This window comes from Carettochelys insculpta, chromosome 1 (genome assembly GCF_033958435.1).
Source record: "Carettochelys insculpta isolate YL-2023 chromosome 1, ASM3395843v1, whole genome shotgun sequence".
Taxonomy (NCBI): domain Eukaryota; kingdom Metazoa; phylum Chordata; order Testudines; family Carettochelyidae; genus Carettochelys; species Carettochelys insculpta.
Window position 1 is genome coordinate 166,556,187 of NC_134137.1, and position 288,358 is coordinate 166,844,544.

Here is a 288,358-nt window from a genome sequence, read left to right on the forward strand (position 1 = left end):
ACCTCATCGAGGCACATGAGAGGACCCTGTCCCAGGGCTGGATGGCAGAGCTGGCCACCCCCGCTACCAGCAGCCCGCTGTGGCCCCTGACAGGTGGCTTGACTGTGACGGGCTCCGGATCCAGGAGGCACTTTGGGAGGCATTCAGCCAAGGGGACTAATAACCCCTGCACCCCCCATAGGCCCCCTTATACCCCCCCATGTGCACACCCCACGCCCCCCAACCCTCCCACGCTCCCCCACAATAATCAGGGACACAGGGGATGCTGAATGCTAACATGTATTTAACCCTCAACCTTTAAGAACCATGACCAATGTAATAGTAAATGGTGAATAATAAAAATAACAACCAAAACCTGATAGGGAGTGAACTATATACATGGGGGTAAGGAGGCAGGGGCACTTAAACCTGGACAGGGACTGGGGCAGGAATGGTGGGGGGCCCTAATCAAGGGAGGAGGTGGAAGGCTGCAAGCCCCACCTCTCCCACCCCGGGTGCATGCTCCCCTGTGGGGCACTGATGGGGCTGGAAGCACCAGCAGGTAGGACTGGTCAGCACATGGCCCAGCCTCAGAGGAGGGGCCAGAGGGGGGCCGGTTGTGGCCCAGGCAACCCTCCATGGGGCCCACCATGGCCACAAGCCATGCTGCGAGGTCCCTCAATGCAGCATCAGCCAGGTCTGGGGGTGGTAGGGCGGCCAGGGCCTCAGGGTCATGGGCTGGAGCACGGGCGCAGCTGAAGGGCCAGTGGGGGGGGCAGCAGGGGGGAATGCAGAGGCTGTAGCTGGGGGAGCAGCAGGGAGGACTTGGGGGGCACTGCGAGGGGGACAACAGGAGGGGCCTCAGTGGGGACCTCCGGCGGGACTGTGGGAGGGCAGCTGGGGGAGCTGGGGGCTGGCCCGCTAGGGTCCCGCACATGGTGTGGAGCATCCCCACCACCTTCCCCCCATGTGTCCTGCCTCCACTGAAGCTTGGCCTCATTGAGGGCCAGCTGTCTTTCAGCGAGGGTGTTCTGCTAGCAGAAGGCCGCTGTGGAGGCCGCGACCTCCTCCTCATGGTGGCTACGTTGGGTCCGGCACACCTGTGGCTGCCGCGCAGTGGGGGCTGGTGCAGGCCCAGCTCGTGGGCTGCTGGGTCCTCCAGCGTGGATGGGGCTGGCAGGCCCTGGGCTCCTTGTCCGGCTGCCCCGGCCCTTGGATGGTACTACTGTTAAAAGAGAGAGGGTAGGGGTAGAGGGGGAAGTCAGTGCCACATTTTGGACCTGGGTGGCATGGCCACAGTCTCCCCAGCTGGTTACCCCCTTCATGGACCCACGGGACGGGTCCCTCGTCCTCCTCGTCCTCCTCCTCCAGTGCAGCAAAGGGCTTGGGTGCGGCTGTCTCCACAGTGACGTGGGGTGGGGAGGCGTCACCCATAGCCAGGAGATCCCGAAGCTCCCGGTTGAAGGGGCAGCTGGCAGGAGCACTGCTGGATCTGTGGGCACTGTCCTGGGCCTGCATGTACCCCTGCTGCAGCTCCTTCACCTTGCACCTCACTTGTTCCAGTGACCGGAAGGGGTGGCCATGGGCAGGCAGGCCCTGGGTGAGGTGGGCGAACGCTGGGGCATTCCTCCGGTGCCCACTGGTGTCCTGGAGGACCTCCAGGAGGTCCTGGAGCTCTGGCTCAGTCCAGAAGGGAGCCCTCCATTTTGGAGCCCAGTTGGGGTCTTGGCTGCCCTTATCTGGGTTCCTGGAGCTCCCCTGGGCAGTGCGGGGTGCTGGCCGGCTAGCCATCCCTGCGGGTCGGGACTCGCTGGGCACTGCGGGGCCTCAGGGGAGTGTAGCAGGCAGCCCTGTACATGTCTCACACTCTCAGGTTCCTGCCACGGGGTCTCTGGGTCCTTGCAGCTTTAAAGGCTGCAAGGACCTGGGGACCATAGAGGCTCGCTGGGGGTGTCTCCAGCAAGCCGCCGCCATGGAGGACTGCTTCTTTCGGAAGAAGTGGTCCGGGAACATCTACACCTCTTCCTGATTCTGAGGCGGAATACAGAATCCGGAAGACAGGGCACCTTCTTCCGGAAGAAATCCAAAAGAGCATCTTGCATGTGTAAGCACTGTTCTTCCAGAAGAACTTGCCTGTGTAGAAATGGCCATACAAAAGAACTAGGTGGTGGGGTGGGTAGCTCTACGCAGCAGTGAGCCAGTTATGACTTGTGTATGCAAATACTTTTATTTCATGGTGCCAGATAATCTGAGCATGCTTATGCCCCAGGCAGCACCTTCAGCTGTTGTAAACCCTTGGAGCGGATTACATCTTAAGCACGAGACACATCTCGCACCTTGATTTCTGCCTCAAAAGAATCAAGGTGATAGATTTTGTTTCATACAGTGATGTGAAATAACATTTTTAGTAAGTCTTCCACTAACTTTTTTGTGAGTGGAAAAGATTTATTTTCTAAAGATAAACATAGTGATTAATAAACCAGCTACATTCATTCTAGCAAACACTAGTAGTCAAATTATTCCATATATTCTTTTCACTGAGAAAAGGCAGACAGGGATAGCAATGTGGCTTGTTTCCACAAATCCACACAGACATTCAGAGTTGCACACTGCTACCATTTTGGTGTTTTTTACCTGCTTTTCTGTAAGAACTCATTGCAGGTGTGGTTTTGGCCTCCGATTTCTTATAGTTTCTAGTTTTGTAGCATAGTCCTGGGCACTAAATGAATGAATTCAACTAATTTTGCGCTAAGCTTTCCATCCTGCTGAAGAGTTTGAGCCACTAGCTCAGGTGTGTCCTGGGCATTTCAGCTGCACATTTTCCTGCCTTATATAGTCAATTCTACGCGTGCAGTGGGAATTCTCTCTGGCTTGGTCTCAGCTGTAGGGTAGCACTGGTGAGGAAAGCACAGGTTATAGTGATTGCTCCCACCCCCTATCTGGGCATTTACAGTAGCAGTAGTAGTAAGCCTCATCCGCTCCTACATCTTGGAGCATAGGCCACTGACAACCATACGCCAGCATCCCATCTGGCTTATGTGATATTCTTTTTATTCTTGCACATTTCTGTTTTGCCGTTAAGGAGACTTATAATATTACAAACTGAGCTTCAAACAGCAACCCGTATGGAAACTTTAATCTGTGCATTAGGCTTTTGAAACCTATCTTGCTTTGCAAAGCAGTGGCTGGTGAAAGTTTCTACAGTACAAACAAAAGAACATATCAAAGAGAAGGATATAAAAAAGGCCATTTTCAAGGATACACTTCAAAACAGGGAAAGAGGCAGGAGTGTTAATGAAGTGGAAACAGTAGGATAGATATTTTGTTTCAAAGTACCTTAACTATTTAAATAGATTTAAATAGCAGGCTATTTACTGTGAACATACATTCTCTATAGCATGTTCTATGAATTTCTATTTTCTTCTTTGTTAGGGTCGCCATATTTGAACTTTCAAAAAAGGGGAGACCCCTGACAGGGAGTGTATCTGTGTCAGTATCTTGTATATCTAGTACCTTATTACACGGTGAGTTGGTGGATACTGTTACAGACACACTTCCTCTCGGGGCATCCTCTTTTATGAAAGTTCATAGATGGTAAAACCTACCTTCGTATGAGTTCCATGGAACGTGGGCAGCAGCCACTGCTGCGTGACTGCTGCTGCCTTGGTCCCTCCCTTTAGCACATGCTTTATGTATTCAGTTACAGGCTTGAATGCCTGATATTCTACAACAGTGTCCTCCATTCAGTGAGTCAGGGATCATGCTGTGTGGAGGATGCCTTTTTAAAATGGCGCCCTCTCTGCTTGTTTGGGGGCAGGATGGAATTGGCAAGAACATGAACAAATTCCAAAAGAAGTCATGAAAATTTGTCTTAACCTGTCTTTAAAATCCTTCAATCATGGGGAGTCTACAAACTCCCTCGGAAACATATTCAAGAGCTTAATGGCTCTTATAGTTAAAGAATTTTGCCTAATATCTAACCTAAATCTTGCTTTCTGCAGATGGACCCCATTAATTGTTGCCCGACCTTCAATGGAAATAGAGCACAAGTCCTCAGGGCCCTCCTTATAGCAGCCCTTAGCATACTCAAAAACTGTTATCAAGTCCCTTCCCATTTGAATTTTCTCAAGACTTAACACGCCCAGTTTTTTCAACCTTTCTTCATATGTTTTTAAATGTTTTAATGCTTTTGTTGCTGTCTTTAGGACTCTCTCTGCTCATGATCCTTGCGAAAGTACAACACTCAGACTTGGACACAGTACTTCAGCTGAGGCCTCACCAGTGGCAAGTAGTCAATTACCTCCTATCTCTTCCTTATAACAGTCCTGTTATTACATCCGAGAATGATATTAGCCTTTTTGCAGCTGCATAGCAATGTTGACATCTATTCAGTTGGAATCGCTGTAATCCCAGATTTTTTTCAGCAGTACTAGCACCTAACTAGTATTCCCCATATTGTAGTTGGGTGTTTGATTATATTGTACCATGCAATATGACAAACTAAACTCTTGTTAATAGGTACTGATTACAATATGGCCTGGCAACCCTCCTGCATTGATTTATATGAATGGCCCATTACTGGACCATTTTGAATTTGACACTCTAGAGCTGTGTCTACACGTGCACGCTACTTTGAAGTAGCGGCACCAACTTCGAAATAGCGCCCGTCGCGGCTACACGCATCGGGTGCTATTTCGAAGTTAACTTTGACGTTACGCGGCGAGACGTCGAAGTCGCTAACCTCATGAGGGGATCGGAATAGCGCCCTACTTCGACGTTCAACGTCGAAGTAGGGACCGTGTAGACGATCCGCGTCCCGCAACGTCGAAATTGCTGGGTCCTCCATGGCGGCCATCAGCTGGGGGGTTGAGAGATGCTCTCTCTCCAGCCCCTGCGGGGCTCTATGGTCACCGTGGGCAGCAGCCCTTAGCCCAGGGCTTCTGGCTGCTGCTGCGGCAGCTGGGGATCTATGCTGCAGGCACAGGGTCTGCAACCAGTTGTCAGCTCTGTGTATCTTGTGTTGCTTAGTGCAACTGTGTCTGGGAGGGGCCCTTTAAGGGAGCGGCTTGCTGTTGAGTCCGCCCTGTGACCCTGTCTGCAGCTGTGCCTGGCACCCTTATTTCGATGTGTGCTACTTTGGCGTGTAGACGTACCCTTGCAGCGCCTATTTCGATGTGGTGCCGCGCAACGTCGAAGTTGAACATCGACGTTGCCAGCCCTGGAGGACGTGTAGACGTTACTCATCGAAATAGCCTATTTCGATGTTGCTACATCGAAATAAGCTATTTCGATGTTGGCTTCACGTGTAGACGTAGCCTAGAGGAGTCATTTTATATGCAAATACAGTTACGTGACTATTAATCAGCTTGACTTTGGTAATGATATAAATGTCCCTTGCTGAAATACACTTGGCGGTCTCAAAATGAGGATGATATTTTGCATGAAAATCCCATTGGTTTTCTAAATGTTCTTCCTCATAGAGAGGATTTTTGTGCATTAGATACAGACCACATGATGAACCCCACAAGAACTGGCAAATGAACAAAAATAGTGACCATGACATTGCTTGTCTCTGTTAAACTGTCAGACTGAAATAAGAGTAATAAAAACAATAATACAATTTCCTGAGCCAGCGACATGATTATTTCTATTCTGACCCATCACGCAATAGACCTAGATTTCATTACTACTGGGCTGAAAGTCATCACTCAGCAGATGGATCTAGCAAATCTTTACAGAGGAAAAGAACTCAGCAATCAGTGATCAGTTACTTATGTGTGGGAAGCATATCAGGACAATCTCACCACAGTCCCTTCTGGCACTGGACAATTTGCAGCTTTCCTAATCTTTTGTCAAGTTGACTTACGGGTACCTTTTTGTAATCTCTTTTTTTTTTTTATACATACATATCAGTCTCTCCTCTGAGGTCAGTACAGGCTTGACATAGGCTCAAACCAATTTCTTCTAGCTTTGCGGTTGTTGTAGCTTTGTTTTCTCCACCAAATGATTATTCTGCATCTTCTTGCACATGTGCAACACAAAACCGGAACAGTTGGCAGTTTCTTACACTCACCCACAACCCTGATTAAGCTGAACTATACAACTGTTAATATGCAGCAGAAAGGCCTAAATGTGCCTTCGCTCCCAATAATTCTTGCATTGTTCTGTTCCTCCCTATTTAACCAGGGCTCACTCTCCAGATCATCAGCTTGTCATGGTGAATGGGCTTGTGCGTTCCAGTGAACCCCAGAGCAATGCCGTATGGAGTCTTGTACTCCCAGCAGGTGGCAAGGTCAAGGGGGAAGAGTCGAGACAAAGAACGATCCTAAAAGTCCTCAATGGCAGAACAGGTGGAGGATGGAAAGGGTAATGCTACAACAGCTGTGAAGGTGGATGAAGGCTGCAGCAGACAGCAGACTCCCAGTCATCGTGGATCCCATGCCATTGGACCCTAGCCTTCTATCTGTCAAGGACTGTGTGATGGCTGCAGGGCAACAGTCCCTCCATGTTAAAAGAAGTCACGCACAGGCATCTTCCTCTGAATGCTACTCTCCTAAACTTAAGCCCTACGGTGACTGGCAAATGGCAATGGGAGCAGGATTGTGAAATCTGGGAGCTTTTAGTCATGCACCAGCATGTAGGCAGTGGCTGTATGTATCAGTTGGTCCATTTCGACGACTGAGGTGGTAGAACAGTCTGGCTGCTGCATCCATGACTGAACAACCCTATTTAGAATCTGCTTTGCTCTTTCCACATGGGGAGGGGGCTGGAAAAGGTGCTTTAAGCAAAGTCCACCTCAATCCCCCTGACTTGATAACGACGTCCAGTGGGTTCACCTCTATCTGGTTGAACTCAAACAGTAAACTTTGGAACATGGAATATTTGGACTCTAGTGAACAATCCAGACAGTGAGCAACCCAAAAGATGCACAGCAATTATCGCCTGTGAGCTGTGATGATTCAGCATTGATATAGCTGCCCCTGGCAGAAAAGTGTAGACCAGAAGAAGGCCAGCTAAGAGAAGAAGATTGAGGGTACCCATTTTTCTGGAAAGGAACCCCACAGGAAGAAAAATGAATTCATGGAATAGGATTTTCCACCACAAACAAACTGACAAAGACCCTGTTGGCATCGATGAGTGTCTCATGATTCTCTGCTTGAAACATGCCAAAAACCAACAGATAACTGTCATCAGTGCTTATGCACCACCTCTGGACGCCAAAGATGATGTGAAGGAGAAGTTCCACACCCAACTGGACACAGTCCTGAAAGACATCCCCAAAGAAGACAAGATTATTCTCTTGGGGGATTTCAATGCCAGGGTCGGAAGAGATGCAGATGTCTGGCAGACTATCATTGGGAAAGAAGGAGTCAGCAACAGCAACTCCAGTGGAGTGCTCGTCCTTATGAAATGTGCGGCACACGAGCTCGTTATCATGAACACTCTCTTCCACCAGAAAAACAAATTTAAGACTTCGTGGTAATATCCTCAAATGAAGCACTGGCATATTATAGACGATGTCATCGTTTGCACTTGGAATCGGCATGAAGTCCTTCTCATGCATGGAGTGACTAGCGCTGATGACTGCTGGACTACTCACCTCCTTATTTGATCCACAATGGCAATTAGGATTGTCACCAAATGGAAAAGTCAGAGGAAACAGATCCAATGAAAGATCAACATACAAGGCTTGAAGGACCCATCAGACGAAGTGACTTCCAGATACCTCTCCAAAGGAAGCTGCTGACAGTACACCCTGAAGACATGGAAGAACACTGGTGTCAATTGAAAATGCCATCATTGGAGCTTGTGGAGAAACCATTGGTTACCAGTCCAGGAAGCATCAGGATTGGTCTGATGAGAATGAGGCAAAAAGAAAAGCCTTTATGGCCTGGTAAAGCATCATCAACTGCACAACAAAGAGAGAAGCACATGACAAGGCCACCGAAGAAGTCCAACGTAAAACAAGGACCCTGAAAAAACAGTGGTAGACTGAGAAAGTACGAGAACTCCAACTTCTCAGACATCAGCGACACAAGAGGTTTCTACCAAAGCTGTTTATGGACCAAGAAACCATGAAATCAATCCCCTGAGATCAAAGAATGGTATCTAACTCTTGAAAGACAATGAAGTCATTGCATTTTGCCAGAGGGAGCACTATAATGAGCTCTTGAACTGCCCCTCGACCGTAGTCCTAGAATCCCTCGACCAAATCCCTCAGCAATCTCCTTGGGATGATCTTGCAACTCTTCCTATCCTGAATGAGGTCCAAGCTGCCATCAAAGTGATAAAATGTAACAAGGTAACTGAACTAGATGGAATCCCCACCAAAGTCTTTGAAGAAGGTGGGCCAGAGATCCACAAACAATTCCACTTCCTGATTCTCTGGGATAGGGAGCAGATGTCATGAGATTTCAGAGACACACTGATTGTCAGTCTCTTCACGAAGGGCAACAAGTCAGACTGTGGAAACTATCATGGCATCTCCCTTCTGGAAACAGCAGGGAAAATCTTAGCTTGAGTCCTTGCAAACCGACTCCTGCCACTCTCAGAAGAAATTGTCCCAGAATTCCAATGTTGCTTCTGACCTTTCCAAGGAACAGCAGACATGATCTTCACTGCCCAGCAGCTGCAAGAAAAATGTCAAGAGTTTGATCAGCCTGACCAAAGCATTTGACTCAGTCAGTTGCAGTGCCCTGTGGACCCTCTACTCAAAGATTGGTGGCCCCAAAAAATCCATTAGCGTCTTGAGGCTGCTTCATGACAACATAACTGCCATGGTATTGAGCAACAGTGGCTTCCAAAGTGACCTCTTTGAGGTCACAATGGGAGTCAAACAAGGCTGCATCACTGCCCCATCACTGTTCTGCATCTTCATCACCATGATCCTTCACCTCATTGATGGCAAGCTTCCAGATAAGGTGAAGATTGTCTATAGAATGAACAGGAAGCTTTCCAATCTCAGGAGACTGAAGGCTAAAAGCAAGAACTCCATGACCACGATCATGGAGCTCCAGTACATGATGACAACATGGTTGTTGCTCTTTCTCCCATAGTCTTTCAGACCATCTTAAACACCTTCATCAAAGAGGACAAGAATCTTGGCCTCACACTGAACATCAAAAAGACCAGGGTGCCCCACCAACCCTTGCCAATGGGACAACCTCATATACTTTCTATTGAAGTCAATGGAGAACTGCTGGAAAAGGTGGAGCACTTTCCATACCTTGGAAGTCATCTTTCTGCTAAAGTCAACATTCATGTGGAAATCCAGCATAGTCTGAGTCACGCAAGCTCTGCTTTTGCCCACCTGAGACGAAGGGCTTTTTAGAACTGGAACATCTATCTCAAGACAAAGCTTCTTGGGTACTGCGCAGTGGTTGTTCCAACATTATTGTATGCATGTGAAACGTAGACAACATATAAGCATCATTTGAAGTCATTTGAACAATATCATCAATGCTGCCTCAAGCGAATCCTAAATATCTCTTGGAAGGATAGGAGCACTAACACTAATGTCCTGGTAGAGTCAAACACGACCAGCATTGAAGCTATTATCATTCAACAACAATTTTGTTGGATTAGTCACGTGGTTGTTCGATCAGCGCCTCCCTAAACAGATTCAGTTTTCCAAGTTGGAGGAAGGACAGAGGAGCATTGGTGGCCAGCAGAAGCTATATAAGGTCATGCTGAACGCACACATGAAAGAGTGCAGCACTTGAGAGAACCTTGCCAAGGACTGTCCCCAGTGGAGAGTGATAATACAGGAGGGGGTGGTGCAATTTGAGAGGGCCCGCCGCAGTGCAGAGAAGGAAATGCAAAGAAGAAGAAAAGAGTGGCAAAAACTGTCCCACACTCCTCCAAAAGCTACCAACACCTGCCCCTTCTCTGAAAAGACCTGCAGCTTCAGAATTGGGCTGATCAGCCACCAATGAACTCACAAATAGGAAAGTAACATGAAGACGTCCTACTTGTTATTGAGTGACTGCCAAGAATTCAAGCAGGGAGTGTGAGAGCTGGGGAAGTACTGTGCTCAGCCCCCAAGGGAGGCAGACAACTCATTGCTCTGCAGTGACCCTCCTCCTAAGAGGCGTTTGAGCATAGGTGCTAGCTTTCATTTTTGCTGGTGAGTGCTTCTGAAGAGCTGCATGTGTGTTTGGAGAGCAGGGAGAAAGAACTTTAAGAAAAATTTTCGGGGGAGACGACTTTCAACATGTTTATATACTTTTTATATTCTAGTTACTGAATGTGTCTATCATTGGAATCTTTATCACTCTAATAATAATTCAGTTGTTATTAACAACACAATTACATTATCATGAATTCCAGTATAGTAAAATTATTGGAATTACCTACAAGCTGTCTTCAGTACTGTCCAAGTTTAAAAGCATTATAGCTCACTGCAGAGTTCTCACTGAACCTCTCACCACTCTTATTTACATCTAGTTCCCTGGTATTGTGTTGATGCACATTAAGGACAGATGCATTATTCAGTTTTATGTGTGCCATTGATGACTACAGATAAGTTTTGAGTCTTCTGAAGCTGGAGAATGAGTTCAGGATGATACAGGCACAAAGAGAAGGATTATTATAAATTTGGAGTCATCTGGAAACATAACTTTTCCAAAGTACTGTGAATCACACCAAGAGCTTTCTTGATGTGTAATAGCTAGCTTGGGCACCATTATTTCATAGGTATGGTTTGGATTATATTTTGCCCTGTACATTATTTGCATTTTAACACTGCATTTCATGTGTCATTTCGTTGCCAAGTCACCCAGTTCTGTGAGACCCCTTTGTAATATTTTGTAGTCTGTTTTGAACTTAACTATCCCGAATAATAAATAAACTTTGCCATTTCACCTTTTATGCCCTTTTGCAGATCACTTATGAGTATGTTGAGCGGCACTGGTCCCGGTACAGACCCCTGCTGGACAATACAATTTATCTCTCTCCATCCTGAAAATGGACCATTTATTCCTATTCTTTGTCTTCTATCTTTTAACTGGAGTTCCAGTGAATATTTTCAGGATCATCTAATGTTCCCTAATTTACCCTGCTATTTATAAACAAACTCCCTTCCTCCGGGGCACAAGGTGTTAGCAGAACAGATCTCTTCTCATTCCACATTTAAGCTCTGGCACCTGGGTGCTGAGCAACCACAGGTGTTTTTTGGGTGCCTGAGTCTCAGGGCATCCGCAGAGTCATTTCTTCACTGTGACTAATGTCAGGAGTGCAGTCCATTATTATGGCATAGCAGCGCCTTTTTTTAAAAAAATAAAAAAAAAAGAGGTGCTGGTACTCAACCATCTCTTTGCCCTCTCCTTCCTCTCCCAGCCAATATCATGGCTGGGGCTGCAGAGGTGCAGGTACTCAGCACTGGCAAGCACTGGCTCAAAAAAAGCACTGTGGCATAGTGCTATGCTTTACCAAGCTGCATGGATATCTTATCAAGCACTTTCCTTGCCATAAATTCAATCAATTCATTTTGAATTGTTTTGCTGCAGTAATGGTTTATAGCTTCTTTACAAATAACTTGACAGAGGTGCTCATGCATGATGTTGTCATATTTCCCAAGCAGCTCTACCAAACTGAGGAAATTGCCATTATGTTCAGTAAATAACTTATCTGACTAGCCCCAGAAAGCTAAATTATTCTTTGCAAGGAAGAAGGTAACTGAGATCAGAAGCTCAAGCACATTTGTCCAATGCTGGGTTTCTACATGACGCATGTGCTGGTTTTCTGCACCTAGGCATTTAGTCAGATTCAGCCTGGACTCAACCTCCATCCATTTGAGTACACTATAAAATGTCCATGTGACTTTTCATGTTGTGTTGGAGCATCAGCTAAGTTGTGCCAGTGATTGCAACTGGGAAGGACAAGCAGTGATTTGGCATTTTGTCAAATATTTTTCAACAAAACCAGAACACTTTGATGTTCATTTTGAGTAAACTAGCCAACATCAATTCCATTTCTCACTATTTTCAAAAGCTCTTTTCCAACTGTGAGAAGTATCACTTTTGCTCATTTATTGGAGATGTCATATCCTTGAGTTTGCCCGATCAGTTCAAAATTGTATGATCAATATCAGCAGAGTTTAGGATGCCTGGCCATAAGGCAGGATCTGATATATTGATTAGTGGAGTGCAATTTTTCTCACTGCTGTTTCTGGCATTGTGTGAGGCTGATTCCTCTTTTCATGTAAATCAGACTTTGTCATTACTCTTCATGTAAGCCACATTCATCTTGATTGTCACTTTCTTTTACACCTACAGGAAAACTGGATGAGTCTATCACCTTTCTCACATTTCCATTCCCTACCTTCAGGTAAATCTGCTAACTCCTTAGTAACAGAATCTCTGTCATTTACATTTTGCATCTCAATTTCTTCTGCGCTGGATGATCACAACCGCCTATAGCATGGGCCATGTTGTTCAGTTTCAGATTTTTTCCCATCAGATTTGCCCCTTGCTGCAAATTAGATTGCAGTTTAGCTTTTCACTTCTTATACTGATCTCCCGAAGCCGCCTTTGTGGGACAACTTTTATTTTTCTCTGGGAAAAACAGACAGTATAAGGAAGAGCAAAAGTCTATGTTCCAAAGTCATAGAAAGTCATAAAACATTACCAGATAAGCATGACAAAAGAAGTATCAGTATTTCTTTTATATTGCTGCATAGATAGGAGTTCGATGGATATCTCTGATGTCTCATTAAATGTCTTTTATTAGTTGCTATTTACACTCTTCAAGTCTTAAAACACAATTACGCAATAAAACAAAATTAACAATATTGCAGATGATCTGTCAGTTCATATCCCCTTGTTCGTATATCTCACAGACTGACTGTTGATGTCTTGCCCCTCATATACCCACAAGGGTATGGCTGACAACGTTCTAAATGGTTTGAGGAAAACATAGTTCTCAGAAAGTCCGGAAGGTTCTATGAGATTCTACAAAGGACCAGAACATTATGGCTGTGTCTACGCTTGCATTCCTCTTTCACAAGAGGCATGCAAATGAGGGAAATTGAAAAATGCAAATGATGTGTAGATTTACATATGTGGTGCCTTATTTGCACGTTCTTATTTTGAAGGACTTTCTTTAGAAGCTGGGGTTTACTTTCAAAAGAGCTGCATCTACACTGCTTTTCTTCTTTTGAAAGAATATGCAAATGAGGTACCAGATATGTAAATATGAATCTCATTTGCATTTTTGATTTTCCTCATTTGCATGCCTCTTTCAAAAGAGGAATGCAAGTGTAGACACAGCCTATAGGTGGTGAATGAAAAATGAATTCCCATATGGCATACCTGAAACATTTTATTTCAAACATGCTATTTTCCCTTTCATTAGTAACAACAGAAACAGCCCCTCACATCTTATAAGCCCCAAGCCTGGCACCCCAGGCAGCCACTGGGTTGCCTGCCCCTAAATCTGACCTTAGTTACTGCTGTGTTCTACTATATGCATCATGCAATATATGTTAATAGAATAACATTGTTATCCCTTTCTCCATTTAGGAGGCATAAAATTGCCAAATCTCACATTCTTTCAAAGTAATGTACTGTAACCCCCCCACCCCGGAATTATGCATAAGTTGTGTTCTTGGGTAACCATGTGTAAGTCAAATTTCGCCTAAGTTGGGACTGGTCCCCCTGGACTTGGCTGCACCTAGCTCCCTGCTCCCATGAGTGGCAGGGAGCCCAGAGCCAGGTGCAGAAGAGCTGGCCAGTCTACCAGCTCCTGCCAGTGGCAGGGAGCAGAGAAACTGACTGGTGCTGCTGCACCTGGCTCCCAGCTGCCTGCCACTAGCAGGAGCCAGGAAACTGACCAGTGCAGCAGTCTATAGTCTATTTTAATGGGTATCGAAAGTCTGCTGTACTGAATGTTAGCCCTGACAGCCCCGAAAGCCCCAGCCCCCAGCTACCCCAGCCATGCCACCCTACCAGTCCGACCTCTGGCTCTGCCACCCCCCACACCCTCCAGTCTGCCACCCCACCACTTGCAGGAGCTGGGAAACGTGTCACAATTCCATCCGTTCTCATAGCAGTTTAAATATTGAACCAGGGTCTTGATACCACTCACGTTCCAGCTGTTAAATCTAACATTCATTCCAACAGACTTTCAATACCCATTAAAATAGACTATATTAATTCAGACAATTTTGATTTTCCACTCAGTTACACTAATTGTGCACGTGTTTAACCACATGAAAAAAATCAGCATTGTTACTGGGGTAAAGCTGGTTTGATGGAGTGGGGAAATCAGGCCCTATGAATAGCCACACTGAGTCAAACCAGTGGTCCACCTAGCCCAGTATCCTGTTGTCTGACAATGGCCAATGCCAGGTGCCCCAGAGGGAATGGACAGGACAGGTATCATCCAGTGATCCCGCCCCTGTTGCCCATTCCCAGCGTATGGTAAAACAGTATCCAGAGATAAAATAAGTAAAAGTGAAACAGAGCAAAACAGTTCTGATATATCAAGGTAATTTATGTTCTGTTAGCCAGAGAAACAGGTGCAGGGGACAAGTGGAAGAGCAAATTAATTAAAAACAGACACCAGTAAAAGAAGCACAGGACCTCAGTCTATACAGCTAATGGATGTCGTACAAGCTAGGTTACTAGTTTTTTCGAAGACTATAACAAGCAGAAAGGAAATTCTCCATTAAAACCAAAAAACCCAAAAATTCAGACATTTGGAGTGGAATGTTAAAGCACAGGTTTGTTTATTTTTAAGAAAAAAGAAAAGGAAAAAAAAGCTGTCAACAGTACGGGACAAGGCTTTCTTGTGAATAGTTATTTGGTGCCAAAATTCACAACCAGTTTAAGTCTCAGGTTGTTGCTTGACCTTCTGCAGAGCCGATTGAATAATGGTAAAAATTCACTAATAATAATTTAATTTAAAAAAACCCCAAAATATGCCAACTGCCAACTAAGTGAATGAACTCGCCATGGCTAGACTAGCAGCCCGCCACCCCTTACCTCAGAGAGGGACCTTCTCACAGGCCATTCAGACAGCTCCAGTGTTCCATTTGGATTTTCTCCTACCCTGGTAGCTATTGCCTCAAAATGCCTTGTGATGGGGTATGTAGACCCCACAATGCCAATGAAGGGGACAGAGAACATGAAGGGGGCAGGACTAGCCCAACCTTTCAGGGCCTATCAGTCATGCGTGATAGGACAGGTCAGCCCCCTGCTAATGTCTCCAGGAGGAAGAAAGGCAGCAACTGCAGTCAAATGGGAGGGATACTGGGATGACAATTAGGATTGCCATGAACCAGTAACTCTCAAGGTGTGGTCCACAAGCATCTTGCAGGTGGGCTGCAGGCTGAGGGATGCCGTCCTGACTCTCCAGCCCTGCACCCTTCCCCCCATGTTAGAGATGTGGATCTACATTTTTATGCTCCAGTAGACTAATATGAATAGTTTAGTACGCAAGGTATTTAGAGATAAGCAAATGCATTTTGTCATCCTGGGTGGTTGACTGGTGGTCCATGGATAGGTTTGAATTGAGCAGGATGGGCTGCAGGTGAAAAAATTTGAGAACAGCTGCCTTGAACAGAAGACTGCTGGAATTACTCCTGGCACCACAGAAAGAGCCTGCAAAAAAGAAATCTTCACCCCAACCCCCCAGAGAGAGCAGTAAACTGCCAGCATACACTAGAAGGCGCTAAGGATCACAAAAGGCAAGGCCCCTGGAAAGTTGTAAGGAACTGAGGCCTATGATGGAGACAACCAGTATAAATAACTGGATGCAATCAGATTCTCCCATCATTTGGGAGACAACAGTTAGGATACTTTGTTACACTTTCCTTTTCCGTGGGAAAAAATCTCCCTGCCCTGTTAGCGGTCAAATTTGGAATTGGTCCCCGTAGTCACATGTGTGACTTCTAATATAATTTACTGTACATTTCTGTACCTAACAATGAAACTTATGACCCTGAAAAAGCCAGCAGCCCATCTGATCAGCTTCACAGGCCTACACATATTAATGACCTATAAGCAGATTCTTGCCATGGTTGGTGATGTTATAAAAAAGGCAAATTCTTCTTTTTGACTGATACTTTTCGAGACGGTAAGGATTTGCAAAAATATGTAGTTGGCTCATATTTGCTTACTCTATGTACAGAAGCAAGTGAATATATAACATAGGCATTGCATAGTTAAGCTAGCAATAAAAGAACAGGCTGGATTATACACTATCTTGTGCAACAAGAACATTGTCAGCTAAATTCTGAGTTCAGAATTCTTATAAGATGCAGAAAACATTTTCAGATCCCAGACTGAGTTTACACCACTGACAGGTTTTTAGTTATGAGCAGTAGGATGCTAAGGAAATGTGTTGATGATACAAAGTTCGGAGGCATTGTCAGTGCAGAGGAGGATCAATTTATTAACATTAATATTACACAGGAAGATCTGGATGACCTTGGAGCAGTGCCACTCCATCCATTGGATGAGGTGGGGAGCTGCCCTATGCCCCATGCTTTTGGGGGCTCCATGGTGGCAGCCCCAGCCATCCTATGATGGTAGGGGGGAGGATTACGTGGGGCAAGGCATGGGAGGCAGTGCTGACATTAGCAGGGGGTCTCCTCCCATCAGTCCCTCCCATGCCCTCACCAGGCAGTGTGAGCGGCAGCCTGCTGTCCCATGCTGTGGCCTCCCCACATGCTGAGCCCTGCTTCTCCGTGGGTGGCTGGGAGTGGAGGTCTCCCAGCTCCCCATGGAGAAGCAGGGCTCAGTGGGTCGGGAGGGCATGGCAGAGTTGAACAGGCTGCTGCTTGCACCACTTGTTGAGTGCAGGAGGAGCGGTGGAGGAGGGGGAGGAGGTGACCCCCTGCTGTAGCTGCCATCCACCACTGTGGCCTGCCTCAAGTAATTCCCAGCCAGGCTGGCCAGGGCGGGAACTAGGATTCAGGTTGTGGGCGCAGAGGGGAAGGGGCGGGGTCTGTGGCACATGGGGGCTACCTGAGGCCCTGTGCCTGGGGTACTGGGGTGGAGAGTTGCCCTTGACCGCCCCCCCCGGGACAGCCCTGCCTTGGAGTGACAGAAATGGGATGAAATTCAACAAGACAAGACTTAGAGTCTAATAATAAGAATTTCTGTGACTAGCTGAGGACCTGTGTCATTGTCATCTATTAAACCTGCTAAAAAACCTTCCACTGGATTTTTGTTGAGCTCTGCTCGTTGCCTCTGCAGAGCAGGGAGGACTGGAGCTCTGTCATTCTCCCCCCTCTGTCCAGCGAGGGAGTCTGAGCAGTGGTGGCGCTGCGGTGAATCAGCTGGCTGGAAGCGGTGAGTCCCCTCATGCCACCCACTCGTGGGCCCTCTGGGGTCTGGCTCCGCGTCGGGTGCTGCTGTAGCACACAGGGTCCTGGACTGGGGCTTAAGCCCATCACTCCGTTCCTGCCGTTCACTGGCTGGGTCTTCACCCACCACCCATGCCTGCCATTGCTGGGACCCTGAATCAATACTGTGCCTTGATCCCTCCTGTTGCACACAATAGTTTAGTCTGTTGTGGTGACAGTACTTGAGTCCTATTTGGGTTGATTGGGTTCAGTGTGTGGGAGTTGGGTAGTGTTGTTAGATTGTGATGTACAGGTCAGATTAGATGATCTAGTGGTCCCTTCTGGCTTTAAACTCTGTGACTCTATCACTCTGTGACCCAATCTGACAAAAATGCCAGTGAGCAGGAACAAATATGGAAACTTATAATTTCATTCTGTATTGCTTTTCTGGCTACAACAATGCTCTAAAATCCAGTAGGATTGTGTAAGGCCTGAGAGCTAGACTCTGGTCTGAGAAATCTCATAGAGGTTTGTGGCTGGTTTTCTCCTTTACTGCATGAAAGGGTTAAAGTATTGTGTCTGTGGCATCATCCCCTCCCTGCCTGATTCCCTTTGGATGCCTCTCATGTAGAGATGAAGAATTGAGCAATATCTCTTTAAATCCTACTCTGAAACCACCTCACTCATACATCTGATGAAGTGGATCTTTGCCCATAAATGTTTATGCTCCGAACTATCTGTTAGTCTATAAGGTGCCATAGGACTTCTTGTTGTTTTTGAAGATACAGACTGACTCGGCTACCTCTCTGATACATATCTCTTTAAAAAGTTTGTGAGTCCTCTAGTGGCCCTTACCTGTTTCTGAAGCCACCAGAAGTTTCTTAGAGCAGCGCTCTAGCTATGTAGGTAGACACTGCATGTTCTGTAGGTTTAGGCATGATGACTATTTGGACTCCACAATGTCCATGTTGTTCCGGGTAGTATATATGCTGTGAAAGGAGCCAAAGACACCCTCATTGTGATAAAGACTTCAGGATGTATCTGAGCACTGCAGGGAGGCCAGAGATGGAATCAGGGAATTTCTTGCATAGAGAAAACCACACAATAACAACGAAAACAAGCAAATTCCCAAAGGGAAGAGGACGAGTGAGAGAGATCCTGTCAATTCATTTCTTAAAATGGGTAACGTGTTCAGAATGTCAATGACGAATGGGGTATAAGAAATTAAGAACAGGCCCCTCTGGAGCTATAATCGAATTATTTTAAGAATTCTTGATAAAGATGTTTTAAATTTGTTCAGCAACTGGAATTCATTTGCAAATTTGACACATTTAAACTGGGCTTTAACAGAGATCTCAACTATCATATGCATTACAAAGGCAATGGCCCCTCCTTTGAAATTCTCAGGAATGGGACACATCCTACTTCATTTGCTTTGGCTGCTGATCCTACTAGTGACAGGTTACCCCCCCTTCCACTATTTCTGTCAGCTTCCTCACCTCCCTGCTATATAAACCCTCATGACCAAATACATTTGTTGATTTTTAGTCTTTAAGGTGCTACAAGAGTGCCTGTTGTTAGTAATAAACTGTGTCATGGTCTATTGATCTAAGAACAATGTCATCCCACAATAGTGCTGTGAGCTGTGAAAATCTCACAGACCAAAGACAACCCTGTTGTAACTTCACTAAAGTCAACAAAATTGCATGAAGATTAAATTCTCTCTTTCTTTTCCATGCTACAGGAAGCAGGCTAATGGGTCAAAGTCAGGCCTTGCTGTACGTGGGTGGGTGGAACTCCACTGGCTTCACTAGGGCCACTTGACTATTTACAGTGTTGATTTTGAGCCAAATGATTCTTTCAGATTTGCTTTGTAATCTTGGACTTCCTTATGAACATATGGAACCCGAGGCTACCTTATAACATAGGCTTTAGTGCTTGGAGCTAAGAGAGTGACCTGCAGCTAGGCAGCTGTGAGTCACATAAAGGACAAGGCTCTGGTTTGATAAATAATAAATTACAGGGAGGGAGGGAGAGAGAGAGAGTGAGAGTGTGCGTGACTAAGAGGGGCTGGTTAGGCTTGTCTGGGGACAAATTACTACAACAAAAATTGTTACCAACTTTTGTTTCATGATTTGCTCATTTTTTTCTGCATCTTGACAATAAAAATGCCATTCCTTGGAGAGAGACTGAACTGGGTCATAGATTCTGTTAGCTTGGGACAATCACTGGCGGGCAACATGGAGAGAAAGTGAACTCTGATCTCAGGGGAGGCTGAGTCAGGAGCAGATTATAAGCACGAGTACTTTGTCAAGGACAACAGAGGTTGCAATGTTTTACCTTAAAGAACGCTATGGGGAAACTGGAGAGAGCCAGCGAAAGCGTGACAGCCAAGTGACCTGGAAGGTGCTAGGTTTTTTATGCCAGCTGTAAGTGCTGTTTACATCCTTCCAGTGCCTTTTCGTAGCAAACTTTTATTTAATTTCTCCCTGCTCCCCACAATGGTAGCCTCAAGCACAGAAGAAAGAATATGTCCCCATATTCATTTCAAAAGAATCATCTCTCCTTTAAACCCCTTGTCAGGGTTTTTAATTCCGGGATAAAAGTTCCAGCTGGACTGAAACTTGTGTACAAAATCTTCTTTTAAAAGTGACTGTTTTCTACACAGCAGGGGTGAAAGTAACTTCATATTTCTTACAGGTACTGTCCTCTGGCTACCCGGGTCCTGCCAGCTCTTTAAATAGCTCCCCGCTGGCTTTTGCCACAGCTCAGCCAGTTTCTGCTGGAGCTGCGCATCAGGGTGTATCTGTTTACTTTCACCTCTGCTCTGAAGTATGAAGAAAAGTGAACTCGAAGGTATTGCAGTTCTGAGCAGAATTCCTTGATAATAGACACAATATTTTAAAGATGCATTTTTAAGATAATATAATTAAAATGTATTTATTTTTAAAAGTGCTCTTTTATTGACAACAGATATATAAAAAAGAGCAATTACTTTGCCATAGCAGGGAAGGAAGGGAATAGATTATAACACTAAAGATTTATTTTGCTTGCACAAAATGCCTACTGTGACTTCATTCAGGGAGTGTTTTTCATTTCTAACCCTGCCAAAATAAGATCAAGTAATTGCAGGTTTTTAGCTTGAATTCTCAGTGTATGCATGCTGTGGTCCCAGGTCCATCGACAGAAGTCAGTGGTTTGAGTATTGGCATGCTAAACCCAGAGCTGCAAGTTCAATCTGTGAGGAGGCCATTTAGGGATCAGGGCCAAATAGATTTAAAAAAAAAGTCACCGTCCAAAGAGATTTCCCAACAAAACTTCTGTCTACAAAGTGCTGCCCCATACAAAAGCCAATCAGAAGAGTGCTCCACTCTGCTGACAGGGTGGGTGGACTGCCCAGAGGCTCTCTTGACAAAACAGGCACCTGGAAGCACAGCACAGCAGACAGGGCTGCCCATTGGTGTGCATTCCCTGTCTGTCAAGAGAAGGCCCCCCCCCACAGTGTCCGCACAGCTTTTTTGTTGACAGAATCTGTCAAGGGTAGTGCTATGCCTTATGGCCGAGAGGCAGAATGCTGCCGGAGAAAGTGCTGAGCTTTGTCGACAAACTGTTGACAAAATGCATTTTGTGTGTGAATGTTCCACCAGCTTTGTCAACAAAACTACGGTTTTGTCAGCAAAATTTGCTAGTGTAACTGTAGCCATATTGTTAGTTCCATTTAAGCCTGAAAATGTTGGCTGAGTTGGTACACCTTCCGTATTTTAGTAAGGGCCATTGATTAATCACTGTTATAAAAGAGAATACCAACTGAAATTTATTAAATATATTCTGATGTTTTTCCAGCATCTTCAAATATTGATACCAATTAGAACATAAAATACAAAGTCTACAGTGCTCACTTTATATTATTGTTATTTTTATTTCAAATATTTGCACTATAAAATTATAAATAAATAGTATTTTTCAATTCCCCTAATACATACTATAGTGAAATCTCTTTATCATGAAAATACAACTTACAAATGTAGAATTTTTTGTTAGATAACTGCATTCACAACCAAAATAATGTAAACCTTCAGAGCCTACAAGTCCACTAAGTCCTACTTCTTGTTCAGTCAATCACTAAGGCTGCATCTACACTAGCAAGTTCCTTCGAAAGGATGGCTTTTGAAAATAAACATTGAAAGACGGCCTTTTGACAAGGAGCATCCACACTGGCAAACAGGACCCAAAAGACTGACCTGCCACTTTGAAAGGCCCCATCGCACTTTTGAAAGAGACCGTCCACATGTCCCAGAGTGCCCTCTCAAAAGAACAGGGCCAGGAAACTCTGTGGGTGGCCAAGCCCTTCCATGGCTGTCACCAGCTGCCCTTTAAAGGTTCTTCCATCCCGGCCTGCACACGCTGGGGACTGGCTAGCTGTCCCCAGGCAGGCAGAGGAAGAGTGAGTGGAGGAGGCATCCCAGGCTTCGATGGACACCGATCAGCCCTGCACCCCCACCACACTGAGGCCGTGGCCAGTGTGCTGGCCACGTTGCTGGCCCCAGTGCTCCAGGAGCTTTGGGTGGCTGTCCTGATGGCACAATGCCCCCACCCAGTCCCCCAGCTCATCTGCCACTTATGGTCTTCCTCACAAACAGCAACTAGTGGAACCGGCTGGTCCTGGAGGACCGGGGCAATGACCAGAGGCTACAGAACTTCAGGATGACCCCGGCCATCCAGCAGCATGACACCCACATGAGGACAGCAATCCCATTCTGGAAAAGGGTGGCAATTGCCCTGTGGAAACTGGCCACCCTGGAGAGTCACTGATCCCTCGAGCACCAGTTCGGGGTGGACAGGGCCACCGTCGGGGCTGTCTTATACAAGGTCTTGTACAAGCCATGCTCAGGTCACACTCCCACCACAGGCGGGGGAGGGGGCTCCCTGTCACAGGGCGCTATTGGGAACAGAGAGGGCAGTCCCTGCCAGGGACGGAGGCAGGGACATGGCGGCAGGGTTGGGGACAGATGGGCATGCAGAGGGCAGGGGGATGGTGCCCCAGGCAGGGACACCCTTTGGGGGACAGGGAAATGGGGATGGGTGGGCATGCTGATCCCCACCCCGCCCTCATGAGCATGTTCTCCCCTCATGCCCTGCAGGTCATCTGGGTCATCAACAAGTTCCTCCTGTGGCAGCTGATCCGCACTGGGGACCTGGACGACACCATCTGGGCCTTCAATGAGCTGGGGTTTCCAAACTGCTTTAGGGTGCTTGACAGCACACACATTGCCATCGGGACCCCGGAGCACAGCAGTGGGGCCCATGTGAATTGAATGGGCTACCACTCCTCGGCCCTGCAGGTACTCGTGGATGTAAAGAGATGGTTCCAGGACATCTGTGTGGGCTGATCCGGCCGTGCGCACAGCGCCAGGGTGTTCAGGAACTTGGGGCTGGGCCACCAGATGGCCGAGGGGACTTTCACCTCCCAGCTGGAGCTCCTCATCAGGGACACCATGATGACACCCTGCATCGTGGCAGATGCGGCCTACCCCCTGCAGGCCTGGCTTATGAGGCCGTGTATGGGACACATCCACTCTACCCAGGATGTTTTAACAACTGGCTACACCGTGCCCACAATACAGTGGAGTGGGCATTTGGCCGCTGAAAGAGGTGCTTCCGATGGCTCATCACCAGGCTGGAGGTGGGCCTGCACAACGTCCTGCTGGTGGACAGGGCCTGCTGCTCCCTGCACAATCTGAGGGAGGCTGAGCAAGAGCCCTTTGTGCAGGGGTGGGCTGTTGAGGCAGGATGCAGGCATGAGCTGCTGCCTGCCACCCCATGCTGTGAGGCCCAGCAGGATGGGGTGTGGGTATGGGAGGCTGTGTGCCAGCCCTTCATCCGGGGGCCTCGGTGACCCCCCCCTTGCACACACCCACCCACCCACCACTGCCACACATGCACAGTGGACACAGAGTTGAATGCAACAAAAGAGTAAACAGCTTACTGTGCACTATACCACAGTCTGTGCCTCTCTGTAACCATGGGAACTATGTACAGGTGGGTTGGGGGAACTGCAGACTGGGGGCTGGGGGGAATTATGTACGGGGGAAGTGCACCCGGGGCGGCTGGACTGCAATGCCCTGGGAGGGCTGAGGCTTCGGGCTGGTGGCTTTACTCATCCATGGGGGTTGAGGTACAGGATCCCTGTCACCCATGCCTGCCCCTACCTCCTTGTGTCCGGGGGCCCTGTTGGTACTGGGGTGTGGCTGGGGTACAGGGTGGTGGAGGCTTGGCTAAGGCATGGGCCTCACAGCCTCGTTGAGGTCATCCTGGGGGGGTGGAGGGAGGTAGGGGGGCACCACCTCCTCATGGCTGGCCCTGGTCAGCAGCATGCAGGCCACCTGCACGAGGACAGCCAGAGGGATGTGAGTTGGGACCAGGGTGGCAAGGTTGGGCTTGTGGGGGGTGGGCATTGCGGGGGGAACGTTGGGGGGGCTGAAGTGGGGGGAGGCTGGAGGGGGGAGGGTGACAGAAGGACTGGAGCAGAGGGGAGGTCAGAGGGGGAAGGTGGGAGGGGTCTGGGTGGCGGTGGGGTGGGGGCAGGTGTCCAGTCATGGCCTGGGTCAGGGCATCCAGATTGGTGCCCAGATTTCTAGACCCACCACTCCACATTGAGCCACTCCCTTAGCATGCCCATGAGGTCCCAAAGGGCCATGGTGTGGGCGGGGTCCCTCTCCTCCTCCTCCTCATCCTGGTGGCACCTGTGGACAGCCCGTTAGTCCTGTATGCTGGCCCATGTGTCCCCACCACTCCCCATCCTGAGGTTCCTATGATGACCGCATCCTGGGGTTCCCCACATGGGTGGCACGGGCATGGGCATGGGCATGGGCTTCTCCCTGCTCCCTGGTTCCTTCATGGCTGTGCGGCCCATGTGGTGCTGTTCCAGCTGTGGGGTGCTGAGTGCCCTGGGCCCGGGGAACATGGCCATACGGGTTCCATGTGAACTGAAGCTGGCGGCCATGTGGGTGGGCTGCGCCCACTCCAGGCATGACTAGGCACCCCCTCGGCCCTGGGGTGACCGGCATGTATGACACCTACCCGAGGGTCCCTCCAGGAACTCAGGTGAGTCATGGGTGGAGGGGACCTGGCTAGATGGCCCAGATGGGACATCAATAACTAGGGGCCCCCTGGCTTGAGCCCTCATCATCATTCAGTCTCCAGGCAGCGTACCATCCACAGGTGCCTGGTGCTGGCGGCCGGTCCCAGGCAGTCCTCGCCCTCTGTTGTCGTCTCTGGCTCGGTCTCCAGCTCAGCTGTGTCAAGCATGATGGCTGGGGGCAAGGAGGCAGTCCAGTTCTTTAAAGTAGGGGCAGCTGGTGGGTGCTGCCCCAACCGTCTGGCTGCGTCCCAGGCCTTGCAGTAGCCCTGTCATAATTCTTTTACTTTGGACCTCGCCTGGACTGGGGCGCGGATGAGGTGGCCCTGGCAAATGAGGCCCTTTGAAAGCTGCTCAAAGGCAGTGGCATTGCAGCACTGGACCCGTTTGATGGAGGACCTCCTCATCCTCCCAGAGGGAGAGGAGGTTCCAGAGTTCAACCTCTGTCCAGGAGGCGGCCTGGCCCTTTGGGGCCTGGCTCGCTTCCTGGGAGGACTCCCTGGTCTCCTTGGGGGGCCCCTGGGGTGCACAGGGGTCTGGCTGGCTGGCCATGGGGCCAGGGAGCGTGACAAGCTGGCTGGAGTGTTGCAGCAGGCTGTGCAGCAGCATGGGCTCTCTGCTGCCTGCACGCTTGCAGCTTCCTGCCTGGGGGTTTGTGGGAGCCTGCATCTTTAAAGGCAGGCAGATGCCGGAGCCATAGAGCTCCACTTGTGCTGTGAGTGGCACCACTGCCTGCCAGCTGACCGGCACCATCGAGGACCCCCTCTTTCGAAACAGCCAACCGCACAGCGCCTACACTTGCTCTTTTTCAAAAGAGTCTTTTGAAAGGGAGCTCTCTGCTCACCGGGGGGGTGGAGGACTGATTTCAATGGAATGGCCCCCTTCTTCTGCAGTTATGTTTGAAAGAGCTGGGTTTGTGTGTAGGCGCTCTGCAGGGGATTTCGAAAGAAGGGCTTCTTCCGATGTTACTTTCGAATGTACTTGCTAGTGTAGATGTGGCCAAAGAGGGAACAGGTTTGTTTACATTTATAGGAGATAATGCTGTCTGCTTCTTATTTACAATGTCACTTGAAAGGGTTGGGTACTGTGCCCTGCTAGACTGAAATGCTCGCTTACTGGTTTATGTGTATTCAGACTCCTAGGCTACGTCTACACGTGCAGCCAACATCGAAATAGTCTATTTCGATGAATAACGTCTACATGTCCTCCAGGGCCGGCAACGTCGATGTTCAACTTCGACGTTGCTCAGCCCAACATCGAAATAGGCGCAGCGAGGGAACGTCTACACGTCAAAGTAGCACACATCGAAATAGGGATGCCAGGCACAGCTGCAGACAGGGTCACAGGGCGGACTCAACAGCCAGCCGCTCCCTTAAAGGGCCCCTCCCAGACACAGTTGCACTAAACAACACAAGATACACAGAGCTGACAACTGGTTGCAGACCCTGTGCCTGCAGCATAGATCCCCAGCTGCCGCAGCAGCAGCCAGAAGCCCTGGGCTAAGGGCTGCTGCCCACGGTGACCATAGAGCCCCGCAGGGGCTGGAGAGAGAGCATCTCTCAACCCCCCAGCTGATGGCCGCCATGGAGGACCCAGCAATTGCGACGTTGCGGGACGCGGATCGTCTACACGGTCCCTACTTCGACGTTGAACGTCGAAGTAGGGCGCTATTCCTATCTCCTCATGAGGTTAGCGACTTCGACGTCTCGCCGCCTAACGTCGAAGTTGGTGCCGCTACTTCGAAGTAGCGTGCACGTGTAGACGCAGCTCCAATGTCCAATTTGTGTCCATTCATTCTTTGGTGAAGTGATTGTCCAGTTTGTCCAATATACACAGCAGAGAGGCATTGCTGGCACATGATGGCATATATCACATTAGTAGAAATGCAGGAATATGAGCCCCTGATCCTGTAACCGATGGCCATGGTGTTTCCAGTGTAAATATGTGCACAGAGTTGGCAACAGGGTTTGTTGCAATGCAAGGTTCCAGGATTACTATTTCTGTGGTGTACCCTGTGGTTGCTAGTGAGAATTTTCCTGAGATTGGGTGGTTGTTGGAAAGAACAGGTCTGTCACCTAGGGCCTGTGAGAGTGCAGCATCATGTTCCAGTATTGGTTGTAGGTTTTTGATGATGGGCTGCAGGGGGGTTTGAGTTGGGGGCTATAGGTGATGGCAAGTGGTGTTCCATTATTAACCTTCCTGGGCCTATCTATAAGTAGCTGGTTTCTGGGTATTCGTCTGGCCCTGTCAATCTGTTATTTTACTTTTCCTGGTGGGTAATTAAGTTTTACAGATGCCTGGTAGAGATTTTGAGGTTTTTGGTTTCTGTCAGTAGGATGCAATTGTATCTCAGGGCTTGACTATAAATGATAGATTGTGTGATGTGTCCTGGATGGAAACTGGAGGCATTGTAGGTAGGAGAAGTGGTCAGTGGGTTTCTGATACAGAGTAATATTGATTTGACCATCAGTCATTTTTACTGTGGTGTCCAGGAAATGTATCTCTTGTGTGAAATGGCCAAGGCTGAGACTGATGATGGGGTGCAGGTTTTTGACATCCCTGTGGAATTCTTCAGGGGTCTCCTTACCATGAATCCAAATGATAAAGATATTGATGTAGTGTAAGATCCCTATTACCCTTCTTTTACTTATGCTACATCAATGATATCAAAAGAGACTCTAACACCAGATTACAAGGGCAGACATCTGAACTGGATATTTTTCTTCCAAGTTTGATACCTATCACCTTGGTCTCAACAAACACATCAGTTACCCTACTCATTACAAGGACAATTTCCCCACCTTTTAAATTCCCAGTGACTGGAGGCATCCCACTTAATGCACAGTTGCAAAGGCTTTTTTTTCTTTCCCCTCCCCACCCTTTTTCTGCCCTATGTAGTTGATTTGTCAGTTTTTATTTCATTTTTAATATCTTTCTTTTAAATTCTCTTCATCTCAGTTATCAGTTATCAGTTATCTCCAGATCTGAAGAAGTGGGTCTGTCCCACGAAAGCTAATAAATAATATTGTTAACCTTTAAGGTGCTACAGGTCTGCTTTTTTGTCCAATGATTTGTTCTTTGTTCTCCAAAGGGAGAAGCTCACTGAGCTGTCAGACACTTCCCAGAGCTCTGAAAGGGGAAGGGTGTATGGCTGCAGGGTGTCACAGATCAAAATATTGACCAGGCCTATCAGGACAGGCACTGCGGGACACTGGCGGAGACCAGTTCTGTCAACAAAATAAACAGCAGTGTTTCTACTGGGTCTTTGCTGACAATAAAGTGGGAGGGGACAAAGTCTCTGGTAAGGGGGGAAGTTTTTGGTCACCAAAAATGGCTGTTTCTGTGGACAAAAGTCACATTGTAGTGTGAGCACCATCGCCTTTCTGTCACTAACAGGTAGTTTTTGTCAACAAAACTTGGTAGTGTAGACACCCTCAGAACAGGCATTCACATGGCACATTTGTAACTGGCACTGTAAGGTATATACATGTCAGACATACAAAACATTCACATGCCTCTGCATGCTTTATCCAATATTCCAGAGGATATTCCATTCTGACGATGCTCGTTAAAAATAATACATTAGGTAAATTTGTGATTAAACTCCTTGGGGGGGATGGGAATTGTACATTTCCTGCTCTCTTATCCATATTCTACCATATTTTTCATGTCATAACAGTCTGGGGTTATGACTCAGCACATTGTTCATTTCAGGAACACTTTCACGGGAGGTTTTACAAAACTCAAAGAAGTGAGATTTCTAAAGGTAGCCAGCACACTTGATCCAAGGTTTAAGAATCTAAAGTGCTGTCTAAAATCTGAAAGTGTGGAGCTTGCTTTCAGACACCTTAAAATTGCAATAGTTGGATGTGAAAACCACAGAACCATAACCACCAAAAAGCTAAACCCATCTTCTGCTGGTTTCATCTGGCTCAGATGATGAATGTGAAGTTTTATCAGTCCGCATTGTTTTGGATTGTTACTCACCAGAACCCATCATCAGCAAAACCACGTGTCCTCTGGAACTGTGGTTGAAGTATGAAGAGGCATATGAATCTTTGGCATATTTAGCACATAAATATCTTGTGATGCAGACTATAAAAGTGCCATGCAAGTGCCTGTTTTCACTTTCAGATGACACTGAAAACAAGAAGAGGGGCAGCATTAGCTCCTGCAAATGTAAACAAACTTATTTGTCTTAGTGATCAACTGAACAAGAAGTACGACTGCATGGACTTTCTGGGCTCAGAAGCTTTACATTGTTTAAGTTTTTGAAAGCAGGTTTTTTTTTACATCAGTCTGCATTTGTAAATTGTACTTTCACAAAAAAGAGATTGCACTATGCTACTTGTATTAGGGGAATTGAAAATAATATTTATTTTGTTTTTACTATGCAAATATTTGTATTAAAACAAGTATAAAGTGAGCTTCCTATTTTGTGTGATGATTGAAATAAAATTGTTTGACAATGTAGAAAACATCCAAGAATATTTAAATGTATAATCTTCTATTACTGTTTAAAAGCATGATTAATCATAATTAATATCTTTAATCTCTTGAGAGCCTTGACTTTAACCTATGGTATAGGCTTTACTGTAAACAGACAGATTCATGTCTGCACATTTTGTCTCAGTTCCAGTTTTAACTGCTCCTCTGTACCCTCTGAGACTTGCTCTTGGAGATGTTAGGTCTCAGACCTTCAGCTGTTACTTCTGGCTGGGCAGACATATTTTCTCTCCAGATGGCAGATGTAGGCTTGCTGTTTCCTTGCAAGTTACTGCAACTATGTCAGCAGGTCTGAGCCTGCTATTTTGTTCCTTCCAAGGGACTATAACAGTGTGGGTACCAGTGAGCTGCCAGCTTTCACAGAGCACAGCACATTGATTTATACAAAAGCATGACCGAGAAAACATAACAGGAGCGTCCAACCTGTGGCTCCTCCTCAGAGCCACATGCCGGGAGTGCCAGCTGCTTCTCTGCACATGTGCCCCAGCACCTGGTGGGAGAAGAGAGGGTTAGGGCAGTGGCAATGGTGGTGGCAGCGGCTCTGGTGAGTCACCGGCATCCCTACCCTGCTGGGGTTGGATGAGTCCTCCTGTGTCTGCACAATGACACTGAAGGAGGAGACTTTGAAGGACTCTTCAGTCCCTCACCAATTTCTGTGTATAAATTCAGGGTCTGATGTTTTTGAAAAGAGCAGCTGGAACCCCCAGCATTCTCCAATAGGAGAATTCCATATTCAGTTTTGGAGAGCAGGAGAGTGTGGCACTCTCTCTGTACCAGTAAACCACTCCACATAGGGCTAGTCAACACTGGAGTTTTTTTCTGGACAAATCCCGTTTTTCTGACAGCCCTCCCAATGCGTTCACACAGCCAAGCAGGATTATTTGAGATGAGAGGGCTTGTCCCTCAAAATAATTACTCCAGCTCTGTGAACATCTTTTGCCAACTCCCCACCCAATACCCCCTCTCCCCCAAGGTCGAAAAGGAATGTGTGTGAACAAAGCACAGCTATCATTGGGTCATGCAAAGGCTCCTTTTGCAATTGCTGTGACTGTGAACTGTGGCTGTAAATGAGAACGCTCTGTTTCACAATGCTGTGGCTCTGTGAATGCTATTTTTTGACATTTCGAACTTGGGATGCCAAAAAAAGTATCACTGAAAAAAACATGCAGTGTAGACATAGCCATAGTGTGATGACTCAGCCCTGTCATGTGGTGGTCTTGGACCAAACTTTCCAAAACTGGCTACTGATTTGAGATGCCTCAATTTTGGGTGCCCTTGTTGAGACACCAAAAGAAACTCAAGTTGGGTCCCCGAAAACACAGACATACCATATCCATGGCTACTTTTTAAAGTTTGGCCATAACCGTTTTTAAACCTCACTTTCACAGGAAACATTTTTATATGTGTTTTATTAATCAGCTGGTTTTTTTCTCCTTATAGTTTTGGTTATTATGTTTACTTTTCATTTGATTAAGAAAAAAGGTGTGCATGAGGAGAGGTGGGAGGGCAAGGAGCAACAATGAAAGTCATTGGATTCATTAGCTTGACAGGAGTATAAACCTTTTGCAGCCCTGACCCATGTCTGGGACCAGGAAATAAAGATAAGTTTTTCACTTCCTCTGTTACTGTGTTTTCTGAGAACTGGCCTCTTTTTGTAATTTTTGTACAGTGAATATTTATAACAACGGTTAGCGTCAGTATAATTTTTATTCGCAGAAACTGTACTTATTTACATTTTAACAGTCCAGTTCAATAAAGATTTATGTACCTGTCACATCAGATTGCCACCAGAGTGATAAAAACATCAAAAACCCCATAACTTGTGCAGAACGCCCCCTCCAAAGCTAGCTTAAACGTCGCCATTGTGTTCTGGGAGCAGTAAGCTATCCATTAAAATGAGCAGCTTCTGAAGTCATAAATTCAATCTCAGCAAAATCCTGGCTGCATCCGTCATTGCAAAATCTTTGTATTTTACAAACACACACACACACATGGTGGCTGTTTTCTCTTTCTTAAGGTTGTTTCCTGAAATATGAGGTTTGAATTAACATGTTCCAATTCAATCTGTTCCTGAGCTACTCTGGGTTTCAGGGCCTGGGGAAAGAAAGCTGCTTAAAATATATTTTATTTCTATTTTAAGTTAGTCCATAGGTAGTAGGTATCAAAGGCTGGTGGAGGCTGTGCCTCCGCAAACAGCCTTGGATGGTCTCACCCACACTCCATCCCCAGGCTTCCTCCTGCTCCTCCCCAGCACAGACTGAAGCTCTTCCCCCACCCATGAGGATAGGGCTAGTGTGGGTGAGAGGGCTGGTGGCTGTGGGGGATAGGAGGGAGACTCTGGGATCTGGGGGAGGGAAAGAGGAGAGGAGGGGTGGGGCCCGGGCTTAAGGGGTAGGCCAGGCCAGGGGCTAGAATTCCAGAGCCTGGTGTTCATCCACTAACCCTGAGTTAGCTTTGTAAAAGGTGTCATGTGGAACATTGTTTTGTGAGAAAGGGAAGTGGGTTAATCCCGTTTAATACCTCCCTTATCTTATATACAACAGTCCCATTTAATACTTCCCTTGTATGTGAAGTTAGACATATGAAGCGTAAACCTGTTTTACTAATCTAAGTCTTCTAGTGAAAGCCATTAGTGGTATTTAAGGAAATTTAATGGGCCAGTGCTCAAGATGATAACCTGTAAATAGATTTGTTTTTTTTCTGTAAGCCCAAAAGTGATTGGTTTTTCAAAGACATGTGATCATGTCACCTGGTTCTGGAATCCATCTTGAATCTGGCATTTTCCCCTGGGTATAGGGGAGTTAAAAGATTCCTGTCCTGAAGAAAGTCTGTTCATGCAATGGAAAATAATCAGTCTTTTGTCTTCAGCTTGCCTTTGAAATGTCCTCGCCACCCTAAGATTATACACACGAAGAATCTGAAAGCAAAGCTCATGTTGATACACCCCACTACCACTATCCACACTCATTCCCTTTAAAGACAGAACAAAAGGGGAGAGAAAGTGGCTCCTTCCAAAGCTTTCAATATTGCTCCAAGCCATGGTAAGGGGCAATGTTCAAAAGTTATGCAAAGTGCTTCCTCCTCCTCAGGCTGCACATCCTGGCTCTGGAGGGCCACCAGACTTTAGTCTCATTTGTCTCTGGCGCTCAAAGGTCCCTGCTGGATTTTCTGTATCATCCTACCAATTGGGCTGCTAGACCAACTCCCTCACAGCTTCCTATTTTCTGCAGACTAACTTAGTACCTACTTCTCCTTCCTTTGCTAGACACCAAAGAGTGTACAGCTGAAGTGCTGATGCAGGCCATAGAAAATGGCCTCTGTCACAAAGAAATGTCTGTCTTCCGTAACTCAGACCTGTCTAGCACACCTGGGGCCTGACCAAATTCCTGTGCAGTATAATGCTCAGGATCCCTAAGTCATTCAGAAATGTGCCCAGGAAATGTGGGATCAATGTCTACAAGGCCCGTGATGGGGAGGGCGGGGGGCAAGGTGGGAAGCTGCCCCAGGGCCTAGCTTTTCAAAGAGCTCTGGCTGCCACCACTGCTACTTGGGCAGTGGCAGTGGCTGCAGCTCCAGGCCTCTTTGAAGTACTGTGGCAGCGCTTGTCTGGCTGTGCGTGCCTGGGAGTCGGGGTCCAGCACGCAGTCCTGGCACCATTAAGGGCTGACTGCCCTCTTTCTCCTTCTTTCTTGGCGGTCATTCAATAACGAGTAGGATGCCTTCATGTCATCCTCCTATTTGTGAGTCCGTTGATGGCTGACCACCTCGATTCTGGAGCCGCAGGTCTTACCACAGAAGGTCTCCAGTGGTGGGGATTCCATACCCTTTCCTAGAAGCTTATTCCAGTTCTTAACTGTCCATATAGTTCCTAATATCTAACCCAAAGCTCTTGTTTCAGATTAAGCCAATTATTTCTTGTTCCACCTTCACTAGACATGAAGAACAATTGGTCACAGTCCTCTTTGTAACAGCCTTTAATACATTTGTAGATTGTTATCAGACACCTGTTAGTCATCTTTTCTCACGACTAACACTGCTCAGGTTTTTTATATTGTTCCTCAGAGGTCAGGTTTTCTAAATCTCTCGTCATTTTTCTTGCTACAGGTTGAACCTCTTTAATTCACACTCCCTCACGCAGCAGCATCCATGGTCCAACATTATTTTAGTTAGCCAAATGACCACTTATCATGAGTGTGGTCAAGCTTCCTGTTGTCCCATAAAGTTTGTTTAAAGGCACCAGTCCAGCTCTTTGTGTTCTGGGCTGTTATTTAGCTGTAATTTACCCTGGAATGTCTTCTGAGTGCCCGGTATGCAGTGGAAGTGTTGGTAATGCTGCTAGACAGTACTGACCTCCTGTGGTTCAGCAAATTCTGTTGTTCAGCACTGGTCAGGTCCCAAGGCTACTGGACTGGAGAGGTTCAACCTGTACTCCTGGGACTCTAGTTAGTTTGTCCTCATCTTTCCTGCAATGTGGTGTCCAGAACTGGACATAGTTCTCCTGCAGAGACCGCACCAGTGCTGAGCAGAGTGGGACAAATACCTCCCTTGTCCTGCATACAACTTGTGTTAATACACCCCAAAATATTACCCCCAGATCCTTTTCAGCCACACTACCACTATCATGGGAACCCCCATTATATATGAAAGTTGGCTTGTGAATAGGAATATGCATACCTTGATGCTTTAGGCAAAATGCATCATGCAACATATTTTGAAAGTTACAATCTGCTGAATAAACATATTCTATTTCTGTGCATGTATCATTCTTGTATGTGAAGTTAGACATATGAAGTGTAAACCTGTTTTATTAATCTAAGTCTTCTAGTGAAAGCCATTATTGGTACTTAAGGAAATTTAATGGGTCAGTGCTCAAGACAAGAACCTGTAAATAGATTTGTTTTTTTTTTTCTGTAAGCCCAAACAGTGATTGGTTTTTCAAAGATATGTGACCCTGCCACCTGGTTCTGGAATCCATCTTGAATCTGGCATTTTTCCTTGGGGATAGGGGAGTTAAACAAAAGATTCCTGCCCTGGCGAAAGTCTATTCATGCAATGGAAAATAATCAGTCTTTTGTCTTCAGCTTGCCTTTGAAATGTCCTCCCCACCCTAAGAGTATACACATGAGGAAATCTGAAAGCAAAAAACTCTAAGGACATAAGGGGCTGTAGATCCAGGCCAGGGTAAAAATCCAACAACTCCGTCTTGAAGAATTTTACCAGAAATTAGGATGATAGCAAGGAATATACTTTGAAATAATTTCTCCTAGGTTATGTCTACACTAGCCCCTGCCTTTCGAAAGGGGGATGCTAATGAGACACTTTGGGATATGCTAATGAGGCCCTGACATGAATAGGCAGCACCTCATTAGCATAATGGCAGCTGCAGCGATTCAAAAGTGCTGCTTTCAAATCATACGCTGCCTGTGTAGACGAAGTCCTTTTGAAAGGATCCCCTGGACTTCGAAAGCCCCTTATTCCTAAACCAATTAGGAATAAGGGGCTTTTGAAGTCTGGGGAGTCCTTTTGAAAAGGACTCCATCTACACAGGCAGCATGCAACTCGAAAGTGGCACTTTCGAATCACCATGGTTACCATGAATCTAATGAGGCATTGCAGATCCATGGAAGTGCCTCACTAGCATCCCCCTTTCAAAGGGCGGGGCTTGGTATAGACATAGCCATAGTGTATTAAGATTAGCTCACAAGTTTTATTTATTTTGACTTAGTAACATACTTTGGTCTGTGTGTTTTCACTTGCAATCACTTAAATCCTACTTTTGACACTTAATAAAGTCACTTCTATATATTATCAAGCCCAACGTAAACAACTGTTACCCAGGAAGGAAAAAGCTTATTAATAAACAGAGCTAACCTCATGAGCTTTCTCCATGTAAAATTTTTATACAAAAAAAGATGGGTTTATGTGGGGGGTTTGTCCTTTTGGGGGCTGTATTCCTGGAAGTTGTCAATGGCCCTATGACTCAGCCCTCCCAGAGCTGAGCTGATTCAGTATTTGTATTACTCTGTTGGGGGAGTGTTACCCCAACTTTGTGTCTTGGCTGGGGGAAACCAGAGCTTCTGGCCCAGGAGGTCAAGGGGGTGGGGTGCCCAGAGGGCAGGTATGTACGCATGATCAACATACCAGGTGACAGCCCCAATGAGACCCTTGTGATCGAACCTGTCACAACTACCTAGTCAGTTCTTCCCCGTTTTGTAGGTGTGCATTTGATTTTTCTTGGACTCGCAGACTTTAAGGCAGGAATGGACCATCATGATCATTTAGTCTGACCTCCTGCACATTGCATGCCACAGAACCTCACCTACTCTCTCACTCTTGTAATAGGCCCATGACTCTGACTGAGTTACCAAAGTCCTTCAATCTTGATTTAAGGATTTCTGGTTACAAATAATCCATAATGTATTCTAGTTCAAACCAGCAACTGACTTATGCCCCACACAGCAGGGGAACACAACCTCCCCAGAGCCCCCTTCACAACTCCAAATATGGCCATCAGTTAGACCATGTAATTCAGAGCCCTTCCATCTAGCATCCCACCTCCAGCCACTGGATATATGTGTTAATCCCAGTAGTGTATGGGTCACATGCCATTGTACCCTTTTCTCCATAAATGCATCACTCTCAGTCTTGAAACAGGTAGTTGTTTGCCCTCACTACTCTCCTTCCAAAGCTGTTCCAGAACTTCACTCCTCTGATGGTTTGAAACCTTCATCTATTTTCAATCCTAAACTTGTTGAACAGTTTACAGCCATTTGTCCTTGGGCCAACCTTGGCTCTTACCTTAAATAACTCCTCTCCATGTTGACAAGTATCAGAGAGGTAGCCATGTTAGTCTATATCTCCAAGAACAACAAGAAGTCCTGTATCAGAGAGGTAGCCGTGTTAGTCTGTATCTTCGAGAACAACATGATGCATCTGATGAAGTGGATCTTTGCCCACAAAAGCTTATGCTTCAAAATATCTGCTAGTCTATAAGGTGCCACAGGACTTCTTGTAGTCCTCTCCATGTTGTTTATCCTTCTAGTGTAATTGTAGAGACCAATCATATTTTTGTTCCGCATTTTTTTATTCGTCTATACAAGCCAAGCTCCTTAAGTTTGTTCTTGTAAGATACGGATTCCCTTCCTCTGATCATCCTTGCAGCCCTTCTCTGCACCTGTTCCAGTATAAGATCATCTTTCGTAAGCATGGGAAACCAGAACTGTGCACAGTATTCCAGACGGGTGTCAGCAGTGCCTTGTATAATGGTGTGACAGGGCACAGCGCTCTGCACCTGTTTTCCTGCAATAAGGGCTCTGACACTGTGGTGTACGTTATGTTATTTCATCCACTACCCAGCTGCAGTGTCATGCACCAGTCTTATTTACAGTATCATGCAATTATCATTCTCTTGCTAGAGAGATGAAAGGAAAGAGATCCCACCACCTAGGGTTTGAATTTCCCCCCTTCTCTGCTCCCTTGCACCTCCTTCTTGTGCTTCTTTTCTACTCTTGCACTTAATGGGTTCTATATATCCTTAGTTCTCAGGGTGAGCTACTAATGAGCCACTCCTTTCAATCAGACCTTCACCAGCAGAACTAATTGGATACGTAATGACCAGAATGCAGAAACTTAACACTTCTCTATTAATGTTCCCCCTAATTTCTTCCATCCCTGGGCAAAATAATTTCTTTTAAGTGAACTGAGCCATGTGCGGATGTGCCCCATCAATAGAAACACATGCTGCTGGCTGTGGGTGCTGGGGGGGCACTTGAATATCTCCTGGGCACCCACCCAAGTGCTCAGCTTGCAGGGAACTTTGATCACTACTGAAAATACCTCCTTGGAGGCATCCTGGGAGCACATTAGCCTTTTTCACAGCTGCGTCACATGGATGGCTCATAGTTAAGCTGCAATCACCCAATACATCCGAGTCTTTCTCCTCTTCTGTCACTTCCAAATGACAGAGACCCAGCTCATAGCAAAAATTCTTGTTAGTCCCTCAATGCATGACCTTGATCTTTGCATTATTACATTTTATCCCATTTCTATTATTTCAGTTTTCAAGACCCTGCACAGACCTGCTGACTGCAGTTCCTGGCCCCAGGGCGGAAGAGTTAATGGCACTCCTAGAAAGGGTGGGCTCAGCATCCACTATGGTTGGGGCCAGGGGAACCTTCTCTTCCTTCCAGTCTCCTGCTGTGTTTCTGTGGATCATTTTCTCTAACATACATTTACCAATCACAGAGAACCAAACTTTCAGCTTTCCCCCTGGTATCCATCCAGCTGCTTTTCCCATCCACCTGGGACTGGTGTAAGCTCCAGGGCTGCTTCAAAATATATTTGTTTCTCAGATGCCAACCAGTGACTTTCCCACTAGATCATGAGAGGAGTTTCTTAGCATTGGCCTTTGGGAGGATGAGACAGAATAAACTGTAGCTTTGTAACTGTGTCATTACCTAAAGACTCTGTGTCTGGAACGTGCAGTGCAGTGTCTCAGCATTGAAGAATTTCCTCCCACTTCCTTCCCCGGGCCAGAGGTAACCTGGTAACCAGCCCAGGGCTGTTTAATTACTGAATATTATTATTAAAAATGTATTTCCAGACAACCAATCTATCTCCCTCTCTCTCTCTCTCTCTATATATATATATATGAAAGTAATTGCACAGGCAAACGCTGTAACTCAGGTCCCAGCGGGGAACAATTACAGCTGTTATTATTTATGCACTTGTATCATAGTAGCACCTATGGGTCCCAACTGAGATCAGGGTCCTGTTGTGCACGGTGTTGTGTACACACTCATGGAGACAGTTCCATGCCCTACAGAGAATACAATCTACACAGACAAGACAAACAGCAGAAGGTTTGCTATCACCATTTTACAGATAGAAAATCGAGGCCCAGAGAGATTAAGTGATTTAGTCCAGGCAGCATTCTCTCCCACCTCTCACTCCTGAGCCACAACCAGCAGCTAGAGTATTCCTCTCTCATGGGCACTGCATTGCGCCACCACAGACAGCCCTGCACTGCCCCCACTGCACTCTCCAGCTGTGGGAGGAAGTAAGTCTAGGGCACAGAGTTTCTTCCTGCTGTATCCCTGGGACCATCCTTCATCTCTGTCTAAAAACACTTCCCATAAATCAGTATGAACCTCCAATACATAATAAATACACTATAAGGCAGTCAAGCTGTTTGACCCATTCCTAAAGTCTACAGCTAAAAGAACCCCAATGCTACATTTGTGGCACACAGTTCAGCACATACAATCATTTGCAAGTGCAATAATCTGAAAAGGGGGGCAAATAGTTTTTTTTAAATAGGACTCTTCATGTCTAATGTAGGGAACACAATGCATTGTTGCCTAAAGATTACAAAAGCACACCGAGTTCTTTCTCTGTCTGTGCAACTGATTCACTGGGTTTCCTTAGGCAAGTCATTTAATCTCCCTGAGTCAAATTCAATGTGACATTGTGTTCCAGCCAATTTCCCAACAGCATATAAAGAAAAATCCAACTAAAAGTCTGGCTGAAACAAACAGAGAAGTAATGTATGGGAGAGGGTAGCACCCAAATTTAATCAATGACCTAAATAATGATTAAAGGTACATACTCTGCCCTCATGGGCTTTATAAACCCACAGCTGTGGATGCATGAAAATTCTCAGAATAATTCCACAAGGCTCATATGTCCCTCTTGACATATTACTCATGCACCAGTTGAAGACATTTTGGGGGTGTTACATTCTTGGTCATATAGTCCCAGGCCGTAAGGGACCATTGTCCCCCAAAATCATTTCCACAGCACAGCTTTTAGATCTTGGCAGTGAGGGAGCCTCCACCTGGATCATTATTAATGAATATAAACAAATCCTCTGGTGAGAATCCATCATTGTTTCCTTTATAATGGTCCCAACAGCATTACTTCTTCACCCAAATTACCAGCTCCCATTTCCTGTCATTCTATTATCCTCAAACCATCCACAAATACCTGAGGTAATCCCCATCAGACCAGCCACATGACCCCAAAGAACAGCCATCAGCCCCAAATGAAAATGACCTCAAACATCCCCCACCCACCAGCCCAGTGCCGTCACCAAAATGCCCTCCTTTCCCACCATCCACCCAGAGAGACTGTCAGGACCTTTGCTGCAGATTTTGGACAGCAGCTGCTGGATCCTGAGTCCCATCTCAAGTCTGCCCACCAGCGGTCCTGTCCCCAGCTCCACTCCTCCTCTCTGTCCTCCCCAGACCCCGCCAGCCAAGCTCTGACCCGAGTGGCCATGTGCCCAGCTCCACTGCTTCCACTCTCTGCCCTCCCCAGACCCCGCCAGCCCAGCTCTGACCCGAGTGGCCCTGTATCCCAGCTTCGTTCCTTCCCCTCTCTGCCTTCCCCAGACCCTGCCAGCCCAGCTCTGTGCCCAGCTCTGCTCCTTCCTTTCCTCTCTGCCCTTACTAAGCCATCTCTACCCACTAGAGACCTTGTGCAACCTGTTCCCCATCTCTCCCTGCCCCACTGTACTCCTTTCTCCAAGCCATCCCTGCCTACTTCTGCCTCTACCCCTCTGCTCTTTTCCAGTCCAAATTGCAGCAATTGTTGCTATAACCAGCCTGGCTCCTCCCTTCCTCTGGCTCTACATTGCTAGCACAGCTGGGCAGCTGCTGTGCCAACATGCCTCTGAGCTGCCCACAGTCCAGCCTGCCCCAGCAGGGTGCAGTGGCATGCACCACCTACCCAGCAGAGCCGTTCAGTAGTCCACGGTGGGTGCTGGGACTCAGAAGTGTACACCTAGGAGCCCGTCAGCCTGCCAGGGCAATTTAAAAGGGCCTGGGTCTCCCAGGCACCGCTACTGTGGATCCCACGCTCTTTTAAATTGCCCAGGTTCCTGGACAATTGTCTTCTTTCTTTCCCCCTCCTCCCGCCATCAGCCAGTCTGGTCACGTACATGTTCCTGTTTCATATTCTGATCCACTTCCCATATTGGCACAGCCCCACTTTTTGTGCCAAGGTAATTAATGAAAATATTAAAAAAGACTGATTCCCCGAGTGGTGGCTGAGGAATCCCACTAAGTCACCTCCCTACGGCCTGACACTTCACCTATCAGCACGAGCCATTGTGGTTCCTTATTCCCCTTTTGATTCTCATACTAATCGCCATCTTCAATTTAACTAATGATTTCCCAGGCAGAACTGTATCAAAAGATTAACTGAAATACAAGTAGATTAGATCTACTGCATTTCCTTTGCCTAGAAAATCAGTTATCTTCTTCAAAGAAAGAGTTTAGGTTGGTCTGGCATGATCTGCAGTAGTCCTGCATCCCTGTTCCCTCTACCTCCTTCAAAATTTGTTCTAAGACCTTGGTTATAACTGAGGCCAAACTCACGGGCTGTGTATGGATGCTGACTTAATGGAAAAAAAGATTAGCAGCTGATTAGCACCCACAAGCAGCCAACCCCCCCTTGCTCTCTTCCTCCCCCATCAGCATCTACCTCTCCTCATTGGCAGCAATGTTCCCGCTAATCTTTTCCATCCCTGTGCAGTTTTTTTCCATCCATGCGCAGAATAATTTTATATGCACTGAGGCATACGGGTCTGTGCACCACCAGCAGAAACAAAAACCTAGTTGTGGGTGCTCTGCTAATCAGCTGGGCAGCATCTGAATTTCTCTCCAGCTGTTGCACAAGCTCCCACCTTACAGGCAATACTTACTGGCAGATCCTCTGGTCCCATCTTGCTCCATCCCAGTGCCTCCTGCCAGTCAATTTTGCAGTGCTGCAGAAGGTGCTGGTGTAACCCACAAACCTGTATATGGTTAATTGTCCCATTTAATGGTACCTAGACCGGGTCACAGGGAAAGAGTAAGTATCCCTTACAGGCTAAACAGAGTGCCTACTTACCTTTAGCTCAAACTGTAGGTTGCCTGCACTAAACTGCAGAGGTCTCACGTTTGAATCCCCCTGTGGGCAGTTACCCTAGGAGGGTAGAGACTGCTGGCAGAAGGTGTGGAATTGGGTGGGGAAAGGCAGTGCTGGGCCAGAGCAGGAGAAGGTGGAAGGGGGTGCGTCTTGGGGAAAAAGGGGCAGAGTGGTGGGGACTGGAGCTGACTGAAAGTTGAGCTCCCTGGGGGAAAGCTGCAAGACAGCACCTGTGGTTTCTGCGATCAGGTTCCCCCCTTCCCTAAATATGCAGCCGTGGAAGTGGAGCTTTCCCACGAAACCTCATCACCTAATAAATAAAATTGTTACCCTTTAAGGCGCTACCGGGCGCCGGCTGCTGCCTGTGAAGCTACAGCCTGACCCGGCTCCCCCTCCGAGCTTACCGCTCCTATAGCTCAGGCCGCCACACAACCCCTGAACGCGCCGCGTCCGAGGAGCGGCTCGAGCGCCAGGCCTTGGCCGGAAACTACCCGCCCCCTTGCACCTGCCCTTTCCTGGTGGCCTTCCACCCCGCTGCCCCCGGCGAACGGGGCCGGACGCCGGCCCAGCAGCAGGGGGCGCGTGTGCGGCTCCCTGCGGCGCGGGCCTGGGCTGGGCTGGGCTGGGCTGGGCTGGGCTGGGCGGGCAGCGCGCCGCGCTCCCGGCGCCTGTGACTCCACAATGCTGGGCTCAGGCGGGAGGCGGCGCCGTGAATGAGCGGCGGGGCAGGCGGCGCGGATAAGCTGCAGGCTGGAGCGAGCCGAGCGCTGAGCCCCCTCCCCTCCCCCAGCAGCCGGGCCCTCAGTAGTATGGCATCGAGGAGGATGGAGACCAAACCCGTGATAACGTGTCTGAAAACCCTGCTAATCATCTACTCCTTCGTCTTCTGGGTGAGTGCGCGGCCCGGCCCCGCCCCGCCCCGGGCACCCTCCCCCCCGCGACGGGCTGGGGGCGCTGCAGACACCCCCTCTCCCCCGCCCCACGGCGCGCCTGGGGCCGGGAGGGGCAGGGGCCGCTGCAGCTGCAGCTCGCGTTGGGCTGCGCAGACGCCCGGGTGCCGGCTGGGCTGCCAGGTGCCCGGCGCCTCCCGCCGCTGCCCGTCCTAGGGTGTCCCCGGGGCTCGTGCCCCAGATATTTTTACCCTGTAAAAAAAGCCCCTCCCTCAAAGGAGCAAATGCAGCGCGTTAGAGAGTTCCCGGGGCCAAGGGGGGTTGCCTGGCTCCGGGCCGGGCTACCTCCCTCCTGCGCCTGGGCAGGCGGCGCTGCTCCGGGCAATGCGCCGTGTTCACGGGGCATCTCGGACCTGAAGTTTGCTCCCTCGGTAGTGCCCCTGCTGCCCGCCCAGACGTAGCCTTGCGCCTTTCCCAGGACAGCCGCGTCCCCCTCCCTTTTCCTTCCTCGCCGGCCAAACTTAAGCTGCGGGAGGAACCCAGCTGCTGCCCCTCTGTTGCTGGTGGCCCAAGGGGCTGCAGAAGGGCAGCCGGGGCCCAAGGACATGAAATTGACCAGCGGGGCCCGTGTCGCAGACTAGCCTGGTGGTTTCGCATGAGATGCGTGGTGCACCGCTACGGGGACCACGGGATGCTGTAACCACAGCCCTGCTGCTTTTCCATCTCTCTTCCCCCTTCTGAAGGATGCACAGCCCATTTGCGGGGGAGGGGGGGTTGTAATACGACATAGCACTGGAAGGAGCTCATAGGGACTCTCTGAGGTTGGGTTTCGTTTGCTATTTTAAAATCCCTAGCACCTTGTGGATTTCCCAAAGAAAGCTATCAGCCCCCCCACCCCCTTTCGACTGATACTCAGTGTGTTTTGGAGGCTGCTCACCTATCTTCCTTCTGCTGCCCACCCCTCAAATCCGCTGTTTTGGTGAGTGCCATGTGCATTTAGTATGATCAACTTTATTGCTGGTGCACTCATCCGCAGGCGATGTTATCTCTCTATATAAAAACGCTTATGCCAGGTAGAGAGCAAATCATATTTGCATTTGTGAGGTTTTGATTAAGCAGTCTCTATCAGGTGAAGCTACTGCACTGCTTCATGGTTTGGTTTGTGCCTTATCTGAAGACAGTCTCATTCTGTTGAAGCAGTGCAGCTATACAGAGGGATAAGGTTTTTCAACAGCCATGTTTTCAATTTTATCACCATTATGACTCTCTTGTGCTGATACTGCATAACTCTTGCAATGCTGATAGTGATGGTGTGAAACTGCAAACCTGTTGGCTGTTGCTGGCCACTGTGTCGCTGTTGTGCAGTATGTAGGCAGGTGGGGGAGAGAAAAGCATTTCCCTATGATTTTTACTCTGGGTTTTCTCTGCCCTGTCCTTCAACTTTGTGTTTCTGGCCTCGCCTATGCTGATTGTAAAAACAAGCATCTTGTGCAAAAACAACCTGGTAATTCAAAAATATTTATTTAAATTAAAAATGTAGTGGGTACTTGGCTTTGGTTAGATTCCTAACAAAAGACAGTGGCATATTTTCTGACTTAATCTGTGTCATAGTATCTGTCATGTATTCATAACCAAATTCAGAATCTAGCAACTAATTCTTTATGACCCAGATGCATTAATGAGATCTAATGGCTGTGTAATTGGGGCCCTGGATTTTCAAACAAACCCAGGGGCTGATATTTTCATAAGAGCCTGATCTTCAACCCTAGCAGATTGCTGACGTGAGCAGCATGTCTTGGCAATGATTTGCAGATTAAAGTCTCTCTTTAATGGTATGCAGTGATGATATGATATAATGGCCCCACTGTGTACTGTTAGAGATCTTAATCTGAACTTCATTGACACAGTATCGTGAAACAAGCTTGTCACTTCATACTAATAAAAGCTTAATTGTGTATTACCATGTTAATACTTCTGTAATATGCAAAGTCTTTTTGAAATACTGTAACTAGATGTCATGTCATTCTGTATAGTATATCCTAAACAGACATTGCCCATTTTCAGTAATAACTAAAACACATAAATAATGCTCTGCTTTTTCCGAAGGGCACATTATTTTTCTTATTAATTTGCATACTTCATTCAAAAGACATCTCAGAATTTAATCTGTTAAACTATTGTTATGGCAGTGTCCATCTTAATACCCATCAACTTTGTTAACATCGTTTGGCAATTTTGATGCCATCCACAACAAAAAGGTGTGATGGTTTTAATGGTCAGGAAGACTGAATCCTTCTCTCACACTTACAGGTAAATCCTTCTGCCCAAGGATTGGGCAAATTTATAGTGAAATTTGTGCTGTCATCGCAAATGAGAAGGGTGTTCTTCCCAGCAATTATCCTACAGTAGTATCTCAGAGTATCTTTCTCTCGTACGATTATGGAATAACTGTACAAATGATGCTGAATACATTGCACCTTTTCAATTTTGCCTTTCTAATGGTAACCGCTGTGTGTGGGTTATCTGTGGGCTCTGGATAAACAGAAGACTTAAATCTGCAGTCCTGTTGAGCCAGCACTTTTCATGAGCACTAATCCCATTTAAAAACAATTCTGTAGGCCTGTGACACAAGCCAGGCAACTGGGTTGGCTTGTAAAGAAAAACAGCGATCCACACAAGTCAGAGTTTAGGAACAAAAAAGACCTGTATTAGACCCCAGAGTGAAAACAAACAAATCAAAACCCAGCCATGATGCCAGTGGTGCAAGATTCCAGAGTGGACTTATTGCAAGGGTGTACCATCAACCATGTGGTTCCCCCCACCCCTGCATATATACTTTTTTTGGTATATTTCATGCTAATAAACTCTATTTTGCACCATTACAGAGTGGCTATACCAGGGAGGCCTTGCCAGTGCCAATTTCTCTCATCTAAATAAGTCCTTAGAATCCTATTTGTGGACCAGTAGTACCTCTGTTTCCAGCAAAGTTTGGATAATTTGTCTCTTCAAAGTGTTAGAAACCCAACAACCTTTACCCAAGAGCATACTTTTGTCTGGTTCTCCTCTTTCCTTGTTTCTTGAGAACAGAAAGAGTAAAGACAGAGAATACTGCAACAATAAACAAAAATCTACTATTCCAACTTAATTGTCACCACAGTTACTTATACATCCACATCTCACACAAGACTGGAAGACCCAGGTTGGAGCAGAACTGAATCTCAGAAGAAAAACAAACACACCCCAGACTGTCTATTAAAACAGGTATCAGAGGGGTAGCCGTGTTAGTCTGGATCTGTAACAGCAATGAAGGGTCCTGTGGCACCTTATAGACTAACAGAAAAGTTTTGAGCATGAGCTGTTGTGAGCACAGACTTATTTCATCAGATGCATTTCTATTAAAACAGGGGTGAGCAAAGTGGAGGGAAGGTCCCCTCAGGAGGGTATGGCATTTTGTAAGGGGGGGCACAGCACAATCAGCTGCTGGGTGTCAGTCTCCTCCATCTCTTTAAAAATGTTGAAATATGTTACTGTTTTGTGTATGTGTATTCACATTTATATACTGATTAATAAAGTTTTACATTCCACCTATTTATTTTCTTACATGTGCCCAAAGTTTTTTTTATCTGAACATAACCAAAATTTCCCTTGGTTTGGATTACATTAAACAGGCGGGGAGGAGTGGGGCCCGACATAAAAAGTTTGCTCACCCCTGCGTTAAAGAGACAGACTACCAATCACAGAATCTTATTTTCCATTTCTCTACTCTTGACTTGGGCTAGGAACTAGGGGAAGGTAAAAATTAAGCCATATCATTAACCTTGTTGAGGTTTGGTTTTCTGCTAGTGTAAGTCAGAGCAGAGCTGGCCTATTGTCAAAACAGCAAGAACATAGGATGGTCTGACCTCATCGGCTCACTCTCAGCTGCATGTTGTGTAAAGCAGTGATGGGCAATCTGTGGGCTGCAGCGGGTCCACCTGTGTCCTGCAGACCCCCATGCTTTCCCCCTCCCCCATGCACCTCTAGCACACTGGGGCACTATAACCCCACACTTCCTACTCCTACCCCTCCTCTTCTGTGCTTTCTGAAGAGCTGCGAATCACCTGATTTGCATCTTGTCCAGCTCCTTCCCCTCCCTTCCAGAGCTGGAATGCCACAAGTCGGCCGTCAATCCATGGGTCCGAAAACATAATGTGTGAAAACCAGTTACTTTTCCAACAGGTTACAAATGAAAGGCTTGAAAACATTTATTTTAATAAATGCTCCTCATACAACTGTGATTCAGGATGCCTAACTCATAAGGAGTTAAAGGCCTGCATCACTCAAATGCAGACAGTCCATCTGGCATCTGGCCTCTTTTTTTGTGATCTGCTGTCTGTTCTATTTTAGCTCTGATGATGGGGGTGGAGGGTGGTGGCAGATGCTGTGAAAAACCTTGAGGAAGGGAGCAACGGAGAGAAGGGTGAATACGTATGGGGAACCCTACCGATGAATGGCAGGAATGCTGCACGGTGGAGGTTAGGGTAAAGGGCAGAAATCAGTTGGCTAAAACCAGAACTTTTTTTTATAACTGTGTGAATTACAACATTCAGAAAAGTTCTTTTCACAGAATTTTCTCTTTTAAAGATATCAGCTATCCTGCGCTCCCAGTGTAAGAACTTATTTCTTAAATTTAATTCTAGAGCAAGCTTTATTGGTGAGATAGATGCCTGAAAAATCAAGGCTTCTAATAGAAACACTGAGTGAGACTGCTGTCTTAACAATAGCAGAGCTGCAGGGTGTTAATGAAGAGCGTTACTTGACTCTGATTTCATATTGTATCTGGCCCACTCATTTCCAAATTAGTTTTATTTAATAACATGGACTGTTTTGATAGCTTCTCCTCTCTACCTCCTTTTTATAAATATGTGAGCATGGCAGAACAGTTCCAGAGCAGAGGTTAAAAAGTTTGTGTGCTCAGCCATATTCTTATTCATAATGCAGTTTGAATGCCTAAGGTTACTGGTTTTAGTCCATAAGGGAAGTTGTAATAAAAATTCAACCACATCTTTTCTAATCAGGATTCTACAGACTCAGTAAAGTAACTGTTTTAGAAGAAGCTGTAAAGAGCTATACTGTAGTATTATTCATCTTTATTTTCCTCTCAGGCTTATGTACAAGTAGATTGCAAAGAAATTAGAATTCAGAATGAATTTTCTATAGAGGAGAAAATTCTCTAGGTTTACAGTTAATTTCTCTAAATTGTTGTTCTGTGTTTACAGATATGTTCCTAAAGATGATTACCTTTCAAAACCTTTGAAGTGTATTTGGGCATCACGTAAATAAAACAATTACCAGTCAAGGTCTTTCTACGTCTATGTCTTTTTGGGAGGGAGTCTTAACAAACTGGGGGTTGGTACTGTTCAGATTACTTTATTGTGAAAGCAGGCTTTTTTTTTTGTGTGTGCTCAAGGCTTATTATGTTTTAAAGGTGCAAAATGAGGGACCCTTGAGTAACAGTTGAAAGAAGCACACACGTTTGATGTCCTTTTGAAAAGAACACCTTTCAAAAGTGTAAATTCTTGTCTCTTGGGTTCTGTGGGGGGGGGGGGACCCGAAGTAGGCCCGGTTTCGGGGGAAAAAAGAATCTTTGCAAATCAGATATTTATAACAATATGTTTTAAAAATATGGACTATTGAATGGAAGAGCAAACAGCTTCAATGGTTGGAATATTTCAAATACCTTTATATTCACCATTCATAGAATTAAAACAGGTTTTGATAATTTCTGAAACTGAGACAGATACTGCACTCTTAGTGGAGTGATTTTTTTTTTTTTTTTTTTTTAAGTTTTTTGGTTTCTTTAAAAATCAACCCGCTCCTTGCACCTAGCCTTAATGGATCCCATTGCAACAGTCTGTACATTGCCCTATTATTTTAGGGCAGATGTTTTCAAAATGAACGTGATGCTGTCTGGCTTCTCTTTACTCCCAGTTGCTAAATTGCATTAGAGAACAGCTAAATATACATTGCTCTCTCCGTTTTAGTTTTCCATGTAGGCAAACACTCTAGTTGTCACAGGAAAGTTACTTGATCTTGAATGGGAAGGATAGGTGCTTACCAAATAGTCCTCTGTATTAAAATGTGGGCCATGCCATGAAAAAAAGGGTTTGAGCCTCTTTGGTATAAGATGAAGAAAGAGACAGGCTTCTATAAGATGGAGCAGGAGCACATCCTCTAAGCTTCTTAGTAAATTAGGTCAGCGGATGAAGAAAGGGAGTGGCTGTGTGGCTCCCTCTGGTATGGAAATTAGCAGAAGCAATGAGCAGGGGTGCAGCCAAAGTTTCATCTTTGTTCTGCCTTCAGCTGCTGAGGATTTCTCTATCTAGAGTGAACTAAAATTACAGGGACAGCTTTTAAGCAGTGAAAAACCAGGATGGATAAAAATCCTTTGAAAACGGATTTTATTTAAATACAATTTTATTTTTTACAAAATGAGCCTATCTGAAGTTATGACCAGGGCAGCAAAAACATACCAAGATTAAAAAAAGTCGGACCACTGAACTTGGTGGTAATCTTTCACTAAGCACCTGGAACCAGCGTGGTTTGAAGTGCTAAATCAGATTTTGACAGCAGTAGCCTCTTCTGTAGGTGCAAAGAGTGTTTCTATCATTTTATTTTGTATAGCCAGGTCACGTCAGTGACTAGTTCGTTCAAAGTAAAAAGCTGTTTAGGAATTAAAAAGCAGGAACGCTTGTTTTTTATCTTCCAATCTGTGAGTTAAGAAATAGATGTAAGGGGTGAGATCTACTAGTTCTAAAATCTCGAAGGACGTGATACTAAAACAATCACTTAAATAAGCTACGTACAGATAAGAGTTCCTTTGTTTAATCTGATTTTAAATGCAACGTATGTTTTGATAAACCTTTAGTATGTGTCTTGTGCATTTAAAATAGTTTCATACACTTATTTTTTAAAAAGTGTTTTGGTGAATATTAAATTTTGGTTTCTATCCAAATACAGCCTGAGATAAATCACAAGTAACAACTTAGTAAATAATTCATCACTCTTTTCTATCATAAATTAAAAGAATGAAGAATCTGATAAAGTTAAGCTACAAAAATTGCTTAAATAAATGTGGATAGTTACGTTACATCTTCCTGGTTAGCAAAAAGAAGTATCAAATTTGGTTAGGTGTCTGTATGTAGTTGCAAATCAACATTTTAATGATTATCAACTAGTGAGGCTCAACCTTTATTTAGGAAAATAGTTTAAATGTCCAAATGCAAAACAGGATTAACACTGATTTAAGTCAAGATTTCTAGGTTGTTGATTTAAATTGAGATTAAAATTAGTGATTCAGTTCACCTTGGTGCAAAGTATTTGATCATACAGGCAATTCAAAGCCTTGTACTCTGTTACAAATGTATAATCTGTCTCTTAAAAATTCAATCCTGTTAATGTCAGAGCAGTACCAAACTTCTCTCTGAGGTACTAAAATTGTAAGTGCATGATATTTTCTCCAAAAGAACTCTTAAGACAAACAGTGAGTGTGGATTTTATAACAAAGTTACTGACCCGTCGCCAAGTACAGTAGTGCAAGCTGAGTATTATAGTGTATTAAGTTTGTAATTGCAATAGTGTATGCCTTTAAATTATTAGTGCCATTAACCATAAGCATATATGAAAGATTAAATATAATGGTGTTTTCTTGTGAGTACAGTCTAGACATCATTCTACAGATTAAACACATATATTAAAAAGTTTAGGTGGTGTTTAAAAACATAACCCCAGAGCTCGCTTTTTACATTTTCTCCTAACTGGTATTTATCCAACTTTGCTTGATGCTGCTGTTATTAAGTATATGGTCTCAAAAGCTTAATTATAGTCCTAGCAAAATGGAGGTATCCCATCACAAAATCTTTGTTAATAGAAAAGATAAAGGTGTTAGTTAAGATAGCTATGTTGTGTAAAAAATAATCTAATTATTCAAACAAATATATGCTTGATTCAGGCATTCTCAAACTTCATTGCAACGCGACCTCCTTCTGACAACAACAATTACTCATGAACCCAGGATGGGGGAGTGACATGACCGAGCCTCAGCATCCCAGACTGGGGGAGGGGTAAAGCCAGAATGCTGCTGTTCCAGGCAGAGGGTCTGTGATCTGAGCCCCTCTGCCACAGACTGAAGTCTGCAGGACTTGACTTTAGACCCATGTTGTGGAGGTAAGGCTTCAGCCCCAAACCCCGGTAAATCTAAATCAGCCCTTGTAGCCCCATTAAAATGGGGTCCTGAGACTCCTGATCAGTGTTTCCTGTTTTTCCATCCCTGCGTGGAATAAAGTTTATGTGCCCTGAGGCAAGTGTGGAGGTGCATCACTTTTAGAAACGCATTCTGCCAGCTGTGGGCACTCTGCTAATCAGCTGGGTGGCGTTTGAATCTCCTGGGTGGCCACCCAACCGCTAAGCTTACAGGGAACACTGTTCTTCACCCAATTTGGGAACTGCTGCCTCAGTTAATTGCTAAGGAACTATCCAACTAAAACATGGAGAATGACTGACAAACGTACTGAAGGGGTTCAGACATAAGCTAGCTGCTTGATCTTCCTTTATGCCCTGTTGGTCCTCTGGTCCTCTTCCTTGGCAGTGGCAGTTGTCCATTCAAAGTCTGAAAGTGAAGATATAAGATTAGTGAAATATGAATGCAATAACAGAATTCAGTCTTACTTGAAATTTTCCATGGATTGCTGATTGGTTAATAGTCTCAGTCTCTTTTTTTAATACAACTATGGTTACTAACTGATTGGGTATATATGGCACCTGTTGCCTAAGGGATGAAATGGAAACCCATCTACTTGCTCCCTTCTCTCTTATTTTTTAGATGGTAATTTCCCCTTTCTGAAGTTGGACACTCCTATTTGGACCTGTTTTGAGACTAATGCCCTGCAAAATCCTGGGCCTGAAATTTGTATTTGAGGCATTTGGTTGTCAAGCAGTCGGGATAGTTGAGAAGGAGTCTGCTGGTTTGCCGAAGGATTGGACACAGTTGCTTTCTGGAGCACAGTTTTACATTTAGCTGGTGCTTTTACCGTTTAACGTTCATTCCTGTCAGAGCAATAACAAGAGCTCTCTTTATACTGTAAATAATACAAACACAAGTCTAGGAAAACTATGGTTAGTCTGTTCTCTTCCAAGAAGGAAACAATGCGCTCCTCAAGTGCAGATTTCTCTTGACCGTTCGGAAGCCAGGAGCGTTGTTTGGAAGCAAATATGATGCAAATCATGGTGAATTTAAAAACAGTCTGTCAGCCTGAATACTGAATACTCTTTTTAAAATAAGGCTTAAAGGTTGTCAGTAAAACTTAAATGGACCAATGTGAACAATTTCTGGGTCAGGCACCATTCCTGCTCCAAAGAGCCATTTTTTAAATCTCTTTGCGGGGTGTTTGTGTGTGGGCGAGGAATGAATAAGGGAGAAACAGCTTTATTCAGATCTCCATACTCCAAGGTCCTGAGCCCTTCAGTGTTACAAGGGGAATGGGTTTGGTAATTGCACGAGTACAGTGTGGCATTGACCAACAGCAGCAATGGATGGAGGGAGGACTAACCTTAAAATAAAGCATATGTTGTCTTTTACTTAGTGTGTGTTGTTCAGCACCTAAAATGAAACTGGTTCCCGCTTTTAAGTAAATGAAGATTTGCTGGTTGCCTGTAAAGTGTTTCCCAGTTGACTGGCTATTCTTAAACATTATTTTTCTTAAGGCTAGTATGTAAATCTGTTGAAATTCTATGCATTTTAAATATTTTTCTGAGGAAGATAGTTAAATTTTGTGCCTTGTCTCTTTATCCTCTAAAATGTTACAGTATGTCATTAATAAATAATATGGAGGGAAGGGTGGACAAAAACCATTAGCTTTTGATCCCCTAGGCTAACTGCAGAAACTTATACAAATGTATTCAGTGATGCAATTCCATTTCACTTGCATAAAGCTATTGGTTTTATTCCATAGTTTCTTGTGTGGCGTTGAAGATAGTTTCAAACAATTTTCAACATTGTGTGCCAAGAAATATTTTGTCTGTGTAATTATAAATTCTTGCAATGCCTCTGTGGCCCTAACCCTTCACTTATGTACATGAGTAGTCCTGGTGAACTCTGAGAGACTGCTTTCCTCTAAATGCTTGCAGGACCACAGGCTGTGTGACTGGTTTACCTAATGCTAGTAGTCTTCTGCTGTAAGGATGGATGGATGCCTGTCTGAAGCCATCATTGGTTCTGTGTCTTTATTTTGAAAAAATGCCTATGACTTGTAGAATCTCTGGATTTTTGCATTCATTTGAATGAGTAAGTAGACTGGTTAGATAGATACCGTTGTGCCAGCTGGGTCTTCATTTGTGTAGGGGTGCTGTTTGATGTCATTGGAGTTCTTTGTGAGTGCAGAGGTTTGCCCATGCAGAGCTCACAGTGGGATAGTGCTCTAAGACCGCCAATCTTCATCCTTTGAAGTCAATGGCAAGACTTCAGTGGGTGTCAGGCCAGAATGGGTGTTCTCTTAAGATTCCAGCAATCTGTAGGATCACACAGGAGGTGCTAAGTGATTGGGGATCAATAACAACATGGCAGGAATTTGTTTTTAATTGCAAGATGCTCATTATTACAGCATGTGAGCACCTGAAGAAATTAAGTACTGTAGGTGATTTACATCGTTCTCTCTTCCTTTTTAACCTTGCATTTTAGGGTGATGATGGGTTGCTGGTTATTTCTTGCACCAGTCAGTGGGTGCTTTCATGACACTTTTGGGGCTGTGGAAAGAAATTCATCTTTGTGGGAAAGGTATTTAGAGGCAAACTGGGCAGTACAGTGAGTTTTGGTTCTTGACTGAGTTGAAAAAAATCACTGTCTAACCAAAAAGAACCTTTTTTTTTTTTAAGAGTTTCTATAAATAAGAATGTGGAGCATGCCCACTGCTGTAGAGCAAGCCTCTGAGTAGTGAGGTGATGGGCATAATTAGCAAATGGTTGTGAATCTTTGGAAGCTGTCTGAAGAAGCCCTTACCTTATTCATGGAGAGAATGGGTTGCATGTATGCATTTGTACTGGACCTGAAGAAGGAGAGTGGAATACTATCAATAAAGTACATGAAAGAGGGTAACTACATCTGACTAAAGGGGAAAGTGGTTGGTTCTGTGTTGCCTTCACAGTCACACAGTTCTTAAACACTTCTGTATGTTTAAAGGGAGTGGAACGGTTATGTAAGCCCATATCTTGGGATCATATGCCAAAAAGAAAAAAAAAGTCAGGCACCTATTCCAAAGTAGGGTTTCTGGGCACTACCACAATACAAACATTATGTGTAGAAAATCATATGGAAACTCCTCCAGGAAAGTACAAGTACAATTTCTTACTGACAGAGAAGGGTTGCCATTATATCCCTTTAGCACACTAGAAATCATTCTTTATAGCAAGTACCTGTCAGTACTCACTAGAGTTAAGGGTTCAGAAGTTTCCACTTAATGCTTCAATTTTGTGCATTGATATTTTTCAAAAGCATTCAGGTTTGGAGCAGAGCTTTCCATGCTTGCTATCTGGGTAAAAATAACCTTGAGATTAAAAAAAGCCCTTTCTGGGCTATAGGAGAGTGAAAGAGTATTTTTTTCCTGTGTATGTACATAAATAAGAGAAGGCAGGAGGAAATTTTTTAAATGTTTGGATGTATGGTTATATCAAAAACTAATTAGTCGGAAACTTGGCATGGAAGTAGTCCTCTCTGGGGACTAGAACCTTGGTTTTGTTCGTTAGAATATAGTACAAAATGAAATTGATAGACATTTGAAAATTTCTGGTGTATGCTATATATCATCTGTGACTCTTTTTAAAGCAAATATATTTAAGCTCCTGCTCATTTTGCAGTATTCTGGTGCACATTTTTCCTCTCTGTTCTGCATGATGTCTCCAGTCCTTAGCTAATGCATATTATACATCCATACACTTTAGTTTAGATAACAGCTTCCAAATCCTAGCATAGGAAAGGCTTGGGGTTGCAGTGTCAGAGAGGAAAAGTTTATAAAGGATACTATAACTACCTTATTGGAACACACACAGCCCAATCTGAAAAACTACATTAACCTCAAGGTTAAGGACAAATTTCAGATACAGAGAAAAGAATTTCTTGAATTTTGTAATTTCCAAGGGATATTCCATACTTTGTGCATTCCCTAAAAATCTATCAAGTCTGAACATTTTCTAAACCAAACTAAAAACCGAACAAAAACAAGACATCAAATATTATTAGTGCAACAATGAAATACACAGTCACTTTGAAAAAGAACAGAAAACTTCTTCAGCTGTTTGACTGGAAACAAAGTGAAATACAGGTTGAATTTCTGTAATCTAGCACTCTCGTGTCTGGCAACATCCGTAATCTGGTTTGATTATTAGTTAATGGGATGACCACTTATCGTGGGTATGGCCAAGTTTCCTGTAGTCCCATCAAGTTTGTTTACAGCCACGTGTACTGGCCGTCAGTGTTCTGTGCTCTTATTTAGCTGTAATTTACACCTAAATGTCTTCTAAGAACCCAGTAAGCAGTGGAAGTGTTGGTAAGGCTGCTAGACAATATTGACCTCCTGTAGTCTGGCAAATTCTCTCATCTGGCACTGGTGAGGTCCTGAGGGTGCTGGATCAGAGAGTTTCGACTTGTACTTAACCTTTTGTATATGGCTCACTTAAGTGACATCTAACATTCAGTGCTTAATTAGGCCCATTTAAAGGCTAACATTATTAAGTGCAAGTAACTTTTTGTTTCCCTCCTAAAAAAATAAGGAATTTAAATGCTAATGAAGAACCTCCAAAATTATATGTTGAAAGTGACACAGTCCTACACCCAGTGGAAGCCGTTTAGTCAAGGCAAGGAAGCTTCAGTTAGAATCATGTTCATTGTCGTTTTAAAATCAAAATAAAAGATGTCCAGTTTATGTATGTCAATAGGCAATCACAACAAATATTTTGTATGGTGAAAAGAGAGGAGCTAAAGGTAAAAGGGAAACTCTCTGATGTATGGGATCAGTATATTCTTTATTTGAATCAAATTGGAACAGTGCAAAGTTGGCTATTTGGACTCACGTTGAATGAGGGAAAAATGTGGGGAAAATTGATTAGACTACACTTTGTTATATTATGTTTGCCTGACAACCAAAGGAGAGAGTGTTACGGGAAGAACAGAACGAAAGATTTCAGATATTCAGCAGTTTCAGATGTGGAAGGATTGGTCTACCTATTAGCAGTCTCAGATGGTTTATCCTTCTTCAGATGTAATTTCATATTGTACCCTTTTTGTTCATCAATATTTTATAGACATGTAAAATGGAGCAAATGTGCTTTCAGAAGGCAAATTTTATTGCTGCAGAGGCTCAAGTTTAGGTGCGCTAATGCTGAAAAGGTGACATAACAGTAAGAATGGCTAGTCGACAGTGGCTAATTTTCCCTGCTGACATGGCCAGTATTTTCGTATTGTTAATGCTTGCAAGTACACATAACAGTAAAGTTTTAATGCTGTGTTTTAAAATTCTTCCAAACTACAGCTATTCTTGGTAGATACATACAATGAAATACCTCTACATGTAAAGGGTGTTATACTTCATAAAAAAGAAAAAAAAATAACTGGCTTGGAAGCTTAGCATGAAAGTTACAAGACCTTGTTTAAATTAACCAGTTAAGTAACTAGTAGCTACATTTTTAGATTAAAAAACAACCCTGATGTTTGCTTGAGATGGGATAGTCACCAGGGTGTACAGATGTTTCAGTGGTCTGAATGAGCTTTTGCCTGGCATCTGTTGGTGAACAGGAGGAAAAGACTTAATGAGCAGCAGATCTTATATGAATGGTTGGGGTTAAATTCTTACCTTTTGGTGCAGCAGTAAAGAGAGATTGTTATCTTTGCTGTCCTTTAGTCATATCCTAGAGCTTTACTTGATATACTCCAGTTGAGGGGTTACTATAATTTCCCACAACTTGCTGTTTGTGGGCCATAATGTCTACAAGCCATTGAAGGTCGTGAGGCAAGGTGGGAAGGAGGCCTGGCCCTGTGCCCTGGAGAGGGCAGGGCCAAGAGCAGACAGGGTGGGGCCCAAGGCAGTCCACCCTCAGCACCACTGGCACTGTGCCACTGGCCACCCAGCTGCCTCGCACTTGGAGCAGCACTGCTGTGGTGTTTCAAAGGGAGCTGGAGCTCTGGGTCCCTTTGAAAAACCGGGTCTGGGGGCAGCTGCTGTTTTTTGCCCCCCCTCAGTGGGCATATGTGGGGGAAGAAGAGAGTGGAGTGAAGGACACTGGTGAGGAGGACTCTGCTTAAGAATCTTAATGCTATTAGATCCTCCCCCTTTTGTGTTTAAAGATGCCTCTATATAGACTCAACTGATGCCTTCCCTCCACGTAGTGCCCACTGCATCGGTAGCCACTGAGAAGAGTTGCTGAAGGTGAGAGGTAGTCCCAGGAAATATGCAAGTGACACCGCCTCTATATGGGCAAGCTTTGTTAACGGTACAGGAAGGATGTGGAGGATAAAAAAAATCCTTCCAAAGTTAGAAAATAACATGTCCAATGTCCTTGTAGCTGAACCACAATGCACAGCCTGGCTGTTTTACGGTGGAGATTTCATGAAGTGCAGGTTGCACCACTGAAAACTGGGATTCTTTGGTCCCGCAACATTTCTGGTCCAGCAAGACCACAGATGTTGCTAGACCAGAGATCCCCTGGCCATGGGACTGCAGAGGGGCTAGAGCCCTGAGTCAGGGTCTGGGGGCTGCAACCAAACCTAGAGTCTTCCATGGCAGCAGAGCTGGTAGGTGCTGGAGCCCCCAGTGGAGACATGGGGGCTACAGTCAAGGACGGAGCCCTCAGCGGGGGCCGTGGCCAGGTTGGGACCCTTCAGTGGGTGTGCAGAGGCCATGGCCAGGCCAGGCCAGAGCTTTCAGCGGGAGCTGGTGCTCTCAGCAGCAGAGCCATGGCAGGGGCCAGAGCTTGCAGTGAGCGAGTGGCAGTGGGCCTGGAGTTGGTGCTGGTGATGGGTCTGCAGCAGCCAATGCTGAAGCCAGTGGTAGGGGGGACTGAGTGGGGGAAGAGGTGGGTTGGCAGCACGGGGCTTCCGCTGGTTCAGCAAATCCCCTTGTTTGGGACCATCAGGTCCTGGGAGATCAAACTGGTCTATTAGATTATACATTTAAAAAATGGAAAATACAACGTCAAGTACAATGCAGACTGACATTGCTTAACTGCCGCACTTCATTGCTTCTGATGTCTTTTGATATCAATTTGTAATGATAAATAATTATTCTCTATGTTGAGATGCCTAAGTCATACCCGTAACAGCAACAACCTGCATTTTCATTTAGTCGACTTAGAGAATGTCTTTAGAAAATGAAGAAGAGGATCTTTCTCTTAAAATATGGAAAGGGTGGGTGTTTTGTTGGATTAGAAGAATTTAATATTGGTTAAAGCAGTGATGCTGAAGGGTCAGCTTCTTTTTAACATCTACAAACTGGGTTCATGTGATGTTGGTGGGTGTGCTTTCTAATGCAGGTGAACGTCCTGCACAGTAATTGGCCCGTGTCAACCACTCAGGTTTGCACTAAATGTTTCCGAGTGTGCTTTAATTAAGTGCTTTTTTAGACAGCACTACATTATTGTTCACTAGGGAACATTTAGTGCACAGCGGAAGGGCATGGACCAATTACTCTTCTGTGTGTTAGTGAGTTATAGAAAACATGCCCCCTTAATGCGTGACCAGCATACTCGGAGTCTCAGTACATCAAGATTCTCTTTCATTTGCCACATGTTTAGTTACTCATAGACTGAACTCATGGTAGATTGAGTCAGGGAGTGTGCAACTTCCATATGGTCAGACAGTGGTTAGTGGCAGTTGGAAATGGGTTTGAGAGCCTTGATTCCCGGTTCCCTGCATTAATCTTCAGGCTGTGCAACTTGCACTGCATGTTTCAACTAGGGTAGAACGGTTTATTCTTCCTTTATGCAGGCTGAGAGAGATACTAACTTTTGTCTCCTGCCTTTTGTTGTTTTGACTGCACCTACAGTCTCGTGATTCACCTCACAGTGTCATTCTGCATGTAGGTAGGCAGGGTCTAGAGTGACAGTTCAACCTAATTTTATATGGCTCCTGAAAAAGTAAAGTCACTTAAGATACTTAAGAGATTAACTTAGCTCCTCCTCCTCTAGCTCCTCCTCAGTAAAATCACTTTCCTGAAAGTGTCTGATTCAGGCTAAGTGAAATTTAGGGCTCGTCTATACTAAGTGGAAGAGCAACACTACCACATTCAATCTTGCAGGGTTCTCTTTAACTGTGGGAGGGCCCTAGATGGCACCCACATCCCCATCCTGGTCCTTGTCCGCCAGGCTGTGGACTATGGGAACTGCAAAGGCTACCTCTTCATGGTGCTGCAGGTCTTCATGGGGCACAAGGGCCACCGATGTTGAGTGGACAGGAAATGCTCCTGATGCACTTATTTTCTGGAAGATGCACACTGGCACCTTCTTCCCTGACTGTACCAGCAGAGTTGGGGAGGTGGACGTGCCCATCGTCCTTCTGAGCAATGCAGTCTCTCCTGGCTAATGAAGCCCTACATTGGCAGTCTTGACCCCTGATCAGGTGCTGCATGGTGTGGAATGTGTGTTCAGCCATCTCAAGATGAGGATCCTGTGTCTCATCACCTGCCTGGACCTCAGCGAGTAGCAACATCCCATCTGTGATGGTGGCCTGTTGTGTGCTCCACAACTTGTGTGGGACCAAGGAGAAGGGTTTCCTCCCAGTGTCAGGGAGCTGAGGCCAGGGTCTATGAGCAGCCAGACACTTGTGCCATACATAGAGCACATTGAGGGACTGTGCTCATCAGGTAGGCCTTCAAGGACAGTTTTCTGCAGGGCCACTTCTGGGTCTCTTTCCCTGGTGCTTCTCCACAAGGGGTCCCTGTTTTCCAAATTTCCATCTCCCCTGCCCTCCCTTCCCACCATCCCCCTCCTTTCCTTGCAGAACAAATAACAACATACAGTTTCTGGAACAAAGTGGGGTGTTTATAGGGGAAACATACAACAGGGGAGGGAGGGAAGAGGACAGGAATCTGGAATGCAGGAGGGAGGAGGGAGCTCAGGCATGGGGCTGTGAGCACTGCCTACCCAGAGGGTCCTGCCGCCCCCTGTTCCAGAGCTCCAGTGGCCCCTGTGGACAGTAGGAAGGGAAGGCTGGTGTGGGGTGGGGATGTGGCCAGTGGCCCCTCTGTGCAGGACACCAGGCATTCCATTGCTATGGCCCTGCTGTACTGCTGGCACATCAGGTGGTCCCAGGCAGCCCAGCAGTGCTCTCAGTCCACTCATGCTCCACCTGCTCCTTCTCCAGGCTCTGTGTGATGGTCAACAGGCAGGATATCTGCTCCTGGAGCAGGTCATCCTGGGGGCACTTCCTTCTGTGGATCCCGTGCATGTAGGTAGATTGTGTGTGAGATGGGGACGTGCCACATTCACAGCTGACCCAGCTGTGAGGAGAAGATACAAGGACTGTCATCACGGGAGACTTCATGTATGTTGTTCAGCCCAGATCCCTGAACCGACACTGAAGGTTGGTCTTCAGATGCTGGCGATATGCTTTGAGCATAGCCATATGTTGGTCAGACAGCAGACACTGTCCTTTTGGGACACAGAAGTCATAGGGGAGCATAATGACACCCATGGCCGAGGAATGAGCAGGTATGGTAATGTGCTAGGCCATGCCGCACACCGTGGGCCCAACACTTACGGCATCCCCTGCAGGGAAGACTCCTATCTGAGCCTGCAGGATGGGGTAAGGTAGCGGGAGGTGTGTGTGAGTGGTAGACACAGCTTGCTGGGAAGAGGGCTACAGGTTTCCCCTCCTTTGCCTCCCTCTCTTCTGGTTACCCTGCACATCAATCTCCCCTGCAGCACCGCACAACATTGAGAGCAACTGCTGCCTGAGTGTGAGCCTGACCATCAGCAAAACTGCCGTGAGGGTCCTCTGCTGTCTGTTACTACTTAGCAAGGGCATTGGGGAATCACAAAAGCAGGAACTAGTGTTATCTAGGAAATGTTTGGAGTCTTAGTGCTATCAAGCAGAATATGGATGCATATTTCACACAAGGAAACATGGCGTGCACTGAAGTCCTGGAAAGAAAATATTAAGAAATGTGGTTTTTAGCATTTTGGATTCTGAATCTCAGCCATAACCCTTAAAATAAAATTATGCTGGATTCATATGTGGTTTATGCTGAGCTGTATCACTAGTATTAAAATTATACCCCTCCTTGTGCAAAACTGCTGTATTTGCTGTTTTTCTCCTCCTGGCTTTATCCTGTAATCAAAGTACTGCTTTGAGAAAGTAAACTGTATAATATCCAGTTCCATTATGCAATCTTGCTTTTATTTATGCTACACCACACAATAACTTTTAAAAGTTACAACTAATGCAAAGCTGAAGAGGGAAAAATAGAAGTACTAGTCATAGAAATTTTTGGATAATTCTTTTTTTTTCCCCTCCCTGCTAGGTATGGTCATATAAGATACATACTAGGGAAGGACAAAGGCTAAACAGGTTTGCTGCAGCAGGTAGTAGATGCTTTCTGAAAATCCATTTTGTATGGAATTCTAACTCTGGGGCCTTGCCTCCTTAGTGGAAGGCAGACAGAACTTTCCAATCCCTTAAGACATATTTTACACAGTGCAAAACAAAAGAGCAGAAATGTAGCACTTTGAAGACTAATGACATGATTTATTCAGTTTTTTACACTCTAGTTAAAATCCTGTGGTTGGCCTGAGTTATCTGATTCGGACATAGAGAACTCAGACTGAGGCTACCAAGCAAAATAAGTTGACTGCAGATATGCAATTCTACCTATGTCAATTGTGTAGTTAGAGTCGACGTGTCTGCTCTTGGCTTACTTTCCCATCCCTGCTAAAGAAGGTCAATGGGAGAGTTTAATTGCAGTGTAGACAGACATACCCATAAGGTCTCATGTCCCAAAGGACTGCATCAGGTCACATCCATTCTGTTTTCCTAACAGTTAATAAGTGGTGATGTTCTAATGCAGACAAGACAAGTCGTAGTTTTCATTTGCTAGCTGGTGGAAGAAATGGCCGGTGGAGTCCAGGAATTTATCTCAAGCAACTAAAATGTATTAGAACTACAGATTTGTTGATGCTGTGATATCAGACGTAAAAATACGCTCGGTTTCATAGTGAAGATAAGTGGCAGGAGCTGATAGACTTTGACAAGTGGTCTCTGCGCTGGGTCTGATGGAGCAGATCTTCCCTGGTTGAGGGCTTGAAAGGGGGATGTCTTAGGTATTCATCTGTAGAGCCCTGTGCCAATACAATTGTCTACCCACAGATATAGATATCTACAAATAGAAATTGGTCTCCGCTGCTCATCAGGGCTCTGTTCTCAGGACAGGCTGTGGACAAAGGAAAGAAGCATCGTGTTGCTGCTTCCAGGATGCAGTGCATCGTAGGTTAAGTATTGTCATAAAGCTGATGAAAGTTGTCTTTGAACTACCTACAAGCTCAGCTTTCTTACGTGGAAGCTTATTTTCCTTGGGAAATTACTTCACTTGCAGAAGGAGCTGTAAGGCTCCAGTGACCATCTACAAAGTTTTTTGAGGACAAAATGGAGCTGAGGCTTCTCAGTATTTCCTGTCCAGGGTGCTTTCAGAATTGCACCGTGATGAGCCTGCTCTGCCAACATCCTTCCTGCATTCACCCGCCCGCTTTAGTACAGTTTTCTTTTTTTCCCCAACATATTTGACATTAGAAGATCCTTGGGGTTCTTGGAGTAAACTAAAGCCCTTGGTCATTTGACTAATTCCCTGGGCAATGCTGTTACTGAGAAGAACATGTCTAAATGGTTGATTGTATAACTACCCGCAGGCATACTCAAACCTGGGACCTCTGGAGCTTATTGCATGAACCTCCACAGTTTGATCTGAAAGCCTGCTGTCTTTCAGCGAAGACAGATGTGTCTAGGTTCCACTACACAGGAGAGTGAACTGTATCCCTGGGTGTGTGGGTTACAATTGCACCTCCTCTTGCTGCAACTCAGTGGTTTTCAACTTGTTTTCATTTGTGGACCTCTTTGGAAATGGGCAGATCTTTGAGCTGTTTGTTTCTGTGGATGCATCCTACAGGTGATGGAAGTGTGGTGTACAGTATCGAAGTGAACTAATTATATGTTAGAAGGTATCTTATTCATTTATTGATCAGACTATTGGTAGTACACTTGCTCTGGGCTGTGTGTTGCATCTGAGATGCTTGCATTTTTTTCTTCTCTAATGTCTCTCTGTTGACTTGCTTTCTCCTGCACTGAAGGCACTGTTAGAGAATGGAGCTGCTTATTTAAAAATGTCATATCATAGGATTCTCACTCACCTACTCTGTTTGGAGAAGACTGTTTTTTAAGGTGGTGGTTAGCTTTACAGTTCAAGGTTATTGTCTCACAGTGAATTGCACCTATACTCCCCAGCTATTGTTCAGGTGGGGCATCCACTCTAGGCTTCAGGCTTTCCTGGCCATCCACTGTCTGACTGTATTTTGGTATCTCAGCTAGATGCTCTGCCTAAGCAGGCCTGCTTACTTTCTCTTCAGAGATAAGTATAAGGTACCACCCCTTCCAAATCAAACCTATTTCATTCTTTCATGCAAAAGCACTACAGAGGAAATGTTTATAGCACTAAAAGAACCCACACATCCTAATAAGCTTTCCAGGCATCACCCCAACACTGTGGGCTCTGGCAGGAGCAGTCCGTCAGAATTTCATGAGGTGTTTTCTGGTGGTTTTAAGGTCATCACAGCTTCATCTCAGCACTAGCATAGTCTCGGGGATCCTCAAAAATCCAAGACTTTCCAACCCTGGGTGAATCAAAGGTCCTTCCTGTTTTAGGGTTGCCAGCTCTCCTGGCAGGAAGACCACATGTTAATTGAGGGAGAGCTGGTACCCCTAATCTGTTTGCTCCATCAGACTGAAGGCCCTGAGCCTGTTTAAAACCAGGCAATTTATCCAAAAATCCTTTCTTTGTTGTTCCCTGGAGAATCCAGTTTGAGCTATACAAGCTGTCCAGGGGTAGCTTCAAAGAGCTGGTAACCAGAGGAGTTTCATTAGCATCCCTGAAGTTGCACACAGTCTCACAATAGCACACAAAAAATTGCATTTTTAATACTATGGAACCCTAAGGCATTGAACTTAGTTCTGTAACGCCTATCTTAATTCCATAAGGCTTGTCTGGGATATTGTTATATCTATCACAGTATTTGCTCTTCCTTTCTGACGCATTGGCTGGGTCTACACTTGCCCCCAGCTTTGAAGGGGGCATGGTGATCAGGATGATGAGAGATGGCTAATGTAGTGCTGCAGGGAATATGCAGCACTTAATTAGGCTAATTCTCCCCCGTGGCAATTTTGAAGTGTCAAACTTCGACGTGCTGGCATGCGTGTAGCCACAGGCACTTTGTAGTGCCCATGCTACTTCAAAGTGCCTCTACTCCCCAAAATTTTGACACTTCCAAGTTGCCACAGGGGAAAGTTAGCCTGAAGAAGTGCTACATGTTCATCGCAGCACTCCATTAGTAATCTCCCATCACCCTGATTACCATGCCCCTTCGAAGCTGGGGGCAAGCGTAGACAAACCCATTACGTTTTTTCACTTATTTTGTGATAGGCTGCCTTTTCTTTGAGGGACACCTGCTTCCTCCTCATCAGAGCATGAGAAGTTTCTCAGGAGGGGTACATAGGCACAAATAAATTAGGCTGTGGGGAGACAGGGTGGCAGTGGCTTGCATTTCTCCACTGCTTTTGTTGCCACAAGATATTATTCAGACCAGCTCAGCAGGGTTCAGAAATGAGTGGACATTTATTTGGATAGTTACTTTTTTAAATTCTCATTTCTGTTACAAGAGGCTCAAGAACACAGTGTGGTATCTCTGCCCATTTTGGCTAATAGGCATTGATGGATTTATCCTTCATAAGCATATTTAAGTATTTTTTAATCTATTTATAGCTTTTGCCTTCACGACATCCGCAGACAATGTGTTCCGCAGATTGTGTGTGTACTTCCTTTTGTTTGCCCAGACAACGAATTCCACAGGTTGATTTGTGTACTGCCTTTTGTCTGTTGATATCACAGTTCTGGTGTTATGTGAAAGAATAAACAACATCATCTTACTCACTTTCTCCACTCCTGCCAAAATTTCATAGACCTCTGTCATGTTTCTTCCCTCCCCCGACAGTCTCTTTTCCAAGCTGAAACACCCCTTCCATGCCCTGCCAAGTTTGTAAGGGAGTGGCAGTCACCAAAGCATATGGGTACTCATGGGGTTATAAAGAAGTCTTCCGTGGGGTACATCAACTTGTCTAGCTATTTGCCTAGTTTTACAACAAGCTCCATGAAAAGTACTAGCAAAGTAAGTATATACTAAAATTTCATGTTGACAATGACTTGTTTATGTTGTTCTGTACACCATCCGCAGAAATGGAAGCACAATATTTATAGTCCAATTGATATTTTTATGATTATGTGGTGAAACTGAGAACATCCACAATTTTTCAGTAATAGTATGCTGTGAGGCTTTTGTATTTTTATGTGCTGGATTTGTAAGCAAATACTTTTATAAGTGGGGTAAGGGTAAGCAAGACAGATCAGGCTCCTGAAAGGATTACTGTAGTCTGGGATGGTTTGAAAGCCTTCAGAAGCCTCATCCTCCAGGGCGTAAGCCGAACTCAGAAAAAGGTAAGATTTATGTCCAATGCTGGTTTCATTAGGCCTATGAGCAACTTGTTCCATAACTGCCCATTTGAGTAGTAACAGAGAAGGAGCCGTGCTAGTCTATATACTATCAAAACAAAAAAAGCAGTCAAGTAGCACTTCAAAGACTAACAAAATAATTTATTAGGTGAGCTTTCATGGGACAGACCCACTTCTTCAGACCGTAGCCGTACCAGACCATTGCCTGTTTGAGGATATGTTACACCTTGGTCTGCAGCCTGTGGCTTATTGGTCGCTGTCAAAACAGGGTAGATGAACCATTGCTCTGTTTGGCTCTGGTATGACAGTTCCTATGTTTCCTGGGGTGGGGTGGGGGAGCAGGGCCTAGGGCAACCTCCCCTGCACTGCAGACCCCATCTTTCTCCCACCCCATCTCTGCTCTGCACTTGCCCTGCCTCTTTAGCCACTCCTCAGGCCATAGAGCCAGCGATTAGTTGGATCTGAGGGCCAGGCGCAGCGGAGGCAGCAGCGTTCATTTCCCCTCTCTCCCAACACTCACCCAGTGGGTGGCAGGAGCGGCAGCCTGCTCCACACTGCCGTGCCGTGCGGCCCTCCCAGCCTGCTGTGCCTCACTCCTCCACAGGGGTGGGAACCGGAGCGGCGCTCCAATTCCTGCCATTGCAGAGAAACGAGGCACAGGGGGCTGACAGGGTGGTGTGGGCTGGTACAGTAGGGTAGAACGGGTGGGCGTGCCCACTGCCCACGTGGCCTGTGTATGGTGAGAGAGGTGACCCCTTCTGCCTCCACTGCCCAACCTTCAGCACCAGGTAACCTCCCCGCCGTAGGACGGTTGCACAGCAGCTGTGGGAGTGGAGTGGCCGCCCAGTTTGTCCTGTAGACGGGTTAGCTCCGTCTTTCGGTAATATATCACTTTTATAGCTTGATGTGATCTCTCTGTCAGGAGCTGCCTGAGACCAACGAATGAAATCCTGCAGGGTGTTATTCTCAGATTAATTACGTAACTATGTAGAATTACATAACTATACCTTTTCCCCTCGCCCCACTATTGCCATCTCCTGGAATGGTCTAGTTTGTGCAATTAGAGCTGAAATTAGAGTCTTGTTGTTGCGGCTTGAGTGGAAGAACGTAGAGTGTGTGTGTTCCAAGTCACCCTTGGAGGCATATGAAGTTATAAATTGCTTCTATGCCAAATGGCAACAGCATGACCTCGGCTGGCTGTCTTATGTCCCTTGAGACACCTTTGGCCTGCTGGGCCTGATGCTGCTGGCTCTTCCGTGGAGGGAGATGAGGAGGGAAGGAGCCACCTCCTACTGGTGTTCGATGCACTGAAGGCTGCTGCCTGCTTTTTGTGTTTCAATTCTTCAGTCCTGTTTTCAGCCCTGCTCCTGAGAAGTAGTCACTTAACTTGTTGAGGGCCACATTCCATCCCTTCAGCTCCTTTCTCCTGAAAGCCAGTGTATTTGGTCCTCTTTCCCACCACATCCCCTCTCCAGTCATCTGTAGTATTCTGGTCTCTTTCTCCTGCGAAAAGATAGCCCTTCCGCACACAGCAAGGTCTCCCACACAAAGCAGCATAGTAGCTTATGCACCTTCTGAGAGGCTCTGTTTGATGCCTGTTCTGTGTTACCTGACCCATCAATCAAGGTGTGGAGGAAAGCCCTGTACTTGAAACATAGATTCATAAATTAAATTATTTTCTCAAATTTTTTTTAATAAAGCACATGATTAAAAATCCATTCTGTGCTTAATATTTTGTTACCATTCACTTTCAAAGATCTGCCCAGGTATTTATATACTAAAGTGTGGCTGGAGTTAAATGAGAAGGTAGTCTCTGTATGACCATATTCCGCCATTCAGAGAAGAGACTCCCAGGTAACTAGAGATTCCTGAGGCAATTTCCTTCAGAACCATAGACTTGTAGACTTTAAGGCCAGAGGGAACCATCACAATGAGCTAGTCTGACCTCCCGCAGGCTGGAGAACTTGAGCTACGCACTCCTACAGTAGGCCCATCACCTTTGGCTGAGATAGTGAAGTTCTCAAGTCTTGATTGAAAGACTAAAGCTATGTCTAGATTGCAGGTATTTGTTGCCAAAATGGCTGTTTTATCGACAAAACCCACAGAGCCTCCAGGTTGTGAAGCGCGGTGACAGAACACAGTCTTTTGTCGACAACTCTACCCCACTCGCCATGAGGGAGAAAGCCTCTGTCAACAGAGATCTGTCAACAAAGCACTGGCTGGATGTTCTGGGGGGGGGCTTCTGTTGACAGAAAAGGCCTCTGGGAAGCCGCACGGGTCCACAGCAATCAGTGCTCTATGGTTCCTGCCTCCAGCCCTTCTTAAGGCCACAGGGAGTGCAGAGAACCCCATGGCTGGAAGCTGAGAGCATGTGAGCAGTAGAGCTACAAGCTCCTCACTGCAGTATTCTCACAGCTGCACTTAGCAGCCAGACACAATGGCAGAGGCCCCCGGAGACTGCCCAGGGGTCCAAATACCATGCCTCCTCTTGGAGTGGTGCAGAAATCCAGGCCCTCCTGGACTTGTGGGCGGTGGAGGAATGCCTGCAGGATGCCAAGGCCTGCTGCAGAAATGCAGAGATTTATAATACAATGGCCACCACCCTGACCAAATGGGGCCTCCCCCACTGCTCCCTGGAGCAGGTCTGGACACAGATAAAATAACTTTGCCAGGGCTCCGTGCAGGCCCAGGATGCTGCCCGATGCTCTAGGGCAGGATCAGCAACATGCCCCTACTATAGGGAGCTCAACAACATCACCCCTGTGCCTGATCCTTGAAACAGGGCTCGAGGCCCTCCCACCACAGCAGGAGGATCCCACCGAGGAGGAGGAGGAGGAAGAGATATCGGTATCTCTGCTCCAATTCCTGCTGGAGAGATCTGAAGAAGTAGGTCTTTCCCACGAAAGCTCGTTGCCCAATAAGTAATATTGTTAGTCTTTAAGGTACTACAAGACTGCTTGTTTTCTCTTTTTTTGTTTGTTTTTAGTTTTTGTTTTTGTTTTGTTTCCCAGGAAGAGAGGAGTTGATAAGTCACTGTCACTGTTCTGGAACACACTTGTGGATTGACTCTGGGGAAATCTGAAGTTCTTATGAATTTGTGCCAGTCACTGAACACAAACAACAAGCATTGATTATCAGAGTAAAGCAGCAGTGTCTCCTGCCTCGTCACTTTTGCTATGGCATTGAAAGGAGGCATGTTGGAGTAGAATATCCCCCCGCACAATGCTCCAAGTCTCCTATCAGTCAAATTAGTTACCATAAGCAGAGAGAGTTGCCTACTATTTCCTCTTGTATCCCTGCAGGAGAGAAGTAGCAACTATTTACCTACCCCGCCACATCTTTGGATGGCCCTTACGCCTCTGCCTAAGGAGGAGTCTCCTTTCCTCTTGTTAGCGATCTCCCATTTGAACTATGGGACTCAGCCACAGAAAGAGAGTTAAACATGAATTTGTATCGTGCCCTCTTCTGGGGCTGCCTTAATCTGTCTGTCTCAGTGCTTTGAATGCAGATCCTCCCCTGCATGTTTCTCCTTTTAACATCTAAGGGGAGTCGCTAGCACGTCTGGGGAGAACCAGACCTCTTAAGTTACTAATGTATTGTGTGTTCATACGTTGGCTTTGTCCTTGCAGCATGTACAAGAAGTGGGAGGCTCGAATGTGTGACAAGAGAGCAGTCTGCAGCCACAGAAGCCAGTGGGAATTGGGTTGTGGCCTGAGGAAGTCTGTGCTGTGGCAAAAGAGGTTGATACAAGGGCTGAATGAGGCAGCTGTGCTAGGTCCATCCTTTGCCAGCCTTCGCTTGGGCTTGTCATGTGTTTAGGATGAGCTCCTGGTTATTTACTTTACCTTCTAAGTATGAAAGTCTGCTCCTCTGCCACACCCGGGATGGCACGGCAGTTGTGTGGAGTCCGGGGCACGTGGAGTCAGCAAGCCTCTGCAGTTTGGAAAGCCCTGCAAATCATGTTCTTGATCCAATCTGTTTTCTCTTGCCCTTGCAATGCGTTTGTCCTCTGTACACCCAGCAGTTAGCTAGGGAAAGAATTACACGGCATTAAAAAAGAAAATTAAAGAGTGGAGGGAATTAGTCATTTCGTAGAACTCGCTGTGAGTGCTGTGCAGGAACATGAACAGTGGTGCAGTGAATGGAGATTCAAATCAGTATGACATTGAGCAAACACAGGAATAGCTGTTAGAGTAGAAATTTGGCTGTCATCCAAAGAATAGAAAGCTCTTCTGCCCTTTGATCATCAAGTGACCCAGTATAGACTGTATTATCTCTTTACGGGCACGTGAGCTGTCTCTTAGCATGTGACTGTCCAGCAGTCTTGTATGTAGGCTATGTAGACATGGGTTGGAGAGTGGGAGATCTGCTGGTGGTAACACTGAGTGGGTGGTGGATGCTGCTATGTCCTGCAACCCTAAATGCCAGTGAAAACAAATACTAAGCCATGGAATGGTACTGGGTCATGCTCATGTGATTTTAGCCTTCAATCCTTTTTGGATCTGAATTTCCTGTTTTGTTTTTTTCCTGTCAAAATGTTAACATTCCTTTGTAGATTTTTTTTGTGTGTTACCTCCATTGGTACTTTCTTTTATATATAAAATGTAATAGCTCTGAAACTGCATGCAAACCAGCACCTGTGTTTCTGGAAGCGGGGAATGATGCATTCTTACACTTGATATTGCCTCGGTTCTAGGGAACAGGCAAAATCTTCTTTCGGGCAACAAGAGCTGGGAGAAGCAGAGTGGAAGCTCTTGTGATTGAGCCGTCTTCCAGGAACAGCTGGCACTTCCCCCATGCTGGGAAGAAGAAAGGGAGAGGCATTTCTGGACCCAGTGCCCTTCTTCCTTTCTCTCCTTCCCTGATGATCTGAGGGTAAGGCAAAATGGCCCAGTGCAGCCAGGAGAGTTAAAGAAAGCAAGGGACCTCAGGTGGAAGTGAAACACCTTCCAAGCCCCATTTTCAGTGGTGGCGGAAGACTTGTTAACAATTTGAAATCGGGATGTTATTTTATTGTTTCCCAGTTGCTTGTTTCCCTCAGTGTAGTCCAACCCATCACGCTCCCTCTGCCTCATCCTCTCTTCTCTCTCCTCCTCTCAATCATCCCCTTTCTCCTTCCTTCCCTCACCCCAGCAGATTTGTTGCTTTGATTTATTCACTCCTTCCTTCCATTACTGGTCCTCCCGTCACCCCCATGCCAAAAGAGAAAATAAAGGGGTAAATAAAAAACTGGAAATGACAAGCGGGCTATGTCTTATCCCCCCATCACTTTGCTTCCATGTTATGTCACTGTTCTCCACCTTTTGTTGTCATCTTTTGGGTTGTAAGCTATTCCAGGCAGGGACCAAACCTGTCAGTGTGTATGTAAGAGACTGTGACCAGCATAAAGGAGAACGTGATTCCAATTAGGGCTTTTGGGCATACCCATAATATAATTCCAAGTATAACTAAATGTTGATATTCTGACTGCATAGGAGAACAGAGTGTGCCAGGTAGACACAGAAAACCTCTTGAATTGGGAGTACTTATGTCACCTTCTGGATGACTTGTTACAAAGCCAATTATAGAACATCTTTGGTTGTCAATCATTGCAAAAGCAGGTCATGTTGCTGTATTTATAAACACTTAAAACCAAACCAGGCAGTTTACTAGCTGTAATGCAGGCTGCTGTTTAATATGTTGCTTTTAAATGTGTGTGCTGAGGGGGTGGATGGTTTATATAATCCTATAGCGGAAGGACCCTCAAATTCCCATTTAATGCTGGAGCTCACCAGACTCCAGATGTGTGTTTTCATCTTGTCCCTGTCATCATCCCATTTTCTCCCATCATTTCCCTTGGATTTGTAAGATGAAGACCACTGTAATAAGTGTGGATTTTCAGAATTTCATAAATTGCCAGATGGGAGGAGGACTGTATCCTTTTTCTCTGCCGTAGTAAAGAATCAGCTCTTTGCTGGAGAGTGGTTGTTGCAGGGTGGCTTAAAGAGGTTTTTCTGCACAACTGAGAGAGCAGAACATTTTTGGGATGCCCCAGAACTGTGTGAAGTGGTGCTTCTATATGTATGAATCGTGTGTGTCTGAGAAGTAGAATCCTATCCTTCAGAATTTGATTCTCTCTACTCCTTCTTCCCACCATGTGCACTGTTTAGCACTGTGCCATTGTATATAAACTGCCTTGTCTTATAAACGAAGCTGCATCTGTGAATAATTCCTACCCCTCAGAAACCTTGCCCCCTTCCAGTTTGTGGTTGTCAATTTTTAAAATGCTAGTTGCCTCTGTTGTTTTTTAAAAGAGCCACTACTGATGTAAGTTTCTTGCAATGCATTATTCAGTCCTTTTTAGACTATCACATATAACGAGCTGAATTAATATTTCATCAGTCACTGTGGTTCTTACCAAAGGGAACTCCTTTACTTTTATCACATGGCACCCTTATATTTCTGTATTTAGCAAAGATGCTTAGACTCCAAGTTACCGTTTGATAGAACAAACTCATCACTTTCCAAATGAATCGATTCTTTTAAAAAGCCCTGAACTTGAGATTGGTGCAAGCAGGTCTCTGATATTTCTGGATTTTGACTGTATCCACCCCATCCACCCAAAATGGGTTGTTCAATTCTTGTGTACTGAATTTAAGCAATCAACTGATATTGTTCCAATATCTTTTCGGTTGGTTTGAAAAGAGCTTCCACTGGCTCATGGTGGGAGCTTGAAGGAGACTCAAAATAGGCGTTTTTATTTACTTTAAAAATTAGCTGTGTTTTCATTTTAGATTAAATGTTGAATATTTAATTTCTTTACATCAAAAACAAGGCCTGTAGTAAAGCTGTTTTTTTTCCCTTTTGAGAATTAACTAAGCAATTTTTCCCCTCCCCCTGTTCAGTGAAATTCAGGTACAAAATTAAATTCCAGGCAGGGCTGGACGCAGCTGTTTTGTTTTTTAAGATGGGAGGTCAATAGAGAAACACTACAGTTATTTTATATGCACTATGGAACAAAATGGAAACTCGTTTTCTTAAACTGTAGGGGTCCTATGTTTTCCTGCAGATATGGAGATTTTCATTTCACTAATCTGATTGGGCATGATCTTGTTCTGGGGCTGGGAGATGAGTCAAAAGAGAAGTCTATGTAATTTTTAACTTGTAATTTCTCAATACATCACATGGGTAGTGTTTTTAGGGCAGACAGCTGTTCTGAGCTGTTGATTGTCAATGAAACTAGAGAGAAGGTATTGGTGTAGCTAAAAAGCCCAGGGTCGTGTCTCCTGGAGTCACTGAGAACTGCTGGCTAGGTTCTGTGCTGCAAATAGAAGCAGTGATAGATGCTGAGGAGATGTATGTAAATGGGATGGATGCAATAAATCATCTGAGGAATGGCCAGAGTAAGTAGTCCAGAAGGGATAACGTATAGATTTGCAGTGCTAATGCAGCGAAGTGTGGTACAGTACTATTCGGGCAGAATATCTGTTCCCTGCAGTATGTGTGGTCCATATGCTGAGTAGTTTTTTTGCATTGGAAGGGCAATGCTTAATGCAGGCAGATGAGGGTTTTACTTTTCATTCTAAAACAGTAACAATATGGTGTGTTGTATTGTAATGACTGACATTTCAAGAGACTGAGTAAGGTATATTTGAATCTTCACTGAAAGAATAGTTCTGGCCATGCTTAAGTAATAGTTTTATTATGTCTCTTAAAGCAGTCATGAGATGAAATTACAGACAGGTGTATTTTGCCGTTCAATGCAGCTGTGCTTTAAAATATTCACATTTGCTTTTCTCATTTTATTTAAATATTACCTAGTGACATCTTTAGTCTCCTTGAGTTGAAGTTTTTTGTTAAGTCTTGGTCCCTCTAATCCTACCATATACCAGGTGTATTGAGGCTCTTTTTTTTTTTCCTCTAGGAAGGAAGTGGTAAACATTGTTGTCAGAAAATTTATGTTTTCCCAGCTTCATTGAAATCATTCATGACTTTCCAATGCAGTTTGCTTAAGAGGAGTATATTGTAGTGTGGTGTGAGGAAAGAAGATGTTCTGAAGTAATGTTAAAATATTTTCTGTTGCTAATGTGCTCTGGTGAGAGGGACCCACATGGCCTGTCATGCTGGAACTCTATTGATGGCACGTATATACTGCTGTATTGTGCCAGCAGTGTTTAATGAGGATTCTCATCCAGGCAGAATTTGCCTTTTCCTGCAAATCTTTCAAGGACATCAGTGATGTGAGCCTAGCAAGCCCTTTGTCTGAGCACTTCTTAGTAGTGATTGAAAAAGAGTGAAATACCCATTTCTCACAAACCATCTTTTAAATCGAATCCATGAGGTATCCACTGTGGTACGTATTCCTGGCCTGAGCCTTAATCTTTGGGAAGCTTTTGGAAGTCACCACTTATCAAACATTACCAGTAGGTTCGGTGTCACAACCTTAATCTTTTTTTTTTTTAGTTTTCTAAGGCTGTGCCCAGAACTGTTTGTTTAAAACTGAGTTTAAATGAAGGTGGTACATGAATTTTGGCCTGGTCTCCCCAGCCAATGTAGAGGAGCTTATGTTTATATATGAGAACTATAAATAGAACTGTATCAATTTCTCTTTCTCAGTCTTAGTTGATTGTTTTACAGAGGCTATGGTCGCGTGAGAAAATTGAATTGTACCAAGTTAGATAGTGTTGTTATAACCCATAATAGAGCAGAGTCTGTAATAGCCCTGATGGGTTGGGTTTTGCTTTATGTCCACACTAGAGGTGTTCTATATTGATCCAGCTTTTGTGTTCTCTGAACATGTATCCTTCAGTTCTTGACACACATTCCAGCCGCAGTGAGTTCAGGGAGATTTCAAAATACCCTCTGGGACAACCAAGAGGATCAGGGGAATTGCTAGAGAAAAGCCAACAACCACCTGGTAGACTTCTTTAATTAACTCAGAGAACTCCCTGCTCCCTTCTTGCTGATGCTGTTCTCAGTGTGTTCTCTCAGAAGGTTAAAGGTACCACTTCAGCAAGAAAATCATCTGCTGAAACTTTTCATAAGACATTGAGGAAGTGCTGCAGTTAGGTAATGGTCTGTGTTCCAGAAGAACCTGTGGTGGGCTGGAGTTCCAGAATGGCAGTTCCAGGCGCCACTGGAGAATCCCTACAAAGAATCGTACAACTAAGTAAAACCTTTTGTCGAAAGATGCTCCAGTGGCTGAGGCTGTTCCTGCAAGTGATGTCTGTGGGGGAAAAAGGAGCACTCTGCACCTTGCAGGTTTGGGCCAGTGGCCTTAAGTGGAAGTGTAGACAAGAGATTACTCCATTTTGTGCCTGTTGGGTGTGTTTTGCAGACTTTCCCAGATGCTCCAAAACTAAGCCCTGCAAAGTCACCTTTCCTCCATTGCATGAGGTGTTTGTACACTGAACCCTCACTCCCTATATGTCAGAATAAGAAAAATATACTGGTGTAGAGTTTCTTCTGAGTAGCCTTCAAGTAGCTCCCTCAATATGGTCGTGAATTATTACAGGTTTTTTCCTTTCTTTTTTCGTATTAAGGTAAAAGCGTGTTTTTTCAGCTAGAATTTTATAGCCTCTATGAAAGGAATATTTCACTAGGTTAAAAGGAAATGAGTCAATACATCGAATTTATTGGTTATCTGACAGTAATTTAGAGCGTGGCATGGAAATGAAGCAAACTGTTTCGAGTGCTGCTATTAGCTTAAGAAACTGTAAGGCCTTTGCTTCCACCATCCTCATGGGTCCTACCCCTTCTCTTCCCCCTCCATCCCCCCCTTTTAAATATGAAAGGAATTAAAGATGAGTCTTTGGGGCGGACCTTCTGAATTATCCACCGATATCTTAGTCTAGACTCCATGAAGGTAGTTTTCAGGGTGCTGCCTGTGCTGTCTCCGCGTGACGTCCGTTTGACTCTGCGGGAGTGGTAGGATAGAACCATCGGCAGAACTTCGAAAGCATATCTCCTGCACCTCTCTGTGTGGCAGACATTAGTGCAGGGGTGGGCAATAATTTTTGTTGGAGAGTGGCCACTCCAAGATTTCAGTAGTGGGTAAAGGCTGCACTTTTCTATGGAGGGGGTGTGAGTTTAGGATGGAGGTTGGCTGCAGAAGGGTCTTGGGTAAGGGGACTGGGATGCAGGAGTGAGTGTGGGGTCTGAGAGGGAGTTTGAGTGAAGGGGAAGGTTGTGGCCTGGGGCAGAGGATTGGGGTTCAGGGTCTGGGAGGGGCTATGGGTGCAGGAGGGGATTCTGGCCTGGGGGGGAAGGTGCAGAGGAGGGGGTGCAGGGTCTGGGAGAGAGTTGTGACCTGGGGCTGGAGGGCGCATAGGTTTGGTTCATCCCCCTTACCCTCCGCCCCAGCAATTGGGTTGAGGATCTCCTGCATGCTCCACGCTGGAGCTCATCTGCGACCCGGGGAATCATGGCCAGATGTGCTGCTGAGGCGTGCTGCCAGCTCTGCTCGCCACACTGGCCAAATGGGAAATTAAATTCAAACTTTCCTAATCCTTCACCTGTGTGCTTGGAGAACAGCAGAGCTGAAAGTGGTGGCCAGAGCAGTCACGTTGGGGCACTGTAGGACACCTCCAGAAGGCCAAGAATATTGACTTGCACTGTGCTGCGCCTGCATGACCCTAACGTCGATCACGTAAGGTCCAGTCCTGATCTGGAAGTTTGGTTAGTAATGCTGTTGGAAGCAAGCATGTGGAGAGAACCTTTGTTTCAAATCTACTATTTGTTAAGCTAAGGCAGGGGAGGGAGGGGAATCTTTTGTGGGCCAGGGGCCCCTGGCCCACAGAAAAATCAGCCGGGGCCACTTAAATAAAAACAAAAAAAACCCCAAACCAAACCAAAACCCCACCACCAACCCTCATGGATGTGGCACCCAACTGGTAGGAAGTAGCGACTTACCCCCTCCCCTGCCACTTGGGTTCCCCTCACACTTCAGCCCCGTGCTGGAGGCCAAAGATAAGGGCTTCTCACTAGGGCTGGTTTAACTTTTTGGGGGGCCTGGAGCTAATAGATTTTGTGGGGCCCCTCTGGGGTGGGGTACTGTGTGTGGGAGAGGGTTGCAGAAGAGGAGGGTGGGGGTGCCAGAGCAGGGTGGGAGGTTTGGGCAGGAGTTGGCTGGGAGTGTGGGGTCTGGGCGGGAGGAAGCAGCGGATGGGGGTGCCCACCTGGTGTAGCTCTAGCAGGGGGAGGGAAGAGGGGCACAGGTGGCTCTGTGATGCTGTGCAGGGACGGGCGCCATCCCACACCACTGCCATTGGCCAAGAGTCCCAGCCAATGGGAGCGACTGGATGGCGTCTGCAGACAGAGCAGGGAACACAGCTTCGCTGCGCTGCTGTTCTGGTGCAGAGCCCGCAGGTCAGACTCTGCTGCGGCTTGCTTTGATCCAGCCCCGAGGCTCATGGCTACCCCCCTCTACCCTCTGCATCAGGGAGCTGGCACTCTAGCCATGAGGGGGAGTTCATCCCCTCACACCCCCATGTGGCTAAAGTGCCAACAAGGAGGGGAGCCCGAGCCTTGAGGGCCAAACTGAAGCAAGCCACGGGTCACATGTTCCCCACCACTGAGCTAAGCACTACAAAGCAGCTTTATCTGTATTTTCTTGTAACCATTTCTCATTTTTTGTCTCATGGCTTTCAACGCAACTGCCGTCTATTTCTTTGGATTCAACAAACTGTCTTATTTTAGTGTCTTTAAATTAGTGATTGGGTAACGCGATTTGAACTGATCAACTGATGTAAGTATTAGTCCTTTAAGGGAATAACAAACTTAAAGACATACACTTTTGGGTGGGGGTTTAAGTCCAGGGTTCATAGTGTGTTGGGGTCACCTTGCAGTATGACCAGGGTGGGTAAGAGCCACAGTGTGATCCAAGTGTTGGTGGCAGTTGCAGTTACGCAGACATACTCAGACTGTGACTTGCATGACAGAAGGCTGTTTGCAAGTGGCCCAGCTTTGAGCTGCTGTCAACAAGGTATTGCCAGACCCCCAAGGTTGCAGGGCAGGGGTGACACAGCCTTTCACTGGTGTGGATTGCACCCTCTTATGTCACATCTCCCAGCACTTACTACTTTCCCTCTGCTTCCTCAGCTTTCTGAGTAAAAAGGTGTAGGATTTTGTGGTGTGGTTTGGCTTTTTGATATCAGAAAAGTGGCTCTTCTCCCTTGCTCTTTTCAGCTATTCAGGAAACAGGGTTGGCACTGTTTCATGGTACGCCCGAAAGAATCTTTTCTGGCATATTTTATGCTTGTTATTAAACAGTTTCACAGTTCATGTTTTAATTCGTTAAAAAGAGAGGACTAAGATCAGCGAGGGGCTTGTGCTATGCACATCCAGTATTGGTAAATAATGGGAACTCTGGCCCTGATCCAGGAGAAATGTGACCCAGTAAACTTTGTAAAATACTCTTCAGTTACTCACTTTATTATGCAGGAGCCATTCACAGGATGAATAGTGTCGTCTTAACTACTGCCAAAGGAAACATTTCATATGCTATATATAATCATTTTCTCCGTTTTGGCTTGTAGCAGGAAAAAACTGCCACACATTTTTTCAAAGAGATAATTTCTAATGTAAGGGCTTGGACTTAGCTGAAGTTCACAGTTCACCCTTTGTGTATGTTTTACCCATGTGAGTCAGGTAAAACCTGTTCAGGATGTGTGTTAGTACAATATTTTAGTAGCTCTGCAGCAAAATAAAACTTGTAAAAAGCATATTTGTAAGCCAATAAAGAGAGCTCTAGTTGGATAGGGAGAAAAGATGAGAGAGAGTTAAGCATAAAATTCTTCTCAACTTCCCACCTTACAATCCAAATAGATAATGGATTATTTAATCTTTTTGTATTGCAACAGTGGCAAGAAGTCTTACTCAGATTTGGGCTCTGTTGTGCTAGGTCAGGAGTTGGCAACCAAAATAGTAAGAGCAGCCATTTTTTTCCAATTCAGTAAAAAGTTCAACAATTCAAGAGCCGCAATGCATGTGAATATGAGATGGTCCTTAATAAATAACCTCAAACAATACTTTTTGTAACCCCTATATTAAGAACAGCTCGCACACAATGATTTGTAATGTGATACATGTTTACTGCAGGACATTCACAAACCTTTTACTTATTCTATTTCCTCACACTTCGCATGAGTGTTTGTTCCATTGTCTTCCTGATTTTCACTCCCGAACCTTTGCTCTCTCTGAGGATGCCAGGGTGTTTTCCAACATTTTGAGATAACATATTGTTTGCTATTTAGATATGAGTTATTCACTTCTGGGCTTTTAGACATTCACCAGTTATCAAAAATAATCAGGAGGGTTTTTTGTTCTTTTTTTAACTTTGCAATTATAGCATGGGGAGCCACAGAATAGTCCTTAAAGAGATGCAGGTTGCAGACCCCTGTGCTAGGCACTGTGCAGATGTATAGAAGATGACGACAGTCTCTGCACTTAAGTACATATTTTGATGCCTAAATAGAATGGTGTATTGAGATCCTGCATCTCCAGCTGATTGCAGTGAAAAATTGGCATTACTGTAAATTAGACCTCCTGCATAGGTCCTTAAATAAGTATTTAGGGGGCAGATCCTCAACTGGTATACACGGTCATAACTCTAAAAGTAAGTGGCCCTCTGACAATTCACACTAGCTGAGGATATGCTCAGAGATGTCTTACTTCAAGCACGCATGGGCACGTTGCTTCTCCTTTTCCCAATGTATCAGAGAGGTAGCTGTGTTAGTCTGTAGCTTCAAGAGCAACAAGAAGTCCTGTGGCACCTAAAAGACTAACAGGTATTTTGGAGCATAAGCTTTCATGGGCAAAGACCCACTTCATCAGATGCATGGGGGCAGTTCAGAAGGGTATTTAAAGAGTGGGGTCCCAGTAAGAATGGTTTTTATTAGTGTCCCTGATATATTTACCATCAGGCCATTAGTTCCAATCATAACTCCTTTTGCAGTTGTCCAAGAACTATCTGAATTGGACACATACAATGGCAATGCAAGTAACCCAAAAAGTTTACAGCTTTCTTTCAGCAGCAGCTGAAATAGTAAGTTTACAGCTTTCTTTCAGCAGCAGCTTTTACAAAAAAAAAATGAAAAAAAGTTTTAACTGTAGGATAGGAAACCACATTTTGATAATGTCCAAAATTATTTTTATAACCTTTTTTCCAGTGGCTTATAACTTTCTCAAAGTATCTGCCCATGGAAGGCTGTTTTCCATGGATTCCTCTAAAGCCAGTCAGTGGATGTTACTTATTTTTCTTGGAAAGTCTAGTAAAACTGCTCAGCTTTTTTGTTTTCAGTAATTTCAGCACAGGAAAAAAGGGGTACTTTTACCAGAGACCTTTTTTCCCTACGTGCATTTTTAAATGCTCTATTGTTTTTACTTGAATATCAAACTTAGTCAGGAATACTTTCCTAATTAAAGACTATATACAGGAGCTGAAGAAAATTAGACTTAAGAATAGTTAATTGTGGACATGCAGCCTATTATTGTCTACACAGAAAATAACTCCTATACACAGCTGGGTATTCCAATGTATTCATCTGCATATGAATCTTCTGGATTCTCCTTGAATCCCAACAATCCATTCTTTCTTAGTTACTCCATGGACAGTTTTTTTTTATAGTCTCCTTCAGAAGTGATATCAGAAGGAATTCTTCCATTTCTGCTCTTCTCTGGGGCCTCCAGCCTTGGATTTGTCATGTTTCAGAGGCAGTGCTGTGCTCTTGAATGCACAGCCCTGCTGTATGGAAAACAAGAATCAAATATTCAGTGTTCACCTGTTCAAACAAACACTTTGTTTAAGCTGAAATTCTTTATTAAACTGAGAAGTAAAGTGTGTAGATATTATGTTCAGACAATGATACGGGTGGGAATTTAATTTTTGAGAACAGTAAACAAAAGCTTTGGTTCTCATGTCAAGTCAGAGCCAGCTCCCATTGAAGTCTACATCCAAGGAGTCTGAGCTCTGGCTGATACGAGAGTCACAACATTGTATTTCCTAATGTATAACATGCTTATTCCGTGTTTAAAAGATAAATTAGGAATATGAACATTTTGCAATAGCAGTTACGTTTCCTCACTCCAGAAGTGGAACATAAAACAACAAAATCCATCCCCACTTAACTCAGTTTCTCCCAAATGTCCTGTGTTTGTAAATAATCAGATTAGGGTAATTTTCTAGTGGCATCCTACTAAATCAGTATTTGCAATACCTTTTTTTAAAATAAGAAAAAAATGTACTCTTAGGGTCAGAGTCTTTGTAAAACTTGAGTATTTTTGAACACTTCGGCTGTGTCTACACTAGCACACTACGTCAAAGTGGTCTATTTCGAAGTGAGAACATCGAAATAGGCTACTTGAACGTGTATCATCTACACATCCTCCGGGGTTGGTGCCATCGACGTTCAACATTGAAGTAGTGACGGGGAACGTCGAAAGGGGCCGCCCTGGAAGGAAATGCGGAGCGTCCACACACACAAGCTCTTTCTGTCAAAATAAGGGGCCAGCAAAGCCTGCAGACGGGGTCACAGGCTGGACTAGCCCTTCTGGGACAACAGCAAACCGCTCCCTTAAAGGGCCCCTCCCAGACACACTCGGCCTGCACAGCACGAGGTCCGCAGAGCTGACAACAAGTTGCAGACCCTGTGCACACAGCATGGACCCCCAGCTGCAGCAGCAGCAGCCAGAAGCCCTGGGCTAAGGGCTGCTGTGCATGGCGACCACAGAGCCCCACAGGGGCTGGACAGAGCGTCTCTCAACCCCTCAGTTGATGGCTGCCATGGAGGACCCCACTATTTCGATGTAGCAGGATGCGGATCGTCTACACATGCCCTACTTCGATGTTGAACATCTTTGGATAGGAATAGTGATTTCGATGTCTTGCCGCCAAACGTCAATTTCAACATCGAAATAGCACATGGCGCGTGTAGACGTGACGCGTGCTATTTCGACATTGTGCCAGCTACTTCGAAGTAGCCGGCTAGTGTAGATGCACCCTTCATGACTATAGATGACTGTTGTAAATCTGACCAGTGGAGGAGTTAAGGAAAATGGAGGCAATCTCAGACAATTAGAGAATGACATAGTAGAGAGTGGTGATTGAAGAAATGCTTTTTTGAACCGAAAGTCCATGATACCCTATTTTATGCATATGAATCATATTTGTATCTGCCAGTATGGGCAAAAATTGTTTTGTCTAGAAGGTTGGCTGTTTTTCTGTGGGTCTTCCTCTTGTTGGGTTTGTGTTTCCTGTGTTCCACTATCTACATTAAAGAATGCACAGTCTCTGTGTCATGAACCAACTAGGAGACTGAACAGAGGGACTAGTTGTACTGGTTTAAGAATGATCATCTTCATTTGTATTCTGATCAGGTTGTAGAGTTACTGTTGAAATGCTGTCACCAGACTGCTTTCCTCACAAGATCTTTTATCCCTTTTATCAGGGCTGCAGCTGGTTTGCTGCAGTGAACTCCAAGGCCTGTCTGTCTGTAATACAGCTGTTGCTGTGTGTATGTTGCGGGTTGAACAACTGCAGATGTGACCTACAACTTTAAGAAAGTTGTTAGTTTTTAATTCATGTCCAGTAATGAGAAATCTGCACATTATAAATTGACAAAATCGATACAATAAGAATACTTTTTATTCTCCAGCTGATTGGCCGCCCCTATTATGACTCTCCTTAAGCCCTCAGCAGAAGAACTGTAGTAATAGAGTTTTTGGTTTGCTGGCAGTTACAAAAAATTGTGGGGAAGGGGACAGAGGCAGATGTGCTAATTTGAAATTAATTTGGTTTGAACTGGGAAAGAGTATTTCAGGTTACACTAAATATTTCATTTCAGTTCTGGCCATTTTAAATATTGCTTTTTTTTTAAATAAACTTCAGGGATATTTTGAAGCAAAAAGTTGTTCTGAACCAGAAATTTCAAGTCTTTCATTATGAACATGTCTAAATGAAACATTTTGATATTTTACAAAAAATATTTTGCTGGTGGGGTCATTTCTGGTGACTACAGTTTGCCAGGACTGGCCTGAATCAATGAAAGGTTTTGGTGTTGCCAAGTCTGCCTATTTTATTTTAGTTTTGGTGGGTAGAATCATAGAATCATAGAACACTAGACTGGAAGGGACCTCAAGAGGTCATTGAGTTCAGCCCCCTGCCCTTGCAGCAGGACCAAGCACCATCTAAAGTAGGGGTGACCAACATGTGGCCTCTGGGCTGGAATTTTTCTGTCCCACAAAGCCTTTTCCTGTGGCAGCGGCACCATTTTACACAAGCTGGCCAAAGTGAGCACGAAGCATGGGGTGTAGTCAGGCTGGGGCAGGGGCCAGTAACCTGCATCTCTGGAGTCACATGGTCCATGAGAAAGGCTCTGTGGGGGCACTTGGAATGCAGAAGTGTATTTGTGGTTAGCCCCAGAACATGTAAAAATTGCTACACGGCCCCCCGATACAAAAACATGGGGAGGCTTCGGTTGAGAAACGTCACCCAGCTCCACTCATCCTTGACGTAGCTTAAGTTGTTGCACACCTTCCACCGCTCCATTATTAACAGTGAAACTTACCAGAAGCAATTTCCTTTCTCCAGCACTCACTACCCCACACATATCTCTACCTTAGAGAAAAGGAGTGAGTGTTATGGTGATTCTTTGTCTTTGCTGATGTCATCAACCTAGCATGGTTTCTTTTTCTTTCTCTTCTTTCCCCTCTTACTGGCTCCCACCACTGCACCCTCCCCGCCGGTGGCATTTTAAGGGTGCAGCATTAGAAGCCTTTACCCTTTTAGGGAAATCTTGGAACAGAGGAATGGATAGGAGGAATACAAAATTGCAAAATGACAAGGAGAATAACTTAGCAAACGGTGGGAGCATTTTGTTTGATTCATGCAGCATCAGTAGACATTTATGTGGCAGCTTGGCAGGAAGGTAAGTCATTGGGCCATTTATGCAATTGCCTAGTTCTGTTTCAGCCGATAGGAATAAGGGGATTTCGATGTTGGCAGGGTCCTTTCGAAAAGGATCCCTGTGTGGCTGAGCTGCGGGCGAACGAGCCAACGGCAGCACTGCTGGCGTCATGCTAATGAGGTGCTGAATATTCATTTCAGTGCCTCATTAGTATTCTTCGATTTGGCCATTAGCATGGCCATTTTGAAGTTTTTTGTAAGTGTAGACATAGCCTCAGTGATACACACAGCAAAAACCAAAAAGCAGTAATTTCATCAGGTGGTAAACAATGAAGAAGTAACATTGTATCTGGTTTAATAACAGAAAGTGTACGTTTTGAATTACTTTTCCAAATGCTCCCGGCACACCTGCAAGTTTTCACAGAACACCAGTGTTCTGCAGAACATAGTTTAAGAAACACTGCTCTCCAAGATGAGTTAGTGTGAGGCAAGCCCAGGGTGTGACTCTGCAGCCCACCAGCTTGCTGTGCAGAGCCTTTAGTTCCCCTTGCTGCTATTTAAATGTTTGCTTCCCTTCTTTCATTCCCCCAGTCTGTCTTTTCCATTCTAGACCTTGGTGTAACTTTTTTTTTTACTTTATCCTTTTTCCATGAAAACCAGGTAACTGCAGTAATTTCATACAAGATCAGTCCAACGGGTACTCTGATACCGTTAGCACACACTCCATTTTCAAAACGGATGGCAAGTGACCATCAGTGAAACCAGCTAATCTGCCTCACACTGATAAGAAAATGAATTTGACAAAGTCCTGGCTGGGATGACTTAGTTGGGGTTGATCCTGCTTGAAGCAGTGGGCTGGACTAGATGACCTCCTGAGGTCCCTTCCAGCCCTATGATTCTATGAAAATTTCACTGTGTACATTCACAAGTGTATTTTCTGTAATGTCAGTTTGTCACAAGTTTTACTAGTTTCTTTTAAAAGCAAACTATCAAGCGAATGTGAAATTGGAGATCAGCATAGATTTCTGTGCTGGATGGCGCACTGTCAGTTAACCTAGGTTTAAAGTTGTTTATACTATGTCTACATTGACCTATGTGGTAATGGTTCAAATAGTTAAGATGACGCCAAACAAAAGTGAATGTTGGTTTTCCTAGACCGGACAAGGCCCAAGAGTTCAAATAAACACAAGGTACAACTGTGCATTGCAAGTTCTGCATAATCCATTCTCAAAATGCCTCCTTTTGCTCCGTGTGCGTAATATGTCACCTTTGCAAATATCCTGTGACTAGAGCAGACAGATATACCAGAGGTGGAGTTGTTTGATGCTGTTCTGACTCCTCTGTGGAAAATGCTTAAGTTTTACTCATCTTCTGTACACAACCTCTTGATAGTGACTAATCGCCTCCTGTTTCTGTCCTGCCTAAAGGTATATAGTAGAAGTCACAAAGGTAAGATATTGAACTGGGGTATCCAGACTCACAGACCTCCATTTCTGAGCCACATGCAACACTGTTCGGGAGAGCTTGGGTGCACCTTTGGGGCTTCAGGTATGCAGGAGGTGCTTGTTTGGGCTGAGGGCATCCACTTCTGATGATGCCCTGAGCCCTGCAGGGTTGAAACCACAAGGCCTCTCCCCTGTCCTCCCCACTGGACAAAGATCCCTACCTCTCCATCAAGTGAGGTAGGTGGAGAAGGGGTGAGACACAGGGGTGACACAAGCCACACTTGAACTTTAAATGAGTTGCATGCAGCTCCAGAGCCAGAGTTTGGCTGCTCCCAAAATAGAAGTAAACTGTCCTTGAAATTTAATAAATATGTTGTTCTAACTGTGGGGGGCGGGAGGGGAGGGAGTATATGTGGTCTGTGTATGCATATCGATGTGGGTTTTTAACACCGGATTTCTTTTTACCAATAACTCAACATGTATTGAATGTGCATGGTTGCCCATCAACAGTTTTTTAATGGATGAAGAATGCTAACCAACAGGATAAGATTAGGGTACAGACATAGTAAAAGTGGGGATAAACTGTTTATAAAAAAGGTTTGAAAATTCCGTTTTAATTTATTTGAAGCTCTGTGACTGTAGCTTGGCCCCAGATATGTGGCATAGACAGTTTTTTTTTTTTTTTTTGTGGTTTGGAGGGAGTGGGTGGAGTCTGTCTACAATTTGGGCTTGTCTACACTACCTCCCTACTTCGAAAGGAGGATGGTAAGTAGGGTGTTGGGAGTTTATTAATAAAGTGCTGTGCTGCATATGCAGCATTTCATTAAGCAAATTCCTGCCTGCGGCAAGTTCAAAGTGTTAAACTTCAAAGTGCTGGCTCGCATCTAGCCACGGCTCACTCATCGGTACTTCGCAGTGCCCAAGGTACTTCGCAGTCCCTTTACTCCTCCTTGGAGTAAAGGGACTTTGAAGTTGCTGCAGGGGGGAATTTGCTTAATGAGTGATGCATATGCAGCGCAGCACTTCATTAATAAACTCCCAACACCCTACTTACCATCCTCCCTTCGAAGTAGGGAGGTAGTGTAGACAAGCCCTTTATGAAATTTGTGTGAGTTGATAAATTCTGTTTGTATCTCTACCGAGTTATAAACTTTTTGAATGTTTTTTTGTCTTACTTTTTATTTCTATATTGGACTGAAATTCTAAGGATGTCTGATAATAGAGGGCCATTAGCTTAGGATGGTCCTGTTTTCTAATACAAACACCCTGGATAGCCTTCTGGCTCCCATGCAGAGGAACTAGTTTGTTAGGGAGAGGGTCTCTGGGAATGAAATCACTTGAATTACAGGTCCTAGGGTCACTTTGGGAAGCTGATATAGAAGCCACCTAAGCAGGGAGTGGGGAGGATTGGAAAGTTTTAGAAGGGCAGGATCTATTCTGTCCAGGATCTTTACCCATTGTCCCCATGGCGGCTGCATCTACACTACGGTCCCCTTTCAAAAGGGGAACGCAAATGAGGCAAATCGGAAATGCAAATGAAGTGCAGATTTACATGTCTCATGCTTTTATTTGCATAACCATGTTTTCGAAAGAGTCTTTTGAAAGAAAAAGACCAGCGTAGATGGGTTTCTTTTGCAACAAAACCCCATCTTCAAAAGCACCCTGCTTCCTGAAACAAATTAGAACCCCACCTACATGGCTGTTTTTCTTTTGAAAGACTCTTCCAAAAATGCGATTATGCAAATGCAGCACAAGACATGTAAATCTGCGTTTCATTTGTGTTTCTGACTTTCCTCATTTGCATTCCACTTTCAACAGGGGATGGTCGTTCAGACGTAGCCCTTTAGATGATGGAAGTTACTGCAGAAGCTGGGTGAGGCAGAGGTCTTCCCTGCCTGTGTTCCAATCCTCAATAGCTCTTAAGGGAAGGGAGAGCTAAAGAGAGTGCCATGGCATTCAGGGAGCCTGTTTTCTGTATGACCTATATACCCTGTGCATTTCTAGTGCATAAGTGGTGAGCAACTGTGTGTTTAAAATCTCATGCATGTTATCTCTGTACAGAATTATGCACTTTGCTACTCACATGGCCCCAGGAAATAGGTACACCAGAAAGCTCACAGCTATGGGCAAAGTTCTCAGAGAGGGGTGTTGAAGCTACAGAGGATGTCTGAGGAGTCAAAACAGGTTCCAGGAACTGGGCAAAGGAACAGTGTGGCCTAAGCTGTCCGGGCAGGGTGCTAAAGAGAGAAAGTTTGCCCCACGAATTTACAGGTCAGTAACAGAACTCTGTAATATGCATCTTCAAAATGTGTACAGGATTCTGCACACTTCAAACAGCAATAAGAGCTGGTCAAAATTGTGTGCATCTTCTCAGAATTTACCTTGATGCATGTCCAGAATGGAATTTGCTTCCCTGGGCTTACCTGAAACAGAAAATGAAACTGGTGCATTATTAGCATAGTAATGACAGCTGGAATTATGCCTAAAGAGCTGATAACCACACTGCGTACTTTCATCTCCTAGACGCACTAGTCATATACAATGGTGCTTCCCACTTCAGGTCTTAAGCTTATCAAAAAGGTAAATGGCAACAGAATCTATTGCCTTAATTTACAGGTAAACACTGGCCAGTGTTACAAAGGTTGGGCTGACATGCATCTGACAAAGTGGGTCTTTGCCCCTGAAAGCTTACACTCCAATTAATCTGTTGGTCTATAAGGTGTCACAGGACTTCTGGTTGTTTCTGTGGATACAGACTAACACAGCTACCCCTCTGATAGAGGTAGGGTTATATGAGATATTGGCTTTTTGAAATTACGTTTAAAATTTAGCTTGCTCTAGTTGACAACACTTAACCATAATGCTTGTACAAGAACTGCAAGGTTAGTTAATCTTCTAAAGTATTAGTAACAAAGAGGAAGCCATGCTAGTCTATACACTATCAAAACAAAAAGCAGTCAAATAGCACTTTAAAGACTAGCAAAATGGTTTATTAGGTGAGCTTTCTTGGGACGAAAGCTCACCTAATGAACCATTTTGCTAGTCTTTAAAGTGCTACTTGGCTGCTTTTTGTTTCTAAAGTATTGTTTACCTTTTGAGAGGCCTGTTGAGACAGTGTAAGCTAGTCCTACTTGTGTCTGTAGTCTTGTCCATACTAGTATTTTCAGTAATTCTGCCATGGTTGTATTATCATCTGTGCAGCTGTACTAGTAGTAGCAGTGGCTGGAGCACTTTTGTACACACTAGAGGGTTGGTTTTTTTGAACACCATGAGCCTGTTCAAATCTGGTTGGCTACGTCTACACTAGCCCCAAACTTCGAAATAGCCATGCAAATGGCCATTTCGAAGTTTACTAATGAAGCGCTGAAATGCATATTCAGCGCTTCATTAGCATGCGGGCGGCCGTGGCACTTCGAAATTGACGCAGCTCGCTGCCGCGCGGCTCATCCCGACGGGGCTCCTTTTCGAAAGGACCCCACCTACTTCGAAGTCCCCTTATTCCCATGAGCCCCCAACAGAAAAAAGGTTCCCCACCTCGCATAATGGGCGAATCAATTAGTTATCTAGATATTTGCTTAGTTTTACAACAGACCACTTTAAAAAGCACTAGTGAGGACAGTACAAACTAAAACGTATACAGACTGTGTTGCTTTGTATGTCATGCACTGAAATATAAGTACAGTATTTATATTCCAATGAGTTACTTTGTCTGTAGTAAAAATGAGAAAGTAAGCAATTTTTCAGTAACCGTGTGCTGTAACACTTTTATTTTTCAGTCTGATTTTTGTAAGCAAGCCGTTTTTGAGTGTGCCGAAATGTGGGGATACACAATACAAATCAGGCTCTGGAAAGGGGTACAGTGGTCTGGAAAGGTTGAGAATCCCTGATCTAGATCGGGGGGTACAAAGGGGGTGTGGGCCCCCTTGGTGTGACATGACATTTTGTAAGGCGGGGGTGCAGCATGACCGGCTACTGGGTCTCAGGCTCATCCATCTCATTAAAAATGTTGAAAGAGGTTACAGCTTTTATGTCTATGTATTAATGTTTATATGCCCATTAACAAAGCTTTTACATGCTACGTGCTTGTTTTCTTACAGGTGCCAAAAGGTTTTTTTTCATAAGAACATAATTGAAATTTCTGTTGGTTTGGATTACAATAGGCAGGTGGGGAGAGGGGTTGCTAATTGCAGGGATGAAAAGTGGAGCCTGACATAGAAAGTTTGCTTACCCCTGCGGACAAAACACAGGGCTGGGGCTCAGAAGATTCATTTCCTAGTTCTGGCTCCCTTGCTGGTCTCCCAGGTGATCATGGGCAAGTCATTTGCATCTCTGTGCCTCAGTTTCCCGATCTGTAAAATGGGAGCTATTACTACTGACCTCCTTTATAAAGCCTCTGAGGATCGGACAAGAAGCAATGGACTTAAATTGCAGCAAGGGAGATTTAGGCTGGACATCAGAATCCTAACGGTCCGAACTTTCCTGTCAAGCTAGGGCTATGCCATAGACTTAGGTCCAAATAAGTTATGCAAATTGCATAGCGCAAATTGTGTAATTTATTCTGAGGCATCTTAGTTTGAACCTAGTGCAGGCTACACTGCACCAGACTTTGAAATCAATGCTTAATTCGAACTCCCTGGTAACCCTTGTCGCATGAGGGTGACTGGGAATGAAACTCTGCACTCGATAGACCCCTGCTATTTTGAGTGCGGTGTTTGGCAGAGGGCTGGGCTTGATGACTTCTTGAGATCCCTTCCAGTTCTAGTATTCTGTGATTCTGTGTAGTCACAACTGATGTGTCTGGAAGCCTCCTTAATCCCAGGCAAGACTCATATAGGGAAGTAAGTCCTTCATAAATGTATGGATGCCAATAACTGGTCTGCTGTCTTGGTGTGAGATTTTAAGTGTTTTTGATATTGAGTGCCAGTAAATTGCCCTCCAACGTCCAGCTCCAAGAGGTAAGAGATGGACTGTGGAAATGTCAGGTATCCCAAGGCCCTGTTACAACAGGACCGATGTTAAGATGGAGTGACACTATCTAGTTGAAAACTAGTACATTTCCAGAGTGAGTTCAGAGTGTGCTTCTGTGTCCTTTGCTAATGTTTGTACTTTTTAGAATAGATTTGTCCTGGTTTATTTTAAAATAAATCTTCTTTTGCTTTGGCCTTTGATGCAGCAGAGGGGAAAGAGAACCTGATTGTATGCCCGCTACAGTCCAATGAACCAAGTAAAAATTATCCATGAAAAATTATGATCTTTTCTCCTAATCTCTCATTTGTAGTGATCTTAGGTGACACTTGTAACAATAGTAGATAACTGCAGTGATCCAAGGGTTAGCCTCTGACATGAAGACTGTGGTGATGAGGAGTGTGGCATGTGGACTGGCTAGATCACGGGTCAGCAACCCGCAGCGTGGGTGCCAAGAGTGGCACGTGAGCTGATCTGCATTGGCATGTGAGGCGGGAGCTCAGCCCCACCCCCTTCGCTCCCATGCAGCCGGGAACTTGCTCAAAGCCATGTCGCCTGCCTATTAACAAAAGCCCAGTTAGTGCTACCAACCACCACCTGAACAGTAAAGCTCTGCATCTTCATTTATTTATTAATGAAGCCGTTATAAGTAGGACTGTTAGTGACTTTAAAACATATCACCAGCACTCGGATGGTACATAGAGGTGAAAAAGTCAAATTTCGTCACTCTGCCTTCGCAAATTTGCTGACCCCTGGTCTAGACAACATTTCCGTAGATCACTGATAGTCATGAGAAGGGAAGTCCCTTGGAAGGATGAAATGCCAGTAGACATTTTTTAAGTGGTGGAAATTGGTATTGCCATTTGTTTCAGTGATCTTGACACACTGTAGACCAGTACTCAACCTGTGGGAAGTCCTTGCTTCCTTCAGATGTGCGATACTAGTTTGAGTAGGTTATAATTTCACTGCGTTTTCATCTGATGAATCAGTCCTACATATTGGTGGAAGATCAGCATGGCAGATAGACAGGAGTAGTATATTTATAAACCTCCTTTCCTCTCACCCTCAGTATAGCACATGTAAAGGGTTTAGGACCTTGATATTCAGCCAGTAAACTAGATGCCACTATCTTATGTAAAATAATATACAACTGCTGCTGTTTACAGTGCCCTCCAGGCTGCCAAGTTTAACAGCTGTGAATGTGCCGTCTTTGGCAAATATACTTCAAACAGGTTCATTTCAAGGGTAGACAAGTGTTGTTACAGAAGGATGTATTAACTTGGCACTTCAAGGAAACCTGCTGTCTTGTTTGTCAATATCGACTGACAGATGAGCAAAATAAATAAGACCCGTGACTAGAAGTAGTAGGATTGGTTTCTGCTTTTGGACATGTATGGTGTGTACTTGGGATAAGCGAGGCTGTTGGCCTGACTTATTTTCTCCACGGCCTTCAGTAACCAAATAGTGGTTTATGAAATTTAAGCAGCTGAAAGCTTGTCACTTTTGGAATCCTGTTGGTGAATGTGCAGTAGAGCTGTCTCTTCACGCAGGCCCCTCAGCAGGGTCATGATAATGAAACTAGTTCTATAATTAGTGGGGTGGCAGTATAGAACTGTTTACTTCTGTCTGGGAGATGGAATACTTAAAGTAGCCACAGGCAAGAAGGCGTGGAGTGTCAGAAGGGGGTTTTAAAAATTACTTTAATATTTTTGCTGTGAGAGGATATTGCAGCTGCATACTGTGGCTCTGTGGGGAACATATTGTATTAGGTTTACGTACGGTCTTGGCAGAATTTTATTTTATTTTTTTTCTTTTATAATTTCATTGGTAGTATCTTTGTAAGCACTTTTTTCATTTTTTTTTGGTCCATTTTAAACATTCCCAGTTGTTGGAAATTCTGAGGGGTTCTGCTGTTAAATGACAGTAGACCTTGGGATTCAAAAACTTAGTTTTGTTATCATTCTTGTGCTTTGAGCATGTGCAGTCCTTGCTGAGCCACCTGACAGCAACCATGTCAGCAGAATGAAGAACCCCCAGGCCACCCTGCAGTCTAGTCAGATTAATGATTTATAGCCATTAAGATGCAGGCTGTCAACCTCAGATGTGAAAACATGCAAGGCAAATATATTTAAATCAAACTCTCTTAAGTTCTCAGACAGCACCTGTTTTTCTTTGCCCATCTGTAAATTTCTATCATTATTAATTGGAGGGTTTTTTTTTTGGTTTTGGTATATGCTGAACTTGGCATTTATTGATATTTACAAATAAAAATCAAATTCTTTCAAACCGATCTATGTATTATTGTTGGCCAGGGACTGTGTGTGTGCTTGTGTTCTGTTCCATCAGGAAAGGGTTACCATAGCTCTTCCAGGACCTGAAACTAGTGGGGGGTTGCGAAGGTGAATCAATTGCCTTGTGAATGCTGACAGAGGGATTCTGTCCCTGAGGAGGTTAGCACAAGCTGGTTCAGACTGGGTCTCAAAAGGGTAAGGAAAGAAAGGACTTTTGGTTTATAAAAGCTGTGTTTTTTGACTCTGCCTTCTGGTTGAGCAAACAGACAGTACCTTTTACCAAAGGGAGACCCAATCCTTGTGGAAGGGCTGAGAAGTCTTTGCTCTACAAGGGTCCCACAAGATGGTATGACCTCTAGTAAAATTTTAGCCTGTATGTAGGAACTTTTTATTGTTGCTTACTCTGCAATGGTTGTGTACCCTACTTGTGCATGCTCTGAAAGAGCTGTGTGGTAACTTGTAATGCTAGCAGCATACTGTTCAGCGCTCTCTCGGAGACAGAAAGCACAGGTGCTGGCCTGTAGGCAGACTGGCTTGCTGGGTATTTTTCAGCATAAAAAACTGTGCACTCCTAAAACCCTTGTTAGGAGGAAGAGAGACGTATGGGTCTCCAGTTCCACCCCAGAAAGGTGAAAGCAGGGAGCTGGAAAACCTTATGTGGATGTTCTCGTGGAACCACACAGGCGAGACACGGGGGCAGTCACTCTGAAACGATGACATTCCTAGTACTGTTTACAAAAGCATTTGGGGAAAAAAGGGATCCAGTAGCACTTGAGTTCAAAAAGCCTGTTTAAAATGGATTTAGATCGATTTGCATTTCTAATTATGTATTTGTACAGTGAATTGGTCTTAGAGCTCCCTGAGACCTGTAAGTGTGGTAAAACAGTAAGTGATCTTATTTTTTGAGGTTTGTGTGCAACCTCCCCATTTGACAATAATTCAAGTATTTAGTAATACAACTTAGATTGATACATAGCCCTTTGGCGGACTGTAGCCCACGTACTGTATCAGAGCATCCCATTAAGCACTTCTAGGGGATGCCAGTGCTTGGAAAACTAAACTATTATCAAATAGACCTAGAAAAAACTCAGAATTAAGGGGATGCTGCTAAGGTTGGGCTATCTGTAATGAAAATGGTTTTGAAGGGTTTCTTTGCAGTGTGGGATTAGATCCTGGGCTGTTCCTGGGTGCCCCAGTAACATTTGCACCCCAGAGCACTCCAGACTCCCTCACCTCCCTTTTCTGCCTGGTTGGAAGAATATAACCATCTTTGTCCAACCCGCACTGTGTCATACTTATCTGTGCCTGCCACTTCAAAATTAAATTGCTATAACACACTCTGCTTAGTGATACACAGGCGGAAACTACTACTGATGCCTAATATGGTGTGATTTTTACTAAGCCTGTTTTATAAATGGATGAATTTCAACACTGAGCGTCAGTGCCTAAATCAGATTACCCTATTTTAAGTACCTCAGGAGCTGGTTAGCAGCAAAAGGAGAAATTAAGCGAGGTTGCTGAGTGTGGGGGAAGTCTAGAGCAAGATAACTGGAGTGATTTGTGATAAATGGATGCCCAAAAGACTTAGGGATAACTGTTCAAATCTGTGGTAAGACTTCTGAGACATAGGTCAGCAAAGGCTGCACTTGGAAAGACTGGAGACCATAGTAATTAAGTTTTTTAGAGGAAAGAGCAGGTGACATTAATGTGGATTATGTGGAATGATGTCATTGTAGTGAGACCAAGCTCTGCTGTATTGGAAGCAGCATGAGAGAGGGCAGAGATGAGATGGACATTCACCCAGGATGAATGAAGGATGTCCTGTTAGGAAGGCATTTGAGACTGGAGTTTCTGGCTGGAGAAAACTATAGACCCCCAACTTACACAGAGGTTGCGTTCTCACAACCTCCACGTAAATCAAATTTCTCGCACAACTGGGGGAGCCAGGAGACTGATGAAGGCACCAGCCCTGGTCAGTTTCCTGGCTCCAGTGAGTTGGAGAGAAGTGGAGGACCAGGCAGCAGAAAAGAAGCCGAGTCTGTCTGTATAATACCATCACAAATGATTTGGTAGTACCTCATTATCTCTTTGAACCTCAACAGCACAAGAGTAGTTGGATGGGGAATCGAGTCATTTCCCACCCCAGTTTGTCCAGTATTAACACGGGATTTGGAGAGAGGAAGATGTTTTGCTGTTGACAAAGCCTATTATTCAGGTATACAGTTTAATGGCATATGTAATCCATAGGCAGTGATGGATCTGCATAAGGCAAGGTTGCACTTGGGCATTTCAGAACTGTGTGCCTTTCAAGCTCTCTGCCGTGATGAGAAGATATTGACTGATGAAAGCAATGAGGCATCAGTGGGAACGTTAAATTAGACCGGGCTTATTTTTGTGTGAATGTACGTTCCTATTTAGTTGAGTTCTTTAAGCAAGAAGCAATGGACTTACAACAAAAAGTTACCTTTCCAAAAATGGGATTTTTTTTTTCTTCTGAGTATCCAGCTTCACACAAAATGGGTGAGGAAATATCTTTTATTGAATCAACTTTTGTTGAGGAGAGAAGAAGCTTTTGAGCCACACACAGCTTCGCTTCAGATGTGGGAAAGGCACTCAGAGTTCCAGAGCCAAAGGCAAGGTGGAACAGATGGGGGAGCCATGTGGCTTGAAAGCATCTCTCTCACTAAAAGAAGTTGATCCAGTAGAAGACATTACTTCACCCACCTTGTCTTGCTAATATCCAGGGAGTGACAGGCCTACAACAACACTGCATATAGCTTCAGAAAATCATGCTGTTTTTCTGCACACTTTGAGATACCAATTTTAATTAAGTCAATTGCTTGTTCTTTCAGGGTGCATGCTGCAAAGCAAGTCAGGTAATAAGCTGTGCTGCATGCAATGTATTGGGCTAGGGTAGGTTCAACTGAACACCGGCTCTGTGGAGGTGAAATTTCATCGGCTGCCCACCCCTAGCAATAGCATCTTTTGAGTTAAGGCAACTGCAGCAAATTTTTTTCAATTGCCATGTGACATCTGCTGGCAGAACCGAGTAACACGTTTCACATAAGTGAGGATTTAAGGACGTGCCGAAGGCACACATGAAAAAATATAGCATCAGTGTCAACACTCGGGAGAACCTCACCGTGAGTGAGCGGAGAGCAGTAATCTGGGAGGGGTTAGCACAGTTTGAGAGGTCCTGCCACAGCGCAGATGAGGCGAGACGGGGAAAGAGAAAAGAGCAGGAAAAAGAGCCTTGCGCCCCTCCAACAGCTACCGACACCTGCCTCTTCCGTGGTAAGATCTGCGGCTCCAGAATTGGGCTAATCACCCATCAATGGACTCACAAATAGGAGGGTGATGTGGTGATGTCCTACTCGTTATTGAGTGACCACCAAAATTAATGATTTTACCAGGGGAATTCTAGGGTTGGAACTGACTTGGCTCATAGCATGATCTCTTGGACTTCCTTTGCTCCCAAAACACCCCCCGCCCAGCCCCGCTACAGGATCTCAAAAGGCCTCAACTGCTCTAGCGCCCTGTTCTTTTATTTAAGGCTAAGAATTAAATGTTGGGCTTGGATTGCACAGTTTGTGTGTGTCATTACACAGACATACAGTCAGCGAAATTTCATTAAGATTTGTGGGAAAATCTAGTCTGATGGGATTCCGAACGGGTGAGGCCAAGGTGGTTTTACCTAAGAGATTTCCTTCCCTCAACCGGGTAGAATCTCAGAGGTGCGCTAGGCAGTTCTGAGAAAATGGCTGTTGCAGTGCCTCTTTAAAACTGTCACTGTTCTCTTGTAAAAGGCATAATTTGCTGTGCACAGCAGACTCTTCCACTCCAGTCTCCTGCCCTGTTGGCTTGCCCCTGGCTGAATTAAAGCAGAACAGAAGCAAAGCGTATAAAATAGGCGTTAAAAGCACCTGTTTGTGTCACAGCTGAAGCAGCACAGGAGTGCACAGCAGTTCTTTCTCAGAGGCTGGAGCCTTGTGCGGCCGCTGAACACGTAAAGGAAGTCGTATTGGTATTCAAGGCGTCCTAGTGCACGGTCTCTAACAAATGAGACTGTTCTTCAGTCAAGAACGACTCTGCATTGCCTGTGTAATAGCAGCAGCATCCAGGCTGCTAGCAGACATGCACGTCAAAGGGGAGATTGCCTTTTAAGTAACTTGTTTTCTGTTGTCTGCTTCCCCCTGGAATTTATAATGAGAAGTTATTGACAGATGAAAACAATGAAGCATCAGTGGGAATGTTAAACTATACAGTGCTCATTTGTGTAGGAAGGTACATTCCCATTTGAGCTCACTTCTTTAAGCCATGTACTTGAAACTAAAACTTACCTTTCCGAAGCTAGAGCTGCTAAGCCAACATCACATTTGGTGCAAGTGAATTAATCAGACCTTTTTCGGCACTTCTCTGTGGTCAGGTGTTAAAGTAACTGAATTGGGTGGCTCCGGGGACGCTGGTAGTTTTTATTTCAGTATTATTTTCCTCTCTAATCTCCAGCAGAGGAATAAAAGTCCTGTTTTATGGCATCTACAACTGCTTTTTGCAGCTTGTTAGTGGCAGAGTTAAACTGACTCGTTTTATGAAAGAGTTTGAATTGTGTCCTAGCAGGGGTATTTCTGTCACAGTAACCACCTTCTTGCATCTTCACCTCCAGTGCTGCCTAACCAGTTTTTATGAGTGTGTTGCGAGATGTTCTCAACAGCTGTCTTCACCAGCGCCCATGGGTATCTTCTCCCCCGACCTCCAACCTCCCAATCCCATTCTCTTTTCACTTGATTGTAGGAGTTCTAACACATACCCAATGGTTCTCAGACACATGGCTGATTGGTGCAGCCTCCAGCTTCCAGAGTTCCAGGGTCAGGCAGAAATAACTGTTCCCAGAAAAATCTCAGGTAGATCCTAGAAAAAGAATCTGAGGAAAATGCAGAGGTTTATGTCTATTTGCACCACGGAACTGACCTGTAAATAGAGCAAACTGTGGGCCATGCCAGACTGAGCTGGTGGAACAACACTGTGGCTGTTGGGACTGGCAGGGTCTGGCTGAGATACTTGCACATGCCCAAGCCTGCATTTTAATTTTGGTGTGTGCAGCTCGCAGCTGCCTTATAGCGTGCGTGTACGTACGCGCACACACACACACACACACACACACACACACACGTCACTGCTGCTGAGCCATGCAGTCAAAGCTGCCTGTGCCCATGAAATAATGAAGAGTTGGCCATGATACTGAGGTGCCTCAGAAATACTGGGGCTATTGACAGGAGACTTACCTCAATGCTTTACTTCCACTAAAGAGGCCAGAAAGTGACACCACTAGAAGGCATACAATTGTCTGGTTGTGCAGACTGTTGTGAATCACACAGGTATTTAGAGGAGAAGTTACATTGGCACCTAGCAAGGGGCATGATGTCAATGTATCGTTACGAAAACCACTCCTGCTTGTGCTGGGACAGGTAAGGATACTGTTCACCAGCACGGCAAGATAGAAGTGTCATTTCTGTGCCAATTATTTTCTCTCCTAACAGCCTTCCTCTTTGTGCTGCCCTGGATGATGGAGTCATGCCCTCACTAGGAGAGCAAGACGCTTCTGATGGACCTGTTGGGGCAGGCAAAAAGCAGCAAGGTAGCACGAGCGTGTTAGAATGGTGTTTGCCTTGAAAGTCCTTGCTTTGGAAAGCTTTTTCTAAAAGAAATCATTTGCTGGAGATGTGCACAACCTCCCCATGACATAGTCAGCCAGTATTGCTGTTCTATACCGTGGGGTGCCATTCAAGGAAAACAAATGAATCTATATAGCTATAGAATGTACTTTAAGGGAAGGTTTTAATCTGAATCTCATTTAGGCTGTTGCTCTGTGTGTTTAACAAATAATAGCCCCCCGATGTTTGCTGACCAAGCACTACAGCGAACAGCATGTATTTTAGTGTGCTTTCCTGCATACCGGAAAAGTAGTGTATGTGGATTCCCACCTGACAGGCATGGGACCTACCAGTCATCCAGTCCCACTCATGCAGGTGAAGCCCCCTAGGTCTGAGGACATTGCATCTGAGAGAAGAGAGCCACCTCTTTCTCTTGCCGCCCCCAACCTCTGCCTTTTTCCGCACATAAAAACAAGCAATCCTGTAGCACCTTGAAGACTAACAATTTTATTTAGGAGGTAATGAGCTTTCATGGGTAAGACCTGCTCTTTCCCAAAAGAGCTCACTCCCTCATAAATATAATTTAGTCTTTAAAGTGCTACAGGGTTGCTTGTTTGGTTTTTTTTGGTGAAGCTACAGACTGACACGCCTACCCTTCCTGAAACTTTCTCCTCACATGACAGATTAAGAGCTTTCATGTGAATTTTAGGCAGCAGAACCAAAGCACCTAGGTCAGCCAGTTTGTCAAAATGAATGATTTCAGTCTGCTGAGTTCACTGTACTCACTACCGTCTTATGTTACTGTACCTTGTGAACATGTGTGCCAGTGGTGGTGCCACAACCTCTTTTCTTGGCAGTCTTTTCTAGTGCCCATTGATTTTACTATTTTAAGACCATTTTCTGCATTTAAGATAAATGTCCTATTTTCCTTTAGTTTCAGACTATCCCATCACATGTTGACATTTAAGACTGACAAGTAATTCCCTACGTTCTTATTATATTATCTTGAAAATGTTGGCAGACTCTTTTCCTGGCAGGCATACAGGGTCCAAGTCTCGCTGCCATAAAGGAGGGTGCTGAGGATGCAGGCTCTGTAGACTTGCATTTTGGTGTGAGTGTACAGCTTGTTGTTATTCCACACTCTCTTGCTGAGTCTGGACAGAGTTGTGGCTGCTTTTCCGATCCTCCTATTTAGCTCCGTGTCCAATGACAGGGTGTCAGTGATGGTGGACCCGAGGTAAACGAACTCGTGGACAACCTCTAACGTATAGTTGTCAATGCTGATTGATGGGGATTCAGCAACATCCTGACCGAGTACGTTCGTCTTCTTTAGGCTGATGGTAAGCCCAAAGTCCTTGCACACTTTGGAGAACCGATCCAGCAGTTTTTGAAGCTGGTCTTCTGTGTGAGACACTACAGCAGCATCGTCTGCGAACAGCATGTCTCTGATGAGGACTTCTCGCACCTTAGACTTAGCTTTCAGCCTTGCAAGGTTAAACAGTTTCCCATCAGATCTTGTGTGCAGCAAGATGCCCTCTGTTGAAGATCCAAAGGCATGCTTCAGGAGGAGTGTGAAGAAGATCCCGAACAATGTCAGAGCAAGCACGCATCCTTGTTTGACGCCGCTCCTGATTCTGAAAGCATCCGATAATGCGCCGTCATATTGGATGGTTCCTCTCATGTCTTCGTGGAACGACTGGATCATCTTGAGTAACTGTGGAGGACAGCCTATCTTGTGGAGCAGTTTGAACAGACCATCCCTGCTGACCAAGTCAAAGGCCTTGGTCAGGTTGATGAAGGCTATGTAGAGTGGCTTCCTCTGCTCCCTGCACTTCTCCTGCAGCTGCCTTAGAGAGAAGGCTGGACATCTTCCACTTGCGCTGCCTCAGGTGCATCCTTGGAATACCATGGAAGGACAGAGTGACCAATACCACCGTCCTCGAGCAATCTGGAATCCCAACCATGCACACCGTTCTCAGGCAGCGTCAGCTCTGCTGGCTTGGCCACATCCACAGGATGAATGATGGGAGGATTCCAAAAAACTTCCTGTATGGTGAGCTAGCCTCTGGCAAAAGACCTCCCGGACACCCCCAGTTGTGCTACAAAGATGTCTGCAAGAGAGACCTCAGAGAGGCAGACATCGAGCTGGACAACTGGGAAGAACTAGCAGATATCCGCAGCAGATGGAGGCAGGGGTTACACAAGGGCCTTCAGAAGGGCGAGATGAGGATCAGACAGCTAGCAGAGGAGAAGCGAGTGCACAGAAAGCACACTAAGGACTTGCCAGACACCCACCACATCTGCAAGAGATGCAGCAAGGACTGTCACTCTCGTGTGGGTCTTCATAGTCACAGTAGACACTGTAAATGAAGTCCTCAATTGAAACTATAAAGGGCGTGATTCATAGTCTATGCAGACTGAAGGATGCCTACTACTACTACTGTTAGCAGACTCTGATTTCTGTCCTCCCCTGGGCCTGCTCTTTTTAGATCAGTGGCCCTCAACCTTTCCAGACTAGGGCACTCCTTTTAGGAGGCTGATTTGTCTTCCATACTCCTAAGTTTCACCTCACTTTAAAACAACTTGCTTACAAGATCAGACCTAAGAATACAAAAATGTCACAGCATGCTATTACTGAAAAATTGCTTCCTTTCTCATTTCCACCATGTTATTTATAAATTAAATCAATTGGAATATAAATATTGTACTGTCTGTACTTTCATTTCAGTATGGAGTTTATAGAGCAGGATGAACAAATCATTGTATGAAAGTTTTGCTTGTACTAATTACACTAATGCTTTATATGTAGTGTATTGTAAAACTAGGCAAATATCTAAGTTGAAATACCCCCTGGAAAATCGTTGTGTATCCCAGGGGTGTGCATACCTTTAGTTGAGAACCGCTGCTGCAGACTACTCCGTAGATGTTCCCGCCTAATTCTTTCCGGTCTTATCCTCATTTTTGTACTGTTCAATATGGTGTTTTAATCAATTTGTAAAGAATTTTGAATCTATCAGTGGTGTGGGGGCAGGCAGCCTGGGTTTCATATGAGTCCATTGTGCCTTACTGTGCAAAGAAAGATTGCCTGAACTATACATTTTCATGCACGTCTTTCCCTTGTCAGATCTCCTTCTTTCTTCAATGTAAGATTAGCTTTTGAAGCACAAAATGGCGCTCTCAAGGGGCAGAAGCAACGTATGAGCTTGCTGTGTTGCCATGGCCCTCTACCTTTCCTGGCCGTTACATGAAAAGTGACCTACCCCCATTTGATCTCAATGGCACATTCGCTCTAAAGCCCAATCAGGATGACTTAATCTCAACAATAACTGTATAATAATCCTATTGTAAAGCTTTACACAGCCTATGTAACAAGGGGCATTGTTAGTGAGAGGAGTTTGGGTCATAGCTCGAGCTTCGGAAGAATATCATCACTGATTTCTACCCACCTCGCCCCTTAATTTATCCCCTGTCCCAGGCTAGTGATGTGGCTCTTTCCATTTAGAGACCAATCAGCTCTCTGAAAACCAGCAGTGGTGCACAGAACATGATGTGAGACCCACTAAAAGAGCAAAATTGTCAAGAGTGAACCAGCATCGATTGCTGTTGACATAGTGCTGAGGAAGTGAGTTTGGTTAACTGATGCTGCAGAACCAGGATGTGTTTTGTGGCTTATGCAAGAGGTGCTTTGTATTGTCTCTGTTGGGCAGAAGTAGGTTGTACCCAAATCCTTCCTTTGGGACGCTAGCAAATTATGGCCATGTCTAAACTAGCACCCCACCTTTCAAAAGGGGGATGCTAATGAGTCACCAAATACGAATAAAGGGATTTCAAAGTGTGCGGGGTTCTTTCAAAAAGGACCCCGTGTAGACAAGCCACGCGTGATTGAAAGCAGCACTTTCGAATGGCTGTGGCCGCCATTATGCTTATGAGGCACTGCATATTCATTGCAGTGCCTCATTAGCATATCCCAAAGTATCTCATTAGCATCCGCCTTTCAAAAGGGAGGTGGTTGTGTAGACACAGCCTATAAGTGTTGAAGAAGGTCAAGTTTGGGATCTAGATCTTCACAGGTCTACCTTTTGAAGGCAGGTATTTCTTTGCGAACCTGGTGAGAGGACAGCAGCAAAGCCTGAGTTCTAATCCTACCATTAGCATCGCCAGCTGAACCTCCTTTCTCTCTCAGTTCCCCCATCTGGAAAACTGGGCAAATAATGCTTAGCTCACAAAGATGTAGTGAGAATTAGTCAATGTTGTGCCTCACTTTAAATATGTAAAGACTACTTGTTATCGATTGCATACCTATCTTAAGGTTTTCTATTACCTCCTTACCCGTAGTATCTGAATACCTTCTATGTAAAACAAGTTGTCCTTGTAGACTTCTCAGTGGACCTCCTCTGCTATGTTTTTGGTTTGTATAAATTCTGTTTGGTATAGGGTTTGCTTGAGGTCCTTGTCCTATCACTGGAACACTTGTGATCCTTTCTCTGGGGGGAAGTTGGCTGGTGCAGATGTCTGACTGTCAGTGTGAAGTTCCCCAGAAGAGGAGGAATGTGCTATATACAGTCTCTGGCTGCTTTAAGGCTATTTTGTGCAGTGTAGCAGACTAGAGAATCTAAGTCTACATGTAAGTGATGTTATTGTTATAGTAAGTTACCTTTTGTGCTTCAGCACCCCAGCTGAGTCCGAGAATATCCTACCAATAGTTGGCTCAGGTCCAACAATACCGTGGTAGAGTTCAGAAAGCAGAATGGTTACATAATGACTTAAAGGTGGATTATCAACCTTACCTCTCTTTTTCCAGGTTTCTGGGCTTGTAAACCAGATTCCCATGTTTGTAGACCACAGATTTTATGTGGGCGCATACATATATTTTTGCTAAAGTCTGATTTTTATTTTATTGTTTGAAAGGGGGAGGTAAGATTATCCATTCATGCTTTTGTTGTCTTGAATTTACATTGTTTCGAGAGGCTGTAAATGTCTCTTAGGCTTCAGACTGCATTATTACATTAGTAACTGAGGACCACTTAATACAAGGTACATGTTTATTTTACTGTGTTTGTAAGAGAGAGACAGAGGCGGACAGTGGTGAATGCAGATATGGGTGAAATTCTTTAATTCGGTGCCGTAAAGTAAGAGTTACCTAGACATGTATACAGTAACTACAAAAACAAATACAAGTCTTGAAAGAAAAATATTTAATAGTATGAATAAGACTTGATTATATTTGTTATAGCATGGGAAGACTATTTCTCTCTGCTTTTAGATTTTAAGGAAGGGTAGAGGTAAATACTATCTGTGCACCAATATTTTTTTTCTATAACTCTCTCATTTAAAAAATGCACAAGTAAATAACTGAATTGAGAGCTCTAGAAGCAGCTATGAGAACTTGGCTAGAAAAAAATCGTAGGATATTTTGTTAGGAATTTCAGTTGTTTTTTCTCATCCATTCTGCCTTCCGATTTATCTACCATACTTTATCTCTTCATTTTCTGTGTTCTTGTGCCTCTTTTCTCTCTCTACCTTTTCCCCTTGCTCATGCAGACGTTCTTTCCAAGTGCAACTGGCTGCAGACAGCGTTGATGAGGGTCACACAGTTGTGCTCTTTCCTTCTGTAGCTACCCTTCCTTGTCTAGTTTTCTGTGCTCTTTGCTGCTGCCTACATATTTTTGGTTGTGTGGCAGTGGGAGGAGGTCTGTGAGGTTAGGTAGCATCTTCACCATAGCCGTGCTGCTGTCACAGTATTGCTATGTCTACACTTGCATTCCTCTTGCAAAAGAGGAATGCAAATGAGGGAAATTGAAAATGCAAATTAGGCACAGATTCACATATCTTGCACTTCATTTACATAATCTCTTTTCGGAAGAGATTCTTTCAAAAGGAGAAGAAAGAAAGAAAGAAAGCGGAATAGATGGAGCTCTTTCAAAAACAACGCCCATCTTCCAAAGAACCCTTCTTCCTATTTTGTTTCAGGAAGAAGGGTTCTTTCGAAGATGGGGTTTATTTTCAAAAGAGCCCCAGCTACGCTGCTTTCTTTGTTTCGAAAGAACCTCTTCTAAAAGAGATTTATGCAAATGAAGCACAAGATATGAAAATCAGTGCCACATTTGCATTTTCAATTTCCCTCATTTGCGTTCCTCTTTCGAAAGAGGAATGCAAGTGTGGACATAGCCTGTTTTTGTTGACAAGCCCTTGGTGCAAAAGAGGCGTATACACGCAGGGAACTAATGTGGAACATCTGTTGCATTGCATGTTTTTCCCCATGTGGACAAGACTTAATAGACTTAACATCTTTCTACATTGATACGTTCAAAGCAGTATAAGAAACTATATAGAGAAAAGTGCTGCAGGAGTATTCAAGCCATTGATCCTATATTGTGGAACAAATCTAGGATCACAGCCTCGACTGTGTGCAGTGGCCACTTTGGTCCAACAGTGGCACCCTGATCAAGAAACAAGGTTGTGGGGGGTTTTTTTTGCCATAGAAAAGCTCACAAATTAGAAGAGCTTGATTGACTTGCTTCCCAAAATATATCCTCCAAAGCAGGAGTTTCAGGCATGATTTATCACTTTCCAGCTATTTGACCCCGGCGCTGGGAAGACGGGTGCAACATGTATTTAATCAGAAACTGACATGATTTGGGTCATGCAGGAAATGGAACAGTCAATAAAAATATCTGTTTGGACGGTAGGAAGTGGTGGAGCCATAGGGGAGGGTTGAATTGCTTTACCTAGTGTAAGGGGGGAAAAATAGGGTGTGTATGTATTTTTTTTTTTTTTAAGCAAACACAAGAAAAACCCTATAATGCTGTTTTGTCATTCGGTTGGACACTATGGCCTGCTTGTACATGCATTGGGCATGAATCCCACCCTGGCAGCTATTTGTGCTGCTCTGGTAGCTCTTTTGCTTGCAAAGGTACATTCTTATCTCCAGACTGCTGGATTTATGCATGAAGTTGAAGCTTGACAAGAGGCTGTACTGCCCTCTTGCAAGCTTGTTAAATGTTTAGATTTGATTTAACTGAAGGCCTTAATATTGCAATCTTAGACCTGAACTTTTAGTAGAAGGGTAGACTTGAGAGCTGACAAATTCAACCAAAACCTGTTTGGAATAACATGATGGGCTATGTGAATTGGTAGCTGGGTTTCTTCCAAACACTTTGCCGCTAAGTAAAGAGCCCCATACGCCTTCTTTTATAAAATGCGAGTTTTTAGATGATCATTGATACAGAAATGTACAGGAGTGTAAGGTAACATGTCACTTTAACATGTGCTGACCCACTGTACAGCTGGAGAGGATGCTTCCTTGTTCCCCCTGACACGGTTTCCCAATAAGTCCTGCAATCCTTGTTGGGCTAGTGATTTAATATTCCCATTGCTTCCCATCAGCCCAGAGCTATTTGTGCCCAAAAGCTAGTTACTCTAATGCAGGCACCTCTTAAAATATACAGTTGCCTTGGGTGATGTTTATTTGGCTAATATGCTTTGCTGTGATAAGAGGAAAGACTGTCACTTAGGCTGGAATGGGAAATGAGGAACGTATTCAGCAGCGTACAAATCCTATTGCTCTTTGGTAAGGAGCCAGCAAGTCCCAGCAGCTTGAGTGAGGTGGGGGAGTGGAATGATGCTTGTAAAAGAATCTTGTCGCAGGGCCAAACTTCTAGCATTCCCTGCTAACCGTGGATTCTGCCCTATTACATATGGCTCCTCCCCGCTTCCCAGCTGGTGAGAGGGTTTGTCTTTCCTTTTTCCTTCCACTTGTAGTTGGGAGAAAGAAGGAGCTCTTCCTTCACTTGCCCTCGCCCCTTTCAGCCTTGTGAATTGCATCACCACTGCTCGGGCACTCGAGGGGTAGAGGGCGGTGCTTGAGAGGCCATTTCCTTTTGTCTTGTTTTTCCATTCTTTTAGCTAACCTGCCCTGGAGAGGTTGGAGGTTTTTTCCCTTCCTTAGGAAGGGAAGATTCTGCAGGCAGGCACCTCTCTCCTTTCTGCTTGTATTCTCCAGCAGCTCCCACACAGCTGCCTGTGTTTCCGTACTCTCCTGCTTTGTCTGACATGGCTGTGCTGCTGTGGCCAGTATTTTGCAAGTTCTTTGACACGGTGCGCATCTTTGATTGAATCAACCTGTTATGTCCATGAACTCAGTGCGGTGGGAGCACAAGCAGTGCCCTTGCCCTACTAAACAGCAGTGGAGATACACGGTGCCCACTGGTAACACACGCTGCCTTTGGGACCGGAGGGGAATGCGGACGATGCAGCTTTACTCCCCTGAATGTTCCAGTGTAGTCTGGCAGTGGCCTGCAGCAACTCAATTGTTCCCCCAGCTCACAGAACACAACTATGCACCTCACTTGCCAGCACCCTGTTCAGTTTTTAAGAGATTAGGCTCCAAACACTGACCTTTGTCAGCCCAATAGGGAATATTAGGGGCACTATGTGTATCTGAGGAAAACTGAAGGCATTTGAGTTGTTGAGACTCAACTTGTAAGAGCAGAACTTATTGCTATAATACTTTAATGATGGGGAAAGTTGGCATTGAAATGGCTTTTCTATTTTTTCTTCATATTTTTGGGAGCCAGCATCCCCAGCAAAGATGCTGATGTCAGTGATGTGGTACCTGCAGCCAGCCTAAGGTTGGGGAGAAGAAGCTCCCAGGGAGGTCGCATTTCTACAGTTACCACATAGAGCTGCCGTGGCCTGTGTGCTGTACAGTTACTGTCAGGGTTTTGGACATTGTGCTCAAATTAATTAATACTGAGATTTTTCCAAGCTATGAGCTCAGGAGCAGGAGAGAAGAAACAAAGTGTTCGGCTTGGATGGCAAAGGAGTGTTCACATTCAATGGGGGCTAGTAGATTCTCTTCCACCCACTTCCCTAGGTCTGTGATGATCTAATGCTCAGGGTCTACCCACCACTCATGGGCTTTCAGATTCCTTTCATGCCCTGGGCTATAGGTCCCAGCAACTATGATGCTTTAAGAGCAAGTTTGCCGTAGATTGCTCATGGGGACCAACCCAATATGTTTTGGTTCATTCTGCTGATATCTCTGTGAGACAGGAATTATTATTAAACCTGTTTCACAGATGGGGTGACTAAGGCTGAGAGGGAGCCAGGCCTCACACGTGCTGCAAAGATGTGTCTGAAAAACAGGCCTCAGCTAACTTGTTTTTGCTGCCCGTGTGCTCTGAAAGCCACTTTCAGTCTTGGTGTGCCATTTGTGGACTTCTGCTTAAGTTGAACCAATGAAATGCTGGAAAAAGAATCCAGCTCCAGATGCCCCAGCTTCTGCTCTAAGCACTAAGCAGGAGACATGAAATTTCACAATGGGACCACAGTCCAATCAGTGTCCCCTGTCCCGCCCCACCCCCCACGGCCTCTGCTGGCTCCCCTCCTTACCCCTGCCATTGCCAATGGAGCATGGTGCATAACTTATAGGAGACCAATGCTCACTTCTGGGGCATTGGACAGGTTGGGGGAGGGGGTCCTGCTAAATGCAGGGACAAAAAGTGGAGCCCAACATAAACAAGTTTGCTGACCCCTGCTATACTGTATGCTTCCAAATTGACCCCCTTTGGATCGCCAATTAATTTCTGGTAGTCACTGCCACTAGACAGGACTGATCTTGGAGCCTACTAGGAGGCAGGAAAGTGTTAAATATTTACATGGATCACATTACAGATCATTGTGTGTGCACTGTTCTTAAAACAGGGATACAAAAATATGGTTTGAAGTGATTTATTAAGGACTGTCTCGTAGTCATGTGCATTGTTCCTCTTAAGGTATTGATTTCATAACTGAATTACAAAAAATGGCTCTTCTAGCTATTTTGGTTGCAGACCCCTATCCTAACCTATTGTCAGAACTTGTAATTTGCTCTAGAAGCCCTTTTTGCTGTTTCCTATTGCAGCCCTGAGGTGCTTGTAGAACAAATGCCATATACTTGAAAGCTGAGGCAGGAATGAAGGATGAACGTGCTCATTTTCAAACAAGGAAGCAGAGAGTAGGCAGGATTTTAAGCCTCCTCTTAATACATTAAACGGGTTTAAGTGTTGTTATTTGGTGAACACTACAGGGTAAAACATTTTAATTTAGTGGTTTTCTTATTTTGGGTAAAAACTTTTCCAACTTCTAAATATATTAGCTGTGTTGTGGCCCTCTGAAGTGTCTGTGGGGCTGCTATCAGTGTCAGACGCCAATAGAACTTAGAAATGCTGTATGTTCTGTATTTTACTTTTTCATTGAAATAATGGAGGAAAATCCTATCCAGGCTACTTGTGCTCTAATATAAATTTTAATTTGCTGTAACAGGTATCTTCTTCTTCTTCTTCTTGGTGGTCCGTCGTGTCTGACAATGACATCTTGAGCTTGCGCAGGCTCATCGGTTGTGGACTCGCATGTGGCTGAGGAATCCAAGTGTTGAATGACATGGGCGTTCACAGTAGGGGCAAGGGAATTGTCCTGGCTCTGTTGGTGTAGCTGCTGCTGTTGCTTTTCTCCTTTCATGAGCATCAATCAGGTGTATGCATTGCTGTTCTCCAAAGTTGTCATGGGCATGTTGCACAAGAGCACGCCAGCCTGTTCAGTCTTCTGCATGCTGCTCTAGCTGCTTTGGCTTTAATCTAGCACGAGCAATGTTGGCCTTCATGTGGTATTTATAACTCTTGTGAGGCCAGCCTTGATTCCTTTTGCCCTGGGAGAGCTCATCATAGAGGAGTTGCTTAGGCATTCTTGACTTCTCCATTCGTATGACGTGTCCTGTCCAGCAAAGCTGGGCTTTCAGAATCATGGCTTCAATGCTTGTGGTTCCTTCTTTGTCAAGTACTTCCAGGCTCGTGACTGTCCAGATATCAAATGTGCAGTATTGACCTCAGGCTGCATGTGTGGAAGTGCTCCAGCAGGTTCACATGTTTTCTGTACAAGGTCCAGGTTTCACAGCCATACAGGAGACTGGTCAGGACTACAGCCTTGTACACTTTCAATTTAGTGGACTGTTGGATATTGTGCTGATTCAACGCTTGTGAACTCAGATGTCCTAGTGCCTGGTTGGCCTTACAGATCCTGGCACTGATTTCTTTGTCACGGGAGCCATCGTTGGCTATTATGCTGCCGAGGTACTTGAACTCGTCCACTATTTTTAACTTTGTTCCTTCAATAGAGTTTGAAGTGGAGAGAGCAGCAAATTCTGGAGCAGGCCGAATCAGTACCTTGGTCTTTCCTAGGCTGATGGTCAAACCAAAGAGGCGAGTGGCTTCAGCAATCTTGTTGAAGATGAGCTAGAGATCAGATTCCTTGTGTGCCGTAAGTGCACAATCGTCAGCAAAAAGGAGCTTCAAGGATGAGCCTCTCAAGTGTCTTGGTTTCAGCATTCAAACTATGAAGGTCAAAAAGTGACCCATCAAGCCTGTACTTTATGTAGACTCCATGGTCCAAGTCTCTCACTGCGTGGCCGAGGATGCATGTGAAAGAGAGGTTCAATAACACTGAGGCCAGGACACACCCTTACATTACACCATTGGATATCTCAAATGGATCTGAAGACTTGCCATTTGAAAGAACAAAGCCAGTCGTGTCATTGTGGAACAGGTGTTAAGAGGTTGACGAATCTTCTCGGGCAGCCGAATTTTGACAGGATAATCCACGGGGCTTCTCTGTTGATGGTGTTAAGTGCTTTGGTCAGGTCTATAAAGACAGCGTACAGATCCAAGTTCTGCTTTATGCACTTTTCCTGGACTTGATGAACAGCAAAGATCACATCAGTGGTGCTGCGGCCTGGGTGAAAACCACACTGAGCCTCTGGTAGGTTCTCCTCTGAGATGCTGGTGATCAGGCAGTTGAGGATGACTAGAGCCAAAATCTTCCCAGCAGGAGAGAGAAGGGAGATGCCCCAATAATTTTCAGTCAGCTTTGTTGCCCTTGTTCTTGAAGAGCAAGACAATTGTGGCATCCCAAAAGTCTTTGGGCATGTCATCTTCTTCTCAGGTGCCGGTCAAAATGCTGTGAAAGGCTTCAAATGGCACTGGTGCTGCTGTCTAGAAAATTTCAGCGGGGACACCGTCCATCCCAGGGGCTTTGCCAGAGCTGGTCTGGCTGATTGCCTTTTTGACCTCATCCATTGTAGGGGGCAGGTCAAGGCTGTCTATCGTGGGTTTCTGAGGGATCTGGTCTAGGGCTGCAGGGCTGACGATGGAGGGTCTGTTGAGAAGGTTGCTGAAGTGCTCTCTCCACCTATCGTTGATGCTGCTCTTCTCCCTCAGGAGGGTCGTGCCATCTGCAGACAGGAGAGGTGTCGTACTTGGCTTTGAGGGACCATATACAGCTCTGATAGCACTGAAGAACAGCTTGGAGGTTTTGGTGTCAGCGCAGTGTTGGACTTGATCAGCTTTTCTCTCCCACCACTCATCTTGCATTTGGTGAAGTACAGTCTGTACCTGACTCTGAAGATGCTTGAAACGGTTGTGTTTGGAGATTGATTGGTCGTTTTGCCATACCAGAAATGTGTTCTGTTTTTCCTCTAAGATCTTTATGATGGTCTCATCATTTTCGTCATACCAGTCTTGGTGAACTCTCTTTTTTTAGCCTTGTTGTTGACTTGGCTGACTCTGTCACCAGGGTTTTAAACTGGTCACACTTTTGTGTTGGGTCTCCAGTCAGAGGTCCATGGGACTTCAGCATGTTGTCAAGGCGGGCCGTGAATTGCTCATGATGACCAATATGTTGTAGCTTCCTGATGTTGAAGGAGGGTCTGACAACCTTGGGCTTCTTGTGGTGCAGTGGTGTTTTGTGCACCATAAGGACAGATCTGAGGAGTCTGTGGTCAGTCCAGAACTCAGCTCTCCGCGTGGCCCTGGTGATCTGAATATCATGAATGTCCCATCTGCAACTGATGACATAATCAATCAGGTGCCACTGTTTTGATCTCGGGTGCATGCTTGTGGTCTTGTATTTATTGGACTTCCTGAAGAGACTGTTGGTAATCATCAGGTCATTTTCTGCACACAAGCGCAGCAGAAGGCGGCCATTTGCATTTATATTACCAACACCGTGATGCCCCAGCACCCCTTTGCAGTTCCTATAGTCTTTGCTGACTCTGGTGTTGAAGTCACCCACAAGGAGAAGCTTGTCACTAGGAGGAGTTGCTTTGCAAGATGGTTGAAGTCCTTAGGGAAACTCTCTCTTCTTCATCGCTGCTGGTCAAAGTGGGGGCATAAACGTTGATGACTGTGACATGGCGAGAGGGGTTGAGGGACAAGCAGAGCTTGATCAGACGCTCACTGATGCAAGTTGGTAGGTCAGGAAGCTGGCGCAGAAGTGATGTCTTGATGGCCAAGCCGCACGCCCTGGATTCCATCTTTGTTTTCCTGCCTGCCTTTCCAGAAGAAGGTGTTAACCTCCTTTTGGTTTGCAGAGGGATCCGTCCTCTGCAAGCCTGGTCTCACTCAGGGCGGCTATGTCAATATTATATCATGCCAGTTCTCTTGCTATGAGGGCTGTTCTTCTCTCAGGCCTCTTAGTGTTCTCCCTGTCCAAGAGGGTGCAAATGTTCCTTGCTCCAAATATCATATTTCTTTTCCACTGTTGTTCAACTGCTGTAAGGATAAAACTGCCAGCTGCGGCATGCTGGCCAGTTTGGTTGGGACTGGCAATTTTTGGGACACCTTTTCTAGTCCCTTCCCTCATTTGTGGGCGAGCAGTGCTGCACCTAAAAAGGCCTGCTGAATCACCTGGGATGTTGATGACTCCTCTGTTGTCCTGGGGTCAGAGTTTAGTGACCAAAGTCCCCAGGCTGCCTATATGCAGGATGGGAACTACGACTCCCAGAGGTCACCTCCACCTGTCGCTTCGCCCCTCCCCTGTCGCCATAGGACTTTGAAGTAAACAAAAGATGTAGAAGGATAAAGTGGACTACTAAAGTAGATTGATTTGAGAGATGAGAATGTGCAAAGAACCTGTGTGGGAGAGCGTTTAAAGTGGAAAAGAAGCGGCACAGGACAGTTCTGATCTCTCGGCCTCAGAAGCCTGGTTCCAGTGGTAGCAGACGTCGTCACAGCTGGGGCTTCCTCGGCTGCAGTGGATGGCCGTGTCATCTTTGGTGCCTTGTCATGCCCTTCGCTCTCCACAGAGCCTTGCAGAACTGCCTTCCTGGTTGTTGGATCTCGCTGTTGATCTCATCCACTCAGTTTGCCAGAGTCGACTTTGCATTCTTGGATAGGCAAATCCCCTATCTCACCGTGGGTTTGAGACCTGTTGGCTACCCTCACCTGGTTTAGCCCACCTGTCAAAGAGGTTTATTGGGTGTGGCCTCTGCGCATGCTACAGCTTCGTGGAGTCACAGGTGAGAGCTGAGTGATAGGTGGGGACCAAAGGTGCATGAACTGCCCCCGAAGAGACACGACAAATCCCCACACCAGAGGTGCTGCCCTCCCTGGACACCCCATACACTTGTACATACATTAGGTATGTTTAATAGCTAACCTTGGTTCAAGCTTTCATTTAATGCAGGTTATACCTCTCTAATCCAGCACTCTCTCATCTGGTGACATCCATAATCCAGCATGATTTTAGTTAGCCGGTTAGCTTGAGTCGCATAAAGTTTGAGATGCTGCTGTTATCTAGCTGTAGTTTATCCCTAAGTGTCTTCTAAGATTCCAGTGAGCAGTGAAAGCATTGGTAATGCTGCTAGACAATACTGACCTCCTGCTGTCCAACAAATTCTCTCATTTGGCACAGGTCAGGGCCCGAGAGTGCTCGGCTAGAGTTGTTGTCAGATGTTGGACTCGTCCTTTCAGAAAGGGTTTTTTAAATAAAATGGGCAATTGTCCAAAAAGCAGTGCAGTTCCATATGAAACTTTGCATGGCTGGGAGCATGCTGAGAGGGAGGTTTTCCTCCTATTGTGATCATTTGTCTGTGGCTGCCCCGCCATTACCTACCCTTTCTACCCTCCAACTTTGGAGTGCAGCTACTTTTTCACTCTGAGAGTAACTTCATCTAAAATAGAAGCATCAGGTACTGGTTTGCGGGTGTGCACTGTTGCTAGTGTTTTTCTCTTCGGCTTTATCAGCACCAGGGCAGGGAACTTACTTTGTGGCGGGAGGTCACTGACTTACGGAAAAATCAGTCGGGGGCCACATGCATGTGAGAAGCCAAAATGTAATGATGTACGGAGTGTGGGAGGGACCTGGGCCAGAGAGGACCAGGGATGGGGGCACCCACCTGGCACAGCTCGCGTGCACGCGCATGCATGCAGCTCCATGGCTCCCTATGCTGGCAGGTACTGCCCCCTGTCACTCCTGTTAGCTGTGATTTCCAGCCAACAGGTGCAAAGGAAGTTGAGCCTGCAAGCAGTGCAGGTGACAGAGCTTCCCTGTGCTGCCATTCCTGGTGCAGAGCTGCTTTCTCTACCCTCCAGCCAGAGCCTGTGGGCCAGACGCCAACTGTGGCTTGCCTTGATTTGGCCCTCAGTGCTCCGGGCTTCCCCCAGCAGTGGGGAGTCAGTGCTAGCACTCCAGCTGTAAGACGGGCTCTGATCCTCAGTGCCCCTCATTACCCTGCATGTCTGGAGTACCAGCCCTGACTCGCCCCGCTGCAGGTCAGTGGTAGCCCCGAATCTTGTGGTTCAGATCAAGGCGAGCTGCAGGCGGTAGGATCCACACCCCTGGTCTTTACACTGCAGTTTTTAAAGTGCTGCCGAGGAGTTTGGGCTGGTTTCTTCTCCCGCTTTCTAACTCTTGGTGGTGCCTGCGCTTCTGAGATTCTAGGCAGGCGTTAGTTCTGCTGGTGTACAAGTGCCCTTGGGCATTAAAAAGAGCAGACTCTGTCTGATCTTTGTAATCTCAAGAGCAGTGGGAGTGTCCGTGAGGTGGGTGGAGGGAAGCAAGATGACAGACAGCTATTTATGGAGTCAAAACAAAAAAGCAGTCAAGTAGCGCTTTAAAGACTTGCAAAATAACTTATTATTAGGTGATGAGCTTTCGTGGGACAGACCCACTTCTTCAGACCAACAAGTGGGTCTGTCCCACGAAAGCTCATCACCTAATAAATTATTTTGCTAGTCTTTAAAGTGCTACTTGGCTGCTGTTTGTTTTGATAGTGTATAGACTAGCACGGCTCCCTCTCTGTTACTGTTTATGCAGTGTGTGACAGAGTAAGCCTGGTAGCCGGGTGAGTACAAGAGGGAAAAGCAGGGCTGGCAAATAAGCAGAGTGGGAGCAGCAGGGGAGGAAGCTGCCCTGGGTTAAGTGGGGCCAGCTTGTCCCACTTAAGACAGCCTTTAAAAACCCCTTTGCCCAGGGGGAGAGGGAGGTGATAGAGGAGAGTGTGGGAGGCAAGAAGAGAGAAGCAAGGTGGGGCGGGGGGCCGTACTCAGCAGCAAGGGGCTAAGGCCCCTGTCCAGGCAGCCTTGAGATTTGTCGTGAGGCTGGAACGGACAGATTACACGGGGGGAGCCGATGCAGGAGGGGCTGCTGCTGCTGCCACTACCTGGAGGAGGTACGGGAGGGAATCATCTGGGAAGTGGCCCAGGGAGAAGAGCTGTGATGTCCATGATGAGGGGAGCCCTTCACCACCAGTAGTGGCCACACAGGGTCCCTGAGCCAGATCCCAGAATGAGTGTGTGGAGCCCGGGTTCCCCCCAGGCACCATTCCCCCCCATCTCAAGAAGGGCAGTGGTCGCCTGGCCGTGGGGCTAGTGGACTGAACAGAGGCCCGGAGCCCAGGACCAAGGCTAGCCTTGCCACAAGTGCCACAGCGACAGAATCTTGTGCCACAGAGAGAGTTTCTTGTGGGGCGGAACAAATAATTAGTCAGTCCAACCCCCCTCCTCAGCATTGGCTTTGTGAGTTCATTTTCTTCCTTGGACGCTTTGCCGTTCGGAGGATGTAATCTGTGGAGGTGGTGAATGTGTTCAGGGTCGTAACAAGGGTGGGGCGAGTGAGGCACTTGCCTCAGGCACGGGGCTGAGGGGGCACAGTTCCTGATGCCCAAGTCCGCGCCCCCCTCCGGGACCCTGCTGGTCATGGGGCCACATGGCGGATCCCGGCGGGGAGAGGGGAGCAGGGCTGGGCAGGGTAGTAGGCAGCTGAGGCGGCACAGCCTGAGTCCCGCACTTGATTGGAGCCTGTGCCTGGCGACCACGCCCTGCCCCGCCCAGCTGTGTGCTGGTTCCTGCCCCCAGCTGCAGTGCACAGGAGAGAGCCGCACTGTCCAGTAGAACTCAGCTCAGTGGCTCAGGAGAGCCGCTCACGTGGGGCCCCGCTCCTGCTGCTCCGCGCACGCATCCCACCACTGGTAGGACAAGCGCATGGCGGGAGCAGAGGAGGCGTCTCCTGTCATTGCCGTTTCCCTTGCGTGGCTCCTGCGGCTCTAGCCAGGACCCGTGTGACTTCTTTAGCCCTGGCACGGCTCTAGCTGGGAGCCACGTGACTTCTGCAGCTTGATGCTGCACGGGCGGCTGCCACCTGGTGTGGTGCCTGCAGCCTGGTGCAGCCGCTGAGGCCCAGCGTGACGCCTTTGTCCACGGCTCCTTCAGCAACTCCATCGGTGAGTGGTCAGAACATACCGTGGGGCGGGGGGGCTGTGGGTGCCTGGCTCTGGGGGAGGGCATTGTTCCTCAAAAGCTTTCTGAAAATCTGGCAACCCTAGAGTGGCCTGGCCTCCCCGGCGGCTGCTGGGGATACCCGGGGGTGTGGGAGCAAGAAGCCGTCCAGAGCTACCTGGCGCAGCCACAGGGCAGCCGCGGCCCCAGTTGAGTGCCTCCATGTGCCTCGTGGATGGCCTTATTTAAATGGCTGCTGCCGGCCTGTTCCCGCTAGGGAGTGTGGGGCAGGCAGTAAATGCACCCAGCCTGCGGTTCTGCTCCCTTGCACCCGCACTGGACACAGGGAGCTGGGGGGGGCGAGCAGAGCAGCACCATGACAGTAGGAAGGTGCTGGATGTCGACATGAATGTCAGACATGACGGGAGGCCATTACCTCCTCCTGCACAGGCCAGACCCTGGGGTTCAAACCTGCAAACTCCTCCCAGCACCTCGGCCTTCCCTGCCAGCTGAGCACTTAGGCGTCACCTAGGAGAGATTCAGGTACAACCCAGCTGATTAGCAGAGCGCCTCCAGCCACCCCCAGCGGGCACCGTGTGTTTCTATTGGTGGTGCACATCCACACATGTCCCTGTGCACAGCTCCACTGCCACCAGCACACCCTGTACCAAGCATTCGCAGCGCTTACGTACGCACACACCGCCCCTACACACAGCAACACTACACATACCTGTCCTGCCACACCACACCACCACTGACCCCTCACCCTACTCCTCTACAGTGCCCCACCTTCACGCACCCTGTCCCTGCACTCACTAGGCCACCAGCACTTACTTACATCTGCCTCTTTGGCCGCATCTACACGTGCACGCTACTTCGAAGTAGCGGCGCCAACTTCGAAATAGCGCCCGTCACGGCTACACATGTTGGGCGCTATTTTGAAGTTGAAATCGACGTTAGGCAGCGAGACATCGAAGTCGCTAACCCCATGAGGGGATGGGAATAGCGCCCCACTTCGAAGTTGAACATCGAAGTAGGGCACGTGTAGCCGGTCTGCGTCCCGCACCATCGAAATAGCGGGGTCCGCCATGGCGGCCATCAGCTGAGGGGTTGAGATACGCTCTCTCTCCAGCCCCTGCGGGGCTCTATGGTCACCGTGTGCAGCAGCCCTTAGCCCAGGGCTTCTGGCTGCTGCTGCTGCAGCTGGGGATCCATGCTGCATGCACAGGGTCTGCAACCAGTTTTCGGCTCTGTGGATCTTGTGGTGTTTAGTGCAACCGTGTCTGGGAGGGGCCCTTTAAGGGAGCGGCTTGTTGAGTCCGCCCTGTGACCCTGTCTGCAGCTGTTCCTGGCACCCTTATTTCGATGTGTGCTACTGTGGCGTGTAGACGTTCCCTCGCAGCGCCTATTTCGATGTGGCGCTGCCCAATGTCGAAGTTGAACGTTGATGTTGCCAGCCCTGGAGGACGTGTAGACGTTATTCATCGAAATAGACTATTTCGATGTCGCTTCATCGAAATAGACTATTTCGATGTAGCGTGAACGTGTAGACATAGCCTTTGTGTAGCACTACTACCATTTACACCCTGCCTGTACACCCTTCACTATCTCCACACACTCTTTCCTGACACACAATGCCACCAGCATCTACACACACACACACTGCCTGCATACAGCATTGCCAGCACCTCCACACACACCCTTGGCCCTGCACACCACACCGCTTCCCACATTACTATCTTGGCTCTGCACCCAGTGCCGTCAGCGCACCCACCCACCCCCTGCTGTCCTCCGCTTCCTGCGTGGCCTTGCTACAGCCTGCTGTGAGTAGCCAATGCGGGGCATGGGCCCCGCTGAGGCGGGAGAGATGGGCACAGCAGGTCCACTGCACACAGCACCCTCCCCTGCCAGCGAGCCTTGGGGGGAACCAAGATACACAGATACAGCGCCCCTCCCACCCCCCGCCCACATAAGCAGTGGAGGTGGCGGTATTTATGTATTTTTTCCTTTTTCTACGAAATAACTACTATGAATATATGAGGGAGCGCAATTTTATATTGTTGCCTCAGTTGCAAATTTAGCTGGTTACAGCACTGAATGTGTTTGCACTGAGGGGAAGGAGAGAGCTCATTGTTCATCGGAAACAAATCATGAGAGGAAATCAAATGTGCTAGACTTAATTTATGAAGTCCAATCCATAATGCAAAGAGATGTATATCACTACAGCACTGTGTGCAAAATTGATGGGGGAGGGAATAACTACTAGAACAGAGAAAAGGGTAGGTGTTTAGAAAGGAAAGAAACTTGACTTTTCCAGAAGAAAAGCTTTAGTGTAATAGAACCTGTTGTGTACTACCGATCCGTGGTAAAACTGGAGGAATGTGAAATGCTTCTCAAGGGGTGTAACCAACCAGGCTCGGGTTCCCCAGAAATGAGGCTGCACCCAGAAGGCGAGTACTATATTTGGTTTATTGAAAGGGTGACACCCGCCATGGGAGCCTCAGAAACGCCGCAGTCACCGGGGGGGGAAACCTGATGTGTCGGAGCTTCACTGAGGGAGAGGCTCTGTAACAGGCCTCCTAACGCTAACTAATAAAGCTTAAACTCATTTACATAAGATTGTTTAAAATTGCCTGTGCATTACTCTTACTATCTCTTGTGGCCTACTGCCAGCGTAGCCTTGAAGTTTTGGCGAGCGTACTTTGTTTTGCAGCTGTTCACCTTGCACAGACTGGCCTATTTGGAATTCTCCTGAGGATTCACAGAGGGGTCGGACTGCACTCTCGACGGTTACAATGTCTTCTCTCACCCTACAAGGGGAAACACAGGCATCCCAGATAAAACTGGGGGTCAACTGTAATAAAATACATTTTTAAAATTAAGATGTTATCAAATTCGCATGTGTCCTCAATCCATTTCCTAGTGGAGATCACAGAAATGAGCACTGCTGTTGGTACAACTTTGTTGTCAATCTCAGCAGAAAAGGACAAATATGGAATGGATGGAGACTCTGAACAGTTGGACTTCTCTTTGATAAAGATGATGCCAGCCATCAGGATAGGAGCTAGTTCCCAAGAGCTTAACTGCCTTGCACTACTGCTGCTGCCCAGATGGCTGTACGTGTTGTATGGATTAATGGAAGACTTTATAGTCTTTGGGACTGGCCGTCCATCTTCCCTGTAGGCTGAGTGCTTGGGTGGCCACCCAAGAGAGATTCAGGTGCCTTCCCGTTTATCAGCAGAGCACCCATAGCTGGCAACACATTTCTAAAGTGGTGCACGTCCACACATGCTTCATACATCCATAACAAATTTTATTCCACACACAGATGGCAAAAATTAGAAGGAATGTTGCTGGCAATCTGTCTCCTTTCATGACCAGTGAATTCACATACCTCAAATAAAACACCCCATTTCTGGACAGGAACTTGTTGAATTGAAGCCTTTCAGCAGAACTCTGTCTTTTGTGCTGGTGTAAAGTGATTGTGCTGTAGTGCTGTCACTGTTTTATTAAAGTCATAAAACAGAACTGCATTTTAATTTTATAGCACTTGCCTGATAACAGCTTTAGCCACTTCACCCATACGCCAACATGCACAAAGCAATAAAATGCCCTGAGTAAAAGACTGGAATTTCTTAAGATTCAAATAATTCTGAAAGACATATTATAAAATTTTTGCATTGGGACTGGTGGTCTTTTGCAATAAAGTAAAAAGCAGCTCATTACGTGATTGCTCTTTAGCTCAAAACAACCGTAGAAAAATGAGATTTGTTTAGCAAATGTGAGTTAATGTGCACGAAGGCACTTTAAAAACTCCTTTAGCACCTAATGGAGACAAAATAGTGGCATTTAAAATGTGTTAGCTGGTCATTGTTAACCCTAGGTGGGGCCATGCATTTTTAAACATCACTGTCTGCAGCACAGGTTGTACCTCTCAAATCTGGTACTCTGTCATCTGTCAACATTTGTGGTCTCGCAAGACCCCAGATGTTCCAGGACAAGAGAATGCTGGGCTGGGGCGGTGCCCGTGCAGAAGTCCTGCCTGCCCCCATGGCAGCTGGGCCCAGGAGTTGGAGGCCCACTGCTCTGTGGCAGCATTGGATACGAAGCAGGAGCCCCTGCCTGCTTCATGGCAGCACAGAACCAGACCCAGAGCCCCCATCTGTCCTGTGGCAGTGCTGGGCTGGGAGCCAGAGCCCCCTGCCTGCCCTGCAGGGCCAGGGGATAGAGCCAGAGTCCCCTGGCTGCCTCATGGCAGCTGGGAGCAGGGGCTGGTGTCCTGTGCCAGCCATGGGGAGCCTGGGCTGGGGCTGGAGTCCTGGGGTGGGGGAGGGCTGGGGCCTCAGCAGCCCCCTTTAGTGCAGAGCTATCTGGTTGCAGAAGCCCTGGACCTCCCCTTATCTGGAAGATTCTCAGGTCCCGACCATGCTGGACAAGGAAGGTGCAACTTTAGTTGCTAAGAAGTGTTCAAAATGTTAACATTTTGAAATGCAACCTCTAGTCTTGCACAGAAAAATAAGAATGGAACTGGAAGAATAAAATTAAATCCTAAAGAGGAAAAGGGAAAACATGCTTCTGCTGAAACCAGGAATTTAGATTGCGCTCCTCACCGTGGAGTTTAACCAAGAATTACGCATCTGCTGGAAGAGCCCAGCACCTTTTCTGCCACACAGAGATTGAACTACTATTTGAGCTCACTGCAGTTCCTTGATTTTGCTTTTTTCCCAGACACACACATCGGGGGGTTGGGGGAAGAAAGTTGCGAGGCCGCCATGTTGATACAACTTTTGAGTGAAAAAGGTCTATGAACTTTGCCTTAAAAAAAAAAAAAAAAAAAGACAAAAACAAAATCTGTTGAAATGTAGATATTTCTGTTTTGCATTACTGTTAACTGCACACACAGTGCCATCATGCTATAATTTGATTCAGGCGACACTGAAGGTGGAAGGTTGTTTGTGTAAAAGTGAATATGAAGTGTGATTTCACGTTCCTTAGGCTTGGTCTACACTAGACCTTACATTTGGCTGCAGATACGCAATTCTAGCCACAGCTATTGCAAAGCTAGAATCAGTGGGTCGGCAGTTGACTGTAAGGTCTGTCCTCACTGAGAGAGCTCGATGGGAGCATTTCTCCTGGCAATGTATCTCACTCCTTGCGAGAGGAGGTGTACAGGAGGTTGGTTGCCTGCAGACCCCTGAGAGATCAACACTGAATGGGTAGATCTCATGGTAAGGATAGGAGTGGGAGCAGCAGAATAAGGACAATAGACTTTAAAGAGAGAGAGAGAGAAAAAGCAGATTTCAACAAATTCAAAAAACTGGTGCATAGAGTCTGAAGATGGGAAGAAAATCAAAGGAATAAAGGAGTACAGGAGAGCTGGACATTTCTGAAGAAAAATGCACAACTGCAAACTGTTCCTCTGTGAAGGAAAGATAAAATAGTATGTGTAATGTTGCCATGCTAACACTGTATTTCAAAAATAAGGGATTGTTTACTTAGCATCTCTAGTCATCTCTCCTTCTAGTGTTATCTTTATTATTTATTAAGATATCATAATTGTTATGATTAAGAAGTACTTACCCTACATTTGCCAAGGTATTCCGTTCTGATTTTTCATAGAATATCATAGAACCATAGGGTTGGAAGACACCTCAGGAGGTCGAGTCCAACCCCCTGCAGGAAACAGGACCAATCCCAAATAAATCATCCCAGCCAGGGCTTTGTCAAGCTGTGACTTAAAGACCTTTAGGGCAGGAGAGTCCACCATCTCCCTAGGTAACCCACTGCACAGCTTCACCACTCTCCTAGTGAAATAGTTTTCCTAATATACATCCCCGACTGCCCCCCACACTGCAGCTTGAGACTATTGCTACTCGTTCTGTCAAGTACATGCACGCAGTAATTTTTAATCTTTTTGTACATATAGGAGAAAATAAGGGGCATGCCTTGTAATAAGGGACTATTGGTAAGTAAGAGTCCAAGAGATCTCCATTAGGAGTTCTTTAATCATCTGAAAGTCAAAGACATTTTACAAAAAAGTAGAAATGCAGCTGAATTGCTGAGGGGTGCAAACATGGCAGAAGCATTTGACTTCGACAACTATTGACCAATGCCCCAGTGGGATTTGTATTTACCCACCTCTCCACAGGGACACTGGCAGCATTCCCCAGTGTGGACTAAGGACTAGACAGTATGAGGTGGGTGGAGGAGAGATGGCTGCTGGAAGAAGTCAAGACTCTCCTGGAGTCTGCTGAACAGGGTCAGATACACAGACAGAACCTGAACCAAGGGGTTTGCAGCAGTGTGGCTGCCTCTGGGATGACCAGAATGGGTCAGGCTTGATGTGGGCCATTCCCTATGCTACCGTAAGGAATGCTTGGTGTGGTACGTTAATCCTGGAACAGTGTACAGTTCTCCCTCAGGAGTCTGTCTCAGTAGGACCCACCAGATGGAGCTCCTGGTGTAAAGCAGCACAGAAGGCCTCATCTAAGGAGCTAGTGAAATGCTGTGGCTTACCATGCAGGCAGAGACCTCCAGCTGGTCAGGGATCTCTAAAGAGTTCCTTCTAGACTAGAGACTATCCCAGAACTGGGTCTCTATCAGTGATCCTTTGCATCCCTGGCACCGTGCTACTGTAATCGTGAGAATTCAAAGGGTGTGTTTGAAGGAGGTGCGGCATGAGTGAAAGAATGTTAACTTAAGGTCAGGTGACTTGCTAGGATTAGGAGAGAGATGCTTTTTATACTACCAGCAATATCAGTTTACAAATGCTATACAGAATCTGTTTCTATTCCTCTTGTTTTGTGTGATAGAGTATTGTCCCTTCAGAATGATCGCTGCCCCTTTGGTCCAGCAGTACTGCTTTCATACTGATCTTTAGCTGAATATATGTAATATGTTGAAAGTTACACTGGTCTGAGGTCTAGTATGATTTTCAGTTCTTTATTAAGCAACTGTAAATTAAATTTTTAATTTAAAGAACCCTTAGAGAAGTTAGGAAGAGGAGGGAAGGACAAATCAAGGTGAGTGCGACAGCAGAAGATGGCATGGCTAGGACTGCTTAAATGTTTGTTTAAAAAAAATGCAAACAACTTCAGATTTCTTCTTCCTTCTCCACGAAACCCTTTGGTGTTTTGTAGTCCATGAATCCAGAGATTAAACCTGTCAGAAAGACAGAGGTTTGTTCGCCTTTGAGTTGTGGCTGTCAACAACTTGATAAGCTGCAGCTGTCTGTGACATCCTTCGAAAGTACAGATGAGGCCACATTATCCACTGAGAGCCATCAGCTTCTAGGGTGGAATGAATTATAAATGCTAATTGCACCCTACAGTATGGCACAGCACACTGAGGAGTTGTAGATTCCAGAGAGTGTTCTTAAAACTCAGGGCAACAGGTGTGTGCTGTGGGAAATACACACAGGTGCTGGTGAATCAGATATATTCTAGGGACATATAATTGACATAGTCACAAACTGTGTTCTCTGCCTGTTTTTTTATTTAAGGAACAATTTCTTGTGAAACGTCTTACTTGAGTGTATGGAGATCAGTAGTAAGTCTAAACACCAAATCAAAAAATGGTATTAGAAGGGGCTTTGCACTGCCACTAAACATTTTGAGTCCCGCCACAAGTTAGGTATTGAGCCTGAGGAAGCATTATTTTACCCAGGTCTGTCTGTCTCCTGACAGAAGCCTTGCAATAAACACCAGGAGGAGAATGTCTGAGCAGCCTGCTAGCTTGGTTGTTCTTGTTAGGCCTTGCTTGCACAAAATGAGGCACTGAATTGTTTAAGATAGTATTTGGGTTTGGTCTCTTTTCCTGCAAGCAGCTTGCAGTCTTCTCCTGTGAAACAGTCAGTGAGGCTGACTTGCAGCAGAGAACTACTGACTCAGATGGTTTTCTGTAGGGCAACCATATCTCCCTGTTCCAAATATGAAACAGGGAGATATTAGGGATGGGGTGGCTTCTCCTGGCTCCCCCAAGCCCAAGGGAGCTGGGAAGGACACAGCACCTGCCAGCCCTCTCCCGGGAGCCTGGGAAGCAACAGCCTCCAGCGCCCCCCGGGAGCTCCAGCGAAATGGCAGGGACGTGGCAGCTACCCACGCTCCCCCCGTTTTCCCGAGGCTCGGGGAAGTGACTCCTGTCAGCAGCTGCACCTGCGCAGCTGCTGGTGGAAAAGGTCAGCCTGGGGGAGCCCCAAATATGGGACGTAGTCCCTTTTAAAAAATAAGTAGGGATACCATTTTGGTGTCCCAAATACGAGACTGTCCTGCCAAATACAGGATGGATGGTCACCTTAGTTTTCTGTCTTTCTCATCCTCATCCTCAACAACCATTGGCTCAGCACCTGTTGGTGTCCGATGCCTCCCTCACTATTTCCTTCCATCTGTTTCTGTCCACTGCCGGCCTATATAATTTGTGTGTTCTGTCTCTCAACATGGTGATAGGAATTCTTGTAATGCTGTGAGCTCGTGCACATCCACTTTGGTGCACATCTAGGTTTGTCTTTTAAATTTAAGCTGGTGACTTCAGGCATTCTGCAGCTAGCTGAAGTCACAAGTGTTAAGGCTGTTACAGTTAGATTTCAGCTAAGTACCAAAATGTTGGGTTTCCTCCATCTCCCTTTTGTTACTTATGGGAAACCAGTTTGTGAACTTCTCTTCCTTGTTAATCTATTGCTGTGCTGGGTGCATCAGACATGATATTGTAACATTTGTTGAACACTAATAGCTTTACTGTACATAATCAGCATCCACACTACCTTGGCTTTGACAGCAACATGAGCACCTTTCCACAGTGTGTTGCAGAATTGGAGTATCCTTCTGCCTTCTTTGAGTATTTGTAATTCAAGCAAATGCTTTTAAGTTTCATGGGGGTCTGAAGGTAAAACTAGTGGCTACTGCTGGAAGAGATACGGTAGATAAGAGGGAGAAAAATACTCAAAATCATCCTCTCTTCCACAACTCTCTTAATGTAACCCTTCTGTTAACGCCAGATGCCTGCCAGAAGGGCCGGGTTCAACTCTTGTGGGGTTTTCCTATCAAGGATACAACCAACCGGCTCGAGCCCCCACCCAGTGGCCTGGGACAATTTCACCCCCGTGCTGGGTGCCTGTAAGGCGGTTCTTCCCCCCGCACCCCTCGCAAGCACAGAGTCTGAGATAGAAATGGCTTGTTTAATGACCGTAACCTACCCCAAGGTTACAGCGACAGATGCAGCATATCTCAGCACAGAAGAGACAAAACCCCTTTTACCCAGATACCATCCCCATATGCAGTAGAACCCAGTCTCTTGCTGGGGCTCTTGGCCCTTTTCCACACACACACACAGTTACAGGGTGTACCCTCTGCGGTGCAGTCCCAAACTCAAAGCCCACAGATACATCACCAGGGCAATACTAGCTGTTCACTTGTCTGTAGCCTCCCCTTGCTGTCACCAGCTGTCTGCCAGTCGCCGTCGTCCGCCGCCGCTCCTACCGGCCACCCGCCAGTTGCCATCGTCTACCGCCGTCGCCGCTCCTACCGGCCACCCGCCATCGTCTACCGCCGCCGCCACCCCTACCGGCCGCCTGCTGGTCCTGCTGTTGTCCGCCGGTCCTAACCCCACTGCTTGGGACTGCCCTAAGGCAGAACCCAGTGATTTCAGCTCTGTGTGGCCTCAGCTGCCACTCTGTGATTTCAGCTCTTGGTATCTCTAGTGTGGGGTTTCACAAACACCCTAGTATCCGGCTCTGTCTTTTAACAGGTGGGAAGGGTTAGTCAAGCCAGGCTTATAGCTATATGGCCAAGGCATAGGCAGGGCCAAGGCACTCAGCAAGCTGGCTCAACCCATACCCCTCCCCTTGCTCTCTCACAATGCTTTAAACCAGGGAGCCCTGTGTAATCAATGTCTTACACAGCTAAGGCGACTGCCCTGTCCCACACAACAACCCAGAGCATTGGTGAGATCTTACAACTCCCGCATTAAGTGTCAGCTTAAATTGTGATTTTACAACTACATGTTTACAATAGACCAAATGTCATGGCTTACTTGCTACCCATTAGGCTTTGCCTGAAAAGGTATCACACATGCACACCTTTTGCATTCTCATGCAGATGACCTCTGGGAGACTCATTCCTCCCAGCCTTCAGCAGCACTGCATTCCTTCTGCCACATTCCCTACATTAACATATGTCAAGCCATGTACTGATGTTTCAGCCGTACATAATAGTGCAGCCTGTATGGGGCTATGATGGATCCTCTAAGCAAACTTTCATTAGGACCCTCCCTGCAGGGCACCCTCCTACTTTTGGCCAGGTAAGGAGAAAGTATAGAAGGGAGGTGGGTGCTGGAGCAGGTTCAGCGGAGGGTAATAAAAATGAGTAAGGGGCTGGAGCCCCTTTTCTCTATCCCTTGAGGTTTTTTCTCCATCCCTCAAGGTTTTTAAGTTGCATCTGGACAAGGTCCTGGCTGGGACGACTTTGGGGGGGTTGATCCTGCTTGAAGAAGGGGGCTGGACTAGATGACCTCCTGAGGTCCCTTCCAGCCCTGTTATTCTGTGGAGCACATGACCTATGAGGAGAGACTGAGGGATATGGGCTTGTTTAGCTTGCAGAAGAGAAGACTGAGGGGGTGATTTAATAGCAGCCTTCAACTTCCTGAAGGGGAGCTCTAAAAAGGATGGAGAGAAACTGTTCTCAGTGGTGACAGACAGCAGAACAAAGGGTAACGATCTGAAGTTACAGAGGGAGAGATGTAGGTTAGATATTAGGAAAAACCACTTCTCCAGGAGGGTGGCGAACCTCTGGAATGTGTGTTGTCTAGAGAGGTGGTGGAATCTCCATCCCTAGAGGTTTCTAAGTCCCGGCTGGACATAGTCATGGCTGGGATGACTTAGTTGGGGTTGGTCCTGCTTGGAGCAGGGGGCTGGAATCAATGACCTCCTGAGGTCCCTTCCAGCTCTGTGATTCTACGATTCTGTGAAAGCTTCTGAACTGGGAAGTGGCGGCCTGCCAGGCTCTGTCAGGGAGCAGTGGCTGCATGGCTAGCCAGGAGCTGCAGAGAAGCTAGATGCAGAGTGGAGTACCTGGGAAGTGCTCACAGAGCTGCCGGTGGAACAGGGTGGAGTTGCTGGATTCCACAGCCAGGTATAAGTCTGCCTGGGACTTAGGGGAGCGGGAGTGGCTGGTCAGGGAGCCAATGCAGAGAAGCCCCAGTGAGACACACCTACCCTGACCTGGGCCCCTGAAGACCCTGTGCACTAGAAAAGAGACTGGACTGGAGATGCATCCTAGCACCAGGCCCGAGGAGCCTTAGTTGTAGACTGGACAGCCCTTCGGGGCCTTATGCCTGGCGATAGAGAGGCTTTTTGCCGGCATGTGCATGTCCACATGGCCTCTTTACTGGTGGCTCCCCCCTCTGCTGAGATCGAGCTCTCTCACGGCTATGCTATTGAGCCATGGGACCACCCTAATGAGCAGCCATTTGCAATTTTGAGGCTGCTCATTAGTATGGATCTGCCAGGATAAGCCACACTGTGTAGACCCAGCCAGAGAGCGTGAGGGCTTGTCTACAGAGGAGATGAAGAGAGATCATGCCAACTTTTGGGTGGCAGGGGTTTTAAATTAAAGTACCCTAGGTCCACATGACAATATTTTTATTCCAGATAAATTGTCTGTTGCTGGCAAATTGTATAACTCACTTTTCGAGTGCATTAAGTCCATGTCAGGGTGAATCTGTATGCAAGAAGTTTTGTATGGATTCATTTTTCAGGTTAACTTTGCTGCTGCTAACAGTTCTCTTGCATCGTGTCACACCTTGATTGACCTGCTGTTTACCTGCATGTCATCTCCTGCTCTGGGGTCATGCTGTCTGGATGTCATGTCTCCTTGTTAAAATTATGGTGCATAGCCAGAAGTAACTCCTAACCCCACCCACACTCCCGTTTTGTTGATACACTCATAGAGTTCCAATACAGCAGTCATGCTTTGTACCTCCATGGGGATCCGAGCAGAGGTGATGGATTTTTCTGAGAAATGAGAGAAGGTGATCTAGTCCTGCCTTAACAGTCACAGGACTGCCAAAATAGGAGTGTATAGCTAAGCAACTTCAAGGAGAGGAGTCACTTCTGGGACAAGTTTCAGAGCCACAACAAAGCACAGATACTCCAGCAGAGTTATTTGGGGTGGGAGGGGGAAGCTATGGACAGCAGCTGAGCCTCTGGCAATGCTCCAAGTATCCCTTTATTATCTGGACTTGTGCTGGATGCTTGCCAAGGACATCACTCCTGAACTTCAGAGTGTTGTGGGCTGTAATTCTCCTGTGGCTTCTGATAAGCTTAACAACACTCTTTGGCTTTGTTTTTATGGTTTGCATCAGCAGGATCCCATTAGTATTAATCTTGTAGCCTACTGTGCATGCATTCAGTTCTGTCTGCCGTTTTTCCACAGAGACAGTGTAAGTGTCTGTGACTGAGCGAGGGGGAGGAGGTGGGGAGGATGTTTCCTTCCTTTAGGCCTGCCTTCGCTAGAGCATCCATAGTCAATACATGGGCACATGCTTTTATCCTACTGGAGTCAATGGGGTTTAATGTGCATATTGTTAAGCATACGCTTAAGTGCTTTGCTATGTAAGGATGGATTTAAGCATATGCTTAAATGTATTGCTGAATTAGTCTTTAATCTGTAACAGTTTGCTTGGGTTTGCATTTGATATGTTCAGAAACAATTATTTTCTTTAATCAAGTTTATATTTGTATGTGCCTTCCAGTATCTAAAATGTTAGGCCGTGGCTACACTAGCCCCTGCCTTTTGAAAGTGGTATGCTAATGAGCCACTTTGGCAGATGCTAATGCAGTGCTTCCCATGAATATGCAGTGTCTCATTAGCATAACACCAGCCACATGTATTTCAAAAGTGCCACTTTCAAAACGTGCGCTGCTCATGTAGATGGGGCCTTTTGAAAGGCCCACCCCCCCAGGACTTCGAAAGCCCCTTCTTCCTATTTGGTTTTAGGAAGAAGGGGCTTTCAGAGTCTGAGGGGTCCTTTCAAAAGGCCCCTGTCTACACTGGCATGTGCAATTCGAAAGTGGCACTTTCATCCAGTGCGGGGCTGGTATTATGCTAATGTGGCCCTGCATATTCATGGCAGCGCCTCCTTAGCATCTGCCGATGTGGCTCATTACCATGCCCCTCGCGAAAGGAAGGGCAAGTGTAGACGTGGCCTTAATGCAGTAACACGAACGAAAATGTCTAGCCTTTACTTTAAAAATAGTCTCGGGGATAGCCATATTAGCCTGTAGCTTCAGAAAAACCAAGCAGTCTTGTAGCACCTAAAAGACTAAAATATTTTTAATTGGGTAAGACTCACTTCTTAAGTGGGTCTTTCCCACAGAAGCTCGTTACCTAATAAATAAATCAGTTACTCTTTAAGGCACTACAGGACCGCTTGTTACTTTAAAAATAGTGGACCAGGGCTGAGACCACCAAGGGCTGTGTAAAGAAAAAGGTAGCAGCAGGTGTTTTCTATTTAGGTAGCCTCTTCTGAGGGTCCTCAGTGGTGGTACTAGAAAGAGGCAGCTCCAAATATCAGAGGATTAGGGTATGCTCTCAGTGAACATCTGTCCCACAAGTTGTTTTTGCTTTCTGTTATATTTAAAGCAACAAAGAGCATTGGATGAGGACAGGAGAAAAACGAACTTTTAAAAATAGCTTGGAGACTGAAAAATACATAAACAGCCTGTGATGGCAAAATTGTTTTTGGACCATAAGCAATTCCACAAGCAATGCAGAAATTACATGAATATGATATCTGATGCCTGAAGGGGAAGAATACAATCATGTAATGCCTCTTAGTTGAGCAAATGAATTATGAGCTGGGGAAGGGTGGGTCCAGGTTCCATTTATATTGTCATTTAAACAAAAGGGTGGCATATGGTTAGAAGTATGTGTTCTCGGTTGACGTGGATTTAAGCATGGTAGGGGTGCTGTCAGCTGACCAGATAGAATTGTAAATGACTTCACTCCCAGTTGGAACCAACATCTATCCCTACAAACACTCTCCTTTTAATTCAGGTTGCTTCAAACTGCAGTACAACTTCTTCACAGATAGCTATTAGACTGTAATTTACATGTACATTGGTACTTTATGTGATGGATCAGCATTCAGAAAGCACTAGAGACTTCAGGGTGCTACATTGTGCTTTACAAACTAATGAGGCTGACATCTTCTCTCTCTAATTACCCACCTTTATTTGCAGATGTGGAATATGTCCTTTTGATGTTCCCAGCCTCAGAGTTCTTTCCTTAGACATTTGTTTATACATATTAAATCTAAAAAGTTTCCTGAAATTAGTAGTGAAAATTCCCATCAGAAATATTTTTGCATATTACCTGTAACTAAGCATTTCTGTTTTTGTTTTCAGCTGATTTAAAAAGTGGTGACTAGATAATGCGACAAGGTTTTTTCTCTTATTTAATGAAGTATTTGAGTATTCCCAATATGAAAAACTTAATTTTTACCAAGATTTCAAATGATTTAGCCAGAGTGCTAGTTGAAGTAGCCTGAAGCTGATTTTTATCATGCAAAAAATGCCGTTTACCATGATATGTGTTCTGTTCAGCTGTATCTACATGTGCACGAAACGTCACAATAGGTGGGCCTCTTTGAAAAGAATGGGAGGAGCGTCTACATGTGCAACACCTTCTTTCGAAAGAAAATCGAAGGAATGGGGCACAGACGTCGAAATCTGAACCCCAGTCACGCATCAGGATGATCGTCCCCTTTCAAAAAACTAAATCGAAAGAGTACACGTGTAGAAGCTCCACATCGTGCTTTTTTGAAATCGGGGTCTGCCATGGCGCTGGTCAGCTGAATGGTGGGATCGCTCCATCTGGCAGCAGCGGGGCTCTATGAGCTCTGCGTCTGGCCATCCTAAAACAGCACATACGCAGGAACGCCATGGCAGGAAGCTGCAAGTGTGCTAGGAGCAGGCCCAGCACAAGCTCCAGCAGCACGCCCTCTGTTCAACCCAGGAGCAGCAGCCAGCCACGGTGGCCGGTAGCCAGGCCCTGCAGGAGCCCCAAGGCCCCCCTCCGAGCCCTCGCAGGGCTCCCAGAGTTCTGGGGGAGAGAAAAGAAAATGGGCCTCCTCCTGGACTGAGAGGGAGCTGAGGGACCTCCTCGGGTAGTGGAAGGAGGAGGAGGTCCTCCATGAAATGGGGGTGAAGCAGCAGGATTCTGCAGTATTCACCTGCCTGGCTCGGGGCCTCCTCAGGAGGGGCCACCTGGAACGTACTGCAGAACAAGTACTCAGTAAAGTAAAAACTGCAGCAGGGCTATGCCCAGGCCCATAGCCAGGCCGGCTGCTTCGGGGCAGCTCCAGCTACCTGCTCCTACTTTGGGAGCACTGGAGCATCCTGGGGCCCCAGGCCAGCTCCCCATCCTGGTGGTCCTTGACACATGGGCGGATGAGCTGCAGATGGAGGCGGAGGAGCAGCCTGGACTGGGGACCCAGGAGACCGATGTGACCACTGAGTGGTTGAGCAAGAAGTGGGACCTGCCGGTCTATATCACCTCCTGCTTGTGCAGCCGGGTGACCAGGAGCAGGGCATCCCCAGATGTCACTGAGGGACCCTCTGGTAGGTACACAGCAGGGTGTGGACCTGGTCCGTGGGGTGGGGGAGATGTGCCAGCCGCACACAGGACCAGTGGTCCCAGGCCTCCACAGCCCGCCATGGTACACGGCACCCTGTGGTGGCCCACCAGCAGTGGCCAGCACCCACTCCCAGCGGACAGCACCTCGAGCTGCATTCGAGGGGGCAGCCAGTTGGGGCTGGACGGCACCTGGGGACCACTCAGCATGGGCTGGGAAGGCCCACCTGCCCAATATACCCCCAGCCGCCATGCTGGCAGAGGGGATGCCAGCCCTGGGAGGGGTGTGGGTGACCTGGGGGGCCACTGGCTCATGGTCAGAATGCCCAGGCCATAATACATCACTGACACACTGTCTTTCTCTCCATACAGCTGCACCATGTGGGGGCCGGGAGAGCCCCACGCCATCCCTGGCCCCTGAGAGCCCCCAGCAGATGTTGAGGGTGGCTAGGCCCCACCCCACGTGGTTCACCATCAGGGCCATGGCCAGAGGGATCCTTGGTGGGCAGACAAGGACCCAGTCAGTTGCTGCCAGGCCAAGGTGGCCATGTGGCACCTCTGGTTCACCAGGGCTGACCTGGAGTGGCGGAGAGAGGTGTGGGACAGGCTGCTGGCCACCCTGGAGGGCATTGGCAGCACACTCTGGGAGCATGCAGCCAGTGTGGCCCACCTCATGGCCTCCCTCGGCTGCCTCCCCTGCTGAGCCTGCTGTTGCCTCCCCCTCCCTCCCTTGCTGAGCCTGCTGTCCTCCCACGGCCTTACCTGCTAGTGCTTCCTGCCCCTTCCCGACCCTGGGGCCAATGGGACTCATGGCCCACCAACCCAGCCCTGGAGTGAGCCCTCCTGCCCTGCTCCAGGTCAGGAGCCCTCCCGCACCCCCACGACACTTTGTCTTTCCCTGCCTTGTACATGGCTGCACGTACCTTTCCAGTGTGCATAAATGTTTATTTTATGTACACCCCCTTGTGCCATGCTTCTCAGGGAAGGATGGAAGATGGTGGATGTGTGGGTGCGGTGCTGGTGGGGGCAGTGGCAGGGGTGGTAATGGTGGGGACAGTGGGTGGCGGATGTGCATGGGGGTTGGGTGTGGGTGCGGGTCACAGGCGGCCATCTGCAAAGGCCTGCATGAGGGCCTCCCTGAGTGGAGGCCATCCTGGTGGACCCGGCAGATGGGGGTGGCGCCCAGGTGCTCGTACCCAGTGCCAACCCCATTATGCCCCCTGGTACATAGGTGTTCCCCTTGCCCTCCATGATGTTGTGGAGGATGCAACAGCCTCGCACCACCTGGGGCACATGTAGGACTCCAACCTCGTGTGGAGGCACCTCCACCTACCCTTAAGGTGCCTGATGGCCTGTCTGATGGTGTTCCAGACATGGTTGAGGCGCAGGTTGAACACCTCCCGTGTTGTGTTGAGGTGGCCCATGTACGGCCATAGGTACCACGACTGGACGGGGTAGACCACGTCTGCCACCATGCAGAGCGGCATGGTGATGTCCAACCCCTCACCCCACCGGGATCTCACACTGGGGGATGAATGTGCCAGCCCCCATGTGCTGGCAGAGCCTGGAGTTATGGAACATGCGGGTGTCCTGGTTGCAGCTTCTGTATATGTCTGTGAACCTGGCCCCTTGTGTCTACCAGGGCCTGGAGGACCGCTGAATAGATAGCCCTTCCTATTGACTTACTGGCCGGCGCCGTGTGGTGTGGCGCGGATGGGGATGTATATGCCATCCAGTGCACCGAAGAAGTTTGGGAAACTGAGGTCCTCAAAGCCTGGGACGGTGGCATTTGGATCCCCCAGGTGGATGACCTTGTGCAGCAGCATCACATTGATGGCTTTGACAACCTACATGGGGGAGATAGGGACAGGTACTCCCGTGAGGGTGTGGCGGGCCATCCCCCCACCACCCTCTGCCCACCTGGACCCTCCCTGCCTTGCCCCAGCCTCCCACCCGCCTGTGGAGGGTGTGTGACGTAGGACTGACTTACCTCCATGAGTACGGCCCTGACGGTGGTCTTGCCCACCCCGAACTGCTGTCCCAGGGAGCGGTAGGAATCTGGGGTGGCCAGCTTCCATATGGCGATTACGACCCGTTTCTCCAGGGTGAGGGCTGGCCGCATGCAGGTGGCCTGGTGCTGGAGTGCGGAGGCGAGCCAGTGGCAGATCTCCTGGAAGGTCTGCCTCGACATGCAGAATTTCCGCAGCCACCTTTCCTCGCCCCACTCCCCCTAGCACCACGCGCTCCCACCAGTCGGTGCTGCTGGGGTGGGTCCAGAGGCACCGGGGCACCCGGGGGGGGCAGCGGTGTCCTGGGTGTGGGGGGGTCTGCTCAGCTACCTGAGCAGCTCTGGGGCGGCTGCTGCAACAGTGCAGAGCACTGCCAGGGGGGTCTCCATGATAAGGGTGTCCTCACGCAGGAGCTGCCGCTGGACTCCATCCTGGAGCACAAGTGGGCTCTGCCGAGCTGGGGACAGCTGGGCAGCACTCAGCCAGTGCGAGGTGGAGGGAGGGGCCCTTTAAGGGAGTGGCTGGCTGTGGCCCTGGAAGGGCTTGTTGGCCAAGGGACCTCGTCCGCGGCGTTTCCTGCCTCCCTTCTTTCAAAGGAGGGCTTGGAGCTGTGTGGACACTCTCTTTCAAAAGACCACGGCAGCAGTTTGAAAGGGCGGATCGACTCGCCAATCCGCTTTTAGCGTGCGGTCGCTCCCTTTCGAAAGCCGTGCTTTTGACCGCCCGCTGTTGATTTTTCGCCCTTCAAAGGGGTGCTGATGTGTAGACCCAGCTTTGATCCCTAGAGACCCAAATGAGATCACCATCTGAAGCTCACTTTTCTGTATGACGCTTCCTTTAAGAATAATGTATTTAACTGACATTTATTTGCTTTAGAAGAATCTTATTTCAGCAGATTGACAATTCCAGTATGTTTTCATTGCACCGGGAGTTTGGGTGATCGGCCCATGGATCTGAGCATCTGGGTTGACATAGGCTGTGCGTGAGCAACCACCCTGCCCACTTCTGTCCATGTTACTGTGTTCTCACTGGTGCAGCACTCACGGTGAGTGCAAAGGTCAGGGTTATACAGCACTGCCATCCAGTGGCTGGTTAGCAGTTTGTTGTACCAGTGTCAGCTTTTCTAATATTCATTCCCATCATGTGGCTGAAGGACTGTATAGTTTGTTTCCCTTTCATATTTTGTGTGTTTGTTTCCTTTTCATATTTTTAACCAAAACCACATTTTAACGCCACAGGATATTATTCCAAGGCCGCGTCTACACGTGCACGCTACTTCGAAGTAGCGGCGCCAACTTCAAAATAGCGCCCGTCACGGCTACACGTGTTGGGCGCTACTTTGAAGTTGAAATCGACGTTAGGCGGCGAGACGTCGAAGTCGCTAACCCCATGAGGGGATGGGAATAGCGCCCTACTTCGAAGTTGAACGTCGAAGTAGGGCACGTGTAGACGATACGCATCCCGCAACATCGAAATAGCAGGGTCCGCCATGGCGGCCATCAGCTGAGGGGTTGAGAGACGCTCTCTCTCCAGCCCCTGCAGGGCTCTATGGTCACCGTGTGCAGCAGCCCTTAGCCCAGGGCTTCTGGCTGCTGCTGCTGCAGCTGGGGATCCATGCTGCATGCACAGGTTCTGCAACCAGTTGTCGGCTCTGTGGATCTTGTGTTGTTTAGTGCAACTGTGTCTGGGAGGGGCCCTTTAAGGGAGCGGCTTGCTGTTGAGTCCGCCCTGTGACCCTGTCTGCAGCTGTTCCTGGCACCCTTATTTCGACGTGTGCTACTTTGGCGTGTAGACGTTCCCTCGCAGCGCCTATTTTGATGTGGTGCTGCCCAACGTCGAAGTTGAACGTCGACATTGCCAGCCCTGGAGGACATGTAGACGTCTATTTCGATGTAGCGTGCACGTGTAGACGTAGCCCAAGTGACTTATTACAGATCTTACTGGTTACTGAATAGAATAAGACAGAAGAGCGTATTTCGGAAGATAATTTTTAAAGAATCAATGGAGAACTGGACAGCTAAGAGGAGCAGTAATGGAAGATGATGTTCTCCCTCTAAATCACTCTTCCTCTTCCTGACTTGACCACTTGTATCCAAAAGTCGTCCCATATGATAGCTATTTCCTGACAGGTGAAATTAATTGGTGGTCTCAGACAATCTTGTTTCTTTGTGGACATATGACCTGCGAATTTCACTAGCTGACTCCTTGTTGGCAGTTTCAGTGCAGAGTCTGAGGACAGACGAGCACAAACAATCAAGACCTATGGTCCATGTAGCCCGTAATCCAGCTTTCAGTGGGTGTAGGGGCAATGCCCCCCTTGCCTAGGAGTAGCACTCCTGCAGTGTGCTGCTGCAGGACGATGGGACTGCCCTGTACTGGTCGGAAGTGGAGCAGTGCTCACAGTGACTGCTGGTGGGGGTGCATGTGCTCCAGTTTGTATCCCCACATGTCATCTATGCAAATTTGCTTTTGTTATTTAAGCCCATGGGGTAGGGTTTAAATTGGAGGGGATTAATTAGAAACACCAAGGAAGGGGGGCTATTGTAGGGCAGGGAGCAAGAGGGAGTAGGGGGAAAAGGAAGGGGAGCAAGGAAGAGGGAGCATGTTGGGGAGATGGAGTAAGGCTAAGATTGTGTGGGTAGAAGTTGGAGGAGAAGGAGCAATTGTGTAATACTTTGCTTATGGAGGAGTTTTTCCTGACTCACTGACTTCAAACTCAAAAAGGATTGGGATGACGCATTCACCACGAACTAAAGTTTCCATATGGTCCTCAGCTGTAGTCTGAGGTAGAGTAATCTGGATATGATAAAGGCTTGGATAACTTTTTTGAGATCTACAACTGAATAAAAGTTGATATCTGATGACAGCTAAAATGTTGTCCTCTGCACTGTGTGTTGAACTCAGTGCAGTTACTTCAATATATTTCCCAGATCTTTAGCCTTCTGTGACCAATTACAGCTGTCTAGGTAAATGCTGTTCTGGTGTTGAAAGTGTAAAGGCTAGACAGGTCCGATCTATTGACAACATCCAGAAATGTGTAATAACTCATACAGGTTAACTTTCAACACCTGTCCTAGCATCTCAATTAGATACAGTATGATTACAGTAGACGCTGCGGGAGGAGAAGGAAGGATATTTACAGGAAAAAACAAGCAGTCCTGTAGCACCTTAAAGACTACTAATTTTATTTATTAGGTAATGAGCTAATAAAATTGTTCGTCTTGAAGGTACTACAGAACAATCTTTTTTTTTTTTTTAAATGAAGCTACAAACTAACACAATTATCCCTCTGAGACTTTTTGGACTAAAAAGTTTGTTTTCATTGAAGTTTGCTTTTGTCAGTAATTTCTGATGAGTTCTTGGTGTGATTCTGGTGAGAAAAAAGGTGGCGGCTTATGTAAGGCAAACTTTATTTTCACTTTATATTGACACTGTTAACCCTTCTTTAAGGCAAAAGAATGGTTTCCTGTAATGTGCATTTGTCTTTTTTTTTATATGTTCTGCAGTTATATTCTTCAAAACCAACCTTCTAAATGAAGTTTCTTCAAAACCAGAAGCATAATGAGCATTGTGTCAAAACAAAAAAGCCGTCCAGTAGCACTTTAAAGACTAACAAAATAATTTATTAGGTGATGAGCTTTCGTGGGACAGACCCACTTCTTCAGATCAGACCTACTACTTCAGATCGTGGTCTGTCCCACGAAAGCTCGTCACCTAAAATGATTTTGTTAGTCTTTAAAGTGCTACTGGACTGTTTTGTTTTTTTTATTATTTTGTTTTGATAGTCTATAGATTAGTGTATAGTGTATATTAGTATATAGATTAGTATATAGATCTCTCTGTTACTATTCAATGAGCACTCTGATATGGAGCTGCAGCTAGTGGTAGAGCTTCATTCCGAATTCTACATTGTTGCACTTAATTTTAATATTGTGCTTTTCTACACTTACTGTAATAGTGACTTTGCCACATCTACCTGACAGAAGAGAGAAATGGTCTTCAGGTGGGGAATATCTGTCAGAAGCTGGGGGAAAGGCGAGAAAACTGTGCCCTCTTCCAAAGGAAGAAGGAGGCCCCCTTTTGTTTTTCCATTAGCCTGCTAATTAATTCCAGCAGCTGTTCCTGCTTATGGAAAGGTGACTGGGGTCATCCTTTAGATCTAGGCAAGTCCACTAGATCTAAAATTAGAACCAACAGCTGTGTTTTGATTTGCATTTGTCTCCTGCCCATCTGTTTTCTTCCTACATAGTAACAGGCCAGAGCACTGAAGTTCAGAGGAAGGAGATTTTTTGTTAATTTCATTATTTTGCGCCTGCTCAAGAGTGGAGCAGACAGGCAAACAAGTGCACAGAGCCAACACCTTCAGTTGTTTGCAGATTGCATTGCAGGGACATTTGGAATTTGATCGTTGTTATTTTGGGAGGATGCTAAATATTTCAGGAGCTGGAGGAGAGTTTTTTTTAATTGTCTCTACATCTTTTTAAGACATGTTACATTGTGGGAGTGTCATGCTTGACATTGACATTTTTAAATAGTTTTCCTCCTTCGAGAAATGAATAGTACATCTAATTATCCCTGCTGTCCTTTCTTCAACTCCCCCCCACCCGCCACCAGCTGCTAAACCCATAGGATGACATCACTAGACCGTTGAAATAGAGCAAAGATGGATTGCATTAGTTCAAGGGTCATTCTTCTGACTTTCTCTGTTCTGTTTTGATGAGAAAAATGCAAGTAAAGCTAAATGCCTCCAAGACACCAGACTTGGGGAAAATACTGTATTTTGGAGAAGTGCAGTGAGCTAAAAGGGCCAGCAACAGAGACCTGTTTCTTGTTTTAGCACTTACCCACAGCTATAGGTTTCTGTTGAAATGAAGGCTTTGTGTCCATTCCAGAGCATAAAGAGGCACAATAATGCTTGACAATGTGGACTCAAACAGACAAATTAATCTTAGAATGAGATTCTGATGAATTAATTTGGCCTCTATTGCTTCTATGTTCCTGTAAATAAAAGGGCCTGCTCCTGAGCAGTCACAATTGCTGTAGATGTCAGTGTGTCTGTGCCCTCAGCACCTCTTTGGGGCTGTGTCTACACTAGCCCACAACTTCAAAATGGCCGTGCAAATGGCCATTTGGAAATTACTAATGAAGCACTGAAATACATATTCAGCGCATCATTAGCATGCTGGCAGCCGCGGCACTTCAACATTGCCGCACTCGCCGCTGCGTGGCTCCTCCAGACGGGGCTCCTTTTCGAAAGGACCCCGGCAGCATCGCAATCCCCTTATTCCTGTCTGCTGTTAGAAATAAGGGGACTTCGAAGTAGGTGGGGTCCTTTCGAAAAGGAGCCCCATCTGGACGAGCCACGCGGTGGTGATCCGCGGCAATTTCAAAGTGCAGCTGCTGGCATTCTAATGAAGCTCTGAATATGTATTTCAGCGCTTCATTAGTAAACTTCAAAATGGCCATTTGCATGGTCATTTCAAAGTTTTGGGCTAGTGTAGACATAGCCTGGGACAGGCTTTCTGCCAAGGTTTGGGGAGGACTAGAGCAGAATTCAGTCGCTCACAAGCAGAACATAAATTACATAGGGAAATAGACTAGCAGTTACCATTGCACTTCTGTCTTCACTGTTGTAAATGATCAATGTTTGTGTTCCATATATAAGGCCTCATATACCCATTTAGTTTGCATTTGATCCAGATTAAATCTCCGTCGATATGAGATGCCTCAAGCTTTTATTTGTCTTGACCAGTTTAAGGCAGTAATTCCTTTTCTGCCAAGCAAAAAATATCCTGCCCAGGGACTTTTAGACAAAAAGAATGATCTCAGAGAAAGTAAACTTTTGTTTTGAAAGCAGTGTATAGTGTTTTGCTTTCCAACAATAGCTCCAGTGATTTATAGATACCATACATACACTTTCAAAATTTACCCCTTTCTTCTTCCTTTACATATATTTTTACTAATGACCTTTCTCTCTGTCAGCCCAGAACTGATGGATTCTGATGATTTAATACTTGGTGGTATGTGGTGCTTTTAAAATACATAGGTATTGCTCAGGCATCTTTCTCCTCTCATCCGTTTGGAAACTGACTGTTGCATATTTGAGTGCATGTTGGTTTCAGTTTATTAGAATTCCAAGTCTAATTGAATGTCTTTCCTTACAGATGCTGGAATATAGTTCTCCTGGATCGTGTAAAGACAAAGCACGATGGTTTTTTTATTAGTTATTGCTGTTCCTTGAGTGCGTGTCTTTAAAAAAATCTACATGGTCGTACTCAACTCCCTGGCATTTCTCTGTTTGTCTGTAATGTGATAACTTTCAAAGACTGCAGCTTATCAATTTCTACATTTCAAGTAATGTTCTAGATATCAATGGGGAATACTCTATTGATTTTGATGACATTCAGAAGGTTGGAAAGGCCTGATTTCCAAGACAATCAGGTATTTGGCTGATTTACTTCCTTTGGCACAATCACATTAGGCAGATGGGACAACAGGAGGAGGGATGATTGGCTGATTTTCCTGTGATGTCACAATCCCACTGTGGGGCTTCTGTAAGCTGAGGGGTCATCAATGGGAGGTGGCATTAGGGCTAGACTAGCTGGAAATTTTCTGATGGAAGGTTTTCTGTGGGACAATGCTGTTTGGTCAGAATCTCAGTGTTCCTTGTGAGAAGATCATGAAGTGTTCTGATATTAATGACAAATATGTCAATTTAGATAAAATTCCCATTGAAAGTCAGGCCAGCCAGCTGGCCGGCCTGTCTGATTTCCTGCCACCCCACCTCCCAGCCACTGAGCCAGGGGTCCCTGGTACCTACAATGAATTCTGCTACAGAAGCAATGAAATTGCAACCCTCTGTTGTTAATAAATACCTCTCCATGTATATTGTTTTAAATTATTGGTGAACTTAGATAACTAATGTTAGCAAACTTCCACGGTATGGAAAGCTGACACTAGTATTTACAGCTGAATATGACTCTGCAACTTGTCTGATACTAGAAATCCAGAATAAAAATCCATTAACAAGTCCAGTTGCAACAGTATCAAAGAAAGATATTTATATTTATAAATGATCTGGAAAAAGGGATAAGTAGTGAGGTGGCAAAATTTGCAAACAACACAAAACTACTCAAAATAGTTAAGTCCCAAGCAGACTGTGAAGAGCTACCAAAAGATCTTAATAAATTGTGTGGTCGGGTAACAAAATGGCAGTTGAAATTCATTGTTGATAAATGCGAAGTAATGCACATTGGAAAAGATAATCCCAACTATACATATAAAATGATGGGATCTGACTTAGTTGTTACCTCTCAAGAAAGAGATCTTGTAGTCACTGGAGTCATCCGCTCAATGTGCAGCGGCAATCTAAAAAAGCAGCAGTCAAAAAAGCTAACAAAATGTTGGGGACCATTGAGAAAGGAATAGATAATAAGACAGAAAATGTCATATTACCTGTACATAAATCCATGGTATGTCCACATCTGGAATACTGTGTGTAAATGTGGTCGCCTCATCTCAAAAAAGATATATTGGATTTGGAAAAAAGTTCAGAAAAGGGCAACAAAAATGATTAATGGTATGGAATATCTGCCGTATGAGGAGAGATTGATAAGACTGAGACTTTTTAGCTTGGAAAAAAGACAATTAAGGAGGGGATATGATAGAGGTATATAAAATCACGACTGATGTGGAGTGCGTAAATAAGGAAATGTTATTTACTCCTTCTTACGACACAAGAACTAGGGTTCACCAAATGAAATTAATAGGCATCAGGTTTAAAACAAACAATAGGAAATATTTTTTCACACAATGCACAGTTAACCTGTGGAACTCCTTGTCTGAGGATGTTGTGAAGGCCAAGGCTATAGTAGAGTTCAAACAAGAACTAGATAAATTCATGGAGGATAGGTCCATCAATGGCTATTAACCAGGATGGGCACGGAACGTGTCCCTAACCTCTGTTTGCGAGACTCTGGAAATGGGTGTTGGGGAATTGATCACTTGATGAGTGCCTGTTCTGTTCGCTCCCTCTGGGGCATCTGGCATTGGCCACTGTCAGAAGACAGGATAGTGGGCTTGACGGACCTTTGGTCTGACCCAGTATGGCTGTTCTTGTATTCTTAAGCAATTCACTAACAGGGACCTTGAAAGAGACTCTTCAGTGATTCAGTGGTATTTTGTGACACTAGATTGTTTAAGGGGTAGAGAGTTTCTGTGCTACAATGCTGCAGAAACAAAGGGTTTTAATTTTTATGTGACTCTCTGTTCCATAGACCTCAACCTGGGGTTTTGCAATTATCCTGCTCTTCCCATATAGTTATGTGGGAAGAGTTCTGTATAGATTCCAGCTGTTTGGGAGTGGGTGGATCACAGGTTGGGCCTATAGAGAACAGGTTAGGCACCGCTGATTCGTTTTGTTACAAATCTCCATCTTATGGAATAGTTTATTCAGCTGCTGTGTCTGTAACTGTGACAGCTACAGAATGTTGAACAAATCTCGTCAGTTCTGCACGTTGTGATGCATTGGTTGGTTTTCTGGTGGAGAACAGGTTAGACAGGGAAAAAATTGAAAAGCAATTTAAAACCATCTAACCAGTTCCTTCAAAATCCACTGTGCCTATTTTAATATATATGATGAGATTTTAGGTATGGAGCAACTTTCTTGCTTTAGATAGTTTTCTTGCAGTTTATCTGCTTTAACGGCTCGTTGGTGAAAGCGGTGGCAGTTTTGAAGGATTGGTGATTAAGGGACTGGGAACCTCTCACACTTTTAATGAAGCCTGGCCCAGTCCTGGAAGTCTACACTTTCACACATGTAGCTCTGTGCAAAAAGAGAGAGGCTGAGCTGAATAGCAGGAATAATGGATGTGTGAGATAAGACAGTGAGCAGGCCAGGAAAGGGTCAGTGCCTGAAGCAACATGTTATGGTTTTTTTTGTGTTTTGTTTTTTTAAGCTGCAACACAATTTTAATACAACAAAAACATTGTCAGGTGAAAAGTAATAAACTCAACAATCAGCACTAAAACATTTCCATTGGAAATGTGTTAAAATTCACAAAGCTCTTTGTTACCATCTTACTGCAATTTTTGGTGTGTTTTTAGTCTATACACCACTTGTTTTCTGTAATCATGCAAATGTGAATAAAACTTCAAATGCTTAGGTAAGCGGGAAGTCCATTTCCTGCAAAGACTCATATTTCACAGTTTAGCCAGCTTGAGTAAGAACAAACACTGTAGAATTCTTCATGTGATTATTGGCAGGCAAATGGAACAAGCTTGGGATAGCTACAACCCAGGGTTTCACTCTATAAGTACTGTGTGACCCATATATGCAAAAGGATTTATCCCTGCCCTTGTGTTAAGACAACTTTGAAAGATTGACTGTAGCTGGGCTGCTGTGAAAAAAAAGTGTATAGAAACAATGCTATCTTCTCTTGCTGCCATGCTCTTTGTGGGGAATAGTGGTCTTCTCTCATGTAACTTATTTTCTTCTCTCTCCTCTGTTAATCTTCATCTGCGGTTACCTTTTCTGAAGAAGAGCAGGGAGTATTTGGGCCTCATGGTGGTTAGTGTGGCACACAGCATCACAAAAATATTAGTCCTTTGTGTATATTTCAATAGGTTTGATATCTTCCTTTCTGAGCAATTATTTAAAATAAACTGTAGGGGATGATTGCTTTGAAAAATCTTCACCTAGCATGAAGATGGAAAAACAAAGAAATGGTTGCTACTGTCATTGAAGCTTCCTTAGATTTCATGCCTGAGAGAAGATTGTGTTGGTGGTTTTAAGTAAGAGTTAAACTGTATCTCGAGTTCTGTTCAGGCTCCTAAAGTTTGTTTTACAAGCATCTTGCACAGCAGCTATCTTTAAGGGTGGGAGGTGGAGGGGTAAATAGTGCTCTACATAAGAGGCCAAATAAAGCGCCTCTTCCTGCAAATACAAATAGAAAGCATATTCATCAAAATAGATTGAATGGAACTCTGTGAGGTGAGAACAGGGCGATTTTTTGAGCAATGGAAAGAGCTGGGAACAAACAACTCTCTCTCTCTCTCACTCACACACACACACACACACACACACACACACACACACACACACACACACACACACACACACACACACACGCTATACTAGTAATGGTAGAGATTATACTTTTTCTCCCATGTACTAGGTGTAAACATTCTTTTTATCTAATTTTTATTCCTCTGTTTTAAATATAGATAGGAGATTGTTGTAGCAGGTACAAATATTTTTATTCTGTTACAAACACTGTGCAGGTTGAATCTCTCTCGTCAGGCACCCTTGGGACCTGACCAGTGCTAGACAAGAGAAATTGCTGGACCACAGTAGGTGAATATTGTCTAGCACATTACTAACACTTCTGCTGCTTACTGAGCTCTTAGAAGACATTTAGGGGTAAATTACAGCTAAATAACAGCACAGAACACTGAGAGCCAGGACTGGTGGCTGGAAACAAACTTTATGGGACCATGGGAAACTTGGCCACACCCATGATAAGTGGTCATCCAGCTAACTAAAATCATGCTGGATTATGGATGTTGCCAGACGAGAGGGTTCTGGATTAGAGAGATTCAACCTGTACTAATTTAGGACCATAAGGCATTTTCAATATTTATCTCAGCCAAGATTAATGCTACTAATGTATCAATGCACAGCTGCCCAGGAACACTGGTCATTTTTCAGGTCCATCATCTGAGTGGGAGAGTGGTTGTTTATCTAAGATAATTCTTCACACCAATCAAGGTACAGGATGTTATATCCAACCTTCTTGTCTGATTAACATGAAGTAACGTTCTTTGCTTTGCTGTGGTGTCTGTTCACTGCTAATATGTTGAACTGTCCTGTTGCTGAGCATCAGCCTCCGAGGCCTTTAGAAAGGTGTTGGTAAAGTTAATGGGTCATATTTGTCAGGAGGAAGTAGGTTTACTCAGCTGTTCACACACCAGCTTTCTTAAAGTGGTGTGTGAGGAGATGGGAAAACTGGAAACTAGGTGGAAATAAGTGGTAGGGAGTCCAAAAACCAAAAAAAAAAAAAAAAACCTCCAAACTCAAACTTCACTTGAGAGCATGGACTTGGTAGCTCATATAAGAGAACTCTGAAACAGAAGGCATGAGTGACTAAGATTTGGCTAGGTTTCCCCAGCAGTTAAGTACGGTCTATCCATGAGGAAGATGAAAATGGACTTGAAGGCATTACAGTTTATTGCCTAGTAAATGGATATGGTACCTGGATCGATGTTACAAACACATCCATGTTTCAAAAAGCTGATGCTAGCTGCATGTAAGAAGGGTCAACGTGGCTGGATTATGCTGGTCCTGATCTCTACACAAGCCAAATAATTATCATTCTTTAAATCTCACCTTAAAACTTAAAACAGCCCAGAACCTTACAAAACATTGACCACAGTTGAGGTTGTTGGTATGCCAAGACCAGCACATTTTTATGCTGACCAGTATTGTCTCATTGACTGATGTGGGGAGTACAAAAGAACCATCTGCCTATTCATCTCTTGTCTCTTGCCTAGCGTATAAGCTCTCTGGTGCACGTACTGCCTTTTTGTTCAGTTTGTACAGCACCTAGCATGCTCATGGTCCATGACTAGGTCTCCTAGGCACTATGGTAAGACAAACAGTAAATAATAATATAACGATCTTGTGATTCTGGCAACAGCAAACTAGTTTACCGCTGGACTTAACAGGTTGATTGAATATCTGCCTGAATGCCTTGGTGGCTGCTGAGAACTAGTACTACAGGGCAAACAGTCTGCTCAAATGAAACTTGGCCATTGGTCAATTTCTAGACATTAATGGGGTTGTCTTGGTACTGTGGAATCTGCAAGACTTGTTGAGAGAAAAGGAGCAACTGGAAAAGAATCTAAAAGTATATTTAATATTTTCCTAAAATTACTTATCCATGTAAGTAATTGCTGCTATTGCCTTAGACCAGCATTTCCCAAATTGTGGTCCGCGGCCCAGTACTGGTCCTTGGGGGAAAAAAATACCGGTCCTTAGAAAATATACAAATTATCACTATTATTATTGTGAATAAATAATAAACAGTGACAATTTATTCATTTTTCATTCTTTTTTCATAGACGTTTATATTTTTGGGCTGCAGAAAAGTTACTGAAAAAAAAACAGGTACCACCTGTGTAAAGTTTGGGAAACCCTCTCTTCTACTGTAATCTCCTTAAGGCAGGCAGCGTCTTTTCCTGACTGTTTGCACAGTGCCTAACATAACAGGGGTCTTGGTCAATGACTAGGCTCCTCAGTGCTACAATAATATAAATAATAATACAATCAAAGGAAGAGAAGGTAGTTCATGTGATCACAAATGGGAAAGGAAAAATCCCCAGCATGATCTTTCTATTAAGATGTAGTCCATGTTGATAAAAAGTCAGAGAACCCGTAACTTGATATACATGAAGTGTTGCCTTCAGTTTTGGAAAGAAGCTGTGATTGCAGTTTGACCAGTTAGCCACGCTCTGTTTATATAGATGTTTGTAAAGATTACATATAACTGTTCTGGGAAGTCAGTCTTGGCTTAGCTTTAAAGTTGGAAGGTGGTGAAATCTAAAATGTGAAAGATTAGGATTAAGTGCTTTGTATCTGTCCTGACATGTCAGACTAAAACATTCATCTCCACAATGGGGATATTAGTGTGCCCCCTTGCATCAGGACAGGGTATTGCTATCACCCTTGGCTCCAATGCCCACAATAGCTTTCTGCCTGTTGCTGGATTTTTATGTGGCTCAGCTTGCTGGCCACATCCTAACACTTTCTGGGGTAATAAAGTGTCCAGCCATAAGTCCAGCCGAACAAGATCCAAGTAATAACTGTTTCTGCCCCTCTTGGGACAAATTAATACTGTAATTTGTTCTCAGACAAGAGTTTCCACGCTGCCTCCCTTCCCTCAGGACACTGGAAGCTTACCTCTGAGGTCTCCCCCAGTTCTCACTTACATGCCTTATCTCAGTACCCTCTCCAACCTTGTGGGAGCCTAATCTGCTTCCTGTGGGGTTTTCCCTGGCTGTTGTAGGCCCTATCTTACAACTCCCCCACCATCCCATCATCTCAGGGCTTGCCCCCTACTGCAGTCTGTGCTGCTTTGCATGGGTTCTCCCCCCAGCCTGTAGTCCCAGAGCACATCTAGGTAATGAACTCCCTCCCTTCCTCTCATGTGGGATCTCTCCTTCATATTCTCTTTTCCTTCCTACTCCCTTCCCAGGAGTCAGTCTCAAAACTGTAGTTTAGGACAACCCTGGTCTGGAGGTCTCTGTCCTCTCTCTTCCCTGTGCCAAATCACAGAAGCAACCCCTTGTCTCCTTTCCTCAAGAAGCCTCCCAGCTCTCTTTGGGGCTCGTAGTGTCAACTACAAGTACTTGTTTGGGCTTGTCCCCTCAGAGGCCTACTGTATGCCTGGTAGCATCCTCCGAACCTGCAGCAACTGCAGACTTTCTCTGGAGACCCTTTTCTTTCTCTTCTTTCCATCTCCAGTCAGCTTCCTCCTTTGTACTCTTCTATCAGCTGCTTTCTGCTGCAGCTGCTCCATTACTGTGAGCTAATGAGTGCCACCTGGAACACCTGGTTGCTCCCAGGTGTAGCCCACAGGGTTGTCATGGGACCAGTTAGGCCTAATCTTTCCTGAAAGGTCACTGGCCCCATGACAGCCTTGAATAGAAGACTTATTGATCAGACCTGTACTTCTGCCACTATTTATCATGCTGATTGTCTGGAGTGTGACCTGAGCTATTCCAGGGAGAAGAATATACAGAGAAAGGATCAGTGTCTCCAGTAAAGAAGGTATACTTGCTTCCTTCCTGAATTATAAGTTTGGGTTTTTTAATGCAAAGTAGAGCTGCTCATAGCCTGTACTTTCATAACAAGCAGAACCATGAACAATTCAAAGATAGCCGTGAGCACACTCCAGTCCTTCAGCACATCAGGGAGTAAACAGCTGAGTTGATATGCATGTTTTGTTTGCATTTTGTTAAGGGGGGGCTTGCCCATGTTTTATGAAAATTAGCTTATGAATATGCATAACTTGAAGATGTTTAGGCAAAACAAGTGAAGTAACATCTCCTTTTAAAAGTTGTAGTCCACTGAATCTGTATATTGTATTTCTGAGCATATATCTTTCTTGTATTTGAAGTTAGAAATACTAAGTAGAAATCTGTTTTATTAGTCCAGGTAGTCTAGTAAAAGCCATTAGTGACACGTTAGGAACTTAATGCCTAGGAGATCAAGTCAACGACCTGAGAATGGTTTTGTTTTTCGTGTAAGCCCAAAATGTGTTTGGTTTACAAAAATATGCGGCCAGGCTGCCTCATGCTAGTACCCATTTTGGATCTGGTACCTTTCCACCCAAGGTGAGAAGTTGTAACTGAACCCAAAAATTCCCACCTTGGGGCAAGGGCTCTGAAGGGGTGTGGGAACCAAACAATAGAGGTGATGCCAAACACCATACAGTGTCCCCTTCTTACTACCTAAGATGCCTTCTGGAAACAGCTTAAACTGAACAGGGGGAAGGACGGGGCCCAAGCTAAGCGGCTGCCTAACTTAATTAAAACAACTGTTAGGGTAACAATTTGCATGTGGTAAGCTTTCTAATTTATTAGAATTATCTGGTATGTTTTGTTTATTTTGGCTTAGTGACTTACTTTGCTCTGTCTGGTTTTGCTTGCTGTCACTTACATCCTGCTTTTTATACTTAACAAAAACACTTTTATTATCAAGTTCAGTGTGAATAATTATTACCTGGTGGAGTGTAACCACTGTGCCTATCTCTTTCATTCATAAATAGAGCACATTTATACACTTTCTCTATATAAAACTGATATGCAGAGTAACCCGGATTCATTTGGAGTTTTGGCCTTCTTTAGGGGTTGGACTCCTGTAGGTGAGCCCTCCCAGAGTTGAGCTGGTTCAGAATGTGTTTCTCTTCTGCTGTGAGGGGGCAGGAACCCCAACTCTCTGCCTTGGCTGAGGGAAACCGCAGCTTCTGGCCCAGCAGGACAGGGTGGTGAGGCTTGCCAGAGGGTTGGGAGGTGGGCTTCAGTGGTTTGATTGATGTGCCAGGTCACAACCCCAAGGTGATTTCTCTGATCCAGTCTGTCATAGGCTTGTCAAATAATTTTTAAATTATCTTATTGCACAGAATAGAACAGGAGTTTTGAAATGTAAAGAATCCTGTGTCACAGGAAGAGTTGCGTATATTTGCTGAGAATAAACAGAAAATAATCTTTAATGCTGTGGTAGCTTTTGGGTTCTACTTGCACAGAACTTTTCGTCTGAGGATTTCAAAGCATTCACAAACATCCAATCCACACAACTCCTGTGAGGCAGATGGTGTTATCCAGGCACTGCATGAGGCACAGGAAGGTTAAGCAGCTTTCCCAAACATAAGAGATAATTTGAGGATCTCATTGCTCATATAGCAAATCAGTTTTCTATAGCTTTAGTTTTCGGAAGGGTGCTGTTTGCATTTTCCTGTAAAAGAGAAAGCTGTCTGGTTGTACAGTCCTCCTATCTCTCTGTTGATCTGGAACCAGACACACCCAAGGAGGACACCAAGAAGAGAACCCCAGGCAGCACCTGGTGCTCCTTGAAGCTGTCGAGGGAGCCAGTGGACACTTTCTAGAGGAACTCCACTTGACTGTGTGAGACAAGAGAGGAGCAGAAACAGGCCCCTCCCACCCATCCAGCATCCTCCTCCTGGTGTTACAGATGGCATCTTAGCGAGGGCCAGCAGGAGGTTACTCACTGACCAATAGGGAGGAGAACCCCTCCCTGAGCCCTGATGGTCAGAGCCTTGCCCTGTCCCTTTACTTGACAGGAAGTCTGGTGGCAAGACTACCTGTACCAAAGGCCAGGCCACAAGCCCAGTCAGGCTGCAGCCTCCCAAGCTGGGAGGCTGTTGAGGACCCAGTAGATGCACAGGACTGCCCTGGACCACCAGGCCCCTTAACAGACAAGAGGTAAGACCTCCTGGCCTCACCCAAGGGTTCAGACCTGCCTGGGGGCCAGGCGTGCCTGAGGGGGGCGTCCATAAGTGGCCCAGGGCAGCTGACAAGTGCATGGTGGTGAGTCAGCCTATTGCAGGCTAGACCCCACTCACCCCAATGGCAATCAGCCATGCCACTGCTAGGGCCTTGGGCCAAGACGCAGTCACTCCTGGGGTGGCAGCCTTCTCCCGTGGTTACTCTGAACTGTGCTTTGGCTGTCTCAGGCCTCCCCGTCCCATGGCTTGGGCCTTAGAACTCTGAACTGCTGCTGTTTGTTGCCCCACCCTGAACCAGGACCGGGGCCTAGTGAGGGCTGAGCGTGGGCCTGGACTCAGGGCGAAGCCTTCTCAGCTAACAGGAATAGACACGCCAATTTTAAACACATTGTCTAATCTGTGTTTCATGGCCCCAAAAGTAAACGTTTACTTGGAGCTCTATATTATCACTTATTGTCTGGTAGACAAAAGCAAGAAAGCTGGAACACACATTGGCAAGATTTGAGGGTATCAATAATAAAATCTCAACAGTTTAAATTATTTCCTAATATGTATATGTGTAGTTTCCTCTTTTGAAGTCTCTTTTCTAAGTCCTCTAATATTTCTAAGGCTTTGTATATTATAACTACAGTAGCAAAAAATATCAGTGACATGTATTGTGGAAACGATACTTGCACCCCGGGCTAAGAAAACATCCTGATTCTGTCTTTAAATTATTTATACAGTGCCATACGGTAGGTGGGCATGGCGTTTTACAAACGGATGAAAAGACAGAGGTTTTGTCATGAAAAAATGGAATGAATTGAACACAACAGATTACTTTACTTTAAATTACACTGCTTTCCCTTTAAAAGTGAAATACACCAGGGAGAGACCCCTGTCTTTTAAAATTATCGCAAAGTGGTATTGCATTCAGATCAGCTAATCTCCTTTTTAAGTATCTTTGGTAACCTAGATTAATTCACCTACATAGCAAGTGATTCTAAAACTAAAGCAACAGTCAGAACTGGGAGCTATATTCTGCCAGACATAGCATCCACCTACCTCACCCCCCAGAAAAGATTCAGGAAATGGGTTAGGAGACAAACGCACAGGGTTCATATAAATTGCTTCAAAATGAGTCTCTCTAGGTATATTTAGCTCTGAGCTTGTCCTGAAGAGTACTGAGAAGGGCTTGGATTAAGCTGAATGCTAATAATAAGGGACAAGTCACAGACCTGGGAAAAACAGAAGGCCAAACTAACAGATCAGTTTGTTTATTTTTCGGCCTTTAGGGACGGCTGCTCACTCCTCACTGTGCTCTAGTCTATGGCGCCTAACGCACAGGTCACCCTGGACGTAGAATTCGGCTGATGTGGCAGTTTTAGATCAGACCAGGGAACTGCATCATTAATCAGGTCGATGTCTTTGGTGCTGTGCCTCTTTCCATCCCTGCTGGGATGAGGAAATAGGGAGAGGAGAGCATAGGGCAGTGCACCGCTGCCTGGCTAAGTGCAGAGTGTAAATGGAATGAAGATGGAGAGTCCAGAACAGAAGGCATGGTACCCTGCATGCACAATTATGTTTTACGGTCAGTAGCTAGGTCCAGCATCAACACTGTTGCGATTTGAGCCAGAAGCTCAGTAATGTCTGGATCCTCCTGCACAGCCAGGCTGCCTTCTGACGATGTGCCGACCTACTCCGGGTCCCGTGGGTGCGCGTGGGGTGTGATACAGCGGGGGGAGTCGGGTGGCCCGGGACCAACCACCCCACCTTTATAGCAGCCTGATATAGTGTAGCAGCAATATGTGATTCAGTGTATTCACTTTAAAACCTAGGTTTCCACAGTATTATGAGTACCAGGAACAATAACACTCCGATTGTGAACACCACAATGCCCTGTGGCTGTTTTAAGTCCCAATAATTCTCTATACAGACCCAGCTAGACCAGCTAGTGGTATTTACCAATAGTGATTTATTCATTTATTCGTAACTACAATTACTTAACACTTGTTATATATATATATATATATATAGATAGATAGATAGATAGTTAGTTAGTTAGTTAGTTAGTTAGTTAGTTATTTGGCATAAGCTAAATACTAGGTTACATATAACTATATATAATTACATGTGACTTACCAATAACATCCAATGCTCCCACATCTCACCAATAACTACGTTACAGCGGCCCTTCAAGTCAGAGATACGGCTTGGTTGGGACCTTTCGTGGTGGTGACGTCCGGGTGATCAGGCCGGGGTCTGCTGTCTGGACTGGAAGTTGCTAGCCTCCGCCTTGTGTCCAGGAGCCCACACCCTTATTCCTGCTAAATCACCTTTTATACTGTTTCTTACTTGGGGGTTCGATACCTGGCCAATTAAAGCGTTTGTTACCTAATTTGGGCTTTCTATCCTCCCGGCCTGTTAGAACATGTTACAAGATTTCCTCTGTCCTTGGTCTTTTTCTGAACCTCCCCTGAGACCCTCTGATGTTGTACAACCAAGATGTTCTCTTTGGGGGGCTTCCAGCTACTAGCCCCAGCTGTTCTCTTTGGGGGCTTACTATCTGCTTGTCAGGATGTTCTGTTTGGGGACTCTCCAACTACTTGTCAACTTTCTGATTTCTTTCTCCTGGCCTGACTTCAGACCTTCCCGCCGCTGTATGATAGCATTCCAAGATGGAGTGTATGGTCATTCTGCCTTGCGAGTGAGGCCCGGCCACCAGGTGCTCGTGCTCCCACACCTTCAAAGGATCCTTGGAGCTAATTACAGAAGGACACATTATAAGGTAGAACTGAGGACTAGAAGTAAGATTAAATCTTGAGACTGCCTGTGGGTAAGGAATAGGGAGCCTGTCATATTTTCACTCGTGTTCAATGGAGTGTCAATCAAACAACATTCTTCTTTTACCCTGAATAGTTTGTATTTCGCTCCTAGGTATTAACTCCAGTTATACCGTGGCACACTGTTGTGGAATGTCCTTTACACTTTCCCTCTAAGCGTGAAATTCACAACGGCAGTTTGTAGGGATTTTGTGCCTGTCCACCTATTCTGGGATCTGTTTGTAAACCACGTCAAGCAGTATTTGATTAATAAGTAATAGCCAGAACATACATTAGCAGTCATCACGGCGTTTTCCCCTAGCTCTCAATATGCTGTAATATGGTAAACTATTATGTAGCGAGCCTCCGTAAGGTGAAAAAGCACTAAGCTCCATAGTCTCGGGGGCGTAACTGTGTTAAAACAAGCAATCCTGTAGCACATTAAAGACCATTTTATTTATTAGGTAATGAGCTTTTGAGCAAGCAGTGTTAAAGGGCTGGTAATCCTCTTTAAATAGATGAATAAAAATCTGGTTAAAATTCCTGTGGATTATAAGCCTCATGGTCTTTCTCAAACAGGAAGCATCCGTGAAGTGAGGTCCAATCCTTCTCCTTTGAAGGACAATGGCAAAACTTCCACTGACATCAGTGGGAGCAAGAACAGTCCCATTGCATGGCTGGATGGTAGAGATCAGAAACTATTCTTTTGGTTTCCATACTTCCCAACCTTTTTTTCCCTTTTTAACTTAATCTGAGCCAGAGGCTGGGGCAGGGAAACTGTGCCAGGGAAGGACGAAAGTGAAGGAGAGATTTTTCCTTCCATAGAAATGTTTGGAAAATTAGGTGCGGGGGGGAGCTTAAATTGATATTTGTCATTTCATCTGCAGTAATTTGCACCACCAGATGGTAATTGTTTGACACTAAATTGTTGATTTATCTGGTACAAGATTATATAATCAATACTTAAAAGAGCCATACAAAAGGCAAACAGAAGTGTGCTTTTATCTTCGGAATAGGCAGGAGAAGGTATGTCTTTGCTGATAGCTGTTTTTTAAAAGTGTAGTACCCAGAGGCACTGACACCTCATGCTAGGGTGAGTGAAGTCTCTGCTCTACAGCCTAGGCTGAGAACTAGCTGGTCTTTAGATCATATGGTACAGTACAGGGCTTTAGCCCCTAGGGTCACAGGTTTAATCCCTGGTGCTGGCAACCTGGGTCTGTTGGGCTACGTCTACACGTGCATGCTACATCGAAATAGCTTATTTCGATGAATAACGTCTACACGTCCTCCAGGGCTGGCAACGTTGACATTCAACTTCGACGTTGGGCAGCACCACATCGAAATATGCGCTGCGAGGGGACGTCTACACGCCAAAGCAGCACACATCGAAATAAGGGTGCCAGGCACAGCTGCAGACAGGGTCACAGGGCGGACTCAACAACAAGCCGCTCCCTTAAAGGGCCCCTCCCAGACACAGTTGCACTAAACAACACAAGATCCACAGAGCCGACAACTGGTTGCAGACCCTGTGCATGCAGCATGGATCCCCAGCTGCAGCAGCAGCAGCCAGAAGCCCTGGGCTAAGGGCTGCTGCCCATGGTGACCATAGAGCCCGGCAGGGGCTGGAGAGAGAGCGTCTCTCAACCCCTCAGCTGATGGCTGCCATGGCAGACCCCGCTATTTCGATGGTGCGGGACGCAGATCGTCTACACATGCCCTACTTCGACGTTCAACTTCGAAGTAGGGCGCTATTCCTATCCCCTCATGGGGTTAGCGACTTTGACGTCTCGCCGCCTAACGTCGATTTCAACTTCGAAATAGCGCCCAACACGTGTAGCTGTGACGGGCGCTATTTCGAAGTTGGTGCCGCTACTTCGAAGTAGCGTGCACGTGTAGACGCAGCCTTGGTGTTACAAAGGGATAAGAGGTCTTTCAAAATGCCTGGTGGCAGCTCAGAGGAGATATTGGGCAATAGAATAAGAAAAAACAGAGGAGACTGACGTGTCTCCTTGACACTGATATTCTCTAGTGCAGTGTTTCGTAAACTGTGTTCTGTGAAACACCAGTGTTCCATGAGCGACTCGCAGGTGTGCCGCGAACATTTGGAAGCCTAATTCAAAGTTTTACAATAAATAACCATTTTACAATAATAACAGTAGCAGAAAATACTGAATCATAATTTTATTTCTACATTTCGCTAGAGCATTCGTAGTCTGACAACACAGCAAGACTGACTCACAGTGTGCCAGCCTCCCCTCTCCTCTTCTCATCTTCTCCTGTCTGTATGGTGGCATAGCAACTAGCAACAACTTGCAGTGCATGTGCTACACCAGCATGGCAGTTATGCTATCAGCTGCTTGATGTTGGCCAACACGCCTTTGTGGCCTGTGATGATTTATTGAATTTATTATTTACACAGATATGAATAAACAGAGCCAGCTACATTTCTTTTTTAAAAATTTCACAGGTGTTCCATATTAAAAAAAATATTATTTGGTATTCTGTGGTCTCAAAAATTTTAAGAAACGCTGCTCTAGAGCATTCTTGAGAAAAGCAGATTGGAAGAATTTCTCTGAAGCAGATTTTGTAGCCACACTAAATAGTAATCACAAAGACCCATGTGTCCAAGGCAACCTGGGGCCATTGCTGGCAAAAGGCACTTTCAGACGTCCTCCTGAATGACCAATGACTGTGGATTTTTTTCTTCAGTAGAAATTTGAACATCATTTCATTATTTCCTATTTGCATTACGTTAACAATTGGATGGATACACACACACACACACTGTGCCATCAGAAGCTGGTGTGCATTTATGCTTTATGCTGTTCAAACACATACACAATGTTTCACAATTTACAATCTTCCAAATGTTTGTGTGTGTGACAGAGCCAGTATGTGGTGTTGCTGTATGCTTGCAAAGCAGTTGATTCTGCAAGGCCCAGCCTCCAGTGAGTAACTGAATCAGGTTGGCGGTGTGTGAAGGACAGGGTTGGATTCTTCAGAGTTATGTTGAAAGAGAGCAAGAGCAGCTATAACAGAAGGTAGCTTTATACACAAAGCTGCATGGAGTGTGCTTATACGCCTAGTGGGATCCAGCATCAGAGCCCAGGTAGAGGCAGTAGCGCTCTCTGGATGGACAGAGAAATGTTTCAAAGAGTGGAGTGCACCCAGGCCTGCCAGTGGGGGTCAAAAGGAGCAGTTGCCTCCAGGCCCAGCATTTCAAAGGGGCCTGGAGCCACAACAAACCACTTCTGCTGCTTTCGCAGTGGCCATGGCTGGAGCTCCAAGCCTCTATGAAGAGCAGTGGCAGCGCTACTCTGGTTGTGAAGGCTGGGGGAGCCTAGTGTCATGGTCTGGGTAGCACTTGGAGCCAACTGCTCTTAGCCTTGCGCCTTCTGGGGTGCGGACTCAGCGCCCCACACCTTTCCCCTGGTTCAGTGGCAGCTGTCAGTGCGGCTAGGTGCACCTCCATGAGAAAAGGGATGTGTGTAGCCCAGAGAAGCTCCTCTCTTTCTTCAGAGTCTCAGGTTTCATTTGAAAGAGGACAAAAGCTTTCGGACCCGCTTGCCTTTGGGGGTTAGAAAGCAGACCCTCAAACTGTGAAGCACATGCAGGCACCTCCGCATTTGTCACCTGCTATTGCAGATTTTGTTTGCCTGAAACAAAAGCTGGGTGGTCTGAACTGTGCTTGTAATGTCAGTGGGTGCTGAGGTGGATGCCCATGAAGACGCTTTCAGGGTCAAAGTTGTTAATGGTTGCCTTGTGCAAAATGTGTAAGGAAGGAAGAGAGCAGGCCTGGGAGTAGCTTCTGAGGGGGGAGATTGTCATGGGGGATATCTACATTAAGAAGGATAGAGAAGAACAGTTGCTCACATTTTCCTAAAGGAGCTAAGCTGTCAAGTGTTTGTGCAACACAGAGTTAAGGGAAAAAGCAGTCCAGTAGCACTGTAAAGACTAACAAAATAATGTATTAGGTGATGAGCTGTCGAGTTAAGGGAAGGGAGTGGAAGGGGAGATGCCAAGAGGAAGAGGTTTGAATGGGATTGCTTAGTGAGACAGAGGAAGTGCTCAGGCACACTTCATTTGTGGGGAGGGATAGCTCAGTGGTTTGCACGTTGGCCTGCTAAACCCCAGGTTGTGAGCTCAATGCTTGAGGAGGCCATTTAGGGACTGGGGCAAATAGTTCTCAGGAATGGTGCTTGGTCCTGCCAAGAGGGCAGGGGACTGGACTAGATGACCTCCTAAGCTCCCTTCCAGTTCTAGGAGATGTGTATCTCCAATTTTTTATATATATAATTTTCCCCCATTGATGTCTGCTGTTCCCTCTTATTTTGTTTTCTCTCCTGTGGAGTTTCCTGCTCATCACCCATTAGAGTGTTGCTCCACCATATGTTTTTTTCCCCTTTCCATTTACCTCCATCCAGTTTGTATTGTCCTTCCCACTAACATCCCCCAGATGTGCTTCTCGTTACTGAACAGCTTTGTCCAGCATAGCTCCACCTCCAGGACAAGAAGTAGTGTGTCTGGATTGTGTACGTCTTTGCTTCCTCAGGTGCAGGTAGAACCAAAGAATGCCTCTTTGCCCTGCTGGTTCGCTAGGGTACGACTAGCAAAGCTGCTGAGACAGGAAATGAGAATATGCTCTTGGTGGCCTAAAAGACGCATCAAAAAGCAGCCTTCCTCTTGGCTTCAGTTTTGCCCCAGTCACGTGGTGGGGGGAGGGAGCGCTCTCAAAATGGCTTGCTTCGTTTTTGATGCAGGGGGAAAAAATGAAGTTCTCTTTGTTGAAATATGGCATGAGTGTCCTGGCCTATGAGCTTCTAAGCAAATGCCCCTGAGAAACCTAACAAATCTTATGAAAGAGAGAACATTGAAGGCAGAAGGGGAGAACCTGATTCCAGAACTGTCTTAATATCTGCTCCAGGCTCTTCATTAGCATTCCCAGTCTCTAGACGATGTCTGGAATGGCAATAGCTGAAAGGCTTGTAGCCTCACAGAGTGATTTTTAGGGAATGCTTGGGTAACTGCAACATCAAGAGCAGGAGTTGGCAACCAAAATAGCAAGAAGACCCGTTTTTCCAATTTGGTAAAAAAAAAAAAAATCAATAATTCAAGAGCTGTAAAACATGGAGAGCAAGAGAGCCCGCCGCTGAAGAAGCTACCAGGTGAGAGTGCTGATCTCTGGGTGAGTGAGCGTGTGCTTTAACTGCTGGCAGTTGAACTGCCATTTTGATTCCAGGTGGAGGGAGTTTCAGTTTCAGTTGGGACTGCCTGCCTGGCCTTTTGCTTCCTGCCTGCCTAACCTTTTGCTTCCTTGATCAGCCTTCTCCTGTGTGACTCATAGGGGGAGGGCCTGAGAGAGGCCAGCAGGCTTAAAAGCCAGAGGCAGGAGCGACCAGGGGAGCGAAGCAGACAGGGAGCTGCAGACAGGGGAGTTTACGAGGGCGTTTGACAGAGGGAGTGTGACAGAGAGGACTATAATGGTTAGGAAGACCCGCAACACCTATGCCAGCACTACTGCTGTCTCCTCCACTTGTGCCTGTAGCCAGACAGACTGCCTGACCATGGATGTTTCTACCCAGATCCTGGTGTGGTTCTGCAAGGACTGTGGCTTGCCGTTCCCACTTACTGATACCCAGGCTGAGGGGAATATTCAGTGTGGAGGGTGCCTGCTGGTGGAATCTCTCAGGCGGCAGGTGGGGGAGCTACAGGAGGAGTTGGCCAGGTAGAGGAGTATCCAAGTCCATGAGCAGTTCCTGGATAGTATTCAGGTGGAGACTGCGGAGGTGACTGTCCCAGTGCACAGGACGGCTGATAAACCATTGGAGGAGGTGGACCAGGGTGGACACTGGCAGCTGGTTACTTCTCACACCAGGCTGTGTCCCATCCCTGCTCGGAACCCTCCCACCGTGGTACTGGAAAACCATTATGCTGTACTCAATACGAGAGCCCAAGAATTACCCCGTACGGAAGAGGAGAAGCCTCGTACCCCCAAGGCTGGGAAGTCTACTGCCACCCCTGCAAGAAGGAAACGTAGAGTAGTGGTGGTTGGAGACTCTCTTCTGAGGGGGACGGAGGCGCCCATCTGTCGCCCTGACATTTCCTCTCGGGAGGTCTGCTGCCTGCTGGGGGCCCGTATCCGAGACGTTACGCAGGCATTGTCGAGGATTATCCGGCCCTCTGACTACTATCCCATGCTTCTCATCCATGTGGGCACTAATGATACTGCGAGGTGTGACGCTGAGCGGGTCAAGAGTGACTTCAGGGCTCTGGGGGCACGGGTCAGGGGGTTTGGGGCGCAGGTGGTATTCTCTTCAATCCTGCCTGTCAGAGGTAGGGGCCCAGGCAGAGACAGGTGTATCCTAGAGGTGAATGCTTGGTTGCATAGATGGTGTCGCCAGGAAGGCTTTGGTTTCTTTGACCACGGGATCCTTTTCCGGGAAGGACTGCTAGGCAGAGATGGCGTTCAACTTTCGAGGATGGGGAAGACCATATTAGGACACAGGCTGGCTAACCTAGTGAGGAGGGCTTTAAACTAGGTTCGATGGGGGCAGGGGAGCAAAGCCCGCAGGTAAGTGAACAGCATGAATACATGGGAGATGAATTTGAAATGGGAGGGAGTATGGGCTACACTGGGAGAGTAAAAAGAGAGCCAGGGCAAAACTGGGAGGCAAGACCAAATCAATGTCTGAGATGCCTATATACAAATGCAAGAAGTATGGGAAATAAACAAGAAGAATTGGAAGTACTAATAAATGAATACAACTATGATATTGTTGGCATCACAGAAACTTGGTGGGATAATACTCATGATTGGAATGTTGGTATTGAAGGGTACAGCCTGCTTAGGAAGGACAGACAGGGAAAGAAGGGAGGAGGTGTTGCCTTGTATGTTAAAAATGTACACACTTGGACAGAGGTGGAGATGGACATAGGAGATGGACGGGTTTAAAGTCTCTGGGTTAGACTCAGAGGAGTAAAAAACAAGGATGAGGTCCTACTAGGAGCCTACTACAGGCCCCCTAGCCAGGTGGAAGAGGTGGATGAGGCTTTCTTTAAACAGCTAACAAAATCATCCAGGGCCCAGAATTTGGTGGTGATGGGGGACTTCAACTATCCAGGTGTATGTTGGGAAACTAATACAGCAGGGGACAGACTGTCCAATAAATTCTTGGATTGCATTGCAGACAACTTTTTATTCCAAAAGGTTGAAAAAGCTACCGGGGGGGAAGCTGTTCTATATTTAATTTTAACAAATAGGGAGGAAATTATTGAGAATTTGAAAGTGGAAGGATGCTTGGGTGAAAGTGATCATGAAATCACAGAGTTCACAATTCTAAGGAAGGGTAGAAGGGAAAACAGTACAATAGAGATAATGGATTTCAGGAAGGCAGATTTTGGTAAACTCAGACAGCTGGTAGGTAAGGTCCCATGGGAAGCTAAACTGAGGGGAAAAAGGGCTGAGGAGAGTTGGCAGTTTTTCAAAGGGACATTATTAAGGGCCCAAAAGCAAGCTATCCCACTGTGTAGGAAAGATAGAAAACGTGGCAAAAGACTGCCTTGGCTTAACCAGGAGATCTTGCATGATCTCAAAATAAAAAAGGAATCGTATAAGAAATGGAAACTAGGACAAATTACAAAGGATGAATATAGGCAAACAACACGAGCATGCAGGAGCAAGATTAGAAAGGCTAAGGCACAAAATGAGCTCAAACTAGCTACAAGCATAAAGGGAAACAAGAAGGCTTTTTACAAATACATTGTTAACAAGAGGAAGACTAAGGAGAGGGTAGGGCCATTGGTCAGTGAGGAGGGAGGAACAGTAACAGGGAATTTGGAAATGGCAGAGATGTTTAATGATTTCTTGGTTTCGGTCTTCACTGAGAAATCTGAAGGAACGCCTGACATAGAGAATGCTAGTGAAAAAGGGGTAGGCTTAGAAGTTGAAATAAGAAAAGAACAAATTAAAATTTACTTAGAGAAATTAGATGTCTGCAAATCACCAGGGCCTGATGAAATGCATCCTAGAATCCTCAAGGAGCTGATAGAAGAGGTATCTGAGCCTTTAGCAATCATTTTTGGTAAATCGTGGGAGACGGGAGAGATTCCAGAAGACTGGAAAAGGGCAAATATAGTACGCATTTATAAAAAGGGGAACAAGAATAACCCGGGAAACTACAGGCCAGTCAGCTTAACTTCTGTGCCAGGAGAGATAATGGAGCAGGTAATTAAAGAAATCATCTGCAAGCAATTGGAAGGTGGTAAGGTGATAGGGAACAATCAGCATGGTTTTGTTAAAAACACATCATGTCAAACCAATCTAATAGCTTTCTTTGATAGAATAATGAGCCTTGTGGATAAGGGAGAAGCAGTGGATGTGGTATACCTAGACTTCAATAAAGCATTTGACACAGTCTCACATAATATACTCATCAATAAACTACGCAAATACAACTTAGATGGGACTAGTGTAAGGTGGGTGAACAACTGGCTGGATAACCGTACCCAGAGAGTAGTTATTAATGGTTTTCAATCCTGCTGGCAAGGTATAACTAGTGGGGTTCCGCAAAGGTCTGTTTTAGGACCGGTTCTATTGAATATCTTCATTAACGATTTAGATATTGACATAGAAAGTACACTTATTAAGTTTGCAGATGATACCAAGCTGGGAGGGGTTGCAACTGCTTTGGAGGATAGGGTCATAATTCAAAAGGATCTGGATAAACTGGAGAAATGGGCTGAGATAAACAGGATGAAGTTTGATAAGGACAAATGCAAAGTGCTCCACTTAGGAAGGAACAATCAGTGTCACACATACAGAATGGGAAAGGACTGCCTAGGAATGAGTACAGCAGAAAGGGATCTAGGGGTTATAGTGGACCACAAGCTAAATATGAGTCAACAGTGTGATGCTGTTGCGAAAAAGGCAAACATGATTCTAGGATGCATTAACAGGTGTGTTGTGAACAAGACACGAGAAGTCATTCTCCCACTCTACTCTGCGCTGGTTAGGCCAGTTCTGGGCACCGCAGTTCAGGAAGGATGTGGAGAAATTGGAGAGGGTCCAGAGGAGAGCAACGAGAATGATCAAAGGTCTAGAGAACATGACCTATGAAGAAAGGCTGAAAGAGTTGGGCTTGTTTAGTTTAGAAAAGAGAAGATTGAGGAGGGACATGATAGCAGTTTTCAGGTATCTAAAAGGGTGTCATAAGGCAGAGGGAGGGAATTTGTTCTTCCTTGCCTCTGAGGATAGAACAAGAGGCAATGGACTGAAATTGCATCGGGGAGGTTCAGGTTGGACTTTAGGAAAAAGTTCCTAACTGTCAGGGTGATCAAACCCTGGAACGAATTGCCAAGGGAGGTGGTAGAATCTCCATCACTGGAGATATTTAAGAAGAGGTTAGATAGATGGCTTTCAGGGATGGTCTAGAAAGTGCTTGGTCCTGCCATGAGGGCAGGTGGCTGGACTTGATGGCCTCTCGAGGTCCCTTCCAGTCCTACTCTTCTATGTGAATACGAGACGGTCCTTAATAAATTACATCAAACTGTACATTCTGTAACCCCTAGTTTAAGAGCAGCACACACATACAATGATTTGTAATGCGATACATGTTTACTACAGGATAGTCACAGACTTTTTACATATCTATTTCCTCACACTTTACATGTGTTTGTACTACTGTCCTGCAGGCTTTCACTCCTAAACCTTGTCTCTCTCTGGAGGATGCGGGGTGGGGGGGGGGGTAAGGGGAGTTATCCAGCATTTCAAGTTTACCTATAGTTTGCTATTTAGATATGAGTTGCTCATTTCGGGGCTTTTAGACGTTCACTGCTTGTCAAAAACAATCAGGAGGGTGACAGAGAGAGAGCTTTGTTAGTCCATATTCTATCAAAACAAAAAGGCATCAAAATCAGGAGGGTGGTTTTTTGTTTTTTTTCTTCTTTCTTTTCAGTTATATCTTCGGGAGCTACTAAAAAGTCCTTAAAGAGCTGCTTGCGGCTACGGAGCCACAGGTTGCAGACCCCTGATCTACAGAAAGGTTTGCAGAACTAAAGCCCGCATGGCAGGTTCTCACAGTCTGCCTTTGGTCCGTGCAGTTAAGCTGGCTTCATTATGGTTTCAGTTCTGATGTACGTTATGTGTTCACATTAAGCTAATACTTGAGTGGCATGGGTAAAACACAGATAATGGATGTGTCTGATATAATGTCTTTTTTTAAGCGTTTTGAAAAAGTGATGTTAGCCCTATTTATAAAACGAACTCATTGCCTGATATGTCTGAGATTCAGTTTAGTCCATTCAGAAAGACAAGCAGCTATGTAACAGAGAGAAAGTATGGTGCCCCTAGCCTTCAGAACAAGGGCAAGAGATGGATGGCAGGAGATAAATCACTTGATCATTGTCTTCTGTTCTCCTTCTCTGGGGCACCTGGCATTGGCCACCGTCGGCAGATGGGATGCTGGGCTGGATGGACCTTTGGTCTGACCCAGTATGGCCATTCTTATGTTCTTATGTTCTTATGTGCTAGTCTATATACTATGAAAACAAAAAAGCGGTAAAGTAGCGCTTTAAAGACTGACAAAATAATTTAATAAAATAATTTATTAGGTGCTCGCCTAATAAATTATTTTGTTAGTCTTTAAAGTGCTACTTTGTTGCATTTTTGTTTTAAGCAGCTTTGTGTTGATGTTGATGGGGAAGGGAGTGAAAATTCATTAACTTTCTTTACTGCCCACTAGGTGTCGTCAGAGAACGTGTAATAGCTGCCTTTGGCTTCTAGCATCCATTTCACTGTCAGAAATGTTGTATACTTTGGCTATTCTGAAACTACGTCAAGCTCATAATGGGGAGGGGCGTGCGGATGGTGGGTGAAGAGTTGTTTCAAATTGCTATCAAACACTACTTCATCTGACATGGAGCAGAGTGTCAAAGCTGCTTAAATAGGAAAGATTACCTGATTTTTTTCTTCTCCCTCACCCCTCAGCACTTCCTCTAAAGTGATGTCATATCTCTGAGGCTCGGAAGACTAATACTATAAGCTGTATATCTGCATAAGTGAGTTGAAAAATAGCAGATTTCAATGGTTCAAAGAACATTCTATACAAAGCAAATAGTCAGTTCAGTTGAAATGGTTTGTATTGATTTCTGGTGGCGCTGGCAGTGGTGGTTCACCTTCTCCTTCATGCATGCTTTGGAATATAGTGCAAGTTCCAAATGACAGTGCACTTGCCACCTAACGCCTTGCAAACTGGAGGTATTCTTTGCTTCCGACAATGGTCAGCATGATAGTGCTTATTTGTCCTTTGGCCTACAATGGCGGCTTAATTGAACAAGTCCATATACTAAAAAGAATTGTCACTGTTGGTTCCTGTGGAGTTAGGGTACCTCTACACAACCCGGTAGATTGACCATGTCAGGGTTGATCTTCCAGGGTTCGATATGCACACCGAATGGGGATGCCTGAAATTGAACTATCAGGGTTCGACAGTTGACCTCTGTACTCAATCTCCCGAGGAGTAAGGGAGGTCGATGAGAGAGTTTCTCCCATTGACCTCCCTCAGTGAGGAAGGCCAGGTAAGTTGATTGTAGATAAGTTGCTTCTAGCTATGCAGTTGCTGTAGCTAGAATTACCTATCTGTGATAGACTTCAAGGTCGAGTGTAGACCTGGCCTCAGAAGTTGTTTGACAAGGATTCTGCTTCGACAGCAAGGAAGGTCAGTTCAGAATTGCCACACACTGATCTGATAGTCTGACTTTATTTTTCCTTCTGTTTTGCAGATCACAGGCGTTATTCTTCTCGCCGTTGGAGTCTGGGGGAAGCTCACTTTAGGCACGTATATCTCTCTCATAGCCGAAAACTCCACTAATGCCCCCTATGTGCTTATTGGGACGGGTACCACAATTATTGTCTTTGGCCTGTTTGGCTGTTTTGCCACGTGTCGGGGCAGCCCATGGATGCTGAAACTGGTAAGTCAAGACAACTGTCATGTGGCATGTGTAGAAATTACTTAATCATTGTGTTTTTATTAAGCTTAAACAGATGTTAATTGTAACAGAGGCAAACAGAAGGGTTGTAATAACTTTCTCTCCTGCTTAAAAGAAAAAGTCCCTTCACTGAAAGGAGTTAATAGTTGAGTATCAGTGAATCACGCTGAATGGTGTACAGTAGAGAGGACTCTATGATGGCAAAAGTGCTACCTGTGAACCAGAAATATCATTACAGATTTATTAACGTCAAAAGTGGCACAGCTCTGTAGCTAATCTGAAACTCCCTCCCCCTCCCTACCCCCAGGTTGCTTTTTAATAATGCAACATGGAATGTATGGAATACCTCAATGTGATGTTTAGTCTAATGCACACTAACCTTTCATTTCTGGCACCCAGTATTCACCTCTATAAAAACAAGTAGACACCAGAAAAGTAAACTCCCAGCAGTAAGTCTGTCCACATTTCAAAAGCAGCACATGGATTTCTTCACTCTGATAAGCTTTTCAATGCTTCTCAAGATGTAAGGAAATTGCAGGTGGAGGCAGGGAGGGGAAATGCATGATGCTTAGGCCGTGTGGACGCTTACCTTTACTGTCAGTGTACTTCAGCTATGCAAATGGCATAGCTGAAGTCGACATACCTACTGGGATGTCTTCCATGCGGTAAGGTCGATGGGGGGCTCCTCTCCTGTCAATGCTGACTACTCTGCTTGATTTTTTTCTGGAGTACCAGCATCATTGGGAGCGCATTCGGAGATCAGTCTGTTGTGTCTTCAATGATGCAATAATTTGATGTCTGGTGGATTGATCCCTGCCAGGTCAATCCCTGGTGTAGTGAAGACATACCCTTAGAGAGGAGCGTTCAGAGTCAAAGTGCAATATATGTGGTAATTTTGAGGAGGAGGAATAGTAATGGCCAAGTTAGTATGTGGCGAAAGTGAAGTGGAGCTGGGGAACGACAGGACAGTATCTTTTACTACAGTTTCTTCCCCTAATATGTGTCCTCTGACTGTCAGAGCTAACTGTGCCATAGGCTAGTATGAACATGAAGCTTTATTTTGGACACCTGAACAGAAGTTTTTAAACCCTCTTTCTCCCTTCAGAAGAAAAAAGGCAAATATTTGAGTGCTGCATTGTTGTTAGGACCTATCTTTCTAGTCCAAGCTGTTTCACCTTCCATTAAACACAGTTCTGTCTTCCTCCTCCCACCACACTCACTGAACAACTTTGGAAACTGTTCTATTTCACAGTTATTTTCCAGGTAGCAAGGCAGTTGGGAAGAGATTTTTCAGAAGGTAAAGATGCCGTTTCCTCCCAGAACAGCCTCCTTAATATTGTTCATCTTTTTGGTTATTAAATCATTTGTAGAAAAAATAATCGGATCAGGACCTAAATTGAAACACTCCTCTGCTCCCTTGCTTTGGTAAAGTTTGATTCTAAGCTTCAGCCCTTGTTTGCTTTGTACATATGATTATTCCCAGTGAAGTCAGTGGGACTACTCTTGCACTGTGTACCTTGCTGAATCAGACCATAGGCCCCAGTCCTTCAGTGACATGTATGAAAGCAAACCCTGGTAGCTTTCTAAAGTCTTGTTGACTTCGCTGGAGTTCTCCACAAATACAAGGGTTTGCTGGATAGGAGTCACTTCTGTGCAGAGTGAAAGTATGTTTAAATATATCACTGTCAAGAAACATAGTTTTACACACAACAAACAGCCTGATGATGGGAGAGCGTACTGCAGTTATTAGTTATTGACACCCAATATAAGGTGTCATACAGCCCACTCTAAATACATTCTTTTATCCATCTTTAAATAAAATCTGGAGGTAGAAGCTTAAGCTTGGAATTGTTTGCATAAGAACTAAAAGGTACAGACATAAATTTGCCCCACACTCTGACTTGCATTGTGCCTTGTTTCTCTGCTTTCAGTATGCCATGTTTTTGTCCCTGGTGTTTCTGGCAGAGCTCGTGGCTGGCATATCAGGATTTGTCTTTCGCCATGAGGTAAGTGGAAATGAGTTTAGGTTATAAATGGCTGTGCCTCTCTGAGAAGGATTTTCTGAAGCTTCTCCGAGCATGTACAATTTATTGAATGTTGACTTCAGCAATTCCATATGCATCATGAGTGATGTAGTTACTTTTCAACAGTAATGCATGCAGCCCTCTGAGAACTGATATGATTCCAAATGAAAGGATTTAGCCAAAGCTTTGCATCTTAGCTGTCTATTATTTACTCTAGAGCTATCTTTCTTTGTATGTCCATCATGTAATATCTTCTTTACCCTGTTATATATGCTGAGGATTGCAAAACAAGTTAAATACTTTGCTTACACACAGCTACCTCAGCCAGGGAGACATTTGGTTGTGTAATGCAGAGGGGATTTCTGAGACTGCAAAGCCAAACCAAACTAGTTTCCTTGGTACTGATTAAATCATATTTATCTTTTGCAATGTACCACTGTCCTGGAAGGAGAGAGAGACTACAGATAGCTAGAGATAGGAAGCTGGGCTAGAAAGATGCTTTGTGAGAGCAAAAAAGGCTGAAATTTTAGTAGCATTGTTACTTTGTCAATTTCACCAGAAACTCTCTGTTTTAATCCTAGAGTCTCATGCATGAGAACCAGGATGGTAACTTTGTCGTGTCTCTTCCTCACTTCTTACTCGGGGGGAAATTCTGGAAAAAAAAATTCTGCACACAATATTTTAAAATCTGCAAAATTCAGCACATTCAGTTTGTCAAAATAACACTATAGAGTCATGCTAGTTTCAATTAATTTGGTAACTTATGTTCAAATACCTGTCAGTGAGCATATCTCTAACTATGCAGGCAAAAAATATTTTTGACAAATAGAGTTCTGTATTAATATGTCTAGTAAGGAATGTGAGTACTAATTCATTTATACTATACTAACCATATTTCCCAAGGGCTTGAGATAGTCAGGGTAACAGAGGAGCTGAGGATCAGGAAAATAACTGCTGAAAGAAACCTGGGAGTGAACCTGGAGAGTAGTTGAGTGTGGGTTGGAGAAATATGGAACAGTTTTTTGGGGGAGAGTGGGAAGGTGGATTGCTAGGATTTTGGGGATCCTTCCCCATGCACACCCTGGCTCATCCCAAGCTCCTTCAACTCACTCAAGCAGAGCTGCTCCTGTGCCCAGTACTGGGTTTACAGCAGTGCTGGGTCCCCACACTTGGATGGAGGCCATAATAACAGAGCTTCAGCCTTGGCATATTAGATTTGGGTCCCTTCCCTGGGGCTGGGTGGGAAGCGGGGTTTGGCCTGGCTGCCTCTGCCGCACACAGGGCTTTGGCTGGCACAGATAGGACACACACACAGGAACCCTTTACCTCCCACCTCCCCTGAGACACCTTCATCCCATTTCTACAGAGACATATTGCTCTCAGCCTGGACCTTTGGAGAGACAGACCAGCCTCCTATTAACCCCCGTCCCCCGCACACTACACACACACAGCTGCCTGGGACCCACCCACCCCAGTTCGGCCCAACAGAGAGCCAGCACCAATGGCCTTCTGAAGCCAAACCAGGAGATCAGCTGCTAGAAGTACAGCAGTGCAGCAAGGGCAATGGCAGGTTCCCTGCCTGCACTCGCCCCAGGCCACTCCCAGAAGGGGCCAGCACTTATCTTTCTGTGGCCCCTAGGCAGGAGGACCAGGGGTCTCTGTGTGCTACCCCTGCTCCTTGCTCTGACTTGGCAACTCCCATTAGCCAGAAACTGCAGCCAATGGGAGCTGCAGGGGTGGTGCCTCCAGGACGGTGCTTGGAGCTGCCTCCCTTGCTAGGGCCCAGCTGTTTCTGGGAGTAGCCAGGGGCCAGGCCCTCTTGAACCCCAATTGTGGTGACCCCCATCAGCCCAGTATGCCCCACTCTGTCTGTCCCCCCACACGTCTTTTCTCCTCACCTGGCTGTGGGCAGGGGGCTGTGCTCTGCTTCCTCCCTCTTTGTGTCCAGCTGCTCCAGTCCTGGACCCAACTGCCCTCTCCTCTGGCACCACTTCTGTCCTGAAGGGTAAGAGATCATTACAACTTCCCTTTGCCCATCTGTCAGAATCGATAATCTTGTGTGTTGGGGGGTGGTAATCAGCAGGGGCATTAATTCTGGGCTTGCACAGCAGTGGGGGTTGCTATGCCTAGGTCTGTTTTCTCTGCGAGGTGTAGTCCTCTAGTACAGGGGTGAGCAAACTTCTTATGTTGGACTCCGCTTTCTGTGCCTGGAATTAGCAGGGCCCCCCACAACCTGTCTAATGTGATGGAAATTTTGGTTATGTTCATATGGAAAAAAAAGTGGAGGAAAAGTATGTAGAATGTACAAGCTTTATTAATCGGGATAGAAGTGTGAATGCACAGACATAAAACAATAACATATTTCAACATTTTTAATGAGATAGATGAGCCTGAGACCCAGCAGCCAATTGTGCTGTGCCCCCCTTAGGAAGTTTCATGCCCCCCCGAGGGGGTCTTTCCCCACTTTGCACATCCTGCTTTAGTATCCTGTCTGCTGAGCTGGTATCTTTTTTTGGATGTGATATTTCCATCTGTATGGACATTTCTTGTGTCTGTCTTCAGCAGTTGTAGATGGTTCCTGATTTGAACTTGAAGTACCTGTGTGCGTGCTCTCTCTCTCACTCACTCACTCTTTTTCTTTTTCTTTTTTTTTTTTTGCTGGGAATTACCCTTCTACCTGTGGGTAGGCAATCGTTTGTCAAATCACAAAAATCCAAGCTCCAGAAAATGCTTTGCAGTGTAATTGTCCTTTGTGACGTTCCTGAGCTTCTCTAGCCTGGGAAGGTAGTTCTCTACCCAGACACCTCTTGTTCTGCTATGAATCAATGCTGTTGCCAAGCAGTGGGATGGACACTGCCTTTTAATCCCCCTTACTTTTGTACAAAGTATATACCTCCCTCCTTTTATGAGAACACAAAGAGAAATTGAATCAGGAATTCCTCTCCTCTAGCTATTTTTTTATCTCATAGAAAACTAGCATGTTCTACAATACTTCACTCCCCTCCTGTACATTGGCACAAATCACTCATTTAGTTTTTTGTACCAGGGCCTTTACTCTTCAGATTTCCATATACCCACATCCATGACAGACCGAAACATGTAATGAATTTGTGGAAATCAAGCAGGAAATGGAAAGGTAGTTAGTATTTTGGCCTTTCCCTGTTTCTACCTCCCGTTTTGCTTTTTGCATTGCATAGCTTGACACGTTTCAGTGTTTAGCCAATGTAGTAGGCATCCTTCAGTCTGCACAGACTATGGATCGCGCCCTTCAAAGTTCCAATTGAGGACTTCATTTACAGCGTCTGTTGTGACTATAAAGACCCACACGAGAGTGACAGTCCTTGCTGCATCTCTTGCAGATGTAGTGGGTGTCTGGCAAGTCCTTATTGTGCTTTCTGTGCACTCGCTTCTCCTATGCTAGCTGTCTGATCTTCAACTCGCCCTTCTGAAGGCCCTTGTGTAACCCCTGCCTCCATCTGCTGCGGTCGTCTGCTAGATCTTCCCAGTTGTCCAGCTCGATGTCTACCTCTCTGAGGTCTCTCTTGTAGACATCTTTGTAACGCAACTGGGGGCGTCTGGGAGGTCTTTTGCCAGAGGCTAGCTCACCATACAGGATGTCTTTTGGAATCCTTCCATCGTTCATCCTGTGGACGTGGCCAAGCCAGCGGAGTCGACGCTGCCTGAGGAGGGTGTGCATGGTTGGGATTCCAGCTTGCTCGAGGACGGCAGTGTTGGTCACTCTGTCCTTCCATGATATTCCAAGGATGCGCCTGAGGCAGCGCAAGTGGAAGACGTTCAGCCTCTTTTCCTGGCGGGCATACAGGGTCCAAGTCTCGCTGCCATAAAGGAGGGTGCTGAGGATGCAGGCTCTGTAGACTTGCATTTTGGTGTGTGTACAGCTTGTTGTTATTTCACACTCTCTTGCTGAGTCTGGACAGAGTTGTGGCCACTTTTCCGATCCTCCTATTTAGCTCAATGTCCAACGACAGGGTGTCAGTGATGGTGGACCCTAGGTAAACGAACTCGTGGACGACCTCTAACGTATAGTTGTCAATGCTGATTGATGGGGATTCAGCAACATCCTGACCGAGTACGTTCATCTTCTTTAGGCTGATGGTAAGCCCAAAGTCCTTGCACGCTTTGGGGAACCGATCCAGCAGTTTTTGAAGCTGGTCTTCTGTGTGAGACACTACAGCAGCATCGTCTGCGAACAGCATGTCTCTGATGAGGACTTCTCGCACCTTAGACTTAGCTTTCGGCCTTGCAAGGTTAAACAGTTTCCCATCGGATCTTGTGTGCAGCAAGATGCCCTCTGTTGAAGATCCAAAGGCATGCTTCAGGAGGAGTGCGAAGAAAATCCCAAACAATGTCGGAGCAAGCATGCATCCTTGTTTGACGCCGCTCCTGATTCTGAAAGCATCCGATAATGCGCCGTCATATTGGATGGTTCCTCTCATGTCTTCGTGGAACGACTGGATCATCTTGAGTAACCGTGGAGGACAGCCTATCTTGTGGAGCAGTTTGAACAGACCATCCCTGCTGACCAAGTCAAAGGCCTTGGTCAGGTCGATGAAGGCTATGTAGAGTGGCTTTCTCTGCTCCCTGCACTTCTCCTGCAGCTGCCTTAGAGAGAAGACCATGTCAATGGTAGACCTCTCTGCGCGGAATCCGCACTGCGATTCGGGGTACACCCTCTCAGCAATCTTCTGGAGTCTGCCAAGGATGACGTGAGCGAACAGTTCACCAGTGACGCTTAGGAGGGAGATTCCACGGTAGTTGTTGCAGTCGCTTCTGTCTCCTTTGTTTTAGCCAATGAACTCATTTTCATAATGGGGTCTTGTCATGGTTACAGAGCTGCACCTCTGTGCTCTCGCTCGTCTGTATGAACACACCCCACAGCTGTCAGGCCTCAAGCCTTTAGCTATCCAAGGTGGAATTCTGCAGTTGTCCCACTCTTGGGCCTGTCCCTGGGCTGCAGTACCCTGTATCTTACTCATGCTTACCAAGCAGATTCAATTGAATTCAGCACCTGCAGCTCTTCTCACTAGGGAGTCAGTGACCAGTGATGTACAGTGATCAGACAGCCTTCTGAAAGCAAAGTTTTGCTTATTTTGGTAGTAGAAAAAAGGCTTTTAGGGGAAAAGGGTTTTAAAGGAGTACACACCTTACTTGAAGTCTCTTCACCCTCTAGTGATAATCTAGATAGGCCTAGCAGTTCCTTGCATTTTTCTCTGTGAACCAACTTCCCCCTACTCAGGTGCTTGGAAGAGTGTGTCCATTCTGAAATCTGCTATAGTCCATTTTTTCACAATATTGCCAACCTCAGATGGTTACAGACTGTGAGTCAGGCTCACCAAAAAGAATGAGATTAGCTTAAAAATTGCACGATTATGTAAAAATAATAGCTTTGGAATTCTTTTTGATGTCTCATTTTGAAGCTTTCTCTATAGCCATGAGAGAAAGAAACTTACTTGTACTTAGGAATAAAGGCTGAAATCATCACATATACACTTGACTCCAGGACCTGCGACTTTAAGGAAAACAGCAATTTTAATGAGACTCATGACAATGTCATGAGAGCGGCCAACACTGCTTCTACTGTTGTTTAAAGACTAGCTACTTTCCAGAAGGCTCATAAAAACAACACTACAGTGGTTGTGTTCCCGTTCCAGTTCTCACGAACAAATATTTAAAGCACCAAGAAAATTCCACATTTTAAAGATGACAATAAGCTTTCTGGGGCATATCAGGGCACTACAACCAGGAAAGAAAAATAAACAGGTATAGGAACTCTGGGCAGCTCTTTCTTGTGCGGGGGCAGGGAATGAGGAAAAGGGGAAGTTGGAGAGTCAAATCTTCCAGTCCTTTATCAGGTAACATGTCTATTGCCATCAGTGTCTCCATCCATGCGTAGATATTGACATATCTTCGGATAGTTAGAACTGTATAATCACTGAACCATCTTATCTAGGGCGACTCATTCTGGCACATTCTGAACAGTGGTGAGCACACAGATAGTGTCAGTGAAAAAGAACATAAAAATGGCCATACTGGATCACATCAATTGTGCATCTGGCCCAGTTTCCTGTCTTCAAACTGTGGTCAACAGGGCCATCTGTAAGATTTAGGCGGCCCTATGCAATACTATTAAATGGGTGCCGCTGTGCCTGATGGCAGCTGGGGGGGTGCGATTTTTTAGAAATGTAACTTCATAATCTTCATCAACATTCCAACAAAATTTTTTAAAAATGAGTTATGAATTATGGTCCTGCAAACTCATACAATAAATGTGGAAAGTGACAAGGGTTGGCAAATGTCTGTTTAAATGGCTTCATTACCCCGTGACTGGCTCTTTCACAGGTTCTGCTAATATGTCTGGCAGGTTTTTTCACTGTTACATAAACTAGATCCTCTCCAGAGGAAGCAGAGCCGTGGAAGATGGATAGGAAGAGGGAGGTGGGTGGACATTAAGATCCAATGGTGCCTCAAATCTTCATTTGACCTATGCAGCTGAGTATTCTGCATATCGATGAAGACAATCCTGATGGCCAGGAATGAACAGAATAAGTAATAATCAGTACAGACTGAGCCTCTCTAATTCGGCACCCCGGGACCTTGGTGGTGCTGGACGAGAGAATTTGCCGACCATGGGAGGTGAATATTGTCTAGCAGAATTACCAACACTTCCACTGCTTACTGGGCTCTTCAAAGACATTCAGGGGTAGATTACAGCTAAATAACAGCATAGACACTGAGAGCCAGGACTGGGGCCTGGAAACAAATTTATGGGGCTATGGGAAACTTGGCCACATCCATGATAAGTGGTTGTTGGCTAGCTAAAATCATGCTGGATTACACATGTTGTTGGATGAGAGAGTACTGGGTTAGAGAGGCTCAACCTGTAGTCTCGGAGAGGTAGCTGTCTTAGTCTGTAGCTTCACAAATAACAAGCAGTTCTGAGACACCTTGGAGGCTAACAAATGTATTAGCTTTCATGGGTAAAACCCACTTCATCAGATGAGAAATAGAATCCAGGGTTTATGTAGAGGGAGAAAGGGAGGGGAAGTTACCTGTCACTCCTTAGACCAGTTAATGGAGCAAATTAAGTAGAATGTGTCCCACTCCTGTGAATATCAAAGGTGGAGAAATTGCCCTTGTAATGCATAAGATAGTTAAGATCTCTAGTCAAGTCAAGGTTAAAGGGGTCAAATCTGTAAATGAATATCAATTCAGATGTCTCCCTCTGAAATCTTGTGGTAAAATTCTTTTGTAGAAGAACGGCTACCTTTAAATCCATCATCGAATGCCCAGGGAGGTTAGTGTTCTCCAACAGATTTTTATGTTACCACTTCTGATGTCTGATAATAATCAAGTGATCTATCCTGTCATTCAATCCCAACTTCTTGGAAACAGAGGTTAGGGACACAATAACACAATATCCTGGGTAAGACAAATCATGACCATAACGAACAACTTTCTAGACTCTATGGATGCAGTGTCTGTTCTTTATTCCAAAGTTGGTCAGAATACAGCCGAAAAGCTAAGAATTGGAGGTATAAATACATCTGATACTCATACGACACTTTCTCGTTCCTTCTTTTACTCACACTCAAAACAAATAATGACTAAACAAAATGGTTTTCAGTCAAAATACAAAATTTCACAGCAGTCATTGCTCTGTAACTCCTCACGGAGCAGAACCTCCCATCCCTTGGGAGTTAAATGATCGGTCACCTCAGGGCAGGTCTACAGTGCAGGGGAAGGTTGAATTAAGGTACGTGATTCCAGATATGTGAATGACATAGCTGGAGTCCACGTACCTTCGGGCTTCCGCATCATCTCCACTAAGGGAGATCAATGGGAGCCTGCGCTCTCAGCAACTTCCCTTGTTCCTGTCAACAGTAGTCGATGGGGACACCCTGTAAGTTCAGTTTAACACGTCTCCACTAGGCATGCTAGATCGACTGCAGCAGGGTTGATCTTCCCTGTAGTGAAGATGTACCCCGACTCTCATTCTCTCATCCTTTTTCACCTCTTCGCTGCGTTGCATGCTGTCTTCCTTCCAATTGCCTGGGACCATTTGCTGGGGTCTCTGAGAAATGGTCTTTCTCGTTTTGCTCCCATCTATCAGAGACATTTCTGCAGCAGACAGAGAAGGCTAGTTCTCTGCACTGGACTAGCCTGAGAGACCTGGGTTCTACTTCCACTATGGGCTTCTTGTATGGCCTCAGTGACAGAGTTTCAAAGGTTTTAGGCACCCAAGAATGAAGCTAGGTATCTAGGGAGGTTTACAATATCCTTAATTTTCTAGGTGCTTCTGAAAATCCCACTAGGTGCCTAAATACCTTTGAAAATCTGGCTGTTAGTCTACCTGTGCCTCAGTGCCCCCTCTGTACAATGGGGATCACAGCACTGCTGCATCTCACTGAGGGGCTGTAAGGAAAAAACGGTCAGACATTGTGAAGCAGTCAGATGCTACTGTGATTTGGTACAGTGCCCATAGCCTGCTAGCCCTTCCCCTGGTTTTGGCCCCTTCTTTTCACCCCAACCCCTCAGTCTGTGGGTTTGACCCACAAAAGCTCGTGACTTAGTAAAATTTGTTAGTCTCTGAAGTGACCCAGGACTGCTTGCTACTTGTGAAGCTACTGGCTAACATGGCCAGCCCTCTGAAACTCTCTCCTGAATGTAAGTTGGGGTCCCCCTGTGTTCTCTCTTCAATGCTCTCCTACCCGACACCTGCCACCCTCAGGGATTCCCATTTACAGGCTCATCTGTTCAGACCCTTAGTTGAAATTACCAGGCCATCCTTATTTTAACCACCAAGCTTCTGTTTGTAAACAAAACACTGACTCCCTGTCCCAGAGGCAGCACTTTTCCTGTGATGAACCCCACACTCAGGCTGCAGGGCAGGTTAGAGCTCTGCTTGGAGCTAAGTTGTGGGCTGTGAGCAGGGATTGTGTGTAGGAAACGGGAGGTGAGGAGCTACTCCTCCGTGAGGCCCCTGTTGGTTGGTTGGCTCAAGGCAGGTGAAATCAAAGCGAATAGTTCCGACATGATCCCTTAACAACTCTCAAGTGTTTTGTGAGAGGTGGCTATCTTGAGCTGTGCTTTTCCTTCCTGCCTCTTTTCCAAGTCAGCCTTCTGACTGAGCTACAGTAGTATCCCTACAGCAAATGCCCCAATAACCAGCTAACATACAGTAGCCATAAATGGTCACAGGGCAGTCCCATATCCATGACAACTGTTTGCAAAAATAAAGCAATTTGCTGGTCTGTTTAGAGTGTCACATGGTTGCAAGTGGCAGTCTTTAAAATACCACTTGAAGGACTTGTGAATGGTAAGAGGGCTTTTTAGGCTCTGAATATACATTTCAGAAAGAACGGCAAAGGTAACTCACTTGTTCTCTGATTTGGCTCTCTTGCTAAGGTTGGAAATGGGTAAATTTCTTGGGAAGACTCAGACTGAAAACGTGTGCATTAAAATGCCTGTATCATATGCTGATCACTTATAAAATATCCCATTCTCTGGCTCTCCCTCTTAGATCAAGGACACTTTCCTTCGGACATACACTGAGGCGATCCAGAATTACAACGGCAATGATGAGCGAAGCCGGGCTGTGGATGATGTACAACAGAGCGTAAGTTTAAAAGTGCTGTTTGTAAAAAAGATGTGAACCAAAGTGATTCTTGTTTGACCACCAAACGCACATTGCCCATGCTCAAACAGCTGGGTTAGTAAGCTGTGTGTTAGAGCAGGGGTGGGCAATAATTTTGATGGGGTGGGGGCACTCCAGGAATTTGGTATGTGGTCAATGGCTGCATTTTTCTCTGATATCAATGGAGAAGGTGCAGGGTCTGGGGTGGACGTTGCGTACAGGAGAGAGCTCTGGGTAGGGTAATGGGGTGTAAGGGGGGTGTGGGGTCTGGGAGGGAGTTTGAGTCGGGGGGTTGTAACCTGTATGGGGTGTTGGTGTGCAGGTGGTGGGGGTGCAGGGTCTGGGAGAAGGTTTGAGTGCAGGAGAGGATTCTGATCTGGGTGTAGGAGGGGGTGCAAAGGTTTTGGTTTGTGACCTGGGACAGGGAGTTGGGGTCCGGAAGTGGGTTGGGTGACAGGTTGTAGACTGTGGCCAGAAGGCAATTACCATAGACAGTTCCCAGCCAACAGCCCGCAGTGACCCGTGGGCAGGCTCCCTGCCTACCACACTTCCATATGCTGCTCAAAGCAGCCAGCAGCTGGGGCCAGCATGGGTGTGCCTGTAGTGCACGACCTGAGGGGAGGGGAGCAGCAGATCTCTGCATGCCCCGCACACCTGCAAACACGGCCCAGGCAGCTCCCTTTGGCTGGTTTCTAGCCAGTGGGAGGTGCGGGGATGTGCTGTGAGCTGGGGCAGCCTGTGGTGCTACCCCCAGTCCCGGAGGCCTGCTGCACAGACACACACACACAGGACCTAGGGTGTGGGCACTGTGTGAAGAGGTGCCAGCCCAGGCAGAGGCCGTGGGGGAAGGTAGGAGCCTGCCAGCCAGGCTGTTGGTGAGCTGAATGGTAGTGGCTGGTTCTCTGCACAGTGCCAGGAGTGGAACACATGCCCCTGGGGGGAGGAGTGGGAGGCACAGCAGGGAGGGGACTGTGGGAGGGGAGGCATGTAAAGGGCTGATAGCTGGGCAGCAGAGGTGACAGGTAACCAGTCACCACCTGGCCACATTCACCAACCACCACAGCAAGTAAACAGGAGGCGAAGGGGGCCCACTGGTCAAGAGGAGATATGCAGCAGGGACCCTGCTGATGGACGGACCCATATGCTGAAGCTGTGCCCATCCACCAGCTTTGCACTGCCAATGCCATCATCAGCCACTGGACACAGTCCCACCCCCCCGCGCCTGCCCGCCCCCCACTCACTACTGATGCACGGGTGGGCAGCTGGTGAGCAAAGATCTGGCCAGCTGCAGGACCCCGCAGTTCTGATGGGAGGAGAGAAAAGGAAAATATAGGACAACTGATGTGTTTTAAAAAAGTCACAGCACTTGGAGGAGGGCTTAAATCACAGTACTGTCCCTTTAAAAATGGGGCATGTGGTCACTTTAGTTAGTTATTTTCCTTCCATAACACAGACTGAGTAAATCATAGTGGAGAAAATATGCTGCAGGTTTTAAAAGTGGAGGTGAAGCTTTAATTACTGAGAGAATTCAGCACTGAAACAAAGTTACCAAAATCACTGTGTTTCTTCCATCACTTGAGATACGTGGGGCTCAGTTGGACACCCAGGAATGGTGAAAACCATTCTTTTCACAATACAGAGGATGTACAACCTGGTCTACACAAGGTCCTTTCTAGCCTAAATGGTTCTATGGCAGTTAAGCGGAAGGCAACCACAGGTGCCCTGCCTGACAACACATCACGTCAGCTTTAGATAAACAATTGAAGCCAACACTGGGTAGCACCCAAATTCAACCAAATCAAGTGACCATAATGCAGAGCTGTGCAGCTTAAATACTACTTCCAGTCCTACCTGTCATTGACTAACATGAAGACTCATGTGTCATCTATTAGTTTTCCCATCCTAGCAAAATATTCGTTCCATCTGTAGTACTGACCTTAGTACTTGTCTTGAGGCACCCTGCTTATAATCTTACTGTGCTGAGAATTTGCCATTTATTCGTCAGCTTTGACAGGTTTTACACGCCTCCCTCCCTTCCAAAGGTACTTAATAATCATTCACCAAAAGCATTTTGAAAATATAAAACCACCAGTTCTCCTTTTATTTGCTGTTTTGTTGACTCTTATGAGAATTGTATGAGTTAGAGAGGCTTGATTCATTCTCTTAAATCTGTCCTGCTTTGCCTCCATTTGTGCTCTCCTAGGGCTTTAGAACTTCGATTTTTCTCAAATGTTTTTCTTGTTGCCCATGGAAGGCTTTTCACTCTAGATTTCCCAGAATCATTCATAGCACCTTTTTATCAGATAGGTACATTGTTGGCCTTTCCCCATCCTCAAGTATAGTGGTACTTGCTGATAGTAACACACATTTTTTATTTTGATTTGCTCACCTTGATAAATTTTTCTGATTTGTCAACTTTGATTACTGTTTTTGGTTCTCTGTGCCTTAAATATTGAGTCTGTTCTGGTATGGCTGTGGTCTGAAGAAGTGGGTCTGTCCCACGAAAACTCACCTAATAAATTTTGTTGGTCTTTAAAGTGCTACTTGACCGCTTTTTTGTGTTGATAGTATATAGACTAGCCACTCCTCCCTCTCTGTTACATTTTTGATAGTACTTCATTTACTCTGTTCTTCATTATAGACAGGGTGCCTGGTTCCCCTCCCACTGAAGTAAGTGGGAATTCAGCTACTGAGTTTTGTATGAGCAGAATCAGACCTAGCTTATTTGGAAAATAAGTTTCAGTGTGTAGCCTTGGCCCAACCTCACTCTGAGAGTTAAGATCTGAAACTGTCTGTGCTTGTTTTAACACTTTCTTTTGGTATCTCCTCTCTCTTTGTAGCTGAGGTGCTGTGGCATTCAGAATTACACCAACTGGAGCACTAGCCCTTACTTCTTTGAACATGGTATTCCCCCAAGCTGCTGCATGAACACCAGCGACTGTAATTCCCAGGATCTGCGCAATATAACTGTTGCTGCAACGAAAGTAAACCAGAAGGTACAGGCCACTGTGAGCCAAAGGCAATTGGGATGTAACCATGCGGCAAATTTAGTTTTGCATGTTAGCACACATCATGTCATTGGAGTGGTTCCTGCATGGTGATATGGAGGATGTTGAAACTGGGGGTGGAGAGGTAGAGAGGGCTGCCTGCTGCTTACTGCCAAACACTTAAATTCACGTTTCTGAACTAGTCAGACCCAGAAACTCTACCAGTGAGATGTGAACTCACTTCCCATTCCCCTCACATCTACTAAGGCACAGCATCTTGCACAGAGACAAAGCTGGCAGGATTGTAATACACAGAAGTGATGCAGCCAACCTCGATACTTATGTCAATCAGCAGTTCTCCTTCTCACGTTTCCCCCTCCCCCACTGGCTCTTCTGTCAGTATTTTCAGGCATGGGACGCTAACAGCCCAAATGCACAAAATAGCGAATGATTGACACAGAGCATTGTGGGGTAGTGAAATGTTTGCCATGCCACTTCTAATCTCATTGGATTCATACTGCTGCAGGCAGGATGGAGCTAAAATTGACCCCTCCCCAACCTCAAAAAGGAGATTGAGAGAGCACTCTGTAGAGAGGGCGTGAGAAAACAAAACAAATAAATTAATAATAGAATAAAAATGCAGAAAACGTGAAGGAAAGGGGAAAAGGGAAGCAAAACAACACATAGAAAATACACAGCTAACACCGTGTTGTGCGAAGAGACGTTCTTTGCTGGCACAGAATTTATTTTCTCTTGCCTTTGTGCATAAGATTTGCAGGAAAGGAAACAAATTGTTCATAAATAATCCTGAGGCCAAATTAAACCTTGATATAAATTCTATTGTCTTTAGTGGTTACTGCAGAGATGAATTTGCCCTCGCATGTTTATTCATTTCCAGTGTTATTGTCAATACAACAAATTATTGGTATATAAGCAAAAAATGCAGAAACGGTTGTGTTCTGGTTTAATCCTTTTCAGCTGGTATTGTAACCCAGCTGCCTGTCCGTCAAGGACTTGGAAATGGTGATTGAGGTCACATTTAGGACGCTGCCATTGTCAAGCAGTCAAATAGAATGTTTTTCCAGTACGTACCAAGAAGAGGATAATACGGATTAGCTTCCGCTAACCTATCCTGCAGTCATAGTAGTCTAATGTGAGCCAATCAGTGTTAATGGATTTGGAACAGGGATGATGTCAGTCTATTGTGAAACTTGAAATAATTGCTATCAACATAATGTTGCTGTTTTGGCTGAGTTTAAAGGATTTGCAAAGACATTAATTTACACGAGTTAATTAGTGCCAGATTTCCCTTTGTGTAGCAGGGGAGGAGGGGAAGACGCAGTGGGGCTGGGCTGCAGCTGGAGTCCCTGGGTGGAATTCTGGCTGAGGCCAGGTCTGCACTACACACACTTACTTTGGTATAACTACATCAGTCAGGGTACGTCTACACAGCAGCTTTATGCCAAAATAAGCTGTTCCGGAAGAGCTATTGTGGAATAGCTTATTTCAAAATAAGGCTGCTACTCACAAAAAAGCATTTCAAAATAGCACTTAGCCGTTTCCAAATACAGCATCCACACACACACAGCCTATTTTGAAATAGAACCATTGGGTGCAATATGGCTTATTTTACAGTAGGCTCTATTCCGCTGAGCGGTACCTATTTAGAAATAAGTACAATTCCTCGTAGAATGAGGTTTACCAATTTCTAAATAAGACAACTGCTATTTCAAAATTACTTCAAAATAGCAGTTGTGTTGTGTAGATGCTAGGATAGTTATTTTGAAATAATGGTTGTAATTTCTAAATAACTTTGCTGTGTAGACCTACCCTCAGAGGTATGAAAACTCCGTGTTCCTGAGAACCATAAACTCCTACCAACATAGCTACATCTGTCACGGACCTGGGATAACTAAGCTGATGGGACAGCTCTTTCCAGTCAACTTAGAGCATCTTTGCCGAAGCACAACAGTGCTGCAGCTGCACTGATGCAGCATTTGTCGTGTAAACCTGACCTGAGTTAGCCAGAATTTCTGCTTGGAAGCACACTTGGGAGCCAGGGACTCTGCCACAGTTGACCTCCTCTTCCATCTCCCAGGCTTCAGAGTGTACTTTCCTTTTTGTGTAGCTACTAGGGGATGGATGGACCTGTAGCCTTGGCCTCACTGGTCCACTTACCAGGTACCTCTGGAATTCTAATGAGGAGCTTGATGCTTCTGAACCAGCATTGTCACTGTAGGAGAAGGTGCAGGGAAGTTTTGCAGCTTTTGTGTGGATGAAGTGCTTGGCTGGCTAGATAAATAGAGAACCTTGGCAACCTCCCCCTAATCACAATCTGACCTTGCATTAATTTACATTTTTGCTCTGGACAAAGCTGAGATATCTGAAATTATCATTGGAAAGGAACAGCACCATGATTTAAAAACAGTACCTTCCAGCAAAGCCTTCTTAACTAACTATCTTTGGGAAGTCATGTAGGACCAGATTCAAAAAACGACCTAAGCATGTAACTGTGGCTTGAGGTACTGAGATTCCAGAATCAGACTCCACTGGGATTCGCAGAGCTACTATCCAGCTGTTTTCAAACCATGTAGGTATCTAAGTTCTCCTAATGCCTGAAATTTTGCAGTAAAATTTCTTTAGGTGCTTATGTTTCTGCATCTAGACATGTGCTTTGCAGTCTCACTCTAGGCCTCTGGACATGTAAGCTACAGAGCAGTTGATGAAGGAATGATGCATCTTCCTCTGCCTAACTCACCTGTGGGTTTCAATCCAGTACAGATGCTCTAAGCTCATTTCCGGATTGGGCTCTGCAGGCTGATGCCTGCAAAGCAGCCGGGTGAAGGGAGAAAACCACCTCCCTCATAATGGTGAGCCCTGTGTTTAGGGTACTGGCCTTCAAGTCCTCTTACCACCTTGGGTGGGGGTGGAGGGAGCGGAGAAGGGATTTGAACAGGAATCTGCCGTCTGTCAGGTGAGCGCTGTGCCGTGGGGATACAGGCTATCTAGATGTTACTCTCCCTTGTCTCTTGTTCCACTATGAATAAATCATTAAAAAAATTCGTTGGAGCAGGAGAACAGGACCCAGTGCATCTCACCTCCCAGGGAAGTGCTCTGCCAGGCTGTGGAATCGGGCTCGTGCTTGTGCTTGCCTGTGCTCCTTTTGTGTGAAACTAAGTCACTTCACAGTCTATGCACAGTGGAACAGCTCCAACAGGAGATGTTCTGTGAGCCCCACCTCAGGCTACCCTAGAGCCCTGTAGTCAGGAAACTTACCTGAGAGGTGGCAGATCTCTGTTCAACTCCGTGCTCCCACTGAGGTGAAGGAAAACTTTGAACCAGTTGTTTCCCTCATCTCAGGTGACTGCTCTAACCACTGAGCTGAAAGTTATGAGGGAGGTTCACTGCATCCCACAGCTTCTTGCAAAAAGTACCTTCTTGTAAGTGCCTGATGCTAAGAAAGGATTAGCAATTGAAAACCCGAAACAGCAGGAGGCACCTCCCTTGCAGTCTGGATTTAGACACTAAACGCCCTCAGAAGGGTGGGGCTTCGGATACCCTAGTGTTGTTTGACTTAGGTTGCTTCCCACCCAGCATGTTAGCCTATGCCATCCAACTCTGAGGCGCACATCTCTCCCCAGTCGTTCTACAGGAAACCTGTGTGTCTAATTTGGACTTTGGAAACCCAGTGATATTTTTCTTAGCACCTAGAAGTTAGGTGAGGTGCTACCATGTGACCCTAGCTCTAAATCTCCCTGTGTCTAGCTCCTCATCTACTGAAGGAGGCTAATATCTAACTCTGTGATGTCAATTAGGGTTCACTAACCAAAGTGCTTCACGAACAAATTCTAAGAATTATTTTTCTCTAAAATATTAATAAAGGAACAGGAATAGGGATCCAAATGAAGTGCAACTAGCTAAATATGTATTCACCCCTCTCCTACCAATAGCTGTGTACATTATTATGCATACCTGAAAAATTATGTCTGCACCACTCTTGAGGGTGGATCAGTTATGAGTATGCACAATAAGGACTGAGCACTTAAATCATAATCAGACAGTAAATTGCCAGAAACAGTAAATTTGGGTGTCCTGGTAAAGCATTCTACAAGTGAGGTGAGTGAATAAAGTTATCTTTTGAAGGTGATCTTTTTAACAAGTGAGACTTTGTCATTTACCGCAACTTGTGCAGACTATTCGGTCTGAGAACCTTTGGGAAAGGCTAGAAAAGTAGTAAGCTGTGTTTTGGCAGAATGAAAGAATGCGTTGAAATATCTATCTTCATTTCATAGATACTCAGGCTTGTACAACCATAGTTGCTTGATAACGTTAAATGAGTAAGCTTGACATAATGTATAGAGAGCATAATGTTGCAGGATGTAATTAGGGATTAATATATATGCTGAAACAGCTCATAACTGACTTATGGATGCCCTGGTCTGAAGTTAATAGTAACTTTAGCTCCCACTTCATTGCTCTGATGATTAAAAAAACACTGTATGTAATATTACAAAAGAGGTTCAAAAAAAATCTTGTAATATAGGTCATGAATGGCCTACATTTAACAAAGGGCATTTTCTTCTTCTGACCACTAGTGTGCAGTATAAGGCCCTGTCTAAGAACATGCTTAAGAGTTTGTGGGATTGGAGCCTGTATATGCACTCACATCTCCTATGATGAATAAACTCATCATGCAGCACAGGCTCTGACTTATTTGTGCTCTACCTTGGCTCTGTCCAGCACTTCTCTTAAGGATCCATCCTTGCTCGGTATCTGCCTGTTCCTGCTTTACACCCTCCCCAGAGACCCTCCCACCCACCAGTTGCTCCTTTCCACTACTGAGGCCCTCCTGAGCACCTCCTGCCAGCTGCTGTGATCCCTCGCCAGACCCTGGGCCATAGCCACAGTGACTGGTGGGTGCTCAGCACCTCCATTTTTTTTCTGTGGGTGCTTAATCAGTGGAGCGCCCACAGAGTCGGTGCTAATATTACACAGGCAATCCTGAAGTTAAAATTGAGAAAGTGGAGTCAAATAAAATTCCACTCTTTTCTCAGCCTCCTGTAGACAGATACTGCATCCACACCAAAGTACTGCTTTGACTGGCCTCAGTCGGAGCACAAGTGCTTGCTGAGTTTGGCAGGGAGGGGAAATAGGCTGTTTTGTGTTTGACTTGGTGGGGTCAGTATCTGTTTGTTCCTGTGGTTTTCAGTCAATGTCTTGGATTCCCTTAACCGCCTGGAAACTGGAAAAGCTAATTGCAAATGTATTTTTGAAAAAAAATAATTTGAGAAAAAAATATATTGTGGGGGAGAGAGAGAGAGATCTCCAAAGCATGTTCCAGAGAAGCACAGCCTATGCACACACATCCTCTGCCTTCTCCCAGTTCTAAAGGCTGTGTGTTGAGTTATCCAGGGCAGGCAGGCAGGGAGCTCCTTGCTTCAGGAGGTGATACGTAGTGTTTTGCTTCTCCGTCCTGAACTGGAGAAGATGCCCCCTCCCAACTGAGCAGACCATCTGCTGCCCTTCTTTAAACGTTCCTCCCTGGTATCAAGTAACACCTGTGCCAGCTTCCCCATGTCGACAACAGTCCCTACCAGGTTATTTTGCTGCCAAGGTGACTTTCCCTCCTATACCAGTTCTGCTCCATAAGGACCAGTCAGTCTAGAATAGCAAATAGTTTTCCAGCAGTTTTGCCTCTTACTCAACTTTCCTGTACTGTTCTTTTGCCACCAGCTTTTGGGATCACAATCCAAGGTGGATGCAGACAGCCCCGGAAGAAGGCAAATGACTAGACATTTAAAATAGAGTTGTGAGCCTGATGCAAGCATGTAGGTTACATCCACAGTGCAATAAAAAACCCGCCATGCCAAGTGTCAGAACCTGGGTCGTTGACTTGGACTTGTGGCACTTGATCTGAAGGGCTAAAAATAGCCATGTGGACATTCAAATTCGGGCTTGAGCCCAGGCTGTGAGGTTCATTCCCCCATTTTTGCATTTTGGATCGCAGGCTCCGAGTGGACCCACCATCACATGCATTGCTATTTTTAGCCCTTTAATCCAAACTCTGTGAGCCCCAGTCAGCTGACACAAGCCACTCGTGCCCATGCTGTGGATCATCTCCTGCTGTGTACTTGTAAGCGTTCATAATCTAGCACACAGTTCGTAAATTGTACAGATCCATTCCCAAATCATCGCCACCAGCGCAGTTAAGTTTTACTACCTGTTTCTTGTCGGACACTGCATTGTTTTCAGATCAACTCTATTGCGGCCTCGCTTTAAATAAAATCAGCAAAAGGTTATCCTTAATATTGCAGCAGCGTCTTATTTATTACAGCATTTCACTGGGCTTCTTTCCCATTCTAGCAAATTTGTTTCTAAAATATATTGCACCTGTCTTCAGCATTACTGGGTACACTCGTCACTTACCATGAATTGTTATTGCCTAAAATAAGTTAAAATGTTGTAGGAAGTCATGATAAAAGACTCAATTTCTAACTGAAGCCCAGTGAAGTGGGGGAAGGGGGCCACACGTACCAAAAGTGATTGTTTGTCTTTGTTTTTCAGGGCTGCTATGATCTGGTGACCAGTTTTATGGAGACAAATATGGGAATCATAGCTGGAGTGGCTTTTGGAATTGCATTCTCACAGGTATATACTTATACTCAGTGCTTATTTTTTGCCAGTACTGAGTACCAGCACCTCGGCAGCCCGAGCCATGGGATTGGCTTGGCGTGGGAGGGTGGGGAGCCAGCTGAGTACTGGATCCCAACCCCCCCCCCCTTTTTTTTTTAACAAAAAAGTCACTGTTAATACTGCATAAACTGGTGGGTTTTCTCTCTTCCCCTGGCTTCAGGGAAGGATAATAAGGGACAAAGCTCAGAATGCTCATTAGTCCTTTGGTCATCTGTTGATTGATTTTTTTTTTTCCAACTTAAATGAAGTTTCTCCTTGGGAATATGCAGTTATGATTCAAGTACTGACTAGCTCAAGGAAAATAACTTGTCCCTCTCTTGGGTCAAACAGAGGTTAACCCAATAAAGCATTGTTTTAAAAAGGAAGCATAAACTACTCAAAAGCCAAATAGCTGATCCATTTGTTTGATAGGCTTTTCACTCTTCAGTCTTTCTTAAAGATCTTGTTATAAAATTCAAAGATGTTTAAAGTAACAAATTTAGCCTGGCTGTTTGAAGAACTGTGTTGTTTTTATTTGGTGACATGCGCTATTTGCATCTTTCAGCTTCTCTGTAAAAAGAAAAAAAGTTCAGGGTGAGAGACAACTAATTGTTTAAACTCTGCTTATACTGTTAACTTTTCTAAATGAAAAAACCCTTTGATTTTTGCAGAGAGGCCCCTGAAATCAATGTAGGAGTTCAGTTTCCCTAGCTACAAACAGTGGCACCGATGTAAGGGGAAAGATGCCAAAACCACAGTCTAAAAGCCACGCTGTTTTGTGATATGTTTTGGCATGCCGAGGGTTCAGGGAACACTAGGAAGCTGGCTATGGCTCCCTGACTTTCAAACTACCTTGACCTTGACATCAGTCAAAGACGCATAGTGACACCTCTAACTTATTGCTGTGAGCTGGCTGAAGCTTTGGGCTGAGTTATAACCCTTTTGAGATTGATAGGTGTAAATTTAGCCTTCAGTAAACGTAACTGTGAGCATGAGCTCACACCTAAGACAAAAAGTGCATGTGAAGCTGCCCACGAGTTTTTGACTGTGTACTGTTTTGGGAAGGGCATTTGTGTGTAGAGATCACTTAGAAACAGAGGAGATGACACAAAAAAGGAAATGGGAGAGACAAGAAAGCAAAGCAGTTACCCGTAACTACAATGTGACCCCATAAAAATCTAGAGGGCTTTTGAGTCTCATATTGACTAGAGGCTTGGGGCTGTACGCTAAGAAACTGCTCATTTTGTTCTTGGTTTCTTCTGCACTGAGAGCAGGCCTGCCCGTAAGGCAGGGGGCGGGTGTGTGTGAAAGAGGGCAGTTGCCCCCCGGGCCTGGCATTTCAAAGCCATCTGAAGCTCTAGCTGCTGCTGCTGAGAGCTAACTGCTCTTGGCCCTGCACCTGCTGAGGCACCAAGCTGCTCCCTCCCCTCTGCCCTGACACCTTTCCCTGGGCCCTGCGTTGCCGTCGGTGCCACTGACTGAGAGAAGTAGAATTCTGTATGTGCCTTGTAAATAAGATTGCATCAAATACCAGACTCAGTTGATTACTATTTCCAGCTGGCAATAGAGCCTCAAACTCTGACTAGCTACTTGCTTAGTTAAAAGAACCCAATGGACTGTTTCAAGTGATGGAAGCTGCTTATGGCCCTTACGCCAGTAAAAACCAGGAATACAACCAGCATCTGCCACAGAATCTCCTTTGTAGTTGTCACTTGTCTTGCAATAGTGAGAATCCCCTTGAAATGCAAAGAATTAGGAGAAAGAAAACCACATGTAGAATCCCAAAGCCAAACAATTTTCAAAAAAGATAGTGAAGTGCATGCACATTCCTGGGATTAAACCACTTCCATAAGGAGCAAATATTCGCCTTCTATCTTCTAGACCCAAAACAGCTTGACTGTGAACTCCACACTTGAAAGTTGGCTGGCATTGGCTTTGATCTCTTAGTGTTAAAAATCCAGGACCAGGCCTTTGAGAAGTGTTAACCTGATGGCATGAGGCACCATATTTGAAAATATTTACACAGTGCTTTGCACATGTGTGGTGCCAAATGAGTTCATTCTGCTTCACCTTAAAGCACATGAATTCAGTCAGTGTGCTGCAAGTCAAGACAATATTCTCATCTGGTACACCACCAGCAGCACGCTGATGCTTTTACTGTAGTTTACTTCAGAATATCCCCTTGTTGTTTTCTTTGCTTGACAGGCACATCCGTTCATTCTGTGGCTAATTGTAACAAGGAGTATGACCGTCCATCATAGAGGTTCAGCAGTGTGAACAGATTTTGTTAGAACAGGGGGTGCGAACTTAGAAGTTACTTACACACAGCTACACCTTTTGGTTGAGGAAAATGAATTCTCTATGCTGTACCGTTCTTTTCACTTTCAGTATTTTAAGCGTTATTTTAGTTTTATTTAGTTTAGAATATTGTTGTATTGGGCAATATTTCTGGGGTGGTTTTTTTGAGGCAAGTCTCTAACAAGTTTCCCTGCTTTGCTAAGCCAAGCCTGTCTTTAAATGCTTCAGTATAACTGCTTCTGTGTATGGAGGAAAGCTGTTAGCAGATACATTATCCACACAAACCCAACCTCGCATAGCCTGAACTTTATGGTTTGGATCAAGGCTTCTGGCTGACTACTCTACCTTGGACATTAACATCTGTTCTTTGTCGCCAGAAGGCCCTGGTGGGTTTGCTAGCATTTTCTCGTCTGAGTCTTGTTGGTGTGAGGAAACCTGATGCTTTGGTACTGCACTCAGCGCTGATGGTCAGTCGTACCCAAACCGTCTCAAATAATTGGCTTGTCCTTCATACAGATGCACCACAAACCCTCCCATTTGGAACTTTGTTAGCCAAAAGCTGTGATACCATTAACTTTTTAATACTGTATTCCACTTCTTGACAACTGGCATTAGCTGCCATTCTTGTTCCTAACCTTGTCAGTCAGAAGCCTTGCTCCAATCCATATACTACAGGCTGTGTGAGGCTGGGTCTGTTGTGGACAATGGATCTGCTTACAGCTTTCTTCAGTACTTGGAAGCAGTTATGCTGAAGAATTTAGAGACAGGCTTGATCACACTGTTATAGTGCTCTCTGTACCTCTTTATCTGTTTTTAGATAGTAAGAATTGTGTTCGATGCAGATGTCTTTAAAAAAGTCCATCTGAAAGAGTTTGAGGAGGTAACATGTTGGATCATTCACCCATACACAGTTAAGACAAATTGCTGGATATTTCCTATCTAAGAGGGTACCAAGGATAAATCATCAAACCACCTTAGTCTAGTCCCATCTTTACTGAAGCTATAGTACATTCTGTATTTTTACATGTGACATTCTAACTTGGCTGGAAGTTGTTCGCAGCTGGGAGGAGAATAAAGAAAGAAGATGAACGAAAAGAAAACCAAACCAGCAGTCAGGTAGCACTTTAAAGGCTAACAAAATAATTTTTGACCTCCATCTGGATATTTACTACTGACAGCCCATAATTTATGGCCTAAATTTTGTCTCTGATAGAATGGGACAGTGCAGCAAAGAACAAGAGAGACGCAGACCAGTGAGAATCATGCTGGCACATCACAGGCAGGGTTTACTGTGGCAGGTTGCAGGCAGCACAATGTGAAATGCCCTTTGCTGCTGCTCTGAGCAAGTGCAAAGTGCACCCTGAAGTGCTGCTGGTGCCAGTATCCCCCCAGCTAGATGGATGGGGGCAGGGGCTGCACTCCTTAAGGGATACTTGCCAGCCCACGCTTCTGCACTGTGAAAAGATGCTGCCTGGCCAGTTTGCATGTGAAGAGACTCCCTAGTAGGGAGACCACATCTCCCTCTCCCAGGTATGGGGGGTTCATCTTGGCCGCACCAAGGCCTGGGGAGCTGGCACTCCCCCCCCCGCCCAGGCCTGGAGAAGCAGCAGCTGCAGGCGCTCCCAGCCTGGAGCCCCGGGGAAGCAGTGTCCGTGGACGCTCCTGCCCCCAGCCCCAGCCTCTGAGGGCCTAAATACACGACAGTTCATCCCTTTTAAAAAAAATAAGTTGAGACGCCTTTTTGGCGTCCCAAATATGGGAGCGTCCTGTCCAATACGGGACAGCTGGTCACCCTACTCCCTACCTTGTTTAGCCCCTACCCCCGTGGAGCAGACAACTGAATATAGTCTAACGTGTGAAGAATGTAATACAATTCGTTATCATTTACTTATCCATTTTGCTTCATCCTGTATACGACTAGAATCCTTAGACTGATTTCAGATTAAGCATGGTTACAAGTAACTCAGCAGGCAGAGATGCTTAGGGAGGTGTCACTGCTTCCATTTAGATGAGTTTTAATGAGGTAAGAGGGTAGTTGCACTAGTTTGCTCTTCTGCAATAGAGCATGATGTGCTAACCTTTCCCTTGTGTAATTTGTTAGGCCTTGACAAGGAATATGCCTCTTCTCAGAAGAGGAAGCAGTTGATGTGTCTGTTGCTCTGGCATGATTTCTCAGTCACCCTTAGTGTCTGAAAAGCGGCTTTGGGACTGACCACGCCTGTGCAGTTGGGAAGCGCAGTCTTTTCTTGTTGAGGCCAAAACAATATCACTAAAAGGAAATTGTTTCTGGAATCGAAGTCTGAGACTGATTTTTTTTCAGCTGGAATAACTCCTGCTTAGCAGGTGCTCTTCATGAAAATGATCCCCACATGCTGGAAAGCATAACTCTCCAAATCGCTTTTCAGAAGAGCAAGTTTGCCTGCGGAAAAATGACAGTTTAAAGGACATGGAACTACATTTTCATGTTGGACTGACCATTGTGATTCGTTAAGTAGAAGGTGGATTGTAGCACATCTTTATACCATATTGTTCCAGCTTTATTGCAGGATGCCAAGACAGTTTGCAGTCCACATGCTAATAATAGTCCTTCAAAGTGCACAGTACTGATTCATTTAGGATCTGTGGCTGGATCCCCTCTAGTGCAGTGCAGTGTCCACTTTGTACATATCTTTTTGCACTTGGAATTTAATTTCTAGCGTAAAGGTGAGTAGTTGCACCTGATTGGGGCTACGTTTCAGGTCGAGGCATAACTCTTCAGGTCTGCGCCCACAGCTCATGTTAGATACAGAAGTTGCACCCACAGATAGGAAAGCTGGGCCTCAACGTGGCTGAAAATATTTTCTTCAGTGTAAGAAATGTTTGCAATGGCAACTTGCCCCATGCCAATGCGGTGGACTCAAAGCAGAGCTTCTGTTTGATTGGACAATACTGAAAAAATATTCTTAAAAATACATTCATAAAATACCCCTTTTAAAGGGATGGTCTGTAAAAGCTAATATCCTCATTCTGACTTGAGTGTACAGCTTTCTCTGTCCGAGAAGAGCAAAGTGTTGAGTAGAAACCACTGTAAATCGACATTGGTCAGGAAGAGGAGCAGGGTTTTGGGGTGGTTTTTGTGTTTTTTTTGTTTGGCAGAAGTGCTCCTGGATGTGAAAACTTCATAGACATTCTTTAGATGAAACAAGTGAAAGCAAAAGAACTAATGCCACAGTGATTGTTAAACTCAGTCCTTTCCAGAAGAGCATGGAAAGTTGTGTGCACAGAACACTGAGGATGTAGGACACAGCAAGAGAAAGAAAGCTGCTAAAAATGAAGCGTCATTCCAGATGGAGAAAGCTGTGGAGCGTCAGTTTCAGCTGTTGAGTCCCTGGTTAGTCAAACACATGACTGAGTTTGTACTTCTGCCTTAAATAGGGACACATTGTGAGGATGAGAGAACACAAAGGACCCAGAGATTCATCCTGAAAGGAGAAGTGAAATCACTATCCCATTTCTGTACACAAGACATACTTGCAGAATATAGAATTTTATATCTTCAAATCACTTAATTCCTATAACACTCCTGTAAGCCGGTATGGAAGACAAGCCATCGTGTATTCTTTGTAAACAAAGACTGCTAGGAAGATGCTAGAGTTGCACGGTCAGATGCAATAGAGATTTGGGCATGAGACTAGAAACCACATGGCAGAGATGTGAACCCACTGCACATTGAATTGTACATGTTCAGATCATTTTTGACTACCAGAATAATTACTCATCAACACAAAGGACTTCAGTTTTTCAGTGTTTCCCAACAATTTGGAGACGACTTCTAGAAAGTCCAGAAGATTATCCCAGGTGAATGCTTGATACCAACAGGAGAACATCTGGAGAAAAGGGGATAAAGAACAGGATAAAATTCAAATGAGGGGATGAAAGTGTGGGACTGGCACGCTAATTAATGTTCTTATTCAAAATGCTGGGATACCATAGAACTGGAAGTATTCAGAAGTCGGAAGTGGATAAGAGCTATGACATATTACTTTGGAGAAAATGAGGAGCAGTGGGAGTGGAGATGAATAAATGTGACTTTTTGAGGAGGAAAGAATCTGTGTGGAGATGCCGTGGGGGAAAGAAGGTTGTGGTGGTTGTTGCAGTTTTTTTGTTTTTTTGTTTTGCTTGCTGTTTTGACTCGGTTTATTATTTGTTATTCTGTGCGTAAATAGTGTGTGAGTAGACTGTAAAGATGGGGTAGGTTTATAAAGATTTTTTGGCTAGCTGGTTTATGGTCCCCAAATTGCTCCCAGATGGCTGTTAGCCAGTGGCCGGGTAATGTGCGGTGAGGTACTCCCCTGGGTCCTAAACAACCCAGTTTTTTACTGTTACAACAGGCGGCTCCTAGCACTCTCACCCATGGCCAGGCTGTAGTAAGCAAACGGTTAAAGTTCTTTTTGTTGTGCCGGCTGTGTTGCAGTGACAAAAGGGTTAACAGCAGTCAGGCTCAGAGCTTAACTAGTTACAAGTTTATTAAGCTACAGTTATAAGCGTGTGGTTACAAAAGGCTATTGTTTACTTCTTATATGCTAGCAAAGTACAGGTGTTAACAAGTTACGTTACAATCCAATACAAAGATATCTGTTACCATCTAACACAATATCTTGATACAATGACATCTAGTTACAGAACTCTAATTCTTTAGCTGTGCACAAAAAAGTCAGAGACCTAGCATGGGTGTATCTTACCCTCTCTGTGTCTCTCGATACCAGCGTAGCCAAGCCGGATCAGTCACTCAATTCCGCGGAAAGACGAATACGAGGTTGGGCATCCCCAGTTGTGGACCTCGGGAGGCAATCACCTGACCCGACCAGCAGGTAGTTGGTGGAATGCACTCAAAGTTAGAGTTCTGCTGGGCCCACCTTTTATACCCCTTTTGGGTTACGTATTCTCTTTATCTAAGGTGCCAGATCGTACTGGTCTGTCTTTGTGACGCCAGTTTGTTACAAGGGCATTTCTTTCTTACTTTCCACTTATAAGACAGGAGATAAGCAATTTAGGAGCACAGGACATTCTTTTTGTGTGGGTGGGGCACTTCTCCTTCTGGGATGGTTGTGTGTGTGCATCATATTGATCAATGCCAGCTGGGGTGATTTCTTGAGGGTCCCCCCCATCTCGTGTTGACAGTTTGGCCTGTTAGCCTTTTATCTGTACTTTCTGCTTCTCAGGGTCACGATGAGCTAGCACATCTGGGCCTCAATGAGGGCATCAAAGACTGTGCTGTCAGCAGCCGTTTCCGTGCCCTGTGTGTTCCTCAGTGGGGGGGGGGCGGGCAGCGAGCAAGCTGGCTTGTAAGGGGGAGACTTTGTCTGGCTACAATGGCACAGCCAGGATTGACCGAAGTGACAATTAAATCTTTCTAACGTCCTACCCCAGTACATGTGTGGTTTGTATTGTTTACTCAGAATCCTTAATTCTTCTTTCTAGTCTGTTTTTTTTCCCTGCTCTTCCCTCTTTAAGTACATTTGTTATCGTGGAAAAAGCAGATCCATATGTGTGGGCAAATCTTAATATCCAGAAATGCTATCTATTCACTTATATGAAGGATTTAACATCAGTACCAGGCAAATTAGTAGAAACACTAGTAAAGAATAAAATCGCAAGGCACGTAGAAGAGCACGAATTGTTGGGCAAAAGTCAGCATGGTTTCTGCAGAGGGAAGTCGTGTCTAACTAATCTATTAGAATTCTTTGAAGGGGTTAATAAACATGCGGACAAGGGGCACCCAGTGGACATAATATACCTAGATTTCCAGAAAGCCTTTGACACGGTCCCACACCAAAGGCTTTTGTGTAAATTAGGTGGTCATGGGATAGGAGGAAAGATCCTTTCATGGATCGGGAATTGGTTAAAAGACAGAAAACAAAGGGTGGGAATAAATGGTAAATTTTCACAATGGAGGAGGGTAACTAGTGGTGTTCCCCAGGGGTCAGTCCTGGGACCGATCCTGTTCAACTTGTTCATCAATGATCTAGAAAATGAGGTAAGCAGTGAGGTGGCAAAGTTTGCAGATGACACCAAGTTGTTCAGGACAGTCAAAAGCAAAAGGGATTGTGAAGAACTACAAAAAGATCTCAGCAAACTGAGTGATTGGGCAGCAAAATGGCAAATGAAATTTAATGTGGGTAAGTGTAAGGTAATGCATGTTGGAAAAAATAACCCAAATTACACGTACTACATGATGGGGTCAAATTTAGCTACGACAGATCAGGAAAGGGATCTTGGAGTTATAGTGGATAGTTCTCTGAAGACATCCACGCAGTGTGCAGCGGCAGTTAGTAAGGCAAATAGGATGTTAGGAATTATTAAAAAAGGGATCGATAATAAGACAAAAGATATCATACTTCCCCTATATAAAACTATGGTACGCCCACATCTTGAGTACTGCGTGCAGATGTGGTCTCCTCACCTCAAAAAAGATATACTGGCATTAGAAAAGGTTCAGAAAAGGGCGACTAAGATGATTAGGGGCTTGGAATGGGTCCCATATGGGGAGAGGCTAGAGAGACTGGGACTTTTCAGTTTGGAAAAGAGGCGATTGAGGGGCGATATGATAGAGGTATATAAAATCATGAATGGTGTGGAGAAAGTGAATATAGAAAAATTATTTACCTTTTCCCATAATACAAGAACTAGGGGACACCAAATGAAATTGATGGGTAGTAGGTTCAAAACTAATAAAAGGAAATTTTTCTTCACACAGCGCACAGTCAACCTGTGGAATTCCTTGCCCGAGGAGGCTGTGAAGGCCAGGACTCTATTAGGGTTTAAAAAAGAGCTTGATAAATTTTTGCAGGTTAGGTCCATAAATGGCTATTAGCCAGGGATAAAGTATGGTGCCCTAGCCTTCAGAACAAGGGCAGGAGATGGATGGCAGGAGATAAATCACTTGATCATTGTCTTCTGTTCTCCTTCTCTGGGGCACCTGGCATTGGCCACCGTCGGCAGATGGGATGCTGGGCTGGATGGACCTTTGGTCTGACCCAGTATGGCCATTCTTATGTTCTTATGTTCTTATTGACACTTTTCTGCCAACCTTTGTGAACTACAGGAATTTGTAATGGTACTGAAGCCCCTTTAAAGTTACAAAGTGGTATTTAGGCAGTGGAAAGAGAAATAAATAGCCTGATGTCAGAGGGTGCACACACATGGAATCTGAATTTCAGTGGAAAGCCAACCTGTTGCTTTATACAGGATGGATTTCAGTAAATTTGTCTCTTTACATGTTGGTCTTGTGAATGGCCCAGTGAAATAAACACATTACTGTGTCCTGGGAAGTGCTATAAAGTTGAACACTGTCATTCCTGGAAGAGCATTCACCATCTCAGAACTGCAATAAACTTCACTGATGATTGGCAGACATCAGCTATGCATAATGGCATATTATTTGTCAGAGTTCTGCTTTAAACTGACATTTCCTCCTTCTGCCCTGCCCTTCATCCCAGAAATCTAATGCAAGAAGAAGATTGTGGTGTGGGATGATTACAGGAGTGATCTCTGCCCAAATTCTGTATCTGTTTTTTTTTTTAAACCTGAAATTATAGACTACCTGCTTTCCCCTTGCAGCTAGTACTCACATCATTAAGGCCTAGGGATTGCTTGCCAATCAACAGCATTCTGGAGCAGTTAGCAATATACCACCATCGCCTACAGGAAAAGTACTGTTTCTAACTTGTGAGATCAGAATGGCAGGGGGAATAGTCAATAAAATGAAGACCTGAAGAATAGGTGTGTGGAGCTCAGTAGCTTGTCGTTTCCACCAACAGATGTTGATTCAATAAAAGATACTACTCCTCATCTATCTTCTTTCATGCAGTAAAGTGAGCTTTCCTGTTTTTGATGATATGACAAGTATCAAATCTACTCTCACTCTTGAGCCACTGCAGAACAGTCTTTCAGATAGATTATCCCTTACAGCAAGAATTACACATATATGGAGGTTACTCCAAGTCCCAAAAGACCAATAACTTCTCCCCCGGTCATACGCACCTTGGATCTCATAAAGACAATACTTGTCACCAATTCTCCAACAAACTGTCTAAAGATTTATTGGCTAGGAAAAGGAAATAAGAATTATTTAGAAGATTAAAGCAGATAAACACACAAATGAGTTACCATTTTAAGTTTCAAACATACGATACGCTTCTGTAATAAGCAGATGACATGTGGCTCTTAGTGCTAACCACAGCTAAACCCTAGTGATCTCTTCCTTATGCCAGGAAGACTTTGCCTTTAGTCCAAGCAGCAAAACGAGAAAAAACATCATTGCTGAGGGATTTTATCCTATTCACCATCTCTGAACTATCGGTTCATCTGATGGAGAAAGTCCTTTTCATTGGTGGCAGAGTGTAACCAAAGTCTTTTGTCCTCTGGTGATCCACAATAATGAATCTTATATTGATGGACCTTACTCGTGAGCAAAATACAACATCTCCTTTTGGAAACTAGTATTTCACACTGGTTAATGGTTTTCCCATGTCTGGTGATTTTACAATTAGAAAGCACATATTTAGATGCTACCTGATAACATGGGATGCAGGAAAGTGAGATTAATGCATTCAGCCACTTAAAAGAATTTAACACAGTCTAAATCCATTCTTCTAGCTCTAATAACTTTTAGCACTACTGACTTGTGGATGAGAAGAGTGAGTCCAGCTTGCATTTGTCAGTATTCAGTTGAGACCTAGGCCCCTTTTCATAAACTGGCACCTGGTTTGCCAGCATCACGCTGACCACTGCAGGCTATCACAGTGGTAGTCTAAGACCTTGTGAAAGCATTTGATGAATATGTGCAATTTAACGATTTCTCAGATAGCAACTCTTGCTTACTTTGGACACAGCTACGGTCCTGCTGAGGAGAAAATAACATCCATCTAACGGCACCAAGAAAAAATAGCAAAATTGGATGTACACACAAAATTAGCCAATAAAAGATCAGCGAGGAGCTGATTAGAGTCCAGGGAGGAATTAGTTTAGTGAAAATAAATAGGTCTGAACACACAATCAGAGTTATTTAGTGTTATTACAGTGAAAAAGATAATAAAGCAGAGAAGCAGCTCGTGTATCAGCTGAGGAAAAGGAAATAAAACCAGAAATATCACAGGCATTAAAAAGTAATGGAAGGGACGGCCCTGACTCTGAACCCATTTGGAAAATTTTGTTCTGTTCTTTGCCAAAGCTTCCATAATCCTGATAGAAACATATGTACAATTCCCAGAAAGAGAGACCGAGTTAAAACAAAAGTCACATTGGGACATAAGAGAAGCCTTCAGCTGCCCTTGAATTGGTAAAGGTGGTGGGACTCCCAGTAGAATTTTACAAATTGCCATGCTGTTATCACTCCATTGTGGCTGAGGAATTGAGATGTAATGCACAGCTGGATGACACCACTGCTGCTACTTGCTGAAAGGAAGAAAGGCTCCCAAGAGAGTGATTGAGCTACAGCCAAAACTCCCTCCTTTGACACAGGCCTAAAAATAGATATACTTAATTGTTATGGCACTATGAAGGTGAGTTGCTGAAGCAGGGTGGGGTTTCCAAAGCCGAATAGGGGGTTTGGATTGCCAAATCCATTTAATTTGCAATCTCCTAGGTAACTGTGAAAATCCCACCTGGAAAGATCAAGTGCTGGAGGTTGTAGTGAGACCATATTGGGTGTGTTGGGTGAGACCTGCACTCGGTCTCTTTGGCAAAGTGTGTCTGGGTAAAAGATTGTAACTTACTGCCATGGTGTCTCCTGCTGGTAACTCCAGGAATTAGCTCAGTCCAGCCTCAGAGTGCTGTCTCCTGGTGGTATCTCACCTGCTGTTACCTGTTTCTTCACCACCGTTCATCAGCATCACCCCTTGCCTCAGGTTACTGCCCTACAGCAGCACCCACAGTGAGATTCTCCCCTCCTGGGGAACCCTGTTACCAGGGGAGGGCTAGCTCAGTGGTTTGCACATTGGCCCACTAAACCCAGGGTTGTCAGTTTGATTCTTGAGGAGGCCATCTTGGGATTGGGGCAATTAGATGTCAGGGATGGTGCTTGGTCCTGTCAGGCAGGTGGGGGACTGGACTAGATGATCGCCCAAGGTCACTTCCAGCTCTAGGAGTTGAGGGTGCGTGTGTGTGTGTGTGTGTGTACTTGCCTCTGTTACCCACAGCCATTCAGCATTGAGTCCCCCACCTCCCTCCTGAACTGGCCACTTCATCATAAGCAAGGGGGTGTTGGACCTGCCCTGGCTGCTCCTCTGCAGCCCTAGTACCCGTCTGGACTCCAGCTACTGGACATCAGCCTGGGGTTTATCAGGCCCCAGCTCACCTTGCATTCCCCCAGCACTGCTCTGTCCAGGGTACCTGCTGGTAGCAAGCAGGTAGGTCCCTCTCTGCCAGAGCTTGAACAAGAGTGAGTTCCTCCTGGCCAGTCATCTTTTTATACAGTACTGCAGCCTCTGATTGGCTGCCACAAGCCCTCTCCCAATTGGGTCCCAGCATCGGCCCTCTCCCAGGGCTATTTTAACCCTTTCCATTCCAGTGCAAACTGCCCTGCCACAGTCCAATTATTTGGAACAAAAGATTTTTTAAAAATTGGAAGTTTCAGCAGCGACAGCCCTCTCCATCTCTGTAGGTTGTCATGAGCTGCAACAGTCTTCATATGCCCAGAGCTAGTTGACCACGGTAGCTGTGAAAAGTACAGTTATTAATGTGATTGGTACATACAGGAAAATATTAATAAATTATGATCATCAAATGAATAAATTACCAGGAGATTATGAAACCCCTATATGCTGTCCAAGGGATGCATTTCCAATACTCTTCCAATTTGTCACTCTCACAGTTTGGTTTATTTTTGCAAATTTTGAGGAACAAAATGAAGGCTGAAAGTTGAGTGAAGTCTCAGTAGCTGAAGAACTACATGCCAGTGAGAACCACATGTATCTACAGCTCATTATTTTCTCATTACTTAACGTTTATGTTTGAAATTGTATAACTTTTGTCTAAAAGGTGAAATACTGGTTTGTGGAATTAGATGGACCACACTTCAACACGTTTAACTCTGACTTGTATTTAATAAAGATGTGTATGTCAGAATATATGGTTAGTTAAAATGTATCTGCTGTGCATACTCACTCGGGGATACAGAGGTTAAGCTGCTTTCTCTATGATCATTCAGACTCAGCAGTAATAAAGATACTGCGAGTCAAATTCTGCCTTTCTTTATCCCTATGTCAATACTCCATATTTTTCAGCAATGTCGTTCATTAGTATGAACAGCCTATGGGGCTCCACAGGAGTCTGTTCTGGGTCTGATGTTGTTTAACCTCTTCATGGATAGCCTGGATGTTGATATGGAGGACACACTGATACAGTCTGCGGATGACCCAAAGCTGGGGGAGGGGTTACAAACACTTTAGAGGTTAGAACTAAAATTCAAAGTGATTTTGATAAATTTGAGAGCGGAGCGATAGACGACAACATACAAAGGAACAAAGACAAAGGTACTACTTTTGTGCTACAGACATGCTGCATGTCGGGAAACAAAAACAAATGCATGAATTTGGGAGGGAGGTAAAACCGACTTGGCAGCAGCACTGTTGAGAAGGATCCTGGAAGTTGTGGCAGATCACAACCTCAATGTGAGTCAGCAGTGCGAAGCTACTGCAAAACAACAAATGCAGTTTTGAGTGCCATTAATAGAGGCCTAACATGCGAGTTACAGAAGGTCCGAGGACCGCTCTGCTTGGCATAAGTTAGGCCTCAGCTGGAGCACTGTGTTTAATTTTGATCACCAATGTATAGCGAGGCTGTAGAGAACACGGAAACGATTCAGCGATGAACTACAAAGATGATCAGAGGGATGGCTGAAGGAGCTGGGTATGTTTAGGCTGGAAAGGAGAAGGTTAAGGACAGTTATGAAAGCTGTCTTCAGATACATGAAAAGCTGCTGTAGAACAGATGGAGAAGAGTTCCCTTTTGCCACAGAACCAGAAGCACTGAGTTCAAACTACAGCAGAGCAGATTCAGATTGAATCTCAGGAAAAACTTCCTACTGTAGAAACAGTACGACAATTGCACAAGCTTCTGAGAGAGGTTGTGGGAGCTCCTTCACTGGAGGTTTCCAAAGGGCAGCTGGGTCGCTATCTGTCTTGGATGGTTTAGACACAACAAATCCTGCACTTGGCAGGGGTTAGCCTACATGACCCTTGTGGTCCCTTCCAACCCTATGGTTCTGTGATTAACCAACTGAATCCCTGCTATTAGAATTTAGTCAATAGCTGCATACATGTGCCAGAATAGGATTCAACTCACTTTCCCTCAGCTTTGCTGGCCAGGGACTGCAAACAGGAGTTAAAAAGTCATGACACCATATGTTGTTGCCAAAGTAAGCAGATGGGCCTCTGATTACAAACAGGAGGAAGATACGACGAAGGAGGAGGTTCCAATTTTTGTGCCACTTTTCAGGTTAGAGCTGCACTTGCAAGTGGTAGTAATTCTGTGTATTCACAATTGCAAAAATTGGAGTTTTAACAGCACATTTACATTTTCATTTTCTACAAAAGTTACCAGAGATTCCATTCGGCCAAGTTACTATGTGTCCCAGTGACTCAACTCCTTGTGTGATTTTTTTTTCTCTCCCCACCCCCACAGCTGATTGGAATGCTGCTGGCATGCTGTCTGTCCCGATTTATTACTGCCAATCAGTATGAGATGGTCTAACAAGGTGAGCTGTTATCTCTTCTCTATACAGTGTGCTGTCCACAAGGTATTTGTGGAGGGTAGGGACAGGGTCCAATGAGATCTAGACAAATTGGGGGATGAGGGACAGCAAGGACATGTGCAGGGTCCTGCACTTAGAAGGGAAGAATCCAATGCACTGCTGCAGGCTGGGGACCAAACAGCTGAACAGCAATTCTGCAGAAAGAGATGGGCGGGGTTCCAGTGGATGGGAAGCTGGATATGAGTCAACAGCGTGCCCGTGTAGCCAAGAAGGCTAATGGTGTATTGGGCTGCATTAGTAGTAGCATTGCCAACAGATCATGGGAGGTGATTATTCCTCTCTGTTCGGCACTGATGAGGCCACATCTAGAGTATTGTAGCTAGTTATGCCCACCCCACTCAGTACAAAAGGGATGTGAACAAGCTGGAGAGAGTCCAGTGGAGGGCAGCGAAAATGATTAGGGTCTGGGGTGCATGACTTACGAGCAGAGGCTGAGGGAACAGGGTTTATTTAGTCTGTAGAAGAAAAGAATTGCGAGGGCAGGATTTGATAGCAGCCTTCAACTACCTGAAGGGGGGTCCCAAGAGGGTGGAGCGAGGCTACTCTCAGTGGTAGTAGACGACTGACTGACCAGGAGCAACAGTCTCAACTTGCAGTGTGCAAGGGTGTGGGGGGGATCAAGGTTGGATATCCTGAAAAACTGTTTCACTGGGAGGGTGATAAAGCATCAGAATGGGTTGCCTAGAGGTTTTTAAGGCCAGGTTTAACAAGGCTGGGATGATTTAATTGGGATTAGCCTTGCTTTGAGCAGGGGCTTGGACTAGATGATCTCCTGAGGTCTCTTCTAACCCTAATCTTCTGTAATTATATTTCAGTAGCCAGGCTCTACTGTTCATTCTTCATGAGAGTAGACTTGGACTATCTTACTTTTTTTTTTTTTGTTTATCAAGAATGGGGCCTTTAGCTATGGGTTCTGCCTCCTTCCCTTCCTCCAGGATTTTGTCAGGTGGAAAGAGGGGACTTGCCACATGATTTGAAAGTATAGCTTACGAATATTTTGTTACCTCTGAAAATACATATTTCAAAAGAGAAAGTTCTGACTTGAAGCTCGTTAAAACGACAATTTCTTGTTCAATTTCTTTTCAAACAGTTTCTTTCTCTCTCCTTCCCTAGTCTTTTAGAGATGTGAAATATGGAGCCTGTCTCAAAATCAGGAACTGCAGAAATCTAGGAAGACTCTAAAGAATGTTAGAGCACATTTTGTCTCTTGCTCGCACACAGACACAGACGCACGCACACACACACACCATCTTCTAAACTCTGTACCATGCGTAGTATACCATTCCGTCAAGTACTATTGTGCCACCAAGAATAGCTTGAACCATTCAGCATCCAGTACTGTACACTCCATCTTAAAGGTTTGCATATGATGGCACTATATGTATGCTCTTGGTCATACAGTAGTAGCATTGTAAATGAATAATGGTAATCCATTAACAGCATTGATTGGGCTGTGCATGTTGTGACTGGAGGGCAAGATTAGCCTTTCACCATGGTTAATAAGTGTTGCACACATTCATTTAAACCAGTATATGAAATATATATTCTTTTGCTTTGATAAATCTTAGTTTTTTGTTTTGGTTACTGCTTTACTAAGGTTTTCATCTTTTTACCACAAATGTTCCCTTCCCCAAAACCACAAAAAGTCAGTAACATAACATAAAGATACTTGAATAACAATGTTATAATGTTGTGCTTGAAGGGAACTGTTATTCCTGATTGTTCTACTACATCTTTGATTCTTATTCAATGTTGTATGCCAGTAGACTTTGTCTAGTGCATTTTGCCTCTGAACCTGTGTAATACTGTTATTAAGCTGTGTTGTTGCTTACTGTGAAGGCAGTAATTTTGCTTCTTTTATTTTTTATTAGATAACTATGAACTAATTGAATTGTGCTGTAATGTGGCCTTCATCCTTTTTATCTACTTTCTCTTTCTCTTTCTTTTTTTTTTTTTTTTGCATTGATGTTACAGCCACAAAATATCTTGTCAAACCAAAACAAAAACAAGCATAGGGAATATTTTTGGGGGGAAGCAAAAGTTTAAAACCTTTTTAAAAAAAATTGGAATTTTTTAATAATGCCTCTGTCTAGCATGCCAACAAGAATGCATTGATATTGTATTTGTGAAATATGTATTAATAAATGGAACTATTACAGATCGCTTTTGGCTTCACTTTTGTTCTTCAGTTGTAATGCAACTCAGGGATAAGTATTAGTGAAACACAGCGTGCATCATTATTCAGAATTATGTATATTTTAATTTGAGGCTTGCTCATGAGTTAAAAATAATATTGCCCTAGAAGAGAAGCAGTAGCTGGAATTGTTTTAAACTCTAGGGCTGGGTGTACCCTTGCCCCCCAACTTCGAAGGGGGCATGTTAATCAGGGTGACGGGAGATTGCTAATGAAGTGCTGCAGTGAATATGCAGCACTTCGTTCGGCTAATTCTCCCCCACAGCAACTTTGAAGTGTCAAACTTCGACATGCTGGCACGCATGTAGCCACAGGAACTTCGAAGTGCCTGCACTACACAATTTTGAGGAGTAAAGGCACTTCGATTTAGTGCGGACCCTTCAAAGTACCCGCAGCTACACTCATGCCAGCACTTTGAAGTTTGGCACTTCAAAGTTGTCACGGGAGAATTTGCCTAACACAGTGCTGCGTATTCACTAGAGCACTTCACTAGGAATCTCCCGTCTCCCTGATTAACGTGCCCCCTTCAAAGTTGGGGGCAAGTATAGATCCAGCCTTGGTGAAACAAACTGAAGTAAGTGGTAGGTTTTTCTATGGGCTGAATACATACCTCTGCTTCACTATTACGCCTCTTGTGGCTGGTGACAAAATGTACAGGGTTCAATTATCTTGTTTCTTAGCTTGTGTGGCACATTATTATGGTGTCAGGAATTCCCTTAATTTCTTTTTGCATAGCACTGACTCTGCTCTGTTTGTGGAAGGCCATGCACTAGTTTCTCAGCCTTGAGAAGGTCTCTCTCCATTTGAACATGTGGAGAAATTTATGGCCTAATACAAAGCCCATAAAAATCAGAAGTCGTTTTCCATTAACTAGAGTGGGCTTGGGATTGAACACTAAACTCCCTTAATCTAAACTCCATTGAAATCAATAGAAAGAGTCACATTAACTTCACTAGGCTTTCCAGGCGCTAAGTGAGTAATGTACGTGTAAGCTGAGAGGAGAATTTAGCTGCGTTGTTTACTTGGGTAAAAAAAAAAAAAATGAAGGCAGAAAGGTGTAGCACACGTGGGCATAATCTTTCAAGCCTTTCTGAAAAGTAGGATCAAAACAAGAAGTAATTGTATATTGCCTCAGCCCTACTTTGACTGAAAAGCAGTCTCTTTGTAGGGTTACCATATTTGACCTTTCCGAAAAGAGGACACCCCTGAGAGGGAGTTTATCTATATCAGTATCTTCCAACTCACCTTGTATTAATGTACAAAACATACTGTAACACAATGGTTTTCAACCAGGAGTATATGTACCCTGGGGGTACGTGGAGGTCTTCCAGAGGGTGCATTCAGTGTTTCTCAACTTATTTTATGGACTTATTTCATGTTCATCTAATTTTTTATTTATCCTTTTTGCACAGTCATAAATATGATGGCAAGTTTATTGCCTATATGCAATTTCTTCCGACCAACCACTGACGATTAAGTTGTTTAAACACATGTTGCAATGGTAGAAAAAAAATTGTGTGTCTGAAAATTGTAGCTACTGGGTGTATTTGTTTTTTGAAAAAGGGATTCTTTACTTAAAAAAAAAAAAGGTTGAGAAACACTGCTATGACACATTAATACAACATGAGTTGGTAGATATTCATACAGATACAGGCACTCACAGAGGTGTCCTCTTTTTTATATGGTAACCCTATATAAAGGCCTAACTTTTTTTGTAAAGCTCAATAACTGCACAGGTGTTTAGTATTGTGCATGCATGCACAACCCTCCATAGCTGCATGTGTCTTTGCCGTCTGCTCCTTTCATAGGCACATAGCTATGGAAACTCATTGGCTGTGACTAAATTTCAGGAAGACAGAGCACCACTGAGTGACTTGCAGGTAGTACAAATATGCAGTTATTTCCAGGCACACTGCTTACAGGCTGATGAGTTTGAACCTAGGCAACACACTTTAGGCCTTACTCAAACAAGCAGCAAAATGCCACAAACTGAATCCAAGTGCAGGGTGTTACTTTTGTTTTCCACATCCCCTCAGCTGAAAGAATAAGGGAACATCTGGGCGGATTTGAAATTAAATAGACGTATATGTGTAACTTGAACGCTGACAATGCTTTTGCAAAAGACTGGCGCTGCTATAAACACAATCACCAGGGCTCCTTGGAATATAGATCCTCCTTCTGCCTGTTGCTTGTGTTTTATTTCCCTGTAGCAGTAGGAACACTGGGCTCCCTAAGTGGCACGCAATAATCCATTCAAATCAGCTTTTAAGTGAGACCTCCAGGAGAAAGAAAGAAGCCAGTAGACTGAAGCTTGTTACACAGCCTACCCCGGAGCTGCCAGGCCCTGATATCGGGTTCTAAGCACATTAGTGGCAAAGAAGCCCAAAGATGGCTGGTGTGCGTGCATGCATACATGGCCTTTGGCAACGTGTCCTGCTTGTCAGCGTGCGCTGCCAATAAATCTGTTGAGTGGTATTGCGGCTGGCTGGAGCAATCCCTGCTTGCTCGTCCAAAATTAAAGGCAATAGTAGCAGTAGTAATGCTGACGAAGGAACAAGCATGCAGGAATACGTAACGAAGACAAAACCTGAAAATCCCAAAGCACACTGGGTGGCACCTTCAACTTTATTCAGTTCATAGCATGAGTGTGGATGGGGTGGGAGCTTGCACTTTTTGACAGCGTGGGGGCAGAACTTGGTGCCCTATTAACCACGGGTTAATGGGTTAATCCATTAATCATGGATCATGATTTTTACTGATGTGATCCACTGCTGAGAATAAAGCTGACCATCGCTCTCTTCCTCCGACTGTATTTAACTGAGGCAATGCTTGTCACTCCAATAGCTCTGACTTGGCCTCAAGTCTCAATCTGTGCTTTCCAGTAGAGCCTGTTGTGCCTCATAGTTGCAGCCCTGCTTTATGGGACACCTCGCACTAAACAAGAGACTTTCTAAATTTGTTACCACGCTTTTCCTAGCAACTGCTGCTTTCCCTGATATTGCTTGGCTTTTCTGATCTTTTTCTCTTTTCTGGGTAGGAAGAGAGGGAGAGAGTCTGTGTGTGTATTTGTTTTTCTTTTCAACTTTCAAGGTAACCCTCTCTTTTCATATGCTCATACTTTCTGAGAAATTCCCCTAACCCTTTCAATGTTTAATCTCAGTGCAGTGGCTGATAGCATTTGTGTTTATGTTGTGAGTTTGTTGGTTTCCTTTTAATGTCTTCAGCCATTCAGTAATCTGTGAAAAGGTAAAATCCCTTCCCCCATTCATTTTATGAAAATGTAAAGATGGATTAGCTCACAAGCAGCGCCACCATGACTGACATTCAGCATCTGCTCTGACAATGTCTTGTTGACTAGTTGTAGCTCAGAAGAGCTGAAACCTTTCTTGCCCATAGGGGACCATGGATAAGCATTTTTGCATTCATCTGTGTGCGTGGACCTTAGTAACTTTGTCTAATGTCGGGAGCTGTACAATGAAGTACAGCACATAGGACTAAACCTTGGTTGGCTTATTCACACAGGTAGTTCCATTAACTTTCTAGCTGGCAAAGTACGGCACAGGTGGAGCTAGGGAAGAACTTATAAAATTGGTTTTTTCTGGCATCCCTCCAGCCCTCCCCAGAAAAAACCCTTAGAAAATTAAAGAAAAATCTGACGCACCAGTGATGTTCTGTATGGCGATATTTAAATCAATGTCTATCTGTAGTATTGAGAGAGGAGGAACCTGTATGTTTACACCATTAACACTTGTACTGCAGTGAAGCTGCCTTTGGCTGGGTCTCTGTAGTCCATGCTGGTTCAAGAGGACAGAACTAGGTGTAACATGCACTGCTGGAACTGACCCTGGGACTTCTGGAGCTTAGGGCATGAGCCTTCACCGCATGAGCTAAAAGCCAGCTAGCTATTAGCTCAGGCTGTCAAGGAGATTCATTCTTTCTCTCTGTGAGTGGCCTAGATGCCACTACGTGGGACAGTGTACCACACCCAGTCCGTGTGGGGGTTACAAATGCACAGTTCTCAAGAACAGTATGTGGATTCTGTGCCGTATGACAGGAGGGAGCAAACTTTTTATGCAGGCCCTGCAGTTAGTGCCCTCCCACCTGTCTAATGTCATCCAAACTGAGGGAAATTTCAGTTAGATTCATAAGAAAAAAAATCCTTTCTGTGTGTATAAGAGAAATTTATTATGGTGTATAAATGTGAATACACAGACATAAAACAGTACTGTAAAGTATTTCAATGTTTTTAATGAGTTGGATGAGCCTGAGACTCAGCAGCCAATTGTGCTGTGTCCCCCTTATGAAATTTCATGCCCCCACCCTGTAGATGTCCCTCCTAAACGCACTTTGCTCACCCCTGCTTTATGCTCACCCCCAAGCTGTCAGGTAGGCCTGGCCATAGCAGTAGGAAATCAAACCCTGGAAATGAGTGACTGACTGCAGCTGGGCAAATTGAGGGCACTCAATTAAATTCTGAATTTTTTGTAAAGACCAGAGCTGAAGCAGACCCATGTTCCCTCGTTATTGATATCTGCCTTCCCTGGTACACTCCACTGTGCACAGAAGAGGAATCAAGGTCCTAGCTTTTGTTTTCAGCCCTGTCACACAGTTGCTGTCTCATTTGTTTCCCTGTATTGATTTTTCTATTACAAATATGTGCTCTGCTGTCAGGAATGCTCTAGATAATCCTTAGTCCTTCCATGAGTGCAGGGGACTGGACTAGATGACCTCTCAAGGGCCCTTCCAGTCTATGATTCAAACCTGGGGAAAGTTCAGAGAAAGATCCAAACACTGCAGCAAGTCCCCATTTCAGACTGGTATAGAAACACCTTTTATTTGTATTGCCAGTGCACGTCTGTCTTACTGAACCTCCAGCTAAAGGGCAAATGAGCAGGTGCCTGCAGAGAGCAGCTCATTCTTTGGCTCGGCCTGTGGGGATCTGTCTCCCTCTTACAGGAACAGCAGTTTTCCTTGCTGGAGCATTCCCCTGGCTTCTGGAAGCTCTTGAGTTTGGCAAGCTGAAGCCAGCTCCTTTCATGCCAACACAGCCCACTGCCACCGTGCTCTGCAGCAGAACAGTGTTCACGGTTTAATTAATATGAAGAATGCTAATACAATGTCTGCATAAATGCCAGGCAGCGAGCATGTTACTCCTCTAGGGGGACTTTTTTTTTTCTTTCAGGATGTGGAAATGCTGTTTACAAGCAGTTTCTTCTTCTTCTTCCCTCCTCTCCCATCCCAATAGCGCATGCTTGATTTGCTTCCAATTTGCATTAAGCCTGTTGCTATATTAGTGGCTTTGCTTCGTGTACGTAATAGAATGCACACTTTCTACCTTGTTCATCAACCGTATGATTTAGGGGAACAGCTCCTGCATACCTCCTCCCTTAGAATTCAATGAGACTTTTGATACACAAAGGATTAGAGGCCAGACCCTCTAGTTTTTATTTAAAAAAACCTGCCATGGAAGTCAGGACAGCAGATGTCCGAAGGTGAGCACGACAAGCTTTTTGTCAGGCAGCTCTAAAAATGTGACCTTTCTTTCTGCAAAACCCCACCACCGCCATCCATCAATTCTTTTAAGCAAGTAGGAAATTTTGAACCAAAACCAAATCACACCAGGTAGCCTTTTAAGCTCATTTCAGTCAAAGTTGTATCTTGCTCTGTCTTGCTCTGATTGAAGGGTAATGCTGAGCTATGGGTCTCTGATGGGCACAGCAGTTTGCAGTGAATGAATCCCAGAGAGACCTTGGCCCGCCCGCAGTCCCAGCAGAGCTGGAGTTACGAACAAGCTAAGGAAGCTTAGGGCATCAGATTATGAGGGAACTCTAAATACAAAAATGCGATGGGGTCTCTTAAACGGGACATAGCTCAGGACCTCAGCATGTCTTAATGCAGCCTTGAGTCTCAGTCTATCCCACCCTCTCCCTTCACAAGAGGATTCTTCTACCTGAAGGAGAAGGCAGGCTGGACTGTTAACATCTCCCCTGAAGACTCACCTGGTTATGGGAGGAAATGGGTCCCATCAGCTTCCTCTCAAATTTCTTACTGATCCAGGTCCCAGACAATGATGGTGCTGAGTGATGGGGTGGTGGGTCACCGAACTGGACCTGAATTCTGGTCCCAGTCCAGTGAAGCATGTGCTTAACTTCAAACGCATGCACTATCCCTTCCGTATCCAACACTTTGTGTGAGTGTGTCAGCACTTTGCTAAACCAGGAGTTCTCTCCCAAGGGAGACAAGGGAGTTGCGAGGCTACCATCAGCCTCTCCAGAGAACCCTGTTTCTCTGGGCGAGGCTGTGTCAGGGTAGGGCTACACAGCAAAGTTATTTTGAAATAACTATCCTCGTGTCTACACAACACGTTAAACAGTTGGCTTATTTCCAAATTGATAAACCTCATTCTGGCTGTCTCTACACTAGGTAAAAACTTTGAAATGGCCATGCTAATGGCCAGATAGAAGAATACCAATGAGACACTGAAATTCATATTCAGTGCCTCATTAGCATGCCGCTGGCCGCGGCACTTCGAAATTGCCACATTTCGCTCCCGCGTGGTGCACCTACATGGGGGTCCTTCTCGAAAGGACCTTGCCAACATTGCAATCCCCTTATTCCTATGAACTCTTTGGATGAGCCACGCGGCCGCGAAAAGCAGCAATTTCGAGGGCTGCGGTTGGCGGCATGCTAATGAGGTGCTGAATATGCATTTCAGTTCCTCATTAGTAATTTTCAAAATGGCCATTTGCATGGCCATTTTGAAGATTTGGGCTAGTGTAGAGTACCCAGTGTTTCCGATGGCTCTAGTTTGAAATAGGCTGTATGTGGGTAGATGCTGTATTTCAAAATAGCTAAGTTCTATTTTGAAATGCATTTTTGTGTGTAACAGTGTTATTCTGAAATAAGCTATTGTGGAATAGCTTATTTCGAAGTAAGGCTCCTGTGTAGACATACCCTCAGACAGGGCTGTCTGTGACCTCTTTGAGGGGAATCTGTGACTGACAGTCGGTGGAGAGTGAATGAGTTACCAGATGATTCCCTCATAGAACTTGCCATCCAATGGCCAAGAGCCACATGTCAGCTACCACACAGCTAGTTGCATAAGTTGGCCTAGTGGCATCTATAACCCAGGTTGGTCGATATGGTTAGAACTACAATACTGCCATATCCCTTTCCTCCCTATGCTAGTTGTTCAACAGATTCTAGCAGCTTTGTTTTCTTCCAGTGCATCTCTTCTATTTCCATAGCCTGGCACTGTGCTTATTCTACATGCCGCTCCAGTCTCTAACCTTTCCACAGATGAGAAAAGTGCTGGAAACACAAGAATAATCAATTTCTGATGAATGTAGAAGCAAAACCAAATGATTTTGTAAATGCAGATCCCTCCCAGGCCACAATAATCTCACTGGAGGTTAACCTGGCCAGGGAGGTCTGCGGAAATTAAGAGGCCATTAATAATTTTGCAAGCAGAGCAGCGGTGATAAAAATAGCTATGCCATTTTCAGATGGTCCAGGGAGATTTTGAGATGCTGTTCCTTCAAAATAACAGATTAAACCCAACCCAGCCTGATCCAAGGCAGGAATCAGCCGATTCTACATGCTGGTCTTGGGGTGTGAAATGCATGCTTGTGCAAAGGCACAACACAAGTGCTCGCCATCACCCGGAAGGACGTAATTAGGGCCTGGGCCTGGCTCTGGATCTCTGCACGGGGTGAATTTCACCTCCAGGGAAAACCTTGGAATATTTTGCAAAGTTTAGTGTCAGTCCGAACATTTTCAGCTACAGTTTGAACCTCCCTGGCCCAGCACTCTCAGAGACTGACTGGCCCTCAACAAGGGGATTTGCTGGATAAGGGGAGGTCCCCTGCTCCTGGCGCCCCAGCCTGCCACTGCCTCAATTTTGGCCCTGGCTGGTTTCCCCCTCTGCTAGCCCCAGCCTGGCTACTGTTGCTTGCAGCCTCCTGCTGCTGGTCCCAGCCCCATTGCCATGGGCTCCAGTCTCCGCTCTGCTGCTGCAGACATTAGCCCCAGCCACAGCTCTGGTTCCACTGCCATGGGTCCAGCCACAGCCCTGCCACCATGGGCTCTGGCTGCAGCCCTCACTATGGGTGCTACCACTTTCTCCAGCCTGGGGCACTGCAGTCCAGCCACATCTGTGGCCTGGTGAATCCCAGTTCTTCTAGAGCACAGCCTGTACACAGAAAGAGTTGATCTGAATGGTTAAGTTCACTGTAGGCGATGAAATATTTTGTGGGACGTGGGGTAAGTACTGGCCAATGCTGATGTACACAGCCTTGTCTCCCAGTGGTGTCGCACTTTACATTTGGCCCAGTCCTGCATGCCTCATTCTGGCAAAGCTCCCGTGGCAGTCAGTCCTTCCTGGTTGGGAGTGCAGGATCAGGCCCACACAGCCAAGAAAGAACTGGTCTTCTGCACCATTGAGCTCCCCCGCCCCTCGCACTTCCTCACACCAGCATCAAAGCAGAGCTGTTTCCTAAAGGCAGGGCAAAAGCCTGGATAGCATCCATTTGCAGCCCATTAAGATTGCGGTACTCAGCCAGGGTATGCAGACTGCAGGGAGTACACAGAGGTCTTCATGGAGCTTCATCAACTTATCCAGATATTCGTCTAGTTTTACAACAGACTACATCAAAAGCACAAACAGTCACTATGCACTAAAATGCTACATACGATGACTTCTTTGTACTGCGCAATATATTTATTATATGCTGAAAAGTACATCCAATATTTATTTTCCAATTGATTTATTTCACATTTCCATGGTAAACATGAGAAAGTAAGGCTTTTGCAGTGCCAATGGGCTGTGACATTTTTATGTCTGATTTTGTAAGCAAGTAGTTTTTAAGTAAGGTGAAATTAAAACTGAAGGGGAGAGAGTAATCAGGCATGGTCTGCTTCTGGTTTGCTCCCTAACCAGCTCTGTGGCCTTGTGCAAATCACCTCACTTTTGTGTCGCTGTTTCCCCACCAACCTGGCGCCGACACTGTTACACTATACATATATCCTGTGCCTAGGGTGACGGGTGATACTACAGTATGCTAATACCTGTGTGAGGCTTCCCAGCCTCTGCATCTCGCCCCTGCCAGTCTTATGGGAAGGGTGGTGAGTAGCCCAGAAATCTGCCATCAAGCCACAGCCTCCCTGTCTTGCCTCTCTTTGATGGTAATGTCCCAAGGTCTCTAAGCTGACAAGTCAATAGTGTTTCAGCCACTGGCATTAACAACTCTCAACAGCAGCAGTTGCCACTTCCGAGTGTTTGTGTTCTACAGCACGATGGATAATTTTCCCTATTTCAGCCAATTACTCCTAAAATGAGATGTCCATAATTTTATATGGGGTGTAATTTTGACACACTTTGTGCTGGCTTATTACCTAGTTTAAATAATTGAAAGACAGCAAATCACGGTAGCATACCCAAAGAGCTGTGTCACCTATAGTCAGCACTGTGCTAAATAAACTATGTCACATTTGAAGTTCTGGACTGACCTGGACATCTATAACTATACCATCACTGATTTAAACTTATTGCAGCATGGAAACATGTTGTAATAAAAATTAGATCTTGACGAGTGGATGTATAGATGACAACGCTGCCGTTTGCAGAAGGAACAAGCTTCCTCCTACAGATGTGCAGTGGCTGATGAAATCTCTGTAGGCACGTCCTACCTGTGTCCTACCTAAATTGGGAAGAAGGAAAGAAGTTGGTTCTTTCTTTGGCACATCATTTTACGCCAATTTTTGTCATAAACAGCAAATGTCTTACGGTGATTGGCTTTAATTGTCCTTTTGTTATTTATGGGTTCAGGTTCTGCAAACCAATTTAATGTGCAACTTGACAAAGGAGGAACTGTGGAAAATCTTTAAGCTTGGGGTTCTGCTCTGCATTAGCAATATGGTTATTGTTCTGCTCCCAGCAGCAACTGTTTATAAACCTAAGTGACACAGAATGCTCCTGGCTGATTTGACTTAGAATCACAGAATCCTAGGCCTGGAAGGGACCTCAGGAGGTCATCAAGTCCAGCCCCCTGCTACAAGCAGGATCAACTCCCACTGAGTTATCCCAGCCAGGACCTTGTCAAGCTGGGACTTAAAAACCTCGAGGGACGGAGAATCCACCACCTCTCTAGGCAACACATTCCAATGTTTTCACCGCCCTCCTGGTGAAGTTTTTCCTAATATCCAACCTACATCTCTCCTTTTGTAACTTCAGACCATTGCTCCTTGTTCTGCCATCTGACACCACTGAGAACAGTTTCTCTCCATCCTCTTTCGAGCTCCCCTTCAGGAACTTGAAGGCTGCTATTAAATCACCTCTAAGTCTTCTCTTCTGTAAACTAAATAAGCCCCCACCCCGCCACATACCCTGCCTCACCCCACTCCTGCTCTGCCCTCTCCCTGCCCCTTCCTCACCTTTGCTCCACCCCCTACCCACTCCTCTTCCCCTGCCCCTCCCCTGAGCAGTGTGCTGCAGGAGACAAGAGGGGCCAGGGAGGTGCTAGCAGCAGTGGAGGAAGCAGCATGATGTGGCCCTTGTTTGCTCTGCTCCCCCCAGCCGTATTGCTGTGCCTCCTGCTGCTGAGTGCAGGGAGGGTCCCACCCCTGCCCCAACCAATCCGGTCATGAGAGCAGAGTAAGATGGGGCCATGTTGTTCTGTTTTCCCCACCGCTGCCAGTGCGGGGAGTGGGCTGGACCTCTGCTGCAGGCATCAGCCCGCTCTCTCCCCACCCCACCCAACCCCACCCCCGCTAGTATCCCCCGACACCTGGGGACTCTGGCCCTGCCGGCTACTGGGTGGCCCCTTTGCCCTTCCACCCATGGCATTTTGGGAGGCATCTTCCCCCTTGTGCCCCTGCACGTTGCCCAGTTTCATGTGTATGTTAAGAACATAGGAACAGCCATACATGAACAGGTCAAAGCAAGGTTCACAGAGCACACTTTATACATGGTTTATCAGAAGCCTGTACAAGGGTGAACGGAGAGCTACCGGCTGCCACGGTGAAAAGCTAACCCTACTGCTGTAGAGAGGGAAGGTCAGCACTGGGCAGGCAGGCAACACAAGACCGCAGCACCTCATACAGCCATCCAACCCATACAATCATGCTCTGTTTTCCACTGTTTGGACTCCAACCACACATGTTCAGAGGGCTTTGATTGGAATGTCCATTGTGTTCTGCTGCTGGCTTTGTAATCTATTTTGTAAATAAACCATCTGATCAGGAACGCTGATTCATGCGCTCGTTGATTATTATTATCTGTAGGCCCACAGTGATTTGTGAATCTCTTTATATAATTGTAGCCAAACTTGCTCTTTACTTGGAATTCAGTGAGCTCCATAAACATCTTATTCCAAACAGTGTTTGGAACAAAAACCCAGCTGTGTGTTCTCTCAGCTGTGAGTTCTGCCTGCGTCACATCCTTCTCAATTTACCTGCAACTTTCAGCAATGACAGGGACAAACCCTGCTGCCATCACTCACTGGGGGTCAAGCATGCCTCTTTTCCGAAAGCCAACATAAAACCAGTGTACCACTTTAGTCCCAGTTGCATGGAGCTCTGTTGAAGTTAGCTTGACAAGGTCCTGGCTGGGATGACTTACTGGGGGTTGATCCTGCTTGAGGCAGGGGGCTGGACTAGTTGACCTCCTGAGGTCCCTTCCAGCCCTATGATTCTCTGAAGTCAATGGATTATTGGCATGAACAGAGAGCAACATTTGGACCATTTATACTTGAGGTAACTTGAAGGGATGTCTGAAGAAGTGGGTCTGTCCCACGAAAGCTCACCTAATAAACTATTTTGCTAGTCTTTAACGTGCTACATGACTGCTTTTTGTTTTGATAGTGTATAGACTAGCACGGATTCCTCTCTCTTACTATTGAAGGGATGTGATTTTGAAAGTCAAGTCTTGCAACTGGTCTGCATCTATCCCCTGGTTCGTGAGGAAAAGATTAGCTTAGCCTCCTTGGCTTTGCACTGTTTATGATTTGTTCCTGTTGCTTATCTGAATCACCGAGATAGTGCCTTGCTTATTTTGACTAAGAATTATAGACGTTATAGCATGAAAAGGAAATCAAAAATAGCTTTACAGGACCAATTCAGTATATAAAAAGAAAAGGTTATTGGCAATTAGCACAGATTTTTTTTAAAGTAATTAGCGCTCCTGCCCCGAGAATTAATGAATACTTTTCATTGCGCCCTAAGGGATTGTCAACCCAATAATAATCCATTTCAGATTAATGTGATTCTAAAACTACATTGTGGAAATGCAGGCTGCAAAATGATCACAAACAGGCAATCTTGCAGCAATGAACATGGGCAGAAATTGCTTCCAGAATGAAGGGCCATTAATAATTTCAGATGGGTTAAGTGTAATAAAAGGAACTGCTCCTTCATTAAGGATGAATTCAAATGTGGGTGGAGTAAAACATACACAAAAAGTTGTGAGGCCTAATTCATCCTTGATGTCCATGGGCAAAACACCCAGGAAGCCAGTGGAGTTGCACCTGTGGTGAATTTGGCCTTTGAAATGTGTATGTTAAAACATGGCTGTGAGGCAACTGTCACTCCTGGGCACGACGAGCGCGGGTGTGTTCAGCTACCATCTTGAAGGGGGTTCCATATAACGTGTGGGAATCCCTGAAAATCGCTCAGAGTGCTCAGCTTATTTAAATGACAGGAAAGCAACACTGGAGACAATGGGGTTTTCCCCTGCACGCTTAGTGCTTGCCATAGTTTTAAATGACATGTGAGTTCATACAAAAATGAGTAGTGCTCTCTGTTCCTTCCTGTAACGATTCCTCTTTCGCCTTCCATGGGCCTGAGAAGGGGGTTGGGTAGCAGTATCTGGAAGATTCCCCACATGTGCTGGAAGTCGCTATGTACGGTGATGGTTCTGAATGTGCCGACAACTCATTCATGTTTATCGTGATTGTCTTCTTCCTCCTTGGCATTGTTAAGAGGCAGGATAAACAAGAGTTGCTTGTCAAAGTAAAGCTCTATAAGACAAAGTAGATCAAACAGCATTTCTCCCCATTCCCTCCCACTCAAAGACATCTACAGTCATCCTCTGTTACATACACACAGGCCTGCTCCAGGAGTTGTGACTCAGCCAGAGCCCCACACGCTCGGAGTGAGGTGCTGAAGATTCTTAGGCTTTTGCTATTGTCGATGGCAGCGTGGTGCCATTTTAAAAAACAAATTTTTGTTTCATTCACTGCAACCACCTCCCTAAGCAACGCCCAGCAAAATAAAACAGCTGCACCAGTGATAAAGGGAGTTACTTCACTTGGATTGCAGTTATGCCCAGGGGCTCCACAGAGGTGGGCACCAGGGCACTATTGTAGTAGACACTGCACACACCTGCAATTAAAGGATGCCCGGGGCGCAAAAACCCCTTTCAATCTAAGAATAAAGTGTGGGACAGCCCATGCATATGAGAAAGGAAGGGGAAGAGTGCTAAATGGCAGCAGGACAACTATAATGCATGAATTAAACAGCAGGCCTAGCAACACAAAATGTATCTTCCTCCCCATGGAAAATGACACCTCAAACTGGAAATTAAAATACAGGTGCAAAACAGAACTCACATGTGTGCCCTTTCTCCAGTGCTTGTTATGAAGTGTTCCATGTTACGGCAGAAACTGACCTGGAGGAGGCGTGTGACAGACACAGTAGCGGTGCTCCAATTTTGGAGACTGAGGAGGAGAGGGTGCCAGCACTGGGGAATGTGACGAGGAAGCATGAGCGTGGGGAGAGTGGTACCTTTCCTATTCCTCCTTTCAGAAACTCATCCACTGTGCTGCAGAGCCTGAGTCGTACTGAATGACAAGCACTTGAAGGTGAGAATGTTTATAGTGAAGGCTCCACAATCTGCCTTTACTCTGCCCATCACTCACCTAAGAGAGCAAAAGATGCCCACATCCTATTACAGTTTGAAAGTTTTGACATAATTGATGACAGCTGAAAACAATGTCTTCTACAGATGGTGTGACCATTGTCTGGTGCAGGAAACAAAACAGCTGAGGGTACCACATCCCCTGCCTGGTTAACAAGAAGCTAGCCACAGTCCTCTTAAGCATTCAAGCCACTGGCTCATCATCACAACAAGCAGACTTTATTATGAGATGCTACTGAAAACCCAATTCATAACGTGACCATACCTCCCCCGGCCAAATAGGGGACATGGGGGCATCCCGGCCAAAACAGGATGGATGGTCATTCTACCTGGGAGCCAGGTGGTGGCTTCCCTTTGGGGGCTGCCACCGTGCTGGAGGGGCTGCGTGGGGGCAGCTGCACTTCTCGGCTGTCCCATGACTTGGGGCACTGGGAATAGGGCTACCGCCCCACTAGCAAAACTCCCTGCTTCCACCAGCTGCGGGAAGCTGAGCAGGACCCACACTGATCCAGCTCCTATCAGCTGGGGGGAAGCTGGACAACAGCCACAGGGGTCTGGGTCCCCAGGGGAAGCCAGGCAGCAGCTGCGTGGGTTTGGTCCCCACCAGGCAGGGGAAACTGGGCAGCAGCCATGCAGGTCCAGCCTCCAGCTCCCTCAGTCATGGGGAGCTAGAACCAGTGGCTGCCACGTGCTAAAAAAGCAGAATATGGGGCAATTAGCCCCTTTTGCAAAGTAAGTTGAGATGACAGATGGTGCCCGAAATAAATAGGCCACATGGTCACCCTACAAATTCATCAGATTTAAGGTTCCTCTAGTCTCATGGGATCAGATCAATATACAACTTAGGTCAACACACACACACACAACTTAGCTCTTATCCAAAAATCATAGTGGTAGCCAGTCCTTTAGTAATTAAAAACTAAATGCTTATTAATATACAAAAGAAAGAAAGCAAAGAAGAGCATTATCAAAGAGTTAAAGAGGCACACACAGCAGAATTGATTTTTTAGCGTGCGCAGGGGATGTTAAATGCTAGTTTGTAGAGAGTCTCTCTCACTATAGTTACAATGCGCCCTTAACAATTGCATGTCCTAGTTTGAGTTAATTTCAAAATAGGCTATTGCAGGCTTTGGTGCTACATGTCAAAATACTGTGCCATTTTGAGGCATCCCATAATCCTCTTACAAGGAGGTGTAAGGGAATGCTGAAATAGCACTCTCAGTATTTCGAAAAATATTCTGAAATACCTCGTATTTCATCCCAAAATAGCTCTGCAATGTTAACGTAGCCTCTGTGACTCTGCTAAGCTGGCTGGAGGTCATGCAATCCTTTTGGTCAAAGCTTCCTTCTTAGAAATTCAGTCCAGACCAGATGTGAAGAAGGAAATGACCTAAAGAATTGATGTCACAGTCTCCCACTTAAACCTGCAGCTCAGGTGCATGGCAAATCACTGGCAAAGATGGAGTCTTAAAACTCCAACAAATTGAGCTTGTTTCAGGATTAATTGGCTTGCAGCATATTGGCTAGAGTTTGCCTTGCAGCGTTTTGCTTCTTCTGGCTTATGGCTGTTTTATTTTGGCTGGATCCCGGAAAGCAGGGGCAAGGAGTAAAGACCTGAGATATGCACAGCAGACCCATCAGTCTCACAGCCCAGACTACATGCTGGTGGGCTCCGGTCACATAGTATGTTGGGGTGCTGTTAGGGACTGGCTTGTTGGGCCCTTGTTTTGAAACAAGGTTAGTTTGATTGTTGGTTTATGGTGAAAGCCAGCATGCTTACTTACAGCATAGGAAGGTTGGCAACCCTTATCACAGGACATGATGGGACAAGCAGTCATTTCCTCCACGCTTTTGGAAAGTCTCCAGGACAGGGACATTGGCAGGGCTCCATCTAATTGTTTCCATCCTTGAAAGGAATACATTTTGTTAGGTGAACCAAGGCAAGTGTGGATGTGCATCACCAGTTAAACACAGGCTGCTGGCTGTGGGCGCTCTGCTAATCAGCTGGGCAGCACCTAAATCTCTCCTGGGCGGCCACCCACATGCTCAGCTTACAGGGAACACTGGTCATTGGGTGTGTTCTAGTCTCTCCAATAGCCCATTGTGAGAACTGAGTGCCCTTAAAAGGCCCCCAGCACCAATTTGGCCACTGCTGCTGGAAATCTGTCTGAGGTGAAGGCAGAGAGCAGATATCACCCAGGCATCACAACATGTTTCAGATACAAGGACACAGCCAATCATTATAACCTCTGACACAAAGCGGATATGTTCATATAAAGAGGAAGCTCATCTTTAGCAATCCATATCTTCTCCACTGATCATTTAAATGACATACTTTGTACAAGGTTTGTTGCAATTATCTTAACAGTGGCAGCAATGATGCTATAAATGGATATGCTCCTTTCATATGGCATCACAGATGCGAAATATTTTATAAGCATGGCAATGCGCTTCTTGCCTTTGGAATGAATAGGTAATGTCTTATCCTGCTTTGGTAAATGGAATAATCTCACTGTCATTGCCTAACTTAACAGGACCCATTACAGGTAGCGCAGGCCTATAATTAGAGTTGCCTAACATTTTGCCTATACAGCCTATAATTAGAGTTGCCTAACATTTTCCAGCGTAAGGCCCTCTTTTCAGTTTCTTATAACTTTGCCAAATGTAAACAATTTGAGCTTTCAGTAGTCTGCCTGAGACTGACTTTTTTGGGATGTTTCAGTTAAAGCAGACTAGCTAGTTCAGAGAATGCGTCAAATGAAAAAATATACTTTTGCCCTTCTTAACAAAACCCCCAGCCATTCCATTCAGAAAGTAGCACCTCTGTGCTTTTCAGCAGGGGGCTTCCAATTTGGTGGGGCAGTCCACTCTCCTAGGGGAGGAGCCCTCTGTTGGCCCTGTGAAACTCTGCCTAGATTTGCCCAAGTTATAAGCCAATGAATTTTTTTCTTTTGCACGTATGTGGCTGAGGCTTGTGAAGAGCTTGACAGCTGAATTCTCCAAAGTGTCATCTGTGCTGGGCACGCTCCATCCCCTCACAGTTTCTCCAGGCCAGCCAGGCTGGACGTGCTCTATTCCCACACAGCGACTGAGTATTGGCCATCCCATCCACACGCAAGCCCACCGAGGGGGAAACAAAAGGGGAGGTTGCCCCCAGGGCCAGGCATTTCAAAGGGGCTTGGCTCTCTGGCCATCACCAGTGCTACTTTGGCACTGGCCAGAGCTCCAGACCCTGTTGAAGTGCGGCAGCCATGCGGCTCCACCTGCACGTGGCTTTGAGGGATTGGGGGAGCACTGCGTTTTGAGTGGCATGGAGATCGACCACCCTGAGCCACCTTTCACCTTCACCCCGCCCCTTCTGGGGTGAGAGCTGCCCCCCCGCACCTTGCCCCAGGCACTGCAGCAGCTGTCGGCCCCACTGTCCCCATGGGTGCAGCAGCTGAGCGGGAAGGACTCTTTCTACAGTTGCACTTACAGGCACATGGGCACAGGAGTCATGAACCCCTGCTGGCACCATGCAGTGTAGAGGAGAAGGTGACTGACTTCACTGTAGAGGGTCAAGAGCTGGACCTGGTGTGGAGGGGTGGTGAAGAGGTCAAATGGGACTAGAAGCAAGAACTAGGAGCTGCTGTGGAGCTGGAAGCAGCAGGTTAGTCCATCTCGTCCTGCAATCCCCTGCCTCATCCACTACAAACTTTCCACCTTCAGCAATAAATGAGGAAGGGATAATACAAATTTCAGTCTCATCCACTAGAAAACTGTTTTGTTCCCCGGACACATCCAGCCTGTGCTCTGGATGGAGGCAGGAGTCCTGCAGAAAAAAAATTGTATGTGATGGACCCTGGAGTTAATATCAGGTGGGAAGTGCACCAGTCACAGATACCAGGTTCTTTACTGTTGTGGCTATGTAAGGCAGTGGTAGTGATAAGGTTGGTGAAACACACAGAACATAACATGTAGCCTTTATTTAAAAGCAAAATAAATCAAAGCATAAGCATAATTGCATAAGAACGGATACATATAACACACTGCCCCTTACACACTACCCAGTTTCATCCTGAGGCGGGTACACAAGAAACCAGTCTGCAGTGCTGACACGCTGACAAGCCCATGCATAGTTAATTTGTGAAGACTGATAACAGCATAGACAGAAGGAAAGAACAAGCGAATAGAGATCACCACAAGAGAGCTTCTTCGTACTCAGGCTCCTACCATTTCGTCATCTCTCTGATCCCAACTAGCAGCTGGTCTGACCATCTTTTATGCATGCCTCCCCCCCACACACAGTCAGGACAATACATCATAAATGTTCCGCACCTGTCCATGTGCAGCATTTCAGTTAACCCCAGTTACATTTCTGCACTTAGAACCTCATTTGTGTCAATTAACAGCCCCATAATTTTTATGTCATTGTGGTCTCTCCGTGTTTACATATAGCCAGAAATCCCCTAGAGATCTGTTATGTTAAGCTTCTGTGGTGTAATTGTTTATCACAACCTACACATTGCAGAATTTTATACCACAGGTCAAGCACCTGTGCTAAACTTTTCACTACCCCTTACTAAATCCTCAGCCTGCTGCAAACCCTCCAGCCTCACACTGTGTTCTCCTACTTCAGCTGTCTGATGTTACTAAAAACAATCTTGCACATGAGGTATAATCTGAGTTGCTCCTATGGGATCAGACCGTGGGTCACAAGGCACCGGTGAGTATGTAATTAATAACTGCATAATATATTTTACTGAGCCATGTCTGGACCTCCATGGTGTACAGCATCGGCCCAAAACGGAGAGTTTTCAGTTCAGCATACAAGTTCTGTGTTAACATATCACTGTGGGAGCTGGAGACCTACCAAAATGTTAGACAGAAAACCACACCCCTTTGAAAAGAAGTGCCTTAAAAAGATTCTGGGCAATGGATGACAAAACTGCATCACTAGCAAAGAGAGCTGAGACATCGCCAACCAGCTCTTTGTGTCCACTGGAGTCAGAAGGAAACATTGGCCATATAGGTGGGGAGGGCTAGGCCGGATGGCAAGTCAGACTCCCACCCGAAGCTTTCAAGTTGAAACCAACAGGCGTGAAGAAAACCCATGAAAATAACCCGGGGGGGTGTGTGTGTGTGTGTGTGTGTGTGTGTGTGTGTGTGTGTGTGTGTGTGTGTGTGTGTGTGTGTGTGTGTGTGTGTGTGTGTGTGTGTGTGTGTGTGTGTGTGTGTGTGTGTGTGCGCGCGCGCACATCTTGACACCACAGACCAAATGAAAGCAGCAGCAAAGGACTGAGAGGCATGGAAGAGGTGACTTACCATCTGGCGCGCCCACACTGGCTTCAGAAGCAGGGCTGTCCTTAGAGGGCTGGGGAGCCCTTGACAACCCCATCCCTGGCCCAGGCCCCACCACTAGCACCACCGTGCCTCTTCTTGTCCCTGCTGTGCCCTGTCCCCGTTCCAGCTCCATCCCCAAAGGATCCTCCCCTGAGTGACCCTGGGAGCCAGTGGAGCAGAGCGGGGCTGGGGCTGGGCTGCTCTGCTTCCTGCAGTGGCTGGGGAGTGCGGGGGAGGGCCCAACCTCTGCTGCTGTTGACAGGCCCCCTGCTAATTCCCTGGGCTGCCCCTGGCCCTGGACTTCTGCATCGCTCTGAAGCACGGGGTGTCCCAAAGTGCACAGTCTGGGGAACTTGACCCGAACTGTCCTATGGAAGTCATGGTTCTAACTGGCAGGAGGCAACTGTAATGCATATCCATAGAGGGCTTATTTAAAGTTGCACAGACAATGCTAATTCTGGTATTTCCTAACTTTTGAGAGTTTGGACTCTACAGCTTTAATTATGTTCCAGTAATATAGGTTTTATTTTTTTAAAAAAGCTTAAAAATTTAAAACCAACAACAAAGCTGCATCATGTAGGACCACATGGATACTCATATGCATCATCAGCAGACCTGGGGACAGGGGGGCTTTATATGTACTGTACAACCCCCTACACTTGCTATTATCTCTAACACCCACTGAAATGGTAAATAAAGACTCTGTGCTAGGTTTCTCAGCCCTTTGTAGGGTGGGGGCACGGTGCAGACTGAACCTTTATCTGTGCTCAACGATTAGCCCAAAATTAAGCTTGTTGGTAGAGAAATGGAGGGAAATGTCACAGAAGAAAAACCTTTTTTCCACTCTAGGAAACCTTTTGAATTCAATTTTTTAAAACTGACTCTAGTTAGTTGTGGCATTGTTATTGCACATTACTGAATTATTTCATTTTCGGATATTTGGTTTTCCTAATTACCATGTTCTAGTAAATTTATTTTATGCTAACAACCTTAACTCCAAGTTAACATTTTTATTTTGTATCTGAACCTTGGTGTAGATGAAATTGCTACAATCCATTAGCTGGGATGGATTTGGGCTGGAATCTTCTGTGGATATTTTGTATGACACTCAGGCCTTTGCTTTTTGCACAGCAATGAACTTCCAATTATTCACTAAAAATGTGTAGTTGCCATTCACTTATTTCACAAACAGCTGGCCCCATAAGAACATAAGAATATAAGAATGGCCATACTGGGTCAGACCAAAGGTCCATCCAGCCCAGTATCTCGTCTGCCGACAGTGGCCAATGCCAGGTGCCCCAGAGAAGGAGAACAGAAGACAATGATCAAGTGATTTATCTCCTGCCATCCATCTCCTGCCCTTGTACTGAAGGCTAGGGCACCATACTTTACCCCTGGCTAATAGCCATTTATGGACCTAACCTGCAAAAATTTATCGAGCTCTTTTTTAAACCCTAATAGAGTCCTGGCCTTCACAGCCTCCTCCGGCGAGGAGTTCCACAGGTTGACTGTGCACTGTGTGAAGAAAAATTTCCTTTTATTAGTTTTGAACCTACTACCCATCAATTTCATTTGGTGTCCCCTAGTTCTTGTATTATGGGAAAAGGTAAATAATTTTTCTATATTCACTTTCTCCACACCATTCATGATTTTATATACCTCTATCATATCGCCCCTCAATCGCCTCTTTTCCAGACTGAAAAGTCCCAGTCTCTCTAGCCTCTTCCCATATGGGACCCGTTCCAAACCCCTAATCATCTTAGTCGCCCTTTTCTGAACCTTTTCTAATGCCAATATATCTTTTTTGAGGTGAGGAGACCACATCTGCACACAGTACTCAAGATGTGGGCATACATAGTTTTATATAGGGGAAGTATGATATCTTTTGTCTTATTATCGATCCCTTTTTTAATAATTCCTAACATCCTATTTGCTTTACTAACTGCCGCTGCACACTGCGTGGATGTCTTCAGAGAACTATCCACTATAACTCCAAGATCCCTTTCCTGATCTGTCGTAGCTACATTTGACCCCATCATGTAGTACGTGTAATTTGGGTTATTTTTTCCAACGTGCATTACCTTACACTTACCCACATCAAATTTCATTTGCCATTTTGCTGCCCAGTCACTCAGTTTGCTGAGATCTTTTTGTAGTTCTTCACAATCTGTTTTGGTTTTGACTGTCCTGAACAACTTGGTGTCATCTGCAAACTTTGCCACCTCACTGCTTACCTCATTTTCTAGATCATTGATGAACAAGTTGAACAGGATCGGTCCCAGGACTGACCCCTGGGGAACACCACTAGTTACCCTCCTCCATTGTGAAAATTTACCATTTATTCCAACCCTTTGTTTTCTGTCTTTTAACCAATTCCCGATCCATGAAAGGATCTTTCCTCCTATCCCATAACCGCCTAATTTACATAAAAGCCTTTGGTGTGGGACCGTATCAAAGGCTTTCTGGAAATCTAGGTATATTAAAAATACCTCTTCACTGGGAGCAGTGGGAGAGATAGGTAATAGAGATAGGTAGAGGTAAAAGCTGTAGGTAGGTAGTAGAGATAGGTAGAGATAAAAGCTGACCTTGGAATAGAATTTATCCTGTAACTTGAATTACATATTTGCCCCATACCAAACAGTCTGCTAACTCAAGTTAGAGCTGCCAGTAGCTGTGACTAGTACAGATCAGCCAGGCCCAAACATAAAGACAGCAGCAAGTACAAAAGGGATCATGTGTGCCAGCAGCCATCCCATGCAGTTGTGGTTGAGCAGGTTTTGGTTTCATCCAAGCTGTGTACAGTCACCGTACAAACGTATTTAATTGAGAGACACCCACACAGTGTTTTTGCGGATTACCTCCATGACAAACATCTCAGTTGCTACCACACATAATGAACGTGCTCCGGGGCAGCAAAACAAATACCTTGCATCACCTCAGCTTAGTCGGAATCACCATCCTTGATGAGGCATATTTGACTGCATTAGTAGGACTATGGCCAGCAGAGATCTAGGGAAGTGATTGTTCCCCTTTATTTCACACTGACGAGGCCACATTTGGAATACCGGAACACTCATTACAAAAAGAATGTGGACACACTGGAGAGCGTCCAGTGGAGGGCAACAAAAATAATTAGGGAGCTGGAGCACATGACTTATGAGGAGAGATTGTGGGATTTAGGCTTATTTAGTCTATACAAGAGAAGACTGGGTGGTGGGGGGGCGTTGATAGCAGTCTTCAACTCTCTGAAAGTGGATTACAAAGAAGATGGAGAGAGGCTGTTCTCAGTGGTGTCAGATGGCAGAACAAGGAGCAATGGTCTGAAGTTACAGAGGGAGAGGTGTAGGTTGGATATTAGGAAACACTATTCTGCCAGGAGGGTGGGGAAGCACTGGAATGCATTATCAAGAGAGGTGGTGGAGTCTCCATCCCTAGAGGTTTTTATGTCCCAGCTTGACAAGGTCCTGGCTGGGATGACTTAGTGGGAATTGATCCTGCTATTAGCAGGGGGCTGGACTAGATGACCTCCTGAGGTCCCTTCCAGCCCTAGGATTCTGTGGTGGTGTTAAGCCACAGGAGACTGTTTCTTCTCCCTCCATGTCTTCCTCCCTCCCACTGCTGTCACTGAGTAGTGCTGCTTTCTCTCATCAGAACCCTGTTCTCCTCTCTGCCATGGTCTGGGTCAGGGACAAAGCTGTGCTAAACCAACTGATGAACCTGCATTGACAGCACCTACTACTGCCCTTAATACTGAGGCCAAGTGTAGTTCCTTTCGCCCCATTGCACAGGTGCTCAGCAGACGGCTGGGGGAGGGGAGAATGGCAGTAGATGGCCGGGTGTTTTCAGCAGTGGAGGACACTGACTGGCTTTAGGCAATTGATAAGATGAGACCCAGGTGCTTCAGAACAGTGCTGGTTGGTGGGTATTTATTTAGCAGAGCACATCCAGCTTCCAAAGAGTCCTATGCACATCAGGAAATAGTACTGTGTTTAAAAAGGGTTTCACCTTTGAGTCAGTGGTTGATAGTGAACCACATTTTAACCAGTACAGTGGTGAAAGTAAGTGGGTGTGCCCTGGTGCACAGCTCTGACAAGAGCTGGCTGAACTGCATCAAAAGCCAGCTGGGAGCTATTTAAAGAGCTGGCAGGGACCCAGGTTCTGATTCGACAGTGTTTCTCAACCTTTTTTTTATTTTTTAAAGTACTCCCTTTTAAAAAAAAATTAGAAGTACCCCCCCCCCCGAGTACATACAATTTTCAGACACACATTTTTTGTACGACTGCAACACATTGGTTTAAGGAACTTAATTGTAACTGGTGGTTGGAAGAGATTGCCTATAGGCAAAAAACTCACCTGTGCAAAAAGGAAAAATAAAATTAAATGAACATAAAATGTCCAATTTTTAATGCATAAAAAAGGTTGAAAAACATTGAGTTAATGAAGCCCCTGGAAGAGCTCTATGTAGCCCCAGAGGTATACGTACCCCTGGTTGAGAACCACTGTGACTGAGCAGCACCTGTAAGAAATTTTAAGTTACTTTCACCCTGACCCTAACTATTTGGCATCCTGGTCCACGAAGATGTGGGTTAGGAAGCAGCACCATGTGGGCTGGCATGAGTACTAAAAATCAGGTTTCCTGGTACACACAAAGCCTGTTAGACATGTACCACGGTGGGAGAGGGGGAGTAGGCATGTCAGTCAGCCACTGCTGTGAGCCGCTGTACAACACCTTCTGCGTACATGCCTGTTATGCCTAGCTGCTCCCACGGCCCATTGGAGCCATTGTCTGCCTTCTCAGCGTGGGTGTTACTGCTGTTAAGCAATTCGCTTAATGCCTCCTCTGCTCCTCCTGGCTTAATTTGAATTGCTCCATCAGCATCTCTAAGAGAGGCCCTGTGCTGCAGCAGAGCTTTGACTGCAAGGACCAGAGGCGCAGGAGGGAAGCTGCCTTTGTTCTTTTTTCCTGATGCGGTTAATGGCTACCAGCCTCTCTTCAGGCAAATCATGTAATTTCTGGGTGCCTCAGTTTGCCCATCAGCAGGCAAAGGGGAGGGACTGTAGCACCAGGCTGCATAAAAAAGGTTGGCGCTCTTCTGAAATTCAAGCCCGGCTCTCCACAGCAACGACAGCCGTCCTCTTCTGCTCAACCGAAGCCAGAATAACTCCCGAGTCCTGTGCTGTAGCTTGGATTTTATTTATTTACTGTGCTGATCCTCTGGCAGGCTGACTGAAGTTTGTTTAAATAATGGAGCATGCAGCTCTCTCAGAAACAATACAAAGCATCACAACAGCTTTCTCTGGGCTCAGGCATGTTGCTATAAATGCTGCAACTTCAGCCCCAGAAAGTGCCAGCCTCTTACAGCCTCTGTTGGCCTTGGGCTTTGGCCCCCAGCCCCTGAGCACTTACCTGCTGCTGTCACTGTGTGCAGACTGTTGTCATGGTACTCAGAGAGGTTACTTGAAAATTCTGCTGGGAGCCACATTCATTCTTTCTCTTGGACTTAACGAAGAGAGCTGCCTGGCAGGTCCTCTGCCGTAACCCCCCAAACCAGCACTAGGCTGGCAGCTGCTGAGCTTAGCCTGTCAAAGTGCTGGGAAATGCCTTGAGCTTGCACGGTGCCATCTACATGCCTCAGCTGTCCCAGGAGCCATCCGCCTGTTGGGTGTGTTGGGCGATAGCTGCAGAAAAGTCTTCGCTCTGAGACAGCTGAAACCACATTTTGCACTGGCCTGTCAGCAGTGGAGGCCGATAGCGGGTGCAGCTGTTGCTTTGTTGCCCCACCTCCATTTCCTACGGCAGACCCTTCTCTTCGGGACTAAGCCTTCTACTCCGGAAATCATTGCTAGACACTGGGGTAAGGGCCTGAAAAACCCCTGACTCCCCAGCCTGTGCAACAGCTCACAGCTGATTGACTAACCTGAGTATACCAGTCGCAGCTTAATGAACTGGCTTGCAAAAGTCTTTAAAGCAGGAGACACAGAAGAGACAAAGGCCCCTCATGTACCTTGTATCTTTTTTTTTTTTTTGTAATGGATTGGTGGAATTATCACGATTTCTCAAGAGGAGACTTTTTTTGTGTATTGTCTTGTCTTTTTACCCCATGTACATCAATAAAAGAAACAAAGTGCTGTGCTTAAATTAAACTACACTTATGTGAAATGTTATATACTGGGTATTCAGTATTGCCAGGAAAAGAGTGTGTGTTATTGTCTTATGTGTCATCACAATACTTAGATGGCACCATGCTCACCTTTACATATTATGTTGTGCTATTTAGTGTACGTTTAGTTCATATTACTTCAATATTTTGCTTTACAGGATTAATATAGTCTTTTGAAGACATACACAAGAGGTTAAAGTTGAAGCTGCAGGTGAAACACTAGTTAAAGCATTTCTAAGAGGTGCTCACCCACAGAGAAAAGCAGCAGAAACAATATGTCAAGCGTATTTTTTACTTGTACGGGGGTGCTCACTCACATAGGTGAATAGTCTCAGGGGGTGGCTGTGTTAGTCTGTAGCTTCACAAACCAACCAAACAAAAAAGCAAACAAACAAGCAGTCCTGTAGCACCTGAAAGACTAACGATTTTACTTATTTGATAATGAGCCCTCGTGGGTAAGACCCACTTCATCACATGCGTGACTCCATGGAGGATCTTGTCCCTTTGTGTCAGACACTCCCTGTTATATTCCCTGTCACAGTGACCCACTGCTTATATTGACAACACCTTGCTTGTGAGCAATTAAGCTATGGAGCAATTGAAGAGTTCTGCACTTAGAAGCAGGGTATCTGTCAGTTTTAGTGGCACTCTGAGTTGCAACAACAGAGCCATTAAGCAGAGCTGGGGCACAGGGTGGTGTTGCATTAGGTGCTCGCCCACACACAAGACTCTTAGATCTAATTTCAGGTCTGTTAGCTTTGACGTTGTCCCTTTCAACGCCATTATAATTGTGCCTGTTAGAACACCACCTCTTTATCCCACTTAATGTATTGTGGAGCTCACAATGGTGTTTATAATGACAGCTGACAGATTCCCTGTCTTCCCAGATATGTTTCTGTTTGTTGCAGGTGTTGCTAATCTGATAATGTTGTCGGCTCTGTGGCACACACTTTTGTCTCTGCCAAGTGACAAGCAGTAGCATGTACCCTGCTTTCTGGCACGTCCCTTTTAAGCTTCTCGCTGGTACTCACCTCCTGAGTTTATCCAAGTGGTTCTGGCTGCCTTGTGCTGCAGTGGCAGGTTGGTCACATGGCAGGATGTGCAGTGGCATTCACAGGTAGTGACTAGCATCAGGCGTACCTCATTATTCTGTCACCGAGTCGGCCCTGAAATTAACAGGAGCCAAGAGCAGTCACCTGACATTGATCACAGTTTGATTCCTATTGATTAGTTTGCCAAATCTGTGACAGAAAACAAGCTATACTAGATGGCAAACATGAGCGGGTGTAGTCCTCTCATCCAAATGTCACCGGTAGCATGTAACGTCCATGAAGGAAGCAGCATTCCCTCTTGTAATTGGCTTCTGCATAAATCTTAAATTCGGGCTAATGAGTAAGAGTCATGTAAAAGAGTCATGGTCAAATGCATGTATAGATCGGAAGTGAGGAAACTTGAAACTTCAGTATCACAGCCACAGGTTTCTGCAGCTTGCACTAAAGAAGAATCCTCTGTAGCTAGGTCTGAGCACATGCGTTAGCCCAGTGTGTTGAATCTGCTTTCTGCTTCACAAAATCATCCCAAGAGTCTGAAGGCTGCTGCAGAGTAAGTCCTCCCCAGTGACCTTGCTGTCTGAAGTCATGTGCAACTGCAGTTAATAAAAAATGGCACCAGCTATGAGACTTGAACTCCTGTGCACTTCAGATACCTGGGATGAAATCGTCTCACACAGGGAGCATGGAACTAGCTTAGTGTGTGATAAGAACCTCCTTGAACAGGTGGTCTTGACAATAACACAGTTTCCTACTCTGGCACCTCTGAAGGCTGTCTCCCTAACTGAAGTTGTACAAGCTACATTTATGGTTCTGAAGATCCTGAGTTCAGTCCCTGCTGAAGATGGTAGCCTGTTACAATGGGTTAAGTTTTAGCAGTATATTTAAAGTTGCCACATACCCTGGAGGATATCACAGCATGCCACACTTCCTCTTGACTCATTCTCTCATACACACAGACATGAAGTAGGTGCAGAGAAGAGAGAGAATTAGCAAGGTTAGACTCAAGCAGCAACAACGCTGTGTTTACGTTAGATGTGATTTGTTGTTAGTTAAGTAAACAGCTTATTCAAAAGTCTGTTTCAGCATCACTGAAATGAAAGTTGGTATCAGAAATGTTAGGCACAGATTGATGGTAAATCCAGAGAAGGACAACTGGCCTGCAACTGTCCGATGAAAGACACCGACCACAGCAAATTGGCAGCAAAAATGGCTGCTGCAGAACCCTGGGAACCACAACACACATGCTCCACCTGCCTTAAAAAGTCACAGGGGATGCTGAGGAGAATGGGAGAAGACTCAGACAGCAATTTGAAGTACATAGCAGAGCTAGTAAGATGGAAACCAGCAAAAGAAATGGTTTCTTTTTTAAAAACAAATAGTGTCTGGGTTTCAAAGTGCTGCCTTCCAAAACATGCAGGGTGGTAAGGAAGGAAAGAAAGGTTTTAGGAAGTCATGAAAAGGTGTGAGGACCAGTGTGTCCCTAAAGAAACCACCCATGAAAGATCTATCATCTGTATAAGGGCCTGGAAAATGGTGAAACTGAGGCATTTTTGAAGACTTAAAAAGCTACTCTTGTTAATTTGGAATATTCAGGCTGTACCCCTGAAGACCAAATAACGAGGAGTCCTGAGGCACCTTAAAGATGAACAGACTTATTTGAGCATAAGCTTTCGTGGATAAAACCCACTTCATCAAACGCGTGGGTTTTACCCCTAAAAGCTTATGCTCAAATAAATCTGTTCGTTTTTAAGGTGTAACAGGACTCCTTTTTGTTTCTGCAGGTACAGACTAACATGGCTACCCCACCTAGGCTCAAGACCAAATAAGTTGGAGCTGCAAAAATAAAGAGGTCAAAGAAAGTCAGAGCCAGCCCAACGGGGCCTGGCCGGTGGGCAGGGCCCAAGGCAGCACGCTGACAATGGGGCCTTGCTGGTGGGCGTACGGGACCCTAAAGGCGCAAGATGAAAGGCAACCACCTTGCTTTCTTTGCCCTAAGGCCAGGCCTGAAGAAAGTCTACTCAGGGGTAAGGGCCTGAACAAAAGGAATAAGCCAATGCCAAGAAACAGAACAATCAGGCATGCAAATTAAGGCCCCAGTGAGATGCAGAAAGCAAGTAATTGTAAACACCAGAGTAAAGCAAGTAATGAAAAACCATACGGAAAATCCAAACAGAAAGGAAACAAGGAATAACATCAACAATTTAGGGGCTGGCATGAATATAGAAAAGGTCCACAGAGCAAGCACTGCTCCTTTGCAGAAATGTGAAGACATGTTGGAAAATACAGACATTAAGATAGAACGTGAGAGTTCCTGAAATGAAAGGAATAAGCTAGTTATAAATGCAAAGAAGGAAGCTGCAAACTTTTCAAATATGGTTAATGAAGATGTTTACAAATAGTTTTTGTAATGTTGGACTAGAGTGATGCAGGAGGACAAGTGAACATAGTAGTGCAAAATGAAGCAGATTAGGTTCAAATATAAAACACGAAGAGTCAATAGTGGTGGACAATTACAATTTTGGCTAAGTCTGGAAGTGTCACTCTACTATAAAGGCTAATGAGTGCAAGAGGTGTTGCGGTGTACACAGAAAAGCAACCAGTCTTGAGATTACTAACACAAGGTACTTGGCCTAGTTGAGAGGGTATACACCAGTAAGAGTGAGAATAATAACTAGTGACAAGCCAGTACCAGATATGAGTGGAATAGCAGTGTCATTCTGAAGGCCTGCTTACAGGAAAGAGGCACCCCCAATGAAATACTAGATACAGTTACAAGAGGACGTGAAGCCCATTCTGTGTGCCAGCTGGTAAACATTCCACTAACCTTAAATAAAGAGGCCAAATGAAGAGGTGCAGATGGCATTGTACATAGACTGCAAGAGCCAAAAGGCTGGGTTCACAGCTTAGAATTTTAGGGGAAAAAAGGAATGGGACCAGATCTTTCACTGACTCCAAGAAACAGCACCAAAACATTACAAGGAAACATTTCAAACTCGCTGTGAGGAGCCAAACGTTTCCCAGAAGGGGCAATGGTCAAATTCTCCAGTAAATCAGATCCATTGGCAGGGACCTGACATATTTCTTTGGTCACAGAAAGCTCCAGGATGTGCACTGCCAGCCCACCATGTGGCTTCTTAAGATTGTCTTGCAGCACACATTTTGGCCCTGAAAGGTTTTTCATGACACAATGTCCCAAGTGCAAGTAGGTCTTACCACCAGATACGGAAGTGCACACTGACAACTTAACTCACCATAGCAACATCGCTGCTGAATGTTACAAACTTGGGAAAAAACAAGAAGTCCTGTGGCACCTTATAGGCTGACGGATATTTTGGAGCATAAGCTTTCGTGGGTAAAGACCATCTGACGAAGTGGGTCTTTGCCCAGGAAAGCTGATGCTCCAAAATATCTGTTAGTCTATGAGGTGCCACAGGACTTCTTGTTGTTTTTGAAGATACAGACTAACTCGGCTACCCCTCCGACACAAACATGGGAGAACACTAGAACACACAGGAGGACACAAGCTTAAACCAAGCAGAGCCAGATATCAATTCCAAACAACGTAATGGTTATTTAGCAGAGAAAGGGGCCACAAAAAGGAAAATGGCTGATAAGCAGTGTTCCCTGTAAGCTGAGCACTTGGGCGGCTGCCCAGAAGAGAGTCAGGGGCCGCCCAGTTGATTAGTAGAGCATCCACAGCCATACAGATTGGGCAGCAAGTGGGTCTGTTAGTGGTGCACAACCACACATGCCTCAGGACATGTAACAAAATTTATTCTGCACATTGATGAAAGAAAATAGAGGGAAGGTTGCTGATTAGTCTAAGATTACAGCCATATGGAACATGCAGAGACCTCGAAACGTACGCAAAGGAACCTAGAGTTTGCGAGGTGTATTGAAACAGGCTAGTAAGTCCACCATGCAGCTCAAACACCTCACCTAAGAAAGTCCATTCACACAGGTACATAGCAGGCCCCGACTGAAAGTGCGTATTGACATAATTGCCAGAGCATATTCACATAAAAAGAGGTCAAGTTTTCCTTCAACGGAACAAAAGGAGGGTTGGGAGCCATACTGCTACAAAGGCAAGGACTGATGGGCTGCCTGTCGGGTATGCTGTGAAAGCTCTGCCAATGATAGAGAATGTGCTTCTGCTACCTGAGATAGAGATGCGAGGCCATGCGTGTAGCTGCAAAAAATTTCCAATTTTCTCTATAGTCCCAGCTATGCTGCTGCAGCTGACGGTAAATCACTGATTGCAATAAACAAGAAAGGACATCAAGTAGCACCATTGGAGATACAGTGATTGCTTTTGAAAGTACAGTAGCATGAAATAACTCTGGAGTTCCTGCTAGGCTGTCACCCAGTAATTGCAGATGCCCTGTCGAACTTGTATGTTTGGCTTGATGAGCCATAATCACATGATTTGGAACAAGCAGAAGAAGCATGTGTGAACTTGATAAAGCATCATGTGCTTTACCACCAGCAATAAGGGGTGAGTTGGGAAGAGAAACAGTCAAAGATTTCCCACCATCACCACCCATGCACTCCCAGTCAGAGGGGGATCTTTGAGTGACACATAGCTGACTTCATCACGATCAAGTGTTGGTAGCCCACAGGGTATTCTAGCAGCTCCCTGGCTGGCTCAGCACTCCCTGTGGGACCACTGCAGCTGGTTTAATGTGGCGCAGCCATCAGGGCAAAGCTGGTGTAGCTGAGGGCCCAGCCCAAGAATCTCAGACTTGGGTGTAGTTTAGGGAGAGTGGTGGTGGCATGTGGTTTGGGAGGTTATAATTTTTATTGCATCTCTACACATGCACTGAAGGCTAAAGCTGTGTGCAGTCTGGTGGGCCTGTCCACCAGCTGTGGAGGGGGTGGGGACAGGGAGAGGGAGAACAAACAGCCTTACCCAACTCTGTGTGAGCCTGCCATACTGGTTCTTAGTCCTCTCCCACACAGGCACCAGCAATAAGGCAAAGTAACCATCTTGAACTAGATTCATACTGCAGCATCCTCCACCTCCCTGTAGCTCAAAGGTCCCAGGGGAACCACAGGCCTGTCATGCCCTGTTGCAGCCTTTTCTCCTCCTTCTCCCTCTCCTACAGAGCTGGGGCCTTTTACCTTCCAGCTGGGAATCTGAGCCAGCGCTGGGCATTAGCTGCTGCTTAGCTAGCTCAGCTGGTTCCCAACACCAACCGACTGGACTTCTGTTTAGGGAAGGGCTTGTTGCCCCCATCACCTCTGGCCCTTAAAGGGACAGACCACCCTGCTGTGATGTGTCGCTATTTTCTCCCTTAAATGTTCTCATAGGTTGCTTTCAAATCGTGGCTTCTCAGACGTCACTAGTCATGTATTAAGCTCTATCTTTAAGGTCTTAACTACACTTACAAGCAGAGCTAAGGTGACCATCCATCCCATTTCTGGCAGGACAGCCCTGTATTTCGGGCACCAGGAAGACATCCTGATCTATTTTCAAAAGGGGGTTAACTGCCCTGTATTTGCAGGGAGAGCAGCTGACACCCAGTTCCGCACACACACCGGCACAGCTGCAGCCCTGTTCCCAGCTCTTTGCGGCTCAGGGGAGCCGGACCCACATGGTTGTGCCTGGCTCCTGGCTCCCTGCCACTCAATAGCTAGGGGCTAGACCCACACGGCTGTTGCTGGGCTCCCAGCTCCTTGAGGCGTGGGGAGCCAGGAGCCCACCCACATGTCTGCCATCCGGCTCCTGGCCTTCTGTGACTTGGTGGAGCCAGGAGGAGCCACCCCTCCCTCCATATATCTCCCTGACCTGTATTTAGGATAGGGAGATACGGTCACGCTAAGCAGAGACAACATGTGACTGTTGATGGTGTGTGACGGGGAAAACAAAAAACTGAAAGAGTCTGGTAATAGGCAGCAGGGGTCAAAGCAGAACACACAAACTGTAGCTGAAATCTGGTGGGGCATGTGACACTGGGCTGCTCTCCTAATGTGCGTCACCTCTGCTTGAAACAGTGCCCGCTCAGTTGTTCACTTAGCTGACTTGATGCTGCCCCACACACTGGCCTTGAATACCAGGATGGCACACTCTGACCATCACCAGCTCAGCTCAACTAATTGCTGAGCTGGTGCCATTTCCAATGAGATAAAGAGGAAGCAGGAAGATGGGAGATACATGGTTAATTGCCTGAAGCCCATTTCCTGCATATGAGTGTGGGGGGAAAAAAAATGTGGTGAGTTATTCTCACAGTTAATCTCTGCAAAAAAATGAAAAATAAGGAAGATGAAATTTTTGAAGCATTTTTTTCCTGTCCTAATCGTGTTTGTCAAAGCCCGCATAGTTAGTCATTCTCTGTGCGTAGTCACTGTCAGCATAAGAATAAAAAATCCTGATGAGATACTGTATAGGGAAACTAATTAGTAAGTGTTACGGTGCCCCTCATGCGTGTTTACCAGACTGCAGAGGGAACGCACAGCTCTCCATGCTGATGGCAGATGAGTAATGAATGGAGGCTCGACCTCCTTAAAACAGATAATGACCCAACAAATTTAGACTCTGTAATGATAAAAAATAAAGCAAGAGGCAAGGTTTTAGCGCTCTGTCTCTCTGTAGCCATGCTGTCACATGGGCCCATACCTAAACACTTGTATAAACAACCATACATTAAAAAGGTGACCGATCCTGTTCTAAAAGTCAACCTACTGCAGCACAGCAGTACTAGCTTTTAAAACATTCTGAGAGCAGCATTCTCTGCTTTTGAACGTCCTGGTCAGGATTCAATGTCCTGGAAGAGTTGCAGCTCAGACTCTGGTTTTGATTGCAAGCCTGTATTTCCCACGAACTGCAGCTTGTAAAATCAATGCTGTTACACTTCACTGCATAGCTGATCAAATCAGCTGCTGTGTTTATGCACACGTAGCATAACTGTGAGCCCAGTTCAGCTCCCGCATTGCTAACTTAGCCAATGACAAGCCACTGGAGATGGGGCACGTCAGCCACCACCGTGTTCATAGTTTTTCTCGTCTAACCAAATCCTACTGAATAAGACCTTTAAAAACAAACCAAATCCTGCTGACCGGAATAAGGCCTTTAAAAACAAAGTCCTTGCTTATCTGCATGAAAGTGAAAGATGCCATAGCATTTTCTGTAATACTAAGAGTTTATCTGAGCAAGGATATTTATGGGCTCACTATTCCCTAGCCGCCACAGTTTTTGCCCATGCGGTTGCTGTTCTCCTGTCAGTCTTTGCCCACAAAAGCTTATGCTCCAAAACATCTGTTAATCTCCCAGGTGCCACAGGACTTCTTATTGTTTTTGAAGATACAGACTAACTCACCTACCCCTCTGATAAATGGGACCGTGTTTCAATAGTACAGCAGGGAAATAGCTGGCAAGGCGTGTTGGGATGCCTGAATGAAAGATGTTATGGGAGTACAGAGTTCAAACTTTAGTAAAGCACTTTGGGATCCTTTGACTTAAAGCTGTTATGCAAATGTTACCATGTTATTATTATTATTACTTAATTACTGGTATTATCCCCACCATCATGCAGGTATTAAAATACTTAGACAGCTTCACAAAAACATCACCTTACTGAGTGATGGAGCTAAGAGCCCTGACCACTGCAATTCTGTAACCCTGTTCCCACCCCTTCCCAGTCATAAAACCATTAAACCACTAAGCTAGGTTATGATACTGAATTGTAACTTAACATATGTTTTAATGTAAAGCTAATCCAGCCTACTGTTCAAGGTATTTCCTCCTCTGGCAGTTACTGGGTTTCCCTACTGGGTGAGATTCAGTGGTGCAGCTGGTTTGAGTATGTTTCACTATTATATTTATCACCTTCACTTTTCCTTGGCTGTGCCTCAGTATAGTATTCAAACAACAAACATTTTCCTTTTGCTTTCTGTGCTATGTCTCAAATGGAGTTGAACTGTTACACCGTCACTGTGAATTCCATGAGTTTTCCTGATCCTGCCTGCAGGCAAAGGGGCTCTGAAGGGAAACATGCAATCTGAGTCTTTCAGGAGTCACTCTGCGGAGAGCCAGCTTCGGTAAGGTGAGGAGAGTTGTATCTTTGTGCTGTAGGAGCAGCCTGCGTCCTCTCCCTCTCCCTCTTTTTTGGTTCTTGTGTGTCAAGGTTGTGGATTTTAAAAAGTAAAGTGCTGTTACGTTGGTACCTTCCAGAAAGAAAATTTCTTGTTTGTTTGTTGAATTTTTCTTTTTGTATGGCACTAACATTACACTTGCCTGGTTATCGTCTAGCTTAACCCTTCTCTGCATTTGTCTTGCACTTCTGTACTTTATTCGTAGTGGGGCGACTGCAAGGAAGGAGCTGAACCCACCCCTGGGAGAGAGCAGAGGAGCCGACATCTGGGGCAACTGGCTGCCAATTGGAGCCCAGCTGGGGCTGTATACATAGAGACTCCAGGAGAGGAGGGAAAGGAGATTCTTGTTTCAGCTGTGGAGCAGGAAGGACTTAGTTGATAGGGAACCTATAGGGGCTGCCTAACGTAGAGCAGGGCTGGGGGACAGGCAGGCAGGCAGGCAAGCAAGCAGAGCTGGATAGGAGCTCTGACCAGGCAAGCTTCCAGGCTGCAGGGCCTGAGACAAGGCCTGAGGGTACTTGGGCTGCAGGGAGGCAGCCAGGGTAGGAGAAGGCAGCAGGGCCACAAACCCCTTTGCCAATGAAGTGGCCATTTCAGACTGCAGTTTGTTCTTGCGGTAAGGGGCTAGATGATGACTAGCAGTGGGTCACTGAGGCAAGCTGGGTATAGAGGGTTGAGATTCCCTAGGAGGGGAGAATCCCAGAGTGTGGGACACTGTGGTAGGATAGTGCCCTGAGAAAAGGGTGCCATCATCTGTGGGGCATGCAGGTCGTGATAAATGGTGGTTGGAAAAAACAGGTAACAGCGGTAGAGATGCCGGCCAGAAGAAGGTGTCCGGCAGCTGAAACACAGATTGCAGAGTGACCACCAGGAGGCACCGCATGGGTAAGTCACACTCTGTTGCATCTTCTAAATGACCAGGATCTTCATGCAACAACTATACCCATGCAGGCAGATTCTTGTGCCCATGCTGAACCCCAATAGCTTCAATAAGACTCTGCAGGGTGCCTGGATTCACTGAAGAGTCAAGGCCTTCACTGTTTATCTAGCCAAAAATGACTTGCAAACCTCATGTGGCTGGATGCCAGCTCAAGGATTTCCATTAACCTAGTGTAAGTCCGAGTCCAAATCCAAACCTGTTGTCTTCTTAACCTTACAAAAAGAGATTTCGTCCTGATGCAATCACAGACACATCTCTTCCCTTTATGCTTCTGTGATCAGGTGAATTGGGGGTGGCCGGGCAGGGGATTATAATCAACTATCCACTCCTATTTTGTAACCAGTTAACTTTGGCTGAGCCCACCCCCCATGTTCCAGGGTACATTTGCTATACAGCTATATACCAGCAAACAAACATTATCACCCAAATGGCTGTGGAAACAGCAAACACTGGAAAGGAATTGGAGAAAATAAATTGTGAATTCGTAAACTTGATTGTTCGCAAAGAGAAACTGACTGCAGGGTTACACTCAGCCACCTGAAGAAGAGAATCAGTGCCACATGGTCTACGCATCAAATCCAAATTAGCCAATATACTTTGAATCTAGAATATCAGGTACAATAAATAAACTGCTCATACAGAATCTAGAGACTAAGAGTGATTCAGTGACATTATACAGTGAATAATTTAGAATAATGAATAAATATGAAAAAAGTGGGATCTACCCAGAGACAACTGACAAAGAGGGTAAAAAGTCAAAACTGATCAAATATGTTATTCACTGTTACTGAAAATTATTCACCTAGCTGTGCTCCCAAGACAATATTTAAATGAGGTTGTCAATCACAAATAGGAGACTCATTTGCCAACCCTGTTGAGCAGAAGCAATGGTGCTGAGCTAATGGCCCCTGCTCCATCACAATCTTAGCACTAAATCAGACCGTCACCTATTGCTGAGTGATAGTAAATATCTACTTTTAGGAGACTGCTAACTAGCTAGAGAAAGGCTTTCAAATGAACTATGGACTGCTCAGTCCACATGGCTGGTTTACTCCCTCCCCTTCCCTATTGGACAAATAGAAAATACAGTTCCTTTGAGTAAAGTTTTCTAGACATTATGCCCAGGGTGGTGAAGCAATATGTACAGTAGGGTTCTGAGAGCCATGGGACCAAAGTGCAAACCCTGTATTATGCTGAAAGCCAATTCAAGCCAGGGCATGTGGCAGCACCCCTAGCTCCAGCGCGTCTGTATGATGTATACAATTTTGAAGCAAGTTAAAATCAAGAGGCTGACGAGCTTACAACCTTAGCTCTTTTATAATACTGCTTGATTTCTTTTAAACCCTAGTCATTAAATGTGAGTCATGGAGAGTCAGGAATTACGAGTCTAAGAACAGATTGACCTGATATCTGTGCGCAGTGGTTCACTACCTGTAATACCAGCCCACAGCACTAGATGGCAAACTGGTGTTATTTTTCACATCTCTTGTCTGAACTTGATCTATTTCAGGAGTCTAGTTTATATCCACTTTATAAATATGCAGGGCCATAAAACACAGTGTTATGTATATATAGCCTTAATTTTGCTAAAATGATCTTTTCCAGCTGTCTTTTTTTCCTTCAGGTATTACAATGCTCACCTTTTCACCTGCCGTCCCTTTTACATCTCATAAATCAGGTGGATTTTGCAGTACCAGTAATAATTAATCATGTTGCTTCTTAGTCATAGGATTTAAGGCCAGAAGGGATCATCTGGTCTGACCTGCTGCATATCATAGGCCACCAACACCACCCAGTGCCTGCATGCATAATCCAGCAACTGATATGAGACCACACAAATGAGACCTAGAAGCACACATGCCAACTTTCAAAAGTGCTGGGTGCTGCTTGACCTCTGGCTCTGCCCCACGCCCTGCCCCGCTCCAGCTGTTCCACCAAAGCCCTTCCTGGCCTCACCTATGCCCCACCTCTTCCTGCCCTTCCCCAGAGCATGCTGCATCCTTGCTCCTTCCCTCCCCCAGCCTACTGAACACCACTAGGCAGCTGATCAGGGTGGGCAGGAGGATGGAGCAGGGAGGTGCTTATCTCAAGGGCCCACTGGTGGGAGGGCAGTGCTGCAGGATGGGGAGACCCAATGGGGAAGCTGCTGGTGGATGCTGAGTGCCTACCGGTTTTTCCCCATAGGGGCTCCACCTATACCTAGAGGAGACTAGACTATGAAGTGCCACAGGCAAAGAGGAGGGACTGAGGTGCTCCAGGCTCCTGTAGCAACAGGGGAGCATTATGCGGGTTAATTAGAGACTGAACCAAACTGCAGGGTTCAGATCCAACTCCAAAGTTCTCTAGTGCTTACACAACTTGGATGAGAAGACAATGAAGCTGCATACCTAAGGCTAGCCAGATATTATCCTCATGTCTTTGTACTGTGGTAGCACCACAGCCCAGTCATGGACCGGTGCCGCACTCTGCGATAGTCCTATACAAACATGGATCGAAAGGACACTCCATGCCCTACAGCAGGAGTGAGCACACTCTTTACCTTGGGCCCCACTTTTCATCTTTGCAGTTAGCAGTGCTCCCCCAACGTGTCTAAGGTTGTGTGCAAGAAAATAAGTATGTAGAATGTGCAAAGTTTATTAATCAGTATACACGTGTGAATACACAGACATAAACAGTAACATTTTTTAACCATTAGATGGATGAGTCTGAGACCCAGCAGTGGATTGTGCTGTGCCCCCTGCTTATGAAATTTCACACCTCCCACTCTGTGCACCCCAGCCCTGCAGAGTTTACCTCAATCCATGTACCTGTATATAAAGACTTGCCTTTTCTTCCTGCCCCGTGTAAAGAAGAGAGTTTGGTTTGGGAGAAATGAAATTACTTCTTTTCTGTTGACATCTGCGCATGCGTTTGTTTATTGTTGGAGTGCAGCTATCAGCTAGGGAGCCAAGCAGTTAAGAATGTCCATTAGGAGCTTGTTTTCCTCTTTCCTAAGTGCACAAAACGGCCTTTTCCATTGACAAGAGCCAAACATGAAGGGAAAAAAAAGACACTTAGGGACCTGCTCCTGAATAAATGAGCCAAAGGCTGTTAGGCCAATCTAACCAAGGAAGACACTGGCCTGTGAAGAGGCCAGTATGTTACCCTCGTTTGAGTCAAGGTGGGAAGAGTATATACGTAACAATAAACTCCTACTCACTACTCTGCGCTCCATTGTGGCCCGTTCTTGGGACAGTCTTTGTCCCCATCTCACCAGCAGTTGTGCAGCATGAGAACATCGCCTGGGCAGGTTGAGAGGGGGAGACAGGCTCATTCCAGTACAGTCCCTAAACTGCCCTCACGTAGTCCAGGTTCAGAGACAGGATATGTAATCCAGCAACTGATAGGAGACCATATAAATGAGACCTAGAAGCACACGTGAGGCTCACCTTCCTGCTCTTCCAATTTCAAGGGCATTTTAAAGGCCTCTAGCTCCTTGTGGCCATCAAGTTGCTTCCTTTTGCTTCGTTGGCGCAGATATAAGCATTTAGTCCCACTGGCCCTGCCTGTACCTTTGAAGTACAGATTTCAGCCAGGGAGATTCTCAATAGCTTCACGCTGTGGCTCATTTAATTTTTTTTTCCTGGCTACATATTATTCAGCTCTTCCCCTGCTCCCTACCATGACATTGCTCAGCATGTCCCCAAGTGCCATTCTGAGGAGCTTAGTGAGATGGTGTATAATACGACGATTAGGCTGGACAGAGTCACAAACCCTCCCTTTGGGAATAGAGAGGCAGCAGAAAGCCTGGGCTGTGCGCATTCACTGAAGAAGAGAGCCATCTGTGCTTGGAGTAGACTTAGGAGTTGTAAAGTCCAGCGTGCTCAGATTGCTTTTGTGGGTGAGCAAATGCTGCTTTCGGCTGTTTTAGGGCTTTTTGTAAGTACGATATATTATACACAGCCTTTGCTAGTTAATAATGCTATTTCACTCTATATAAACCAACTTACAGCACCAATGAAAAAATAGCTCCGGACCATGAAACAAGTGGAAATGGCTAATCAATTTTTATCACTAATATTGTGGGGAAGCTCTGTGTGAGTTAGTGTGAGTTATGAAAATCTTCCCCCTCTCAAGGTAGATGTTTAATTTCCTTTTAGCTGTCACATTTTAGTTCAGCCGAATAATGGAAGGAGTGGAGGGCTAAACACATTAAAACAATGTATCCTACATTATACATTTTTTAAAAAAAGTTCAGGCATGTGAAATGCAGAAAAGCGTGCTGGCTTTGGGATAGTGCTAATGTTGTAGTGCATGAAGCTTTTAAATCCTGAGTTCAAATCAAGCTTAAATAAGCCGTAAGAAAAATAGGGCTATTGATTTCGATCAAGTCCCCATTTGGTGCCATTAAAATTGCCACATAACAGTGGTTAAAGGGACGCCATCAACTAAAAGGTAAGATATCTGTTGGAAAATGCTTTAAGAGTAATTTTTATTAATAACAGCTAAGATTACTAGAATGGAAAGACATTAAAAATGACATTTACTTCCCCTATTTTTTCAGTTTATTTACTTTGTGTATTTGGTAGTACTTTCTGCATGGTGAGTTTTGCTATTTCCCCATTCCAGTCAGTTGCTGACGTACCAGTCTTACATACTTTCAATGTTAAGCACTTGAATAGGACTAGTTGGACAAATTCAAACAAAAGAGTGTTATCATTGGAATTAGTGGTGACAGTTTTGTTTTGTGGACACAGTCTGACTTCAGAGAAGTTTCTGGGGAAGCCAGGCAGGAGGGTTCTAAGGGAACCTCACTGTCTGGGTAGGCGACAAATCCTGCTGGGTTCCCTGCCAGCTGGCCTGTGTGGATCCCAGGAGGATGGAGAGCCAGCACTTCTAATGGCCACAGCTGTGGGACTGCCAGCATGCATTTTTCCAGGGTCAGACACCCCAGCTTCACCCTTTTTCAGGGAGAATTTCAAAAACATGGTGGTGGGTGGGGGTGTTGCTTCTATTTGGAATGAAACCAAATTTTGAATTAGCAAAATCCTCTGCAGAACGGAGCTGCCCGTCTGTAGCCAGCTCTCCACATGAGTAATCAAATTGATCAGTTGGCAAGAGCATATTGGACTTTTTTGTTAAAAAATGGGGGTGCAGAGCAGAGTTTCCTGTAAACTGAGCCCTTAGGCAGCCACACAGGAGAGATTCAGGTGCCACCCAGCTGATCAGCAGTGCGCCCATAGCCACCCGCAGCTGGCAGCATGGGTTTCTATTGGCGGTGCACATCCGCACATCCCTTGGTGCAGATAACAAGTTTTTTCCTACCCTGGATGGAAACAATTAGAAGGAAAACTGGTGCAAAGTTGGGGGTAGGGGGGATGCCAGCCCTGTGTGTGGGCAGCTGGGGAGGCAGGACTCCAGCAGGGGGCAGGCAGGGCTTGAGTGAGGGGTGACACCGGCCCCCACCTTGTTGGGGAAAAGGGGCAGTCAGGGTTTGGAGTGCCAGTCTTAGCCTTCAGGAAATACAATTAACCTAGCTAGTATGTGCATCTGCTCCCCCAGGCTCTGCCTGACCTCTCCAATGCGCTGCTTGGGTCAGCCCCATCTGGAAGGAGGGGCTCTGATGAGCAGCTCAGGCCAGCCCCAGGGTGGTGGGGAGGGCTCAGGCCAGCCCCACATGGGCTACGTCTACACGTGAAGCCAACATCGAAATAGGCTATTTAGATGAATAACGTCTACACGTCCTCCAGGGCTGGCAACGTTGATGTTCAACTTCGACGTTGCGCGGCACCACATCGAAATAGGCGCTGCGAGGGTACATCTACACGCCAAAGTAGCACACATCGAAATAAGGGTGCCAGGCACAGCTGCAGACAGGGTCACAGGGCGGACTCAACAGCAAGTCACTCCCTTAAAGGGCCCCTCCCAGACACACTTTCACTAAACAGCGCAAGATACACAGAGCCGACAACTAGTTGCAGACCCTGTGCCTGCAGCATGGATCCCCAGCTGCCGCAGCAGCAGCCAGAAGCCCTGGGCTAAGGGCTGCTGCCCACGGTGACCATAGAGCCCCGCAGGGGCTGGAGAGGGAGCATCTCTCAACCCCCCAGCTGATGGCCGCCATGGAGGACCTGGCAATTTCGACGTTGCAGGACGCGGATCGTCTACACGGTCCCTACTTCGACGTTGAACGTCGAAGTAGGGCGCTATTCCGATCCCCTCATGAGGTTAGCGACTTCGACGTCTCGCCGCCTAACGTCGAAGTTAACTTCGAAATAGCGCCCGACGCGTGTAGCCGCGACGGGCGCTATTTCGAAGTTAGTGCCGCTACTTCGAAGCAGCGTGCACGTGTAGACACAGCTATGGTGTCTCATTTCTTCTTGGGAAATGTGGCTACCCTATGCGTGAAGTTAAGTGTACATGTTGTTGCAGGAGATCGGAGCCTGAGATGTTTTTTCTACTCTTCGGGGAGGAGAGGGGGCAGTAGGCCTCCAGCCAGGTGTGGTACTTGAAACTCCTTTGTAATTGTGGTTTGGCATGACTAGACTGCCTATTGACAGTATTGTTTTAATATTTTCAAAGCAGTGTGCAAACTTGGGCTCTGCAAGAAGCTCCCTGGGGGCAATTGAAGCCAGTGCGGTTCCATATGGGAGGGACTTTCTTGCAAGGTCAGAGTTTAACTAATCAAGCCTCACCCACACCCATGATGTAAGTAAATCTTTATTGTCTCTATGGGTCTGATCCTGGGAGCAGCTGCAACTCCCCCTTCAAGCTGCAGTATCAGATCTTAAGGAATCTATTCTCGAAAGAACTTGGGGGCTTATTATCACATTCTGTGCACCCACAATCTGAGCAGGATTTTAAAAAGATGCCAGCCCCCTTCAAGACACCTGAGTGAGAGCCAGATTTGCAAGGCACTCAAGAGGCAGAGTGCTTTTGAAAACCTAGCCCCTTTGGGGTTGCTGAACTCTTGAAAATCTGATCCCAAGTGACGTGTCCAAGGACACAGGGGGAGTCAGTGGGAGAGGTGGAATTAGACTATGCACACTTCTTGATAACGACGCTCCTTGCTCACATACCATGTTGCGTGTACTGCCGTGTGTAGACACAACAGGGTAAGCAACAGGCTCACTGCCTGCGAGTTTCTTTCCACTGGTGGATTTATGTCAGGCGTTTACTGTTACTAAATGTCACTGTGAATGATTTTATGGTTCTAGGTTAATAAGCTGCTCGGCATCATGGAAGTGCTGAACCGTGTGCCACTCCGGTTGCTCGGGTGAGTGTTCATTTTTTATTTAAAACCATGCATGTGAAGAGTCTACCTTATGCAGTCACCTTCTAATTCTTTTTGAATTTTTATGTCCTCTTTTTCTAAGTAAATACGTGTCTCATTCCAGCCAGTGTGCTGTGATCCTTGCTGACCCCATTTCCTTCATGACTTGTGTATCTCAAGAGCCCATAACTATGAAGCTCCACCCATGCATCAGGGAGGAAAATATTACAGCCTAGCAAAAGAGCATAATTTACACTGGACAACTGCTCTGTGCAATTATTTTTATTAAATTACATGGGAAAATCTCATCAATTTGGTCTCTTTGAGATGACTCAGACTGAAAGTTCTCGAGCGACTATGACGTTCAACGCTAATTTATGATCAGTCAAGACATAACCTCAGAACTGAAGTTATTTTTCTCTTCGGCTTAGGAATAAATGGGAAGGGGCCAAAATCCAACTGAGCCTGGGGAGAATTTAGATCAGGACCAGAAATTCATAGTTTGAACAGTCTCCAGTGTAATGTAAACAAGGACTTAAGCAGTGTAGATTTATGACAGATAAGCTGACAATTATTTTAAAAATGCAATATAAAAAATCCCAGATTTTGGTTTCTCCAAAACTTAGATAATTCAGATGTTTCTTGTTGGAAACATTCCTTCAGAAGCATCTACCTCAGTGCCAAGGTGTTGCGGGGGCGGGGGGGGGTGGCAGTGGGTGGGGGGAAATTTCGTTTCACATTTTCTCTGACTTTCCTGGGTTTGGAGCAATTGCTTACACATACATAAAGGGTGTGGGAGGAAAGCAGATCTGTACTGGAAGACTTCGCTGATGGACTCCCAAGTAACCTGTCAATTTTCTCCTATCTGCCCCACTTTGATCCAATAGCCACCCAGTTGTATCCCTTACCAGCTGGCAGGAGGCAGGGGTCACAGCAGGTCTAGTCTCCTGGCACTTTCACTGGTATAGCTGGGTTGCAGCAGGCTGCCTGACAGGCCACAACAGCTGACTGGCTGGAGGGGTCAGCCAGCCAGCTCTGAAACCAGCAAGAGCAGCTTCCTGGTTGCTTATTGGTCGTGCACTCCACTGTGAGTGTGACTGAATTACTGTGTGCCTGCTGCTCTTGACTTGCTTCCCTCCTCGCCTCTGTCCGCCCCAACTTGAACAGTTCTGCTGCTTGCTCCGCTTCCTGACTTCCCGCTTGAGGTGTGACTGATTCCCGATTCTTCGCTGGATGCTCAGTTCCGGCATCCAGTTCCTGCCCTCCAGTTTGACTCTTGGTTCCGATATCCGACTAACAACTCCGGCTTGTCTATTGGCTCTCACATCCAGTTCCCATCTGCCATCTTGACCGTTGGCTCCGGCTTTGACTTCTCACTCTGGATCTAAACCTTGTCCCTGGTTCTGATGCTCAGTTCACTACATCTGCTCTGACCACTAGGCTAGATCACTCTCCTCCTCACTGCTTGACGCTGGCTTGTTTGCAATTTCCAGAAATATTCAATACGTGAACAGTTAAAAGGAAAAAGTAGATCTGGGTAGCAGGTGTTCATTATCTGCACATCTCTAGAGCAGAGTATCCCTCATTGTATTTTCATGCCCACTTGAAATGGAAGAGTATGGCCATGACCCTGAAAATGGGTCTGTTTGAGTCTCTCCCTATATCATATATTATTCGTAATATTCTTGTTGTGTGCCTACATCGGTTTTACCACATACATAGATTGTTGTCATGTAGGCAAAAAAAGGATATTAAGCTTTAAATAATATGGCATATATTTTTTATTTGCCACATTGCCCCTATAGTTCTTCACTGATTTATGCTCCACCTGGACAAAATGATTTTTATTGTGGGTTTATTTCATTTGTTCCAGCATTCCCAACTGAAAAAAAAATGGCGAACTCCCCATGATAATGGACAAAGAAATCAGCTTTGAAATACAAATTTACTGAAAATCCAGAGACTCTTCACACATGCAAATGACATTTTTGCTGTAATAATTTTTAACTAGCAAATGCAATGTAATCCTGGAGAAAGGAGTCTTCAATCTCTTGTAGAATTCCCTTACAGAATGCTGAGACTGTAGGCAGCCTTCACTAGCAGTGATAAAACGTTGCAGCAGAACAAATGCATACATTTGGCTGGAATGCATGCATAGTTTAGCTCTTTTTAGAACTCCATCAAGAAACACTATCAAGTTAGTAAGCTGCCTTTATATCAGCCTTGCAAAATTGTCATGATATTTTCTAGCTGATCCACTAAATCTCCTTGATTTCTACCGTTTACAATGATCATATTCAGAGAAAAGTAAACATTTTACTCACCATCAAAGCAAATAATATACCTTGATAATTTGGGAGTAGAGTTTCGTAAGGCATGTTCATGGTACTCACCATGAAAAGTGAACACACCGTGCATAAATGACATATATTATGCTGCCGCTGTTACACAAAGCCAACTAATAATGTAGGTGGTCCCATATCTGGAATAGACTGAGTAGTATTTTGAGTTTAAATCTTCCATCCAAAGAAATGAGGTACTTTATCAAGTCAGATTTTTAAAAAGAAAGCTGCACAGTGTACATCTCCTAGCACAACGGGGCCTTGGAGTGCTATTGTGACAGCACTAAATAATAATACAAATCCCGGGAAGTCAGAGTGGTTTTCTACCTACATTAGTCCTCCTTGGCCATGCAAAAATCCACCTACAAAAATACAATGTAATAGGAATATGCAAACTAACTTCTGTCCCCCTGTAGCGTTATGCGTACAGAACAGCTGTGGACAAGTTCTTTTTTGCAGAGAAATTCCTCCCGCATTCAGGCCCATTCTTCAGTTCCCCACTTGCACAGATCCCAGCTGATATGCCCCCTCATTGTCCAGGTCAGTGGCCAGATCTGCTGCTGTCCAGTGCTGGCTTGGGGATGCTCTGTCTTGCATGCCCTGCTCTCAAATCTTGTTGTGCAGGCTGACTAAGTGGGCTTCAGTGAAGCTGGGCTGTGTGGGACACTAAAGGTGCTGATTTCTTGATTATGATTCTGCCCCTTCCCTTCTTCTGCTGCCCTCCACAGCTGCTGAGGTGGGAGTAGGACTTGACATGAGAAAACTGGCAGATAAGAATCTCTTCCTATGAAACTATTTTTTAAATTGACAAACACAGTTCATTCTATACACGGATGAATGCAGGTTACATTTGTTTCTCTGTCCTAACGATGCGTAGCCTTTGAAATGGATGCAGACGTCATGACTAGCTCCAGTGCAGACTCCTGAAAGAAGCATGAACTTGGAATCGTGAAGAAAGGGAAGGCAATATAATAAAGTTACAGTAGATGGTGCTAGACAGGTACAAAAGAAAATGAGCTGTCATTTAAGGGTACCTGCAAAATATACCCCTAAGCTGCTCAGAAAATGTGGAATTTATTTTATCAGTTCAGGAAAAAGAACCAGATGAAAACAGTTGAGCTGGTGAGATAATTAAATACAAAACCCTGTGTGGTCGGTGCACAGAGTATTACACAAACTGACAAAAAGAAGGGGCACAAATGCTTTGCTTAACTGTATCCACATAATGTTCATGAAATCATATGCATCGGAAAGGAGGGGGTAAGTGGGAGCAGGATTAAGGGCAGCATATGGTTCAGGACTTAACAGCTGAGGCTGACACTTCATTTTTATCATGCTTTTAGAAAAACAAGAGAAGACACAATGACACATGAGTTAGCGTCAGAGTGGGAGGCTTAGCTCTAAGTTCTGGATATCAGTGGGTTCATAAAGCACCATTAATGACACGTACACAGCACTTTGTATGTCTTATTATACTAAGGAAAAATCCAGTGGTGTAAAATGGGTTTGGTTAAACCACTTTAATGTGGAGTTGCACATTAGCCTAGACAGCATGTGAGTTCCTCTCTTAGAACCACGGTATTGCTTTTTACTGTGTGAAAACTCGATATAGCTGCCCCCTAAAACTCATCACCAGGGCATTCGTTTGTGCCTATTAAATAACATGTGCCTATTAAATAGTGGTATGGAAATTGAGAAAATAGTGGTCTATTGAGGGTTAGTCTAGTATGCCAATTACATGCTGTATGCACATGGTCACAAATACAAACATGCATGGGGGTAATACAGAGCACTGCAGGATACTACCTGTTTCATGTGCCTGCATGAGTGCAACGTGCAGTTGTGAGTCACCCGTATGTTGCTCTATAGATTGGAAATAATTATGCTGTGAAGAGAATGGGATTGGGAAATGTTTCCAGAAAATGCATAAGAGTCAATATTCAAGTATTAATCAGAGGCAGGCAGACCAGCCTGCAGACTCAGCGTTGCATTGCCGTGCAGCATCAGTGCACAGCCACATAAGAAATACAGCGCTGAGGCTAGCTTTGGGCTCTCGGTTACTGGCATCTGCCAGCCAGGGCAGGACTCTCAGTGGAGGTGACACTTTGAGTCTCTAAAGGAGAAAATTGTGTGATGTATCATCACTCATGAGTACCCGCTAGAGAGCTGTTTAGAGTGAGATTACAGTCTCGGCGGAGACTCTCATCCCTCCCGGTCACAGGGTTATTATAATGATGCCACTGCAGCTTGTATGGAGGATGGTAGGAGAGGATTTAAGCGATGGGTGGAATGAAAGGCTGGATGATACCTCCACAAACCCCATTCAGATTAACTCTGATGCCAGAACTCCTGCTTTGGGAGTCTTGAAAACAGCCAGATTGATTTCTTTTCTTCTTCAGAAGAATGCCGTAACACTTGAGCTACAAGTGTGCAAGCCACGTTTTGGTCCAGAGTTAGACAAATCCCCACAGCTAAAAGAGTTTTGCTAATTAAAAACAAGGGGCTTTGTTCTCCTCACCCTGGTGTTAATTTATACTAGGAAATAACATTAATGGTGTGGATTTACTCCTGATTTATACTGGTGTAACTAAGAGCAGCTCATGCTCAATACTGCAGGGAGTGGCCTGCTCTTCCTAATGATGGCCCAGGGATTTTTGTTTGTTTGTAAACTCCTATTAGTATGAAAAGGAGAAAAAAGTCTTTAGCTAATCGTACCATCCATACTATTAATTATCAAGCTTAATATGGCAGTGCCTAAGGGCAATTTGAGAACTAAGTCCTATGGTGCCATGTGCTGTAGAAATATAGAATAAGACCAAATCCCTGCCCCAAAGAGCTTGCGCTCTATGGAGACAAGACATGAGGTGGAGCAAGGACTATAATGCAGAAACAGTGAACAATGTGATGGCAGCAGAAGGCATGTTGATTCTGTTTATTGCTTTTATTTTTATTTTGTGTCCTACTACTACTGGTTGAGCAAGGTTTAGGATTGATTCTAGTGCCTGACAATAAATCATGACTAACTAAAGCTATTTGGGATTAAAAACAGAAGGGGATTTGATTCCACCCTGCAAAATTGGCTTCCTCTCTAAGGAGATGCTACAGAGATGCTCCCATTTGCTGATCATACACCCAACGTGATGGTAGCAAGACTGTCTGACTGTTAAGGTCCCCTTGCAAGATCGAATATGAGAATACTTCAAAACATGCAAAAATCAAGGGAATCCCACCCTGTATTTTACTGGACCAAAAGGGAATGCTCTTCATGCAAACCTTTTGCAATGGTAACTAAACATTTTATTTTTTATTGGGGCTTATCATAGTTGTATTCAATGGAATGAGGACTTCATGGAACTGATGTTAATTCTTCTCCACTTGCTAGTGAGATTTGGAAGCAAGACGTGCCACATAGAATACCTCTTCTGAGCAACACAGTCCCAACCTGCTCATTGTCTCACAGGGAGGTTCGCATCAGTTTGGAAGGATCAGTCTTCAGAGTCACTTCTCCCCCAGTATCCACACTCTGCACCCTCTTACCTCTAGTGTCTCTTCTTCCCTGCCAATATGAGTGAAATGGTGCTCACCGATCCATAGTTTTGAGACTCCCCTTTGGGTAGTGTGCATACCAAATACTGCTTCTAATGCCAAAGACATTTTAGTACAGCTTGACTTTTTATTTTATGTTATTTTTTACTGTGGAAAATCCTGTAGGGTTGTTATTTATTTGTGATTTGTTGGTAAATTATTGTTGTTTTTCTCTGCATCAGTTATTTTATGTTACAGAGGCATTTTGACTCCCAAAATTTAAACATAATATGAGGCCTTGGCATATGTACTAAATCCCTAGGAAAGAGTTTGAAGGATTAGGCCTAAAACCAGTTACACTACAAACTAGAAGAGATGTAGATACATCTCTAGAGAACAGATACAAAATATCCATGGATTTCAACAGGGCTCAGAAAATTTTTGCACAATTTTTTATTTAACATTTTATCCAGATTTCTACTGACTTTGGTCATTGGTGCCTGAAGCTATAGTATTGTTGATCTGAAGCTCACCAAGAAATGTCATTTATAATGTTAAATTTCCTTACAGTTCTTTTGGATATGAAGCTACAAACTCTCTTGGGTCTGAGAGTTTAGTATACTGCAACAATTGGTTACAAAGCAACAGGCTGAGATGGACATTTAAACTATACTGTGTACATTTGCTAATATTACCACTCTGCCTGAAGTGATCATTCCACAACTGTACACAGAGAGCGAAAATATACATAGAATGGGAACAGAATGAAACTAATCAGTCCCTCATCTGCACCAGTAGGGGATATTTAAGGCCAGCTCTAGACAAATGACACCCAGGAGAGGAATGCCTTTGGCATTCCACCCCCATAATTTAAACTTTTGAATATATTTTTTTGATTACATTTGTGGCCCGTTTCATGACTTTGATACCGATTTGCATTCATGATTTATCAGAAGTCGTGAAGAAAGTTCTTGGATTCAACACAAGGATACTTGCCTGGATGCCGCTGTTTCTTCCATTTATAGTCACACTCAGTGGCGACTGGTGAGGGGAACTCAGAGGGGAGGCACTGCCTGTGTGCCCCTGCCCTGCCTCTTCCCCACCTTCTCCGCACCCATGCTTCACCTCCTCCCCCTCCTCTGCCCCCTCCCAACTTCTTCCACTGGAAGCACCAAGCTGTTTTCAGTGAGTGCAGGGGCAGTCCTGCCCCTCTGCCAGAGTGGGCAGCCCAAGAAAAGCACGAGCTAGGAAGCTTGTGATGCTCTAAGACTGCACTGCTTCAGGAGAGGATGGGACCACCCGGGCACTCACCAGATGCAGCAGGGTGCTGACAGCAAATGTGAGGGAAAGACTACTGGGGGTGCACGTGACCCCCCTGTGCACATCACCTCTGTTCACACCATTGTAGTAGCCTGGGCCACAGCAGTTCTGAATTTATTTTATATTTGTTCAAAATGTTCAGGAACAGTTCTATTAGACCTTTTGCAGCAGAGTTGTCCGCAGACCGGAAACAGGTGAATTGTTCCTATGTTTGGAAACAACCATCCTAATTGCCGACAAATCTTACTGTCAATGACATCTTTTCACTGTGATTTATGTCAGGAGCACACTCTGTCACCAGCATAGTGTTTCTCTTTGCCGAGCCACATTAATATCTTATCAAGTACCTTTTCCCCCATGAGGTCAATCAATTTGTTTTGAATTGTTTTGCTGCACTAGTGGTCCACTGCTTCTTTACAAATTACTCAGCATGGCTACGTCTACACGTGCAGCCAACATCGAAATAGGCTATTTCGATGAATAACATCTACACGTCCTCCAGGGCCGGCAACGTCGATGTTCAACTTTGACGTTGCTCAGCCCAACATCGAAATAGGCGCAGCGAGGGAATGTCTACACGTCAAAGTAGCACACATCGAAATAGGGATGCCAGGCACAGCTGCAGACAGGGTCAACGGGCGGACTAGCGCTTCCGGGGCAACAGCTAACCACTCCCTTAAAGGGCCCCTCCCACATACACTCAGCCTGCACAGCACGCGGTCTGAGGAGCCATATAGGCACACAGACCCCGAGTGCCGCAGTCATGGACCCCCAGCAGCAGCAGCAGCAGCAGCAGCTAGAGGTCCACCCAGCCCTCCCGGCAGGAGCAGGGCTTGCCCTGGCTCATGTCATGTTGGGGGCAGCTGAACACCTTCTTGCCCCAGGGGAGGAGATGCCCCCAGGGCAGCAGGGCTCAGCCCCTACCCCTGCAGCACCACGCTCCACCCCCCGCCTCACACGCAGGCGGCTGTGGAGCTACCCCACCAGCACCGACTGGTGGGAGCGGCTGGTGCTTGGGGAGTGGGATGACGACCACTGGCTCCGGAACTTCAGGATGACCCGCCAGACATTCCTGGAGCTCTGCCAGTGGCTCACCCCCGCACTCAGGCACCGGGACACTGCCATGTGGCGTGCCCTCCCTGTGGAGAAACGGGTCGGCATCGCTGTCTGGAAGCTGGCCACTCCGGACAGCTACCGATCCATGGGCCAGCAGTTTGGTGTCGGAAAGGCCACCGTCGGGGCTGTCTTCATGGAGGTAAGAGAACCCACAGGGGGAGGCCAGGCCAGGGCATGGGGGCCAGAGCAGGGCAGGGTAGGGCAGGGCAGGGCAGGAGGGCCAGGGCAGGGCAGAGCAGGGCAGGGGGGCCAGGGCAGGGCAGGGCAGGGGGGCCAGAGCAGGGCAGGGCAGGGAGGGCAGAGCAGGGCAGGGGGGCCAGGGCAGGGGGGCCAGAGCAGGGCAGGGCAGGGCAGAGCAGGGCAGGGCAGGGCAGGGCAGGGCAGGGCAGGGGGGCCAGGGCAGGGCAGAGCAGGGCAGGGCAGGGCAGGGCAGGGCAGGGGGGCCAGGGCAGGGCAGGGCCACGCACACCCTGCTCACCCCTCATTGGGGCTGTCCCATGTGCTTTCTCTGCAGGTCGTGCGTGCCATCAACTCCATGCTCCTGCACAGGCTCGTGAGGCTGGGGGACCCACAGGCCACTGTCGCCGCCTTTGCCACCCTGGGCTTCCCCAACTGCTTCGGGGCTCTGGATGGGACTCACATCCCCATCCGCGCCCCGGACCACAGTGGCGGCCGATACCTCAATTGGAAGGGCTACCATTCAGTCGTCCTGCAGGCCTTGGTGGACAGCCGGGGACGGTTCCAGGACATTTACGTGGGCTGGCCTGGCAGCACCCACGACGCCCGGGTTTTCCGCAACTCGGGCTTGTGTCGCCGGCTGGAGGCGGGGACCTACATCCCCCAGCGGGAGATCCCTCTGGGGGACACCACCATGCCCTTCTGCATCCTCGCGGATGCGGCCTACCCCCTCCGGCCGTGGCTCATGCGCCCCTACACGGGCCACCTCTCCGCCAGCCAGGAGCGCTTCAACGAGCACCTGAACCGTGCGCGCCAGGTGGTGGAGCGCTCATTCGGCCGCCTCAAGGGACGCTGGCGATGTCTCCTGACCCGCCTGGATGCCAGCCCCAACAACATCCCCCAGATTGTGGGTGCCTGCTGCGCCCTGCACAACCTCGTGGAGAGCAAGGGGGAGAGCTTTCTTCAGGGCTGGGCCGCCGAGGCCGCCAGGGCACACGTGCAGCCACCTGCTGCCCCCAGTCGGCAGGTGGACCCAGAGGGGACCCGGGTTCGGGAGGCCCTGCGGGCCCACTTCGAGCAACAGGCCGCGAGGTGAACTCTGCCCAGGCACCCTACTGCCCGCCCCTTCCTCCCCCACACTCCTGCCCCAACGCCCACACCATGGAACACCCCACCGCCCCCCCCCCACTTGTCCAGGAGAAATGACAGCACAAACTTGTGGGTGAACGTAAATGTTTTTTTTGTCTTAACGAATTTTTTTTTTTTTTTAAATAAAAAAATATATATATGTGAAACAGAAACCAAAAAGGAGGGACAAACATTCAACAAAACCAAGATGGGCACAAATAAAACTATGTACAACAACAAATCAAAGCACTGTGCGCTATCAAAGGAAAACCAAAAGCAGAGAGGAGAACGGGGAGAACTATGTACGGGGGGGGGATGGGGCAAACAGGGGCAACACCCACACCACACACCCAGTCCCCAAAGTCTGTCCAACAAGGGGGGGTCCCACGTCCCGGGCCCCTCGCCCCTACAGCCCAGCAGTGGGCGTGCCCGGCCGGGAGCTCTGGCCGGCCTGCAGTCTGGTGCGTGGCTGGGTGGGAGCGGGCTCCACCGGAAGGTAGCGGCGCCGGCGAGCCTCAAGTGGCTCCAGGGGTCCCTCGGCGCGGTGGCCCTCGCGGGGAGGTGGTGGGGCGACGGCGGACGGCCCGGCGACGGCTGGAGCAGCTGGTGGTGGGGCTGCAGGAGAGGGCATGGCGGGCGGTGGCGCGGCCGGCACAGCACGGGGGGCCAGGTAATCAACCAGCCGGTTGATGGTGTCCATATAGGCCCCCCATGCCTCTCTGCGCCAGGCCAGCACCTGCTCCTGCAGCTGGAGGTGCTGCTCCGACACCTCCAGCTGCCGGCGGAGGATGGCCAGCAGCTGGGGGTCTGTGGCTGCCGCCGGTAGCAGGCGTGGGGTCCGCCGTCTGGCCCTCCGCGGGGCCGGTGGTTCCTCGGCCGAGGGGCTGCCCTGGAGCGAGGGTCCCGGAGGGCTCTCCGGGACGACCGATGCCTCGCCGGCGCTCTCTTCCGGTCCTTCGGATGGTGCAGGTGCAGGACACAGGAGAGGAGGGGGGAAAGAAGAATGGAGACAGGCGTTAGTGTGGGCCCCGAGCCGTGGCCTTTGTCCCCCCCGCCCTGTGCTGCAGGTTCCCCATCCCCGTCCCCGGGAGATGCTGCTGTGATGGATGGGGTTCAGGGGTCCCCCTGCCCTGCACCCCGTCCCCTGGTGGGAGCGACTCTCACTTCACCCCGCAGGGTCTGAGAGCAGGAGAGGTTTCTTAGGCCACAGATGGCCACTTTCTGGCAGGAGTGACAGCACCAGCTGTCGGAAGAGACAGTCCTTCCAACCCGTCGTGGGGAGAAGACCCCAAGGGGGGGCCCCTCTGGGATGCAGCTTTCCCTGTCCTCTGGCTGGCTGCCTACCAGCTCTCCCTTCCCCTAGCCTCTACCTGTGGCCCCCGCCCTCGCCCCCCAATTCCAAGCCAGCTCGGCTCCTCCCTCCTGTTTGTTCAGAGCAGAGGTGTCACCTGCCAGCTGTAGCGCCAGGATCCTCCTTTGGCCCTGGGAGCTCCTCGGCTCGGGTGGCTCATATGTAGCCTGAGTCTCCCTTTGGCACTCCCCCCACTCCATCGCATGCTGCTGCTGCGGGGTGTCCGACCCCCTCCGCCCGGGGGCCCCTCGAGGTTCCGCTCCCCCCTGGCCCGGGGATGGGGCATGGCACTGTCATGCAGGGTGGCGGGGGGGCAGGGGCTGATGGCTGCAGTGCTGTGAGGGCCATGGCCCTGGTGTCCTTGGGGCCATGGCCATGTGAGCGTGTGGGGGGCCCTGGACACATCTCTGTTCCCCCCGCCCCTCAAGCCCCGGGGTGGCCACCAGAGAGGGGTACCTACCTGTGGGTCCGCTCCCACGGTCCGGAGATCCCCGGGGGTCGGAGGCCCTGCTGCTGCTCCGGGATGGCAGGAGGAGGATCTGCAGGCTGGAATCGGTGGAGAAGGAGCCCCCCTCCTCCTCCTCCTCCTCCTCCTGCCGCGATGTCCCGGGGATGGCCTCCGGGGGGGGCCCCCGGGGTGCGGGGCTTACCTCCGGGGCGGAGTCCGTCTGCAGGGCCTGCTGGGGCTCGTCAGCCGAGGTGTCAAGGGTGGCCGGAGGGGAGGAGGTGTGCCGGGAGCCCAGGATGTCCCTGAGCTCCCTGTAAAAGGGGCAAGTGACGGGGGCGGCCCCAGATCGGCTGGCCGCATCCCGGGCCCGGGCGTAACCCTGCCGCAGCTCCTTCACCTTACTCCGGACATGGTCCGGAGTGCGGGCAGGGTGACCCCGGGCAGCCAGGCCGTCGGCCAGCCGAGCGAACGCATCCGCGTTCCGCCTCTTGCTCCCCATTACCTGGAGCACCTCCTCCTCGCTCCAGAGCCCCAGCAGGTCCCGCATCTCAGCCTCCGTCCAAGAGGGGCCCCGCTGCCGCTTCCCAGACTGCGTGGTCCTCTGGCTCTGCTGGCTGCCTTGGCTCCCCTTGGGGGGGGTCCCCTGGGGGCGCTGGGGGGGCTGCTGGGCAGCCATGGCTGCTGACAGGGGCTGAGGGCTGTGCAGGCTCGCCGCCGCGTGTGCGGGCAGGAGCCTGCACATTGCCTCAGCCTCCTGCAGTCAGGGCAGGGGAGGGGACCTTTAAGGGGCCGCTCCACGCGGCCACCAGTGAGCTGAGGGGCTGGAGAGAGTGTCTCTCAACCCCCCAGCTGATGGCCACCATGGAGGACCCGTCAATTTCGACGTTGCGGGACGCGGATCGTCTACACTGTCCCTACGTCGAAGTAGGGCGCTATTCCTATCTCCTCATGAGGTTAGCGACTTCGACGTCTCGCCGCCTAATGTCGAAGTTGGTGCCGCTACTTCGAAGTAGCGTGCACGTGTAGACGCAGCCCATAGGTGCTAATGCATGACACTGTCGTATTTCCCAGATTATACAAAGCCAAGGAAATTATTATTATGTTCAGCGAACGACTTATTTATTGAGCCCTAGCAAGCCAAATTATTCTTTGCAAGGAAGAACGCAGTTGAGATCAGACACTCAAGCACATTCCTCCCATGCTGAGTTTTTATGCTAATAATGTGTTGGTTTTCTGAACCTAGGCCAGGGGTCTGCAACCAAAATAGCGACAAGGGAAATTTTTTTTCAAATTCAATTACAAAATCAATCCTTCAAGAGTCGCAGTGCACGATGCACATGAATAGGAGCCAGACCTTAATAAATATATAAAAATTATAACTAAAGTCAGACTGTACTGTTTGTAACCCCCATCATAAGAACAACACACACACAATGATTTTTACGAGCTAGAAAGTTGTTACCCCCATCCCCAGTTTTACCCCATCCTGCAAACCCACCCTCTGAACCCCAAACCCACACCCAAACCCCAGGTTTAACCCCTTCAGCCCCAAACCACTGTCCCAACCCCAGGTTTAATCCCTTCAACCCCAATCTGCCATCCCAACCCCAGGATTTATCTGGATCAGCCAAGGAGCCCTGTGCACTGCCACTGCTCCCCCTGCTGCCTCCTTCTCCATTCAGCTGCGCAGTTCCAGCAGGCCAGGCTTAGACACCCCTACCCTCATCTCTCCTGCAGGCTGACCTTGCCCTGGCTTCCTCTTCCAGGGCTCCCTGCCCTGACGGCTTTTGCGCCCCTCCCACCCTGTTCCCCCACGGCAGCTGAATGCTCAGTGGCTCTGGAGGCTGCCACTGCTTAAACAAAATAAGCTAAGTAATGGCAGCAGCCTCCAGAGCCACATGTGGAGGCAGCAGTGGCAACACTAGGAGCTGCAAGGGGGCTCCTTAAAGAGCTGCATGCAGCTCTGGGGCTGCAGGTTGCCGATCCCGACCTAGGTCTTTATCAGTTTTGAGCCTGGCTTCACCCTCCATCCATTTTGAGTAGGCCACAAAATGGTCAGGTGACTTTTCGTGTTGCTTCAGAGTATCAGCTAAATTAGTATTTCCCAAACTGTGTTTTGTGGAGCACTGGTGGTCTGAATGACGCGAATAGGTGTTATGTGGAAAAAAAATTCATGCTAGCGATATTTTTTCCTTCTAAAATATTAAATATGAAATTATGTGTGTATCACAAATACTAAAGTGTTTGAATAGTATTTAGGTTGTAGATATATTAATATGTATAATGCTCATAAGAGTATTGTTATTATGTGACTTGTGGCAAAACAATCACAGTCAGTTTGGATGGTTTTGGCATGACTCATGTTCAGAGAAATCACATGATGCTGCACCTGATATAAGGATCCAGCTCTCCAGCATTGTTCCTAATAGTAAGTGGATTTGTGATCAAAAGAGGCAAAAAGACTCTTTCCATTAAAAAGAAAAACTAACAGTCAAATGTTACTTCTTTTTATTTTCCAGTAGTTTTCTTCAAAAATAACAGCTTTATAAAGAAACAAAATGTAAAAATATTTTCCATGCCCAATTTGTTTTTCATTCTTTTTCATAAAAAATGATTTTTTAAGCTTTAAGGAAGGGCAGTCCTGTTTTAAACAATATTGTACCATCTACTTTGGTACAGAAGGACACTGACTGTCCTTTTGGCTGTCATAATGATGTTTTGTTTTGGGTTTGTAATTAATTTTTAATTTTTCTATTTAATTATAGGGTTGCCAAGCAACCTCCTATCAGAAAGACATTAGTTGTTCATTCAGATGATTTTCTCTTGCTATTTTTTTTCTTTGTAAAATAAGACATCTGAAAAACCAAACTCTTTTAAATCAACTTGTGAGCATTATGTGCAGCAATGTTTTTGGTATGAAACCCTGCACTTGCCCACCCCCAACTCCCAACCAGCATGTCTGTGTTCTATCAATATATTCCAAGCCCAAAATTATGTTGTGGCCAAATTAGTTTGGGAAACACTGAGCTGAATTATGTCGGTAATTGTATCTGGGAAACGCAAGCTATGACTGTCAAATATTTTCCAAAAAAAACCAGAACACTGTCAGCTTATTTTAAGGGCAGGTCTATCCTAGGGGAGAAAGTCGACCTGAGATATGCAACTTACCTTAGATCAGCTTTCTCTGCCATCCCCACAGCAGGAGGTCGACAGAAGGAACTCCCTATTAGATGCCCTAAATCAAAATCTGGTAGATCGACCTCCAAACCACCAATCTTACACAAATATAGATGTGCCTTGAATAAATTAGCCAATGCCAGTTCAGTTTCTCACCATTCTCGAGTAGTTTTTTCACAATGTGACACTGAGAAGTGTCGTTTCTCATATCCTCAATTTTTCCTAGCCTATTCAAAATTGTATGATCAATTTTGGCATAGTTTAGGATTGAAAGCCTTAAAGTGGGATCTACTCTATTGATTTGCGGCATGCAATTTTTCTCACTGCTGTTTCTGTCACCATGTGATGTTGATTCTTCTTTATTGCTTCTCTTCTTTTCATGTAAACCAGATTTTCTTTATCATCACTCTCATTTACCCGTTCAGGAAATGTGGACAATTTTCCATTCCTTTCCTTACATTTCCATTCCTTATCTTCAGGTAAATCTGCTAATTCCTTAGAAATAGGACTTCTATCATTTATGTTTCACGCCTCATTTTTCTTCTGCAGTGGTACGATCACTACTGCCTAATGCATATTCTGTTTTTCTGTTCCAGATACTTTCCCACAAAATTTGCCCCTTGGTAGATTGCAGCTGAGTTCTTTACTTCCCATACTGAGCTTTTAAAGACTTAATCAGGGTCATCTTTTATTTCCTGTGAGGGGGGAAACAGACAGTATAAGGGAGAGCAAAAGTCAATGTCAATAGTACATTAGCCATGGTAAATGAAGTAACAATATTTCATTTATATAGTTGCATAGATAGCAGTTCAATAGATATCTGTGGTGTTTCATTAAATATGTCCTTTATAAGTCACTATTTACACTCTTCAGGTCTTAAAATACAAGTACATTTTTACAAGTTTACAATCAAACCAGATTCTCAGTATCACAGCTGGTCTGCCACTTCATTTCACTTTGTTCTTATACCATACTGACTGACTAGCAATGCTCTGCCCCTTAAATAGGGATAGCTGATATCATTCTAGGATGTTCAAGAAAATGCCATTTTCAGTAAATTTGGGAGAGTCCATGAGATTCTACAAAGGTCCAGAGCATTCTAGGAAGTTGGTGAAAATTGAATCCCCATATGCAAGGGTCTGCAACCCAAATAGTGAGAAGAGCCTTTTCTTTTTCTGTTTTTTTTAAATTCAGTTACAAAATCAATATGTCAAGAGCCACGATGCATGTGAATATGAGACAGTCTTTAATAAATAACCTTAAACCATACTTTCTGTAACCCCTATTTTAAGAACAGCACATGCACAATGATTTGTACCCATTAAAAAGTTTGTTACTTTCACCCCCCATCCAGAGGCATAACCCAACTCAGCCCCAAACCTGCCCCCCAATCCCTAGGATTAAACCTTCTCATCCCCAAACCATTCCCCATTCCCAAGCTTAACCCCTCTCAGCCCAAACCCCACCACCCCTATCCCCAGGATTTTCCCCAGCCCCAAACACAGGATTAACCTGCCTCAGCCAGATGAGTTCCTCCAGCTGCACGCCACCACTGCTCCTCTCCCCCACCTCCTTCTTAGTGGGGTTGCACAGCCCTGGCAGGGGCAGACTCAGACACACCTCCCTCCAGGTCTTCCGATCACTTGGTGGCTTTCTGATTTAATGGCTGGATCCCTCCCACTTTCCTGCTGGCCATTAATCCAATTCAGTTTAGCTCCATTATTTCAGTGCGGCAGGGAGGAAGCTACAAAAGGAGTCAGCAGCAGCAGCATACGGAGCCACAAGTGACTCCTTAAAGAGCTTCCTGTGGCTCCGGAGCAGCAGATTGCCAACCCCTGCCCATATGGACTACCAGAAATATTTTACTTCAGACATTCTATTTTCTTTTTTGTTGCTAACAAAATCCAACACTGAGCCTGGCACCATCCAATCCTGGCATTCCAGGCAGCTGTCTGGGTCACATGCCCCTAAATCTGGCCCTGACTATACTGAAATATAACCTATATCATATACTACAGATTGCAACAGAAAGTGAACTGCCTAAGCCATATGAAAAAAAAAAAAAAAGCAATCCTGTACCACTTTAAAAGACTAACAATATAATTTATTAGGTCATGAGCTTTTGTGGGACAGACCCACTTCCTCAGATCTGGAAAATTCTGGCAAACGATAACTGATACAAAAAGAATTTAAAAGAAAGATAGAAAAAAATGAAATAAAAACTGATGGATCAGCTAGAGAGGACAGAAGGATGGGATGGGAAAAGGGGAAGAAAACTTTAACACCAGATTACAAAGGGAGACATCTGAACTGGAGTTCATTCTCAAGTTCGGTACTCTTCACCATCGATGCAACAAAGATATCAATTACCTTACACATTACAAGGACCGTTTCCCCACCTTTGATATTTGTAGTGGTTCCAGGCAGCCCACTTAACTTAATAGACACTTGCAGAAACTACTTTTCTTCCTCGTTCCCCATCCCAGCCTCTTTCCTATCTAGCTGATCTGTCAGTTTTTATTTACTTTTTTCTATCTTTCTGTTAAATTTTCTTTGTCTCAGTTATTTATTAGAATTTTCCATATCTGAAGAAGTGGGTATTTCCCATGAAAGCTAATAAATCACATTGTTAGTCTTTAAAGTGCTACAGGACTGAGTTTTTGCTTTTTGTTTTGTGAAGATACAGACTAAAACGGGTACCTCTCTGTGACTATAAGCCATATGAAACATTGCTATTGAAGGATATACCTAAGTGGTACTTGCAGTGCTAAAAATATAATGCGTAAATAAACGCATCCATTTGATCACTTTTCTCCCACAAAAACCTCATGTTATTTTACAGACATCATGCAAGAGAACTGCTTCAGAACTGGGGAAGTGTACCCTTTCATGGGGTGGAATGGGACAATAGCTACTATTTTTTGACAACATGCACAGGGCAAAACTGTTCCTGAAGATTGTTTCTTTGATTACCATTCAAGAGGGAATCAAGACTGATCTTCGTGTATGGCTTACACTGAAATTCAAGCAAGATTCCAAGCTTATCAGTCCATTGTGGAAAAATGGAATGAAACAATTAGTTTCATTGATGGGATTGATTGATGGGCCGACGGCTGAGCTATCCGCTGGTCCCCCCATTTGTATATAGTTGTCCCTCTTGTATATTGGTTCCAGTTTTTGTTGTGCACATAAGACAGTTTACCAGTTTTCAGTAATCCACAGTTTTATTTTCCAAAGAACCTGAGACGTGTGCTTGTTGGGGGGGATGGTGTGTGGGCAGTGGGTGCGGCGTGGGGGCGGAGTGTGGGCAGTGGGGGGGGTGTGTGGGAGGCCCTCCGGGGATGGCCAGGGAGGTGCTCGGGGTCTCCCTGATCAAAATGGGTCCGCAGAGCCTCATGGACCTGTACCGCCTCACAGTGGGGAGAGCAGAGGACCTCAGAGGCAAACCTTATATAGTTATCATTAGCACTCTGCACATCACCATGTCCTGTAGTCCTTGCTATTTCTTAGGCCATGTTTACACTTACAAAAAATGATCAGCCGATAGGAATAAGGGGATTTCCATGCTGGCACGGTCCTTTCAAAAAGGACCCCCGTGTAGACGAGCCACAGGCGAGCGAACCATGGGCCTTTCAAAGTGCCACGGCTGGCGGCATGCTAATGAGGTGCTGAATAGTCATTTCAGTGCCTCATTAGTATTCTTCGATTTGGCCATTAGCATGGCCGCTTTGAAGTTGTTTGTAAGTGTAGACATAGCCTTAGAGATTACCCATGGAAAGCCCTGATCCTGCAAGGTGCTGAGCACCCGCACCTCCCATTGACTTCAGTAGGAATTTTAAGAGACTTTCCTAGCACCTCACACATGATGCAGTACCAACATAACAGAGAAAGCTTAACTTCAGAATGCTTTTTTTAGTTGAACATAGGGTGATATGACCAATACATTGAACATATTCTGTCTTCTGGTGTCCTTTTCATCTTAACGGAGTTTTGAAATATCTTCATTTTAATCCCCAACATCAAGATCCTGTATGTCAGGAATTCTCCTCCTAGCTGAGGGAGCCTGTACAGGATTCCCTTTGCATCCTGTCAGCATGTTCCCTATCTACCCCAGAGCCTTTGCTGTAGAGTGATGTTAGGTATACCTGCCCCACCAGATACTGAATGCATCAACTTCCTCATCGCTCTCAGCCCTCATTGGACTGTGGTGTGAGATAAGAACAGGAACAAGCTGGGTCTCCTGTATTTCAGTGCAGTGTACAGCCATCACTCTGGCCTCACCTGAAAGAATAAATATTTAAAACAAATGCTACTGAAGATTAAACTTTAGGTCATGAATGCATGTGCAATCACCTTCTGTCAACAGTGGGAAAGAAAAAATTGCACGCACACACCATATCTATATCTATGTCATACTAGCATGACATTAAAGTGATAAATGTGTGCATTCTTATTTCATTCCAACACCAGACTGCTGCAGGAATCAAATATAGCAAGTGTGACAAAGTCCCAAGCTTGACCTCCTTAGGTCCTGCACTATGTGGTAGTTTAGGTGTGGCCTCAGAGGCTCACTATGTCCCTGCTCTGCTTCCTGTTCTCACAGAGGCCTGGGTCACAGCATCAACAAGCCATTCTCATCATTGATACAGTCCATGTCAAAGTCATTAGTGGAGGAGTCCCCTTAGGGGTGGCTGGTCTGCTCCTGCTCTCTAGGGCTGCCCTGGGTTGTGGGGTGGTCTGGGGGGAACCTGGACCCCTCCCACACATACCTGGTGCTGGCCCAGGGACCCTATGCAGCTGTAACCGGGGGCGTCCCTCTCTGGGTCCTCCTGTTGAAACATCTGCCTCCCTGGGCCACTTCCACCAGATGCTTCCCAAGTAGCTTCCTCTGGTGTCTGCAGCAGCCTTCTCTTCTTGGGAGTCTTCGTTCCACACTCCTTCCTTCCTTCCTCCTCATCCGTCCTGTCTCTCCTTCCCCCTGCACACCTGAGGGAGACCCTTCTGAAGGGTTTTGCTAGGCTGAATTGGCAGCAGGTGCTGGTTGATCCCTGCTGCTGCTGGCTGATCCCAGATAGCCTCAGTTTCTGGGAAACATAAATGTGCACACCCAGCTGCCCGCATATTTACCCTCCATGAGGCTGCTGTAGTCTGCTGCAGATCATGGTCTATTGCACAAGATTCATGTTAATGATATACAATATACTTGCAAGAAGCTCCATATTTATACTGTTTATTAAATTGATCAGAATATAAAGAAAAAGAAAAATGTGAAGCACTGTTTGTTTTACCCAGTGAAATCTGGACCCTATACTGATTTATCCCAAAATTAAGGGATTGGACACATACCCACACATCTGAAGAAATATATTAAAATTAGCTAACAATATTTTCCAAGTTTTATGCAGACTATATAAATTATATGTAAGTGTATTATTTTGCATTTCATTTTCCATTTTGTTGCCCAGTCACCAAATTTTGTGAAATCCCTCTGTAACGCTTCACAGTCAGCTTTGGATTTAACTATTTTGAACAATGGTATATCATCCACAAATTTTACCACTTCATTGTTCACTCCCTTTTCCACATCATTTATGAGTATATTGAACAGCACTGATCTTCAAAGACCCCAATATTTACCCCCTTTATTGTGAAAAATAATAATTCATTTACAATGAAGACATGGAGGTACTTTTCACCAAGTGTACAATTAATCTCTGGTACTCATTGCCATGCGATGTTATGTTATAACGGGGTTCAGAAAAGAAAGATAACTTCAGGGAGGATAGGCCAGGATGGTCAGGAATGTAATCCCGTGCTTGAGGGTGACTCTACACCTTTGACTACCAAAAGCTGGGAGGGAGCGATGGAGGTGGATCACTGCAACTATCCTGTTTTGTATACTGTTTTGCAGACAGTCATAAGACAAGGTGTTAGCCCTTCATTGGTCTCCCCATATGACAGTTCTGATGCAGGCAACCAGCAGCAGCACAGGGAATACCAGCAAGTTCAGCTTGAATGATGGGTGCAGGTGCCTTGCTGCTACACATTCTGATCAGATATATTTCATTGCAGTATTGAAATCACGTGCTTTCTGACTGACTGGCTAGATCTACATTGGGGTTGAAAGTCAATTTCCAATAGGCAATTCTAGCTATACCATTAGCTTATCAGGTGTATCAGACGACTTTCTTACCTAGCGTAGTCCAGAGCTGGGAAGTCTCCTGTCTATGTCCCTCAATCCACACCATACAGCTGTCAATGGCTTAGTCCAGAGAAGTCCACTTTGTCACGTCTTCACAGATAACAGGGAAATAGAACTTCGGAAGATTAACCACACCCAAGCCAATCTGCTCATATGTACAGATCAGCCCTGTTTTGTCTCCACACTCCCAAGCTCCTAATGAATATATACATATGTAGGAAGGATTTCAGTGTGTCCTCTTCTCTCACAGTTGCACCTTCATGCCACCCTGAATTTGCAGTTTTCTCTCTCTCAATGTTCACCGCTAGTCAATTACTCATTACTCATTGCATGCTTGGCAACTTTGCTTTAGCTTTGTGGATTTCACAATGGGGTAAGGCAAACTGCTAGTATCTTGCCCCTTTTCACCCGTTCTCCCCAGTAACTTGCATATGAACATTATAAGGTAGGGGCTTGTGTGCAGATCGCCTTTAAGTTCGGGAGGCGGATGCTGTGGTGTTATGCAGCTCTATGCTTGTGTTGTTCAGACCTATTTTTCCACTCCGGCTTTAGTTTTTGACTTGCTAGCACTTCCGTTGCCATGGACAGAAGTATTTGTTGTTGCATTTGAGGTGGCAGGGAACGTTCGCGGTGGCTTTTGTATGTTGTTGGTGGGGAAAGGAAAGGGTGCTGGTCTAATCTGACAGCTGGTTTTTTTTTTCCATTTACATTTCCCCCGAGTACTTCGCTTCAACCCACTGATTTTCTGTCCAGGCCAGGTGCACATTAGTTGCGCCTGTGCGCCCTATCTGCGTGTGCGTTCGGGCTGCTCCTGACTGGACAGGCATGCATCGTGTTTGTAGGACAAAGCTGCGATCACTGTCCCCTGGCGGCGCCGAAGCACGGACCCCTCGGTGTGGCGGAACAACAGTGACACAGCATCTGCACCACGGAGAAGCTCGCGCCCCTGACTGGCTCCGCCCCCTGTTGTGGTTGATCAGTTGTCGCGGTAACGCTCCACGGCCGTCTCGCCCTGCCCCACGTGTCCCCTCAGCGGCCGCCTCTGTTACCACCGTCGGCGCCAGAGACATTGGGTGCGGGGTTGTTTCTGATTGGCTGTCGCGGAATCTCGCTCATTAGCATATGCCGGCGGAGCCTAGCTGGTAGAACGCGAGCCGATTGGCTGAGACTGGAGGTGAGGCTGTGGGGTGATCCCGAGCCGGGCTAACTTGCCGGACGCGGGCACAAAGCCAGATAAGGCGGGGTCGCGTGCGCGCCGACCTTTCTCTTAGCACCTCCTGGTTTTGCTTCTTCCCGGCCGGAGGGGAAAGGAGGTTGTGGCGCGCCTGGCCTGAAATGCCCTTTCCTTGCTCGGCGCCTGCTGCAGCACGGCTGGGGGAAGGGCGGCGCATGTGCTCGCGGGGTGTCCTGCTCAGGATTGCACCGGGCGGGAGCTCTCCCGGAGTCCAATCCGGAGGAAGGCAGCCCCCAGCTGGCAGAAGACCACCCAAAGGAAGCCAGGCAATTGCTGGACAGATTGGCTAGAGCGAGTGGCGGCAAATGCGCAGCGCTGCAGCTGCAGGAGGGGGGAGGCGAGAGCACGCGGGAGCCGGGCTGTGTGCCGTAGCAGGCGGGAGGAGCGCACCGGCGCTTTGCAATGCTTTGTGCCCTGCACGCGCTGCTGGGCAATGCTCCCTGAGTAGCATGCCAATGTCAGCCAGTCCGGTCAGGGCAGACCTGGGCAAAGGGCCTCCCATGGCTTTCTGGCAAGGAGGCGAGTGAACGCAGGTGGAGTGAGACCGGTATAACAGGACTGCATTCTTGCCCAGCATGAGTAAGCTGGGTCCTCGTCTGCTAATAATAACCCTCCTCCCCCAGGAGCAGGCGTGGGGTCAGGGTGCCGGCTGTCCATTTGAACCGGAACACACTCTGTCTGTGTTGCGCCTTGCAGAACCTACTGATCTGATCTCCCCTTCAAAGCGGACTAAGAAGAATCACTCTCTTGAAAGGGAGGGGGTGTCACCTTGGGGGCGCCTGGCCATACAGATTGCACATGCCAGGAACCCGAATCTAATCGTTGCGATATTGAGAGCTGCCCCTTGCGATCGCCCACGTGTCCCACACCTTTCCACATACATCCGAGCCGAGCCACACCACCACCCGTATCAAATGCATTCCCACCAGGCATGATGTGCTGCAGACACATACCGAGGTTCACGTACACAGGGCAGTGGGGAAAGAGGCTTCAAACTGGGTGTATTTCAGTCTTGTCTGACGTTCTCTGGGTTAGGTGTTGGAGGAAATTGTCTTACAACTGGGTGTAAGACTGGTTCTCTCTGTGCAAGGGGAGGATTTGCTGTGCTTCTTAACCCAGCTTTTGCTTGGACAAAGGTGCACAGCGATGGCTAAAGCACAACGACTAGTATCCATGCGGTCAGCCGATACTATCTGTAGAGGGGCGTTTTCTAGCTCTCCATCCTGCATAAACCAGTGCTTGCAGGCAGGGTAGCTGAGCAGTGCACGTAGAAAGGCTGGGTGTGTTAATCCGTTCATGTTAAGGGGGATTTAAAGCTAGATGGGGGGGAGCGGGTGAGCTTTTTTCCGCCCTGAGGGGTCCGGGGGAGGGGAAGTAAGATTGATGTGCGTTGAAGCCGAGAGTGGGAGGCAGAGGATGCGCTGGGAAATGCCGTGTTGTGTTCCCGCCGCCTGGGCGGGGGTGTCAGGCTGTGTGATGGGCTCTCTCCGCTGGGGCTGGTGGCAGATGGCGGTAAGACATGTTACACTGGGCGCGAATGGCGGAGGGTTGTGCTCAATTAAGCGGGCTCCCTGTGGGAACGAGAGGGAGTTTTCTGGTTCGCGAGCCAGCCCGAGCCCGCGGGGAAGCTCGGTGCGCTCCCCGGAACCGCCTCTGACAATTGCCTTCGGAGGACTGGCCTCGTGTTGCTCCCCACCCTCGCAAGGCTTAGCCGGCCCTTCCGGATCAGCCCTTGAGCCAAGCCAAGCCGCGACTGACGCCTACCGGGCCGAGCCGGGAGCGGCTGAGCACTAGCCACAGGCCTGGGTGGACGCGGCTGTAGGCAAAAAAAACAAGCCGGAGGGACCGAGAGCCGGCTCGGCTGCAGACTGGGCGCAGGGACTCGTGCACCTCCGTGCAGCTGCTCATCTGCCGGCAGCGGCGGCGATGCGGAGGAGCGATGGGTGGGGTGCGCTGTAGCAGGAGCCATAGCCTTCCCTCCCCCAGCTTGTGCCTGCGGGGGCGCGCTGCGCCCTCCCCTTGTGGTGTCAGGCGAGAGGCGGAGCCGGCTTCCGTCCCTTGCAGCCGGAGCCGGTATTACTCGCGGTCACTCGGAGCCGCCTTTATCTTGCTCCACTGCAAGGGGGTGGCCTTTGGGAACACCTTACTTTACCGCACGCGCTATAAATACGCCGCCCGGAATGGGAGCGGGGCTACCGGCTGCTGCGGGGCACAGGGACACACGGAGCCCCGGACACCAGCAGCAGCCAGACCCAGCGAGCCGGCAGTGAGGCTTGACTCTCCAGGACAGTGGTAGGTGTGGGCTGCCTGCTGGGCGGCTGCTGGGCTGAAGGGGCCGGGGGAGCTGCCCTCCCGAGGCGGCTCGCGTGGATCACGAGCACGGGTGGGGAACCGGGAGGGGGTTTGAATTTATCCACGCCGTAAGGAGCTGCGTGGCTGCCGGCGATGCGCTCCCTTCGCCGCCCCCAAGTCCCCTCCGCGCGTGTCGCGCCGCGTGGCGGGGGGTCTGGACGAAGTTGCTCTTCCGTCTTGTGCAGGGCGGCTCGGCTCCCCCCCCCATATCCCCCCCACGCCCCGTTAGCGGGTGGCCGGGGGCGACGCGCGGGGTGTTGGGCAGGGAACGGGTCTGCAGGAGGAGATCGGGAGATGGGGGCGCGGGAAGGCGCGGGGGGGGGGGCAGAGGGAGAGGAGTGGGGCGGCGAAGCGCCCGCCGGGAGGGGCTGGGGTTACAGCGGGCAGCCAGAGGGGCCGGCGTGGCGCGTGAGGAGGAGGCTGCAGCTCGAGCACAGGGGCCGGGCAGGAAGGGGAAGCCCTGAGAGCCGCGGGTGGGCGCATGGCGCTGGGCGCCCTCACGCTAACCCGCTCTCTTCCGGCCCGCCAGATTGCCCCGGCGCGCCGCAGCCCGGGGGGCGGAGAAGTGGGGCTTGGAGTTCCGGCCCCCCTGCCCGGGCACCCAGCGGGGCCGAAGGAAGCCGCTGCCGCGCCGCGCACCCCGGCGTGGCCGCGCCGGCCGCCAGCATGATGCAGATCTGCGACTCGTACAGCCAGAAGCACTCCCTCTTCCACGCCATGAACCGCTTCATCGGCGCCGTCAATAACATGGACCAGACGGTGATGGTGCCCAGCCTGCTGCGGGACGTGCCGCTGCTGCTGGAGGAGCTGGAGGCGGGAGCCGGCGGGGAGGGGGACCCGCCGCTGGCGCCGGGTGATGCCGGCGCCTTTTTCTCCCGCCGGGACATGTACAGCCACTACCTGCTGCTCAAGTCTATCCGCAACGACATCGAGTGGGGCGTGCTGCAGCAGGGCGCCGCCGAGGAGGCCGGCCGCAAGAAGGACAAGCTGAGCGGGGACATTGGCCGGGGCCTGCCGGAGGCAGGCCAGGAGGAGGAGGATCTGGAGAAGCAGTTCCACTACCACCTGAGCGGACTCCACGCCGTGCTGGGCAAGCTCACCCGCAAGGCCAACGTGCTCACCAACAGATACAAGCAGGAGATCGGCTTCAGCACCTGGGGGCACTGAGCTGGGGCGGGGCGTGCCGGGGGGGGGGGGGGCTTGGAGGGGCAGCGAGGAACCCCTATCTGCAGGGAGGCGGGGCTGGGGAGCGCGCCCCGGGGCGTGTGTGCACTTGGAGGGGGCGCGCGTGAGCACGAGGTGGGCAGGGGGAGGGAGTGCGTGACCGTGGAAGCGCGGGGCGTGCCAGAGGGGGAAATGAATGACTAGCCGCAGAGGAGGAGTGCTGGGGGGGGGGGGGGGGGGTTGGGACAGATCTATGGATGGGGCAGGGGCGGGGAGGGGGACGGACTTTCGAGGGGGAGGGGATCGTGTGGCACCGCTGGCGCATCTCGGCCGGGTGTGCACACAGCTGCGCGCTGCATGGCCGAAGGATCTTTGTCAGCTGCAGGAATGCAACGTGTGTCTGTGTGGGCGGGATCTTTGAATGAATGATGGAGGGTGGCCGTGGCCAGTCAACACCCTGGAGACTGCATCACTTCTTTCCTTCCTGTTTTGCACTACTTTTATACCAATAAAAGAGGTGTATATAAAGTGTAAGATTTTATTTGCATGCTCTTCGAGCCGCAGTTACCTTATTTGTTACCAACGCACAAAGATGTACATTAATCACTATTTATGCCATGTTTTGTTGTCCAGGGTGAGCAGTTACTGTTCTCCCTTCTCCATAAGGAGACTGTTGACTTGTACATGTATGTGCTGGCTGTTGAGCTGGCTGATATGAGGCTGAAAATAAGCCAATGAAAATTAAGGTGTTGTAAAAATTACATTTATTACCCAGGACAGAGCCAGTTTACTAACCTACATCTCTGTATTACTGGTTGGATGAAGGGTTCCATTGTTGTAGGTGTACTGAAGCTTATTTAAAACTCCTCTTTTTTTATCCAAATGTGTATTCTAAAATAAAACAGCAAATGTATTGACTAAGTCTGGCTCTGAAGTTTTTTTTTTGTCTATTTGTTTCACTTCCTGCACTGAGTACTCATTAGGCACCTACACAATATAAATATGTTAATTGCTTCTCTAAATTATTTTAAAACTATTTCCAGTGCTGTGTTGTAAGGCGTTGGATACAAAGTGCTAATTTGTTAGCGAGACTAGTTAACGTATCTGAAACTGCTAAAAATGGATATAGTAAATAGACCTCACACAATACATTTTTAGTTACTTCAACTGTTAAACATAGTAAGAATTGCTTGTCTTGATGTATATATATATCAGTATAAGGGTAAATTCCTGTTTAAACCACAATATTTAAGAAGATACATTAATGGTTACTAGCAACCAGAATTGTATGTATTTTATTTTCTGTGCATTTTTTCCATTTGCTCAAGTAATAGGCCCTGTAATTGGTTCTCTCCCTCACATTAAGTGGTGTAGCACATAAAACATTACATTGTTCGGTAATGGCTTGTCCTTCAGTAAGTCCTAAGTAACATTACAGTACAGTACACTTACGATTACAATGTATGTCTGCATAGGCCAAACAGATAGGGTTGACATCTTTGCTTTTCACAATAAGGATGTTTATGTTCAGTCATAAATATATGCTTCAACTTCAGGTACAATATCACTTTAAATTTTTCATGTTCAGAAAGGCTAATCCATTGTATGTACCTTAATGAACTTAAAAGGACACTACCATGCAGCATGTGCCCATCCCCCCATTAAAATCCATGATGGAATAGTGTTTTCATTAAAGGTTTAAAAAAAATCCTGGCACACACAAACAAAGCCCACCTTTGTATAGAGTTTAAAAGTCCCCAGGATTCTTCTTATCCTGTCATGGCAACATTGTGTTAGTGCATGAGACCCAGTCACTGATAGCAGCGGCTCAGTTTTCATTGTCCATACTGAGTGAAGAAAAGTAAGTAAACAGTATAAATGTTGAAATATATTCAAAGGTTCATCAGTGGTTCCATAGCTAATTTGGGTTGGAAATGAGAAAAAGGTTTCTAACCACTAGAAGTCTGAGAGTCTGGAACAGACTTCCAATAGGAACACTCAGGGTAAACAATCCACCTAGTTTGAGGATGAAGCTTGGGAAGTCCATGAACAAGATTATATGACTGGTACAGCAGCAGACTGGACTTGATGACCTAGGAGGTCCCCCCGTCCTATGTTCCTACTAAAATATTTATTAATGACAACTGAGGAGACCATGAAAAGTATAACTGGCTGTTTAACCTAACAATGTCCTATTACTAACAGTGCCAATTAATCTATTCTACTTCTGTATCCCCTTCCTAATATGGTGGTGCAAGGGAAAATGTCAGAGGCAATGAGAAGTACTGCAAGGAATTCCTAACTTCTCAGCTGGCTCTCTATTAGTGAACAAAGCCTGATAAACATGAGATAAAAAAGGCCTTGCCTTGGGCTTGTTTAATTTTGTACTCCTGTAAGTTTTGGAGGAAGAAATTGTTTTGCTTTATATCTAGTTCTGCATTAATGTTTTACTGGATAAACCAGCTTAAGACTACATCACTAACTGTTTAAAATTGCTTATTAAAAAGACAGTTCATGTTATTTTAAGTTTATGTAATTCCAAATTAGTTGAAATATTTCCCAGTAAAGATTTAGTGTATGTTCAATTTATAGTGCTGATCAAACCCACAAATAGAATAGTAGAAAATACCCTTTAGTAAATTGATACTATAGTCTCATCTTTAATGTTATGTTCAAATATTGGACACAAATATAAGAATCAGAAAATGTTCAGAGGGAGAGCAATGAAAATAATTGGAGGAATGTGGGAGTAGAAACAGAATTTCCATATGAGAAAATGTTAAAGCTTAATACAAAGGAATTTAAGAAGCCATTCAGTTGGTCCTGTTCATTTATGCCATGGTTTAAATAAAAGGGCACCCTTGATAAAATGAAAAGTCTTCACATTTAAAAACAGATAAACATTTTTCCAATGCAAAGTCCAAAGTATGGAATTCAGTGCTATCATGCTATTGAAGAAAACAACTTCGTTTAAAAATATGTTTACAGTGGCATATAAACAATATCTGAAATTTCAGTAGCAAGTCTAAAATTACAAAGTGCATCCTTTGATTCCTCATGCTGTAAATCTCCTCTAATCGTAGTGTTGCACAGCTAGCTATATTATTGGAAGTTATATCTTCTTTTGAAGTATTAGGCATTTATAAATGCTGGAGATTAAATAATGGACTAGATAAACCATTGAACTGTGCCAATAAAGCAAATCTGATTTCACATTAAATTATGTTTACATATAGGATTTATTTTTAAGAAATTTCTTCCACAATGGTGCAGTCTAACACCACTGTGAGGGGGAATGTTCTCCAAAATATGACTTACAAGGAAAACAGGAGGGGTTTTTTGGTAAATCTTCTAGCTTTATATATACCAGCAAAGAAACAATTTGTGATGTAGCAGCAATTTTAACTCACCTCTGATAAGAAGAGCATAAATCAGTTAAACTTTATTTCAGTTATCAGTAGAGTAATAATTAAGTCTCAAATCCCTTTGCATACTTTAGAAACTGATTACAACTATATATGCATACTGTCTACCAACTACACAAGGCATTGTTCATGGAATATGTCAGCTGTATGAGAGCACATACAATACACCACTGTGGTTTAGGTGCTCAATCATACTTTTCTGAATATAAAGCTACTGTAGGAGGGCAAAAGTTAGGGAAAGAAATCTTGGTGGGGGCTGGGTTTGGCTTCCTGTGGAGGATAGGGGAGGTCTAGGTTGGAGGATGGGGAAACACTGTAATGGATTACCCAGGGAGGTGGTGGAATCTCTGTCCTTGGAGGTTTTTAAGGCCTAACTTGACAAAGCCCAGGCTAGGATGATTTAGTTGGGGTTGGTTCTGCTTTTCCAGAGAGTTGGGCCATATGATCTCTTGCGATCTCTTCCAACCTTAGTCTTCTGTAATAATGGGGATATGGCTGCCAAAGAGTATTACAGCAATGGGGTGCAATCCAGGATGGATGTCTTTTGTGTTGGGTTAAGTGTATATTTTTAAAGCATATTGTACAGTTATGTCAAATGTACACAATGAGCCCCTGGCTGGTAAAGTGTTGGGATGGTAAACATGCATGCTAGTCCCACCACCTGAACACAGGGAAGTGATTGGGAATTGGTAAGTGCAGGACTCATGGAAGACTCATAAAATGCTGCCTACAGGCACTTAGGTTAGTTCAGGTACCAAGTTAAAAGCAAACTTATGCCTCCTGTGAGGCAATAGTCCACAGGGGAGGAGGAAGCAGCTCACCACCCAAGTGATGGTGGCTGATGGCGTTATACGCCTTCAGCAGTAGTGGTGGGAACATTTTGAGAACTGTTTTTTTTTTTTCTGTGCCTTAGAAAAGCTGCTCCGGTGTTACGTCCTGTGCCATGCAGACAAATCCCTGTGTGAAGCCATTGACTCTGCCTGCATTGCCAGCTGGATCCTGGGTCTCAGCTCCCTGCAATCAGAGGTGGAAGAAGTACCCAAAAAGTTGCTTGAGTAAAAGTACATCTGCTTGGGAGTGCATGAGGTACTTAAGTACAAGTCACTGGTGTCCCTCTGAAAAACTATTTGAGTAAAAGCACATACCCACACACCCACCACATCTTGATTATACTCAAGTATTCAGAAGTAAAAGCAACTGCACTTTTACTCAAGTAACTTTTGGTGTTCTTTTTCCTCCTCTGCTTGCAGTTATGGCTACATTCTTTATTGGGTGTGCATGGAGGAAGTGGTTTCTTGGCTCTTTTCCCCACGTCTGGTGCACCTGCGTCATAATTTGAGCCTACAGTTGTAAATGCAATGGCACAGAAGGCAAGAATTAACCCAGTCAGTGTTCTTACAGTATCCACTACTATACACATGTTACTTCTACCGCTTTGGCTGAGTGCTCACCTGCTGATATTGTATGTTGGGTGAATGAGTTGATGTTGTTACGGGATGTTGAACTTTCTACGTATTTACATTTTCAGCATTGATTTTACATGAACATAGGATATTTTGTACTTAATTTCAATCTGTTTTTTTTCCCTCATTTTGAAGATACAGGCAAAAATCCAAGTATCACTCATGCTCATGACAGTTATCAGTCTAACCATTGAAAACCCAGTGTATTTATTGGACAGCTTTAATATCTTCACTGGCATTCTGCTCACTCATCCATTCTCACTAGGACAACTTCTAACATCTCCAACTCCAGAGAAGCCTTAAACAGCTGCCCATCTTTATATGAAGACTCAGTAAGGCTTTCTCTTTCCCTCCCAAATACCAACCAGGGAAAGAAGGGCCTGAACATTATGTTTCTATGTCCACTTGTGGCATAGAGACAGATGAACATTCTGAAACCAGTATTTTGACACCAACCTTGACTAGAAACACTGATATCCCGCTGAAAATTTGGCCTCCATTGAACCAGATGCTGTTTTCCTCATTTCTGTGTTCAGTGAAGGCTATATCTCAATGTCACCATCTCATGCTTTCCACACCCTGCAGAAGATGCTTCATGTTGTCCAGGTTCCATGCAGTTTAGGTAGAGCTGGGCAGGACCATTATTACCAAATATACCTCCAGGTGATACTACCTTTTCTTCATAGGCTACACTCTCTGGTCTGCTGCAGCCAGCTGAATCCCTGGCAGACTCTGGATCTCCACCAAAGGCCACATCTGGCACCAAGACACAAGGCCTTGATTCAAATGGCCTATCTACCTGAGTGGGGATGTAGTAGCTTTGAGGAAGAGCTCTTCACCTTTTTCCACGGAGAAAGAGGGACAGTAAAACCTATCTTCCTCCAGGCTGATGAGGTAATTGGGGCTAGCAAAAATGACTTAGTGAGAAGATTATTAGAGAGATTTCCTCCCACAGAGCCATGTCCTATGGATTTTGGCACGTTATTACATGATTTGTATTTGCCCAGCATTTTGCTGCTTGATGCTCGACAGCCTAGCCAAAGGGCACAGTCCACGTTGCAAAGGGCTTATTCATCAAAGAAGATAACATAGCTATTGGAGATGGGATATTACAGGTCATAAATCTGGACAGAGTGCAGAAAAGAGGTCAATATAGCAAAATTAACCACAATTGGTTGCATAGTTATTTGAGGGGGTTTGGTCATTTGTATGTCGTATCTAAAAATTAGAACTGCCCGAAAATACTAATTTCATATTTGTAAAGCAATTCGTTTTCAGACTTGAGGCCTTGCATGCCAAGTTTAGGTCCAAATTAATTATATAATAAGTTACAGACTCCTTTAGAAGAGTCATTTACAAATGGCATTACTGCAATGACTCAGCTTGTGTTACTACCCAGCAAGAATGAATACTCTTTAAAAAAGGGAGCCCGCCCTCATGCAAGTTCATACTTATCTGCCCCAGTGTAATGGAGTGAGGAAAATAACTCTTAGTTCTGAGCTTTTGTGCAGAGATCACTTGCCACAGTAATAGATGGTATATAAAAACCGTAGAGAGATTAGAGAAAAAGCAGGTGTTTCCTCTGTATTAAATCACAAGCCATTAAATGAGCTTGCCTAGTGATGTCTGTAGGATCTGTCATGGTATTAATTAAACAGTGTGGGATCTTTTTTTACTCGGATTATCTACATACGAATAATTCTAAAATAATTTTCCCCCTCTTTTTTTTTTTTGTTTGTAATTGCTCTGGACGATTTTGCATTAACACCTTCTTGTTAAAAGCTGGCTACACTGAATGTTGCTAATGCCCTACTGCCTTAGAACTGGTACCTGGAGTATCTGAGCAGATCAGCCTGTTCACTAAAAGTTTCTCCCTTATAAATTGTATTTAGATTGAGAAGACAGATGACATATCTAATGTCATTATTCACAATAACCCACAGTGTTGTGTGTCATCAGGACCCCCCTCCTCCACACTCTGACGCACATTCAGAAGAAGAGGGAGGCTGTGAGGAGGAATGCTGGAAATGCCATGTGGTGTGGAGATTTCCTCCTCCTATTTGTTCTGGGGAGTAATTGAACCCTTCCACCAATCTTTGCACTGGAATGTTGAGTTTTGCAGCAGGATGCCCAGGTAGCAGGAGGGTGGAGCTGGCTGTGCAGAACTCCTAACTCTTCCAGTCTACTTCCAGGCATTACTGTTAATGGAAGCTGCTTAAAGGAGGAATTCCCTAGGGTGGACGGAACCAGCAGAAAAGATGCTATGAGTTAGGGCCTGTCTCCACCCATTGCTGGCCACGCCCTTCCCATTCCTGCCACCCTAATCCTAGCCGTGCAAGGAATCCTAACTGGGATCCAAGCAATGAGAAGAGAAGGTGATATGGCAATACACAACTTCCTCCTCAGTATGTCCCCCATGCAGGAGGGGTGAGATCCATGCCTAATGGGTCCCTACAATACTGAGATCTGGGGGAAAAATTCCCCAAAAATCTCTGGGCCTGATTTGTTGGCATGCTATTTTAGACAAAGGCCTGGAACTGCTTAAGAACAAAGGCCTGGAGAATGATTAGTATTAAAGAGCAGCCAAATCTGCTGTTTTTCCCAGGCATTCAGATTCTGCACTGATGGGGGCTGCATGAAAACAAAGATCAGGTCACTTAGATAGAGTACTGCTTTTCAGCCCTTGTGATCTAGGGAAAAATCTGACTTTTCTACTGGTTTTGTTGGTGTTTTTTCCCCCCTCAGTTCTTGGGAAGAGAGGAGATATGATTTGAAAGCAGAGAGTGGTTTTTGTGTGAATTATTGCTCTGGCTGTAAAATATGTAAAAGTAATCTTCAGTTTCCCTGGCTTCTCTCAAAATGTAGATTATCCAAATTCAGATTCCCAAGAGACTCTCACAGGACATTACTCTAAGAAAACATTTTTTTTTCTATTTTTAATACCCAGACTTCTAAGATTTCCAATATCTTCCTATTCAAGATTGAAATTGGTCCCTTAAGACTTGTCATCATGAAAAGGGGAATAAAAATATATTGGGTGCATGCATGGAAATATATTTATTTCTTGAAATCACATGTGTGGTACCTATGATAAGCAGTCTAAAGAGCCCCAAAATGCATGCAGTTTTCTCCCCACACTAGCATCTTACTACAGTATAACTTTAAAATGGGAATGTGCCTGCTTTTTCGTTGGAGAATTTTGGCACGTACAATATGATTTGTTGGTTTTCATGTGTTAGTAATGAAAGGGGACAAATAGACAGCGGTTGCTAAAAGAAGTCCAACAGAGTCACTTACACTGTAGAGAGGCAACCAATGCCTGCTGAGGAAAGGGGTCAGGAGAGGGGGTGAGTGAGTGCACCTGGTTTCAGCAGTAAAAATCGAGGAGAGCATGTGATCCCACATAGCGCCCCCATGCATCATCTGTTACACACCAAGTCCTAAAGCTGCATGAAGTCTGCACAGGATAGCTGTGTCTACACGTGCACGCTACTTCGAAGTAGCGGCACTAACTTCGAAATAGCGCCCGTCACAGCTACACGCGCCGGGCGCTATTTTGAAGTTAACTTCAACGTTAGGCGGCGAGACGTCGAAGTCGCTAACCCCATGAGGGGATAGGAATAGCGCCCTACTTCGACGTTCAAAGTCGAAGTAGGGACCGTGTAGTCGTTGCGCGTCCCGCAACTTCGAAATAGCGGGGTCCGCCATGGCAACCATCAGCTGAGGGGTTGAGAGACGCTCTCTCTCGAGCCCCTGCAGGGCTCTATGTTCACCATGGGCAGCAGCCCTTAGCCCAGGGCTTCTGGCTGCTGCTGCGGCAGCTGGGGATCCATGCTGCAGGCACAGGGTCTGCAACCAGTTGTCAGCTCTGTGTATCTTGTGTTGTTTAGTGCAACTGTGTCTGGGAGGGGCCCTTTAAGGGAGCGGCTTGCTGTTGAGTCCGCCCTGTGACCCTGTCTGCAGCTGTGCCTGGCACCCTTATTTCGATGTGTGCTACTTTGGCATGTAGACGTTCCCTCGCAGCGCCTATTTTGATGTGGTGCCGCGCAACGTCGAAGTTGAACATCGACGTTGCCAGCCTTGGAGGACGTGTAGACGTTACTCATCGAAATAGTCTATTTCGATGTTGCTACATCGAAATAAGCTATTTCAATGTAGGCTTCACGTGTAGACGTAGCCGATGAGTCTAATACTGTACCACTGTCTTTACTCAAACTAAGCTCCAGTTAACTTCAGTGAAAGTTTTGCCTGAGTAATGATCACAGGATCATATACAAGATGGCTTATACTATCTGCCTCAGTGGCTGCCTTCCCACTTGTACTGCCATGATTTCCTTTATGGTCTCCCTGGGCACTCCTATGAGACCATTTTCCACCATGGATTTTTTTTCCTTCCCAGTTCTCTTCCCTTGCTTTTCACACCCATTCACATCATTCTTCCTCCACCAAAACCCTAGACCAGTTCTTGATCTTATTTCATCGTCTGGGCAAGTCTGAGTTTTGAACTGAACTGAAATGGATAATAATGTTATGTGATGTGATTTCACAATGCTTCCTTGTTTGATTACTACTGCTTTTATTAACACACTATTTTTATATGGCTGGGCTGATTTTAAAATTTAAAGATTATAACCGATAACCAATCAATACTTTAAAAATGATAGAGTGTATAAATAGCACTACTAAAAGCAGAGCCATCAATACAGGAAGCTAGTTTATATTGCTAAAGTACATTGTATACTTCTTTTGATGTGCCATCTTAATTACCCTTAGTATCAATGGGATTTTCTCTCTCTCTCTTTCTCTCATACACACACACACACACACACACAAAGGACAATCTACCCATAGTCAGCTTGTATGGGGAAGAAGAGGAACAAGGGGTTATTGGAATTCTCTGGATGCATTTACAAAAGCTAGTGAATTGCATTTGAGTGCAATATGCTGGGGAAAAAATGGCTTTAAAAACATTCACAAATCACGTAAGGAAGAATGTGTAGTCCCTTCAGCTCTCAGTGGCATCATTAGTACTATATTTAAGAAGGTCTAAAAGCATCTTTCAAATGTTTCTATAAAGTGGATAACATCATAATAGAGTGGCTTAAAATTTCAGATGCACTCAATTGATGTAGGTGCCTATGTTTCAGTTTCAAAATTGAGTTAGGAACCAAGGATAAAATTTTCAAAAATGCCAAAGTGACTTAGGCACCTAAGCCCCATCTTCAAAAGTGACCTGCACTTAGGTGCACAAATTCCAATTAAATCAGAGTTAAGTGTCCAAGTACCTTTTAGTATCTTGACCTAAGTAATTCTTGAAAATGGGACTTAGGTGCCTTAATCACTTAGGTCCTGTTGAAAATTCTCCCGATCTCTTTTGCATATTCCCCACACCTTTGGGTTTACACAGGAGTGCAAAGAGCAGCTAGGGCTCTGGGGCAAGGTGGGAAGGGGGTCTGTCTCTGCACCCTGGAAGGGGCAGGGCCTAGGGCTTTCAGCCCTCAGCATTGCTGGGACCGCAGCATTGGCCGTCGTCCCCTCCCCAATTCCTCCAAGCCTCACAATGCCACAGCTGTGCTGCCATGGTAAGCCAAAGAGGTCTGGAGCTCCAGCCGCTGCTGTAGCTACTTTGGCAGTGGCAGCAGCTGGACTTCAGGGCCCCTTTAAAAGGCTGAACCCAGGGTCAACTACCCTGTTGGCTCCCTCTACCCATATTTACATACCAATTATTTATATCCAAAAGTAATATTAAGGAATTCTTCATTTTCAGCTTCTTTTAATACAGTTTAACAGCTGGGAACAAGGAACAATGCAATGTGTCTTTTCCTTTGTAGAGACAAAGTGAGTGCGGAAGTATCTCTTATTGGATCAACTTCTTTTGGTGAGAGAGACAAGCTTTCATTTTATTTATCTCCTCTTTATGCAAATAAAGTCTTATCTCTCCTTTTCATTTCTACTGTCTTTTTCCTGGAGTTGTAAGGAGCAAGATCTTTGCCTAGGCCTTAAAGCAATAAAGATAGGTGGGCATGAGCAATCATACCAAAGCAGGAAAAACAAAGTTAATGCAGACGTAAACTGTTGACTATGGCAAGAGGAATACCCTGACTCAGCATTGTTCATGACCTCAATCCACTTTTAGTTTTCCCTGCAGATAAAACAGAAATGCACGTTTGCAATCTTTCCCACAGCTTGAGAGTCATTAGGATACATGTGAATCTATAAACACCCTTGCTTATCCACTGGCAGACTCACTGTGGTCTTTTCCGGAGGAAGAGGTGTCTTCCAGGAATACGTGCTGGGCCTATCGCTTATTTCGGGATTCTTTCAGCTCACCGCCCAATTAGCATATACCGGTGTATTGCCCTTCAGCACATAAACACTTTTTAGTTGCCTCATTGTCATTCAACAGATTGTCAAAAACAAGGGGTTCCTAAAGAAAGATGGATTTTCTTTCTCACTGGACTGAGATAATCATGTCTAGGATACATCTGGTCTTCACTCTGAAGTGAGGGAGTGGAGGTTTCTCAAATGTATAAGGCAGAATGAGACTTTGCCACCTCGCCATCAGACATGCCTCTCTGACATACCAGCATTTTGCAAAAATGTTACATTTGTTTTAACAAGTGGCAAAAAGAACTTGATCTGGTTTGCTGCTCTGTAATATTTTAACTTCTGATTCTGTTTCCAAGCTGAGACTACATGTTTACATGTGCAAGGGCATAAAGTACAGTACGCATAAACTATAGTTCAGTACAATGCGATGATCGTTATTTTTCTATACCAATAACGTGCTGCTATTTCCTGTCTATTCTTCCTTCTCTCAGATGATGGTTTTTCTCCTCTTGCTTCGTTTCTCTTCTTCTGCATGTTAATATGATTAGCTTTCTATCCAACCTGTTAATCACTGCTTTTGAAGTCTGGCAATTTTTACACGTTTCATGCTATTATCATCAGGTTATATTTAATTTGAAAGGACAGAGTCTTATTGTCCTTTTCTCCCTGCAGATGTTTCTTTAAAAATCTAGCATAGTCAGTGTTACTCCCCCCACCCCCACTCTGTTAATATAATATTACAGGCTGACATTTTAATCACACGCAAGTCAAAAAATTCTGGGCTGTGGTTTCCACAGCAATTGTAATTTGATGTCTGTGCACATGTGTATTTTCTGTTCTTGCATTGTTGTTATGTGGATTGGTTTTAAAGTCAGATCCGAAGTCTCCTTTCTATGTGAATAAGGAAATAATATGCCTATGAGGGTCTGTACAAGCCTGACGAGCCCTGAGAATGATCGCATCACCGGGGTCCACAGATAATTCCTGACAAGGGTCCAACCCTGAAGAGTTGTAGGGGGTTGTACGTCTGGATGCTCAGTGGGACAGGGAACTACCATAAACAAATGAGCTCACCAGCCATTCACCCCAAAATTGTCTTCTGTGTTTTCTTTTCCTCCTCAGGCCCAGTACATGGCATCTGGTGGTCAGAGCAGCCCCAAAGAGCCACTGATAAGAGCATGGGCCCCTGACAGAGGTAACGTGTGTGGGAGCATGCAGGGCCATGTGTCCCCACTGCTGATTAGCTGCTTGGCTTGGACTGAACATGCTCAGGGACACTGCTGGAGTCAGTGTCCTTACTCTGCCCCCCTACTATTGGCAGGCACAGGTCACTCCCAGGGTGATCTAGTATCTAGTGTTTCACTAGAACGCTGGTCCAAAACGGATCCCATTGTGATGTGTTAGGTCACAGAGCTCCCCTTGAGATTGTCACTGGACAGGCTGAAATGCCACTGAGCCCACCTATCTGCCCTTCAGTATGCCCCTCCATTCTGCCCTGCTCAGCCAGGCCTTCTGGTCCCTCCATCACTGGCACAGAGATGGGGTTACCGTCAATAGCAGAGTAATACAGATTCTGAGGTCAGCTCAGCTCTGGGAAGGCTCAGTCAAAGGCACTTGCCACAGCACCAAGGTGCACAGCTGCAATGGAACCAAAACCCCAGAAAAACCTGTTTTACTCTGTATGAAGTTTTATAGAGAGGAACCTCATAGTGTCCACCCTCTTTCTCCCCCACCCCTGCAAGTAACAATTATTTACTTTGGATTTATTAATAAATGAAAGTGATAATGAAATGGTATAAAAGATAGAATTTAAGTGGTTGCAAGTCACAGCACACAGAGCAAAATAAGTTACTAAGCAAAATATAATAAAATATGCCAGCTAACCCTGATGCACCAGGAAACTTGCTACATGTACTCTTACTCTAGCAGTAGTTCTAACAATCTTTTATCACAGACTGGACAGGAGGAGTGAATTTGAAAGAAGATATGCGCAGGAGAGAAAAGAGAATCTTAGAGGCATTAGTAAGGCCGTATAGGGAAAGTGTGAGGGGCTGAAAGAGAACACAGGGTAAAGCAGGTGTGAGCTTGAAAGACATCCAATTTCCATTAAAGTCTATGGACAGGCTCCTTTGACTTTACTGGGACATGAGAAGGAAAGAAGGAAGAAAGAGAGAGAAACTGAAAAAAGGACACATGGAAAAGAAAAATCAAGAGGAGGAGAAAGACCTTGGAAGTGGATGTGAACGACAGAGAGAACAAGAAGCAAGTTAACCTTGGGCAGGAGAAAAGAAAGAGTGTTAACAGAGTAGAGTCTACTTTGGAAAAGGGAAGGGAGATTACAAGCAGGGCACAGGAACAGAGAAAATGAAAGTAAAAATAAAGAGTTAGGTAGTGAGTGGGACTGTCAAAAAAAAAAAAACGCCTCACAGAGGAAGGAAATGAATGGAGTGTGTTCAGAGAATAAGAATGCAGTATGAAAAGAAATTAAAAATTGAAAAATTAGATGCAGGCAAGGCTGACAATGACAAAGCCAGAGCACAAGGGGCACCAAGATATACAGAAGAAGAAGAAAAAACTGGAGAGAAGGACAGGAAACGGAAAGGAGACTAAAACTGAGGGAGATAAAGTTTTAAAAGTGTATTACTTTATGGAAAGTTTGAAGCCTTTATTATGCTGTAAAATATCACAAATTTATTATTTCATTTCTTATGAAACATAAGGTGCCTGACTGTGGAGAAGAGGGGTTGGAAAATCCAGTGATGTGAGAGAAGCCCAATGTGGTTATTGTTCTAATGTGTGGAGGAAGAAAATACGTCACTTTTCAAAGCTGCAAAGTAAGATATTTTTTAACATACGTTTCTCTTGTACCGTTGCAGGCATTTTGTATGCTTTTCTAGGTCATTTTGCAACATCAGTACTGGGGTCTTTAATTGTCTATATACCTTTTTTCTTATGTTGTGGTCAGCTTCAGTGGTAACAGGGATGGATTTTCTAGCTACTCAGTCCAAAATTGCCTGGTTCAACGCAGTTTAGAGCATAAACAGAACAGTAAGATACCCAATAGACCAATATGGAAAAGGTGGATCTCAGAAAAGCACAATTCAAACTTTAAGGGTTTAGTAAGTGTGTGACTTGATTCTGAAGGGGGGAAAAAAACAGAAGGAGATAAAATATTCCATAATTTGTGCTTTCAAAGAACTTGGAACACTGCTAAGTGCATGACACTGAGAACACTCGCTGAATGCAGAACTTTCAGTACCTGCAAATGTCTGTCAGCAGAGCTCCAGGCCTTCTTATTTTGTAGTCCCATCTGTACCAGGGTGGGCAGCAGGGTTTTCCAAGTGTTCCCCTCAAGAGGCACCAAATGCCTGCTCTGTTTTTTAGAGACTCAATTCCAGTCATGTAGGGTAAATTCAAGTTCAGTAAGATTTTTGGAAAAGTTTCTAAAATGTCTAAATTAGTGAGCATGTATCATGTAATAATTGCAGGTGGGGAAGGGAGTAGGTGGCCCTTGTGATCTTAGTGGACTAATATAATTCACCCCCATACCTTTTTTTATGTGGACCACAAATTGCACTGTCTGCCCACACCCTGTCCCTTAAAATGCTTTTCATTCGTTGTCCTTCATTCTCCTTAGTCTTGCTGTAGTTACTTCGTGACACTGAGGTCTACACTACAGGGAAATTTGACTCGGTCGGGGTTGATCTTCCAGAGTTTAGTTTTGTGTGCCTGGTAGAGACATGCAAAATCGAACTATTTGTGGTTGGCAGTTGACCCCTGTGCTCCTCAATATCATGAGGAATAAGGGAGGTCGATGGGAGAGTTTCTCTGTGAAGATGGCATGGTAAATCGATTGCAGATGATTCCACCTATGCAATTGCCATAGCTAGAATTTCATATCTGCAATTGACTTATCTACCTGCTCTAAACCATCCCTGAATGTCTCACATTTTTGACTATATCTTTTGGGGGGTGAACTAGCTTGCATTTTACCTTCATTCCCTGCCTGTATTTCTAACTTCTAGGAACACAAGTTTTCCAGGACACCTGCTGAATTAGTGGCTTGAATGCCTTTCAGCATGAAGGTAGTCTGTTCCAACCTCTATCAAGCAATTTGCTCTCGCTTTCTGATTCATCTGTACTGGTCAGGCATGTCAGGTGGAGTCCATGAAGCTGCTTAAGCACTCAAACCTAGATTTAGGTGCCTAGATTCCCCACTGTGACCCACAGATCTCCTGCAAAATGCTGTAGATAACAAACTCAGTCAGTATCCAAGTTTGTTCTTGGTTTTTTCCCCTTCTTCAAAGTAAAAGATTCTCAGGAGCCTACATTTTAGAGCCTGGGACATGTGTGCTGCTGTCTGACTGTAGGCATTTGGCTGCCTGTCACCTAACTAACCGTCAGGGTAATGCATGTCCCACCAGAAGATAAGCATTCTGCTGCCTAACTTGCCCAAGGAGCCCTTTGAGTATGCCTACCAGATCGGGCCCTTGTCCAATGGTAGCTCAAGGTGATGGTGCATAGCTCTCAGCCCAGTGGTTGGAGTACTTGCTTGGAGTGGGGGAGACCTGACTTCTAAGTCCTCCAAGCACCAAGAGGAGAAGAAGAAGATGGGGATCTGAAGTAACTACATAGGCGCTGAAGTATGCTCTGGTTTGCTAGCAGAGCTGAATGCTGTCATGTGGCTATCTCTGAGAAAGTACCCAGTTTGAAGGAAGTTAGCACACCGACTTCCTCCTTTGGCTAGCCTAGGCTGGGAGAAACTTAGCATGCGGGCTTTTGTGCATAATAATCTAAGGCAGCTACCTGTCCTTCTTCATTGGGCAGGGAACATAGGTTCCCAACTTGCTTTATGGTTATAGTGTTGTTCCTGGAATTTTCTAGGAGCCTGAAAGTTAAGCTTTGTGATGCTCAGCAATGAAACACTGTAGAACCCAGCCATAGTCTCTGAAAAGAGGGAATTTCTTGTACGAGTGAGGTTTTATTATTAGTATTATTAGCACTATTAATTAATATTTTCCATTAGTAAAGCCCTATTTCCAAATCAGTCAAAGGCTTCACTGCACTGAATGAATGAAGGTTACATGATGTACAAAAGCCAGGAGATAGGTATAAGTGCAAACCTCCCATGCAAACACCCTCCTATTTTGGGAAGATTCAGTTCCAGACTGGAAAGTCATGTTTAGCTCCGATCTCTAAAACAGGCTGAAGTGAAGCCTCCTGGCAAGGTCTGGATAACCTCTGCTGTCCTTCTATATTTACAATTCAGCTTTTGGAAGCAGTCGGATAGGATGCATGTGAAGTTCTACATTTTGTAGCTGGTACCTTTCCTTACAAAAGAGATTCCCCCGCAGTGGAGGAGTAAATGATATGCAGCTTCCCCAGAAGTGAAGTCACTGTGGAATGGATGAACGTATACCAGCCTTACAAATTGTCTTCAGGTATTTGAGCCAGGCCTAACTTCTACTAGCTTCTCCCTCACCGTGATGATAATGAGAAAATTGATGATAGGATTTTCACGTGTGGTCTAATCACACACTTCTGGCACTGAAAATGTTGAGAAAACCAATATGATGTATCTAGAATATCTACTGACATTGGATCTCTCGGGCAGACAAGTACCATGACTATAACTCGTACATATTTTCCTACTTCTTGACCCCTCTGCAAGTCTTATTGACATGCTGTTACCCCTAGACAGCTTGTGGAAATACTACACGGCCTTCCACACAAAGCCGTGTCCCTTCCAAGGGCTACAAGCCACCCTTCCACCACTTTGCCTCAGGGTCCACGGAGGCTGTTGGCTCCCCTACGTGGAATGTTCCAGCCTCAAATGCTGTGGACCACTCCTCCTTAAACAACCATTAACTACTTATCTAGCATCCTTCAGACACTTTTAAATCCAGGGAGCAATTAATCTCATGGTTTCAAGTACTATGGGCCCAATTTTGTGCCCACCAAAGTCAGGGTAAAACTTGCCGTAGGGACATGGGTAGTGGGTAATGGAGGCAAAGGAAGGAGTTCCCTGTCCAAAACTGGCCATGCTCCTGCCGCCTGAGAGGGCTGTGGCTGGGAGAGGCTGGGGAGGGATGGGGCTGTGGCATGCCTGCCTGGCTGTCTAACCAGCAGGTGCTCCAGCTGATCGGGAATTGTGGGGCTCTGCCACGCACTGGAATGGGTGAGTTTAAGGAGTGTGGGGGCAACAACCTGGGCTGGGGGCTAGGCTTGGTTCCACAGGGGGAGGTTGTGGAAGGGGAGGGGTCTGAAGCAGACAGGGTGGGGTTGAGGCTTGCCTTCCCCAGCTGGGTGTTCACCCACCACCCATGAGTATGGGTGTTACCAGTGTGAGAGCTCTGATGGGAGGAGCCTCACTTGTGCAGACCACCTGCCATTTTGCCTGGCCCATTTCATGTGACGTTAGTTAATTTATTTTTCCAGTAGCTTGTCTGACACTATTTCCTCCTCGCTGCTGCTCTCTGTCAACATGTGTGTGTCTATGTAGAAGCCACTGGATGGGTGTTCCCCTCTGAGCACATAATTCATTGCCAGAGCTAACACAATTCATTGTTTGGGAAGTGATCACACTGGATTAAATTGCCACTCTGTAAACAAGGCAGGAAGAGTGAGACGGCTGTAAATGAAGCCTCTTCTGTGCACCCAGGAGTATCTGGCAGTCAGTTGTGGTGGAAAAGAAATATGAAAACGTTTCATAAGAGTAAGGAGAGGCTAATGGGCAGCAAGTGAACCTTCCCCAGGTGGGAGACTAGCTCCTTCTGCTTCTTTTGGTGGTGGTCTTGCTCACACTCCACCTCCACTCTGCCCAAGGCTTTGTCCCCACTTTGCCCCAGGTCCTGTTCTCTTCCCGGCTCAGCTCAGCCCCCCTGCTGCTGCTTGCCATGTACCTCCTCTCTTTCCTCTCTCCATTGTAGGACGCCCCTGCTTGCCATATCCCTTCTCTTCACCATCCCACCACCCCTGCCAGGCTGCTCCCCGCCCGCTGTGTCTCTCCTCTTCTCCACCTTCCTTCCCGTGAGACTCCCCCACTTCCTCTAACCACATTCCTCCTCACCCCTAGCCCCGTGAGGGCCCCACTCACTGTGTCCCTCCTTACCATCTCCTGTCCATGGGGATGGGGATTGAGGAGGGACGTGGTGAGTTTCAGGTGAGAAGGTCGTGCAGGGGGAGGATGGATGCCACGAGAAGTGGGTGGGTGTGCCTTATGCGGGGGTAAGAGGGCCATGATGGGTGGTGGGCTCCTCAAGGAAGGGCTAGAGCAGGGTGGGGAAGAGGCAGAGCACAGGCATAGCTGCCATGGCCCAGGTGTCTGGCAGCTGGTTGGCTGCTTCCGCCCTTGCCTGTTATGTCCACCACCCATGGACTGGCTCCAGGTCAAAATATACCATAGGCTTTAAAGTTTGCTTGACTATGATCAGTGGTCTCAGAAACATAAGCCCATGCTGATTGGCTGGGGGGGTGCCCATATGCCACCTACACAGATTGCTCATGTTAGAAGCACCTGTAATCCTCACAGGTGCATCTGCACAGGA

At 45.8% G+C, this 288,358-nt stretch overlaps 2 protein-coding genes and 3 long non-coding RNA genes across 7 annotated transcripts; 3 read left to right on the forward strand and 2 right to left on the reverse strand.

The window, feature by feature from the left end:
- Positions 1-877: 877 nt before the first annotated feature.
- Positions 878-41,338, reverse strand: LOC142013442 (uncharacterized). 2 transcript variants are annotated; one of them, XR_012645644.1, is made up of 3 exons: positions 41,228-41,338; positions 28,395-28,547; positions 878-1,204 (listed from the first exon to the last, which is right to left on the reverse strand). It is a non-coding gene; the product is annotated as an uncharacterized LOC142013442 (long non-coding RNA). The 2 variants fall into 2 exon arrangements; XR_012645642.1 differs by lacking the exons at positions 878-1,204; positions 28,395-28,547 and adding exons at positions 28,814-29,403; positions 40,618-40,743.
- Positions 41,339-41,459: 121 nt separating this feature from the next.
- On the forward strand, positions 41,460-201,295 carry TSPAN7 (tetraspanin 7). Of its 2 annotated transcripts, none has more exons than XM_074994798.1 (8): positions 41,460-41,713; positions 162,498-162,686; positions 164,636-164,710; positions 174,270-174,365; positions 177,224-177,379; positions 183,935-184,018; positions 199,004-199,076; positions 200,247-201,295. In XM_074994798.1, the coding sequence occupies exons 1-7, from the start codon at positions 41,537-41,539 to the stop codon at positions 199,070-199,072; spliced, it is 846 nt and encodes a 281-aa protein (XP_074850899.1). In that variant the 5' UTR covers positions 41,460-41,536; the 3' UTR covers positions 199,073-199,076; positions 200,247-201,295. The 2 variants fall into 2 exon arrangements, with proteins under 2 accessions (XP_074850899.1, XP_074850908.1); XM_074994807.1 differs by lacking the exon at positions 41,460-41,713 and adding an exon at positions 71,791-71,879.
- Positions 42,631-50,710, forward strand: LOC142013448 (uncharacterized). Its single transcript, XR_012645645.1, has 3 exons — positions 42,631-42,692; positions 49,704-49,918; positions 50,574-50,710. It is a non-coding gene; the product is annotated as an uncharacterized LOC142013448 (long non-coding RNA).
- A 12,794-nt stretch (positions 201,296-214,089) lies between the features above and the next one.
- On the reverse strand, positions 214,090-226,268 carry LOC142006883 (uncharacterized). The gene is made up of 4 exons (XR_012643841.1): positions 225,969-226,268; positions 217,024-217,145; positions 214,932-215,240; positions 214,090-214,287 (listed from the first exon to the last, which is right to left on the reverse strand). It is a non-coding gene; the product is annotated as an uncharacterized LOC142006883 (long non-coding RNA).
- A 41,254-nt stretch (positions 226,269-267,522) lies between these two features.
- MID1IP1 (MID1 interacting protein 1) lies at positions 267,523-269,596 on the forward strand. Its single transcript, XM_074983397.1, has 2 exons — positions 267,523-268,369; positions 268,959-269,596. Exon 2 carries the CDS (start codon positions 269,096-269,098, stop codon positions 269,594-269,596), a length of 501 nt encoding a protein of 166 aa, XP_074839498.1. The 5' UTR covers positions 267,523-268,369; positions 268,959-269,095.
- Positions 269,597-288,358: the final 18,762 nt, after the last annotated feature.

What these genes read in the sequence shown, in the direction of transcription:
- TSPAN7 (XM_074994798.1), top strand. Translation starts at nt 41,537, where the DNA reads ATGAGCGGCGGGGCAGGCGGCGCGGATAAGCTGCAGGCTGGAGCGAGC. An exon ending in TCTACTCCTTCGTCTTCTGG is followed by an intron (nt 41,714 to 162,497) that starts GTGAGTGCGCGG and finishes TCTGTTTTGCAG; the next exon opens with ATCACAGGCGTTATTCTTCT. An exon ending in GCCCATGGATGCTGAAACTG is followed by an intron (nt 162,687 to 164,635) that starts GTAAGTCAAGAC and finishes CTCTGCTTTCAG; the next exon opens with TATGCCATGTTTTTGTCCCT.
- MID1IP1 (XM_074983397.1), top strand. Translation starts at nt 269,096, where the DNA reads ATGATGCAGATCTGCGACTCGTACAGCCAGAAGCACTCCCTCTTCCAC.